General features: G+C 41.1%; 1 protein-coding gene across 1 annotated transcript; it reads left to right on the forward strand.

Moving 5' to 3' along the window:
- Positions 1–677: 677 nt before the first annotated feature.
- On the forward strand, positions 678–233,947 carry LOC131592323 (LHFPL tetraspan subfamily member 3 protein). The gene is made up of 3 exons (XM_058863745.1): positions 678–1,146; positions 155,542–155,778; positions 231,252–233,947. The coding sequence occupies exons 1-3, from the start codon at positions 678–680 to the stop codon at positions 231,278–231,280; spliced, it is 735 nt and encodes a 244-aa protein (XP_058719728.1). The 3' UTR covers positions 231,281–233,947.
- Positions 233,948–281,693: the final 47,746 nt, after the last annotated feature.

A 281,693-nucleotide genomic window follows, 5' to 3' on the forward strand; every position in this document is an offset into this window, starting at 1 on the left:
CTTCAGCCGGGAGACAAGCGCCTCCGGCTCCCCCCGCGCCGCGGCAGGCACCGCCGCTCCCCCGCCGCAGGGGAGCCAGAGGTGCCGCTCCCGGCTGGAGAGACGGTGATGATGTTTTGTGCGGGGACGGGAACACCACACACACGTTCTAAACTTTAGAGCCCGCTGCCTGAACACGTCTCCCAGGACGCGCTGCACGAGAGGCGTCGGGAGCCACTGCCCCGGCCGGGAGAGGTGCCCGTGGGCTGAGGAGAGCCGCACACGGGGCTCGCCCGGGGAAGGGGCGCGGGCGGCCCCCTCTCCCTCCGCCGCCACCGGCCCTCGGGGCCGGCCCCGAGCCGTGTCCCCGCCGTGGCTGCGCGGGTGGCGCCCGGCGGCGAAGGGCGGGCTGCGGGGCGGGCGGTGCGCGGGGCCGGCGGCGCTGCGCTGCGCCCCGATAGGCGGCGGCGGGCGGTGTCGGTGCTGCCGCCGCTGCCGCGGCTGCTGGTGCTGGCGCGGAGCCGCTGAAGCCCGGCAGAGGGGCTCGCCGGCTCTCGCACGCAGCGGCGGCGGCGGAGCGCGTCGCGTCGAGAGGAGCGAGCGGGGAGGAGGAGGAGGAGGAGGAGGAGGAGGAGGAGGAGGAGGAGGAGGAGGAGGAGGAGGAGGAGGAAGGGGAGGGGGGCACCTTCTCGGTGAGGATGCCCGGAGCGGCTGCAGGGACGGCGGCTACAGGAGCAGGCTCGTCAGGAGCTGTAGCAGCGGGGATGCTCCCAGCTCAGGAGGCGGCCAAGATCTACCACACCAACTACGTGCGGAACTCGCGGGCCATCGGCGTGCTCTGGGCCATCTTCACCATCTGCTTTGCCATCGTCAACGTGGTGTGCTTCATCCAGCCGTACTGGATCGGGGACGGCGTGGACACCCCGCAGGCGGGCTACTTCGGGCTCTTCCACTACTGCATCGGCAACGGCTTCAGCCGGGAACTCACCTGCCGGGGCAGCTTCACGGACTTCTCCAGCCTGCCCTCGGGAGCCTTCAAAGCTGCGTCCTTCTTCATCGGGCTCTCGATGATGCTCATCATCGCTTGTATCGTCTGCTTCATCCTCTTCTTCTTCTGCAACACAGCCACCGTCTACAAGATCTGTGCCTGGATGCAGCTGACCTCGGGTGAGTGGAGGCAGCGGCCCCGGTGCTGGGGGGCTCCGCTCCGCCCTGTCCTGCACAGCCCGGCCCGGCCCGGGGGGCACGGGCGTCTCTGGACAAACTTGCGGGGCCGGCGGCCGCCCGGGTCGGAAGAGGGTCGGGGAGCGGAGGGGGTAGGTGGCGAGGGCCGGGGGTGCCCCGCCGGGGCAGGCCGGCAGAGGATGCTCGGGGGTGCCGCCGCACATCGGCAGCGGCGCAGAGCGGTGCCCGTGCCTGCCCCGGGCCGCCCCGCTGCCCGACTGGGCGTGGGCAGCCAGGCTCAGCCCGCAGCTCCTCGCATCTCTCCGAGGGCTGCCCGGGGGAACTGCCCGGCTTCGGTCTGCGAACCGACCCGAGGGTAGCTCCCGCAGCTCCAGGGACTGCGGGCGGCAGCGGGCGGGTGTCCTCCAGCGCGTGGTCTGCTGTAAAGGTCAGGAGAAAATGGCAGTGGGGACAATTCGAGCAGGCGACGGCGGGGGAAGGCAGCCGCCCGCCTGTTGAAGCTTAGTCCTGGTCCCACAGTTCCACCTGGCCAAGGCAGAGCCCGCCTGGGCTCCGTGGGAGGGGTTGGTAAGGTCTTTTGCTGGAACTGGAAGGACAGCTCAGGTCGTTGGATTTGGCATGCATGAGTTTTGCTTGGGGTCTGTCCACAAGGTTTATTTTCCACTATCCGTTAGGAGTGTAAAGAAAAATAATTAATTTCAGTTGCTGATTTTGTCTCAGAAGATCTCCTAACTTCATTTGAGTTTCCCCATCACATCCAGTGTCTCCCTGGGGAAAGCATATGGTAAGAGGGAAAACTCCAGGACATCCCTTTCTGCATTTCCAGCACAACTTTCCCTCTGAGTTAGTGAAGAACTGGTTATTTGTGTGCAGGTGGGAGGGTAACTAGAAAAGAATGGTCTATAGAATTAAGATAGTAATATAAGTAGTTTTAGAGAGACAGAAAATATTAATTCTTCAATCATTTGGGGAAAAAAGAGGCTAAAATCAAAGCATACCTGTTACATATCCTCCTGGTAAAACCCTGAAACTGAGAAGTTTTGGAACAAATAAGAGTAAGCTGTTAGGGAAACAGAGTAAAATGTGACCGAAATGGGTTCACAATCACTTTTTCAGTCCCCTTAATTGACCTACATTCATTTCGGTTTCTGAACAAAAATACTTTTGAATTTTCTCCTGAACAGCTTCAGTATTATTCAATTTGCCATCTAGTCCATGAGACTTGGTGGAATTCTCTGGTTTGTATGAAATAGCTTTAACCATTTCTCTCTTTGATGATGTTTTTTTCTCTGTGCTGTGATACATTTTTATACTGTTTCCATCACTGAAGTTTTCTTGTAATTTCTTTCTGTATCACTTGGGGAGCGATCTGCAGGCGCTTGAAGTTGGTAGGTTTTTCCCAGTTCTTGTGAGTTTAGTTTTGGGTTCGTTATCTCCATGCTGGGAACCCCCTTTGATGCAGGTGGCTCCTCTGTGCATTCAGTAACATGAACTCTGATATGGTCTGGTTAATTGTACACAGTCATGTCACTCGACTCTGGGCTGAGCAAACTCTTTCATCTTTCCACTACTGATATCTCCTCTGCTTCACAAAGGACTTCTGCTTTCAGCTGTCTCCTCTCCTTATGGCTCTGCTGCTAAAAGGTGCCATGAATATTCACTGTTTTGATGCATTTCAGCATGTTTTTTTCATGTCCAGTATGCAGTAGGACAGCACAATTTCCAAATCCCTTGCACTTTCCAACATCAACATCTATTTATATGTTTGCATTTCTTCATGCTGAGAGGTGCTAGTGCAAGGTAGATAAAATGAATCTGATTCCTTTACTGCATTTCTGTACAGGTGAATAATAATGTTAAGAAACCACCAAATGTGATTGATCTACTGGAGCCCAGTCTGTACCACATGTGCAGGTGTGACTGGATATACATTTTCAGGCAAAGCAACACTGAATTTTTGTCATCTCCAAAGCTGGCAGATGCACTGTTGGCATTAAAAGTCAACAAAAGGAGCTTTATATCAGCAGAAGAATCACTTCTCAGACTGCTTCCCTCCAAAATTAGTAAGGGAATACATGCATAACCAAGTGCTAAGTGGTTGTCTGCTGTCCTTCCCAATTTGTACATGAATGCCCTGGAAGAACTAGAGCAATGTTGGGTGTTGGAAGAACCTGACTTTATTGTTTGCTGAATGTTTTACTTTAATTCAGTATTTACCTCGCTGTTCATTTCTGTATTACTTAAAAAAGTTTCCTCAAGAGCGAAAAATCTACCAGAAAGTCCATATTGCTTTGGGTTGCATCCTTTGAAGAAAACAAAGGTGGTGGGACAGAAGGAAAACTTAAAGTGTGCAGGACAGGAGTATTAGAATGATATGTTTTCTCTGAGCTATATCACCTACTTCTGTTACTAGTTTACTGTTTGTAGAGTATAAGTAGTAGATAATAGTGATCCTAAAATGTTTATCTCACAAAAAACAATATAGTAATGTCATCTACATATGCATATAGTTCTGCATAGTACAGGAACAAAATTGAATCTCAAGTAGTGAAATGAAGAAGCATGCAAACATAGCTTTGATTTTGCTTGCTATTATGTACCTTCATAGTGTTAGCATTTGGTTAGGTCATACAATACTTAAAATTGATGTAATTTAAATCTTGTTAGAATCAGGTTTCTGATGTGGGATCATGTTTGGTTTAGGATTGAAAATAGAGCTTAGGAACTGATTTATTTAGTCTCCAAGATTTGGATCACAGTCTGTCCTGCATGAGTCATTATAAATTGTCAGCATGATATAGCTCTTGTTTTGAAAAGGTGTTTTTTTAAATTAGAAAAAGATAAAGAGTATCTTGGGCACATACACTTTCAGTCCTTGTTGCTATCTAATCAAGTCTATGACTAGACATGTCTATGATATGAAAAAGAAGAAGAATCCTAAGAAAAATGGTATTTCCTGTGTGTACCTGAGTACAGAATAGGTTAGATGGTCTTATGATTTAGCCATGGCTTAAACAGCCTTTTTTGTTGCATGTGGATAATGCTGTCAGGGTACACTTGAGACTTTGAGAGCTAGTGTTGGCCGCCTTGTTCTCCATCCCCCAACCTCCTGTTCTGCAATTGCAGAATCATAGGTACAAGCAGTTGCATACACACTCACCTAATTTGAGCAGCTGCATGATCAGAAACTCTTGAAATCATCAGGAATTAGGTATTATTGTTCTTTATTATTCTGCACCTAAAGTTTGCAGGAAACATCACAAATAAAGATAATTCTTGAGATTTATTCCTTTATAGGTTAAGTAAATTAAACACTTCTGTTCTGCCATTGTGATTTTTTTCACTATTAGATATTTGTCATTACTTTCTTCCTTTACTAGGATGTTTCAAGTTATAAGAAAGAAAAAGGGAAAGGAAGCAAAAGAAAGGCATAGAAGTGTCCCATGGACAAGTAGGATGAAACCAGTAAAAAGGTTTTTCAAGAGATATCTGAGCCCATGCCCACAGGAAGAGGACCACTGAACAAAACATAAAGGCTCTGTACTTTGGTAAACCACAGTCCAGTGATCTTTGACAGTGGTCTGTAACATGGGCCCACAAAACCATCAGAGCAGCTAAAGCTCATTTTGCCCTCCATACTTTTGGTTCTCCAGCACTTGTACTCAGGGGCTTCCTCAGATGGATCTTGGCATTTAAAAGCTCTTGCTGGATTTTGTTTTTTGAGACTTTGGTCACATTTTGAACTTGTGTAAACTTTTTGCATTTCCTGTGCCCCAGAGTAGGGAGTTCCACAGCTTATTCCACACATATGCCAGGTGAAGATTCAACATGTTTTCTGTTTTAAATATTGTGACTGCCCGTTTCATTTGATCCTCTCAGCTCATGCATTGGAAGATGCTGTGAACAGGGAGCTTGGAGACACATTCCCTGTCCTGGCTCTGATTACACCTTTCCTGTATCCCCATAGTTACCTGGTTTTGAGACTTTTGGCTTCTTAGTCAGTCCTTAGTTGTTTTACATTGTGATTATCCCTGCTGCCCTGCCTGTAGCCATTTCCAGTCTTTTCAGAGTCTGTGGGACCAGACCTACACAGAGTATTCAAGACCAACAAACCAGCCATTCATACAGTGACTTAATAATATTCTCTCTTTCATTCTTTGTTCCTTTCCTGGAAATTAGTAATACTCAATTTTTCCCTGTTAGTGAACAGTGGACTGATGTTTTCACACAACTGCCTATTATAACCCCAAGATTTCAGTCCTGAAGTGGTAATAATCACCTTAGGACACATAATTTTGTATAGTTAGTTCTTTTCCCCCTTAAAGAAATTACTTCATATTTATTTACACTGACTTTAAGTGACTTTTTATTGCCTAGTCACTTAGTATTGTAAAGTCTTTCTCCAGAGTCAACCCTTACCGTAGCTACCCTGAATGAGTACCAGCAGCTAACTTTGTCACCTCACCATTTATCCTGTTTTCCAGCTCATTTATAAATAAGTGAGTAGCTCCCAAGTTCCAGCACAGATCCCTGCAGGATTCCACCATTGACCTCTCTCCACTTGAAAAATTGACAGTAGTGTCCTACCATCTGTTTCCAATTATTTATCCTTGCAAGGTCATTTATTTTTATCTGCTGGGAGTCTAGGTTTTTTAAGACTCATGAATGATAGATTCATCAAATATCTTTTGGAAATTCAAGTAAACATTGTTAATGAAAACCATAGTACACATTATTTTTTTTACTTCTTTGGAGAACTCTAGTGTTTTGTGAAAAATTACATAAAATATGTGCATTGGTCCTACCTTATTTTATTTCATCACACATATATGTCATGTTTGTACACATACTGACATACACTGCTTTTTTTGTATTTCTACTGATTTATGTGGTGCAGGTGCTGCTCTTCCTGTGGTTCCCCAGGTTTTCCCTGGACTTGTTTTAAACTAGTTTTTAAAACTGGGTTCCTATCACTCAAATGCCAGATCCTTGAGGCCAAAGCAGCCATAATGAAGAGGTTATTACATGCCAGAGTTAAAAGTTTGTTTAAACGGAATTTTTTCAGAATTAAAAGGAGGAATTCTTCATTGCAACTGCGTTGTTTGCCTTTATGCTTGAAACCAGTCTGCAGGACCAGGTGACTTTTATGTAAGAGTTTTAAAAGGCTTGACCTTGATGTTCTTGGGGCTTTTGTTACTGCTGTTTGACAGATCTTGATATAGGGGTCAATTCCAGAAGGCTAGGAAAAAACCTTGTCTTGCACCAGTATTTGAACAGGATATCTCATGGAGTCAGACAAGGATTTTGTTTGTAGCCTCAGCATCCTTAACAATTTATTGGAAGAGTAATTTACATTTATGGTTCCTGAACTTTGCAGGCAGCATAAAAATTATTTGTTTAATAAATGATGCTTATTTGTCTAATAAATTATAGTAAGGATAGCTAATTGCATAGACTGATTTGGATGTAATAATAATATGGGCTTATTTCTACAACCTGTATTTTGATACATCAAATGTATTGTAAGACTTCTAAGAATCAGATTCATGCAATCACAGAACCATAGAATGATCTGGGTTGGAAGGGACCTTAAAGATCATCCAGTTCCAGCCCCCCTGCGATGACAGGGACACCTTCCACTAGATCAGCTTGCTCAGAGTCCCATTGAGCCTGGCCTTGAACACTCCCAGGGATGGGGCATCCAGAGCTTCTCTGGGCAGGATGTTGTGGGGGAACATTGCCAGATTCTGTTCTCTCTTCAAAAAATGTAGGAGGCATCCTGCTGATGGGAGAATTATGAAATTATGTATTATGGAAAACAGTTATTTGGAGGAGAAATTACAGACTGTGGTAGATGGACATCTGCATGTGAGCTCTTGCTGCATTGAAAAAGTCCAATGTTGTCCCTAAATGTGTTTTTAAAAAAGTGGGACTCCCTTGCTTGCAGTGGTTCCCATGCCTGTTCTCTCTAGGTCAAATATCTTTCAAGACACCCTTTCAAGTATAAAGTAGAAAGGATCTCAGAACTGATTTAAATAAATGAAAGAAGAAGAGCTGAAAGGATGAATTTTCTTGCTATTCAAAAGAAGATTAAAAATTGACAGATGATGGCATATGAGGACCTACAGGGGAAGATTTCAAGTTATGTAGTGCTCCTTAGCTTGACAAATGCTGTGTTTGGAAGCTGAAGTTACACAAATTTGCATTAGCCATGAGGTATGTATATTTGTAACCTTTTAAGTTGCATTTTTCACTTGTTAATTGTCTTAACTAACTCACCAGAAATAAAGGACCCTAACCAACAATGCTGTCAGCTTTTGTTGCCACTACGTACTCCACATGTAATGTGGGAAGGGACATGGGAGGCAAAAGGGACAGGAAGACAAGTCCAGGAATACTGAGAAGGTTTTTGAGCTTGAGCTTCATCTCTGATGGTGATTTTAATAAAAACATTAACACTCCCATGGCACCTGCAGGGTGAGGTGGCTGAAGTTATTTAGTGGTCTCTGAACAGTAGTGGATATTGGACCATCAGGGAGAAAATTCTGAAAAATCAGGGTTCTTGAAGGCTCTGACCATGGTACAATGAGTATTGCCTCTGCATTTTGAGGAAATGGGGTGCTGGAGCTCAGCAGGCAGGCAGGGAGCAGGGAAAGAGCCAGGTGCTCTCCTTGTCAACAACTTGACTGTCTCATCCAGACTATGAGGACATCTAATCCAAGCAGGCCTGGTGCATGTGTTTCTTTTTCCCAGAGGACAAATCATGCTGCCAGTATGATTTTCAGTATGTTCAGCTCCAGAGGATAGTTTCCCTTTGGGTTTAAAAGAGAACTCTAGAGCCTCCTTCATCCTTGCCTGGAGATGCCCCATGGTAGCTTGTGCTCTCCTGCTGTCACACTGGCTGTGAGGAGTATGGCCATTGGGAAGTGCTTGTGTCCTAGTGTGAGTTAGAAGCTTAGTTGGGGAGGCTGGAAAAATTACCTGAAGGTTTTAGTGGGAAGTTGTGGGTGAAGTGAATGATGGGGCTGTGCAGCTTTTTTGGTTTCATTACACTGAAGTAAACATTTTTCTATACTTCATCTTTGGCTATAAAAATGAAAGTGAAAGATGCATCACATGAACAGTGGAAATGAGGGAGAAATGCCGTGCCCAGTGTCTTGTCTGTAAGTAATTTCTTTCCCCAAATACCTTGTGCCCACAGTATCAGAAGTTCTTTCCTGCATCCCATGATGACATCCTTCGGTAGCTAAACTCTTCAGCTCCTCACAGGCTCCCTATCTCTGTAGTTGACAAAGGCACAGCATGTGCTATACCTGGCAGAAAAGTATTTGTCTGTTAGTTTGATGTCCTCAAGTTGCCATCTAGATTTGTTAAAGGATAAACGATCCCTATCCCTGTCTTTATACTGGTGGGAAATTTGGATTCTGCTTCCAGCTTTTTCATAAAACTTGCAGAAGTTTAGTGTCTTAAAGGCTTGTAGCATCAGTCAAATTTGGTTGAAATTGGTCATCAGGCTCAAAATCACATAGCCACGTCTGTCTTGATCCCAGAAGGAACCTGTCTAAAATGTATCATGTAAGAAGCAAGTATCTTTTATTTGTATAAGTGATTTGAGACTTTGGTAGCAAAACTTTTTTTTTTGAAGCGTAAAGGTGTTTTGGGAATGGAGAAGAGATATTTTCTTTTGGTTTAGAGTGTAATAAAAATTTCAGCATCTTATAAGTCTCCCAATTGCCTTTTATGAACATCCTGGGGACTGTGGTCCACTGTTTTAAAATCAGTAAGATAACAGAAAAGTAAGATATAAAAGGAAATGCATAAAGTTATCCAGGCTATTTGAGGATGAATACCATTTCACTGGGAAAAGTTGTATGTGTAAGGGAAGAAGGAAGGGGAGAAAGTTTAAAAGAGGAGAATATTACCTATTGAAATGTGGGGAGATGAGAACTTGGATATGGTTAGGAAAGATAAATGGGAGTGTGGTTTTGGAAAGTGGCTGGTGTCAGAGCAGCTCTATTTTCTTGCAGCTGAAGGAACATCACTGGCATAAGAGACAGCTGCTGCCAAGTTCTTTCGGGGATTCCTCCTAAAAGTTTAATGAAGAAAATTGCTATATGCCAAAATGAAGCCAGGAAGAGGGAAACATACGGTTATTATCAGCAACAAAAAGGCTTGGAAGAAAAGAAGTCTAGCTTTCAAACATGAAGGTTATTTTACCTTTTGTGAAGTGAACCTTTTTAGCACTGTGGTATAAACAGCATTAGCTTTGATCTTGTAAACATAAAGACAGCAAACATATCAGAACAGAAAATCTGTGGTATGATCAGATGGTGTGGACTCAATATTTGAAAACTAACAAGATCCAGCTGTGAGGAATGGCAGGGTCACAATATTGAGGCATTACAAAGGAAAAAATAAAAACCATTTTTGCTCAGAAATGGTGAAAGAAAAAAAACCACATGAACAAGGCTATACCCTGGAAAATCTGCAGAATTCAATAACATCAGTTGCTATCAGCATTGTTAAAAATGCAGTGGCAGCAGCATGACAGTGAATAGCTAGAATATGCATTACTGTGTGGAACAGTGTGCTGCTACCAGTTACTAAGAGAGAATTATGGCTAGAATCCTTAAAAAAAGCAATATAATAGACTTCAAGATCTGTCTATTCTAAGAAAGATATTATCAATCTTCACGTTGGCATTCAGAGATGCAGAAGACTTGAAACAAGCTGGCCTTAGAATAAGAAGGTCATACTTACTGGGGGAAAAGGTTCTTTTATTTTCTCCTTGAGAAGCCAGATGCAAATTTATGAATTTAATTGATTTTAAAAGGTAGCTGATGGCGTCTGTGGAGAGCCTCTTTGACTCAAGCACATCATGTGCTATTTCAGAGAATATTATTCAATCAAGTAATTGAGAGTGCATCAGAAGGAGAAAGCTATGGAATAAACTGTTTGAAATAAATTATTACAAACAGTTGATGAGTTGTCACACATTCCACTTTCTTTATTTTTCTGGTTATCTTTCAAAAGGAAAAGTTTATAGAGAAGAAAACTTCACATGTTGTATTTGCAAGGTCAAAGACATATTCTGAGTTCAGAGGTTTAGAAAATGCTATTTGTAAAACCTTGGGAGGTTCTTCTGTTTACTTCTAGAACCCAAAAGTCATGTGCCTTACTTTGCAGAAGCTGGCTGCATAAATTGAGTGATCTCATGCAATTACCATGGCCAGGATGTGTCTTGTCCTGCCATGCTAGACTGTACCTCTGCAACCTACTTTGGTTTACTGCTCATGAGAAACCTTCTGTGCAGCAGAAGTGTGTGAATAAAACAGGACAAGGTTCCTTATGATCAGGGAAGATTTTAGCAATGCCTCTCCCTCCAGTTCGACCTTTTCCCTGTTCCTGTGGCTTCTGCAGAAGGTGGATACTTTTCAGCTCCATGGAGATTCTTGATGCAGGCAAGAGCCTTGGAGAGGGTTGTTTTGCCCAGATGTAACAGACTGTAAGCATGAAACACTGGCATAAATGATCCTGTGCCTCTTGGAGAGGCATTTCTGTACTGAGCCATCTCAGCTTGCCAGGGCCCAGCAGAGAGATGTGGTTGCTGTGCCTGTACCCACAAACTAGGCAGGTACAGAGTCCCCCTCTGCTGTAGAGTCAGATGGCACGCTGGCCAGTGTCCATATTATTACATTTCTTGCCTTCAAAATCTGGGTCACTAGACTCATTCTGCCTGTTGGGAACCATTCCTGGTATGTCCTAACTTGCAAACTGTGCCCTGGCAATATTTTGGAAGATTGTTAGATGGAACAGACTAAAAACACTCCTGTGACACATGCTGAGGGACAATTCTAACAATTTAATAGAGTAGACAGTCGAGTTTCAATGCCTGGGAATGCTCCCTGGTACTGCTTCATTTATCCGTGTAGACATAACCAATATGTAGCCAAGTCTCAAAATGAGGAGCTCAAGAATTAACTGTGCAGGAAACTTAAGGTAACATGGAATTTAGTCCTTTAATTTGAACCAATTTATAACTGCAGCTTAGTGAAGTTATAATGGTACCATAGTATAAATTTCTGTGCCACAGTATAAATTTCTGATTTGCTTTGTTTAAATTGACAACAAATAATCTTTGGATTAAGAATTTACATGAAAAGTAGTTATCTTTCAAACTAGACTTAGTAATCACCTTGAAAAAGACAGATGTTTATGACATTTGGCAAGAGGAAGAAGTGATCAAAAATGTAGAACAAATCAGAAAAAAAGGTTTTCTCTTAGAGACAGTGGAAGAATGTTACCCATGAGCCTAAAAATCATAAATGAGACTTCTCTCTGATGTAGTCAGAGTGTTTCAAAATCAGATTTCCCACAGGTATCTTCAGCTTGGCTAATACATCTTTGAACACTATAAAACTGTTATGCATTGAGTGTATATACTTAAGAGACATTCAGTGTAATTTCACAAAGAGTTAATTCAAAGTTTTAAGATTAATTTCATGAGAGAAGTATTAGACTTTCCATGAAAATAAAATTATTCATCCTTGTAGCTTTATGTTCCTCTAAAGAAAGTTATTTATTACCTGGTTGTTGTATCTTAGTATTCAGCCTTCCTGTTACTGGTGAAGTTATATTAGGCCATCATTAAAATAATAAGGTTGAAATTGCAATGCATGGTCATTACCCTGGAAAAATACAGTCCAAAACATTCCAAACATGCAGATGTCTTACCAGCCAGAGTCACTTGTGTTTAGTTCCTGTCAGGCATCTGTGTTTGACTGGATCCCTCTGTTAGCATGGCAGCACCCTGTTAGTGTGGCTCACCAGCAGTCACTTCTGGTGACACTTTGTCAGCCTGGAGGAGCGAGGGGACAGTGCTGGCACAGGGAAAGGGTGCAGCTCAGGGTGGGTGACAGTGGAGATACACAAAGCCATCAGGTCACAGTCCTGAGTAACCTGCTCTAGGGGACCCTGCTGGAGTAGGGAGGCTGGACCAGATGGAGCTCCAGTGGTGCCTTCCAGCATCATCCAGTCTGTGATTCCGTGAGGGAGGACAGGACCTGCTCACCAAAGATGGCACTGGGATGGCAATGTGATGCTGCTCTGGACAGGGTATGGTCCTGGCACATACTCTGTGAACTATTTCCAGCTGATTCAGGGCAATGCTGACATAATTAAGGATGCATTGTGATATTTCATGTGGGATTCTGGACACTGACGTGCAGTTCTGAATGAGTAGCTTCAAAAAGGAAAACCAGGGAGGGCTGACATGTCTTGGAAAAAGAAAACTAGGAAAGCTAAGTTAGTTTTATGTGGAAAGAGGAAGGTTGATGTCTGTGCTGACTGAAAACACCTGGAAGGGCTAAGAACAAGAGAGGGGAAAAAAAAGTGTTTGAGCCACTGATTTTTTTCTTTGACTTGATTTGGTTTCCTAAACTTTTTCCAAAGGTGGTATTACATGTCATGTAGCATTGTTAGAATAAGTCATAGCCTGTTGGTTTATTTCGCTTCATGACACTTTAAAATCTCACAAGTAGTTTAGGAATCCTCTGAAATGCAGGGACTGTAGAGTGAAAACTAATGATTCTAAACTCATGGCTAACAGTGGTACAAGAAGAAATGGATATTATCTGGATATAAATCACTTCAGCCTGAAAATTACAGGGTGGTTTCTAACTATTAGGGCAGGAAGGTTCTACAGCAACTTTCTGAAGGAAAGAGATTTGGTAAAATACTGAGCTGTGTACTAGAAAGAGATGAATATCTGAAAGGCATTACAGAATGTAGTGTTTGTAACAGCAAGCCTTCTTCCTCTCTTTCTCATTTCCGAAAAAAAACCCTCATCTGGGTGAATGCTCTTTTCTATTCTACTCCTATTTGTTCTGTTTTTTTTAAACAGCATCACTTCTATCTCAGTGACTTCTAGGATTAAAAATAGACAGTGCCCAAGATCTGTAGATCTGTCAAGTGAGGCTCATTCTTGCCTGGCATTCTGATCAAACAGGCGAGGTCTTTCCTTAAATTCCCAGCAAAACTATAAAACTTCGGCAACAACAGCAGTTGCAGTGGTGTGGTATTTTCTCTTTGTCTTCAGCATTTTCATGCAACTTGGATATTAAATTTCCTTAAGAAAATATTGTTTGTGTTAGCTAACTGCTGGTGTTTAAAAGTGAAAGTAATCAAAAAAAGAAATATTTAAATTCTTATAAAATATCAAGGTTTCAGGAAAAAAAAATTACAAATCATCAGTTCTATGACTAACCTGAGATGTAATTTTGCTAAGGATGTTTCCTGGAGAAGTTGTCCCTTGTTAGCTTCCCATGCACCTAATTATTTTGTGTTGCCACACTATTAGATAAACAATCTTCCTAAATAGTTAAGAACCTCATCAAATCTCTTCATCTTTTTGATCTACAACTGCACATGTTGTGTTTTGTGTGAATAGGTTGGTGTCAAGTGTGTTGAGTGTTGAAAGAAGGGACTCATCGAGTGCTCATGGGAAGCAGGATGATGCTGAGCTCCCTGTTCTTTCCCTGCCCTCCTGTGGCAGCTTCAGAGAGGGAGAGAGAGAGGAGGGAGAACTTTGTCAACAGGATAAACAAGTGTTCAGTGCATCAAATAACTGTAATTTAACTGCATTTAAGGCACACCCTGAGCTTCCAGTGAAACACTGTTGATGGTGTACAAGTCTGTGAAAGCTCTTGCATGTAGTATGGATACTTAAACAGAGGCTGTTCAGGATTTTTCACCTTTGGAGGGACAGATCTGCAGATACAAGGATCTGGGTTTAAATTTAGTCTTACTGAATTCAGCGAGTTTATGTTTGAACCTAAGATAGCATGTTTAATAACTGAGTGTTAAACATATAAGACAGCATTTCATTTAATTTTAGCTGTATGGTACACTGGAGGAATTGTGCTGAGGCAAAAGTGAGGTGGTCTGTGAAATTGTTACTACATTTTTGTTTCTTCACAAGAGATGTAGTTTCTTTTATTCTCTGGGGCTGCTTTTCCCCAAATCAAGTCTGGACCAAATGCAAATCACACTTCTACAGACAGCTCCATTTTACTCTGCACTTCAGGTGATGGGTAAGCATAGATTCAAGAGCAGGGATGTGCCAGGGAAGGTGCAATGAAATAGCCACACACATCTGCCTTAGCCTGTCAGACTGCAGTAGGGTGAGAGGACCACTGGCCTTGGCAGATCTAACCTGGCCACGGCAGGGCCAGTCAAGTGTTTCTGCAGCACACCCAGGAGTGGTCAGGCACTGAGGAGATGATGCCAGTCTGTGGTAGCCAAGCCATCAAGCAGTTGCCTGCATCCAGTTTTCTGGGTTTAAAATGCTTGGAGCTCCTGCAGAGGTCAGCAGACTGAACAAGTCTGTCTCAGCAGGACACAGGTCTTCCATAGGTTCTCTGTCACACACGGCTGTCTCACAAGTAGTAGAACATCTCAAAGGATTATTAGGCACCAGCATGCTGGCAAAGTGAATCAAACCCTGGTTCTACTCTCAGCTGGCCTGTAAAACATTCACTTAGGTTTTGCAGTGTAGAGCTGAATCCTGCCCTCTGTGATTATGCTTGCTTGTGTCTTGAATTCATGAAGTTGAGTTTAGGGAGGATTGTTTCTGATTAGCAATATTCTGTCAATCATAGTTCCCTCTTAGTGTGCTTTTGCCTGGGACTAAAATAAAGCCACGGTGTCATGAATACAGGTATCAGAAAATGATAAAGGAATTTGAATTACCTGATGCTAAAGGAGATTAGTGAATGGTGTATGAGGAGCTGCAAAATACGTATTGGCAATTGCTAAAGAAAGCTGGTTTTATTTATTGCTTCCATTTATCATTGTACTAAAAGTCAAGTTTTAATCATTTAAGTAAATACCTCAGTTCTGGTGAGCTTCAGTGATGCCTGACAGAGAGGAACAAATGCAGGTAGTAATGTGCACCTAACATCAATTTCTGAACAATATGTATGGTCTAAAATGAAATTACATTAGTATTTTTTATGTAAGTTCTTCAGTGCCTTAGTTTTTGGTGCTGTATCCTTAACAGACACTGTGATAGGTCATTAATTTGCATGTGGATTTAGTCAATTGAAAATAGGGGCAAGGAAAGTCATTGTAAATGAATGCTCATTCTTTTGCTCTGTAAAATAATGTATTTAAATTGTGAATTCTCAAGCTCTTCTAGAGTACATTATGGTATTATTGTGCTGGTCTAGAATCTGTTCCTGTCAGTGAAAAGCTGGTTGTTTCAACAGAATATATCAGCTGAGCAAAGGATTTATAAGCACATGCTTTGATGGACTGGAAACATGTTTTGAGTGTTTGGCTTAATTGAAATCTGAAAAAAATGCCCACCCATCTGAGGTTATCAATGTCAATCAAATATTTCCTGTATGATCATTTACATTATTTATACAAATACAGGCATTATAATAAATAATAGGGTAGCGGATCCATACCAGAAAATTTAGGAGTTGACTTCTAAGTACCATTCAGCAGTCCTGACTGAGTACTGGGCAATCTTACTCTTGAAGATAATCCCATTGTGTCTATGGCATTCAGTATTAGAGGAATTAATTTTGTATTAGGCTTAGTTAAGGCTTCTAGAGAGGAATGGCTATATGGTCACTTGGTACACAACCTTCTGCCAGCGTGGAGCCACGTTAGGGTGCAGTGAGAGACAGTAAGGTGGGAGTTAATAGGTGCTTTACTACTGCAGAGCTTAGTAGCAGTCTTAAGTTAGAATGAGCGAAATGGATTCATTAGCTCATGGCCAGTGTACAAAATTGTCATGTGGTGTAAAATGTATAAGCATATATAGTATAAAAAGGTCTACAGCAAGAATTGCCCTAACAGCTGCTTAGAGAGTTGTAAAATTAAGTATAGTATCACTCCTTAAGAAGTAGAGTGTACTTTGAGTATTAGGTGAGTGCAGTGTGAGTCAGTCCCCTGAAGAGCAGGATCCAATTGCTGACTCTCTATGTAATCAAAGACCACAGGAGTGAAAGTAAAGTATTTGTGCAATTAAGATTATGAAGATAAACCGCTACCTAAGTAACTAGCCAGGCAACTATCAAGAATGCATTTGTATTTCTTGATAACCTAAATAATTTAAGTAATAATAAGTTTTCAAACTTTGCACTTATCCAAAACAAAGTGAAACCTTACATGGAGGTTACTGCCTTCTGTCTCTCCCTCTCTCCTTCCCTTCCTTTCCAGTGTGATTTGTGTTCCCACAGAATTATGTCCCTGCTGAGATGGCAAGCCCCCCCTGGAGCAGGGGCTGGATTTGATTTGGTGTTTGAACAGAGACCAGCATAAGCTGAATCCTGATTGTGGCCTCCAGCTTTGACTGCCGTGCAAATTGCAGTCGAAATAATAATTATTGCTTGAATTGTATCTGAGTGGTGTGAGTAGCATAAGCCTGATGAGCTACCCAATTTGCAACAATAGTAACTGTGTACTGAGCAGAGCCTGCTGTGCGACCTTGGGGAAGTCATTTCACCTTTCTGGGCTTTCCTGGCTATAAAATGAGAGCAAGATAATTTCTTCAAAAATGCTCTACAGGCATGGACTGTTATTACTGCAAAGAACTGATTGCATGCTGATTCTGGTCTGGTTTGTGCAACGTGACCCCTTGCCCTCAGAGAAACTCAGAGATCTCTAGGCCATCTTAGAAGTAGTCAGTGTAAACAAGGAAAAATGGTAATTACCTAAAAAAACGAAAATGCAAAATTAAACATATTTGTGGATGTACATCATTGTGAGCAACCATCTGTAGAATGATAAATAGTGGCATACATACATAAACACACTGCGTTGTCATTCCAAACAGCATATTCTGTGTGTTTATCTCTGCATTAATGAGGTACTCGGCTTGGTTTTGACATCTGTCACTTTGCAGTCATGGCAGTGCAGATCTGAATTTGAGAACAAAATTCATGGGGGATTATTTTAGCCTTTTATTCCGTACACTGGAAGTACTTGTGGTGCAACACATTTGGCCAAACCGTGTTTTTCCCTTGGATGACAAGACCAAAATGAGTGCATAACATAACCAGATGACATAGCTTGAAATGCATCAGTTCAGGAACCCAAATAGGTACTGAGGCTGTCATCATCACGGGTAAGCTTGGGAGGACTGCTTCCATACAGAGAGGAATGACTGGCAGATAAGCAAGGTTTAGGTAATTCTATTTATTTGGTCACTTCAGCATTCAGCCGAGTGTTACGCTTCCTTTTTGGCTTGCTTTTTCTTTCAGAAAAGAACTGCAGCAAAGCCAGATATATAGCTCATGGCTCATTTACTCACAGTGCCAGCGAGTGTCTCTACAGAGGTTCTCTTTTGAACGTACATGAGTGACAGATTGTTCAGACCACTGGTTCTCAGCACCCCCAGCACTGGTGTGCTGTAGGGTGTTCTGTTGGCAAGAACTGCTGCAGGGAGCAGATGTACGCTTGATACGCGAGGAGTTACCAAAGGCAGTCGAGCCGCATCCTGGGACCTCGCCGATGAGTGCACTAGCTTTAAGTTCACACAGGATTTAGCATTCCACTTTTTTCCTTCTTCCTATACGTGTTCTGGTTGTTCAGCTGTGACTGTTTTGAGTGGATAGGTGATGGGATGCAGGAAAGATGGCGTGCACAGGGGAGAGGATCTGTTTACGGAGTGACAGAGGAACAGCAGCCAACACTGATTTTCTGCAACTGAGTGGAGAGAGGCAATCTCACCTTGATCAGGAGGACCAAATTTTGGAGGCTTTCAGTGCACTCCGCTATGAAGCAGAATTTAATTTGTCTTGATAAGGAAGGAGGACTTTCTTCTTCTTCACTGCTGGCTCCACATAGTGAGGTATTTTCCTTATAAATATATTTGCCCTTTTTGAAAACAGTCTGTGAAGCTGTGCTAATTCTCACACAAGGCATGCTGCTGAGAAAATACAGGTAGCACAGAATTAGAGGAATGGATAAGTAAGCACTCTTTGTGGGGTCATGCTTGATGGCTGCCCAAGTGAGTTCTACTGAAAAATCTTGAAAGATGGGTAGTCATTTGTGGTGCCTTGGTGCAGGCTGAATTCCTGGTGTCTGAAAAATAGAGAAACTGCAAATTGTCTCTGAGAAATTCTCTTTCAAAGGCTGCTCATGCTATGTGTGCTCTGGCTGTCACTTGCAGTTCTGGCAAAAGAACAGATGTGAGCTCAGAAGTAAAGGGATAATAGTGAAACTCCAGGTAAATAATCCTTGCTATTGTACTACAAGTATATCTGTTTCTTCTCTAATGCAAATACCCATCTGGGAAGAGTTTCCTTCCAAAAAGCATGGAAGCACTAAGAAGATAACAGTTTTCACCCAAGGCTAGTAACCTGGCAAAGATTTGGATAGTGTTCCCGAGCTGTGAGTTTTACTGCTACCTGCAGAGATGGTGGATGGATAATTTCAATCACAAACACTTTGAAAAATCTGACATGGGGCACTGTTCCAGGAAAGCAGTGCCAAGGATAATTTTATTCTTCAGTGAGTTTTTGGGTGGTACTTACCTTATGCACTGAGAACCTTTTATAAGTTATTTCTTGAGCCACATTTTGCCAATGAAACTTCTGCTCTACAGCCAGAGAACACTTCTGTCTGGGAGAAAAAATCCATAGTGTTGGCAGCAGATTTTATGACATATTGGGTGATGTCATTAAGGGAGCTGTTAGCAATCTGTCATTTACAGAGCAGCTTCAACTAGTCCAACGTAGGGGAAGTGATTTAATTCCATGTCTGCTTGGATTTCTCCTATATAATCAATGGAGGCTCAGGAGAGTTAGGAGGCACAGCATGATCCTCTCCTGATTACTTTGCTGTCATTTCCAATTTATGGCCTAAAATGCAAGAGAATAAAATCTTTGTGCCCAGAGGGGCTCGTGAGGGACTGGTACAGGTGTTCCCCCAAATCTTTTAGCTGTGGTGGCTGCACAGGCTGAGCACTCTTGTGCAAGGACTAAGTAGAGTAAGACTGTAGCTTCTGACTCAGGTTATGCAAATGTGATTGCTGACAAATGGCAGGGGGAAGGGACCTCTGCAGGAGTGTCCACAAAGAAGCACATGAGAAAGGGCTCTTCCTGATGGAAGCCAGCACATTAACCCAGCTTGTACCTATCCCCTGAAGCTTGGTGTGGCTGTTACAGCCTTCATTTCACCTGCAGGTAATTTGATCCTGTCTTCCATGAATTTTCCCATGAAGAGGAAATGGATGTCCCACAAGGAGGACAACTAACTAGAAATGGAAACGGGGCATGTCCTTATGCTGCCTTATTCTCCTCATAGGTCTTCTATGTATATATTTTTTTTGGACATTTGTGGTTTAGGTCAAAGAGGACAACAGCAGAAAATTGTCCTAAATTGTACTTTGGACAAGCTGCATAGCACACCTAGCATCCTCCTGCTTTTCTTGTAGGACAGAGGAGACTGGCTTGGGAACCAGGCCATCACCAGGAACCAGGCTGGTCCTCCTCCCCATCGCTGAAGGGTGCAGAGCATGGTGCTGTGATGCACCACATTTTGTTGCTCCAGTTTGTTGCCAAAGGATGTGGAAAGCAGTAGCACAGGTTCCTCCAGAAAAGGATTAGACAATTAAGAGAGAGGAGATGCAGTGATGGCTGCTGTATGTACTGGTGTGCACATTTGTCACAGCTTCACCCTGTGGGGAGCAGACTGGTGGGAGTAAGGATGGTGTGATGGGGAAAACCAAATTCATCTTGCTTCCAAGTGTCTGATATCGTCTACTTTGAAAATGTCATTCCAGGCTAGATGAACCTTTGTTTCCACCAAGTATATCCACTGTTGTGTATTAGTTGCTCCTCTGCAGGTAAGTTTAAGAGAGATTATTTGTTCTTTCTGTGGGCAGCGACATATGCCATCACTAAGTGCCAGTCAGAGGATTGCCTGATCATCCTGTTTTGAATTTTGAAAATGCTTTGGGAGACTTTTTCTCTTCATAAAATGAATTCATGGATCTCTGGCCTTCAATGCCAGACAAGTCCATTAGTCAGCTTTACTGGTAACACACACCATGGAGTTTTACCAAGCTACTGCTGTACAGAGCAGTATGCTAACACTGCTTCCTTTACTCTGCTAGAAACTGTAATGAGGTGCACTCAGTGTTTGCTGCCAGAGTCAGGATCATTCTTTTCCCTTCCCAGGAGATGGCTACTGAGTTTATTCTCTCCAGATATCCTATGATTTAGAAAGTATGGTTGTGGCTGACTAAGTAGATGGTTTGTGCATAACATCTGTGAATGAGAAAGTGCCCTAAAGTAGGAGCAGTGTCTCATAACAGATAGTTAGCATTTACATAGTGGCTTTCAGCCAAATGTTTCAAAATATTTTTTACATAAGGATAGGCATAGCTATCACTCTCCCAGTTTTCAACAACCAAGGGCAAAGGGCTTTGCTGTCTGCCAGTTTTTGTGTTACATCTGTAGCAGAGCCCAGACCAGAATCCAGCCTCTTCCTCTGCTCTGCTGATCTCTGGGTCTGATCAAACGGGTACAATTCAGGCACTGCTATAGGGCTTGTGGCTGTGCAGGTGGCTGAGCTGGAAAGGACTAGAGGACCACAGTGCTATGGCAGATGGCACTTTTGACATGTAGCTGTTGTACTTGCAGTGCTAGGAGGTGGTGGGAATGATGTGGTAAGGATAAGAGGTCATAGGTGAGAGTCATGGGGTCTGAAGATATATTACATGGTGGGAATCAGAATTGGCAGCAGTGTGGATTCAGATGCAACTGTTGATGATACTTGAATGCTCAAATTTAGTTGTAAACTAACCATGAGTCAACTAACCATAAGTAGTCATGAGCCAAGACCCTCTGGAATCAAAAGTCTTCATGAGAATAAAGCATCATAAACCCCAGATACATTTTGGGAGGATTAATTGCCATTTAGAGACATATCAGATTCAGATTCTCTTTTCCAGAATTTGGTCTAGAACTCTGAAGGTTAGTGTGATATTTTTGTATTTGCACAGATCTCCAAGAGCCATCTCTCTGCTAAATCACAAAATTTCTGAGATACTTGGTGAAATTCTGAGGGTGATCAAAAATGGGGACAAAATAACAACTACCCCAGAAACTGCAGCCTGAGATTCAGTGGTAAAAAATTCCAAACGGATATTTTTAGGATAGAAGAGTACTCTTTAACCTAGAAGTAAAACCATCTAGTAAGACAAAAGTTTAGAAATCTAGGTAAAATGACAGTGCTGAATTATGATCCTGTTTTAAAAAGAGGTTTATGTAGAGGACAGAAAAACAGCAGAAATGGTAAATAAGCCTACAAGAAAATGTATGACAGTAAGTGCTAGCATGCAGAGAAGTGTTAGAAATTGGAAAAATTTCTACCTAAGAGAGATAAATTTGTCTATGCAGTGATTGTCTATAAAAGCAATGTTTAATACAGAAAAACAATACTTGCACATTTTTTAAATGCTAATTGTATAATTTCTAATAAGCTACAAGGCTTACATCCTTATCACAAAATTCCTCTAAGCAGGAATTAAAAAAAAAGCAGAATGAGATTTTCAGTTTCCAAAAATAGATTGCCGAGAGCAGAGGTTTTTTTATTCTGATTGCAAGAGAATCACTCTGCAGTGTTTTACCAAAGAACAAGTAGTACTGAGTAAAAGAATAATTGAAAAGTGATTTTTCACGGATTTTTCTACCTTTCTATTCTCTGTGCTGGATTTTGTTTTGTTGTCTAGATGAAATATTCACGATGGCACTGACCCCTTCCCTTGTGCAATTTGTCCAGTGTTTGCCTGGCGATGTTCAGAAGTAGTGGAGCAGAAAATCCCTTGCTACAGCCAGCATTTGTTGGGGATTACTCTTCACATTGGTATATGTTGAAGGAGATTCACTGGACAAAGTGATGAAATGGCTGTATGGCTGCAAGACTAGAAATCTTTTTTGAGTGTGGTCCAGCCTGGAAAGCTGTGTTCTTTTTTCTCCTTTTTGAAAGGGGTAAAAATACTGAAAATGCTGAGCAGTTCTTTGAAATGTGCATATCTGAGCTTCAGGTTAATATGAGAGGTGAAGACAGTGCTGCCCCTTCTTTTCAGTTCTTAGGAGGAGTACTCTCAGGGCTGACTGGGGCTCCTCATTTCCGGAAATATGCTGAGTATTTGTGTTGTCCATGCTGACTCCACTGCATTGCACTGTGAAGGGCATTCTTAAGCATGGGGCTTACTCAGTTATTGAACTATCAGGGTAAGTGTATATAGAAATACATGTGTGTCTTGCAGAGTGACCGAGGGATTTGTGTTCTTTCTTTTGATAATTGGTCAATTTTCTTAGAACTCAGACTTGGGAACTTATCAGAGTAGTGACTCCTGGTTTCTGAGCAGGCTGTGCTTCTCTTTGGGTAATGAACCAATTAATTACTTACCAACTTCTGTCCCATAGACTGTCTCCATTGTCACCTGTATTATCATCTTCTGCTCATTACAGACAGCAGGGGAGGTGCAACTTACAGCACGAATGCACCCTTGGCTGCTCTGTTCTGTGTGTCAGATATGTTGCAGTGGCCACCTGGCTCCAGGGCTGGCATTTTGGAACCAGGAAACATCACAGAATTATCTCTTTCAGCCTAAGTAGATGTGTCAGAGAAGCAGAGAGGACAGCATCTCATGTCCTGCTTCCTGCTTGAACTCCTCTTGTGTTTCCTAGGTGTCTCACGCTATTTTTATTTCTCTGTAAAATCCTTCCCAAAAAGTCTAATCTCTTTCTGACTTTTTTCTGGCAGTTGACAAAAATGGTTTGTGGCAAACACCCAAGAGGACAAGTCTCACTGAATTCAGCACCTGTGACAGGAACTTACTGCCTGTCTGGATAAAAAAGGAAAGGGCAACTCTTTGGTGATGGGGGCAGTCAAGGAAACTCTCAGTCATAGCCTTACATCTACTGTGTGCTCCTCCTGGGACTGTAGGCAGGTAACATTCCTAGTTTTATTTCTGTCAGTTGGCTGAGCAGAAAAGGATGTTATTCTGGCAAACTCCCAGTTATTCCAGCTAGTGGGGAGGTGTTGAGAAAACCAGGTTGAAGGAGAAATGCAGATGGGTGTCAAACATGCAGATAAGGCAGCAGGAACGTGTGCATGGAGAAGAGCAGGCCTGGAGGAGCAATCTGTAAAGCCATCTCAGGGTAAGTACAGGGTGGTGCTGTGTGAGTGGAGCTGTTCCCTGGTGGGGCTCCCACAGTGTGCAGCATGGAATGTGTCCAGCTGGGAGCTGAGCCCTGCTGTGCTGAGCCCTGTCCAAGAGGTACCGAGGCCAGTGTCTCCCAGGATGTTCTGTGTCCAGAACAGGCAAGGGAAGGGAACAGGAAGGGAAGCAGTGACAGAGAGAACAGAAATGACTTAAGCATGGTGCTTGGAGAGCTGGGAACACAGTCTGCATCTCCTGATCCGGTCCCAGCCACTAATCCCCACTGCAAATGGTCATGGGAGGGCTCTTTGGGCTAACTTCTGTGGATTGAGCTGAGTGTTTTTAAAGAATGCTCTACTCTCAAACTTCACTGAGAGATATGAGTGGTAATAATGGCATGTCATTTGCTTCACAGTGCTCACTTTGAATTCCTTGGTCTCTTTCTCTAAATCACTATAGCACAGCTTGGCTCTGCCTCCAGTTCAGCTCTGTACCTGTGCTTGCTGAAAGTTTTTATACTGAATAGCTGCCATAAATGTACAGTATCAGCTTTCCTAATGTGGTTAACTCAGTATTTTTTCATTATTTGGTTTTTACAATATCAAAAGGTCTGAGTGCTTTTATGGATGGATGACTAGAGAATATATTTTTGTGAAAAGGATCTCTTTTTTAGTTAGGAAGCTATTCTAAAAATGCCTGAAAAATCCTTAATGATATTTATTCTACTCATATGACCTAAAAATAGCTAAAGCAATTTGAGTAGGAATGAAAAATCGCTTGCATATGGAGTTTCAGCTCTAAGTGGAAGGCAACCTACTCTCAGATCAAACAGTGAGGTAAAAGCCAGGATTTTCTAGTTTCAAATTGCAATATTGATACTTTGAAAAAATACTCTTAGTGGCTTTGAGCACATCACAGAGTTTCTTCATTAAGTCAGCTATGTGAATTACTTGCTACTGATGTCTGCTGTAGAAATGTGTTAACATTTCTACAAGTGCTTTATAAATCACATCATGCTACTTTGTAGTTGGGATGTCCTTGGACATAACCTGAAGCTTCATCTCATGTACACCATGCCACCCCACCGTGTTGGCTGGGTTCCTTTGGGAATTATTGCTGGTGAATATGAATATGAAGAACAAGAGGTGAATATATAACCTGTTAAAAGCCTGTTTGGGCCTCAGGAAGTAAAGGTTCTTCTTTCCTGCTTTGCACTCTCTGATCACTCTCTGATCTAAAAGTGTTGGAGCACTTTGCAAATTTCCATGAGCTGAGCCTCTCAACCCCAGCAGCAGCTGAGCAGCTCTGCTGATAGTTAATGAGGAGAAAATAGAGGCTGAGAGGATAAGTTCCTCCACCAGCAGTCTAGACTTGGGTCTAAGACTGAAGATGCTGTTTTTTTGAGACTGGCTCAAGGTTGCTTGCGAATGATGTGTCATATCGAGGTCTGTAACCTATAGCTCCAGATTCTTCATAGCCAGATTACCCCTGCTAGGACTGCCAAATGTTCCTCTAAATGGAGCTCCATAGAGAGCTGTAACTGCTTGAACCTGAGGGGATTGTCACTGTATTAGAGCACAGCCTGTGACACTGACATGATAATATGTCCTAGATCAACAGAAAATTTTGTGTTTTCAAAGAGGTATTATTTAGTATTGAATGGCCTTTTCTGTCTTTTTCTTTCTTTATAAATGGAGATGAATCCAGGTTTGTCTAAGGCCATTGGTGCAGCTGATGACAATGTTACAGTGAAACTGTGTAATGAAAAGCCTGCTCCTGTGAAATCTCCCAAATGACAGTCCTCTCGTGTGCATGCAGGGATTCAGGGACCCCGAAGGCGTGGTCTGTAGGTGCACGGGGCTAAAAAAGCAGCACACACAATGTCATCTGCAAGCCAGAAAGACCTTGCCTTAGCTCAGTGTAAGAGCCTGGAGAGCAGCATGAGATTGCAGTAAGAAGGGAGAAGTGCCTTTTTGATGGCTGAGACATTGTGCACTGGTGTTCAGGCTGGTCGCTGTGCTGGAATATGGTACAGAGAATAAGGTGCCTTTTCTTTCATCTGGAAATTCCATCTTCATTGATTTTCGCACACCAAAAAGACAAAGAGGATTGCCTTGAACACCTAGTCTGACCTTTTGGTTAATGTGCCCCAGAGGGATTCTCTGAATTAATTCAGGTTTAATAGGCATCAGGCTGTAAGGAAGCACTTGTTGCAGAAATACTGGAGGGTTGGGTAGGGGCAGGATACACCTAGTTCACTGTGGTGTAGCTGAGAGAGCTTAAGGGAACAAAGACACCCTGCACAGCAGCCTGGCAGCAAAGGACTGTGTGGAGGCTGGGTCTGCTTACAGGGAGATGAGCTGGAATTCCTGTCCCTAATACCTGGAGGTGTGGAAGGAAGCTATCTAAGTAGCTTGACAGTTTAAGATTATTTTGATAAGCTTTGAAGCTGGTCAGCAGATGAGGTGGCTTAGGAAAAAGATACTCCACAGTGCAGGACCTGCTGGGATTCTGACCAGCAAACCCAAAGACTGTGGGCCTCAGAACCATGAAGCTGCAACCTGTGGCTTCTGCACTGTAGGAGGAATGAGTCAACAGCCGCTGGGCTGTTTGCAGAGTCAGATGTCTGTTTCCATTTCTGCTCTTCTCCATCCCTTCTTCTCATGGAACATGACTCAGCAGCCCTTTAGGGCAGGGCTGCACTCGAGCCTGAAACTTGAGGTCAAGGTACCTGGTTTGCTTGGCTACTGAAAGCCTCTTGGTGTGAGGCAGCAATGATCAGACTGCACAGAGGTCTGTAGTCTGGTAACTTTGTGACATAACTGTCTAGGGTAAGTATCTCAATAGCCGATTGTTTGCAGTATGAACATACTTCTGTTCCATGTGGGGAACAGTTCTGTCCACTGATGTTTGCTTTCCCACAGGGAAGGGCCATGCAAGCCAAAGTTCTCATAGATGGAAGGGTGATGGGAGCTCCTGTTATGCCATATCAATCATAACTAACTTTTCTCTTCCCATAGTTCAGCATATCCTGAAAACACAGCCTTTTCCGCACCCTGTTGGTCTGCCAAAATTCTCCAGTCATCCTCCCAGTGCCAAACCACTCACTCAACCTGCCCACATATCTGATTCACCCTTTTTCCACCAACAGTGATCTGTGTCCTCATTCCTCTAATCTGCCGTGGTCACTGAGCCACCTGCCTGTCAGCTCTGGCCAGCTGAGATGGTCCAGCATTAACTGTTGGTATTTTGTAAAAATATTTTACCTGTGAAAGTGTTGCATAAAATGCTGGCTTCTAAGGGAAAGCTGATTTCCTGTACAAAATCTGACTGCTTTACCTCACTCCATCTCCAAGATAATAATTTCTTGCAAATCCCTAAAGCAATGAAAGGTCATACAAAAAAGGCCAGAGAATATTTATGTTAGAACATGTGTATTATTTTCTTTCTGTCAAAGTCTGAATAAAGAAAAAGAGAACTTTATTTAAGAAGCCCAAGGAGATTCATGGCTACCCAGCTTCACTGCAGTAGAAAACAGCACTTGCAAGTGGTGCTGACAGCTCGCGGCAGATTGCTGGGGATTAGCGGGGCTGTGACGGGAGCACGTCTGACCTCTCAACTGGCTGTGCTCTCCAGTCTCCAGCCCTGCTAATTACCATGTAGCACAGCTAAATAAATAATGCATGCTGCATTCCTCTGAACTTATAAATAGGCGAGTGTTACACAATCATACGGACCTTCCCATTAATGGTGCTCCATGGTGCCCTCTCTGCTTGAGTAGACAATTTGAGAGGGCATCTGTCCTGCTGCTTGGTGTGAGACTCAGGCTGAGGTGACGCTTTTCATTCCTGCATTTCCTAAATGCTTGCTAGTAATGCTGTGTCTCACATCCCTAATCCATAATGATATGGCTGGGAGCTGTTGATTTGCATGAATCACTCAAATTCTGGCTTTGGCCACTATCAGTTCACATTGTAAAAGGTTTTCAATTGCTTTATTCAATGATGAACAGCAATAAGGAGACATTTCCAGTGTCTGTTTATAGGATTTAGTGACAAGATTGGTTCAGAAGTAATGCATGCAAAGTCATTTTCAAATCTGTCTGTGGAACTATTTGGAAAAAAATTGGTTGTTTTCAGAGCTAACCTCATGGTGTAATTCCAAGATGATCCATATAGCTGATTGGAAATTTTAATAAAAAGATTTTTCATTAGAAGATGTTGGCTTGCAGTGATCAAAACCACATGCAGCACTCTGCCAGTTCCAGGAAAATTGAAGGTAATAGGAAAGACATCTCCTGTCTCAGGCAGGAATTACCCAAGGGAATACTCCAGAGTAGCCTATTGTGTGAAATGCTATTATATACCCACTATCAAACATTTCCTTTAAATTAGAAAGCCTAGATACCTAAATCTTAGAAATTGTCCCCTGCCCAGGAGGATGTCCTGGTGGTCACCCTGATGACTGTCCCGGGATGCCTGTCCCGTTCATGGAAAACTCCTGAAAGGTTTTGGTTGCTGTGTGAGGAGGAGTGGGCATCTTTCAGGTTTAGTAGAAAAGCCATTCTCTGTCCAGAGGTGCAGCACAAGACCATCCTGCAGTGCTGGAATCCAGCATGAAGCAGCTTCTTTCCTGTTTTGCCTGCAAAACTCTTGCTCCTGGCAGCACACAGCAGCCTCTGAGGTGTCATTTGCTGAGCCGTGGGTGTGCTGAGCCTGGGGTGGTGTCCTGGGCTCCCCTCTGGCCCTGGCTGAGCCACCTCCAGCTGCGCTCCCTCCTTTCCTCTGAAGGCGCAGAACAATCCTGCCTGTCACTCCTGGTGAGTTGAGAAAGGAGGAATTTTCTTGCATGCACTTGCCTGCTGTGCAGCTCCACAGAAGCTATTGTTGTGTTTGCCCCTTCTGGAGGAAATAATAGGACAAATAAATAAATGAAAAAGGCCAAAGGCTCTCTGTCAATGGCCATTCCTTAATTTTGTATGGCTCTTTTCTGCTCTTGCCTCATAACTTACAGGAAGCCCTTTACTATCAGTTCTCATTAATAAATGAATGAGGCATTATTAAAGACCGTGCATTCCTATAAACTTTCCCAAAATTTAGTATCTGTCCTTCCTGACCTCTCTAAGAATTCAGAGTATTTTGTGAGGTGTTATTAGGGTGTGTTACACTGCCTTCTTCCTGTATGAGGTTAATAAGGAAAGCTTGCCACAACCAATAATTCGTCGGTCCAACATCTCATTACTGTTGCTTCTGAAGAAAAGAAAATGTAAAGATTTTCATCCCTTGTGGAAATTAATTTCCTTGATCACAGAGAGAGTAATGTTACCTGCAAATATATAATTAAGAGCTACAGCCTTTAGCCATTTCTGGAAGCTTTTCCAAATCATAACATAGATGTCATTTTAGTCAGATTAACTGTGAAGAGGAATGTTTTGTGCTTTATCCTTTTTGTGGCTGTGGACGTGTCATAAGATCACTTCCATATTAGTATGTTTGGTCTGTGCTGTTCAGTAATTAATTGTCATTATTAAAATAATTTGTTTAGATATTCTTTTTTGTTCCAGTCAATGCTTTCCCATTTACATTAATATCTGCAATATTTCAGCTAAAAATACTATAATGAATTTTCTGACATAATAGATATATTAGGGGCAGCTCTAAGGAGCTCCAAAGGGAGAGTTACCTATTGGTGCATGAGTGACTGCGTTTGGTTTTAAGAGTTTTTCTCTTTTTTTATTACTGTATATTCTCAATAAATAGACCAGATGGAATGGTTTAAAAAACATTCACGAGCCTAACAGTCCTTAGCAGTTCAGATAATTTTATTTGGCTGAATAAGGGAAATTTTACTGGAATACTCTCCCATTTACCAAGCCATTTGAAAACATGATGAATTTGGTGTTCCTGTGAATGCTGGCATGATTATGTGGCCACACACTTGGCAAACTTTGTTGCCACTGAACTGTCAACTATAGCACGTTACCTTCTGTCCTGTGAAGGCAAGCTCCTTTTGGAGTTCATAAATTCAGGTGACCAGCAGCCAGCCTGTTGTGCTGCACCCTGCAGACCTGTTGAGGTTGGACACAAGGCAGTGTCATAAAATTCAAGCTGGATGATTCATTTCCTCTGTTTCAGTAATGCCAGCAGTGTGCAATGTACTGTAGGAACAGTACCTATGCCAAATCGTTTGCTTTTTAAGTCAGCAGAGGGATAGAACGTATTTCCAAGGATGTCTCTTTTAAAAACATTTCAATGGTTTCATTATTGCTTCATCATTGCTTGACTATGTTTCATGTATATGTCAGTAGAGGGATTGGTCCATCTGGGTCTCAAAGATGAGTTTGTACCCATACAGAGTACCCTTCATCTGCTAAATAGCCAAAGGATAATGCCTTAATCACAAACATTGTGGTAGGATTATTTTTAACTTTCTGTAAAAACTTAGGACAGCAGACCTTAAGCCAGAAATTAATCACAAAATTTGCTTTTTCAAGTTTCTTTGCTGTGGTGGATCCAGACCCAACCAACCAGTTCATGGGTCTCCAGGTTAGGGTGGGATTCATTTTGCAGGTTAGACAAGTTTATATAGTCTTTCCTCAGGGATACCTGGTCAAACCAGTGATTTTCTCTTTGACTCTCTTAATCAACATTTATCTTGGGAAATAGTGGCTGCACTGAAAAGTGATGAGAATCAACTTCCGTAGTGAGTAGAGAACAATAAATCCAGCTTTTCTGGTGAACACAACTATGGTGAATCATTACTTTATGAGGGAAGTAGCACATTGCAGAGAAGACTTCAGCGACTGCAGAGCTGCTAACACCTGAGTGAACTCAGCTTTCCACTCTTGCCCATAATCTGCTGTAAAACTTTCACTGTTGGATTGGAACCTTTTGCCTGTTTTGGATCTGGCTGTTTGTTGTTAGCCTGTTCTGCATCTGCTGTGGTGGGGTGTTGAGCACAGAGGTGATGGATGCTTGTCACAGCTTTCCTTAGGAGATGCTGCTGCCTGTTGATAAGGAGTGTTCCCTCCTTCTCTCCTGCTCTTTTCTGTCTTCTGCAGACTTGGGGTTAATTTGCTCTCTCTCTAAGCAAAATCTAAATCTATGAGACACAAGTCTGAACAGGGACCTTTGAATGTCACATATGTGACCATAAAAAGCCCAAATGTGCCATTTTATTAATGTGCACTTTTCTGTTGTAAGTGCTGCAACTTTGTGCTTTCCTGCCTGTAACTGCTCTTTTCTCCCATCAATTATTTGTATCTTTTTATACCAAAACTATTTTAATCTATTTCTGTTGCAAGATGGTGAGGGTAATGATAGGCATTTATGGTACTCTTTGTTGCGCTGCAGGAAGTGTTTTAAAAGCCTTAAAGCTTTATTTTTCTCTTGGAATGTCATGTTACTTAGAAGATAACATCTTCATTAAGGCTCACTTATGAAAGGACAATGCAACTTTCTTGCTCATTGATAGTCCTTGGAGCTTATTTCCCTCCCTGCTCTTTTTTGGAGACTCTATTTGAAGTAGGTAAGGTCACTGAAAACATGGTGAGATGTGAGAAGATCCTGAAAAATTAGATGGCTGAAATAACGGTGATTGCTTTTAACATGATTTCTCTTTTTCTCTGTTTGCAGGCAGATGGGAGAAAAAGGTCTGTACTGCAGTCATTTACATGATTGCCTGCTTTGTCCCTTGACCTGAGAACCTGGGTAGTGGTGGATGGCATAAGTGACAGTCAGGCAACGAGAGGCCAAATGAACAAGAGTTTCCTTTGTTTAACACATCCCTACTGCTTTCACTGAATATAGCTAATTTCTGTCACTTCCATACAGAGGCATTTTGAAGTTGAATAGCGATTAAAGGGGAAAATTCAAGCTATCTGGCTTTCTTTATGTGAAAGGTCTACATTAACAGTTGATATTGTTAACAGTTCAAATGCAATGGATGAGTTTTCTGTATATTGTGCCAGTCTTTGTGGCAAAGAAACATTTCTGCAAACAGTAAAGAGCTCAAAAGATTTATTACTCATCTGAATTAATCTTTTTTACCGATAAATGGTGGTGGGTGGGAGTCTTAGAATTGAAAGCAAAAGCATTTAGCAAGACAAATTTGGGATGACAGCAATGTTCTGAGTTTAAAAAAAAAAAAAAAAGTAAGATACTGGAACAGGAAAAGATCAGTGAGGAAAACTTTGACAAACTTCTGAGGAATAAGGAAGAGAATTGAACAGAAAAATCTCTATTTCCCAGAAATCTAGGACAGGTTATGAAGCTGCTTGTGCAAACAAGTGTGCTTGATTTCATGCCTAATGCATGCACAGAGGAGGGAATGATGGCAGCAGCCACAGCATGGCCCAGCTGCTGCTGAAAGAGGCTGCTGACTACAGAGATGGAGGCAGGGAAACCTGGAGCCTGCTGCTCAGCAAGAAACCCACCTGAGAACAGCCACGGGACCCCAGGGGCCATGGAGGGAGAAGTGCACTGATGAACATGCTGTGGGTGTGCCCCTGATTAATTCCAATGCACACCAGATCAGCGTGCAGGAGAAAAGGAGATAAGCTTATCAGCTACAAACCAGTAATTCAATGTTAGTTATCTTTCCCAGAAAGGTTTATGAAAAGGATTTGTTTTTCTAGCCAAGCCCACAACTAAGGGTCTAAAAGACAGGCTGTGGGTCTTTTAACCACAGAGCTAGTGATTTGTTGACTGCCTTAAAATAAGACATCTAATAAACAAAGCCACAGTTTAATTACTTGCTGCTTTTGAAGTATATGATGTGATCTAATATTAGAAAGCAAAAGACCATTCTAACGTTTCATTACAACCTTTAAAATTGCCACCATAATTTCTCCTGCTAGGGCCAAATAACTTTCTGCTGCTTCAGTGAGATAACTTAATTATATACAATGCGTGATTTAGGTAATTTTATATAAAAGCTACATACACAGACATGCTTGAATTTTTAAAAATAAGTAAAATAATATGGAAGCAAACAAAAAGAATTGATGAGTCTTTAGATAATGGACTCCTGTTATTTTAAATCTGAACACAATTCTAATACTGTTTTGAAAATGTGAACCAAAAAAATACACAACCTTTCTGGAGTTCAGGTAAAGGTAAATGTCTTTGGTGTCATAGCTGGGCACTGTGTAACAATTTTGGGCTAATTTGCAGGAGTCTTTAGGATTTCTCTTAGGTACAGTTTCCTGAAAAACACATAAGGGTCCTTCAGAATTTACCATCTCTGGGTGCAAAAGCACTCTGATGTTTGAATAAAATGATTGAAAGCAAAAATTATGCCTGTCCCTCTTAAAGGCCAGGTTGTTTTGCTCATCAGATTAGTTCATGAAGATATTGTGCTGTTTGCCACATTACTAATTCCTTTTATACAGTTGCCAAACACAATTTATTTCTAAAGATTTTGAATTACCTTGGAAACGGAATGTTCTTTTGCTGACACAGCAGTTCAGAAACCTGGAACAGTGGAATCCATCTACAGTGAGGGAAATGAGGATAATCAGGTTCAGATATTCACCAAACACATCCATAGTCAAGAGGCAGCTCCAGGGTTGGGCAGGAAAGCCCATCCATGGGGGTCAGCATGGCACATGGCCAGGTGCTCCCATCCCTAGAGTACATCCCAGTAAAGGCCAGGAGAAGAGATCTAAGCCCTGGGTAAAGCCTTCTGCACACATCCTTTTCCCACAGCTGAGCTGTTCTCACAGCACTCATACCCAGGACCACATCAGTGCCCAGTGCCAGAGCAGAGCTCAGACAGAGCATCTGGACCCCTGGGAGGAGGACAGGGCATTCAGAGCCTGGTGGTGCAGTCTGCACATCCCTGTTCCTAAATCAATCAAACACAGCTGCAGCTTGCAAGCTGGGCTTCTCAGGTGGCTCTTCTGCCAGGTGACACAAGTCCTGGGTGTCTCCAGGGCTGTGGTGGGACTCTGGGGCTACGTTACCCTGCTTTCCCCTCCCCAAACCTGCAGCAGTGCACCCTTCACCCCCATCACAACAGAACAGCTTCTCTCCACCTGCCCAGCCCTTGGAGGCTGCCCATCCCCATTGGAGGCCCCAGCCAGCAGCATCACCTGGATTGATAGTTAAAATAAATGGAAATTAATAGTTGTGGCTGCTGCTGTTTTCCATTGGGCAGACTTGTGTAACTCTCAAATTTTAATGGTGTTTTTTGGTTGCTCCTCACAAACTACCAACCAGGGAGATTTTATTTGCCATCCTCTCTGGAGCCCATTTTCAGAAATTCATCCAAGCTGATGCCTATCTGCCTATCTCAAGGCACACACAGGTAAGGAAGATAAAACTGCTCGATTTGTGGATACATATTTCACAATGGATATGATCACGCCTGTGAATATGGTTTCCCCCCTTTTAGTGAAAAATTCTAGGTTTCTGAGTACGCAGAAACTAGAAATGCTAACCCAGAAATAATATCCTTGGAAAATAACCTTGACTGTCTTAGCTGAAAATGTACCTTCAGGGAGCTGATGAATTCAGTTGATGAGGACTTCTTTAAAGAGCAGATATGCAGAACAGGGAGTTTGTTCACTTTGTTCACAAGCATTACAGTGGTAAAATGTGAGGTTTCTTAAAAGATGAACAGATCTACTCTGGGTTCAGTAAAGAGCTAAGTGAATAACCATGTGTAATTCCTTCCCACTGCTTTTTTAAGATGCTTTTCTTTATTACTGTGAAGGGAATCCAGGAACAAGGCCTGCTGATTATCCCTGAACACAGCTATACCAGGGAAGGACTGAATCCTTGCCTTTTCGGGAAGTTAAAACTTACTGATTTTTTCCCAAAAAGGTTCACATATTTTAGTTAAGAATTCAAATTTTAAATATAAGTAAAACTAAATTTTTTTGACTTCTACAAAGCCTTGGGTTAACAAGGACAAGATGCAGTCAGATGTGGACATGGTAAAGATAAGAAAATTCCATGTACTGGGGCACTTTTTCTGAATGAAGAAAGAAAGGATGCAGAGAAATTACTTATAAAAACATGCTAGCCCTGCAGAGGTGAGTACACCTCAAATACAAAACAAGTATGGAGTAGGTAGTTTTCTTCCGTCTGTTTCGGGATGTCTCACTGCTTCTCCATCTGAGTTCTCACTTTCTTCTTCCATTACCACACACATCCCTGTCCAGGGCAGAGCTGAGCAGAGCTGCCCAGGTTGTCCAAGTGCCCAACATCCTTGTGGATAAACTCGTCTGGGGTAGGGCTAGCCAATCTCTTCCCTCTGTCTCAAAGCCAAAACAGTGGCTAATTTTGCCACTTTCTGCAAAGTTTAATCCAGATATGATAATTAGGGCTGTTTCTTTGATTTTTTTTTTTTTTTTTTTTTTTTTTTTTTTTGATAAACAGAAAGATAAACAGCTCAAAACTTGAGATGTGGAACTGATATGTATGTCATATGATTTCTTGTAGTGAACCCAAACAGCTGAAAACAACCCCAAATCACTGAAACATCTCAGGTAATTTCATTCCCTGCTTACAACACTTCCAGTCCCCAGAGAACTACAGCATTTCTTTTCTGGGTCTGCCTGCAGGTTCAAGAATTGTCATTGTTGTCACACAAAGCATGGCACTTCACCATGAAAATGTAACCTAGCTAATACAGCTGACAGTGGTCATGGGGACAAAATGTTGCTTTCACCTTGGGATGTTTATCCTTTTCAAAACCCTCTTGAATTCACCATCTTCATGTCAGTTGTTTAGTTTATTCTAGCAGAAGCCATCTTATCACAGAAATCCCAACATTTTCAGTGATTTTAAAATTTGGAAATGTATTCAAAGTATTGGGGTTGCACCTAATGTTTTCTGGTTTTTATGCAGCCCTGAAATGGAAGCTCCTGTATAGACAGAAGAATCTATCTGCTTTGGCATCTCATCTTCAAGTCCCACTTTTACACCCGTGGGTAAATCAGCAACATTTCCCTTTCTGTGGAGTACAAGATGAGAGAACACAGTAATTTTTTTCCAGAGTATGCTTGGTCCTTTGAGAAATCAGATTTTTGTCTCCTTCTTAGAGCAGTTTTGCAATGTATCACCACAGCCAGGCTGTCTTGACAAGGCACCAGCAACTTCCTCGTGCAGGGCTGCACAATCACAGTGCTGCAGTTTTTCCAATTAGGCAGGTTTGCAGAATCTGTGCGAGGTGTTGTCAGGGTGAATGCTCAGCCATGATCTGAGCAGCCTTATCTACAGGCCAAGCTGCAAGCAGTCTGACTGTCACCACAGTCAGGGCTTTGTTGCTGGCTGTTCAATGATCTTCCCCCCTGGAATTACCATTGCTGTAGACAGCTGTTATCCACTTCAGCTCGGCATGCACTTATGTCAATAGTTCTCCAGATTGTTGCTGCTTCCCAAACTTTTATTAGTTTATTCCATCATGAAGCCAATACTGGGACAGTGACAGGAGCCTTTGTAACTTTGAAATCTGTCTGCAGTACAGTTTCACAATGCAAATTTATTTATTTTTTTTTAATACTCTATAATAGGACTGTAGTCCTACGAAACTCTAATATCTGTGAACACTTGAAGAGCTGGGCAGTTCAGTGAACAGCTTCCTTTCATTATGTTGATGAAAGGTTTTTTTGCTGATAACATACTTCCAGTAACGATAAGGCCTTTGGAACAACTATCAGTCCTTTGGCTTTAGGGTCAGATTAGCAGTTCCCAGTTTATTTGAGACCTGTTTTAAATATCCCAATTCTTGCAGAATTTTTACCTGACCTTAGGATATCATTTGCAGATAACCTGGGAGCTGAGAGAGGTGAACTATTTTATGCTGCCTCTCTAGGACTATCAGATGTGACAGGTACATTGCCCAAGCCAGAAAGGTCATTGTACATCACTGCAGTCTGTGTTCAGCTGTGAAGATACTGTTGTATCCTCTGTCCTTTCTGTCCACTTCACCTTGCCAAGACCATTTTTTAATTTCACTTGGTCTAACCTGCAGCAGAGTTAGGTTATCATCTATTTGTAATAATAGATAAAAATTATTTAAAATTACTTGAATTTTCAGATTCATAGAGTAAGCTAGGTTGGAAAGGACCTCAAAAGATTGTCTGTCCTATCTTTGATAAGATATGTTTTCTTCAGTTCTGATCTGGTTTTACCTTATTTTTTCTAACCAAACCTCTAGATGAGCTCAGAAAATGGTTAAATTCAGTGATACATTTTCTCAGTGACTAACTTTTCCCTGTTGGGTATTGCTACATGACAAGGTGGCAGGGGAATGGGTTGGTGTCCTCCAGTCTCATTCCTTTGCTGCCCCTCCACAGACAAACTGAATGACATTCAGAGAATGACTCCTTCTTACTAACCAGAAGCACCTTCTGTCCTGGAAGAGGAATCACCGATCATGTCTTACATAATGCAGAGAAAGAGCTCTTCGCTCTTGGTGTGTATCCTGGCTGCATCTTAAAAACCCACATTTGGGTAGGACTGAAGTGCCGTGCTTCCCAAGAGAAGGAAATACTGTCCCCTTATCTTGAAAGCAGGTGGACTGGGACTTTTGTCTGCATATGTATACTTTCTGGTCAATGAACAGCTGATTCTTTGCAGTTTGCTATACTGGGCAAGTTTTTCAATGGTTCTAGCCATGTTTAAACCATGAACTATCTCAGTCTCTCACACCTGTAAATTCTCATTGGTGCAGGGCACATTTTCTCCATCCTTTAGCCATTTTAGTTCGCCCTAGACAGTTCTAGTTTAGAGCACTTTTCCCTGTACTTAAACTGTCTGGATGTTTCATAACTGACAGGACAGGCAGGGTCCCAAGCTGCATCCGTCAGTCTCTTCCTAAAGCATAAATCCTTTATTGGACCAAATGGACACGCAGTGCCTCTCTGCCCTTCTTCCCTCTTGCATATCCTTTGATTTCCTCCCAGAGTTGTAGTTTGTGGTGGATTTTCTAATATCCTTTCTCTAGTTCATGTCTGTTCTTAAATTCCAGATTGACTGAGGTCATTATCCATATACAGGAGAAACTCAGTCTGCAGTAACTACACAGATGTTTTTGCTTTTCTTACTGTTCTTGTTGGGAGTTTCCATCAGAGCTCAACTCTTAGTTGCCCTTGTGGCCATAACCTGGGGCTGTTTCTGTGAGATGTCCTCCTTAATTTGTCCTGTAAAATTGCCCTTAAATATGCATGGTCATGTCCTCTGACCTCCACACACACACACACTCATACATATATATATATACATCCCCACACCCCAAAATACTCAACACTGTTGTTTCTTCCAGAGCATTTGAATACTTGCTATGCATTATACCTAGATTTTAAGTAGAAATGTGTGTTTCTCTGTAATTTTTAGTAATGTGAATGGTGCTAACCGTACTGATTTCACTGGAGTTTAACCTGATTTGAAAATAATCTTTTTGTTTAAGTTGAGAGAGTCAAGCCATGTCCTAAAAACTGGCACCCCCAACTGTGGCTGTTGGGACAGTTTGAACCCCAAGTGTGAGCTTGCAGGTGCTCAAAACCTCCTCTTCCCAGCCAAAGGGAAGAAGTATTTTCTATTGAGAGCTGCAGTGGATGTGGTAAAATACCAAGGAGGCAGATGAAGGGGAGAGGTAAAAGTGTCAGAAGACACTGTAGTAGGCTCTGTAGATCATTTTTTCAGGAAGCACAATAAGGCAGTGTTATCTATTGATTTAAATATGATGAGTATAAAGAAGTAGATGGATAGATTTCTTTAAAAATGCAGAGGAAAAGTCAGCTGTACATCAGGATATAAATGAGAAGGTTTGACTATAAATGAGACAGCACAGTAAATGACAAGATGTATGAAGAGGAAGCTTTTTGGCAATGACAGTAACTTGTTTTGTTCTCTCAGCCTGGAAACTTGAGAGACTGAAAGAAAAATGTAAATGAGTGCTTGGAGTTTAGTGATGTGTACAAACCTCAGGCTGGAGTCTTGCTTAGCCTGGAGGTACCAAACTGAAATGAAAAAGAGCTGGAGTAATACAAAGCTGCAATAAGAGATAATCAGGCTCTGTATGAACACTATGAGTTCATAATAACAATCTGGGCTCATTGTAATGGCTGAAGGGTTCACACCAGCCAAGGATACTTCAGGTGGCAATGGAAGCAGTTGGGAAAAGGCCATTTTAGCCAAGGAGGAGGTAATGTATCCAAATATTGTCATACATTTTCTGGCTTACACTAATGACTGTAAACATTCTTGTAGTGAGTCAGTAAGTGACTGCCATGGCCAAGTTTATTAGTACAGAGATTGGGAACATCTGTTTGCAAATCAACACACACACATTTTCCCTGTTGGTCCTACTGAGATCCACAGAAATGTTTGTCTGAATCAGAGTCAGGGAAAAGCAGTTTATTTTTTCCTCTCAAGTGGATTTCACATTGTAGGATGTTCTGTTTAAAGAACCCAAACAGCTATTATTAGCAATTCTTTGCAATCTTTTTTTTTTTTTTTTTTTTTTCAGATGTAGTTCATGTGTAAATACTGATGCTGGAAGGAAGATTGCATCAGGCATGATATGGCAAAGATGCTGCAAAACTCTACTACACAAATAATTTATAATCTGGAGTTCTGTTATTTCAAAGGTTGTGCTGAATATTTTCTGCTTTTCTAAGAGATGATTGTAATTCAGAGAAGATTTTACAGATTTTTATTATTATTATTATTATTATTATTATTATTATTATTATTATCATTATTATTATTATTATTATTATTATTATTATTATTATTATTACAGAAATTCTGGAGAGAAAGAAAAATGAGTATGTAAGGTCCTGATTTGTGTGTTTGTGTTAGAAGTGTGGCTACAGACTGGATGATTGAAGGTCAGAGTTACCCTCTCCAGCAACAGAATTTTCATTTTTTTCTTTGTTCCTGAAAAGGTTCTGTTGAAGAAATGAAAACAGAGGAGTCACTCATGAAATTTCATTATCTTTTTTCTTAATCCTTTCCTCTTCAGTGAGGTTCCTTTTCAGCTAGAGGAGAAATAACCATTGTCCTGTTCTGTACAGAATGTGCAGCCTGGAAATCTGCTTTTTGGGTAGGCTTACAGAATACTGCAGTGTGGGTTAGACTTTAATGCACATGCATGAGATCATCTTCGTGTTTCTGTGAACATCAAGGGTTATCGTTTCACAAAGAAATTATTGACTGTAGGTTGCTCTGGTAAATGTTTGCCCTGAGGTCAATAAATTTTGATATTCATCTCAGCAGACGTCAATATCTACTTATTAGTATTATTTTTTAAGTTGAGATTATTGATAAGAGTACAAAATAGCTGGGTGCAGGTGACAGGCTGCATCTTGAAGATGTCAAATGAGAACTGTTATGTGATAGAGAGGTAAACTGCTAATATCTAGAAGGCATAGTCTAGCTTTTAAAATATATTAGCTACATCTGAAATGTGTTTACCAGTACTGGCACCTCAGGCATCCAGGAAAAGAAAGAATTACTTAGTCACTGTCTATTTACCAAATAGAAAATCTACATTGAAGATATTTTTAAATTCAGCCAAATAGTAATATTTTAGACACTTCATGCATTCAGTGGTACTTATTATTGGGCATACGTCTTAAAAGGTAGCAGCTAAAGTAGCAAAGAGACATAACATCCTCCAATAATTTGAATATGTCTTATTCTCCCCTCATAATGTGGCAAATACCCTATCAACAGATACTCAAGAATATATTGTGCTTACAACCATGAGAAAAAAAGCTTAGATAATTAAAAATGTCACCTAAAGCAGTCTGTTGGCATCTCTAGGGGACCTTTTATAGTTGAAGCTTTCTCTAGTTGAAGCAAGATAAAATTTCTAGTGAAAGCAAGGGGAAACAAAACAGGAGACATAAAGAAAATAACCTTACATTTTGCTTTCATCAAGGGAGATCAATAAAATGTTTAGTTGGAGGAATTTATACTCTCCCTCCTTCTCACTTTTGCTCGAAAATTACAGAAAATAAGGGAATTTTTATATGGATTATTCTTATTGTTGTGCCTACTGCTACGGCACAATAGAAACCAGATCCATACTGGACAGAAGGCTTCATGTTTGAATTGGTAATCATCATATTCCAGGATAGCTTTACTCTTTGTAGAGCACAAACATCTCTAAGGGATGTACAGATTTTATTTCATTGTATTATCTCAATTTTTTAACTTTTCTTGCAAGTCATAAAGGAAGAAAAATAAAGGAAATGCTGGATTTTTAATAGTGTTATGGTCCTGAAGATAGATATTCTCAAGAAAAGGATCCAAAGTAGTAGTTGAAGAAAACTGCTTCATGATAGGTTTTTTAAAATGTAAGAAGGAGGAAAAACCAGATGGAAATAATTACTTGCCTTTTAAAAGGCAAATAAAGATAGAAGATTCTTCACAAGAATACAGGAATCAAAAGCAGTTCAAGTCACACAACTGTAAAGGGAAAACTTGCTATGTACTCACCAAAAAGTGCAATGAATAAAATTGTCTCAACCAAATTTTTTGAAGAGACGATCAAAGCTGAACAAATTCCAGTTTGTCTTCTGGAAGGAGAAATTGTGAGGACGAAATTTGTTAAATAACAACTGAAAGGATGTGATGAGACAGTCTAGATATACTTAAATCTGCTTTTTGGGGTTCCTCACAATTGTGTATGTATCATGAAACAGAAAATGAATTGGCAGAGACTGAAGGGTTGGTAAACCCTTTAAATTAAGTTTAAAATCTGACAAAAGCCCAGCACTACTTCTATATTATAAGAGTCTGTAAAATTACAGACCTGTATACACCGGGTCTTAGTTAATGTCCGACAAAGATGCTCACCTAGAAGGATGCACTGACTTAGTATCAGATGAATCACAGAACAATGCCACAGATGGGAATGGATGTTTTATTACCACCATCTCAAAAATAATAACAAAAAATTAATTATGCTGTATTGTGGAGAGAATGGCCTTATGATCACATGAGGTCTTAAGACATCTCCAAGGTAGACATCTACATCATGGATACGTTCCTTTATAGTTAAGTAAGAGAGAGAAGTTGCTTTTTTCTATTTTTGGATGAGATAAATATCCACTCCAAAACCTCAGAAGTGTCTGGTTTTTTCCATTGCTTCTTTTTGTTATACCTCTAAACAAATTCTAAACAACAATTCAGATATACCTGTTCGCCAAACTGGAGTCTACATTTGAGCAATGAACCCCTCTCCAAATGCTTCAGACTGCAAACATAGACATTTCTTAGAGCTACTTTTCAGAAAATATATAATACATATTGACCTGTAACCTTACAACCAGATGACCAAAACCAGATATGCCTTCAACTCTATTGTATTGATTCAGTGAGCACCTTCAACTTGGCTAAGAGGTTGATTTTAAACTTTAAATATTCCTGTCTGTAATCCCTGGTGTATCAGTAGATAAATGTTTTATACTCAATCTGAGATCTAGTTTTCTTTCAAAGGGCTGCTTTAAAGGGAAAGACAATAAAGGTGATCTTTTAAAAACTTTTATTTGCCTAGTTAATAGAGCAGCTGGTGGGGGGAAAAAGAGATCTTGTGTATCTGCTCAATGTTCTGAAAATGAAGTGTCAGACAAAACGACCTTACACTGAGATGACATTTTACTTCATTTTAGATAAGCTGTATCTTCTGTACCATCTCCTTTTTGTGACAATTTGTTTTATCCAATTACTGAGCTATAAAATAGGTACTTCTTGGAAATGCCATTTCTTATACTGATGAAGGAGAAACCCAAAGTTCAAAAGTTTCATCTCATACTACATAAGCTACTACAAAAATTATTTTTTAAATATATATATAGGTTATTTAACAGACTACTTATTGAGTATTCCTCCTTTTCTGAAGTGATCACAAGAGGGAAACCTGCTGTCTAGAATAAAATACATTTACACTGGCTGGGCAGATATCACACTCTACGTATGAATTTTCCACCTCATGTCGTACACTTTCCCATATGGGTCTGACACCTTCAAGATTTTTACTGGGAAAGTAGAAAAGGAGGTTGTGAGGCAGGGACTGCAAATACAGTTTAGGATGAATATATTCTATTTTAATAGTTCTGTTTTATGAAATAAGGAAGAATGTTTGTTTGTTTCTGAGAAAACCATTGCCCTTTGGAAAGCATTTAAACAGAATTCAGTTAAGGCAGGTAATCATTTAAGGAGAAATAAAATACGCCCCTGAGTTAGGAGAGAGTAGGCAGCTATTGGGATACTGGTAGTAAAGCTTCCCCAGCCTTCCCACTACAACCCCTTAGTTTATATAAAACTTCTTTTTGACACCATGAGTTTACTCTTTAATTGGCTCACAGGTGTTGTGCTGCACAGTGACTGGATAGATCACAGGATGTAGGAGTGATTCACATGCCACAGCCTTTGTTTGAAGTAAATGGCCACATAAATTCTGGCATCTGTGGTTGTCTCCCATTAAAGCAGATAATGCTATTGTTGTTGTCATTACATTTGCTGTGTTGTTTTAATACAGGCATATGCACACCAATCTGCTTAGACATTGCTTTTGGGTAGATAGGAACCCAAGCAAAGCTGGTCCTTTCTTATACAGTAAGGATGTACCTCAATCTGGGGCCTGAGGCATTCAGGCACAGCGGCCATCAGTGGAGCTGTGGTGTCCTCAGCTAAAGGGTAAATCAAGACACCTTACGAAGTGTGAGGTTAATTCTTCTCTGCACTTGCAGCTTTCCTGTGGATGATTTTGGTGAAAATCCAGAATAAATAGGGTTTATTCATAATTGGGCTTGAAATTGCATCCTGAAAAATTAAGAGGATCAGCCTCACAAATCTTACTGGGTTGGCTTCTGGTGGAGTGTTCCTGCATTGGCACCTGTGCAAGCTGTGGAACAAATGAACTGAACTGTGTGGGGCCTGCTCACGCTGCTCACTCTGTTCATGTTCCTCAGACTGCTCACACTGCTCACTCTGCTCACTCTTCATATTCCTCACACTGCTCACACTGCTCACATTCCTCACACTGCTCACACTGCTCACTGCTCACATTCCTCACATTGCTCACCCTGACTCACACACTTGGTTTATTCTCAGCCCACTCCTCCTGGGTTTGTCACTGCGCTCCATGCAGACATTGCATCTGCTGGAGCTCTGCTAAGAACATCAGCTTTGTTGCTGGTGTTCAGCCATGAAGTATGGTGTGAGCACCTTCTCTTAGTAGTTTCTTCTGCACACAAGATTAACCACAGCCACAAAACTAAATAAGTTCTCGGACAAATTCTTTCTACATCTGTGCAGCTTGTTGTTTTCCAATTGGCATGGCACAACATTTAAGCCTGTACTTGGCTTACTAAAACCTGCTCTGTATATCTGTTGATCATCTCTCTCTGAAACTTCTGGAGAAGGAAACCCTTGCTTTTACTCTACAAGACTAAAGACTGCATTTATAATGCATTGAGCTGCATCAATCCCAGTGAGAATCCCTACATCAATTGTCTCTGTAGGAACAGAGGGTGCTGGGCTTCTCCCTGGCTTGCGTCCTGGGGGAAGAGTTTGGCTCACCAGCCCTTGCTCACCAGCCTTGAGCAGGTGGAACAAGTCTCTGTGGACTTTGGAGCCATCACTGCAAACAGCAAATTTGGGTGAGATTCATTACCCTTTTTATACTGGGTACTCAAAAGCATCCTAATCTGTGCAGCTAAATGCAGGACTGCTGCTGAATATATTCTGATCTTGCTGGATATTTAATATATCATTATGTTTAATGAGTCACATTATTTGTGTTAAAATGGTGCTGAGATGCTCAAATTTGGCATCTGTGCCTATCTTAGTTCTGACATTTCCTATCTGTAGGATGCTTGGCTTTGCAAGCCTGAACTTCTTATTTATACCTTGGGATAATTGGCATTATAGTTCATAGGGGAATACAGCAGAATAAAGGATTCAACAGAAACTGTTAGTTTTAATTAAAATAACAATTTAACTAATATTTTTCCTGTCGCTTTGCTTGCATTAATAATGTTGGTGGGCAAGGTTATTGGAGTATAATAACAATTTGTGTGTTGAAATGTCTATTCGAACATAAATGAGTCAGAGTCATTTAACACTAGTAAAATAATTAGCATTTTTTGAAGGAAAAAAGGACAAAAATCAATATGGAAGAAAAATATTTACACCATCCAGAGAGGTTTGAAAAATTAAAGGGAAAAAAATTTTTTAGAAAAATGCACTTTCAAGTGTCTTTGAGAAGTAGATCAGAAACAAAATAAACAGCTATTGAATGTTCAGAAGTTCAGTGTTGTGAAACTGAAAATCTTTAGGAATAATTAAGATGGATAAAATCTCCTTGCATTGATAACAGTAGAAACAAAACCTTAATCACAGGAGTTAGGCTTGATGACACAATGATACCAGTGAGGGTGTCACAAATAAATCATTATCAGGCTGTGATCTTACTGTCACTCCTAAGATCAAAGCCTTACTTTTTTAACTGGGAAATTTGTTGGCATCGGGGCTGCACAATTCTGCTGGATGGTTTTAGAATGTTTTTACTCTTGCAAAGTAAGGAACATCTAGAAGCCTGCATGAAAAATGAAACTCAGCAGCATAAATAAAAATGTATTAGAGACTCCTTAACAGGAATTTCTTCATCCCCACAACAACAATTTGCCAAATTTTGATATGCTAAATTCAGTGATGGTCTTAAAAAACTTAGTTGAAAATTGTGTGAGTTTGGTTTGGGCGTTTTTAAGATAATATATTGGTCAAAATGTATTTCATGGCAAATGAAATGCATACAGCTCAGGGAATATGTTCCAAAGAAAATCTGTTCAATCGAGAAGCATCAAAGCATTCAAGCAGGACCTTGAATGAGTTATTAAACAGTAAATAGTCTGGGAATGAAGGTAGAGAAATATATATGAAAGGGAAAGCAGTGAATGTGATGAGCCTTCTGCAGAAGCTGTTTTTTTTCCCCTTGGCCTGTAATTTAGATATGTATTTATTCTGCAGTGAACATATTATTTATATCTCTGCTCACCACCTTTTTATCTCATGCTTTTGGGTGTGGAGTGACTTTAATGGGAGCAAGGACCAAGACTCAGCATAAAATAAAGACGTCATCCTGAGAGAAAGGCCAGGGTTTGGCCCCTGTGAAGATCAAGTCCTGAAATATTAAGGGTCATAACAGCTGCTGATTGCCTGCTGGAATTTCCCCTAAATTGTTGCTTTAGAGTACTCTGAGTTTAAATGGGAAGTGTCATTTTCCCTCAAGTAAGCTATTTCTCTTTAACCATTAATTGGAGAAAGAATACTGTGAGCCATCTGTTATCCTGCTCAATTTCTGCAGGTTACCTAGCAAACTTTAGTGATTTTTGTTTTTCCAGTTGTCTGATTTTTTTAGTGATACAGTGTTTTCAGGTAGTTATTTTAGCTGCTAAAGATCCTTCAAAGTAAAGGTTTGCTATAAATGTACACATGGACAAATACACAGGACAGGAGAATATTGGTGAAAAGCATTTCATCCCTAGATTATCAATATAAATCCCAGCCAAGCCTTGTAGTAATTTAAGGCTTTAAAATGGGCATTTATGCACCTATCAAGCCTTTTTGAGGAGTCTTTTTTCAAACAGCCGAGGAGCAGGGGTTGAATGCAGTCTCTTGTCTAGGCATCCTTTTTATATTAGTTTTCTGTCAGTGAATTTTGCAGCATTTGTTCTTTATGGCCCATTATTTTCTTTGCAGGCTTTTGGACTCTGGGATTCACAAACATTGGTCTACAACTGACATCTTCAAACTTTGGGACTGGGTAAAAAAAAAACAATATTAGTTGAAAAGGATTTTAAACTGGAAAAAGAAACTTTACCAGGAGGAGGAGGGCATGAAAAGAGAGAACTTTTTTTCCAAAGGACATTTCATTACTGCTGATAAATAGACGTATTTATAGAATGGCAGTTTTCAGGTTCTGAGAACACACCATAATCAGCTAATCTAAACCCCCAAACAGCACAGGCCACATTTTACTGAAATGAATTTAGGTTGAAATAGGACATCTCTTTTAGAGAAAAATCCTGTGAAGTGTTTAATGTCTAGTGATGTGACATTTGTCAAAGAACTGGAAAGATGTTCCAGTGGTAAATCATCCTTCCTATAGAAAGTATACACCATATGTCTGAACGGATGCTCCTGATCCAGCTTCCAGCTCTTGGGTCTGTTTGCCAGACTGAAGAACCCTCTAAATCCAGTCTGTGTTTGACACTGTGTCTTGGACTGTGAGCAGAGACTTTTTGTTCTTAAATCCCTTGAACACCCTGAACCTTTTCTCATGAACTGTGTTTTCCAACTCTTTCATGATGCTTTCATCTTTTTTCCTGAACTCTTTTACTACTCAGTATCCATGTTGAACTGTGGTCATCAAAGCTGGCCACAGTATTTCACATCCTATTCAGTATTTCCACATTCAAGGATCGCATTCATTCATTTAGCAGAACATCTTACCCAAATGCATGCTCAGCTGAAAACCCCCTGGTTTCCCCCAGTCCTTTTCAGATTTGCTAGTGCTGTTAACAACGTGGTCTCCATCTGCTGGGGTCTGTGTTGGTTGGTTGTGCTGGTTCCCAAAGCAATCCAATCCCCCCTGTACTGCAGGCTCTGTCTCCTCATTATTCAGACACTCCTCTAATCTTTATTCCATCTGCCAACTTTATTAGTAATGATTTTATGTTTTCTTGCATATCAGTGATAAAACCTAAAGAAGAGTAGGGCTAAGAACTAATAGCTTTAGGATCCCACTGAAAACACATGCCCAAGAATAATTCCTGAAAGAATGAACAATAACTCATGTTTTAATCCTTTTCATGTATGTCATGTTGATTTTTATATCATTCAGGTTAATCAAAGCATCATATTGTAAGCACCATCTAAAGCAGCTTTTAGAAGTCTATTATGCCATCATTGTTACTTTTAGCAACTTGAAACCCCATAAAAAATCAAATTAGTTTGACAAAATCTGCTTGCTATGAGCCTTTGTTGATTGGCAGTAATTATATTAGCCATCTTTATTTCCTTATTAATCAAGTCCCTCTCAGCCATTTCATTATTTTCTCTACGATCAGTCAGGCTCACAAGCTTTAATTACCTGAGCTGCCTGTGTTACCTGCTGAAAATACTGGTAAAATGGGAAGCTTTTTTCTGGTTGTCTGAAAGGACATGTGGAGTAGTTTATTTAAAATTATGAAAAAATTAAGAAAGAGAACATGTAGCATTTTTGCTTACAGGACATTAGCAATCAGGACACATTGCAGGCAGGTAGAAAGATAGTATGTGGCTTATGTACAAAACAATTTTCTGGTTCCAGAGGATTTTAACATTACCTCATCTATTTGGAAATATGAGAAAGTTGATAAGTGGGAAAATGTTATGTGAAAGTAGTATTTGTAAGTTGCTACTTTCAGAGCATTTTTACACTTATCTCTGGGCCTGTCAATCAATATTTTTTTCTCAGTCAGTCATCAAAAATATAAACAAATTAGAAAATTGCCTAAGTTTTCTGCCAGCAAATCTTTACTAGAAGTCCTTGCTTATATTCACTTTTGAAAATAACAATGTCTCGCTCCAAATTAGAAACTTTTCTTGTTCTTCAACATAAGTAAAAAATGCAGCTGCAGTTAAACATGGTCATTATTCACAGATGCAGATTTACAAACCCAATATCCTCAAAGAGAGATCCCACTTTTTTCCCTTCTCCCTCTCCTGGCCAGAGTGCCTCGATCAGCTGGAGGGTGTTAGCAGGGTGCTCTGACAGGGGCACACACAAGGGTGCTGTAGGTTTTGAGGCTCAGCATCCCACAGGGTGGCCTGTGTTCATGCTGGCTTTCTCTGGCAGGGTCCCCAGCTGTGTGCAGGTCCCACAGCAGCACAGGGTGACAGTGCTTCGTCTGAGCAGATGCACAGCTGGGAGCTCACTGCTTTACTGGAGACTACAGACACAGAGGGAAGATAGCCGAGGGCAGGATCCTGGGGAGTATGTGCTGATCTTCTTCCAGACTGGCAGGAATGAGGGTAAAAACGTGAGAAACCTTGACTGTTCTTTCCCCCAAACTGTTTAGCCATGCACCGAAAGGTGCTCCTGCCCTGGCTGTCTTCACCTGGCCACCCGCTGCCCAGCCAGGGGCAGGACTGCAGCTGCCTTCAGTCTGCAGACACAGCACAAAGGTGAGGCTGGAGTGAGCCCAGGTAGGAAATTGAGGAAATTGAGGAAATTTAAGACTTTTTGGTGTAATGTTTCCACCTGTGATTTGGCACCTGAATCCACTGCAAACCCTGGGGTGCTGCAGGGAGGAGATGCAGAAGAGAACCGTGGGAGTGCATCCTCTTCCTTTGCTCTGTTTATCATGCTGTGCTTTGTAGATAGAGGCATTTATCTTGGTCTTGATTAGTTTCCAAAGGAAACTAAATATCAATAAGATAGCTACCCAAGTCCATTTTAAATGCCCATGGGGACACCACTATTGCTGCTGTTTCCAGAAGCCCCACTGCTGCCAGAGGAATACTGCACAGTGGGACTGGGCAGCCCAGTGCTTCACTGGGGGTACCAAGCAGTCAGGAAATATGTGGTGGAAAGAAAATTGGCTTTCTAGGTGCCTCCACCTTTTACAGTACCCACTGCTGCAGTTAATGCAGTAATTTCCTAATGGCTGAACTCTCACACAGTTTTAGGATGTTTGAGCTGGAGGAAGGTGCTGCCCTCATGATGCCCATTTGCTTGCATTTTTCCCTAGCTGATAGCAGCTTTGTTTCTTGTGCAACAGCCAGCTAAACAATGTTGTACATGGGGATTCATCATGCCACCCTCGTCCATAAAGGTCTGCAGGTCTCCCAAAAGAAAAAAAATTACTCAGACAAAGCATGGGAGCACACTAGTGTTAATTAATAGATCAATTATAATCTGTGCCATAAGTGCATTTCAATGCTCTGGCACTCACAGATGTGAAAATACTCATTATTGAATCCATACCAGCAATGAAGATATTGAGCTTTAAAAAACAGAAAAAGAGTGCTATTTTTTACTCCCAGAGTTCTAAAACCATAGTTTTTTAGTATACTTACTGAAAAGACATAATTCTAAAACTTCAATCCTTTTCTTGACCTCCCAGTTGATGTAAGCAGACTGCTGTGCTCTCCTTGAACATCACCCTGGCTGTGTTAGCTGGCGTGTGAGCAAACAGTTGGTCACAGTTAGAGGGAAAAAACACTCTCAAATCAAAATCACATATTGAAAGTCTTGTCTTTGCATCAGGATGTGGTATTCTCTCTGTGACAGGGATCTTATTGCTGCTTCCTGACCTGTATCGCTGCCATTCACTTACAGCAACTGTGGCTTAACCGTGACATTGAAGAATCCTTCTTGCTTAGAAAACAGGTTCTATCACGAGTAGTCTGATTTACAGTGCAAGATCATTGTGCTTTTCCTTGTATCAAATATTCACATGTGTATATTTTTAGATACCTTAATTTTAAAATGTTCATTCCTATCTGAAACCAAGTTTTAATTCCTTATTATTTCTTTTCTCATATCACGCCCATTATTTTTTACCTTATAAATAAAATGTGTTTAGGGACAGACGTTTGCACAGATGGTATATCTTAATGGGCTTCATACCAGCCTGGTATTAGATACTGTTGCCCATGGTAGTTAACTTTCCATTTTGAAATTCAGAGGTAGAAGCATTTTGCTGTGGCTGGTCAGATATAATGACATTGGAATGCTGTAAAGTTTGTTAATATACATACTGATCTTCAAACTGGATTTACCCCTTTTGTCATTTGAGCGTTTAGGTTACTACTTGACATTCCTTGAGCATAGCACAAAATGTGCAAATTTTGTATTCATAAAGTAAAATGTGCTGAGAACTCCCAGGTTCACTGTAGCTGTATCTGAACACAGCATTTTTCTTTGCCTCAAGTGAAGTCGGTATTTGTGCAAAATACTGTTACAATGCCAATCCAACAGCTTTAGAAATCCACTTTTGGTTTGGATTTCTAGCACCACTCCCTGTGTCCCCCATCCTCTGGCTCACAGGCTGGAGCAGCTGGAGGAGTCAGTCTTGCACATCTAGAGTTTGCCAAGGGCTAAAGGAAGAGGGGAAAGATGCTGCTGTGCTTGTATCCTGATTCCCATTGGTGTCAAAGAAGGATTTCTTCCACCTCATAAATATTCAAAAACAGAGGGAAACTTCTTGCCTTTGAAATTATTTGTCAAGCTATCAAAATTTACAGAAAGTATGAAAGATTTTTTTACAGAAAGTCTTCTGCATAATTCACCCAGCTAATTTCTTATCAGATCTGCTCTACCAAATCTTTCTGCTGACTCAGGATGGTGTGATCATGTACTCTTATCAAATGTTTACAAAACCCACATTTTCAGTTTGTTGCAGGGAAATATAGAGAGTACATTACGTTTTACAGAGAGAAAGAAGAGATAGATTGCTGTTGTAAAAAAAAGGAAATCAATTTCTGCCTGATTTGTTTTCATTGCCTATGAAAATGACTTATTTGACTTGATCAAATTCTCTCAAGAACCAACTCCAGTCCATTTTACTGACTTGTTACTGCAAACAACTCTGATAAGGTCACCTGTGTAAATGATAGGATATGAAGGATTTGGAATAGGATAGATACCTGGAAGACCCATGATAATTTAAAAGCCCTGGGTAGTTTCCATCTTCCCCTTCTCTTTTATCTCCTACAAACACCTGTGTGCTCATGTTTTGTGCTGATGGGTATAGAAGATATCCCTTCATTGGCAGCATTTGCTGTTTGGGCAGTGGATGGCTCTTGGAGAGCAGAATTCCAGAGGCAGCAAGTGGGATCTGACAGCAATCTCCAGGTCCACAAGGCCAGGCAGTGATTGCTTGCATTCATTTATATAAGAGCCTGCTCCCACAAATTAAGTCAGAGCAAAGACTCTGGGCTCCTCACATTCCCTGGTGTGGAAACTGGGCTTGTCAAGTTCTCCAAGCAATTCTTGTTCAGAAGCCCCCACATCTTTACCAAGATAACTAATAAAATTAACACATTGTAAGGTTAAATGATCAATAAATCATAAATTTTGTTTTCTTACCACCTTCTGTGGGAACCAGTAGAGTACTTTCTTGCAGTCCAGACCTTGGAAAGGTATCTTATATTTTATTAGGAGAAATTGTAGCATTTAGAAGCCACAGATGGGCATCTTTCTATGATGTTTTACCTGATTATGGTGACTCAACAATCAAAAAGCATGGAAAAATTTGTTAAGAAGCTCTCTTCACTTTGTGGTTGCCCTTACAAGTCAGAGGCAGCACGTACTCTCCATGGCCACACTGGAGGAGGTTGTGTGTTGGGGGAGAAAGGGATGAAGAGTTACAGCTTCATGGTCAGAGTCCTCAGACATCTTCAGGCTGGTGACACCAGCTTCACTTCATGACAGACCCACAAACAAGGAGCACCTCGGTGTCACATCTTGTGTGGATGAGCGAGTGGCACGTGGCACTGATTCCTCTCCTTGTGTGTGAGCCAGCACAGGCAGGCACAAAAACAACCACAAAAACACAGATGAAATGCAACTAATAAATGTGTTTCTTTTACCTCACCGACCAGGAGATCCCTGAAGCAGATGTTGCAGTTCTGAAAAATACTGCATAGGCAATTAGTATTTTTTTAACCTCTGGTTCACCTTCCTCCTTCTTAGTGTTTAAGTCCTGCTGCCAATAGATCTAATTGAATAGAAACCTGTGATGAAAATTAAACATTCAAAGCATGTGCTGGTCACAGCAAAATAACTATTATCGTTAATGGGAGTTGCATGAGCATACTCAGTGAGGGATTCACCACTTTGCTTTTAATTCCATGTCACTTAGAATTACTGAATGAATAGGAGTGTGTGTATCAGGGCTTGTTTTCTTCCCTCTAATGTACAGAAGATCAAATCCTAATTAAGGGGAAATAATTATCAGTCCATCCTCTCACAGTTCTCTTTCCTGTGTTCCACTGAAATTGTTCTGAATATGTATAGGTGGAGTCAAAGATTAGGAATGGTTTGTGTCCAAATTCTAACTTTTAATATTGCAGCAGCACTGGCAAACTCATAGAACAGTAAATATAACAGCTTTATAATTAGGCTAGTTTGTAAACAAGTACTACTATTTAGTTGATAGTGCAAAATGTACTTCTACAGTTCTCAGCAAATAAACACTTATTCAGGAATTTGAAAAATGCAGGTAATTTAGTGGACTGAGATTTCTTGTCAGACCAGAATATGATGCTAATTTGCTGTTGTCTGACCAGTTTGTGCCTTCAGATGACTTCTGCTAGTGAGTGGACAATGAGGTGCCTGAGGGACATCAGGTCATTGGAGGGTGCACCTGCAAGTGCCATGTCCTCATTGGGACACCCTGTTTGCACAGGGCAATGCTCCTGCAGCTTGTCCCAGGGCTCATCAGGCCTGCCTGACTGTGCTACTCTCCTTCCATCTTCAGTCCTCTTGCCTCCTGCTGGCAAATGCCAATCCCAGCCTGAAGCAAAGCCAAGATGTGTGGCTGCCTCTCCCTCCAGGTACTTACCTGCCTGTCAGGGAGCATGGACACAGCCATAGCATCTTGTTCTGTCCATGTTTCCATCCTGTGACAGCACTGCCATCAGCTGCCTGCTCCAGGATGAGTCCATTGTCCATTATTACTGGAAGTAACAATCATTTACAGCAACTGCTCTGTCTCACAGCTTTAGGAAGATCGTGCCATAGCAAGAGCTACAACATATGAAGCATCCCTTGTCTTGTAGCCACTGTACTGGAAAAGTACAAATTGCTCTGAAAAATCACTTTAAGATAATGGCTTCCCACTGACAATTGTATATGTCAGTTTTAATGAATGTTTGTGAGTGAGCTGGAAAGGATTTGGAAGGAGATTTTTGCAGCATGGGGCCCTTAAAGCAGCATTGACAGGGGTTTTTGCATGTCCCCAAATGGAATCAGGATGGCTAGAATGACTTCTTCCAGTCTGGAGTGTGGTAGTGGCATTTCTTTTACAAGAGGAAAGTTGTTTATTGTTTTAAGAGAACAAGGGTCAGACTATATGGAAAAAGTGAGGTCTTAGATCTACAGGATTTCTCTGAGAAACTTCTAAGAAAAGCAGAGGGGGAGAAATCTCACATTGCCCCTTAAAATGTAGTAGATGGCAGCTCATGGGAGAAAAGATTCAGCTTGGTTCTCAAGTTGCAGTGAGAGTCTGTAAGGTACAGGATTATGAAAGGAAGTTTGCTTTTGTACTTTGTGAAATCAGCGTATTTAAAATAGAAAGAAAAACTTGAAATGCCACAGACCATGAAATGAAAATTTCAAATGCTATTTCAGGACAGAATTATGCATTGGAAGCTGTGCAGTCTGGCGATTGTGCTGCAGTCCTAAGTCCCACAGCAGGACACCTGTTCTGGCCACAAGCATTTCTGGCCTTCTCCAGCAAGCCAAGATGTTTTGACTTGTGCCAGTGGTTTAGTGACCAAGCCAAAGCAGCCTACAAGTGTATCACCGTGATAGCAATGCTTTTGATATTTCATACAATGCTTTTGATATTTTATTATTTAGGAGACCCTGAGAAGGCTGGAAATGCAGCAATGGTGGTCCCAAAAAGAGCAGGGTCTGTAGTCAGCAGGTTAGCATGGGGCTGTGCAGTGTGTTGGCTCATGGGGAAAGGTGAGCAGCGTGGGGCACAGCAGGATTCCAGGCTCATACCTGCTGACAGCTGTCTGTAGCTGTGTACACAGCATGTTTTTGTGTCAGTTAGCAAAGAGCACCTTACACTCATGTACCTCAGTGCCTTTAACTCATCTACTGCTGGCACAAAAGCAATTAAACAAGATCTTAATTAAATATGACCATTGTCTGAAGGTTGTTGTCCTCACGTGTAATTCCTTCACTCTCAGCTGTCTTGGACACTTGAGTTAAATGGAAAGAATTAGATGTGAACAAAATCTCTGAGGGAGCACTTTGAAGGCAAGAGTATTTCCTCCCAGTGAGAGTCATGCAGAAGCCAACACAATGTCACAGAGCAGGGTACGTGCTTGCCACTGCACTAAAAGTTATTGCTAAAAGATTTCTTTATCATCTCATTTCCAAAATATCTAAGTGCCTCACTATCCTTGTTCATCTTCATCCCCACTTGGTGAAAAGTAGAGCAGAGCAGGTTCTGTGCAGATGTAGTCACAAAGACACAGGGGACTAGGAAACTACCAAAGACTAAAGGCAGGTTGATGTAATATTTAAGCATGTTGTGTTCTTCAGCCCAAGACACCTCTCTAAGGTCAGATGGGATGATCAGGCAACAGCAGGGAGCTGATCCAGGTTCACAGAGTTCTCGATCAACTCCTGGGTTATCATGGGGCCAAAGCAAGCGAGTTTAGAAATGCAATGGATGTCTGTTTGATCCTTACCCAGGTTTGATACAATGAATTTAGAAAAGATGGAATTTGGGTGCAATCTTCGATTTCATGATGTTGTGATCAGCATATTTAGTACTTTTGATCCATGCTGGTAACACAAGGATGGTATTTCAGAGATGCGAAACAGCAGGCAAAGTTTCTTATTTTCAAGAGATGTTTTATTCTTAATCAAAGCAAGGACAAATAGACCATCAAAATTCCTACTCTGCATCATCTGAGCAGAGAAACTGGAATGAATGATGTGCCGGTGATGAATAGGCTGATTACCTTGTAAATTGTACTATGTAGTACCACTTGTAACAACACAAGATGTTGCTGCTTTTTTTTTTTTTTTTTTTTTATGATTTATCACATATTTTGCTATTTTAGTTCTCATTCTAGAGGCGATATGGACAGGAAGACATATATCTGATATTTATTGAAGTTAAAGTTGAAAAGCTGGTTTCATATAACCATCTCCAAAAGAACCATGCTCTATATAAATAATAATAGTCTAGAAGGTACATTTTTCTGGTATCAAGTTTGGAAAACTTCAATCAAAGATTCTTGTCTCTGTAGGATCATCCCTAGTTGCAAACAGTGGAGGGTTTTCAGGGCTGTGAAGTTAGGATAAAAGTTGATGATCTAAGCTAAAGCTTTGCCAATCTTAAAATGCTTGGATACTCTTTGCTATGGGATACAATTGTTACAAATAATTCCAGAAAGGAGTGCTAAGTAATTCTTTCTATGTATAACTTACTGTTATTTTGGTCCACTCATATCACGTGATTCCACTGCATTTAATGTAAGGAAAAAATTTCTACACAGGAAAAAATGGCTAAATTCAACTAATTTATTTCATCAGAAAGATGAGGTTTCTGCTCCTTCAGGGAAAAAAAATGCAAAAAACTTCTTTGTATGGAACCATAATAATGGAATGAAGTTGCATCTACAAGAGATCACAGAGGAAAAGTCCCACTGGACATCAAGGCTCTCTGCTCAACCTCACAGTGGTGCTCAGGCACCAAAAATTTCTCCAAAGGGGCCTGCAGCCCCCATGGTGGCTGGAAGCCATCTCATACAGCCTCGTCAGCTTTATCACCTCTGTCTGAGAAGGAGCTGGCTTAGTGTCTTCACTCCTCTGTTCCTATTTTTTCCACTATTATTGATTAGAAGTGCCCTTCTAATATATATATTTGGTATAAATCTGTTAGCAATAAATTCAAACCTCTTTGTTCTCTTAGTGTCCTCATCTTGACCTCACTCTTTTTCTGCTCTGACAATAAAGACACAAATTCTTGCCTCTACTGTATAATATACTGAATAATCATCAGCTTCCTTCTGCCCATTGCTACCCAAACAAACTACTTTTTTATTCTCTTCCTGTAAGTCAAACACTCAGTCCTACACAACATCATAAATGCCCCATCTCTGTTCTTGCTTCACTCTCAGGTCATCTTTCTTAAACATTGTAAGCAGTGCTGCATTTTCATACACAAGTCTGTGGGGGAGGTCTCACCATTTCCTGTGCAATCCATGTACTTCCCCGTAGACCCTCTGTGGAAATACTTCTTGATGTTCTAGGATTTATTTTTTTGTTTTCATTTCTGCCTCTTGGTGGTTTGCAGTGATTCTGTGATCAGCCAGTGCTGCTGGGTATCTAGAAGCACCTGTCTAGACAGTGTCTTAGCAGTTCCAGGTGATGAGCTCCCTGCTTATGCCAGAAATATTCATTATTAGTCCCTAGCTCTATGGCCCTGCACTTTGCACAATTGATTTCCATCCATTTCTATTAATTCAGACCTCAAGGTCATCTGGTTATTACTGTGTGCAATCCCAGTTCTCTTCTGAATTGACAGAACTCCTCCTAACTAGGTATCATCAGTAAAGTATTTCCACCCTCTTGCTTTTGGTTACAGTCCTTAATCAAATTGATCCCCAAAATTAATCTTTGAGGAAATCTTCTGGTAACCCAGAGGGATGCCCTCAGGTTTCATTGGAAGGGTCCCACTTGCCTCTGCTGGCATTGATCTATGCTTTTTCAGATATTGCTGTCTAGTTTGTGGTAGTAAACCTCCTTCCCTCTTGTGGTTTCCCCTGCAGACAATGTGTCCTTTACATAAATAGACTCTGTGATAACTTTTAATTTCACTGTAAATATGAAGATTGACTTAAAGTCAACACCTTTTGCCATAAATAGAGTGCATTTCATGACAAGTACATAATTAACGTTTTCCTAATTAATTGTTGGCTGCTTGCCAAATTAGTTCAGTCACAATATGTATTATTTAGAATGATTCCAAGCAAATTATTAGCATGGCAACCAATTGAAAACACTCAAATACTAAAACTTTGGCAGTCTACCGTTTCCATTCAGAGGCAGGTCAGAGTAAAGCTGCAGTAAATTAAACCAGAGAGTTTTTCCATTTGTTACCCAGGACTGATGCCATGCTCAGAAATCACGATCTGAGTCTGTAACTGGGTAAAGCTCGATCCTGGAGTACCTGGCTTCAGTGATATTGTCTTAAGGGTGAGTTCAGCCTTATCCTTCAGTACTTAGAGTATTTACAGAATGACGTAGTAAGCAACATGTGTTTGTGCAATAACGAATGATATTAGCAGATTGATTTCTGATTAATGGTTGGCTTCCCATTAATAAAAAAAAAAACAAATTAAATTGGTACATCTTAATTTCTTTATTTGAAAATAATAGTTTGATTAGGCTTGGAACAAGACCCTTTCAGTCTGGTACTGGGAAATGCAGGGCTTTCCTTTCCCTGCTTCACTCCCACACTTTTATCTCTGACCCTGGCATTCCCTGCTCATACTCCTGTAGGGCACGGACGAGGCATCTGACGGCTGTAGTGACGGCTGTCTTCCAGCTCCTGGAGAGAGTGCTGTGTTTTCCAGGTGATCCCACTGGCAGCAGGGCTGGCACATGGCATGATGAAGCATCCCTCTCCAGCAGGGCTCGGCGCTGCCTCGCACCCTGCTTGGGCAGGGCAGTGTGACCTTAGCTGGCTTCTCTGTCACCGCCTGGACACAGGGGCTGCTGTGCACTACAGGCAAAGGATTTCACCTGGCATCAAAACCCTTTAATGCTTGCACCTCTCTGTGAGACTTGCCACAATCACTGTCCCTTAGTTTCCCCATCATCCTGGAGCATTTAGAAAAGGTAATGATGGAAGAGGATTAATGTAGGGGAGACATTGTTGGTGTTGATGAGACAGTTCCAGTTATTGGGTTTTTTTATTTTTGTACATGTCACACTAGAGGGCAACATAGAAGAAATGCTATGTACCAGCTATGGATTTGTATTTTCATGTTATCATGCAATCCTTTAGGTTGGAAAAGACCTTTAAGATCATCAAATCCAGCTGTTAACCCAGCACTGCCAAGTCCACCACTAAACCACATCTCTAAGTGCTACATCTACACATCTTCTAAATACCTCCAGGGGTGGTGACTCCACCACTTTCCAGGAAGCCTGTGCCAATGCCTGGCAACCCTTTCAATGAAGAAATTTTACTAATATCCGATCTAAACTTCCCCTGGTGTAACTTCAGACATTTCCTCTTTTCCTGTCACTTTTACCTTCAAGAAGAGACTGACCACCCCCACCTGGCCACGACCTCCTTTCAGGTAGTGATAAGGTTCCCCCTGAGCCTCTTTCTCCAGGCTGAACACCTCCATCTCCCTCAGGCACCACTCATCCAACTTGTGCTCCAGACCATTTCTCATCCTCATTGCCCTCTCCTAGATACATTCCAGTACCTTCATGTCCTTCTTGTAGTGAAAGGTCCAGAACTGCATAGAGTGCTCGAGGTGTGGCCTCCCCAGTGCGGAGTACAGGGGTCACTGCCCTGCTCCTGCTGCCCACCCTGCTTCTGGTACAGGCAGCATGCCTGGGGAGAGGTGTGCTGAGTTTAATGCCACTTACAAATTCACACCTTTAATCGACACTTACTATTAAAGGATGGTGAAATCTGAGCAAAGTTTGGCATCACAAGGTGTCTAGAAGAATCAGAAATTGTTTAGAAACAGTATCTTGAGTTCTGTGAGCTGATTGTTAAAATGGGGGCTGTGCTCCTGCAATGCAGGAGATAACACTGCAGGAATCAACTGTCTCTGGATGAGAGGACCTGGCATGTACTGAATCTTGAGTTTTTCCTTGACCAGGTTTTCATGTGACATATTGTCTAATTTTATATTTTAGCTGTGATGCCACATCGGCATTTTTTTTCCTAAATTTAAATAAACAGACTAAACCACTGAGACCATTATTTGGCTGCAGTAATCTCTGCATGCAGCAGCTGCCTGTCAGAGTTGCAGTGTAGAACCTAGAAGCTTTGCGCTGTTCTTTAAGTAGATCCATTGCAAAGCTGAATCATTAAAAATATCATCAGTTTAAATGAATCAAAGGACATCCAGAAGAGCTGCATTCTGGTCTCTGCTGCCTCAGTGTTGTCTCACAGTCACTCACTGTCCCAGCGTGCCTGAGCTCTGGTTTTCAGCCCTTGGATGCTCACTGGCATACACGAGACCACGGGCTACAGCTGAGGTGACTGCTCATGGTGTGAGCCGGTGCTGGTGGGCAGTGGTTCTCCCCTCACCTTGAACACCTGGGCACAGTGGCTGTGCACCTCTGGGAAGGCACTTAAGTTTGGCAGAAGATGAATTCATGCTTTCTACTGAAGAGATCAAAGCAGAGATTGGATGAATTGCATCCTCAAAGTATATTTCTCTGTTGACTGTGTGAATTACTAGAGTGATTTACTTGGTTTAGTGATGGACATGGTAGTGCTGGGTTAACAGTTGGAGCTGATGATCTTAAAGGTTTTTTTACAATCTAGATGATTCTATGATTCTGTTATTCTAGACTCATAGAATTGGGTTAGGTGAAAATACTTGTTTTGTATCAGCACTGTGGTTATGATAGAAATACCACATCTGGCTTACATCTCTCTTTTCAAGTATAAATTACAAACTTTTCAGGTCAATGTCCATTTCAAGGCCCATGTATAGCACCTTGCATGGTGAGTCCCTGAGCTTATCTGAGGTCACTGTACTGTATCTCCACCTATTTTGCCACTACTTCATGAAGGCTATTATTTTCATCATGTGATCAGTAGAAGAAGTGCTATATTATACATTCACATTCTGTTAATGAACACATCAGTCTTTATTTATGAAGAAGTTAGGTTTAAATTGTTTTAGTAAATGTTTTTCAAACTAATGTACTTCAGTGGTCCCTTTTTAGTTAGCCACTGTAGTATACATTAAATGTCAAAGTGCTTTAGACTGTACAGCACAATATGTCAGCATTGTGCAGCAGTTTGAATGCTAGATACATTTTAGATGCCCAGCAAAGGAAGAGAGATGCTACATTGTTGGGAGTTCTTCCTGACTTTCAATCATGTACCTGATCTGCAATGCCAAACACAAACTGCATTTCATTTAAAAACGCTGCTAGGTAGTCCTTGATTGAACACTATGAACCTGATCAGAATCTAATTTGGGTTTGCATTGCAAAAGACACTTACATTAGCACCTCTAGCAGATCAATAACAGGTTTTAATGCATACTAATAAAAAAAGTCCTAATTCCAAATACAGCTTTAAGTTTCACAAGAGCAACATAGTTCTTGCTAATCAAATCTTTGTTGAACAAGAAGCAGTGAAATGGAGTACTGTTTTCAAACAAACGCCTCAGAATTACACTAACTAAATGCCACAAAAGGAAACCACACTAATCTATTTTTCACAGTTGTGAATGCAATTAAATGGCACATTTTAGGGGAAAATGCTTGTTCATGGGGGAGTCCTGACTTCTTCCTGATGGTTAGTGCGCCTGCTCTCAGTGTGTAAAACTTTCCCTTTATGACAATAAAAACCATCATCATCAGTAAAGTTAAGAAAATATGGAAGAAATTATGTCCATACATGATTGCTCATATAGCAAGTAGAGTATTGACTGGCAGAATGATTTTGCCCTAAGGATTTGCCATGGTTGTACAAACTCCATATTTGGCTAATTGATAATGAAGACAACCCTTTGTCTCTCTTCTATTGTACCCCAGCCAATGCTTCACTGGCAGACTGGAGCCCTAGGAGTCTGCTGCAATAATAACTGTATGTCAATTTACTAATAATATTTTAATTCAAAATTCTATATAGACAGGCTGCAATTTGATTTTCCAGGATTTTTTTCTTATTTTCTCCATTGCCGTGTTAATTACATTGCTGGATTTGGTGAGCAAAACTCGTTGTGTCTCCCAGATCTCAGCAGCTGATGCAAAACTCAAGAAATTGATCTTGGCAGTTTGTGTAGCACTGCAGGTGATGCAGTGCGTGGGAGGTAGAGGAAGATTTTATTGATCCAGTAATGTCATTCCCAGTATTTCTGTCCTCCCACTGAACTGACCATTCCATCTCCACTGCAATAATTCACGTGTTGCAGAGCCACACTTCTCTCTCTGGTGTAACACCAGCCTCCCAAAGAAAGGTGCCCATGACCTCCCTTCACTTTACTGAACCACATCAATTTGTTGGGATTTGTATTCTGATTCTGTTTGGCTGGTTGAGGTTTTGGGGTATTTTTTGTGGGCATATGTTTGTACTCAAAGTATTGAGATACTTTTTGCTGGGCCTGCAGGAAGCATGACACCTGTAGAGTTTGTCATACAAGACATCAGACATATAAATCTGTATTTGTTCACCAATGCAAACAAAAGGTCCGGAATGCTGGGGGATATGTTCATAATATGACAAGGAGGAGACAGTCTGTGTAAATATAAATCAGAATTTATATATTGGAGTCCCTGCTTCTATAGTTTAGGCTTTTTCATTCTACTGAAAAAGCTACAGTGATTTTCAATTAAGGCAAAATTCTTTCTTCAATTACATAATTAAATCTCACAACACAGTTGTGTTTCCATAGACAGGGGCTATGTGGAGTGGAGGGCATGTGTCTGAACTGGGGAATGACTGTCTGAAGCTGCTGGGACACGACCTCCAGAACTTCCATTTAACCTCGTGGAGGTTGCTACTGTGAAAGAGGAGATGGAATATGGGGTGACTTGGATTTAAAATGCCCAAAAACCTCTCTTCAGAAGTAATGAAAAGCTCTCCCTAATGCTGCTCTAAGAAAACAAGAGCTGAACTTGTGTTCAGCTTCAGTAACTTCAGTGTTATCCTAATGTGGTCCTTCTGTGAGTGCTCTCCTTCCCAAACTAGCCAGCACCCCTTCCCTCTGCAGCTGGCACTGGAAGAAGGGGTGCTAGCACTCTTCTTAGACAAAAATGATCCTCAGCTCTTGCCTAGCTCCTGCATGGCGTCATCCTGAAAGGTGGTGAGAGCTCCTGCATGGCATCACCCTGAAAGGCATCACCACCAGAAATGGTCTTTGCAGCTCATGGCACAAAATGAGCACACAAGGTCCCCCAGCCAGGGAAGCTGCTTACACATGAAAGAGAGAAAGAAATGGTCCCTGGAGAAGGCATTCCTCCAGTCTGCTTTGGTCTCCCTCCTGGCAGATTAAGTCACATTTCCTTGTACAGTTCCATTAAAATGTGGTGTGTTTTTGTAAGAAGACAAGCAAAGAGGGAAGTGTATGGGTTTCCCTAACCATGGTCCTTGGCAGTGCTGTATTACAGCCACCCCTGAAGTTTCCACCCATCTCTAAATTTCCCTTTCCAGACTGTAAATTTGTGGGATTTGTTCTTCATACATGTACTTTTTGTCATTCTACCTTAATAAACACAACAAAACAATGACAGTAAACATATTAAACATGTGAAGCTCAAGATTTCTCAAGAGTATTCAACATAATTTTCCTGCTAATTTGTTGTTTATATTCAGGAATGCAGTGTCTTTTTTTGCATTCACAGTTCATATGAATAAATATTTCCCACTTAAACTTTTTTTGTTTCCTTTACTGTTATTTGATGTAGTAGAAATCATTTGAAAAAAATAGATTTTGGTTATTGTTCATTCTGTAATAGCAAGTTTACTAATGCAAAAAGAAACCTAGATACAGTCCAGAAGTTTTTATTAACATTTTATTTGCTGATATCTTAAATCTAGAAAGGTTATATCAAGTTTAAACTGCATTAGCATTTGTATTGAGCAATAGCTAGTCCTTAATGACTTAAAAATTACAGTTTAGTGCTGTGAATACTTAATCTTTCTTACAAGCTTTTAAATTAGAAGAATAAATGCTGCTAAAAAGAAAATAATCAAGTAATGTACATGGTAGAGTTGCTAAGCTATACTATATGATTAAATATGCTATAGTATTTTGATTTAGGACTCCAAGGACATACTTATTTTTCATGGAGAACTATATATGGAAAATAAATAATTCTAAATACAGTTGAGCCAAATATAATTCAGTAAAATGGGGAAGAGCGGGGCCCTGAACTGTATCTCTTTGCTTTTTGGAAGCACCAGATTCTTAGATTTTGTTATTTCAGGCACATGTGCTGTCTTAGGACCCTGATGCCATGCTTGTCCACATCCATCTGCAGCTTGGGGGCCTGAACTCCTGGAAGGAAGTGCCAGATTTCCCCAGGAAAATGTGGCTGTGGTGTTGAGCTGCACATTTCACTCTGCAAGCAGCGTATCCTCAGGACAGCTGTTACCAACTTGCTGCGTCCAAGCTACAGAAAATGTTGCTTGAAGTCCTCCTACCAGACTGTTAAACTCAAAGACTTGATAGGTGCAAAAGGAACCCACATTAGATGTAAAGCCAAGAGTTTAGTCTACTTAAAGTCTTAAGACCCCAATGAAAGAGTTATTATTACTCCAGCTACGATGATCACAATGAACACTAGTTCAAATTGTTAAAATTATACATATGCAAAGCTTTTTAATCCCCATCCGTTTCTCTGGCTGTGTGCTCATCCTTCCATTGCCCTACTGGGTTCTACTGCCAATGTCTTAAGTCCTGGAGTACAGAGCATCCTCAGTATCCCAAGCTGCATGATTCGATGTTCCCAGGATCCTCTTTGGGATCATTTTTGCCTTTGCTGACATGTACTGAAATTTGCCACTTCTTCACTGGCTGGCCAGTCTACAACAGGTCAGAATCTACTCTCTCTCTTACACATGGGTGTTGTTTCATTACTCCTATACCCAGTTTACTCAGCTCCCACACTTCAGTCCTTAGATGACCAGTAAATCTCTGCTAGTGAATTGCTTACAGCCCTGCTGGTATGGTTGTTGTTACAAATTTGTGATAATCTAGAGGGCATTTCAAAGAATGTTCCTACTTTCAAGTAAGTTACTGAGGAACTGCTGAGAAAACTGATGGGGTTGCTTTGGTAGAGAAGAAGAAATCTTAAAGCCTGGAACATTTTGAAACTTTAATTGCAATTAATTCTTGCAATGCTTATCAGGTGTATTGTATGTATTATATAATGCGAAACACTGTGCTAATCATAGCAGTGATTATTATGCAAAGCCCTTTTCCAAGGTAGGTCTTGAAATGCCCTAAGGACACAGCAGGGAAGTGCTGGGGAATTCAGGATGCATTTTCATACTTTTATTCTATTTTATTCCCTCGCATTTCACAGCACCTCATGCCAATCATTTGTTAATGAAGAACAGGGAATTTCCTTGTTGTCATTTGTTCCTGAAATCGTACCTTGCCTCTGAGATATACACTGAAGGAAGAACTCACCATTCAGATGTCGCCCCACCTTCAATCAACCTTTGTAGATCAAATACAAAAAGAGGGTGACCCTGAAATGAAATGACCTTGGTGCTGCAATCTAAAATCAACAAACATAGAAGAAAATAATTTGGAACTCTTTTTCAGTATCATATCTATATCATATATAGAATTCAGTTTGCATTTTTTCCCAGTGAAAACTTTGAAAATTATGATAAAATTATGCTCACGTAGGAGAAGCAGAAATAAGAAGGTGCAGGATAATAACAGCACTACTTTCTAGCATCTAGATTTCACAAAAATTGGACTATTCCACAGCATCATCACTCTAAATAGACTATTTTCTATACAAGAAATGGAAGCCTTCATCATTCTGGTGTGCAGTAAAACCCAGCACAGGTCATAACAGTCAAAGCTGTGACTCAGGACCGTGGAGGTTCTGCTTCCAGCTGTCTCCTGGCGCTCAGGAAGATCCCAGCCTTTCCCCATACTTACTGTTGTGTGCATATAAATTTACTGTCTGCAGCAGTTCACAAATTTATACTTATTCTGAAATCATCCTTGCCAAATGACTGACTGTAAGAAGATTATTTATTTGCTTTCCCAGTAATGTCACTGACGTAGCAATGGAGTTGGTTCTCTGGCGAGTTATTTATCAGAGTGAGTAGTTAAACACATAAATAATGGACTGTCAGCCATTAACTCAACATATTTTCTGCATGAAAATACCCCCATGTTGTGGGTCAAAGTTAAAAATGTGTAAATTTTTTAATACTGGGGATTTTTAAAAATCTTATTTCCACTTGTAAGATATTTTTTATTTAGTTGCTCAGTTGTTGAAGCAATAGTATTCAGTCCTAATGACTGTCTTCAGATCCCAGCTGCAGTGCCTTTCAGTTAGTGATATCTTTGCCTGAAGGTGGTGAGTGTTTCTCAAAACATGCAGTGGTTTGCAGGGCAGGGTTTGAAGGTAGGTGCTCTGTCTGCCTGGAGGTCAGGCAGCCTGTGGGTTGGTCAGACTCACATCACTCACTTCCCAGGGAAAGTTCCCCCCTCTTTCACTGTGGTTACAGCCATGTGAAGCCTTTGGCCTTGTGAAAAGGTGGGAACTCAGGTCACCTTCTCCTTGGCAAGCAGAGACAGTGACATTTCTGTCACTCTCTCTGCTCCAGTTGGTCTCCAGATACCTCCTGCCAAATGCCAGCATTTTCTGTGGGTAGAGCACCTTCTGTCTTTTGAGAATTGGATTTCCATCACCCAGGTCCCCCTCCTTGGTCAGGACTAGTGCAGTCACCCCATCATATTTCAGGATGGGGAAGAAGTCAGGAATGTCCCTGTCCCCACCAACATAAGGTACATTCCTGGAGAGATACATGGACACATCTGCACTACAGGGATCTCTCCAGACAGTGTGGGTCAAGTGCATCCAGAGAAATTGTCTATGCCCATCTCCTCACAGGGCTGGGGAAGGTCTGGATGAGGTTCTTGGTCATGGTTAGGTCCAAAGAAGGCACTAAATTGTGTAAATCGAATACAACCAGGAGTGCACTCACTGTGGGCAACAACTCAGATGCAGGGACCTCTCATGGCTTGGCCTGAGGTTGAATATTGCATCTGTGGTCTGAGACACACAGAACTCCAACAAAATTCCACTATAGCCACCAAGTCCTTTTGTTCCTTTTGTGTGCCCAATCCAGAGCAGGGCTTGAGCTTTGAGGTCTCATTGTAACCCCTGATGTCCTCCTAACTCCCATGGGGATGGCAGGCTGCCCAGGCTGCCCTGGGAACCCTAACACTGTTGTGGCTCATGGCTCCAGGTAATTAGCTTCCTACTGGAATAAAGCCACAGTTGTCCTCCCCTTCCCAGGCATGCACTGACACTGGCTGCTCTCTGCAACTTGAGAGTGTCTCATCCATCTTCCCAGTTCTAGATAGGACAAAAATTTACTCCAGCATTTAAAGCCAAAGTAAGGAAATGAATCAACAAGACCATAGGGACATCCATCTTCCTTTGTCATTGTGGGAAATAAGTCTTTTAGACTCCTCAAGTCGTACGTTATATTTTTTAATAGGCCCAGACTCTCCTTTTGTTTCTAACCTGGACATTTATTATTTTTTTTTTTTCTGTTTCTTTTAGCCATGCATGCAGGGATGCTGTGGGATGGCAACCATAGTAACTGCAGAACATGGAAGACATAATTTCAGCCCCAAAATGCATATTACTGGGTTTGTGTTTGCTGGACGTGAATTGTCTCAGTCCCTAAACAACAGAAGGAAGTGAAAAGAAGTTACTTGTTTCACTGCAGTTAAAGGAGAAACTCAGAGTTAGCAGACAGTGGGTGAAATATGCATTAGGTGCTGTTCTGGTATGTACAGGAAGCTGCTATAGACAGATAACACCAAAACAAAATCTAAGTTCTGGTTTTATATTTATCTTATATTTAATGACAATATTATGTATATTTAGTAACCATAAAATTATACAGTCTGCGGCTTTCTTATCCACACTGGGCATTTCATTATCACTGTGAGCATTGTGATCAGGTGATCTCAAGGGTCTGCTGTGCAGGGCTGACACAATGCCAAAGCCATGGCTCTGTGCCACAAATGATGGGTAGCTTGCCCATCCAAAGCAGGAGCACCAAACAGAGCAGTAATGGGGCTCAGCCCCTCATCCTCAATGTCCAGCTTTGAGTGTTCACCCACAGAAAGGGATCACCCAGGTTTGTCCCCAGGTGATGGAGCTCAGGAAATCATCTTAAGGATGGAGGTCCCAGGGAGAGGAAAGGGAAATTGGGGGAGGTAGAATTTGTTTCATGTGATTAAAAACTGCTGGAGAGGAAATAAAAGTGTGAAATTATGCTATAAACCAGAATAAGTTATTCTACTGTACTGATATCTCCAGTCTGATAGACATGGCCTCCTATGTGACTGGTCAGATATAACATTCTGTGCATGACCAAAACCCTTTCCCTTACTAGTCAGAGGTCCCCATTTGACCCAGGGTGATAAATGATGTTGCTGAAGAATGTTTGTTGCAAAAAATCTGATGTTTTCTCTCCCATCCCCTTTTTCCATGTAAACAATCCTATTTCCCCTGTGCACAAGTGTCCCAGAGGAGGCAGCTCCATGGCTGCAATGGTTTCTGTTTCCAGCTACACAACAGATTTTAGGGACCAAGTCAAAATCATGGCAGTACATAGTAATGTTGGGTGTAATCATTTGTCTTGCCCATGATAGCACAGATAGCTGCATCTACTGTTGAAAAAAAATCACTTATTATAAAAGACTTCAGTACTAAATAGTTCTAGGGATTTATTTTTATGTGCATTTGAAAATTAATGCCTTGATGAATCACAAACCAATAAACAGTTTCTTTTCCTAGAAATGTCTTTTTTCAGGGGACTGCTAAGCCTTGCCCTGAGGAACTTAAAAAATTACTACACTGCCTAGGCTAATGAGATTATATTTATAATACCAAATTTGTAATAACTTAAGAAATAAATTAGCCTTTGCTTTTGAACTGATATTTACTTTTCCTTTCTCTCAGAGGGAAACAAACTTTAAAATGAGAGAAACTGAGTTTTACGGAGTTAATAAGACTCCACAAGTCAGATATTAATGAAAAACAATAATGGTGAGAACTGTTGACTTAATAAAAAAAGAAAACTTAGCTTAGTACTCCTTAGCTGGTCTAATCCTGAAATTGGATTTACCTCTTTATTTTTTTAGGAACCTTCTCCCTTTATGACTTTCCACAGCCTTAATATTAGTATGAATATTTTCATCATATGGAAAAACGTGTTTTCCTCCACTACATCAAAAAGTTACCTGGGGACAAACAACCATTTTTGCAACATTGAAGAAGAACAAGCAAAGCAACAGATGTGTAACAACAGGCAGCTTTCATGGCCACACCTTTCTGCACTTTCACATGGATTAACAAGGGCACATACACAGTGAATATTTCAGGGTTTTCCATGCTGTGTTTCTCCTCTACTTTGATCTTTGGAACACATTTCTCATGAAAATGATGGATTTTTTCCCCAGGTTTTACTCGTGGGCATGAAAACAAGTAGCTAATTCTTTCTTGTTGAGCAAAGAAAGTAGGAGGACAGTGCAACAACTGCTTCAAGTTCAGTAACAACAACAGTAACAACTACAACAGCAATAATATGAATGCTTATTAACTTCATAAAACAATTACAATGAAACAGCTAAAATTGTTTTTTGTCTGAAAGAAGAAAAATCCCTTAGAAGATTTCCAATGTACAATGGAGAGCAAACAATCCAACAAAATATGTCAGAAATATAATGATAATCAATGAATAAATTGATTACAAGAAAAAATATGTTTTAAAGATTCATGAATAAATGCAGCTAACTGAATCACTCACCATGACAATTAGCAAACCACATCTGTATGAAAAATGTATTGTCAAATGTTTTGTAAGTGAAATCAGTAAAGGAGGCTGGTTTTGTACAAAAAGGGAAGAAGATTAATTGGTATTTTTAACTGAATTGAAGTATATACTTTATTCTCAGGAAGAATTTGATTTCTTACCTCAAGCTGCAGACCTGTTCCCTTTCAAAAGGTCTTAAAAATATTTTTTCAGTATTCAAAGGATGCGTGTCCCTTCCTCCCAGCAGAAAAATAGCAAAAACATCTGAAGTTCAGATGTTTAGAAAAATATTGCTCTGAGGTCTGAAACCAAATACAAGAAATTCCCTGCTGAAAGTATTTATTCTCCCTGCAAGATGGAAACTGTGACAGGTGTATTTATTTTAAAGGGAAGGTGCCCCAGCTCTCTGCATCAGAGCTTGGAGAAAACCACAAATAACTCCAACTTCAGTGGCTGTGGAGAAGGAGACTTGTCTGGCAAAGCAGTTCCTGTGTAAGGGCTGAGGTCCCAGGAGAAACATCACAGGCACCCCCTGCAGGGAGAGGAGAGTGGGCTTGGCAGGTTGGATCTACTTCTGGGTTATTTTCTTCTCTTTCTCAGTCTGGCAGTGAACAAGCAGGACCACCCCTAGCTTTGAAATCTCTGAGGAAGGTGGTAAATAGTCTGCTAACCCTGATGGAGGCATTAATTTCAGTGACATTTGTCTCTTCCTAGATGGCATTGACCCATCATGACCAAAATGGGAGCTGCTAGCTCTTTTGTGCCTGCACTGATTACCTTGGTTGCCTACCATACACACCTGTTGAACATGAGGTGAAGGGTGGATGAGCAAATATGCTCTTAACATGTAATTTCTCATAGTAATTAGGAATACCCTCAGAGCTCCTTGATTTTGTGAGCTCTCCAAGCTTGCCTTCCCTTCTGGCTTAAGACTTCATGTTCAATTTGTTTTGGTTTGCAGTGTATCATTTGTGCTGACATGCTTTGACTTGGTTTTGACATTGCATTATTGTCTCCCCAGCCTTGTGCTGCTGAGTGTATGAGTGTCTGATGATACTCAGTGGCACGCAAATAAATAGACAATTACAGTTGGTGCAAACATCCATTGTATTTCACAATGTGCAGTCTCTATACTTGATTTCCAAACCTAAACATGTGTAAGAGGTTTCAATACACTGTTTCCTGAAAATACACATTACTGTCAATCCCAAGGGAATTATCCATTTTAAATGTCTTTATTCTGCAGTCAGTGCTTCATTGGCCCAAAAATCTGAGAAGGGTTCTATTTATCTGCTGGGGTGCTGCACTGCTCCTGAGGCATCTGTTTCTCATTTGGGTGCTTGTTCACAGGCCTTGCATCCATCCCCATAGATAAAATAGCTTCCTATATTATGTTTAACTTATTCTTAAAAACTTTGGTATATTTCAACCCATTTATAATGTGAGAAGAATCCAAATCCTTCCTTATATGTCCCAACTGTGTATTAGAGTTTTTTCAGTGTTTAAGTACCCAGTACAACATTCCAACTCATTTTTGTTTTGTTACCACTCTGAAGATGTGATACATGCCATGATGTTCTCCATGCTGAATATCTTATAGCCTGGATCCATTATACAGGATCTATTTCTCTGCCTCTGTGCAGGCTTAATGAAGGCTCTCCAGAAGGGCAAAATTAGCCCAGACCTTGGTCTGGCTCTTCCTGTAGGAAACATTCCTCTCTGTATTGGTTTTAATTCCTCCAAGAATCTTCAGTTTGTTAGGGCATTTCCTATGTGTTGTAAAAAAAAGGTAGCATTGATGACAGAGTTAAGACAGCTGAGGAGTCAATCCTGAGTTTCCACTATCACCAGTGGGCTCACTCTGCTTGCTGCAAGTAGTTTTGAAACCCACAGCTACTCCTATCCATGCTAACAGTGAGGTGTGTAGACTGAAAGAGAGTCACTTTATGTCATGGTTGCTTTTGGGTCTCTGTCAGATCGTCTCCTGTTTATAAAGTTAATTGCAGGTGTTGAGAAACAGGAGACACCCTTCAGTGCTTTCCTGTCCCTCTGGTCGTGACCAGGTGCTCAGTTACAGGTGCCACTGGGGAACTGAGCTCCAGCAGAAGCAGCTACACCAATCTGAAGGGCACTTCCATCTGAAGAGGTGCACTTTGCAGTCTCGGTACAAGGTGGATCTGAATGAAAGGAGCTGTGAAACCACAGTGGGGTAATGTTAAAATGAAGGACAGACATGTACAGACTTGCAAACAGACATTCATGTTTCTTTCCTGTTAACCTAGGTTGCAAACAGGACAGGTAGGATGCACATCTGTGTATGTCACCACAGGTTCTAGGGGATGCTGTATAGAACAGTCATGTTCTGTGATAAAGAAGCAACATGAAATGACTGTGCTGTTTTCCAGTAGTTCCCATGACTTTCTCCCTGGCAGAAAGTGCGGAAGAGAATCTGACTTTTCTGTGTGGAGGAACAGCCTGTTTTAGAGAGCACTTCCAGGAAGTTGTAGTGTTTGGTGATGAGATTCAGGAAGCAGACTGCATGAAATTTCTGTGCTATCCATCATAACTACATGGTACAGCCCATCTTTAAGCTGGTTTTATTCCTGGGCTTAGCAGTATTTAGCTGGATCTACTCATAAAACTTCATGGATCAAATTATCTATTCCAAATTCAAAAGTTTTACAGTCTCAGAGAGATAGAATTAGAGCAGTTAAAAAAAAGGAAGTTGATTGAAATGTGAAGTCAAGTGATTGAAGAGCTGTGTAAACACTAAAGTTTCACATTTCTGGAACATATAATGAGAAAGTTCACGCAGGTCCTCTGGCCCACAAATCCTGCTGCACACCCTCTTCTCCCTCTCCTGTATTACGAGTATCTTTCATATGCTCTAAGCAGGATCTTGGTCCATGAAGCTCAGCTTATTGACCACCTTCCTCCCTATCTATCCATCCACTCTGTCTGTCCAGGAACAGGAGCTGTGTGCTGAACTGGTTGTCAGCTCAAGGCAGGAATGAGACAGCTAGCTGAGACAAATGGCGTTGGTTGACTCTTGTCACTCAGTATACCAAGCTGAAGGTGGGATAGAGATTTAACATGAAGGCAAAATTCACTTTGAGCAAGCTGTGTAAGAAAACTGAAGATTTAGGTTGGTCAGTTAGAGAGAAACTAACTTGTGTCAGAGAAAAACACTCACAAGGGAAAATAAACCGAGCATGGACAACTGAAAAAATTACGGAATTCAAGTTTTGAATGTCAAGATGACAGTGGGGTGAAAAAAAAACCAATAAAAAAAGGCAGGACCAAAGTACAAAGGAAGAATGGAAGAGAGAAATAGTAAATAGCACAGAAGAAAACTATGTCCTGCTTGTAAAATAAACTGACGGGAACTAGAGTAATGTATCCTTACATGCAGATCTGTAGCAGTTTGAGTAAGCTAATTTAAACATTAAACCTTCCTCCTGGGTCTGGACATGATACTGAATCCAGAATCCAGCACTGTTCAGAAGGGCAGTGGGACTGACACTTTGCAGGGTGAAGGCAATTTTTCAACAAACTAGTTGATTTCAGTGTTTGGATTTTGAAGTAATTCGTTTAAGTTTCCACTGCACTTCATCTTAAAATCCCATCTGTGCAATAGGGTACCAGGAAACAAGAAAACACTTCAGCACAAATCTCTAAGACTTGAATTCAAACAGAGCATTTCCATGCTCCTGCACTCCATTCCCTCCCCTTTTAGGTTTTCCAGCCCCTAACAGAAAATTCAGTGGTAATAATTGTTCCTATATCAGTCATTAACCACATCAAAGAAACACAGTTTATTACTAAATAGGTGTTAGTTATAGAGAGGTTCACTGTGAATAATGAATCCTAAGAACAGTGGCAGTAATGCTAATCTTTGCTTTGCAAATATTCCCCAAGGCCTTCTTCAGTAAAGGATCTAAACGCTCTCCTGTGAATATCAGGTCTTCTTTAATTTCTTCTGTCCTTTTTCTCTTCTGTTTTTATAGCCATCATCTATTTTTAATTTCCTAACTATGTGCTTAACCTAGCTGTACTGGTTTGAACTCTTCATGATGGGTTTGCAGGGTTAAATTTAGCAATTACAGACCCTGAAGTCCCAGTAATGATGTTTAGGCTCTGTGAATGTACATTTGTGGTTGTTTGTACAAAAAAAGGTTATTTTTAGAAGGAAGACCACTATTCTTGCCCAGCAGCTCACTGTCTCACTGAGAAACACAAAAGACTTCTCCTCAAAGGCTCCTCCAGGAGCTCTGCTCCTTCTTCCCAGGGAGGTGTTTGGTGGGGATCTTGGAAGAGGCAGGATAATATTCATCAATTCCATCACCCCCATGTAAAGAGTAGATGGCTGTATAGAGGTGTAATTTTTGCAAAGTATAGCTGTGTAATATTGCTCTGCATTGTATAAAATCCATATTGGCCTCTAGGATCAAGTATATCTGTGTTGCCTAAAACTTGGGCCAGTATCCAAGATCTAAAATACTTTTCTATTCATAGTCAGAAACAATATCAGAAATGTAATATGAGGTTGTAGCCTCTGTTGATAGCTCCTTTTTAAACACTGTAATCTAGAAAAGTAGGCATAAATGTTTGGGTATTTCAGTTAGTATTTCTATTGGATGGACTTTCTTACTTGATCATAAAGTCACAATCAAAGCTTATGCATGGTTGCCTTTTGGGATATTGATCCATGGCCATTCAGGCAGCCTGGCAAAGCTTCTGTTAAATTAATGCAGCTTTCAAGAGTGACTGAGCAAAGGATTAATGCAGAAGACTGTTAATCAAATTAAGTGTTTCCTAAAACTCTGTAATACGTTTTATGCACAAAGGAAACTTTGGTAAGAACTTGTTATTACAACAGAAATTATTTTTTCTATTGTATTTCGTAATACCAAATGGAAATTTATTCTTTACTTCAGTGAAATCTGGTATTCAAATATTACAGCATGAAACCTGGGAAAAAGCCTGTATGTATAATGATTTCCAGCAGGAAAATGGTAAGTGCAATATGGACAAAAAGGTGAAATTGAGGTTCAGCTCTTGTTTAGTCAGTCATGTGTCATTTGGCACCATCACAACTGTCTCTCCTTGGCAGCAGAGTCACAGTCACCCCTCAATAGGAGTCTCCAAAATTGCCCTCTGGCAGTCTGACACCCTTACAAGTTCTTGAGGGCACTCTTGATCACCTGGATCCCAGTGGGATCTTCCAGTTCTGCCTCTCAACTCTTTTGTAATGTTAATGGACTCTTGCTGATAATTATGTGTGGATTAACAGAGCTAGTAATGCTAGTCTGGTGTGGTGGGTGGACTAATTAATGCCTGTAAAGAAATGCAAAAATGAAAATACTATTCAAGTTCTAAATCGTAATATTTATGTTACCAAAATCGTAGGAGGAGTATAATGTTGCAGTGTGTCTGTGTGGGCAGAGACTGTCTGTGTGGGCCAAAGGGATGACTCAGATACATCACAACTTCTGAATTGACAGGGAGTTCTGGATGCTCACTGCATACATGGGTGAGCTTTTCATGTGAGCCTGGTGGATCACAATGGGTTCATGCTTTTTTTTTATTTTTTTTCCTTTCTTCACTCCTAATTTGCAATATTTTCTCCAAGCCCTGTTTTGATAACTCTTTTCCCAGGCTCTACAAAAATACATTGGACCTTCGGAAGAAAAAATCAGATATATGTAATCAATATGGTGTTTGCATATAAGAAACCACTTATTAATTTTAAAGAGTCCATTTGATATCTGAATAATTCATAATATACATGAAGTTTATGTAATTTAACAATTACATGTATCTGGGTCTGGGTTTGAGAAGCCTGACTTATTTGGGCCGATAAATTACAGACTGCATTAAGTAATTGGAATGATTTAAGACTATTCTGCAGAAATGCAGCTGAGGGACATTGCAGTAAGTCTTTTTATTTTTAAAGTGTATATTTTAAGAGCTTAAATTTCTAAGATAAATGTTGTTTTAAACTTTAACCATGCAAGTAGGTCCCCTTTCAAAGATAGACATTTATTTGTCTAGTGATAAACAATAATTTATGACACTCAGTGTTAGTTTTCATCCCTTCCCATCCCTTTGGCAGTGACATAATGCTGTTTAGTTGCTCTTGTAAAAAAGACTACATCATTATAATTTGTGTTATTCTGTGAGACAAAAATCTTTCCTGTGTTTAAGATATAATGGTTTGAAGGTTGGAGGGAGGCCTGGGATTTATTTTGTTTTGAAAGTTCCTGTCCATGGCACAGTCTTTTGGATGACTTCACTGTGGTTCTGTGGAGGGCTGGAGAGCAGATCCTTCTGCTCCTGCAGCATCTCTGAGGAGATGGGATGAAATCTCTGCTGCTGGAGCAGGTCTTGTCACAGTCTCACACACAGAGCATCCAGGGGGTGGTGTACGTCTGGCTGTGGTTTCCGAGGGCTGTTTCAATGTCTGAGTGCTGCCATGAGAGTTTTTCCTTTGATACATAAGCCACCTGATAAATTGCATCTTGAATGTATGCAGTATTTCTTAAGGTCAAGTTACGCCACTGTGTAATAAAATACAATCAGTAACCATTGCAAGAAGCCGTAGGGTAGTGTATCATTTATCTTGAAACCTTCTGCTCTGAATAAGAATCCTGAATTCACTTCTCAGTATAAATTGTGATCTCTCCTAGCTTCTGCCAGGGATACCATAAAGTATGTCATTACATTAATCAAAGTCCCGGCACCCTGGCATCCAAACTATGAATTATTGCTGTAGTACAAATGCTCTAGGAAGAGTACCACATCTTATCCTAGCTGAGAAGTGTAACATCTACAGTGTGATGGCAAAGAGAGCAGGAGACTTTGTGGAAATGTTAATTAAACCCTGTATTTGGAGATTAGATTTGATAAAAACTCATTAACACTTATTTATCTCTTTATTACATGCCCATAAACCATTTATGACCCTTTATAATACTTTATAAATAAAGTTATTAAGTATTTCCTCTGTACTTGCTGAATGCACTCATGAAACTCCTGAAGTTCACTGAAAAGATTTACAGACCTTGCTGCACAATGCAGTACTTGATGTTAAAATTTAAATTTTTTTCAACACTTAAATAAATGTTCAAAGAAGTTTGGGGCAAAATCAGAGCTGTAATTTTTGGAGCCAAACCCTCCTCAGCCTTCGGAAAAGACTGCTCTAGGATTTTCTGTGAGTGACTGGCCTCATAAATTAAGTCCCAGCTTTTTACTTCATTTACAGGGAATTATCTTATTTAATTTTTGCAGAGAGCAGCTATGTTCAGCATTTACGTAGGCTCAGAAAGGATCAGAAAAACACAATAATGTGTCTCTGCGTAAATATTTTTATGAACTGTGAGTAGACTGCATTAAAGATTAGGTAGGAAATATTTGGTTAATTCATTTATGTATTTATGGAGTTCTTTCATGTGTTTGAAATGGATTACAGAGGGATAAAACCAGTGTCAGGAAAGAGCCAACATCAATTTGCCTTGAACAAATCGTGTCAAAACAAAATAATTCCCTCCTAGGACAAAGGCTGTGGACAGAGAGGAAAGGAAGGGACATCACATAAGGCTTTCAGTGCTGTGTTACATGAGGATCTCAATGCAAGGTGGAGAGGGAAATTTCATTTAGGGGAAACTGGTAGGGCAAGAGAGAACCAGCTCCCATAGCCATGCTCACAGAATGAAGACGATGGTTTAATTTCCAACAAGGAGCTCCCCAAGTGGTCCTGAGCCTAAAACCCCTCAGTGCTTACATCAGTTATAGGAATGGAGAACTAAGGAGGGTGCTTATAAAATCTACATGTAACAAAGGAGCTGGAGGACATGTTTAGAGTTCAAACTGATCTTCTAAATGAGAGCAAAGTTCTGATATACGTAGCATACAGCTGGCAAGTTTCTGTGACTTTTTCTCCCAGCCTCCCTCTCCCAGCCACCAGCTGCACAGCACATTGTTCACCTTGCAGACACAGGTGCCTTTTTGAGGTCCTCTTTCTAATGCAGTTCATCCAGGTAAGGAGCCAGTCTGCTCACAAAAAAACCCTGACTTGGCACTGGACCCATCACTTGGATTTATTTATCCAGGCAGTGTGGTGAGCTTCACTCTCTGAAGGAGACTGAGCAGAACACGGTGAGCCAAAATGTTCATGGAAAAAACAACAACCCCAGCCACAGATTCCGCTCCTAAAGAGTTTTGATGAGTTCCATGTACATTGTATTCTGCATTTCTCTCACGTCCTTTTAAGCTGTGTATCTTTGTCATCCACATTCAGTGCTTGCAATCCCTACCAGGACCCACACTTCCTGCTTGGCTTGTCCAGTTTGTCTTGATGTTTGAGCATTCCCCAGGTGCATGGCCCTCCAATCAGTGATATGTGTGTCTGTGTAAACCTGCATCAGTCCTTTCATAAACTACATCCAGCTTGTCGGCACATGATCCAGCTGCACAACTGCAGCATCTTTCAGCAGGAGCAGCAGCTCTTGCAAAGCCCTGAGCTTGACTGTGACTGTTACACAAACAGTCAAAAATGTGGCAGCAGGGTCCTCTAGGTGGCAGAAACTGATGTAAGAGATGCAGTGGTTTTCAGGGAGAGCACAAGTCAACAGTGTCATCGTTCTCCAAAAAACAAAAGCAACCACCTTTGCAGGATGCAGAGCCATGATATGTAAACAAGAGACTAAATAAATAATGAAAGAAATGTGCCACTGAGAACCGGTGAAGGCCTAGCTGGAGTAAGCTCTCCAGATTTGGGCACTGCTGTTCCAGAAACAAGTGGGCTACACTGGAGATCAGCAAAGGCAAACAATTAGGCCAGTTAGAGATTCAGAAAATACAGTATAATAGGAAAGCTGAGACAAAACTGGTTGTTTAGTCCAGTGAGGAGATGAGCCATGGAGGCCAAGTGTCACTTCACACCCAAAACCTCCTCTCCCCTTTTCTGCAGCCTCTCTCAGGAATGCGATGCTCTGTATCCCACATAAACTGGATAAGAAGCAATCTGGTAAAATGGAGAGATAGAAAGAAGGTTTTGCTTTAAAATACTGATGTTTTGGAGGAGTTTGCTGAGGAACACAGCAGTATCTCCATCATTGGACAAGGCCTGATAAAAAGTCAAAGATACCAGTGTGTTGAGAGTGACTTTAAGTATCATTGAACCTAACTGGATCTGGCAGAGATTAGCCCATTTCTCAAGGACCTCCCCTTCCCCTCCACAGGAGAACAGGCTTTATCCTAAGCAAAACATGTGTGTTACCAGCACTTAAGTTACTGCTGTATTTATCCTGAGGCTTCTTTTGGAGCAGCAGGCCATCCCAAAGCAAACTTTAAGTTTATAAAAAATTAAGATTTGTGTAATTTTTATTTTCAAATTTGTGCTTTAAAAATGAAGTTAGAAAATGTAATTATCAATATAATATTAGCATGGTAAGGGAATCTTTAAAATGTCATATGTTTTTAAGCTGACATTATTTTTCATGGGATTTACTCACATTTTTGAAAGGTTTGGAGTTGATAGGCTGCTAATCTGATATTACATAGTCACACAAAAAATCCATGGTCCTAGTGAAAATTAGAGGCAGTATCACTGAGTGAGAACTGCTTGTGTGTGACTTGGGTGTTTGCAGAATTAAACCCTTCTTTGCAAATTCCTAAGAACTGTCATCCGTGAACCCCAAAGCAATTTAGAAACATTATTTAATGTTAAAAATCAACTTGGCTCAGGCCATAACTGAGTTCAAGCAGCTTTGTGGAGCTGGCTGCTTTTCAGTGGAGAAAAATAATCCCTTTGGAAAGCAATTGGGATGAGTGTTTGTAGTATTTGGAGTGCTAAAACAAATTTAGGGCAGATATTCTTAGATCCACACTGGCAACCATCTGAGTCAATGCACTGATTCAATGAACCCTGTGTAACCCTGTCAGGGGTTATTCCCTGTGGTGTGTTGACCCTGGCTGGATTCGATACCCACCAAAGCTGTTCCATCCCTTCCCTCTTCAGCTGGACTGGGGAGAAAAAATATATTGATGGGCTCATGGGTCAAGATAAGGCCTGGGAGAGTTCAGTGTCACCCATTAGTGTCACAGGCAGAACAGACAGCTTGGGGGAAAAGTAAACTAGATTTATTACCTATCAAGTCAGAGTAGGGTAATGAAAAATAAAACCAACCTCAAAACACCTTTGCCCCTTCCTTCTCCCTGGGCCCAGCTTCACTCCTGAATTCTCTGCCTCCTCTGCTCAGCAGCACAGGGGGATGGGGAGTGGGGGCTGTGGTCAGTTCATCCCACATTGTCTCTCTTGCTCCTTCCTCCTCGGGGGGAGGACTCTGCACTCCTTACCTGCTCCAGCATGGGGTCCCTCCCACATGATACCTTTCTCCACAAACTTCTCCAATGTCAATCCTTCCCATGGAGTGTATTTCCCCACAAATTGCTCCAGTGTGGATCCCCTCCACAGAGCACAGTGCTTCAGGAGCAGAGTGTTCCAGCACTGCTCCCATTCCACTGGGACCTCAGAGACACTGAGGTGAAGGCTGAGGCAAAGAGACTGACTGCCTCAGCCTTGCCTCTGTTCACTGCCAGCACATCACAGAATTTGTAGAACAAATGGCTTCCCTCCATCAGTCTCTTGATTTAGGAACTGAAGGTGCTTCTGAGTATCGGTGGATGTCTGGAATGAATTAACTTCTTTCAGGTAACTGTGACTATCAGAGGTGTTAAGGGTAAGCCTGACCCAGACCAGGAGTATTCAGACATTCACAGTTCACTGCTGGGTGCTCTAAAGACTTAGATGTTTTGGTTCAAAATTTAACAGGCTTGATGTGTATTTTCTAAAGAATTTCAGAAGCTTATCCTTCACTGGCTTTATTATTTAAATGCCATTGGGAAGAAAGATCATTTTGTTGTTTTCAATGCAGATTAATATACTAAGGCTGCAGTTCACACAAATTGCTTCCCCCCTCTATAACAAGAAAAAAAATCTGTGGCTTTTACTAGCACAACCATGTAAAGCAAATGACCTGAGTATATTACTAGTGTGCACTTGGAGTCTATATTTAGTATGCTGAATACTCCTTAAACAGAGCCAGAAGCTACAGTGTCTTTTTTATACAAGGGTAAAAAACAGAGGCAGGAGAAATCATAAGAACTAGGTGTTATCCCAAAAACTTTACTGTGCTGATATCGTCTGGCACATGCTGTCATGGAATAAATTGAATAGTACAGTGGTGTGAAGCAGGTCCTGGGAAATGAATGAAAGGTCTAGAAGAGTCTGCCACAAAGCACAAGCAGGATATCAAACACTTGAGAACCAAGAAGATCATTCCTGAGGAAAAAAACATGGGAGGAAACCTGTAATTCTTTTGTATGAAGAATTTACAAAGGAAAATGTGGTGATAGTGTTAACAAAGGGAAAGACAAGCTGTACTTACAGATGCAGATACCAGCAAAGTACTGGCTATGTGTAGCACTGAGATCCCACCAGAACACCTGAAAACCAGGAAATTAGGTAGAGTGTGCCTTCTGGCAGTGTTCTTCAGACTAACCAACAGTAAAATGATCCAGGAATATATACAAACTCAACCTGGAATCCTAAAAGACCACTAATGGTAAAATTTCCCTAAATCAAAATAGAAAAAAAATACATTTATGGCTTTCTGGGGGATAAATTAGTTGGTAGATGTGCTGAATGTGATTGCAAAAGCATGCAATTTTTTAATGCAAATTTTTGATGCAGATTTCTGTATTATGTCCATCATTGTTACCACAAAACCAGGGAAGTCATCAGAGTTTCATGACAACACTTATTTGAAATAAAATTATAGTTGTGCTTTCATAGACTCTTCTGAATCTCATTAAGTATTTTGAGGTATAAATCTTGGTGTGCCCCTCTTGGTCTAGGGTTTCATCACCAGAAAATCAGCACACCTGGCCAAGACTGTTATGGAGGGGTTGGTGCAGGAAAAATAACCCTATAGCTTGGTAAAACACCATCACATCAGTACCTGTCTGTAGGTTGCAATTCAATTTTTCCTAGAAAAATGACAGCTTCTTGCACTGAGAACTATTCATCCATTATTTCACCCTCCAGTCTTCCCAAATTGAGTTTCTGTCCTCCACACCCAGTTTTCACCCAAAACATCTACCCTGGGCTGCCTTTTAAAAGATTTCTTTAGCTATTATGTATGTTTACTGCCTTCCCTGACATTTCTTCTGGCATTGAATCAGTGTTGACTGTGATTCCCAGCATGCAAAATTTGGAGAGCTTTGTCTGAGCACCTCAAAGACAAATTTCAGCTTCATGATCAGAAAAAAATCTTTATGAAACAGACCTGTCACAGTTAAACCTGTTGTAGTCTAACTCTTTGGGGTGCAAGATTAAGCTCACCCCAAATCTGGCATACCCTCACCTTTGCTCTTCTTCCTCATTGTTCTTCTTCCTTCTGGTATCTTTGTCAAATATTGCCTCAGGTCTATTAAAAGTGAAAGAACATTTCACACTGTATTGAAATAGCAAATTTTATTTGTTTGTCATTTAGCAGCAAGGAAACACTGCAGAGATTAATCCTACCAAGGATTAGAGAGTATTTTGACAAGTAGTAAGCGCTCAGATTCAGCTAAAGCCTCCTTCTTTCCAGGCTCCTCAGTAATCCTGGTTTAGGCTAGCAGAGTAATTAAGATGTTGCAGGAAAACAGAATCCTCAAAAGGAAAGATACAGATGAATTTGTGAAATTCAAGAGAAACTGAACTATGAGAAGTAGCAGGAAATGAAAAAAAACACTGCAAATCTTGAAGAAATACTGTTTGAGGGAGACAAATTACTTGTTCTGAAAAAATTCACAAATCCTAAACTCTTTAACAGAGCAACTAATCCTCCTTTACCTCAGCACTAAAATTCTGGGTGTTATATACAATAGTTATTAAAGAAGAAAATACTCTTTATTCTCTACAACCACATGTTGTATAAAGTCTGGGTGAAGAAACAGGTATCAGCAAAATAATTCTGAGAATTCTTTATGTAGAAATTTGCAAAAAGAAAACATGCATTTGGAGCTCTTTATCCCCAAGTGCTGGTTATGGTATTCAACCATTCTTGGCACATTTTGTAGGGGTTATTGCCAAATCGAAAGATTTGATGCTAGATTCAGCATTAGATAGTAAAGAGTGTGATTAAAAATAAATTAAACAGGGTTATTTCTTGGTTATTTCTTGGGAAGCTGAAGTTATTTCTAGCATCTGGGCACAGTACTCTCATTTGTCTTTTTCATGCCCTTCCTAGTTCTTCAAAGAATCAGTGGAGTGTATCATTATTGATGTTGGAATTAAAAACGGGATAAAAGTATTTCTGGAAGTTTTTCCTTCATTTAAAACTGTAATACCAACAAACAAAGAGAAAAGAAGAAATAACATTTGTGATCTACTGATACCTTCCACTGGTTTTCATTTGAGGGAAGGTATTTCTTGACTTTTTTATTACTGCTTATTGGTAGTATTTGATAACACAATAGCAATAGTCAGTGGTGGTGTGTAACATAGAGAGAAATAATCAGCAAACCAGTAGCAGGGTTGGCTCTCCTACAGAGAATCACATTGTTTTTCCAAACAGCACATAAACAGGCATCGTGCTGCTCTGATAAATTCAGCCCAAAACCATGGATCTGCCTGCCTTCTTAGTGAACTCAAGTATGATGCAGGTTCAGTAAATGACCTGTAGTTCTGGGGGACAAATCCTCTGAAAGTGATGGTGGTGCACCTTGCCAGACAATTGAGTGGTCACTTCATGGCCCATTCATAAGTTGCTAAGAGAAATTGTCCTTGACAACCTTTGGGAGATCTGATTGTCAAAGACAATTAAGGAAAATCTCATATGAAGGCATTAAATTATATAAGGATTATTTATTTAAGAGTAGACATCACAATAAAATAGGAATAATAGAGAGGAGTTGAAATGGCAAACAGGAGGGGATGACTGATGAACCAACTAACCTGAACAAGAAATTAGGAAATAGATTCTTATATTGTAAAGAATGAGAATTTACATTTCTGTGCCATTAAAAACCGTTGAAGCAGAGATTAGCAAGATCCAAAACCAAATTGCATTTTTATATGGATGAAACTTGGAATAGTAGAACTTTGAAATTTAAGGCTAACAACAAACAGTTGGGAAACTGCAAATCATTGAGTTTTGGGACTTGTTTTCACAGCCAGGAGGAAAGTTTCTAAGGAGAAAAATCATCTCATAACTCTCACCAGCATCAGGCCCCCTTGTAGGTAATCCCTAAACATCTGGTATTTAGCATTACTGTCAACAAGATTTCAATGAAGTGAGCAGCCATGTGATGTAATGTGGGAATTTGCAAGAGAGGAAGGAGGTCCAGAAGGTATTTGGTCTTATGCACACAATTTCAGCTTCAGTGTCAAATTGCCCACGTGACTTGGTTTGTCTAGCCAAAGTGATGGGCAAAAAATCCCAACAAAACCCCTCGGTAGAGGAAAGGCAGAGATTTTAATCAGTTTAATTTGATTCTTTAAACATGTTTTGCAGTGATGTAACCATCCCATCTGTATTAGGTCTGTCTGAGATGGATTTTATTTTCCCATAGTAGCCCTCACAGTGCTGTGCTTTGCAGTGATATCTAGAAAAGTGTTGAAAACATGCCAGTGCTTTGGAAGCTGCTGAGCAGCAGCAGCAGCAGCGCTATCTCCCCAACTTTACCTCTCATCACTAAGCTGGGAGTGTGCAAAGTCCTGGGAAGGGACACAACTGACCCAAGCTGACCCAAGTTATCCTAAGAAGTATTCCAAATGATGTCAGCAGAGTTATAAAAGCTAAGGAAAGGAGGAGGCAGTTGTTATTTACAATGTTTGCATTCCAGAGCAACCACTCCATGTGCTGAAGCCCTGCTTCCTGAGAAGTGGCTGAACATCACTTGCTAACAGGAAGTAGAAAGCAATCATATTTTTTCTCCTCTTTGCTTGTGCATATACAAACTTTCAGTTTTGCTTCAGTATACTATCTCAACCTATGAGTCATTTTCCATCTTATTTTCTTTCCCCTGTCCAGAGCGGCTTGGTGGCTGCCTGGCGTCCAGCCAAGGTCTACCCCTTGCACAAAGCTCACAAGCCAAACTGTTCACAAGCCACTGTGTTCACAGACCAGGAAAAGGTTTTTCTCCCAGAGGGTATTTGGGCACTGGAACAGGCTCCCCAGAGAGATGGCTACAGCACCAACCCTGACAGAGTTCAAGAAGTGTTTGAACAATGCTCTCAGGAGCACGATGTGATTCTGTGATAGCAGGAGGAAGCTGTAATAGAAACAATGGTTTGCAGATGAATTTAGAACTGCATGAGAGGCAGAGAAAACATTTCTTGGGAAAAATTTCTTTGATCTTTGCATTGTAATATTTTACATTTTTAGCAAATGCGGCAGTGTGGAATATTTGGAGTGCTGGTTTCAGAAAAAGCCTCAGCCCATGCTAGTCAGAAGAGCAGTTTTAGTTTATATTTCAAATAGCCATGTAGCTCTTATGTTCTAGCTGGTTTTTCTTTAGGCAGAACCTGCTTTGTGATTAAAACCAGTTGTGCCTAATCTGTTCTAAACTTTTGCATTTACCTCTTTATCTAAGCTAACATGAGACATTTGGACATAATAACAGTTTATAAATATCTGGTCCCACTGTTTTCTTTATGCATCCTTTCAAATCAGGCTGGAGTTGTCCTGATATCTGCGATATTCAGGTCCCTCTTGTACAACTTCTAGCTTTTCTAGATCACTGGAGTCTCTCTCATGTACACATCTCCTCAAGCTAGTTCCTTATCCTCTTTCTTTGTCCTCTGTGTTCTCTGCCCTTTCTCTGTCTGGCAGAAGCTTCTTTTCTCTAATTTTGTGTGTGTCTTAAAGCAATAAGCTCTGCTTCATGTAGGTTCACAGTCACATAAGATGCAGAGGCAGCTTAGGGAATTTAGGCAGACGGAGTTCCTGGGTTCAAGAGTGTAAATCTTCTTGTCTAATTTCATCTTTTTCTACGGGTCTCTCTGTTAACACTTGAGTTTTTAATGAAGCCAGGAACACGTCTAGAACAGCTTCAGCCTCGGCAGTGTTGTGCAGTTTGGTGCCCATCTCCTGTACAAAACGGGAGATACATAAAATCCATGTGGCTGAAGTGACTGCAGGGTGTACCACACCTTCATGTGTACACCTGCTTCTGTGGTCTCACAGGGGTTCCATTTGTCTTGGTTTATTTTCTCCCGATGTAGGAGGTAGTGCTGACATCCTTGAATCCAAACACTCAAAAGCTCAAGAGCTTCCCAGAATTTCTAGCGTGGATGACTTAATCCCAGATGTCTTCAGGAGAGGGGTGAACCACCAAGCACCATCACCACAGCAGCTGTGTTGATTGGAAGCAGCAGAAGGAGAATGGATTTGACCTAAGGGAACTCCACTGCAGCCCAGAGGAGGGGATGCCTTCCCTGCTGTCCATAGGCTGCTGCCATGAGGCAGTCCTGGATGAAAGGCAGGCTCCTGAGGGGCTCTTCCAGCAGGGTCATATTGATGATCAACAGCTGCTCCTGGTTGTCCCTTTCAAAGGTTGTCCCTTTGTGTTTGAAGCCTCCACCTCCCTGCTGCTTGGCACAAGGAGTGTGAAGGGCAAGTCTCCTGGGCCTTTGAAATAACATCAGCACTGAACCATGGGCAGGACTAATGCCTATTTTAAGATCTATTTTTATTTTAAGCTTTTAAATGGGTACATAGTGAAGGTGTATTGTTTACAGGATTGATAAGAGAAAATTGTGTCTCTCACCTTTCGCATATGAGCATGATTCATCTTTGAAATTGTGTCCTAAAAAAGGACACTGCACTAGGGTAATGCATGTCACCACTCTTTAGTGCCTGAACTTCTGCAAGAGATAAGTTTTAATCTTAGAAGAAACTTCTCCAGTACTAAAACTGTAATGAAGGATTTGGACCAGATCAAGAAAAGAAGGAGGCATCTACCAGTTATGTGCTACGTGCTTACCTTTTAGGGTGCATGATCCTGACAACTCAGCCCAAACCACAGAGTCATGTGGCTCCAGTTCCTCTGCAATGCCTTGCAAAAGACAGGAGATACATGCTTAACACTCTACCTACACAAAAATGTTCCCAAGATTCCACTCCTCCCTGTGGAAACTCTTTGCTCTAAAGAGAAGTGTATGAAAGGACCATAATGTGCAACAGAGAACAATTTCCCTGTAGGAGGCTGAAATCAGGAAATATGACATTACTTTCCCTCTAGTTCAGCAACACATTTATGAAGAAACCGATTTTTCATCCATTATATCAGATACTGCTGTCAAATTTCCATGTAATGGCCTCATCCTTTGCCAACTTCTTTGCAGGGACTTTGTTATATTAAGAATCACCCTGAATTCAGATAATTCAGATCTAATTTAATGAGCAAAGGCAACTCTGTGCAAGGCGATGAGGAAACTCTCCTGGTAGGTATGATCTGTGCTCACAGGGCAGGGGATCATAGCTGGAACCTACTTCCTCTCGTTTTTAAAAAAAAAAACTTTTTTCTTTTATGAAGTTTTTCATAGGTCTCAATCAATACAGAATTTATTCTGTAAAAAACAGTATGAAATGTGTATTTCTTCAAATTTAATAGAAACTGCAGTTGCAATGGGACTGTGAAGAGAGGTGAGAGAGAAAATGAAAGGGTGAAAAAGAGGACATAGCAGCAAATGGAAAATGTAGGGGGAAAAGTAAGGGGAACTGAGTAAATTGAAGAAGGACTTTGCAAAGGCAAAAGAACAAAGTCAATTTTGTAGGCACACTTAAGTTCCACATCACTGAATTATGATGAGACTTAGATGAAACTTCCCTCTTGATTTCCATCTCACTTAGTGCCCATAATGAAATGGTTTTGAGGCTTCAGCAGGACCATTTGGGCCTTGCAGGGAGTTTCTGGCTGTTTCTTGTAGACTCTTCATCAGCCATAACATTACTGCCAGAAAACAGCCTGGGCTGCTTTCCCAGAAAAAAAAAATATGAAAACTGTAACTTTTTGGGTGACTTTTCTGTGTAGGTAGAGCATCCTGAGAGCTGAAGAAAAAATTTAGGGACATGAAGCTTTCTGTCTTTGACACCTATGATACTGCACTACAGCAGTATTTATACCACCTGGCTGGGCTGTACCCCCCTGCACAAACCTGTTGGGCACTGCCTACCATTAGCAAGCAAAAACTTGATGTTTAACACTAGAGGAAAGAGCTGGGGGAGAGTGAGTTATCAGGAAACTGGGGAAAAAGCCAAGCAAGTTGGTGCTTCTCAAGTAGGGATGGTATTTATGTTGGAGTGTGCGGTTGGTGTCAGGGGCCAGGTGAGGGAAGCCTGTGCTTTACAATTACTCTTGAATCTTGTTCTTTAAGGCTTGTTTTGTATTTCTACAATATGAGAAATGCTTTTAAATCTATGTGTATGTGTTTGCTGCAGGAGTATGACAAAAAGACGCTGATATTGACAGCCCAGCAGGGTCAGAAATGTTCCAGGGCAAATCTAACACTTGAACAACGCAGCTGCAATAAATTGATTTTTGCAGAGTGAAAATGGAAGGGAAACTTTGTCCTTCTCGAGGCTTTTGGTAGAGTTTTTTCCCATCTCTTCTCTCATTCCTGTGACTTACATTCATAAGTTATTTTCCCTTCCCAGAACCCTGTTTTTCACTTTTCCTTGGGTTTCATGTCACTCTACACTTAATTTTTCTGTGATCAGACTTTACCTCTGACCATAGATTTCAATATCAAACTGTTTTTCCAAGAATAAAGCACTTTCCAAATCTGCTCCAAGGCTCACGTTATATTCAGCTTTCTGATAACATACAGCTTACTAACTGCTACTGAATTACCACAGAAAAAAGACTAGTAGATTCTGAGAAGTAAAAAGTGAAGTTTTTCTGTCTACAAAAAATTAATAATACAGATATGGCAAACTGATTCTGCACTAACTAAAAGTAGACTTGAAAGCATACATAATTTCTCTTTAATTCAAATGGATATGGGATAATTTGTGAGATTTTAGCTCCCAGCTGACTTTAGAAGTTAAAAGATCAGTTTCATGACTTCAGAGATGCATTTAAGCCCAAAGGATGACAAGTATATTTCAACATCTTAAATCACAAGAAAAGGTCTAGGCTGGCCTGAGACTCCTAAGTGCTCAGACAGAAATTAAAGTTGTAAAGTGAAGCATCAAAATTCTTCTGTGCTCTCCAGAGGTCTGATGTCCAGTTTGGGTGGGAGGGCTGCCAGCAGTGGGAGAGGCAAAGAGAGTCCCAAGATCCTGATTCAACAGTCGTTCTGACCATTTGTACCTAGCAAGGTAATAGCAAGGGTGAATGTTCCTCTTGCTGTTCTGTCACCTGGAGTTTTGAAAGGTGGTTTTAAGGCTTCTGAACTGTCTGCAGAGAATTAATCATGCTGTACTTCTGGGGAGTACAAAAATCAGCAACAGGGAAGTTTATACTTAATACAGGTTCACCCACAGCCTGTGACATAACAGAAAAGTTGCTCCCAGTGATTGGTAATTTCTGCCCTGCTAAAACACTGTGTTTCTGACACAGCTGGTTATTATTTCTTAGATTTCTGATGTTCAGAGGAGCCCTAATCACACAGCAGGACTGGGTGCTGCACAAATGTGGGGCATAAAGGCAGCCAGGCATAGTACAAGACAGTGGATGACTGTATTCAGAGGATTAAAAAAAAGCAGTGAGATAATATAGTTTATCAATTTTCTTACTTCTGTCAAGTTGGATTTTTTTAAGACACCCCTATGAAAGGAAAACTTTGCCTTGTCTGGCTTGGCTGATGTAGTTGTGGTTCTGGCTTGAACTGGATGTAACTGTCTAAATCACTGCTCCCTGTAATCTGTGAAGATAAATGGACCAAAGAATAGCAATTGTCTCTCTCTCCAGTGTCTGAGATGCTCAGGACATGGCTTAGCCAGCGCAAGTCCAGATTCATTTTGCAGCATGGCTTCTCTTGCAGGGAAAAGTGTTTTTCCTGTGTTGTCTCCCATAACTGAGCTGCTGGTGGTGCCCTATGAGTGAGTGAGACACCTGTACCAGTAATGATGAGACTTCCTGCAGTACGTGGGATGGGATTGCTGCAGGAGCAGTTTCCCACCAAGGCCAGCTATGCCGTTCATCTGCATGCACAACTAACCAGCCTCAGTAAATGGCTCTCTCACAGAAAATTGCTGAATATCCAGGCTGTTTTCTGTGGTTTCCAGCTCCAATAAACTCTTGTGAGGCTGTGATATTATTATTTTTCTGCTCTGTGGCATTTCACTATGGCATCTCGAGTGTGAAAATGCAAACATAAGAAATGCCATCCTAGGCAGAAAAGGGGTCTGTGTTACCCCATGCTCTGAGCTCTGTGGTGGAAAAATAGCTTGGGGAGAGCACATGAGCCTGGCCACTTTCTCCTGCTGCTGCTTTGAACTTCTCCAGCTTCCCTGCCTACTCCTCTTTCCACATATTAATGATCCTGCCTATTCTCTTTTTAAACCTGCTGGTGCTGCCTGCTCCCACCACATCCTCTGCACAAAGAGGGATTGGTCTGACCTCCCAGTGCCTGTCCTGAATGTCTTTCCCTGCTGTGGTTGGCCTTGGCAAACAACAGCTCAGCTTTTCCCTTCCCCTCCGCTGTCCCACTGCCATGCCACCGGCACAGGCACAGGAACATATCCCAACAACTTCCACCTCTTCCTCCCTTGGGCCTTGTCCTGACCTTCACCAACACCAAGCTCTTTTCTGCAGCTGTCTTAAGAGCAGCTGAGAACATCCTTTGTGGAGTATCTCTCCAAGGACTTCTCAGATCTGCCCCATTTTCAGAAGATGATTTGGTAAGTTCCTTTAGTTGATGCCTAAATGTCTAAGATATCTGAAACTGCAGCCTCTGTCAGTCTATTTATTTTTATAAAAGTTCAACCCTGTAACAAGAATATTCAGCGGCAACCTCCACTGACTAGATGTGTTGGTAGTCTTAGAGCACAAAACCCAGCTCTTTTCCCATTAATTGATCTTCAAAATGGGCACGTGTAAAATTCCGCTTTTTAAATTAAATTTTAAAATTTTGCAACACCACCAATATAAAAAATGACATTACTTTTAATGCAAGCTGCTCATGTTCCATGTCTGATCCAAGGTAACCATTTGAGCTTTAGCTTTGTCAAACTTTACCAGACAAGAAAACATTTGTGAGCAATCTGAAATACTCTGTGGAGCAAATTGCACAGCTCACCTGTGCAAGATTTACAGCAAAAATGAAAGGAGATAAATCCTATAAATTAATCAGGAAGCCCTTGTAAATTATTAAAATATTCTGTGCTTTCAATTAGCTTTTTTAAAAAATTATTTAAAAAGCTGCAGAAAATTTAAATAACAAATGCATTTAAATTAAGGCATAATTTTTCTATTTATGCATTCATTTACAAGCTCCCTGATATTGAAGCTTACAATAGTTTCTAGGTTCTTGAATAGCTTTTCAATGCTATAAATATTTTATTATGTTAGTAATAAATATTTGTTTATATACTGGGAATTCACCTGTGTATTTAAATGCTGTCGTAAAGATACAACTAATAAAAATGCGATTTTTGTGCTTTCCTCTATTGTCAGGAGACTCAGCAAGCTGTTGTGCTTTTTTTAGTGCTGAATACTGATTTCCATCCTGGCAAAGTCTTTGTTAAGGAAAATAAGTTTGGTGTCAGTGCATTGAAAAAGCTGGCAAAATGCTGACAAAGTGAAATGTGCTTATATTTGAAAAGCTACATATTTTTAGATAATGCCATTATTCTCTGAGGCTCAGATATTTGGAATCAGGGAACTTTGCTATCCTGCTTCCAAGTATGAAAAGAAAACAGTTACTAAATTTAGCCATTGGATTATGAAATATCAACACCTTACTTGTAACTACAATAGAAGATGATAAGATGCAGAGCAAAACAAAGTCAATAATTTTTTTGAGTTTCTAGGAAAAAATAAATAATGTTCTCAAATAAGAAAATGCCCTATTTTGTGAAGCATTCAAAGAAAAAAAAAATAAGAAATGGGTGTGACAGAGTGTGGCACTCACATGTCTACCATCATATGTCTTCTCCATCATCTTCACTCCCTTTTTTTCTACTTGTTGGGTTACATTTGGAACAAACTTTCTCCCTCGGGTTTTCTTAATTTTCCCCGTATTTTTGTCAGTTTGTGTGTGTATCTAATGTTCAGAGAAGGCAAGTTAAGCATAAGAGCATTCTTTACTATAGTATAGATAAAGAGCTTTTAATGGTTGTTGGAGCACTTTGTGGCCCATCAAAATCTGCCTTTGTAGTTAAGATGAAAATCTGATGTGCATTCAAGTGAAACAGAGAGAGCTGGCCATCCCAGCAGAGGTAAATGGAGCCATTTATTTTTTACTTTAGATGACGTCTAAATGCAGGCATCCCTTAATGCACCCAAATCTCTACCTGAGGGAACTTGCAGAATATATTTCCACAGGGCTTGTGCATGAGTTTGGTCAGGGATAAAAGTATTTTGGGGTCTCATCAGTCCCAGTGACACTCCTGATAAGGCCACGCCTATGAAGATGACTTGGAGCTGTTGTTTCTGAATGCCTAGTGCTGGAGGTATTTGTATGCATACCTTACTCTCCAGATTCTGGCAGTGAAGTGCGACAAATATCTGCTTGCCTCTTACAGCACATGAGCTCTATAAACCAACTGGATGAAAAGTAGATCTTAACAAACAGCATATTCTGAATATTTCAGTTTTTTCTAAACAGTCTCTCAAATTTTAGAGTGTTGGTCATGGATGAAGATGTTTTGCTAATTAACGACCTGTGCTTGCTTAGCAGCACAGTGCAGCTGCTGCATAAATGCTTCGTTACCAACATTTTGCTCATTTTCCTGCTTCTGGCTCTCTCAGCAGTTACGTGCATCTGCCTTGTATCTAAACCAGCTTAAAAACTTTTACATTAGATGAGATTGCTTCCACTTCTAAGGGAGATTAGGTACACTATTGTACCCCAGGAGCATGGTTTATTTTCCTCATCCATCTGGACACAAATTTTTGAGAGGGATTTTTGGTGTCAGTTTTGCCTCCCTGGCATATATACTAGCTTGGATTTTGGTGTTGTCTGCAAGGTGCACACATGTACGTGTCACAAAATGCATCAAAAAATATTATGGTTTGTGTGATACTACTGTTGCCCATCCAACACCTACATATATTCAACAAATAATATTAAAATTAGGTCTCACTCAATGTATCACAATGTATCTTCCATTACAAAACGCCATCTGCTGTGAATTCCACATTTAAATGTTTTAAAGTTGAATAGAGTGACGTAACACTGGTAACACCCATGACTCACAGTATAGCATTAAAAAATAATAATGATGCTCAGAGATGTTTTAAGTGAAGGATTTATTGCTGATGTTGAGGCTGTGGAGAGAATTATAAACTGCCTTTTCTAACCCACATTGTGTCCAGGGGAAACTGGCCCATGGTTAATTTATGTGGTGTGTGTTGAGGTAGCCCAGGCAGTAGCAGGGGCTTTACAAATGCAGGAAATAATAGCAGGAAAATTGAAAAGTGTCTGTTCTGATTTACTGGAAAAGAAAGAGATAAAGAGGGGAATGTAAGAATGGGGGCATATTCTGTGAAAGGGGGTCAGGCACAGGGTGTGTCCTTGGTGTCATCATGAGTGCCACCAGACGTGTGACAGCAGGACAGCCATGGCTGTGGCATCTTCTGCAGCCAACCCATCTCCTCTGTCCTCCCCTGTCTTGCTCCAGCCCACTCTTAATACAGACCCTTATGAAATGTGCATTGGAAGCAGCATTCTGCTGTTTCATTTTGATTTTCGTATATTTTCTTCCCCTCTGTGTTCAAGGGAAATCTTTGTTGCAGTGTAATTTGAGTGCCATGGCAGCTGGAGCTTGAAAAAAGAAGTATGTATGTGTATATGCAGTTGAACTGGCAAAAAGAGACTGATTGGAACTGGAAATAAGTTCCCACTCATTAAGATATTTATTGATAAATCAGATCTTACAAATATCATTCAGAGTTTTTCAGGAAAACTCAAGAGCATCATATTTTTTGTATAAGCTGTGTATCCTGTAAGCATGCTAAGGAGCTCTCACAGTGTCTACTTTTAAAAAAATCAGAAATTTCAAACAACATTAAGTTTAATTAAGATAATGATGTTCTAATTGTGCAAACTTGCCATAGATATTTTTGTCTGTAACACATTACTATTTCCAAGACCTGATGATATAGAAAGATGTTTCAGAATAATAGAAATGCAGGCCTGGGAAAGACTTAGGTCCATTTCACTGCACTGACACAGAAAATTAATGATCTAAATAGCATCAATTAAAAATACATTTTATCAAACAAAGCAGCATTATTTATCCAAAAACTAGTCTCTGAAGTTTTTTGTACTTCATTAATTCATCATTTAAACTGGTCCTATTAGGAAGTAGAAATAATACCATGCAGCTTATCCAGTGAGGTGCACACAATAAGTAAAGTATAACTATGCATTTTGATGCTTTGCTTTATGACAGCTGGTGTGTCTATACATTCAAGGGGATACTGAGCACAGTTTGAAGCAGGCAGACTGTCTGGAATAGGGCAGCACAAATACATGATGCCATTTCCCGAGGTGAGAACAAAGCCAGGCTGACTGGTGAGAAATCCTGGATTTTTGTAGGTCAGTTTTCCTCACTGATCTAATGATAGGATCATCATTAGCAGATGTTTAATTGGATTGTAGAGATAACAACTACAAGAATAGTTAGAATACTCACAGAGAGTAACAGAGGGTGGAGTTGAAGCTCTGTCTGTGGGCAGCTGGGCATGTCATGAAAAGCTTGGGCTCTTATTGAACTTGCACCATCAAAGCTTTGAGGATGGGTCCCATTTGCTGGAGTGGGGTCTTCACATTGCAGACCCACAGGTTGAGCATCCCAGCATTTAGCCAGCCCCATTTCCTTGTGCTCCTCCAGATGATGGGCACTTGGTACCCATTGTCCTACAAGACCACAGTGCCCATGCAAATGTGTGTTTTGGAGGAATAAATATTTATTATCTCAAGAAGCCAATGTGGTAAGTTGCATCCATAAATCCCTGTTACCACTGAAAAGTTGTTGAACATAAATATGACAACCCGATTTTGGTCTGACTTAGCCCCCTCAACCCAGTTCTATAGCAAAAGGAAAAAAAAAAAGAATAGTTCATTTGCAAGGAAACTACAGTGATCATCTAGTCCAATTGTCTGGAATATGAGTATGAATTTATGCTGTGTAAATTGATCTGTCTGGTCTATTTTCTAATCTGTATATTTATTTTTTACAGCATTCTGTAATGGTGCATTCACAGTTCAATTACTCATTCTGTAGGGGGAAAAGAATCTTTCCCTTTATGTGCTATAAACATACTTGATGATTTCCCAGTATTTCACTTCACAGTCATGTTACTAGAAAAACAAAAAAATATCATTCCCTATGCACCTTTTTCATGCCCTTCTGGACAACATTGTCATCAGTCTCAGCAGTTCTGAGAGTTCTGAGCAGTGTTGTTCCCAACCTGGCTGTGAGATGGGGCACAGGCTCTCCTGCAGCACAGACAACGAGGGTGGGATCCTCTGCTTAAGTGCAGCTCCTGAGCAGAGCAGAGGGAGCTGTGCTAAGGCTTCCCACAGCTTTCTTTGAAGCTGGACACCTGCAGCCTTTCTAACCTTGTCTGACCCAAGCAACCAAACCCCAGAGATGAGGGAAATCACTGATACAAGGAGAGACAAAGCTCCTGTCCACTGCCCTCTGAAAAGTCAGTGTCGCATGTAAGAGTATCTCAGTGCCTAATAATGTCATGTTCCTTTTCTGCTACCTGTGCCATGAAGGACACAAACTTGTACTTATTACTAGACCTCAAACAAACCACTCAACTCATCCTTTCTCTAGTAGCTCTGCCTCGCTGAGCTAGCAGTTTGTCTCTGGAGCTGATGTGCTTTGGCATGGGTCAGAAGGATGGTTTCTACAGCTGCTGCCTCTCCATTCACTCCTTTTCCTTGGGAGATTTCTATTTCCATTGCCCTTCAATATATGCCATGCAAGGAATCATGTAGCCCTAATTCACTACTCTAATCTGTAATTTGAGCCTTTGCTAACACTTATGAAATTTTAATGACTATTGCTTTCTGCTACCCTTGGAGCAGTAGACACAGAAAAGAGCAGTTGCCAGTACAGCCATTGGACATGCCTAAGGAGGAGAAAGGAGAAATCTCTGCTAGAGAATTACTATCTGCAGCTGCTTACACGGGGCCATTAATGCAATACATTGCTGTTTAGTAATGCTATAACCATATTTTACACCCTTACCATCCTCACCATTCTCCAGTACTTCTATTTAAACACTCCAGCATCAGCTGTATGTGACACCACGCTGATGCTGTATTAGCATGCGTCTTTGTTCTCCATGAAGTTTTGAACTTAGGTGAAGTCTTTACATGTTGACTATTTTGGCAGGCTATATTGTTCTACAATTTATCAGTTGATAACTTTTGCTGCCTCACAGACATTGTGTTTTCCCAAGTGAAGGACCTTTGGCTGAGCTCTGGAAATATATGCGTTTCACAGAAATGAAAAGTTATTAAATCAGTACTGTGGGGGAATGCAGAGGAATGATCCGTTTGTAATTCTGGGAAAAACAATTTAGAACACTGTTTTTAAAGCTTAACAAAATTACTTAAAATCTTTCACAAAAACAACCAACCTTTTTCATCTGGTCTCCAAGGATTTTGTTTATCTTTCAGATCTAGTTGCTGCAAAATACTGATAATGCAGAAATTCCATGAGGCGTTAAATCTCCATCTACCAGTGGCTTCCAGAATTAATCAAATTACCTTTTAAAGTTAATGCAGTCGGTGAGAAGAGTTTAATGATATTCAAAACCGTCATGGTAATAATTACAGATGAAGAGGGTCAGTCAGTTGAGAATTAATGCAAAAAGTGCACAGAATGATAATCTGCATTAATGTATCAGACCGTGCAGAAGGCATTGGGAGAGTGAGCCATGAAAATAAAATTCATTTGCTTCCATTCAGAAGACTGAAATAAACTTGCTTGTGTGAGAATTTGAAGTAAATGATAAATTTGAAGTTTAAGCTATGCTAGAGAAGAGATGGCAGGCTGAGGGAGATGAAGGAAGGGAAGGTGAGGAGAAGAGAGAATGAACAGGTGTTAATCTGGATTATCTCACAAAATTTGAAGCTGTAAGTCTTTCTAGTAGCTTTTCCACAAATTTCTCCTACCCTGAGGCTCTTCATCTTTTTGATTTTCTGTATTCTGAATGCATGATTTTCCCACCTTTTTAGAAATTATCAAATATTTGTTGAGGGCAGGGTTTTAACTGTACTTTCCCCATGCAGTTCATAGTTCTTTTAATAACAAAAGAGTGGAAGAATCCTGAAAGGACATTCTTAAAAATTATTTCAATGTGTCCCCACTTAAACTGAGTCTGGGTAAGCTCAGGCTGCACTCCGGTCTCACAGAAATGGCAGAGGAGCAGACTGTGTCCCAGCAAATGTGGAGCTGAGCACTCATGTGACCTGAGACAATTGTCTTTGAGCACCTTGTCCTTTAGGTGGCTGTCATCAAAATCCACTGTCACTGAGGATGTCACAGCTCCTGGGTACATGGTTTAAGAGGCTGAGCAGTGATGTTTCTGTCAGAGAAGAGTTACTCAGCACTTTCTGAAAACAGACCTCTGTTGCAACCTGACTACACCAAATATCTTCAAAATTATAGTCAACTTTTGAAAATCTTGAGCAGCTTGATCATTTATTTCCCACTTACAACTTTCATCATGTGTATGTGACTTAAATACACCTGTTTGTTCTGTTCCTCTGAGAGACATTGTCAGTTGCTTTCTTTTCCATACTATTAAATCAGCTCAGACATCATATTATAAATGCTTCTAAAAACTGAGGCAGTGTTGCTTTTATGGTTAATTGCATATTGAACTTCCAGTGTGCTGTTTTCACATTTCAAGCTTCACTGCATGTCAGCCTTCAGATCCTTATTTTGCATGTAAGAAGGGACTATTGAGTGTGCCTGCTGGGTCCCCTGTGGAGAACCTCTTTATATAGCACTGCGATTATGTAATTGGGCAGTAAGGGTGCAAACGATGTTTCTGCAAAACTACATATTGCACTTTTCAGATCAGCAGTGCTCTACTTGCAGCAGCCAGAAACTCATGCAGAAAGTGGGTGTTTTCAGAGGCCCAAGCTGATCATGGATTCTTTCTTCATTGCAGTCATAGAATCTTTAGATTGGAAAAGACCTTTAAGATCATCAAGTTCAACCATTAACCGAGCACTGCCAAGTCCACCCCTAAGCCATGTTCCTAAGCCCCACATCTAGAGGTTCTTTAAATATCTCAAGAGATGATGACTCCACCACTTCCAAGGAGAGCCTCTTCCAATGCTTGACTGCCCTTTCAGTGAAGAAATCTTTTCTAATATCCAGTCTAAACCACCCCCCACCCCCGTGCAACTTGGGACCACTTTCTCTGGTCCTGCCACTTGTTACCTGGGAAAAGAGACTGACCCCCACCTGGCCACCACCTCCTTTCAGGCAGTTGTAAGAGTGATAAGGTCTCCCACTAACCTCCTTTTCTCCAGACTGAACTACTCCAGCTCCCCCAGCTGCTCCTCAAGTGACTTGTGCTCCAGACCCTTCCCCAGCTCTACTGCCCTTCTCAGGACACACTGCAGCACAAGAATGTCTGTCTTGTAGTGAGGGGCCCAAAACTGAGCACAGGATTTGAGGTATGGCCTCAGTGCTGAGTATAAAAGTATCTAAAGGGGGAGTGCCAAGAAGATGGAGCCAGGCTCTTTTTGGTGGTGCCAACCAACAGGACAAGAGTCATTGCACAGAAACTGATGCACAGGAAGTTCCACCTGAATATGAAGAACTTCTTTACTGTGCAGGGGACCAAGCACTAGAACTGGCTGCCCAGAGAGGATGTGGAGTCCCCCTCACTGGAGATATTCAAGAACTGTCTGGATGCAATTCTGTGCTCTGGGACATCTCTGCTTGATCCACTGTGGTTCCTTCCAGCCTGACTGATTCTGTGGTTCTGAGTAAGAAAACCAGTGCCATGGTCCTGCTCACCACGCTATTGCTGATACAAACCAGGATGCCACTGGCTTTCTTGGCCCCCTGGTCACACACTGCCTCATGTTTAGCTGCTGTCCAACAGCATCCCCAGGCAGTTTTGCAGCCATTCTGCTCTCAGGCTGTAATAAGTCCTGAAGCCATATCAACTGTGACAGTGTGCCATCATTGCAACTCTGGTTCATCTCTGGAAGCTGCTTTATTGCCCATGTTCTTTAGGGGACCACTCTTTTCCTGCTGCTGCTCTTGTCCTTCAAGAGTACTCCTAAGAGAAAGCTGAAGAGCTTCTTCTAAGCCTCAAATCTCACAGTGTGGCTGTGCCTTACCTGGGGCTGTTTTTCCTGCTTTATGGACCAACTGAAGGACAAATTGAGCACATCAAATTCTGGCTTTTTGCTTCAGTAGTCCCAAGTAGTGACATAAGGACATACATAACTGCAAAATCAGAGACTGAATATGGTTCAGCTTCATTCAGCAGAGCTGACCTTGCAGTAACACCTGACGTATTGTCCCACTAAGAGTTTTAATAAAAGCAGTTAGAAATTCTGCAGCCCTTGTTTTTCTGTTGCATTACAAAGAAATTCGGCACTTTCTTTGCTTTACTGCAAATATTTCTGTTTGCATGTTTGTCATTTGAGAATTGCAGATAATTGGTTTGGCTCTGTTTGATCTCACAATCTGGCAAATAAAAAAAAAATTAGAGTAAAATTCCCATGGTGTAAGCATTTCTTTATGAACTGCTGAGAAGCAAAAATTATTATAAAATGTTACAGTTAATCCCTTAGTGATCTTGACATTTGCAAAAGGAACAAATGCACAAACACACTTTAAAGTCCTGTGATTAGGGAACATATTCATCATAGGCAGACAGTTGTTTTGAAAATACATGTTGGTGCTTTGTGTGCCACATAGTTATATGGACAGAGGCTAACTCCCTCTTCTGTACTGATTTCTTCTGAAAGATCCTATCAGATTTTCCAAGGAAAAATTTGCTATTGCCACTATCAAGTCTAAAACCCTGCTCTGAAGGACTTCCTGTAAGGCACATCAATATTTTCCTTTAAACCATTTTCCAGTAGTCTTTTACCTAGGCTGAGACTCTGGTAAAAGCTGGCTGTAGACAACACAGTCTTCTTTAAAAAAACTGTGCTTGGAAATATTTTTAGCCAAAATTGAAAATTAAATCTAAAATAAAATTTAAAAAAATAAATTTAAAAATAAAATTATTTGTGATGCTTAATTCCACGATATGTTTTAAACCAATTAGAAATACCTCCTTCCCTGTTCCCCACTCACATCACCTCCTTCCCAGCGCTGTTTTGAGGTGGGTAAGCCAGGCAGGAGACTGTGCTGCAGTGTAGTGCAGGTTGGTTCGGTGTTCTGGTGGAGATGTTATCACAGGATATGAGGTGACCAAATACAACCATCTCCTTCTGTGTCATTAGCAATAAGGAACTGATCTATGAGAAATTAGGTCTTGGCAAATGGTGCCCATCTTCTATTTGCTGCTGCATAGATAGTGCTTATCACAGGGAAAAGCACTTTGGTGGTGGCAGGGATGTAACTTGTGCAGAGAAGTTGCAGCAGCTGCTGTGCAGCCAATTGGCTTCACATATTTCATAACTGTATTGGCGAACCAAAGATCAGATTTAACAGCTTTAAAGCAGGTTTTGGAGTTCAGTGCTCTTTAATAAACGTCCTCACTGCTTGTGATAGCAATACATTAAAGTCAGCCTTACACTTTTGTCGAGGAGGTTCACTACCTGCCCCACAAATTCTCAACAGCCTTTTGTTCTGAGCTTGGGAAAGAAAAAAACTTTCAGCAATTTGCCTCTGCCTTAGAAAAAAAGGTCCTACCTTCTGAGATTGCTTTATGGATTTAACTGCTGACATTGTGTGAGTTTTTTAGAAAATACAAAGGTAGTGCTTTTGGCCATGTGTTTGTCACTCCTGCCCCTTCTATCTCTCATTGGGGAGTTTCTGTGCATCCCAGATGTTACAGGGTGGCAGTCCTGGCATGCCAGGCAGGTCTTTGCAGGCAGTACACCCCAGGGTTCATAAGTCCCAGCCACTACTTGGCTAATTCCTCCCTTCAGCTGCAACTGGAAAAGGACAGTTAACATCCTGAGAAAATCCGTCCGACTCCAGCCTTAACAGATTTTAATGGTTAGCTCGGAGTTTTGTAGCTTGGTAGAAAGTCCTTGCTACAGCTGGAAGCCTGTACTTGGCAGAACATCACAGGGTTATCAAAGTTCAGCTGTGCTGGTAGGGTCCTAGAGGGGATCTTGTCTGTTCAGACACAGAGCAGGTAAGTTTGGATTTATTAGTTTCTCAGTTCCATTTCTGACTTGTGCATGGCCATGAAGGCATGCACACTTTGTATATCACGATGCAAGCTCTTTTAACACTTAAACACTTTAACAGTGTGTATCAATCTTGCCCAGGGCTGAACCTGTAATGAAAGCAAAACCCATAAGCTTTCTACCTTTCCATTTCTTATTTTCAGCAGGTGTTTGATCCCAGCCCTGCCCTTCCCCAGTGCCATCTGCAGTCCCTGTGCAGCTGCTTCTGCTGCCTTTCATTTGCTGAACCCAGAAAGTCCATTTCCTTAGTATATGATACATATGCCTTTTGGCATCAGTCAGAATCACAGATTTATAGAATAGCTTGGATTGGAAGACACCTTTAAAGGCCATCTAGTCCAACACCTCTGCAATAAGAAAGGACATCTTCAGCTAGACCAGGCTGCTCAGAGACTCATTCAACCTGACCTTGAATGTTTCCTGGGAAGGGGCATCTCCACTTCTCTGGGCAACCACCTGTTCCAGTGCTTTACCACTCTAATAGTAAAAAAAAAAAATCTTCCTTGTGTAGTCTCAATCTACTGTCTTTTAGTTTAAAACCATTATCACTAGTCCTATAGCAAGTCCTTATTGAAAAGTCTGTGCCCATCTTTTATATAAGCCTCCTTCAAGGAGGGGTCTTTTCCAGCCTACTTCTGTGATTCTGTGTCTAGCCTTGGTGTTTTAGATAAGCTTCAAAAAATGTTAAATAAAATACTTTATCTATGGAAAAGAATACAGAAAGTAATCATACACAATATTAACAGAAAAATAGCTTTGAAGGGAAAAATAAGGTGGTTTTTAACTGGTAGCTAATGGACAAATTGTCCAAGCCTGCCAAAGAAATGATCGGTGGGTAGGAGGGATAATTAATTTATACAAGCTAAAAAATTCCTCCTGAGATGTCAGTTGGCATGCTGAGTTACAGCATGAGGTATTCAAACAGTACAGTTTCAAGAACAATCTTAGAAAGTCACAAAGGGTCCAAAGGGTGAGGCAGCTGGATTTCACATCATGCTTGTGTGGAGAAGGTGTGGCTGGACTGCCCCAGCAACAGAGCCTGTCAGGTCAGGTTTGGAGACCTGAGAGTAGAAATTCTTGGTGGTGGCCAAGAGCACAAATGATTCTGAATTGATGCAAGCTCTGGTGATGTGCTGGATCTTCCACTGCTGCTGTTGTGCCAACAGAGACATCTTTGGGGCAGTGTGCAGTGGTGGGCTGTCAGGTCTTGTGGCACTTGCCCAAAGGTTTTTGCATTTCTACAGAGACAGCAGAGCTGTAGGCAGGTTTTTTGGGAGGTAGATCAGAGAGCCTAGAGCAAAACGTGGTACAGGACTGGTAGTCTGCATATCTTGGGTTCCTCAGCTGTAAAAGGAGGAGAATATCTCCATCATAGGGACAGTTTAAAAATAATAAAGCTGTAACCTACTATAGAAATTTCTGCAATAGAAATGAACATTGAATTGTGCAAAGTACAGCTTTCCATGTCTTAATGTCCTTGAATTGTGCCATTCTTGACATTACTGCAGGGTTTGTGGTAGGCAAGTCTCTGTGTTGAATGTCCATGTCCCAGCTAGCACCTACTCAGCTGGCAGCTCACAGGTCTCAGGCCTTGAAAAATAACTCAGGATTTATTTTCCATTTATTTCCATTTGTTTTCCATTCCAAATAATTGCCCCCTTTTTCACCTTCCATGCAGATTCAGTACTTACTCTTAGGGAAGTTACAGCATCTCTGTTTGGGGCATCCCAGCCTTAGCTACCCTGACTGATTCCCCTCCAGCACTGGTTTGCCTGAGCTGTAGAGGTGAAACTGAAGCGATCATGTGCTTTGTCTCTAAAATGAGGCAATATCACCACACTCCTCAACATGTGCATTTCTGAGTCTCTAGATGTCCATAGATAAATAACAGCATTGTTGGGGAGTTTTAAAGGCAGTAGCCTTGCCTGCATTAGGCTAAAAATCCAAAGCTGGTCTTTGCAATGTTACAGCAAGTGGACTGAAAATCCCAAAAGAAGCTGTGGTTTTACAGGTGATGATGCTCCAAAGCTCCCTTTGGGCTTCAGTCCTCCCACCCATCCCTGGAGGAGCAGGCTGTGGCACTCCAGCGTGCTTGTGCCAGCAGATCATGAGGATTCACATTGCTGCATGCTGGACACGTGGCTGCAATGAGACAGCTCTCTGAACCACAACCCTGCCTGAAACCAGGACACATGTACTCTGGTCACCATTGCTGTGAGCTAATCACTTGTTAAGAAAGACAACTTAGATATTGGAACCTTTCCAAGGTCCTTATAACTACTGTGCCGATTACATGTTTGGGCTATTGCATTTCCTGTGAGTCTGGGATAGGGCTTAATTACTCTGCTGTACCAAGTACTGAGAATGTACAATACTCTGAAGGAGGTGCTTGCTACTGATAGTTATAGAAAACAGTTGTATTAGTAGGAAAACTTCAAAATCAAGTCAAATAATTGTGTGCTTAATATTTTTTTTCTTAAACCAAGAATAAATTAACTCTTTGATGGGCATGCTACAAAAATGAGCAGAATAAAAATGCATGCTTGTCTAAAACCGAGCTTTCATCCTTATCTCTGCATATTGAAATTATGGATTCATTAATTCTCCGTAGGCTGCTTTTAATTTATTTTTGTGAACCACTTATTGCTCTGGAAACAAACGCCTCTTTTAAAACAGAGAACTGACAAAGATTACCAATGACTCTGTGGATTTCCCCAGAATACATTGCCAGTCAATTTTAGCTGCAATATTTTAGATTAACAGGTTATTTAGCATTCCTGCTCTTTTGGACTTTGGCTCTTCACTGAGATTGTCAACAAAGTTGTAAGATCACTTAGAGTCATGTTATCAGGGGACCATTGTATTGGTAGTAAATAATATATTAAATAAAACACATCTGTTACAATTGCTGAAACAAGAAATAGACTATTTATCAGAATAAACAAAAAGCATAAATTCCAGTTTCTGAAAATAAACAACTGGAATTTGGCTTTGTTCAGGAGGGGATCTCTGTGTTCAGGGGAGATGTACACAGGAAAAAAGAATGTGCTGGAAAATTCTTCAGTCCCTCCCTCAACACCTTTTTACTGACTGGGCACGCAAGTGCCACCATCCTGGCAACTTAAATAGCAGTAGTTACACTATGGTGAGGTTCAGTGGTGTGGGCAAAGATAAAATAAGGAATTTAATCAAAGTTGTTGCCTTTCCCCTCCAGGGATGGGCACCCAGTATTGTTGAGGTGCTCATTTTTTGTGTCCCTCAGTGTTACATTTGCACTCATGCACCCTCCACCCCAGGTAACAAACATGCCTTTGAAGGATTTCTTCTTTCAGGATTGCAAGAAGGAGCAAGCTGTGGGGGAGAAGAAAAATGGTAGAAAAATGGGAGGTACTGGAGGTACAAGTGTGCTTGTGGTAAACCTTCTCTTGTGAAATTTCATGTATAACACCTTTTTTTTCTGTGAATCTGTAGACAATCAGTTTTCTCTGAAGATCACTTGTGGTTTGTATGCATGAAAATGCAATATTTCTGGTGTAGTGAAGTGCTTCCCTGTGTAATTTTACAAATTGCTTTGTTGTAGTCGTGTCTTTTATATTGCTTTATTCTCTTCTTAGGGAGAGGAATAAGGCAAGTATGACTACTTATAAGATGCTCACAAATCACAACCTGCAAACCATAGAATTATCTCCTTTTGAGTCCTTTGTGAATCTCAGTAACTTCAGGCCAATGGGGCAGCAGATCTTTTGTACACAACCCAGTTACAAAAATGTCATGTGATGTCTACTCCATCCACAGATCCTGTGCTTCTGGGCTATCCTGCTTTCCCCATTAAAAATGCATGAGTTATTTCTAGCTCTGTTTTCACCAGAGGTTCATTTATGGGAATTAAGACTAAAACCCTTAGAACTAAAATACTTGCCTCAAAAAATGAAAAACCAAAAACAAAACAAACAAGCAAAAAAAGATGGGACAAAAATCTCCAATTGTGTACATGTCTGGAAGCATGGATTAGAAAACTCCTGTGGCCCAGGAGACTAACAGGAACAATTGATACACCCATGTACTCCTCCCTGGAGGAATGTTCTCATATCCAATGTAAAGAGCATTCCTACATCAGGGCCTCATCATGGACATGGTTTTTGTGGCTTGTCCACTCCCGGTGAAAGGCAAACAATTATGGGGGCAGAATCTGCGTTTTGCAGCAAATATAGAAATAATATGCAAGTTCCTGAAAGCATTGCCCTTCCTACCTTTGTTATATGTACTTAAATTCATGTTTACTGGAATCTGCAGTCATTGGTTTATCCAAAAACCCTGACATGCCAGAAACATGCATTGAAATGCATGAACACTTCTGTTTGGTTAGATTGACTAATTGCCCATAAGCTACCTAACAACTCCCCCTTCCCTGCTGCATTCAAGGAAACACATTCCTTAGTATAATTAAACCTTTCTTTTTCACAAAAGTAGATCAAATAAATTCATACTGTCTGCTCAAGCAGCCCCATCTCTCTTTGGCCTGGAGGAGGTTGAGTCGTTCTTTGTTGTTAAATGAGGTATTGATTTCCTATGACATCCTGTCATATGAAAGACTTTAATCAATAGATCGTATGTCAGCTGTAGTTATTTCACATATCATATTATTATTAACATCATCATCATTTTTATTAGTTTGCATTTCTGCCTGAGCTGCTCTGGAGTACTACTGTGTCTTTCCATTTGCTCCTTCCTCCAGTCCCTTTTCAACACAAGAGACCTCACAGCATAAACTCACAGAGAATAAACTTGTGCTGCCTCATGCCAAAAACAGGTAGTAAAATGAGGGCTTAAAGGGAAAAGTGCCCTTCCCCACAAACCTATTGCTGCTGTATGCTTTCTGTATCATCCTGAGTGAGCTGTTCCACCCTTCCTTGCCTGGTTTTTGCTGTACCAGATAAAATATGAGCTTCTCTCCTTCACATTTGTGATTGCAGAACTTCTCCTGGCAGGGTAAGGGCATCATCCTTCTCCCCTGTGGGGAGTGAGTTGGGTTCCCTGCTCCTCTCAGTGGCAGGTGCCCACTTTCCCTTTGCCCATCTTTGCTGCCCAGGGGGCAGCTGAAGCCCCAGATCTCACCTCACCACAGCATTGCTGTACTGGAGCAGCATTTTGCCCTTTATTCTTATTCCTGCTGTTTTTTTATACATCTATTGGCCTCACTTGTCTGTTACACAAAAATGGTTGAGAGCTGGATCAAGTCTGCATTTCAGGAGGCATTCTGCTACCTGTGTTGTCAATCCACACGCCTCATTTTTCACAGGATCTGCAGGGACTCCAGGCTGCTTAGATTTAGCCCATGTAATTTGTCATATCTCCTTTTCCCAGGCTTTTCTGTAGTGATGGATTTCTGTTGTGTCTAACGCTTTTCTGTCAACTTTTCGGGTCCTTTATTGGCAAAAGGCACATTTGGAATTTCTAACAGAGAAATAGGGTACAAAAATTCTTTTCTATGGTTGCATTCTTTTTAGCTATGGTGTTCCTTTGCACATCTAACACATAACTGATGACAAGCAGTTCTCATAGAGAGAAGTTAATGTTTGGTTTGGGGCATTTTCAGAAGCTATGGCAATTAAGTTAAAATTATTCACTTTGCTTATTAATTTTTTTTCATGTAAAGCTTTATTTTGGTTAAGAAAACAGCAAAGGCTCATGTTAGGCTATTTGTAAACTTGTATAATTAAGAATGCCTAATGAAATCTTGCATTTCTATTTTAAAAATTATTTGTGGCTGTCATTCAAAACAAATTAGCTGTATAATGGACACATTTCAGGACATCTACTAATGAGTTTTATACTTTTTTTCTTATAGAATTTGTAGATATTTCAGCTCCTAATTGATTCTGCCTTCTCATGCTTCCAAGAGGGCAAGGCATAGCTCTCTGAAATACCGAGAAAGTTTGTACAACATCTGACCTTCAGATCTTGAGAGACAGAGTTATCCAAAACATAAAGCTTTGCACCAGAACCAGAGCAAGTCTTCTGATGCAGAAGCAAATCCTTTCATTCTGCTGTGTGCAGCCAATAATTTAATGATGAAATATTTTAGTTTCAGCCTGTTTAAAATTCCCATTTAAATGACAGAGAATGTAACGATCTTAAATTCTTTGACTTAGGAAGAAAATAGGAGCTAGCAAGATCCCAAGTTATAATCTAAGAATCTTTAAAATGCTTATACATAATAGAGATTTTACTTTGTATATGAAACAGTACATTATGTACTCATCCTACATTTTCAGTTTCTTTTCAACATTGGACTTCCGTTTCAATGCAAATGTGAAAAACTCTCTGCAATTTGATATAATTGGGCTGTGATGAGAGCTAGTGGACAGATAAAATACCTTTTGACAGCTTTTCAAAATTTGTGGGGAAGGGAAAATACCCATTCTTTTTACACAAATTCATCTATGAGTAAGTTTTGATTATGGTACTCATACCTGGGGGAGATGCTACCATACGCCACAATTACTCCTAATGAATCTATACAAGGAATGAATCTCCCCAGTGTGAAAAAGGAGTCATCTAGCATATTCGCTTTTCAACTTTCACTCAGCCTTCAAAATCATACCTTCATTGTTTTCCTTCTGAATTTGCAATGAATCTCTCCCAATATCCCTGAAATTCTTCCTTTCTCTCCACAAACTGTTTATTTGTGAACGTGAAACCTTTAATTTCTCCCTTTTCAGAAGGCATCAGAAGTCACCCAATAAAATCATTGAATATTGGTATGAAGCAATTAAAAATGTTGACTTTCTGAAGTCAGTAATTTTTCCTTCATTATTATTTTGGGATTTTTCCACAAATAATATATGTGCTTTCACATAAGCACATCCTTTCATATAAATCCAAGTCCAATAAGAAACAATGCAAGTTGTATATTTCTTTATTAACTAACCTCAATTGTTAATTCAGCCCATACCTGAATAAAACTGACTTTTTTTTTTTATTGCGTCATAATTTTTTTAGGTTATAATCAAGAACATTACCTAGTTTAGCCAAACTCCTAAGCACACATTCAAGAACATGCTCATTGGTTTTGATAACTTCAATTCAGGGCCCTGCTGAGCTCCTATTGATGCTTTCACTGCCCATTATAACACTTCATAGATGAAACTCCTGTTTGAGCCAGTACAGGAAGGGAAGCCAGCTGGATTACCCTGACTAAAGAGTTTAGACTCCAGTAACCATCAGGAGGAACACACAGTACTGACATAATCACTTTACCCTGTGCATTTTGAGTTACTGGTTTTGGTCTGTAGATTCAGGCAGATCACAAACATTCACATGGAGATTATTAACAACATGCAGAGAATGAAAATTTAATTAGATAACAAACAGTTTTGCAAGCACCTGTTCTTTCAAAACCTAGTTGTCTGCAGATTTATGTCTCTTGCTTGATTGGCTTCAGGACTGAATTATAGGAAGGTTTTCTGTTGTCCCTGCATGTGTGTACAATCTCTTCCTGCAGAGTAGTTTGACAGAAATATACAGGTAACCATTCGACTGCACATCTCTTTCAAGATTCACCAGTGGCTGAGGTAAGCCTGTGGGTATTTGAACCACAGTGTCTTCTCTGTGTAGCCTGCAGCTTTCTGTGGAGTCTGTAGGATCCTGATTTTCCCCAAGACTTTTGCTGTATTGTCCAACATGACTGAAATAAATTGGAAAGTTGAGCATCCACGAAAATGTGCTTTTCAGTGTAGTCCAGAGTGATATGACAATAACCAGGAGCTACTCAAGATGTAGAAAAGTATGGCACACCTCACCAGACCTCCCAGGGCAGAGCTGTGTAGCTCTGGCTGAGCCATGCTTCCTTCTCCAGGGGCTGCTGCTGGGGCTGGGAGAGACCCATCCAGTTTTCCTAAGTGATTTACAGACAGACCCTTTGGAGGACATACCTCTAGAAACATTTTTAGCTCAGAGATGAGTTACAGGAGACAGCACTTCAGTCAAGCTTTCCCATCCTTCATGTCTCTAAATGTTTTCTACCCCCATCACCCTTTTCCAGGATGAGGACTTTGAAGGTGCTTCTCCCTCCTGTGAATCTACTGCTTTCTTGTATAATTAGCACCTCAGTTCACTGCTAGACATGTTCTCAGTCCTGCTTTCATTCCTTGGTGTCAGGGAAGATGAGATTGCATCTCATAACTTTTCTTTAATATTAGTTCTCCTCGCTGTGTGGTGTTTGTTTTCTTAGTCTGGGCCCGACTGCCCCAGCAGTCACATAGCTCCTAACTGAGGAGATACAACTTTTTTCATCTGAAGGTTTCTCCTCCCTAAGGTAGTCAAAATCTTTCTTCCCCTGGATCACATGGGAGGCCCAATGTAATATTCAATTCAGCTTACAAAATTAGTTTGAATATTTAAAAAAATTACGTAAGAGCATACTCAGTGTAAGCTTTGGATTTTCTTCAAGAGGTTGCTTGCAGTAAACCAAGAAGCAGTTTAGATTTTAATTTATTTCTCTGCCCTGGATATCAGTCATTTTACAGGTTTCACAGTCAGAATGGGTTTCAGGACTATGCCATTACTTCAGTGCTGTCTGGGACACTGAAGCATGTGGCGTGTGCAGGGTTAAACTGAACCATGTGTCACTTTTAAGGTTCTTCTTGTGACTGCTCCACCAGACTCACTGAAAAAGGGTAAAAATCTTTCCCAGTTAAGATTAAAGGGATTTTTGTATTAGTATTAGTATCATGACAAATGTACCTAAACACACATGAAAATTAAATTAATTAATTGTAATTTTTCTCAGAGGCACAGAAGCTGTGGAGGAGCCTCAGGGCTACTCTAAAGCAGTTTTCAACATTTACAATCCCTAGCACATACCAGAGTTTTCAACCTTTGGGGAAAAAAACAACATAAACCTTCATCTTTCTATGTTGCTATTAATAGCTGGAGGAAAGGCAACAGAAATCTTATCTCAAAGCTAGCTACACCTAATAACTAGGGTTTGTTATGTTAGCTCAGACTGGAGCCTTTTACTAATTTAGAGATTGTTGGGCTAATTTCAGTTAGGTACTCCCATAGGAATGCCCCTATACCTCCTGATTGATGGAAGTCTATTTCCTATGCAAAAAAGGTTATAAGAATTGCAAATTTCTCAGTCTGTGTCTCTGGAATTTCAACAGCTTCTGTAAGACTTCAGAGTTCCTCACTCCCTGGCTCTGCTGCAAAGCTCATAAACACTCCAAGAGCAGAGACCTTCTGGTCCAGGTAGCATATAATGCACATAAATTTTATAGCAGGAGGGAGAAGTGCTGAAGGCAAAAGTCTCCCTAGTACTCCAGCTTCATAAATGCCACTGCTGTCATTAGCCTGTTGGGTGTTCCTGATCCTAGCCAAAATAAGATCTAAGAGGGATACCTTCTGATACTTAAATATGAATACATTTTACTCTCTTTGTGTTTTCTCAACTCTGAATTGTAAAATATCAGCTGCACTGGAAAAAAAAGTTCTGTCATTTCCTACAAAAAAAAAAAAGAGATTTAATGTGAAATCGAAGTAACTCATGAAGGAAACACCCATTTGTAACAAAATGTTTGTGTAGGATATGTGAGTATACATTTGTATTTTCATCAAGCTCCTGAACAAAGTGGTACATTTCTATTTTTCAGAAGAAAAGAGATAAAATTCAATAAATTAGATAAGTTCTTCTAGAACATCCTGGACTTTTCAGGCCCATTGTCCCAGCTGCAGATGGGACCCATTGGGACACACCTGAGCTTGAACCAACCTAGCAGGGGTATCTAGGACAGGGAAGCTGCCAGAGCTCAAAGCCTAGTGCAGGCTTCAGTATTTTTAAAGGAATCACAGCAGAGTAATGCCTGAGGTAGAGATTAGTGTCTTAATTTTATATACATCACTTCCTTTAGCAATAACCAATTAAAACAGACTCACATTTCACAGAATTCACTCAAAAGGAAGACATGTATTTTGTGGAGTTGAAAGCATTTCATCAGTACTGTTTAAAAAGCCGGATACTATGCTCTATAATTTATCAATTTAAAAGGATAAATCTCTGTGCTCTCCACAGAGATTCAAGAGAATTTGTTGGCTTCAAAAAGGGGATGTTAAGAGGAGGAAGAAAACAGGTTTTGGGTAAACCAATTGCTACAATAATTATGGTTTTTGGTGAGATGGATCACAAGAAATATAAAAAATGTTCCTGGAGTTTGATTGGCTTTCATTACATATGATACCATCACTTTAATCTTCAGACCTTGCATTCTGCTGACTTGTTATCTCTCTGGACCATGGTACTTCGTTACTTGTCCTTTCTTATTTCATGTTCACTTATCCACATTTCTGCATTTCTCTGTTCTGTTGTATCTGTCTGTTTTCAAGCTTTTGAATACAATTTCAGGTGTCTGTTATTGCAGTCTAGCTGCTGGAACCCCTAAAATATGCTGGGAATTTCAGTTAGAGGTTCATAACCTATTTTTAGCCCCACACTAAGCTCACACCTACCTGTGTTGTTGTACCAATTGAAAGTGAATCACTCCATGCATTAACAGGCCCAGAACACAGAACTGCTTCAGTCTTGGGTCTGCCTGTATCCAAGTATTGTGCTTTCTATAGGAGGAGATTTTCCCCTCACTTTTGGCCCCCTGTTGTGCATGCACCACAAGGAACCAGGCAAAGCCAAAAGAGAGCTCTTCACCCCCATATGATGGGCTACTCTGGAGAATTTTGTGGTTCCCCTTTACCCAACCCATCCTTCCAGGAAACTGCTCCTCTCCTGCGTCCACAGCACAACAGATACCAAGTGCAGCCATGCCTTGGATCTGTGCATGGGAAATGGTGAGATTCTGTCATCTGCCATACCTGGGACACCACCACCATCAGGGAGAGTGGCCAGAGACCCTCAGACCACCTGAATTTCACACTGTGACCCAGCACCTTTGGTGAGCAGATACACAAATCCTGCTGTCTGGTGGGATCCAGTGCAGGAGAAGGTAGCTGGTGGGCAATGCTTGAAACACATTTTCTTGAGCTTTCCAGGAATAGCTAATGTAAGGGAGGGAAGACAAAGCTGCTTTGAAGGCTGAGAGATGGTAATTACTTTAATTATTTCTGAAGCAAATACTTTGAAAACTGGAGTACAGGGAAGAGGCAAAATAAATGGATAAAATCAGAGCTGATTTCCAGCTGAGCTCCACAATATGTGGGGAATGACCCCCCCCCCACAGGGAACCAGAGCAGGGTAATGCAGTGAGGAGCAAAGCCCAAAGGCCTCAGTGGGTACTTCAACACCATGTGATCAGAATAAAAGGGGGAATGTCTCTGTGTATAAGGATCTAATAATAAAATATGTCCTTTAAGATACAGCTTGAAGTGGTGTGAAATTATTCCTTACAGACCTGCAGCTGCCCTAGAGGCCCCTGGCCTCGTTTTTAGCAATCAGAGGGTTTCAGAACAATTTTCCCAGATGCCTGCCTTGCTCTCTCTCCAGGGACTCTGAGGGGAGCAAAGGGTAACAAACCAGCTGAGGTCTGGTCAGGCTTAGTGCCTGCCTGCAGCTTTTAGTAGCCAGGTAAAGGTTCTCCTACCAGTTATAAAGGTGTGCAGGAGCAGACTCCTGCAGGAAGGCATCCAGGTGCTAAGAGGGTCAGTGCTTTCCCCTGGATAAAATATATCTGCTGCACTAGGAGATAAACATCACTTCAGCTTTCTGCAGTAATGGACTCAGCATCAGCCACATAATGGCAATGGATCAAGTCAAACAGAACAGAATGGTTTGGAAGGAATCTTAAAAATCATCTGGGTTCCACCCCCTGCAGTGGGCAGGGACACCTTCCACTAAACCACATTACTCATGTTGCATCCAACCTGGCCTTGAATGCTTCCAGGGATGGGCCACCCACAAATTCTCTGGGCAGCCTGTTCTAATGTAGAATCACTCTCCTAGTGAAGAATTAGTTTCTAATAAATCTTAAATAATGAATAAAGAATTAAATAGCAACTAAATAATAAATAATAAATAAATAAATAATGATCTATCACATCCTCCATATGCTCTCACAGATAACACTATCAGGTTGACCTTGGACTAGAAATGCCACAGCTGAGGGGCATCTGTCAGGAAGAGAGAGAGAAACACAAGAGTTTCTGGCAGATCCTTCATGGGTGGTATCACATGATCACTTACACCAGTGATGCATTAAAACTGTTCTTTTCGTATACAGCAAACTTACAGAAAATGAGTGTGCAAGCCCATCAGAAAAGCAGTCTCTCTTTTTGGCTCCTGTGTGACTCTCTGGTGTGAGCATCTGAAAATCCTGCTTTTAGCTACTGTCTGTAACAGGTGGAGGAGAGATGAGGCAGGAGGTCTTTGAGAAACTGAACAACTTGCAACCCCTGCCCTGGCAGGGACCATTCCTTTCTCCTAGGAGATGGCTCCATAGATTTGTTTGAGGAAAGAAATCCATATCTGATGTTGCACAAAAATTGCAAGCAAGGTTACAGGAAGATCAAGGAGCATATGAATGTGATCCCATATCGTCTCCTTCAGATCAAAGTAATGTGACCTGTTCCTCATCCCCATGGTCTCAAGATCAAAGGGATCAAGACTTCACCTGAAACCTCCTTCACCTGAAACCTCCTTCCCTAGTGGGCATCACCAGCAGACAGAATTCAATAAAAAATGGTTCTTCATTAAACTGAAATGCAGACATGAACTCTTCCAGGATTTTTTAAGTCAAAGAGGAAAGAAAAGGGATGTTTTGGACTTCGACATGTAACACTATTTCCTGCACTGGAAAAAAATAATCTAATTTTTTGGGGTAGGGCCAGGGTGAGCTGCAGGCTGGTTTTGAACTGTGGTGCTGGGGACTGGAGGCTTTTCCTTTCCCAGGCATGGTGCTCTAGCATATCCATGTCACCAAGGTCAGCATGGCTCCTTGGGTGCAAGGAGCTACCAAGAGAGGAAAATCAGCTGCTGGCACATGATATCTGAGGAAAAGGGCTAAAAATACTGACAAGAGTCCTTGCAGTTCCTGCCTGGGTTCAGATGGCAGAGCTGGCAGTCTCCAGCTGAGTACCAGGTCACACCTCTCCCTGGGACAGGTGGAACTCCAACCTCAGCCCTGACCTTCCTTTGCCTGCATAAAGCAGACTCTTTGTGCTGCAAGTGCTTTTGATCCATCTCCAGCTATGGCCAGAGATCTCTGGAGCTCTTCTCAAATCTGCCTTGTTAAGAGGTTGCAAACAAAGCCCATCTCAGTTTTTCTCCCCAAAGTCCTTCCGTCTTTTTCAAGCGTCTTTGAACGAAGGACTTTGCTTTTCACAGATGGGTTTCTGGGTCAGCATTATCAAATAATACTGGTACTGAGGGCACATTTTATTCCTGTAAGATAATTTGTATCAGTTTCACAAATTAAACAATTTTTAGTGGCAAAGAACTTTTTTTTTTAATAACGAATTCTGACCTAATTTTTTCAATTGTGGGAATACTTTTATTTTGCACTTCCAGTTGGTTCAAAACAATAATCATTTGATCTCAAGTGAAGTAAATAAACTTTCTGTGATTTTTTTAATTGGAAGCAGCTGTGTTTTGAATATTTGTCAGCAAATTTCACCTACCTATGAAAAAAGAAAACACAAACTATACTTCAGAATACGTTTTATGTATCACAAGATAAGCACACAATTTGATCATCATGTTATTTATCAATTTTCCACAAACACAGATTTTAAATGCACTTGTTTGCTCTGTGTGTGGTTTTTTTTTTTGTGAAAGGGAGGGATTTTTTCGTTTCTGCACCTACCCTGGAGCACAGCAGGCACAGCACTTCCAGGTGTATCCCAGAGATGCACCTGGCAGCTGTGGTGTCTCAGAAACCTGAACACTTGCAGCTTGGTTAAAGGCCACAAGGGTCTTCAGGTAACTGTGGGCACTGAGACGTTGCTGACACTGAAGTCCTAAGGATAAAACCTCTGAAATACAGCCAGATATTTAATTATTTCTTCAGACCCTTATGACTATTTAGCAGCTGCAGGACCCATCAATACACTTGCAGCATTACTAGTATGCTTGCAATGTGCCATAAAAGGGATGGGAACCTTCTTCACTCACAGGCAGGATTTCCAGACTGCTCCAATGTTTGTGTGAAAGTGAGAATCTGCATAATCTCCCCATCTGACAGGGAAATGGTACCTGGGGAATCATTTTGAAGGCATAGTTTTTAATAGGAAATTCTAAAAATATTTACTTTTAGAAGAGGGTAACATTCATCTGGACGCAGGCTGCCCAGAAATTAAGGCTTGATTTCTGAATCCCCTATATTCTTCAAAATACATGTTCACTCCAAATGAAGCCATATCTTCAGTTTAATACATTTTTTGTGTTGAGCTCAACCATCCATCTAAAAAGTTGAATACTCTAATTCAGAGCATTCAAGATTTACTAATGTAGCTCTCAAATTGTAATGCAGATAACAGTGCCTCTCTGTGAAAGCATTCAATTTAGAGATAAAATAGAAAAGGACTCTATTCTGCATTTCAGTATTGATATAATTTAAATGCCACAACAGTGCAATTCATTCTTGCATGCCTTTGGCTAACTGCCATCACAAAAATGGTGTGTAGGGAGAGGGAGAAAGAGAGAAGTTATTATAGAAGAAGTGTACTGGGAAAAGGCTGATTTTTATGGTAGGGACTGTACCTGTTTTATTACTTTTGTTGCAGAGCTCCAGTTGCACTCTGGCTATAAATTGTCAATGGGTAGGCTTGACCCATAAAATATGTTGTTTTTCCAATGCCAATGGTTTTTCTGTTATCAGTTCCAGTAATTCCAGTAATTATTGCATTTGCAAACAAAGAAACACTGGAACTGAGAACTGAAAAGCAAGACTCTCAGAGATTTCCTGGGTTCAGACATTCAAGCAGAGTTACCTTCAGTAAATGGTTTTAATGCACTGAGGAGGCTTTTATTATGTGTGCTGCAGTATCAGGAATGTCTGTGGACCAGATATCTGAATGGGAGAAGCTGGGTATTTTGCACTCAGATTTTCCTGGCTGTATGGTTTTAGAATTATTTGTTCACATTAGAATTAGTGGGAATAAATGATTTTTAACTAACTCTAAATATTGTGACTCGTGCAAAAAAAAAGAGACATGCACTTGAACTTTAGCAAATCTGGGGAAAGTCTCATAAATATTAAAGAGTAGTACATTTTGTGCGCAGTCCCTTTAAGCAACCCTGCCTATTTCCATAGAATGGTGTCTCAAGTCTCATTGAATAAAAATTGGTGATCTTGTTTCTTTAAAAATAAATAATGCATTAAAAGTTTCTGTAAGAGCTCACTCCCAATATAACTCACCCATTCTCAAGCCAATGCTGTGGTCCAAAATAAATTTTCAGGTCATCCACAAGGTATTTCCATCAAACAGCTGTCAGCTTTCTTTTCTTACAATAATTCTTTTTTTTTACATGAATTCCCATTTAACAAGTCTTTCTCTTGTTCAGAGACGAGCTGGTTTCTGGAGTCTGAAAATGCCGTGTCATTCACTTAGAGGAAGCCTCAACAATTGTGATCATTTGAAGTTAGTATATTTTAAGAACACCGAATTAAATTGTAAAATATTTTGGCTGTGTTACAGTGGGGATTGCAGCAGTGAGGAGTGCTGTTTATGTTTGATTAGGAAAATAAACTGTAAAGGGACCAAATAGTAGAGCAGAGTAAGGGAAGTGATAGTTCTGATAGTGTTCTCAATAGAGTGCCTGCTGCCTGTGTCCAGCGGTGGGATTACTATCAACACAGTGTTGATTTCTACTTGCAATCACAGGAAGCATCCTATGAAATGAGGCTGGTCCTTATTTCCCCACAGGCCAGTCTGGCAGGTGCCTGTGAGCGTGTGAGGTGGAGCATGGCAGAGTCAGTGTGCTGGTGTGGCAGAGCAGCGCTTGGTGGGCTCCAGTGCTTGCAGCCACATTCAGCATGGCTCTACAAAGCTTCATTTGCACTCTCACTTCAACAAAGCACAGCACTGTTGTGGCTGGACTGCACCTACATCAAAGCCAGTAAAGTCCAGGGAGTGCTGCACAGGTCCCTGCTTGTTCAGTTGCCATTCCATCATACACCACTTCATGGTGTACATTCCAGGAAGCCACAGAAACTGTAAAAATCTTACACTGGTCAAGCTAATGGCTAGCTTAAAAAACAGATAGAAGTTTATTTTTCTATTTAATTTTATCTAATGTTGCTAGCACTATAGGTGTTTGATCCTCTTGTTTATTCTGTAAGGTTCTTTGTTACTTGATACCTTGAAATAAGGCTATCCACAGGCTATTAACCTTTTTGATTTCTAATTAAAAGTACGGCACTTCCTCAGACGTAGATAAGTGCTGCCTTCTAAATACTTCAAATGTTACTTTCCTTTTGATTTATAGCAGGGTAAAGAACAATTTTCTTTGGTGTGTCTGCTTTTGTTTACTTATTCTCTAAAGAGTCACAGTCTTTTCAGTTTGTTTCTAAGGCAAGACTTATTTTTTGTCTTTATTGTGCTATATTCATTAATATTCTTTACTATCCCTTTCTTTCTAGTTAAATTCTATTTTCTGGAGATACGAAGCTCAGAACAGGCATACTGTTGAAAGCAAGGATGAGCATTTTGTTTACTTTGGGACCTTATGAGTTGAGAATTTTCTGTCCTGTTCCTTTTGCATCCCAATGTTTTGACTGTTTCTGCTAGAAGATCATACTGAGCATGTACACAGGTTTTTGCGACTGCACTGCATTTCCACACCAGTAATGCAGGAGAGTCATCCAGACCACTTCCCTCACATTCATCTGTTTCACAGCTGTCACATTGTTTCAGCAGGATTCTCTTGAGGAGATCCTCCTGGTTTTCCTAGTTTTGATTAATGTAAATATTTTTTTTCTGTTTGTCTATATGCTGTTTTTCTCAGATCATATGTAAATATAATAATTAACACCCTAGTTTCAGTCAGTAACTTCGTCCTCAAGTGTAACTTTCTGCCTAGAGACAAGTGACCCTTTATTGATCCATCAGTTCCCACAGTGTTTACAGGCCACATCACTGCTTATCTTTCATGCCATGGTTTACTTATCTTCCAAACAGAGCTCTGCCAGTGGCTCTTTGAACCTGCTGCTGAACTATGTCAGCTGCTTCTGTTTCCATTTGCCATCTCATAGGGTGGTGAAAAATGAAACTATCTCTCTGAGTCCCTTTCTCTGAGCAGCAGTTTAAGCAGTGCAAGAACCATAGTTGCGACCGATCCATTTGCCTTTTGTTTCTCTTATTCTAGGAAAGGACAGCTGAAAAATCTTCCCTGCTACAACATTTGACTTATGTCTTTCTTGTTGAGTGATTCTCCCTATTATATCCTTGTCTTTCCCTATCTTAAATTAAATCAACATTAGATATCTTTGAAGTCAGACATCCTTTGAAACTTCATGCTGATCAGCAGAGGCAGATATCAGCGAAGCAGCAGAATCAACTTAAGGGAAGGAAGATACAGCTACTTTATAAATGCATTTTCTTTCTTTTTTTTTCCTTCATTCTTCCTTGTGCTCCTAAAAGGGAAGTAGCAGCGCTCTTTGATCTTAGAAGGCTGCAACACATTGATGACTGGAACAAAAGCGTTTCCTTGCCTGTTATGAGACAAAATATTTCATTTTTTCCCATAATTTTTAGTGTTAGATTGCTCTGAAAATTGCAGAACAAAGAAGCCAATATTAAAAAGGAAGAATTTATCTCAGCTTTTTACAAGATTCAGAAAGGACTGGAAAAATGCATTGCATTAAAAATCCATTCTGGCCAATAAATGCTGTTTCTGGCTTGAGAAGTCCCTGACCTGTGACACTTTGCAGAGTAGGGAAATATCCCTATGTACTTCCCCCTCGCAGTCATTCTTTTCTTTCTGTGCTGTCTGCTCTTGGCAGCTGTTGAAGAAAAGTTACTGGGCAGGAGGGAGACCTCTGTGACGTCCATCTCTCCAGGGACACGCAGCTGAGTGGTGATGTCTTTCTGGGTGTGTGTGGAAAACTGTCGCCCTGGAAATTGAAACCTTCTGATAATGTTTTCATACTTTTAGTTACTTTCCCATGAAAGTAACATAAACATAAGTTGTTTATCACATTCTGTTTGTTGTTTATCACAAGTTGTTTCCTTCTAAGAAAAGTTTTTTGATGGACATTTCTCTTGACCAGTGTGTTTGGGAAGGTGGTAACGATGATCCAATCCCTGGTATTATCGAGAATCTATAAATACTGGAGACAGAGAATAAAGGGTCGGGTTTTTGTTCTGACACTGAGAGGTGTTTGTGTGAATCATTTCATGTCCTCTAGTGTCTGAAAACCAGGCTTGTCCCAGGGAAACAAGGGTGAGCTCGTTCACCTTGTTGTAAGGTAGCTGGGACTGCTCTCCTCACTTCCACAGAGCTCAGGAATTTGGAACTGCTGAACCATTATCTGATCATTTTCTCCTGAGCAAAAGCAAAAGCTTCCATAGGAAGGGAGGCACTTCAATACAGAGGATATTGGTGCTTTGTGAAATTCTTTAATGGAGATTATAGAAACTGTACTCAGCTTCTTTGAAATATGACATCTTTGATCAGCTGTGTTGCAAAGACGGGCTGAGGTAAAAGAAAGGGAGAGAATGCATGGTTTCTTTGAATTAAGATGATTGATTACTACAGTGTGGGATAGTCCAAAACTGATTAATGTTCTTAATGAATTATTTTATTTGTGGATTTCTTCGTAAATCTCTTGTGGATATACATTGTCAATACTTTCCTTTGCTAAAGCAAATTATTTTTTCCTCTCTTTTTTAAGAACACAGATAGGCACACTCAGAATTACAGACAAAAAATATGAGGTTGCTTATTCATAGGCAGGAGATTTAAGTAATTGTTACCTAAAGCATACAACCTTCTAATAACCTTTCCCAGAAAGGCAAGATGCAGAATGAGACACAAGTAATTAGAGAAGTCACAAATGTTAAATTACAGCTTCTGAGTAACAGTTTAACTACTGATTAGTTCATGCTGGTCAATGTTTTGCCCTTTGGGAGGACATGGTATAAATCCCACTTGAGGGCTGACCTTATTATCCCCCTGCATGATGGACTGGGGCCCCTTGCCACAGCCTGGTCCTGCCAGAGCATCCCCTTCCTCCCATGGTGCTGCCCATGGCGTGATCGTCCTGCATTCCCCCCAGACCTCAGCAGCCCTGCATGACGGGGGGATGCTGAGGGATTGGGGGCTTTTGTGGAGGTTGCTGCTCTCAGCTGAATCAAAAAGAGATGACATGTCCACACCTAGAGTTTGGCAGAAGTGATGGTAAATTGATCACCTGATTGATAATGTTTCTGCTTGGTTGGGAAAGCATGAAAATGGCAAATCTTCACTTCAGTCTCTGACTCCATCACGCATCCCATGCATGGTGGTAGTGCTGTGCTGTCAGAATGCCCCTGTCTTGACGCGGAGCCGGATTTTTCCCCAGCCAGCTCCCGGCACCGAGCCAAGAGTGGGCTGCTCCTGGAAAGCAGGGCAGCTTAGGGCTTATGCTCTATGGCACTGGCTGTCCAGCGTCGAGGGCAGGAGCAAGGACGAGGGAGAGGTCTTCCATGTGGTTTCCAAGAGGGATTTATTCTCTTGAAGGTTCCAGGGAAGAAAGACAAAAGTTACAGGGGTACAGCAACTTATGTGTGGGGGAGGAGCAAGGGGAGTGTACAAATAATAAACCAATAGAAAACAGTTAGGGGAGGAGCACAAGGCGGGGTTACATAATACATAAACCAATGGAGAACACAAGGGGAGGAGAGTGGGGCACACGGGCTAATGGAGCTCCGAGGAATAGGGGAATTCCAAAGGGGGCGGTCCAGGCGGGGGTTGACACAGGGGAGGATTGACAACTTCATGGGAGGGGGAACAGGGAACATTCAGGAACAAGGGGCAGGTATCAGGGTGGATTGGCAGCTGGGGTAGGAGGGCACGATTGGGACCAAAGTATTAACATGTTGGGGGGGGTACAACTTAACAATAAAGAATGTAATTGAATCAAATATAATAAACAACAATGCACTGCAACACTGTCTCTCTGGGATTTCTGACCCTTTAATGGAAGTTGCTGGAAGAAAATATGTCTTAAATCTCAAATCTAGAAACTCTGGAACAAGTTTTTTTTAATTACATGAGTACTTAACACCTGGTTAGATACTGCTAACTGCTTGACAGGGATCAAGTTCACCTTCATTAGATGGACTTGATGCCAGTGCCATTCTCCCTATACTGCAGTCATCAGTTATTATTGGTCCCTTTAAAATATCCCAGGAGATGTCTCACTGAAGGGGCTGACTTGGGTCAGTAATTCCAGGAAGGACAGAAGATCCTGTGATTTTTCATTTGTCAATCATCCTTCCTTCCTAAAGCCAAGGCACCTCCTCCTGTGGAGTGCAGAAGCTCATCTGCTGTGCACTGGCAGGAACCTTTCACAGTACAAAAGTGTGATGTCTGTGCAGCTCTGGGCCACTGTGGAACCACGACTGTAGAAAGAGATATTCATTCTGCAGGGGGGTATCCAATGGCTTCTTGGCTGGAGGAAAAGGAACTGGATCAGCTCCATGCAGCCAGAAGGTTTCAGCAGCAGGGATTTCTCTTCTGCTTTGAGTTCAGCCCATGAAGGTATTACCCCTACAAGGGTAGTGCCCAGGGCATGACAAGTGCTCATGTCCAGGGCTGCACTGCAGTTGCCTGTGATTTGAGGCAGTTAAGGAATTTTATATGGTGAGAAAGTAGGCTGCTATTTTTTTTTTTAAGTTTTCTATGCTCATCAAGTTTGAAAGCCTAGGGCAAGATTAATTAAAATCAATGGAGCAAAGCAAATTAAGCACTTTAAAGTGCTCTTTGGGGGCTATCAAAACTAGAATAATTCAAAATAAATAGTCAAATACCTGGGCCTTGTTATGAGACTATTTTATCATTCTGCCCATTCATTTGCTCTATCTCTCCCTTATTTCTTTATCTGTTTTTCACAGAGCTCAGCAGATGCTCTTTCGTCAGTGTTTTACACCAACATGTTTCTGTGCAATCTCAGGACTCTGCTCCCACGCACCTAAAATAAAGTTCACACTGCAAACACAGAGCCAAATCCAGCAACTTTTATTCACACTAGTAAGCCTTGCAGATATATAAATAGCACTGTTTGTGCTATTGGGATGGTTTGTGAGAAAAAAAAAAAGAAAAAAAATAATAGATTCACAATTCTAAGTAATCATGGGATGAAAATCTGCATTTTTCCTTGACTAGAAGCATGTATGATTGTCAGGAAAAACCCTATCACTTGCAGATATCTCCTAATTCCTTAAGTCTCCCCAGTTATTCTCCAGATTAAAACCTGGACTAAACTCTACATCCTCCATATAGGAGGAGTTGTAAGGGTAGATATTCACCCAAATAAATCTCAGGTGTGCTTGGTTTTGGGTTTTAATTCAGTCTCTGCTTCTGTGCCACCTGAGAGCTCCTGTATGACCCTGCTTGATAAGAAAATCTGCTAACTAATGTATGCCTGCTTCTCCTTGAGGTGTTAGCGACCCTCTTAAGGTGATTCCTGCTTGTTCAGTGGTTCCTAGTGTAATTCCAAATGTTGTGGGGGGACTGTGAAGGTAATCATTGAAATCTCTAGCAAAGTAATCATTGCATTAAGCTATATTCAGCCTGATAACACAAGCTCAACAGTGGCATTCATAATTCTGATGCCTGTTTAGTAAACCTGATACTGCATTTACCACTTGAAGGCACAGGAATCTGGAAGTGAATCCTCTGGATCCGATTGTGTCTTTGGCTCCCCGTGGTAGGAGGTAGGCTCTGAGTCTGCAGGCTCCTGGCTGCTCAGCTGTGCTCTGAGCTGCTCTCCATGCCACGGCAGAGCTATTCAATGATGAGCAGGAAACACACCTATCCACAGCTCTGGTTATCTGTGTGGCAGCAGAAAACAGATGAGCACACATTTCAAGCTACCACATAGAGGTGTTACTTCAGATCTAGTTTTTTAACCTTTTCGGCAATTTTCGGAGCTCTCTCTGTTTAGCTGGGTGATTGGAGTGACACTGAGGGGCACTTGCTTCCAGAAGGCTCCTTTGCTTCCTGGATGTGAGAGATATTGCTACCCACAGCAGAGCTGCTGGTCCTCTGACTCCTGTAATCATCTTGTAGGCTCTGAATACAGTTTTTATTTTGGAAAAAAAAATATTTTTCTCTGCCAAATTTAAATTCATGATAGTTTGCTCAAGTCAATGTGGAGACATCATAAAAACTGCGTGCCAAAATGAGCCATTGCATTGACCCAGGGCTTCATTATAAGAATACTACAGCTTTGATTCTTAATGAGCTTCCTTTTGACACATTCAGATGTCTAAAAGCGTGAGATGCAAATTTTTATGTGAACCTTGAACAGAAAATAAAGTGAGGGCCAATGTATGGCCTGGGTGAATGGATAGCGGATACATAACTAAATGCTTCTAGAGACACACCAGTCTAAAGGTTTCAATAATCTGCAACCAGCAGTTCCTGGATGAATACACTTCATCACAAAGCCTGATGGAAGGCTAGAAAAGTAACCCAAGTGCTTGCAGGGATTTAGCATCTCTGATCATTGTTGGCTTTTGTTGGTATAATTGCCAGACAAGAGAAATAAAGGAAAAAGGTAACTAATTCAGATTAAAACCCTTTTCTATGGCAAATTACACAGTTATTACTTTACTTTTAGGATACTTTGATATAAAAATCAACAACTTGGTAAAAATAAGTGGGAACTTTCAAGGTTTTCGTTGTTTGAAGTTGGGAGAATACTGAATCTAATTCTTCAGTGACTTTTTCCTGTAATTCCCTCTTGGAAATTGTTCCAAGGGGTATTGCAGGCAAAGAATACCTTGTTATCCTTCTGCATAGGAGAGAAAAAGGCTTTTTGCCTCTCCTCACTGCTTTTAAAACACAGAAAGTTAAAAATAAGCAATTCAGGTTATTTAGATTTAATATTTCTGCATTGGAAACTAACAAATCTTTCTTATGTCTAAAGAGCTTTTTCAAGGTTTGGGTCTTGTATTGGCTTGTTATCCTTACAAAAAACTCAGTTGAATAGGGAAGGGCATACTAAGAATTTGCCTTCCCAAGTAAAGTTTTGATTTACTCCAGTTAAAAAAATTAGTCAAACATGACAGAAAATTTCTTATTGATCAATTTGTAGTTTCAAATAACTAATCCATTTTGGTCTGTCTAGCATTCAGTGTTTGCTTCTTGTGAATATTTGAGTGATGAGGTTTTACTGGCATGGACACAGCAAGTGAATACAAAGTCTATTCAATTAATATTACTTCCTTTCACATAGCAATTAAAGGCCCCCACTGGGACTGGAACTCCAGGGAGACAGTTTATATGAGGAAGTGTTCAAGACCCACATCCTATAATTCTTGGCTTCCTTTTTAAGGGTTTCTGACATTCTTCTCTAATTATTTCTCCCCTCTCTAGTTCCACATTTGAAAAAAGCTTGCAAAAAAAAATTTAAAAAAATTAAATCTAGGCTCCTTTTGTCCTATGCTCTGTCCAAACCTTGCCATGTACCTCTTTATTTTAATGTTGATATATATACTTGGCATCTTTGGAAAAATTAAACTCTGAAAATTTAAATGTTCAGGTGTTTGTAGGGGAAAATCTATTTTATATTCTACTGTCCTCTATAGTGATATAAATATTACAGTCAGGTAGTCATACAGCTGCTGTTCTCTCATCTAATAAAGAAGAATATAAATCAGAAAGACTTCATTATATATATTTTTCTCTTCAGAAACTTTTATTGACTGGTGGCTTCCTCAGACCAGCAAACTGACCCACCTTGCTCGAAAAGCAGTTTTCTGCAAGTGAATGTCCCAAAAGGGCAGATGTAATGCAGAGGCTGTGGGAGCCCTCTGTACAGTCCTGTGAATACTGCATATTTCAGTGGGAATTAAACAGCTGATATTTTGCTCAGTAGAAAGCTAAGGCCTAACATATCTCACCAGGCCTTGCTTTCAGAAAGTTAATGTAATATAAACTGGTCTTTTAGGCTTCCCCATCAGCAATGGAGGGAGTGAAGTTCTGTACCTCTGAGGAGTGAGTTTGCCATGCTGGGATGGGTGCCTGAGCTGTGCAGGATGTCACAGACGACAGGCTTAGAGGAGAAGCTCTGCTCCTGGATCTTCATGTGAGGCAGCACAAATGCTACTGAACAGGGTAATCCTTGCTGGAGTTCTCCACATTGCCAAGAACCACACCAGTAGCTCTGGTTCCTGCCAGACAGGGACTGTCAAGATGCTACTGCTGAGCCCCAGCCGTTCACAAGGTGCCCAGGTAAGGTCCCCTCCACAAGCTGGTGACTGGGAAGTGTGAAATGGTAGGCAGGAGAGTGGATGTGGACCAGTGTCAGCCCATGAACTGCTGGTAGGGGTCTGTCTCCCCATCCCAGCATCAGCAGATCACTGCAGGAGAATGCACTTTGTTCACCAAGAGGAGGATGAAATAATATGCGGGCAATATGCATTATTTTTCCCAGTCTTGCTTTTCTGGTTGTCAGGTTGCTGCCAACATTGTTGCCTGGGTGCATGTCTGCCACAGGAGAGCATCACTAGCTGTAGACAATGCTCTTGAAACTGCTGTCAGAGCAGGGCTTCATCCTTCCCTGCATTACCGGCTGTAGAAGCAGCTGCCAAGAACATCTTAAATATATTCTCATGATTCTGTCGAAGCTGAGGGTTACACAGAGGAAGAAAAATGGCTTATGGTGGCAATCCACAGCCCAGCTCTTGTCTGTTAGCAGGGAACTCTGCTGTGAGTGTCATCCCCACATGCCTGTCAGACAGGAGCATCATCCGTCATGGTCTGTGACAAAGGCATTATCACCTGCAGAAAATCCTGTCCATTTAGAAACTCTGTATAGCCCTCACCAAAATATTTGCCTTGGAATGCTTCTCTGTAGATGCAACATTCTTCCTCACCATCAAAATCAAAATAAGTTACAATGAACTGCTATTGCTCAAAAGCCAGTATGCTACAATAATCATATTAATTCTCCTCCCATCCATGCCTTAATGAAAACCTGTCCATGCCCCTGTTTGGTTTCCGTGGTTACTGTGACTTTCTGTGATTCAGGTGTGATTTTATGATGTTAAATATGGTGTCTTACTTCTTTTGTACTGTGATAAAGGTTAGAGGGGATCAGTGAGTTTTTGTCTGAGAAAAAAAAATATACTTATTAATTACATAAAAATAGCAACATTTCACTCTGTGCCTGTTTGTATTTTTTAAACATTTAGAGGATGTTGTGGTTTAAGCTCAGGCATAAACTGATCCTCACACAGCCAGTCACTCATTTTCCTTCAGTGGGATGGGGGAAAGAATTAGAAGAGTAAACCTGAGGAAACTTGTGGGTTGGATAAATACCATTTAATTGGTAAAGCAAATGTCTTATGTACACAAACAAAACAAAACAATTCATTCATCACTTCTCATGGTCAGACAGGTGTAACTATCCCTGTCAAAACCAGCAGAGAGAAGAACTCTGTAACACAGATGTGAAACCGATAAAAAATAATTGTGCTTAAGTATTGAAGATACAGGTTTTGTATAAAATTTGACGAATATTTGATTTACTTCTTTGTAATCTCAAGCAAAGTAATTGGATATTTTGAATACATAGGAGAATTTTACTTTGAGGGGTCATAAGTTACATTCTGTCTTCAGCAATAAATGAATGATGTTTCCTTGCCTGTAAGAGCACAAGTTGAAGTGCTTAGGGCACAGTTTCAGAACCCCTTTTGCCAGCAAAGCAATGAGAGCATCTTGCAGGATAAGTATTCTCTTGCATTTATACTTCCACCCACTGCTTCTTCCAGGGCTAGTGTGGATGCAATGATTTCTCTTGCCCAGAGGCTGTGTTCAGGGCATCCCAATTTAGAAGGTTACAGCTGAAAATATTACAAATCTCATTCCTTCTCCCCTGTCATAATGTATGCTTAATATACATTGCAATATACTTGGACCATGAAATTGGTTACATGGAGAATGTTACGACGTCTACTCCAGCGCTATAGGAGAATGGTTGGAATAAGTATCCCTAAATGTTGGCACTGTGTGGTTCTTTCCATCATACTTTTATGATAGCATTGTCTTGGCTGGCAACATTTTTTGTACTTAGAGATCATGACTTTGCTTATTTTACAAACATACTTGCTGTGCAAAAGAGGAAAGGCAAAGGGGGCCTTATTAAGGGTTTTATCAAATTAATTTACAGAAAAGACAGAAATTAGTCTCTTCGGTTTTCTCAGCTACTTTATGCAATTCTGACACCAACATTATCAACATGTTCTCTCTTGGCATGTGTCTGTGATAGGAGAGAGAAACTGCCATTTTAGATCAAAAAGTAATTTCCTGCTGTCTGGTATCCTTTGACAGAAAAAGTATAAATGAAGATGAATAGGCTTTCAAAGAATGTGTTGCTTTGGGATTTTTTTTTCTTACCTGAAAGAGAGCAAGGTGATCTCTCTGGATTAGGAAAAAATTCATGTTTTCCAAAATCTAGGTGTGGCATGGGGTTATTGACTACTGACTGTTTATTTTTAGGCTTAAATAAAAATATCCTGTTCAGTAATCTTGAGGAAGTTTTTCTGTGATACATCTGGAGTTGATAATTGTTAACTAACAGATAACTCCTCTCCCCTGGGCAAAGGAGTTTTGTCTGAGAAATACCAGTGAAAATTCAACTGTCCATCCTTTCCATCAAAGCAAACCTCTGCTCTGAGGGCACTTCTGGGGTATGGACATGTTGTTCAAGCATTTCTATCCTGGGGACACCTTAAGATACTCTACACAAGGTCACCTGTACAATCCAGCATGATGCTGCACCGGGGTGCACACTGACAACCTCTATCGCTCTCCATCTCAGAACTTCCCACTTCAGCATGACCTGGGGAAACCCTGCATTTTTTGGTACTGTGCATTCCCAACCTACTTGTGCATGCCTTGGGAGAAGTGTAAATGTGCTTCCTGACAAGTAAGCTACAAAGCAACTGTGAAGCTTCCCCGACCAGGCCAGTACACAAAGTGCATCTCCCATTGAGAGTCACGGTTTTTCTGCCCCATGCCAATTGCACAGTGGAACTGGTTAACCTACTTGTGCCCAGCTATGCTGGGTTGAATATCCCTCAGACAGTGCCTGATTTCTGTGAGGTCTCTGTGACTGCATATCTTTGTGTTAAGAGGAAGTTTCATTGGAGAGCTGGAGGGAATGGGAAGAGCAAGGAGACGGTAGTAGAGACAAAAGCATCTCTGGAAGCAATCTCTCTTCATAGTCCTCAAGAGGCATCAGGAGCATTGCCTACACCTGGTTGGCAGGATAAGGGTCTTACAGGTTCTTAAAAACCTCAAATAGCAGACTTAATAAATTAAAGTCAGAATAGACTTAAAGGTAATACAAGAAAAGGGTACATCAAATTCCTTTTTCCGAGTTGTATCTGTGTAGGTGACTCTCTCTGGTAAATACCGGAGGGACAGAAAAAGGCGGGGTGATTAATTCAGGTAACCTCTGTTTTGGATTTGCATCAAGTGCCCATCTTGGGTATCACATTCAGATTATCAGCATCATCTGGTGCTCTGAGAAACACAATAAGCTCTGTTAGATATGCACATTAAAAAAAAGAAATGCAGAGAGCTTTCAGTTTAGCTTTGTGTGATATTTAACAAAATTACCCTATGGACTCCTCTGTATAACAAGATTTGTAGCTTGGCTTCCCCTTGAAATGAGGCGCGTGTAATCTTGCTGTCTAACTATCTGTCACATCCTTCTCAGAAATGTATCAATGGGCACACTTCAGTCAGATCTACCACAAGAGAAGGGATCCGAATGCTGTATCTTCCTGAGAGCTCTGACACTGGCTGCATTCACAGAAGAGTCCCAAATGAGTATAATCACTGGATGAAAAACAGCAGTGAGAGCCCAGTGGTTATCAGTTTGACCCCATGGCTGGTGGGTGACAAGCTGTGTACTGACAAATCAATAAACACATGGTGCTCAGCATGGAGCTGACAACCAGTTGCAGCATCTGCTGTGTTTTATCTGGTCAGCAGTTAGAGGATGAGGGAGTGAGATCTCTTTGTGCTTGGGGAATCTGAAGAGAAGGAATAAGAGATTTGGGGATGGTGAGGTCTCATAGCTGAGAGCTAGTGATATAGACAAAGTTGTAAAAACATTGCCTTGCTCTGCTACTCCCTAAAAAGCCCAGTTTTTTAATGCCACTGGATTAAATACTAACCAACATTTTTACTTCACAGCACTTACCTTAGAACTAATACCCAAAATACTGATGTTTGTAAAGTATCCTCAGATTATCCTCTTTTGTGTCTGTGTGCACATTGTTCATGTTGAATTCTCTGAATTCAGCATCTGTCCAGGACATGATTACTTAAAGCACTGCCCATTTACCAGTTTCTCAGTATTGAACCCAAGTGTTCATATTTTCCAAGTTTGAAGTGGTTGAACATGATTTGCAGAGTCTGTTGTAGTTATGTACAATTATTTACAGATTCTATTGAGCAGTTATCATTTCAATTCTGTAACTATGGAAATCAAAATAGTAAGACAGGATGGAAAAATAAATGGCAGCAACTATACATAGATAACACACAAAAATGGTAATAAATGGGTTAAATACAGGCCAAAAGAGCAGAATGGTAGAAAGTATCAAATGGTGACTCAACTTCCAAAAAGATTAATAGCAAGGGCTATTATTTTGCTGTTCAGTTTGAAAATGGGAATCTTCATTGATTTAAAACTTGAGCCATGATATTGCCAGGGTATTCCCATTACTATTTTACTTCTCTTTTGATGTTCTTGAGGAGTACCCTCTTGTTACCATAATGTATTTTATATTTTTCCTTTCTTCCATATGCATCCTCCCAGCTACACTTTCTGGATTTCTTTCACCAGTCTTCTCTCCATCTTTGCAGCAGAGCTTCCTCCATCAAGACAAGCCTCTCATTCCTCCTCCTTCTTACTCTACCCAGTACAGCAGCATCTACTGCACTCTCAAAGGCCAAAGGATTTGTGAGCAGCTCAGCTTTCCCTTTCTTCACTCAGTGCCCTCCTGAGCCTTCATTTCTGTCATTTTACCTATGCAAAGTAAGAGAAATATAAATAAATATGATATTTTCGTGCCCCATTGAACCATGCCATCATCCTGTTGCCACCCTTATCTCTATCAGCTTTCCTTCTACCATCTCCCTGCCTTGTCTTGGGAGTCCAATGCAGCAAACTCTGAATCAGCAGAAGTGTCTTTCCTTTTCAGTGCTCTGTGACAAGTTACGTACGTGAGAGTCCATGCTGCTAACTACTGCATATTTCACAAGCTCTGAATTGAATGAATTGACACCAGGGAAACACACTTTTTTTTTATTCCCTGCACAGTATGTTTAGACTTTACTGTTTAATCAAGTGATGCTTAGCTCATTTGAACTGACTGATGTACAATTCTCAATTGTCAATTCCCACAGCCTAATCAACAACTTAATAATATGGGATAAACAGTCATCACACTTGATCCCAGCAGCACACTGCACATTGAGATGGAGATCTTGAATTCAAGGACGAAACTCATTCTGGGTCCACCCTTGTTGGTCCAGAGGAGAAACCAGGAGGAAAGGTAGCCATGTGGTACAGTAGGATTGTAACACTGGTTTGGGGTTTGGGAGTTTTTTTTAGTCAAGAGAAAATTTGGAACAAGTTTGTTTTTCTGTGCAAAAAAACCCTCAGTACCTGGAGGCAGTCGAATGAATGCTAGAGAAAGTGGCTGTGGCTCAGTAGGCTTTATAAGTTGTAGAATGTTTAGGCAAAATTCTGTTTGGCATGTGCTAATGAAGATAAATTTACAAAAGCTTCTAAAGCTTGAGTTCATACTAGAGATCACAAATTGGAAATATCTACCATCCCCCCCTGAAAACACTTTATGTAGCTGTTTATTTCTGTAAGAGCATTTATTGAAACACCTATGTGAAAATATTTCAAATTATTTGTAAGAAATACAGCTCTTGAATTTGCTCTGATTTCTCATAATCTCAATTATGAGTCTAGATGTCCTGAAGAATAAAATCACCATATGGATATATCACCATGATGACACCTTGATGTTCTTTTATGTGTAAAGCTTTAATGGCATCATTATCCTGTAATGACATCAGTGCCAGTAATATCCTACTAAAGAACATTATTAGTTAAGGGACACTAAATCCACAAATCTACAGGTTAAATTTGCCATTTCAGTAAGCATATCACACATATAGCATGGGCAGAGCTATGTGTTTGCAGCTGTGCAGGTGCTGTGGGCAAAACACTGCTCAAAATCTGTGTGTTATGGTTGGAGAGTTAGAGATGTTGCTTGAATTTCACATTCAATTTTCTAGTTTTGAATTACAGTCAAAATCATAATGTTGTGGTTAATAACTAGCATCAAACTAGCATTTGACAAATTGCATGACAGACTTCGTTGCCAAGATAAATAATTTCTTCCAACTGGAAAACAGAACATCACTCATAATCTAAAAGAATTGTGTACAGGAAATGTATCTTTTAATAGGAAAGCAGCACTGATGTAATGAGTGTATAATTACTTTTTTAAAAAATTATCCCCCAAACTACTGTCAGCAAGGTCACATCTATTTGGCTTGGCATCTCTCTGATTTTTATTGCTTAGGTCCCACCCCTGGGAGTTACCTTTGCATTACTCACAAACCAAAATCACTTTCTATTCATAATTCTCCATTCAAAGAAAACAAATATTTATCAGAAGAAAATGATACTTTTTGAGAATGCAAATTGAAAAAGTATTAAGAAATTTGTTGATGGTTTCCCCATCTACTGTGAATTAACTCCCTTTCAATTTCAGTGCACTGTGCTTTATTGTTTAAATTTGCTTTAGGATTTGCATGTGGTGTATTCAAGATACCATGAATGGTTTGGTACTAATTAAAGAGAAAATATAGTTATATGAATGGCTCTAGGGCAGTGGGGGCAGATCAAAAGAAGGAAAATCCAAAGTTCACAAAATTTTTCCGTTCCAACTTTGATGATATTTCTGAATTTGAAATTAGCACACAGAGTGCATTTGCATTTTAAATGTTTGGACACAACTTATCCAGAAGCAAATAGTCTTTTGGGGGCCATATTGAGCATTTTAACAAAGCTGGAGGATAACAGAATATATCTTGCACTAATATACATCCTGCTTAACTCCATCAGAGACAAAAAATTCCAAAAACACTGGGTCGATACCTGTAGTAATGTTTTTCTTTTCAGATATGCTATACTGAAGCAGTGCTTCTCTATTAGAAATACTGGCTTAACTAAATCAATCATTAAAATCTGGTTTAATTGATACTACTTCCCGTGAGCACAACGCGTAAACATTTCTAATGCATGAGTATAAACACACGCTTTATTACACAGCAGATGATCACACATTTTGTGACAGAAATCTGCTTGTTGCCTGAATACCTCTGAGATGTCTGCATGTAGGTGAAGAGGACTTTGACCAGAAAAAGAAAAGCAGTTGTTGAGCAAAAGCATCTGAGATACCCCTTGGCTGAAAAAGCTGACCTGTCATCATCTCTCTCTAAAGCTATCTGCCTTCTAATTCCTTCCTGCTACATCAATTTATTGTAGCCCATATTCCATTAACATTATATTTATTTCTTTCACATTATTTTATTTAAAATATTAGACTAACTCCACTGTGACTGCATTGTGTGAGATCAGATTTCTGTATGGTTGTTATATAACTAGAAACTCATGTACATTTGGAAGCGATATGCTGAGGGAACTGTAAACTCTAAAGATATAGAGTCATATTTAAGAAGGCTTAAATAGGCTTTAGTTATAAACCTTTTTTATAAAGATCAGACATGCTGAACAATTATTCAGAAATGGTAAAGTGTCAAAAAAGGCAATGCTATAAAGTAAGAACTACAAATGGAATAACAACAAAATCACCGATTCATTGGATCACTATGGTTGGTTGAAAAAGACCTTTAAGATCAGCTCCAGCCATCAACAGCTAGAACTGCCAAGTCCACAACTTAACAATGTCCCTAAGAGCCATATCTACACATCCTTTAAATACCTCCAGGATGGTGGCTCCACTCCTTCCATGGACAGCCTCTTCCAGTCCTTGGAATTTCAATAAAAAACAATTTCCTAATATCCAATCTAAACCTCTCCTGGTGCAACTTAAGGCATTTTCCTCTTATCCTGTTGCTTTTTATTTGAGAGAACAGACTGACCCCCACCTGGCTACAACCTCCTTTCAGGCAGTTGTAAGTGATAAGATCACCTCTGAGCATCCTTTTCCCCAGGCTAAACACCCCCAGCTCCCTCAGTTCTGCTTACAGGACTTGTGCTCCAGATCCTTCCCCAGCTTTGCTGGCCTTCTCTGGACACACTGCAGCACCTCAATGTCTTACAGTGAGGGGTCCAGAACTGAACAGGGGATTTGAGATGGACTTCACCAGCCAAGCACAGGGGAAGCATCACCGCCCTGGTGCTGCTGGACACACTGTTTCTGTTACCAGTTCCTTCTAATATGATTATAGTTACACATTAGGGTACTAAGATCTATCCAGAGCATAAGAATATCCAAATTCTGGTTCATTTAAGCACAGTTTGTTGACAAGAGCAGAGATAACTTTTTTAACAAAGCTGAGCCTAAGTATTTGTTTTGTTTACAATGGCAAATATCTACCTTTGTTGCCTGGCCTGTTATTGCTACAGCAAAGGAACAAAAATCTGTTTTCCTAAACTGTGGAATGGGAGGCAGAAAAGGCATGACAAAACCTCACAGGGTGATGACTAAATTTCTAATTAATTACAAAACTGTTGATAGTTCATGGGTACTTTGGTCTTTGTAATCTACACTTTGTGTTTATGACTTCCTTCATGGCACTTCATGCAGTTTGGATTTACACTGCAGAAATATTGTATCAGACTGAAACCAACAGTTAAAGTACAGAAGAAAATGAAAGTAATTCACTGGCATACTTCAAAAGGTTTTTCTCACTTAAGAATTGCTTCAGATAATTGGCAGGGATGTATTCAAGTTGATAATCTTTTTTTTGACAAAAATTTGGTTCTCTTCCAAACATAGAGCTGTCCCTCATTTGCTCAAAGGCATTGTTGACAGAAACAGGGGAGATGCACAGGGCATGATTCAGCTTGCAAGTTAATATTTCAGTTTATGTGTCTGTAAGTGGAGGGGCACATGTGCACTCAAGTATTCACTAAGCCCCGTGTAGCTGCAGAGGATGCAGTCAGTAGAGCCAGTGGGACCTGAAGAGCTCTTCAGCTCACCTGGAAGCAGGCACATTCAATTGATCAGTGAATTGCCACCCAGACACCACTGACTGTATTGACCACATCTCTATGGACTGCAGCTGAAGTGTAAACAGTTCAATTTATCTGTCTTAATCTCTGTGTACATTGATGATATGATTGCTGGTTGTTCTTACTCATGTCAGATTGAATTACTGAATGGAGCTAAAATAAATCCTGAAATCAATCCTATTTGGAAATATTATGAGCAAGAACCTCTTACATAGCTAGGGAGTTTGGCTGCTTAACTCGATCTGCCTGAGTGTTCGAAGCAGCCAAAACTGACGTACATAAAATAACCAGTTTTAATTGTGTGTATTTGCACACCTTATTTCCCACAAGTTTTTAAGGAACCAAAGGACCACAGTGATCATGTACTTTGCATCTCTGATGAACAGAGATAATTACTGTGTCAGTAGATCAAGGGCAAAGATTTTTAAAGCATCCTTCCCCCTAGCCATTTCCCTTAATGCTACTAGATATGGATCCACTCCAGGTCGTGGACCAAGGAGAACTAATGCAGCTGCATAGGCATTTACCTGCAGCAGAGGTTATGGCCCTAGGCTGTATCAAAACCCTCCATTATGGAACAAATGCATCTCAAAAGTTTTTAGTATCCCTGCACAGGTTTGGGGAGGGCATGAGGGTCAAAAATGATACAGTCACATTTGAGCCTTTGAAGCTCTGGTGTTTGAGACAAGGATCATATTTCTTCAGCTTGAGCCTGGATGCTGAAGTACCAAAAACGTCCAACATGTACCCATGAATAACTGTTCATCTTGAATATTTTTGAGTGAAGAAAACTGTATCTTGTAACAATTTTTATATGAAGTTTATAAATCAAACTCCCTATTTCTTTATAATGTCTGCAGAGGGACTGACCTTGGTGCCATTTAATCAGTTTTGCACTTGACTTCAGTAGAAGCAAAGATGGGCCTGTGGTGAAAGCAAATCCAGAGGAAATTACATCCAGATGCTTTTCAATAAAATGTTTATCCAATTAAAAAAAAAAAAATATTTCTTTATTTTGAGAAACTGTACTCTCAGTACTCCAGTCTGGCTTATACATGTTGTCCATCTCTACAATGTATTTACATAGTAAAATCTAAGATCAGGTGCAGCCTTTGATGTTGAAGGATGTGTTTTATACACAGCTTCATTTAATAAATTCCTTCCCAGCCAAATGTACTGCAGTACTGCAGTGTCACACTGTGAAGCACAGTCTGAGTAGTTAATATTACCTGGAGTGTTTAAGGGAGAGAATGTTTAGACGATATTCATGCTAGCAGCTTTTAAGGTCTTGTGCATATCTATTTACAAACCTTAGATATCTTGCATGTATTTCGTCAGTGTCAGCCATAATATAAAATCTTCCCTGAGCAAATTACACAATATTATCTATTTAGTAAGTAAAATGTACTGATAATTTGGAAATATTGCCTGGAGTTTGAAGCTGTTACAAGCATTATGATTCTAGACACTATTATTAACCTATCAGGGTGTTTAAATATGTCAGATTAGAAGTCTGACAGCAGAAGGCTGGTTCACACTGGAGAGGAAAAAGGTGTGTGATCAAACATATCTCCTTACATAAGAGCTTTAGAAACAGCGTTATGTATGGAGCCTGAAATCAGTCAGCTCAGGTCTGGTGTGCTCTACAAGAACAATGAGTGGTTTAATGTGTTTGAAAGTGAAGTTGTGATAACACTATTCTTGACTCCTGTCCTTCACACCAGCCTTGTGTGTGCTGAGGCCAGCAGGTCCCCATGGCAGTGGCAGAGAGGATCTGCCCGTCCCAAGAAGAGGCTGTGCCTCCAGGGATATTTTTTTTTTTCCCCCCAGGTTAGAACTGAAATATGGTCTTTAAATGATGAGTCCATGCTGGATCCAGGAAGTTTCCTACCATAAATGTCAGGAGTTTGGGGCTCAAAACAATGGTGACCTGAAGGTTTCCATTTCTAAACAAGAGTGGGATTTAGGATTAAGATGTAGTAGGTAGAGCAGACACTTCACTGTGACTGCCAGGTCCTACTGCCTGGAGAAGGAGCAGTGCTACAGTGTCAGGAGTGCTCTCCTGATGGTGCTGAGCCTCTGGGATGAACATCTAATCCACAGGTCTCTATGGCCTCGGGATACCACACTGGGAACAGGCTCCTGCGTGCATCGGCCTCAGTGTGGGTCTCAGCAGAAGGCTGGAAGTGCTGGATTTGTTTAAATTTACTTTTAATTATTCTATCTGCATATGACCCTTCAGGTGTGCTTTCCATACTTCTTTCTAAGAAAATGTTGAAATCTTTCACATTGAAGCAACTGTTTAGACAGACTGTGAGATTAACAGTGGAATTCTGAGAGCTGACAGCACAGACACTGTGTGGAGTGGAGCCTGCTGCTGGACCCTGAGGGGCTATTGCACAGCATTCCCATGTCTTAAAAATATCCCATGGACTCAGCCAGAGGCAGTGTACGAAGGCACCATGATTCTTCTCCAGCAGGAGGAAATATATAGTTATTCTTGTGGTCTGAAACAAACATTTCACTTATCTTTGTGGCTCATAGAATTTACGACTGCAGCATCAGCAGAGATAAAATGCAGCAATCATGGACTAAAATATTGCATCTTCTGTGACAGGGTTTAGGAGAGAAAATTTACTGATTTTTCTTGGGAAATGTAAATACTCCAGATCATCTGAATTTGCAAATTTTCACTATGACTGCTCATAAGAGCAAATGGAGCATTAGGCCCTTACAAAGTTCAAATATTTCCCTCTGAATCAGCCCTACAGCTGTAATCTGTAAACTCTGGAGCTTGGGAAACAAAGACAACTTTAAACTCTGGCAATCTGAATTTTAATTCAAGCATAATGAGGGAGAATTAAAAAAAAAAAAAAAGAACAATATAAAGAGCAAAATAGATTCAAGAAGCATCTAGTAAAAGGCATAAAAATTACTAATTCTTCTGCAAAAAACATCAGAAGGAGGAAATCTGCCAGAAGCCCAGGAAGATGATCAAAGAATAAAGTCTCTGAGAAGTCTCTGATAAAAGTCTCAGAAAAAGTCAGAGATGTTCTAGGAAAATAATCTAAAATAAATCTTCTGTACACACAGTAGCTTTGGAGGAGTTTGGGGAGGTTCCCACACTGGAAGTTTTTCTTCTAGAAGATTTATCAAATGCTCTTTTTCAAACTGAAATGGACAAAGTTCATGGAAAAAATAGACTAAATACATGAAAACATACCAGAAGGATCAACAGTAACAGAGTTTTAAAGGAACTTAAGGATGATGTATTCAACATTTCAACAGCACTGTCTAACCTCTTGTTTAAAGTTTCTTTGGTACTAGAAGCTGAGAGATAGTTAATTTTATATCAGTTTTTAAAAGAATTTAGAGGAGAAAAAAGCTACTGCAGAGCAGGAAGTTGGTGGTTGTATTGGCAAAGTGATAGAAAAGCTGAATTAGTGGCCACTTGAAAACATGACATACACACTGGGGATAGCATGGATTTTAGAAGCAGAAATTATGGTGCAGTAGAGTAGATCTGCAAAATGCTCAGGCCCCTGCCTTGTGGGGGTGCAGGGATAAGCAGAGGCAGCAAATCTCTACCATACCAGGAGAGACTGAGGAGGCCAGGACTCTTCGTCCCTGAAAAACCGTGACATACCAGATACAGGGTCTGGAAAAAGTAGGAGGTACATGGGTAAGAATATTGTCCACTTTAATTTCCAACACAGGAATTAGGAACCATTAAAAGAAACTAGCAGATGAAATTTTTAAAATTCTTTTCTTTTTTTTCTGTTTTCTGATGACTAACTAAGACGTGGAGCTCTTTACCTCAGCATATTATGGACACTGGAAGTTAACAAGAATCAGATGGGAAAATTAATCGAGGAAGAAAAAATTCTTGAAATGTCCCTAAGTATAAAGATACCCCCACTGAACTGCATATTGTGTGACCCTGGCAGAAAGCCCCAGGGATGTGCTGCTGCCCACTGCTGGGAACAAAGTGTGGGGATATGGAAATGAGAATAAGGAGACAAGGAGAAAATGCTGACCTAGTGCTCAAAAATTTATATTGTTATGTTCTTTTGAGATTTTCAATCACACTCTCTTTCTTGGATGTCCACTCACACATATGTGGAAAACCAGATCAGTAAAGATATTTGGATTACCCATTCCAGTGGATTTTCAAAGGAACTAACACAGTCAAATAGCAGTAGGCAGCTAAATAATATATACTCATTTGCTGTCAAGAGAAATTCTTTTTGTTTAAAACATATAATCAGAGTGGCATTTATTCAAATGGAAGCTTACAGACCTCATCTCCAAGTGTTACTGAGTCTGTTACAAAGAAGTTTCGTATCAGCAAGGGCTGTTGCTCTGTAGAGGCTGGATGCAATATTGGAAGTGACAGAGCTGTGACAACACAATGCTCCTGCCCACTGGCACTGGAAGAGGAATGTCCTCGTGGGACCCCTTTTTGCCATCAAGGTGAGCGAGGCAGTGAGGTGCCTCCTGTGCACTAATAATTTGAAACAAAAAGAATTGCAATCTTAACACAAACTGTCACTAGCACTTATATTTGTTACCGGTTTGTGAGGATTTGATGCATGAATAATTGAGACTAGGGATAGTTAGAGTAGCCTGGGCCCCAAAGGTGTGGACAGGTAAAGCATTCAGATACAGTTAAAGCCTGCAAACACCAAATAAAGCCAACTAAAACAAGGTCCCAGCAGGAGGATTTGAGAAAAAATATGCATCTGCATCTCACTAGAAAGGGAAAACAGGAATGTGTCTGAGTGACTGACAAGGGAGCAATCAGCCTGCAAATGTTGCTGACATGTTCAAGGAGGAAGAAAACAGACAGGAGAAAGTGGAGAAATATCTGCAAGAAGCATGTGGAAATGATTGACTGAGAAGTGAGGAAAATCATTGCAGAGAAGTTAGAGGAAACATTTGAACAGAAAAATCAAGGAGCAGACTTGAAGACTGAGAAGAAAGAAATGAGAGTTCAGGAGCACTTCCCAAAGCTGGGAAGCCATCAGAAGCCACCTCTTATTCCACCCTTCTGTACTCTAGATATGTGTACCATAGTCTCTTGAAAATCTCTTACATCTTGGGTCTACACCAGTGCACAGTTGTTCATACCAAAACCATTTCTATGTCCACATTCAGCTCCCTTGGGGGGATGGAGGTCTTGCTGCCGGAACTGTGGAAACCATGGAAGCTGCAACTTCCAAAAGCTCCTACCTTGTCTCATTCAAAATAAGGGCACATTATAGTGGCACCCCTGTACTAGAGGGATCAGGAGAGGATCCTGACTGGTTGAGACTGAATTGCAGTTTCAACTGGGTTTCATCCATGAGACACAGATTAACTGAGTCTTCAGCGGGCATTTGTTCACACTGGAGACTGCTTAAGTATCTTCACCATCACAGATAAGACACAGATACCCAGAAATATTTAATACTGGCACCCATCTCCAAGAAAGAGGGTTTTTTTGCTTCCCCATCTCAGACAAATATATAGGTAAATGTTGAACCTTGAATATAATCTGTCTGTTGTGTTGTAGACAATGTATAAACCACATCCATTGTGTGCTGTGTGGAAAGAGGATTGCCAGAGAGAAAAAATATCCTGAGCAACAGATGGTAGGTGACGTGATAACTGTCTGAGCAGTGATAACCTTAATCTAATTTGTTTCCTAATCAAGATTAAGAAGACACCAAAGGCATGAGAGAAGGTGAAGAAGAAACCTGTAATCAATAAAACAAATATACAAGAATGAAAGACATGCTGATAGATAAGATGCAGAAGTGGAGGGAAATAACAGGAAAAATTACCAGATGTTCTGTCAATATGAAAACAGAGTAGTCAGACCTTGTATCAACCAACATGTGCAAAACAAGAAAATGTGGGCTGTATTACAGAATTACAAACCATTTTATGGATAACCAAGTGACTAGGAAAGGTCAGCAAGTTAAGCAAAAGTGGTGAGAATAATTTTAAAAGTATATAGGAATTTGATAAAAAAGAATGGTGGCAAACTTGTCAAGAAAAAATCAATTGCCAATAAACCTCAAACAAGATCTTTTCCACCTCAGATGAAAATGCACTTTGCTTTTGAAAGATTCTCAATAAAAACAGAGCACTTACGGTTTTTCTCAGAAATGCTTTTGGGTTGTATTCAGCTGATAGAGCTCACACTGATCAGCCTGAATGTTTGAAATGTTTCCACTGACCTGCTGCACTCTATTGGAAAAAAAAGTTTCAGATGAAATGTTTTGCTCAGTACTACCAAAAATGAGAGGTACTTTGACTTGGTGAGAGGGAAGGCATTATAGCTGGCAGCCCTGGCTGGCAAAGGATGTCAGGGCCACATATCTATATTGAGAGAAGCTGAAATCCAAGTAAGTGAAGCCATTGTCATGTCTTTCTGCACAAGTCTCCAAGCATGGCTTTGCACAGGATCTGATAGAAAGTCTGCTCACTGTCAGATCAGGTTGGTTATATTCAGTGGGAATAATTACTTTTCTGAGGTTTGTTTCTGACTGGCCACAAGCATTTTTTTTACAGAAATAATGGTTTGCTTAAGCAGAAAGACATTTTATTTGAACTGGTGAGATAAGGATAGTTATTCTCCCTGCTTATCACAGCTCTCCTAGGCAGGAGCAAGATATCCCCAGGCTGGTACAGGGACATCACAGGAGTCCCACAGGCACACAAGACAAAGCTCCAAAGAGCCAGACCTTAGCTGTGCCTTTTCATGCATTCAGATTTGGGAACACAGAAGTTAACACATGAAAACATAATTCTTGAATACACAAATTACTTCCACCAAATTTACAGCAGCACCTTACTACCTAGTCCCCATGGTCACACTATTATTAGTACAACTCAACATAGCACTTCCTTGCTAAACAAAAAATTTTCTAGCAATGAATCCAAATAAAAATACTTTGTTCTAATTGTCCAATTTACCAGTGGGCAAGATCAGCCTAGCTTCTCTGGTCAGTGAGGTAGCTCTTATATATTTTATTTATCAGTATAGAATATATAGAGTATACCAACAGTTGAGGTTACTTTTATTTGACACTGTTAGTTGTCCATTTCTCTGGCCTCAGGTTGCTGCAAAGCTGTAGAGTTCTATCTTTACAGGGCTCTGCACAAATTACAGGTTGTCTCAGCAAGTTCTGTGGTCCTCTTGGGCTTAATGACATGCAAACTGTGACATGGTATTTTGTCTTCAATACCAAATATACAGAGTCCATACAGAATGACTGCTGCTGTACAGGTTTTAAGGAAGTTTGATTTTACAGTCTCTGTATTTGATGTCTCTGGAGTTGAATGGCATCTTGTGCACTTCCCTTTGTATTTCTGAAGTCCCTGTGTTTCAACTGGACTAAGCACTCCATCCTCTCCTTTCCTTCATACTTGGACTTTTGGAGAGAAGGAGAGAACCTGTTTTTGATATGCCCATGTCTTCATTGTGATAAGGGTGTTTGTCAGCAGATTTAAGGATGTGCCTCCCCAAACAAAAGATTTTCATAGAAATTTTCATGAACTCTAAAGTTCATTAAATAAATTTGGTATAATTCCAATACAATTGTTTGGGATCAGTCAAAAGCTTTCAACCCCATCACTTTCTTGTACCACTTTCCAATGCAAATAGACCTGTGAGACAGAGAAATTAATTCATGGGTGTCATGGGTAATAGAGGTAGGAGATGTAGGAATGATGCATTAAAGATTGTTAAAGCCAGTGGTGATTCTGGTGGGATGAGTTCTTGAGGTTTATGTCTCATCTAGACATTTATTTTCAAAAACCAAGTCATTTGAATGACAAGATACTGGATTGTTTACAAGGCAGATGTCATATTTTCTGTACATTTATTGAAATGCTTGAATACCTTTCATGCTGTCTTTCAATTACTTGCAATGTAGTGGTAGAAGCACTTGCTGCCTGATGCATTCAGGAACATTTTGAGTTGCTTGTGGATTTTTTTCTGATTCCTACCAGAGTTAAACTAAAGCAGTTGCTTCAGGAAACAATTTTATTATACACATTTTCAGCCATTATTTATTTATAGAAAAGGACATGGAACTTCAGGATCTACAAATATTTTTGAAAGAAGACAGGTTATTGCAATCCCAGTTAAACTCTTCTTTCCTCTGGCCCCATCTCTGGACCCAGTTGGGTTAGAATGCTCCTACTCCCTTTGGAAACAACACATCTCCTGGTTCTCCATCTTCTGAATGAGCCAGTGTGCAATATGCCCCTGAGGGGTTTCACAGGTCACCTAGCAAGCCCACAAGCTTCATACACAGCTTTGCAAGTACCCACTCTGCTCTTCTGACAACTCATGTCAGCCTCAGTGGGTTTTGTGACTTTGTCAGGCTTTTCCCTTTGCCTTGCATTGTTGTTTTGCCTTATTTGTTCCAGTCCTTTCAATGTCTGACCATACAGCATAATTTCCAAGGCAGAAATCACCAGCAATGGTATGTTAATAGGCATATGCTAGAAGTTTTAAGCAGAGGAAGACCTACTTTCTGTGACTTCTGGGCATCAGTGCTGAAAATCAGCACTGTTGTTTGCTGTGGTTGTTTGCTGTGTTGGAAGTACTAGGAATTACTTTACCTCAGAGGCATTGCAGCACTAGAATACTACATGTCCTGAACTTCCAAAATGTTCAGAAGTGTATTGCATATGGGTATCATAAACCTAGTTGCATGTGTGGATACACAAGGATTTCCTGAATACTATACTGGTAAACTTTGCTGTATAGTGCAAATCTTGGGGTTAATTGACAAGATTCAAAAATTACACAGAAATATACTTCTGTAGAAGCAAAATACCAAAGTTAACCCTTCCAGTTAGGAACTGGTAGGAGTATCAGGATAACCAAAGCACCGAGGCAAGGGCTGCTGTGGTAGTACTGAACAAAACTGAACACATTACTGATCAGAAAGACTTGATAGCAAATATAAGATGAGATGTGCTTGCTAATATAGAGATATTATAATAAGATATTAAAAATATATAATGTAGAATATTTCCATATTTTTTCATGTATTTCAAAATTTATCAAGTCTGTCATATCAAAAGCAAAGAGTTTAGAAGGTTCAGCAATCTCATAGGCTTGGCCTCATGTAAGAGTAGATCTCCCTCTAACAGGAAAAAGGCAAAAGACAAGAACCATCTCCAGTGTTACCAGTCTCAGTGCCCAGGGCTCTCCCTCCAGGCAGGGCTCAGATGCTCAGCGGGGGAGGCAAAGCCCCTGATACCTCTGCTGCCATTAGGTTCTATAAGACATCGGCTTCTGAAAGGCAGCAAAGTCTTCAGACAAATGTCAGCTTGAATAAAGAAGCAATGCAGCTGAGTGGTCTCAGGGCCTATTGTCCATTTCTCTTTTCTTCCAAGGAAAGCTGCTAAGGGATCAGGAAGAGCTATAGCAGAGATAAGTGACGAATAGCACATGACAAGCTGTGCAGGCATAAAGATGTATATGAGTGCCTCAGGGGCATTGAAAGGAACTATACAGAAGTCAATGCCTTTATCATCTGCTCAGAACTTGTCTTGCCTCTCTGCCAGCCCATTTGCAATATTGGCTAGCACTGCTTGGGAAAACAGATTTAAATGATTGTAATGATTTTAGCTAAATCTTGGCATTCCAACTCAATAATGAGGGTGCCTCCTTCCACTTCCACCTTTTACTTCAGGGGATACTGCCCCATATTGCTGCCTTCCAGCTCCCTGTCTCCTCTTCATATTCTGGCTGTCCCCTCAGCAGGCCTTTAGCTTTGCACTGCCCACTCCCCCTTGCCTGCAATATAAAGGTGCTTCAAACCCTGAGCCACCTTCTTCCTATCTCACAAACCACTCTGAGGTCCAAGGATGGGCCCCCTCATTCAGAGGAGGTGGGGTGCTGGGTGGAGGCTAGCTTTGGGAAGGCTGCTGATTTTAAGAAAGGGAATTAAACCAGTCTGGAGGTAGTTAGTAGTTCTTCCATACAGAGCTAGCTGGAGCCTTCTGGCAGAGTACATGGAAGGTTTCCCAGCCCTGGGAGAAACTGGTGAATCCAGATTTAATACTTGGATAGTTTGTCCCAATAGTGTTCTGCCCACTGTCTCAGAAAGGGCAAGTACTGCTCCTGTATGTCAAGGAAAGCACAGCACTGGCTCAGCTGTAGGGCATTTTTAGCAGAATGCTAATGTTTTACAAAAGACAAGAGAAGCAAGAACCTTCATCTTTCTCCCCCCCATGCATTCAATTGCTTCTTTTTATCTTGCTCATGACAGAATACTTATTTGTCCATCTTATCACCTTTCTACTTGGCTTCAGTCATTCCATCTGAAAAGTCACTTTCTCCAGTAAAGTACATGGGGAACACAAACCTCCAAGTGAGGGCACGGGGTGTGACTGTCATACCCACAGAGAGGGTTGAATGCCTATAAATTGTTAATCTTAAAACACTTCTCGTTTCAACATTAAATCATATTTCATGATGATATTCTGGGAATCATAGTCATGCTTTGGCAGAGAATGTCACAGAGGCCATGAACCTGCACCTCAGCTTACAGTGGAGAAATCTCACCAGTGGCTAATGATCTTAGCCACTGCCAAGCAATTTCTTGAATCTTTCAATCAGCTTCTGCAGGAGGGATTTCTCCTGCTGGACAGTGACCAAGAGCAGGCACAGGCATCTGCCTGGCAGCTGTTTGTACTGCAGGTGTTTCACTGCTCCCCACCTGCCACCCAGTGCTGAGCCAGCGTTCTGCACCAGCACCCTGACGAGGGAAGCCATACAGAGGGACAAGAGGCTCTGAACCTTTAAGAAAATTACATTACCCACGTCCAGTGTCTTTTATTTAATTTAATTTCCTTTTGCAAATGTTTTTATTTTTCATGTTCCTTTCATGGCATGACAACAAAGTGGAGGTCAGATAACAATTGGTTGAGTTGTTGGTGCCAGTTTTGAATTCCCTGTCCCAGCTGTTGAGTGCTGATCTATGCTATTTCATGTACTGGATGGGTGAGTTACCCTATTTCCAGTAATTTCTAATTATGACTATCAAACACCCTCAAGTGGTCATGTAAATGAAGCTGTGAACACAACCAGGATGTCGTGGCAGATGTTTCTGTGAAGCAGCAGTCTGCGGGGGCTGATTCCTTAACGCATTACTAATACGCTGCTGTTGTTAGTGGCACATGGCACACACCAGGTGAGATGCAGACAATGCCCTGCAGTCCGAGGTGGCAGTGGTGTGCATGGAGTTTGGTAACAGTGTCAGGAAGCTTTGCTGGTTGTGAACTCCATGGTTATATCTGGTTTCACAGAGTGTAACTGTAGAAGAGAAGGCAGCAAGAGGCTTTGCTGACTACAGAGCAGGGTTTGGCCAGGTAGAGATTTGCTAAATTTATGGTCAAAGGGAAATAAATCTGAAGCTTTTCTGCAAAATGCCTGTAATGCTCAAGCCTGGAGCTTGACTTCAGTGCTGCTCCTGCCCCAAGGTTCATTTGAGTGCTATTTGCACTGTCTGTGTGTCCAGCTCTGCAGTCATTGCAAAGCTCATATGCTGAGAAAAGTGATGATCCTGGGTTTCTGGTCTGAAGATACTTGATGCAAGACATCTGAGTTCTTGCAGTTATATTAAAGGCCCTGAGTAGTTGGATTTAGCCTCACAGAAAAACACATCCTAATAATTTTTTAATACACTGATCAAATTCTGTCTTCAATAACTATTTACAGCATACACTTGGACAACTTCAAACTTTTTTGGCATGGCCACAGCTACTGAGTTTGTGCCAGAACCTATCCCCTGACAATTCAAAACTGCCTTCTTCTTTACAGCCTAAATGTATTCCTGGATGGTTTATATGCATTTGTTCAGGTGCCAAGACTGCCCTTTCAGTTAAATAGCTCTTCCCCCTCTCTGGGACCCATTCCCTGGTGTTTATACAGACTAATCACAAAATTCTTCAGTTTACTGTAAGGCATGCAGATCTGTTTTCTAGGCAACACTACCAAGGCTTTTAAAAGGTTTTCACCTCCTTTTTTGCAAATGAGTGCTTACTTGCTGTGAAGTTGTTCATCTCCAAAGACTAAAACTGGTATTTATTACGGATGCCACTATAGGCTTAGATGTAGAAATTTTCTTTTTAGATTAATATCTTTTGCTTCTTCATTCTGTTTCTACCTAAATAGACTGCAGAATTTTGCTATTCTTATCCTGAAAACAGTGGCTGATGCAGTCCCAGAGTTCTTCTCTTGCCAGCATGTTTAGATTTGCTTGCTTCTGCAATAATTCCAGACACAAGTTGGAGGCATGCACTGCCCAAGTCTGAAACCAGCCAGTTGTAGATGTGTGGTGTTTGTAAGGGGAGCCAGGGAAGCTTGGATGAGGACTGCAAGAAAAGGAAATCACTTTATGCCTCTCTTCTTTCTTTCTTTGCTATCACATTTTAAAACCTTTAGTAGTGGAGGGGAATGACAAATACAGACCATAGTGAGAGAGCCCAGCAGTGAACTGCTTCTTTGCCTCTTACCCCCATTTATTCTGTTAGATTTTCATTTCAGTTCAATTTAAAGTATATTATTTTTGTTTTGTAGTTCCATCAAGCTTCTAGTTCTTTGGCTGCTCTTCCCCCTAGGTTCATTCTTTATTAATTTCAAAGATATGTATCTCTCAGCCTCCTCATAAGAACATAAGCCAGGAAAAGAACTACTAATCTTCATATCTAGTCACCTTATCATGAGCAGTTACAGCTTCATGCAATACCTTTCCTAAAATACTTTCTTACATCCTAAAATAACCTTGCTCTGATTAACTGGTCATTGCAAACATTGCTCTTCTAAAGCTCAGAAACCACCAGCACCAGATGGGTCCAGTGCTTACATTATACTTAAAAAACTGCCCCTAGTACTGCTAAAACTCCTTTCCATTGTTTCAGTCGGCCGGTGTCTCAGGGTCCTCCAGGAGATGATCAACACACATTTTCTCCATCATTTGTCCCAACAATCCTCTGCATTGATAGTGCCTCTCACTAGTGGATTTTACTACCAAAGCCCTACTCTTTGCCAAAGCTGCCAATGAAAACACTAAATGCTTGATACCCAGGCTGATCCTTGAGGTGCCCAATGTATCCTCACAACAGCTGGAGGCTTCTCTTTCAAGCAAGAAAATGACAGCTCCCCATGAAAAATACGCATAAACACCTAAAATTCTTACGTTAACCTCTGTATTTTCCAGTTAGTGTTTCTGTACGACAGAGGATCAAATGCTTTCTGAAAGTGTGTTACTTTGTATTTCTTTCCATGTATTTAGTTATTTTTTCCTTCAATAATTATTCAAAGAACTGGGATAAAATTGAATAATGACTGGCTGTTCCAATTATTTTTCAGTTCTCAATTTTGTCTCTTTTTTTCCTGAAATGTAGGTAACACATACGCTCTTCAGCACTACCTCAACAATAAATTTTATTTTAAAACCTTCCTAACATCTTCACAGTTTAATGTGTTGGTCAGTTCAGTTTGGGGTTGGAAGGCGCATTCCTCCAGTTTGAGCACATTATGATTGTTTTTGATGCTGTGGACTTGGAGGCAGGAGTTTCCATTTCCAAATGCTCATGCCCAGCAGTCACGGCATCATCCTCCTCTTTTCTGGCAGCCTCTTCACTGAAAAATAAGGCAAAGAATTAGATATTAACCCCAGGCCAGCTCCATATCTGATTTTCTTCTTTCTTTATTAACATCAGGAAAGATCTTTCGACTATCTGTTTCAGTATGTCTTAGAGTTGGCACAGCTTGACTTCTAGAAAGGTATCTTTTGGACTTGGATTACCTAACCTTCAAAATGTATCTTTCTTTGCTAATAAGTTTCTTTTCCTGGAATTTCTAAGGTGTCTGCTCACATATTTTTTTTTTTTATTTTTTTTTTTTTTCCCAAGGCTTATTTGGGAAGATACATAATGAGATAGGTAATGAGGGTAGAATGAAACAGAGTTTGTTAGTCATCAATACGGAGCTGAAAGTATCCCTGGAATTTCATTTATTTCATCAAGATACTTCATAAAATTTACATCTTTGTCCAAAAAAAATTCAAAGTTTGCCCCACAATTAGTATGAGCTTCTTCAGTCTAGTTAACGTGTCAGCAGTTTCTTTAGACTTTTAAAAAGTTCATCCATCTAAAATATGCATTAAAACCCAGGTTAAGAAACATTTTTATTCATATTCTCATTTTATTTAAATTGAATTGACTCACGGTCATTGAAAGTAAGGTTATTTTAATCTCTTCCTTGTCTTTACCAAAACTGTTTAAAATATCTCTGCTATTTGGATCAGTAACAGGTATCACACGGAAAGTCAGCTGTATATATCTCAAGAAATGTCTGGCCTATGCCATTCATATTAACACCTATTCTCCAGTCTGCCTGCTGTAGCCTACACAGTACTTATGTTGAATTTATTAATTTATTAGATCTAGTACATGTCAGTATGCCATGATATGTTTTGGCTGAAGAACAGGTTCTACAAAGAGAAGTTAACATTAAATTAGAAAGATGTAGCATTCCTCTGTGAGAGCATTCAAAATAAACCCTTTCAATGGTAAGTGTAGCATATGAGAAAACTGCTTTTTTGGGCATGGCCACAGCATCAGACAACCTGTCTGCATGACAAGGGACACCCAGGTCCCCAGCACAGGCATTTGTTATTTCTGTGATCCCTGGACACGGACCCCAGCTGGCACACACACCTGGTAACACACATCCTGTGGTACAAAGACACATTACAGAAAACTCAAGTGGGTTGTGACACAGTTCTTAGGTTTTTTTATATACTTTAAAGAGAAAATGAGAAGAAAAAAAATCGTCAGAGCCTTTGGACACCACAGAAGGTGATACAGCATAAATGTAACTTTTGACATGAACCCTCCTGTGGGTTTCCAGCTGTACCACTTCCCATACCTGATTCATGGTAAAGAAGTATTTTTATCTCTTGTATATGATTTCAGTTTACCCATTCTTCATCAGTTAGTCATCTACCTCTGCTACAGCTATTAGCAATTTGTTATCATGACATTTCTAAGGATTTTTTGCCCACGTAATGATTAGGCCCACATCCTTTAATAGTCCCCAGCTTCCATATTTTTTCTGGACAAGGCACTATAAATACCTATTGCAAATAACCATGGCTGGAACACCAGAAGTTGTGTTCTTTCAAGAGGAGTTTTTGGGACCCACCTTGTGAATCATCCACCACACACTTATAAAAATCTATGATGTTCTTACATTATCTTTATTCTCCAGCTAATATAGTTGTTGTTCTAACTAAATTATTCATAGAAGTACATTAATCTCAAAGTTTAATTATCATGGCTAATGATCAAAACTTGAAAGTTAAATGCTCCCAAGATGATACAACCTCACACAGAATTTCTGTTTCTATCAAATCAAAGGATTCTCTATCCAAACATGAATCCAACACATGAGGTCTAAACCAGATCCCCTTAGTGCAGTGAAATTTCTCTTACAGCTGATTTAACTGAAGCAGATTGCACTATCATTGCTATTCTTTTCTATTTATTTACAGTTCAACACATTTCTTCATATAACATTATTTCATTTTCTCATTTTTTTCCATCTTTCTGAACTATAGCGCTCATCTTTGGATATAGCTGTCAGTCACCCCAATTTCTGTTATATCCAGCTTCACATCTTGCAACAGCTGATCAAATTATTCCATTTTGCTGCCTAAGCATAACTAGCAGGCATCAAAATATCGGCTACCTTTCTACTCAGCCAGTCTTCTGCCCCTGTCCACAGCCCCTATCTTGCTACCACTTTACACAATATTGGTTTTTTTTATCTTTACTGTCCAGTCACTGAATGCTTGGTCTTCTTTTTCCTTTTTCAAAAAATCAGCATATGAAATACACATATCTCTTTATATATGTATATATCTATATTCTTATTGGATTTGTTACCAGAAAGTCCAGGCCCTAATAAGGCTATAATTGCATCATGTCTTTAAGGAATGCAGTGGGAGATTCTCCTACTTTTTCTCCCCTTTAGCACTATCTATAAATACTCTTAATCCTGTGGAGAAATTCTTGTCTATATTCCCAAGTAAGATGGTGTTAAATAAGAGAATAATTAGATTAAAGTAGTTACTGCTGAGACCTCTGGCATCCTCACCTCATGGGGGTTTAGGGTTTTGCTTCAAATCAGAAATAGTTCTGTTTCCTGGACCCAGTGCTCCCATTATACATATTGTTTGAAGTTTTTTGAAGGAAGATTAACCCACAAATCTTTGTTCCTTCAGTTTTTGGGAGGAGGTTGCTTGGAACATCGCATCAATGTCCTGGAGAAATTCCACAGGGCATCTCCCTCATCCCAAATGGAAGCTCAGGTCAATGAAGTCCAGATAGGATTTTATCACTCCAGCTCTCTTGAAGCTGCTCTTGAATCTTAAATTTCATTACGCTTGTCTCACTGACTGCCTCATACTCAACAGCAGTCATGTGTTTAGCGGCCATCTATGAGCACCACCAGGAATTTTCACTCTGCTTATGCACAAATTAACAGGCTGTGTCATCTCCTCGGGGAGCCAGCTGGCACCTCTCTGAAGAGCCTTTTCAAAGGTGGACATTGTATCTGGCAGCCTTCAAACACAGGATCAAGTAAGTCATACATGACATTTGCCTTTTTGTATTGCACAAGAACTATTCCAGTTATTGTGAACGCTCTTCATAGCTCAAGAGCTTTCTCTTAGGAACAGGATTTTTGGTGATGAAGGCCACACACTGAGACAGAATTTAAAGATGCCCGCTCAACGTTGAATAACTTTTGGAAATTAACTTCTAGGTTCCTCCAGAAATACTCTGATTGCATGCAGCAGAACTATTTCTGTGGATAGAATCAATAAATTGAAAGAATCATGGCTTTCACTTCAAAATTGCATATTTCTCAAAGCCATGACATAAATATAAACACAGAGGATTATTATCCCACTCAGAAGTGCAGTCCATATTACCTGGATCAGTCTCAGTTGATAAGTGTGTAGCCTTTGTCTTCACTCAGGATTATGTTTGACCCTGTGTCTTCAGCCACCTCCACTCAGCATTTCCTTCTTTCCCAGCTAAAAGCTCCTGAAAGACTAATCCTAATCACCAATATGGCTGGAAAAAACTCTGTTCAGTTTACTGGAGATTTAGTGGATCACTGTTTTTGTAAATAGCATTTAGGCAGTGGTAAGGAAACAATAAACCTCTTGCATTTTGGAACCACAGAGGTTTGAAGACTCTTGCATGTATGGGCATGGAAAGAAAAGAGATGGTCAGCATAATTCCCCTTCCATTTTTCTTTTACTCCTTTATCAAGAAACTTGCCATCATCATACTCTACACGTAAGCAAATTTGGTCTGTTGTCAGGAAAAGAATGAGGATGAGAGAGGAGTCTTGCCAGCGGGAATTTCTCAGCACTGGTTTCCTGCATAGCAGTCAGCTTTTTTTATAAATAGAACCTCATTTCATACAATGATATAATATTAATTTGTCACCATATTTGGCACAACCATAGGATCGTGAGCTACTTGTTTGCTAATTACCATTTGAGCTCATGCACAGAGCACAGGCTGTGATAATATTAGCTTGGTCAGAGTCACAAGTCTGTCAGTGCCAGCAACAATTCAGTGCCTGTTTCCAATCTCTGAAAGTGTTGTATCTGCATCCTTTCATCCCACGGGGTAAAAACCCTGGGCTCTCTCTCCTAGTATGAATAATTTGCCTTGTCAGTCACAGCCCTAGAGGAAAACTACGTGACAGTTCCTGTTGGCTGTTCACATGAGAAAAGACTGTTTAAGAAGAAAAGCAAATATATAAGGCATATTAAACTACTGTTTATTAATCATTTTTTTAAAGTTTGAAAAGCTTCACCAGACTCCAATATGTAGGAAAAAGCAGCTGTTTGAGTGGTGAGGTGCTGGAAGAGGTTGCCCAGAGAACTTATAGATACCATCACTGGAAAGGTTTAAGGCTGGGTTGGATGGGGCTCTGAGCAGCGTGGTGGCATTTAAAGTCCCTTCCAACACAAGCAAGTCACCTTGCTGTCACAGGAGAGGAAGAAATGGAGGAAACCCAGGGCCACCCTTACAAAGATAATAATCCTGCCAGGAGCTTTCTCAAGCAACCAAAGGGAAAACAATATGGATATGATCCTTCTAAGTTTTACAGTTGCCCAAATGAATGGTGTCGGTAGTTTATCAGTTCTCCCCTGCTGTTTATCATGAAGGCCCTTGGTTCGCTACAGAGGTCCTAGGCTGGGTTGTCTGTCAGGAAGGTGGTGCTGATCTGATGTATCCATATCACACATAGAAGGCTGCTTTCAACCAGTACAGACTTAACTTTTTACTTACCTGAATCAAAGAATCCATAGGAATTGATGATTTAAGGGTTTTCATTTTGTTTTTGAACTTTTCAAATCCAAAACTTTCTGAATTCATTAGAACACTATTACTACTTAGTAGCAAAACAGCAGTAACTTTTGTTAAATTTCCATTTCAGTAACTTTGCCATTATAGGCAGTCAAAGTTAGACAAAGATATGGGACCCATGTTAGTCTTATAAAATCATCTCTTAGCAATTTCACTGAAATTGCATAAAATTATTTCCATTACACAAATTTGTATAAAACTGAAAGTAATTTCATTTTAGAGAAAATCTTCTAATCCTCTGTAGCAGAAATTCAATGTAAAAATTTCCAGCAATGCAAAGTAGATCAGTAGGTGGATTTCATATCTGTCTTTTCAGTCTTGTAGCTGATAAAATAATCATTACCTGTTTATATTATTGAGCAAGTCTGTGTTCTTAAAGGCATTCAGTGCAAAATATTTCCTCAACAAAGACTCAAGGTTGACTATTCTTACTTATGTTACCCTCTACAGGTAAGGTGTGATTCCTGCTCCTGAAGATGTTGACTAAATCGTCATCTAGTACAAAGCATCTTAACTGTATAGGGAAAAGAGGAAATAATAATAACCCCTCCTTGGTATCTGTCTTTATGCAAAGAAATCTAGTCCAGACACCATTTAGCCGTGTATCTTATTACCAAGAGAAGTCCAACTGCAATCAACAGAATGACTCCAGAAATTTAAGCAAGTATATCAAAGAATGCAGGAACAGAATTCAGGAAAGATGAGCTAATTGGAAATCTGAGGAGCACAGCTGGGAAGCTGTACACTGAATTCCTGAGATAAGGGTCCATTTTTTAAATTACCTATGTGCAAAAGAACAAAGTTAAATTACTTTTAGGAAGTACTAAGAATGTGTCTGATCTGCTGTGTAATAAAAAACAACAGAGATGTTGGTATTTGCTAATTATTCATGCACAGTTAGCAGAAAAATTTACATCTATTGATCATTAACTGAGCATTAAGCTTTGTCACATTTTGAGGATAATTAATAAAAGTAAACTGGCTTTGGTACTTCCTGTGGTATACTAAATGAAACTTTGTCAACAGTTAGCTGGGTAAATATTTCATGAACACAAGACATTTTCATGAACACGAGAAATTTGCAGATTTGCTGCATTATTTGAGTGGAGTTCCTTGCAAGCATGAGAGAAACTCTTAAATGTGAGTGCAACTCCACTTTTTGGAAGAATGTTTAAGCAGCTCAAGAAAATAAATTATTTTGCTGTTTGTCTCTAAGGTCTTTGAAAGATGTTATGTAATTGTGTAAATGAGTTAAGGCAGGCAATACGTAATTTACAATTTGTCCAACCTGCATGTTCTGAGTAGATTGGTCATTATCTAATCATCCATGCTTCTAAGCCTAATTGTCCTTGAAGGTATCATAAGCTATTTTATTTTCACACAAATTAGCTGTTCAGGAGGAACTTGGTTGCATCTTTTACCCCATGCCAGATGTTTTCTGCAGATATGCTTTCAAGACATTGTCTACAGCAATTGTGTAGCTGTCAAAAGGAAACTACCATTCCTGAACTCTCTTTACACACCCCTCTTCCAGTGTTCTATCATATTGATCCAGTGTAAGTCTGTTTTTATTTTGTGGGTTTTAGAGGTATGTAAAATGATAGTGCCTGTGCTTGTCCAGAAAAGACAAGGAACCTGTCACGACAAGAAACCAATCCCACAGTGACAGCAGCTGCTGGTGGCACAAACTTCTGGTGTATAAACTGTCATTTCCAAACAGAGGTGTGACTCAACAAAAACTTTAAAGGCTGAAAGCCACACAATGCATTCTTCTGAATTAGCACATTAACCTGCAATTTTGAGCATATTGCATCAATATAATATTAAGACTTATAAAATCAGGTTTAGGATCCATTGTATCTCATCAGCCATACTAAGATAGAAGGGCTAATGATGGAAATGTGTCTGTTTCCAAGTCAGAAAAGGCAATACAGGTAATTACTGAAAGCATGTGGATTTTCCAATTCTCTTAAATGCAATAAAAACCGAGAAATTTACCCATTTGACAATAATCGTTATTTTTTGAATTTTTTTATGCTACTTTATTTTTGTATGCTATCCTCTCCTGCTGAAGGTGACTCCACCTCACTTCAAGACAGGTGTTACCAGAAAAATTTGCAGATGTTTGATCATAGGTCAGTTTAGACAACACCAAGCCTGCTAGCAACAAATAAGGTCCACCTGTCCCAAAGAATTTTATGTCAGGAGTTAGCAGAGCTCATTGAGAGAGCTTTAAACTGGATTTGAAGGGGAATGGGGACATAGCCAGGCTTCACAGACATAAGATGTGTAAGGAGAGAACTATAGCAACCACCCCAGTAATAAAAGAAGGCTTAAGAGAGCCTCTCAAAGCACAGGCAGCCAAAGACACAACCACAGGACAGGACTGTGGGGGATCCCTTTGCACCCCTGCTGCAATACTGACACCATCAAATATTTCCATAAAATGTCTGTACACCAATGCTTGCAGTATGGAGGACAAACAGGAGGAACTAGAGATCTGTGTGCAGTCACAGGGCTTTGATCTCATCGCAGTTACAGATGTGGTGGGATAACTCCCATGACTGGAATGTCATCATGAAGGGCTACACAGTGCTTAGCACAGACCAGACAGGCGCTGGGATGGAGCTGCCCTCTGTGAGGCAGCACTTGGAATGTATCAAGCTCTGCCTTTGGGTGGATAGTGAGGAAGTCCAGTGTTCATGGGTTAGGATAAAAGGGCAGATTACCAGGAATGATAAGTAGGATTTTTCCTCTCTTTAAACTGGTTGTTTGCCTGACAAGTTGACAGTAACCCAGTGTTACCCTTGAATATCCAGGTTATTAACCATTTTCCCTTTTGGTGTTGTGAGGTCCTTTCATATTGCAGTGAAGAAATTGGTAACACAAGGAAAATGTGATTGTACTGATGCAAAACCTGACCAGGGATTCAGGATGTAGCAGCTTTTTAAGCAAGGTGTGCAACTGATGTTGTATCTTAGGTTTTTATATTAAATACTTAATGACAGCATGTAATTCCATAACTTGTTTTCTTGTAAACTAGCTTTGGAGTTCAGGATGAAAAAGTCTATTGCTCTAATGATAACTTTGTAGGTTCTCATCAAAATGAAAGCTTGGTCTCATTATCCCATTGTTCTCCTTTTCTTTTTTCTCCAAGCTGCCTGTCTCGTCCTGGGTTGTATGATTTTTCCTGATGGCTGGGATTCAGATGAGGTAAAACGGATGTGTGGTGAAAAGACAGACAAGTACACGCTGGGGGCTTGTTCAGTCCGCTGGGCGTATATCCTGGCAATTATTGGAATCTTGGATGCCCTGATCCTCTCATTTCTGGCATTTGTGCTTGGAAACAGACAAGACAGCTTGCTAGCAGAGGAGCTCAAGTTGGAAAACAAAGGTAGGACTGCTTTAGAAACACTATTGTTGGATGGCCTCAAGGGCAATTGCTTAAAAATAATAATCAGTTTCAATTTCATTTTATTTCATGCTTAAAAGTTGGCATGCTGGCTTACTTCCTACATTGCTGGGAAAGAATAGATGCAAAGGGCAGAGGAAGTTTTATATTTCAGCCTCCAATAATCTAAGAAAGCTCAAAACTGATGTAATTTCTGCACTATACATGAATTATCCTCAGCTTTTAGAGCTGTGGATGGGATGTTATTGTGCTCTTCACTTGTACAGTATTTCATTAGCATTTAATTTTCACTGTCTTCATATTTTTCTGCACCCCATGCAAGATTTGTTCCTTTGGTTCCTTTAGGATTTTGCAATGTAATATGAATGTCTGTAACATGGCATATGTGTTAGCACAGTACACAGCAAGGGGGCAGTGCTGGGGACTGGCAAGGAGCTGTGTAATGGGACTGCCCACGCAGTGAGGAATTGGTGGACCAAGGATCAGAGCCTGGAATGAAGAAGAATCCCAGTTCTTGCTTGAATATGCTGCTTTGAGCTCATGAGTCAGCTCATGGGAATCTAGGATGCTGTAGTGACTGAATACTCGTGCAGTTCTTTGGGGATAAAACTCATTTCTAAATTAAATATGTGAAACTGGCTTGGACCAGTAATTTGTCACACAGTGCAGGAAGAGAGATGTTTTTTAGTGAGTGTGCACAGCCCTGGCTGATTTCTGCAGCCCCTTCCCCTTGTGCTCCCCTGGCATTGCAGCTGAGTAGCTGATGTGATAGATACCACAGAGGGCATGTCCCTGCCTTATCTTTTTAATGGGCTTGTTGTCCCTGAATCTGTCTAATCCCCTCTAAACCTGCTGATACTGTCAGCTTCTCCAGCCCTGCACGGTAGCAAGTTCCTGAAGCTCACTACTGACTGCTAAAGAAGTACTTTCTTTTATCTGTTTCAAATTGATCCCCTGCTAGTTTCACTGACTGTCCCCGAGAGCAGGATTCTATGTTCAGCTCATCTACCACCTTTGTAATTTTGTGGGCTGCTTCTAATAATAGCAAAGATATCAGGAGCTTTTCACCACTGGATTGCTGTTTGGCAGCCTGTGTTGTGTGAAAATAGCTGGCCTCAGTCCTGCTCTGGAAGGACCATTATCTGTATACCTGACAGCAGCAGTGGCCTCTGCTTGCTGGATTGCAGTCAGCACACTCAGCCCGAAGATAAATGGACTTGAAGACTGAATATCACATGTGATTCCAGACCTGGGTGGAGCCTACTAATGTGAGTTAAGGAAAGTGTGTGTTACTTGCAATCGTGTGTGTGAATCTGTCCTGTAAATTGAGGGCATCTGCTTTAAACACTATCCCTGTGACCTTTTCCTGTAAGGATAATATTCATCTGCATTTGAAAATCAAAATACTTGTCAGAAGGGCATTCACAGCTATGCCACAAGTGCTTTTGGCATCACCACTATGCCTGATTTGTCTACACATATAGAGCTCATGTACCCAACAACTACTTGTATCAAAGAAACGCATCTGTTTTGGCACCTTGTGAGCAAAAAACGGCTTCTGGAGCCTCACCACCTCTCACATCTCTGGCACAAACCCATGCCAGAACATTTGGTCCTCAGCATGTCAGAAAAAATCATTCAGCAGCTCAATTTCCTTGGATTAAACACAGAAACATACCACACCACTGGCTTCAAACCAAACCAGAACTCAACAAAAAGGGACCTACCCCACTCTGCCCTTCAAAATCAAGCCTAATGATCACAACTTATTAACTGTCCTTCAAATTAAGTGAAAAAGAGTCAACCTGGCTTCTAAAATGGACATTCTCTCCCCTCTTGTCACAAAAAACTTCTGCTAAGCAACGACGGGGCAAGTCTAAATCCTCCTGAGCCCCCCAACATTTTCCCACCTGCAAGTGTTGCACAGCTTCAGCCCAGAGGAGAGCTGGCAGGACATGGCAGTGGCATTGGTCTGTACCCCTGTGCACTGAACATGCATGAGTGCTTTGACATTTACCCCACAAACCACATCCCCTTGCCCCCTTCCAGAAGGGAAGAGAGCGATAGTGGAGAACTACTCATCAGCATTAGTTCACATGCAGAGCATGTGTGCATCTCTTGGAAATGGTCAGGATGTGAAAATTCTGCTATATGCAAATAGCACTAGCATATCTCCCATAAAAACAGAAAGAAAAGAGTATGGATATACAAAATACCACCCTCAGCTTTCCAAGCTGCTCCTACAATGTGAAGTCAAAGCCCTTATAACAAGTAACCATGAGTATTAGATACCCTCCCACCCTTTCTTCCCCTTCCTCATCTACACCAGATCTGCCTCCAGGCTTGTGCTGGCTTCTGCTTCTGGATTAGCAAGTATGGGTGAAGAATGCCCCTTTCTCAGGGAGGAACCCCTGTGCTGCTGCTGCCTTCCAAGGGACAAAACCTACTTCTGGGTGGTCATGGATGTCCATAGGGTGGGATCCCAGTGACTCCTTCCCCTTTGTGGTGGGGTTGTCCTGGATGTCCCATAACCTGTGATAAGAAAAGGATCCCCTTAAGGGACAGTCGTGGCTCCATCATGGCTTTACAGGAGAATGCACCCAGAGAGCAATCAACGCTGTACCTGAGAAGAACTTCCATTTTCCCTGTCAGCTCATCCTCTGCTGCTGGGACTTTGCCCCGTGCATGTGGGTGACATTATATATTAGCTCAGCAGTGGGTAAGACACGATAAATTAAGTATGAGAATCACAACAGTGCTCATTTATGTGGAAAAAACCTTCAAGAGCAAGAAATTATTAAGCAATGATCAGACATCTGAGCAGATGTTTTCTTAATCAGGTAGTTTTGTCTGGAGTCTTTGATGCAGATCAGCTCCCACAGGTTCATTAATGAGAGTCTGTGGTAGCTGAGCAAGTACCTGTTGCCAGCTGTCTGAGCATTGTTGGCAAGGAAACAGTTAAGTGTATATGAAACACAACAGGATGGTAAAAATGTGAGAAGATGACTGAAAAAGAAAAAGCTGTACTTCTCTGTAGTTTTCATTACCATGCTGAATTGTCCACCTGCTCTGTGCTTTTGATGCCTACAGTTCTGTATATTTACATAGGTTAATGAATACTTGTAAGTAAGGAATTTGGCTGTTAAAATTATTCATGGCAGAAGAAATGGTTTAGCTATAAATGAAAGTTTCCCTTTTTCACTACATGATAAAAATAGTGCTTGCTCATTTCTTATTTGCTTAGGTGTGAGAGCAAGCTACCATGCGACTTCCATGTCTCAGAGCTCTAACTCAAATTTGACAGAGTTTCTTCAGCTTATAGTCTCTTTTTATTTTAAAACTGTCATTTGAAGGGAAAAAATGGTATTTATAAGAAGACTTTCCTGTTATCTTTATGCCATTAGCAAAGGAGGGCAGAGAACTGTATCGCATGGGTTTTTTTAATTTATAGGAGCTAATGGTAATGACTAAAAGGTCTGTATGCCATTTAAGTAGTCATACAGGGCACTAACAAAAATAGTCAGACTTCATCTTAGCTTTAAGCTTCCTCAACATGATTGTGAGTGAGCCATCAACATCAGGCCTAAACCTTGATGTGTTGTGTAATTACGTGATTTAACATTTTGAACTGTAATGTCTTGATGACATAAAATATAAGTTTTGGCCAGAGGTAGACAAGACCAAATGAGACGTTTCCAAAAGAATTTGAGAGTGCACAGCAACCTTGTTTATGGTAGAAATATAGAACAGAGTATGCAGTTATGATCTGCATTATGAGTGATAAATACAAGAGCATTCAAAAGACACTATCCTGTTTGATAGTATCAGTCAGGGCAGGTAGAAGATGCACTTGTGAACAGTTGTGGCTTTTCCAATGGACAGAACAGCTTCACAAGCTGTTTATGTTTAACATTTGACTCATCTTTGGAGTTCATGTAAGCAATATAAGCAATGGGTCACAAATAAGCAATTTGCATTAAAAATTTCCTGGAGTTACAAGCCTAGAGCTGAAATAGGTAAAGGGAGCTGGGAGACAAAAAATCTGAAGGATTCCTCCACTTTCCAGTAACTCACACGGACTCAAAATACATCCCGCTGCTCCCAACAGCCACGTTGCAGAGAGCTCAGTGCAGGATGCCTAACCCAGCTTGCTGACACTTTCCACCCTCCTTACTCTCCAGGTTGTTGAAGGCTGGATCCATACATCTGAGCTGCAGTCTCTGCAGAATAAACATGCTAAAAGACAGAAAGTAAGGGAATATTGTTATTGGTGGTAAAGCAACTTTCAGTAAAAGAAAAAAAAGGTAGTATTGCATGGAGATTTGCACATCTTTAGCTAAAGAATCCTATTCTCCAAACAGGAATAGCCTACATGGGATCACTGCTGAAAAGAGCCTCTTCTGTAAAAAAAAAAAAAAGCTGTATCTGAAGCTGAGTGACAGGAGCTCACCTGCCCCATGGAGGGATGACAGGGCAGAATGCTCATCAACTGCCATCTTTCAAAAAGAAAATAGCTTAGGATGCAGTGAACATGCAAACTGTTGCAAAATTGCAAAGCACTGCTTGTCAGTATGTAGCTTTCATGGCATGTACTAACAAATATTCAGGTCAATGTGTTCAAAATTAGATATATTATTATGAATATTGAGATGCAATTTAAGTTTTCCCAGATAGCTACAACACATAAAAGAATTATCAGCAGCTCTTGTAGTAATAAAGAGTACAAATGCAGACAGAACACCATATATACCCCTGTATACCCGTGTTCTTTGTCCAATATATTTATATAGTCCCTTTGTCACAAAGTTATGTACCCCCAACCCCTCCTGATAAAAAGTCAGTGTGTGCTCATTTTCATTTCAGTTAGGGTGTACATTGCAATGATAAAAATACTTTCACAAATGAAAGATTTATGTTAGTCTCTACCCATTTTCATACTGGTGCTTCTCTTCATGTTGCTAGTCCCCCTCCTTCCTTCTTTTCTAAAGAGTCCAAGAGTCACCCACTTCAGACTCCTGCTGCTTTGGTGTGTGGCTTTTTGGTCAAAGTATTTAAGGTGATTATGATCTCAGAACAAATTCAACCACTTAAATTCCCATTTGAGAAGGGAAATATCCAAGAAACTCATTGAGAAAGGATCTGTGATAGATTACTGTAGACAGCCCACCACATGCTCTCACCAGGCTGCAGCAGGTCAGAGGAACCTGGGTCTATGTTAAAAGGTTTATCCTCTTGCCTCAAAATAAGAAGTATTAAGGTACCCTCCTTTTCAAAAGCAAAATCAGACTCTTCTTAAGTCCACAGCCATAGGGTTGTGGCTGGGAATTCCTAGCCCTCATTTCTATCTTCAAAACATGATTCCCTGCCATGTCTGCCAAGAACAAAGTTTTGACACAGCTGAGAAGAGCTCACATGCTCTCTTTGAGCTTCACTGGTAAGTGGCTCATCTAGCATAGCACCACTGCAATTAGATCCACTTGTTAATTTCCTTGTTCATTTACAACCTATTTTTCTTCAGGTATAACCTCCACAATGAGCTCCAAGTAGCTCTGAGTTAAAAGAACAGTAGACAAGTAGCACCACAAATATTTCATCTGAAAACCTGCAACGAGAAGCCAAACTAACAGATTTTTTATACTTTTCCCACAAAATTTTCTTGTTTTGATAATAGCAACCATTTTCCTGTGATTTCAACTATGTAAATAATACTGTAAAAGAGAAAATATAAACATGGAGATTTTATTGTGTTTGGCATCAGACAGAATATAATCTCTCCAGAATGAAGATATTCATAGCACTACTGTAGGACCTATGCCCACAGTATAAAGTTTCATCCAAGGAGTAAATGAACAGTCATTGGACCACATCCAGAACCTTCCTGTGCAGTGTCTTATTGTCATGCACTCTATTGCCCAGTATGTGTGGAATTCTGGCCACACACAAAGCAGAACAGCCAGAGGATTTTGGGCTCCCTCCTCCATAGCAGGCTACAGTATGTTGTACAGGTCACTGATCTTTTGCTCCCCTTGGTTTGAGGGTCTTCACTCCTTAGGTAGAAGGTTTTCAGATTCCAGCCCTGATCTCTAGTGAAAAAGTGTTTTGGAGGTTTTAATAGAAACTGAGGGGAAGAAATGGGAAAGTGAGATCAGAAGTCAAGGGGTTTTGACACGAACTTAGAAGACACTTTAAGGTCTTCTTTTTGAAAATGTCTATTTTTTGTTTTATGAGCTTGTGAGAAGCACATGCATAGGTATGCAGTAAGCTACTTAGATTTTTCTTCTAGTATTGAACAGAACCAAGACAAAAGTTTTGGAGTGGTGTTCAGAAAGCGGAGTTTGATTCCTGATTCTCATACTGGATCAAATCTATCATTTGATTTTTTACATTTCTCTGTCTTTTAAATGGGAAGGAATGAGACTGACTCTGTTGATATGTTGTGGTTCAGCAATGAAAGAGGAATTAGAGAAAGCAAATGATGGTGAAATTATTATTAAAATATGTATCCCAAAATTAAGGTCTGATAAAAGTATTTTGCCAAGGAATTACTTTGCCAATATGCTAAATGATGATACCCTTAAGGGCAGGCAAATGAGACATCAAGACTAAAAGTCAAAAGCTGATTAAAATACCTTATTAAATAAAGGTCAGTCTTGCAATAGTACTGATTGATATATCAGCTGATCCAACAATTCCTTTCCAGCTCTACTTTCTATAATGAGAAAGTAAAATTAGTCCTAAACACATGCATTAATTACTTAACTATAGAAGTTGGAGACCATGAATAAAGAGTCCTAGCTCCCCACTGATTAATGAAGAAAAACATAGTGAATTGCTTTCTGTCTGAATCCCACTTGCTGTTACCCTCTTCAAGGACGCTCATACAATAGCCCAGTTAAAGAAATTCTCATTCCATTTGATGAGCTCCTGATATGACAGACTTAAAGGATGGGGTCTTATAGGAAAATTTGCAGCAAAAAAAAAAAAATTGGCAGCCTCAAAAATGCTTCTTAAATAGTACAGGTAACTCAATGCACTTAACAGGCTCTGTGCTTAGCTGAAAAATTCCATAGTGCAGCAGAGGGGCAGGGTGCATGGGAATGGGGGGATAAAGACATTAGACAGTCCTGCTACAAGCTACAAACAAATATCCAGCCTGGTCAAGACAAGTCCATAGTGAGCCTGGACAGATCTGGAGACCTGTGTTGTTAACTTAAAAGGAAGTCTATGCCCTGTTACAAGCACAATGATGTTTACTGAGCTAGAAGGCAACAAGTCTGCCCATGCCATCACTAGTACCTGCATTAGAAATGGTGTTTTGAAGTTTGGACAAAAAAAACAAAAGCTATTTCACAATATAGAAATATAAAAGAGAAGTTGCTGACACGTATTTCATTCATGGTAGGATTAGTGACACACAGAAATTATGATACTCCACTAGCCCACTTCCTTACTGACAGGAACCATATTTGTAGGAAGAACATCAGAAAATGCTCATGTCTCAGCTGCCCTTGCATTAATATTTTTCAACTAAGTGTTCATACAGACAAAAAAATGAAGGTTTGTGCCAAGAATCTGGACTATGGAAATAGCTGTTGATAGGACATTTCTGCTGTCCAGTCCAGCCCACCACTTCCAAGAGCCATCTGGGCTGTCCTTATGTTTCTACCAGCCCTGATGTCATCATACACAGAGGAGGCCTGTAGCACTGAGTTATAATTGATCCCTCTTGCAGCAAGTTCCAGTGGTTTCCTTGGAAGTCTATATCATGATTTTAAAAGTCATTAGCTTCAACACCTCATTCCACTGTGAACTTGTTGTGATCCTTCTCCAACAGTTTCCTAATGCCAGAATTATTTTCTATCTGCAAGCAAAACACCTGAAAATAATTGAAGATAACTTCCTTCTTTCTGGGCATAGTATCAATAGAAATAAAGGCTACTTTCAGTAGTTTTGGAATAAAGGAGCTATCAAAAAAATCCAAATGAAAGCAAAGCAAATATCCCTGCTTCCTAAAGTTATATTCAAGCAGACATTCCAGCCATAGCTAATGAGATACTTGAGATATCTGGCTCTTCCTGCTTTGTCTTAGAGGTACAAATTACTACAGTATAAAACAAAAGTTGACGTGCTTGGTGCTAACAGTGTAGATATTTTTAACTAGTCATTAATATATAGCTTTAGTCTGGAACCTTAAAACTGTTCATGTTCTGGACTACTTACAGAGTTGATCTGGACTTTCTGTTGAGTCCCTCATCTTCTCTTGAATGACAAGCTTGGTGAACTCCAGTTTGTTGTTCCCCCTGACCTCTCCCTGGATGCCTGAGAAGCCTGGCCCTGGGACAGGCCCAGACTAGGACATACACATAGTTTAGGTCCTTGGCTCCAGCATGACCCTACTTAGCCCAAGTTTGCTGCAACTGAAAATTAGAATTGCACTTCTGACTTCTGAGGTCTCTGTCTGTTGACTTTGATAGATCTGTACAGTTCTGCTTGATAGAATACCAGAAAACAGCAGTGAAAGAGGAAACAGATGTGATATTAGTGAGTAATATTGCACTAAGATTGCTGTAGGTATGTCCTGGCTTCATTTGCTAGACACATACACAATAAAAAAAAAAAAAAAAAGTGAAATTATAATACAAAGATACTTTAACAAAAATTTTTCCATCCCTTATATATGGCAGTTATTTTTTTCTAATTCATGTTTTTAAAATAAATCAATTATTTTGTTCATATCATGTGGTGCATGTCATTATGTTTAATCTTTCAGTCATCTTGTATGCAAGCTCTCCAGTTGTCAGAAATATTTCTGTGCACCTTCTTCAAAAGCATTTGCCATGAAATATACTCAACAGACATAGTAAAACTGAAAATAGATGTTCAGATGCCATCCTGTTTGACTAAATTATTTACACTACCACAGCAGATTTTACTTTACAAGCCATTTTCACCCTAGTTTTGTAAATCAAAAAATTTTCAGGATGATAGTGAGCTGGCATGAGGACATCATTGCACACAGTTATTCATCTTAAAATGTTCTTTCATGTCCAAGCACTTGCACCTTTCTAGGTGACAGCATTTGACACAAAGCAGACCATTACTCTGGATCCTATATGCTATTTTCCTCAGTTCCTGCTTTCTGATGTTCCCAACTGATTCTCTCCTAATCACAGCATGTTCCTCTCTATTTCATGCATGCTGAAAACAAACCTCTCTGCTCTTTGTATGACTTTGTGTTTGATAGAGGCTGAAAGGATCAATGTGGCCATTTCAACCACCCCCAGTATCACACAGGCTGTAGGACATCCTGAGTCCCCTCCAGTTTATCAGCACTGTGCAAAATGTGCAATCAGAGCTGGACACTGTTCCAGGAGTGGTTCTGACTCTGCCATGCCCAGAGGAGCCACAGCCCCTCTGCTCCTGTTCAGTGCCTCCTCTGGTGAAGCCCTTCTGTCTCCAGTGTGGCTGGGCTGGCATTTCACCTGCTCTGTCTGCTGCTTTTCTTACTCCTTGATGTAACTTTTGTGTCAGACCATGCTTATAGAGTAAGCCATTTGGCAACACACATGAAGAGTTCCTTGGGCCTCTTCACTGCAGCAGCTGAAAGAGAAAATAGACATTGCCAATGGCACCTAGTAATCTGGAGAAAATCTGGATATTGTAGGTCTATCTTCTCCTTCCTCACTAGGAGATGCAAAGATGCTCAGAACACCAGCAGCCACCTTCTCTCTTTTCTGCATGTGTGCTGAATTCAGACACAAAAACCCAGTTCTCAGAACTAACAGGGTCAGGACACTTTGTGCCTCCTATAATTTTGCTTTGCTTTCCCACTCTTCCAAGGGTTTCATAACTTCTCACTGCATTTGGACAGTTCAGTCAATAACAGCAGATCTTTGCAGTGTGGATGCTCCCCACTGATGCCTGGAACAGCTGGAGGCCCTGAGTGCCCACTGCAGGGTCCAAAAGGTAGACAGCCATCTTAAAATACTGAGGAAATCCACCAGCATTGCTAATGACACGTAAAGGGAGAAATACTCTTGCTTCCTGAGCACAGAGGCAACAGTTTAGCTGTACTTTTACATTTTTACTATAACAATATACATGACAGATGAGAGCACACCAGATAAGAGTTGAGAAAAACAGCAGTATTATGTAAATGCCTGCTAAAATGGATGCATCTGGAATCTCTGCAGAGTACAGTCATTCTGTTATTTAGTGATTACTTCAGAAGGAGTACATTCAGAAACCAAATTCAACTGGCATAAGTAAAATGCACTCATTTTATGCAAAGTGTTTACAACTATTCTTTTTATTCTTAAGTAGATTGTTGATCCAAAATACTCTTTTATTTTTTTCCCACTGGGCATTTTGTACCTGATTATGCAGAGGAGAGGGACAGGCTTCATCCTGTGAAACCGGTAAAAATTTTAGAGGGTGGGAGTAAATTTCAGCCATTAGAGCAATTCATACAATTTTTAAATGACCATGAATCTTACTTACACAAATTCTTGACCACAGAAATTCAAAACAACATTTTTCAGGTGTTTTAATGTCTGATGTATATCAAACACATCCACATTTCCTTTCAAGAACTATCATAGCTGACAATAACAACTGGCTGACCCCTTGCAAGTAAAACTGATAAAGCAATAAAGATCAGACATCATATATCCTGCAGAGACAAATATTGGTCTACTAGAGAAAGTGAAAGTGTGCTAGAAATCATTCAACATGTTTCAAATGTCCTTAACATTCAAGGAGAAGAAAAAATTGTCAAAGGGTTGATTGGAAATTCAGTACTGAAACCATGCTGGGAAAGTATAAAAGTGCTGTACTTATAGGAACAGCCACAAAAACAGTGTTTGTATCCTTAATAGAAATTCTGGATTTAGCAACATGGAAAGAAGTAATTCCAAATGCTTAAGGAGCAGTTTGCTTGGGAGAATAAAACTTTGTATCAGTGTTAAAGGGTTATTTCTGTGTACTTTCAGAACTAGCCTGCAGAATCCTATTGTTGAATTTACAAAGATGGTTGAAAATCTCTGGGTACTCAGTGCTGTGTAGCCTCAGCACTTCCAAGCAGAGGCAGTAGCTGTCTGAAGAGCAAGACTGCCCTGCTTTGTCTGCCTCAGTTTTGTGTGCTCCCTGCTACTCTGTAGATGTTCATTCTTAACCCATATGGACAAAGATGACACGTTATTAAGTAAAATAAATCTTCCCCTATAACCATCAGCCCTACTTTTTTTCCCGAAGAGGATTGACAAGTTTACCTTAAATAAATCCCTAAAAAGGCTCTGTGAAATGATTAGAATTTGTTTGCTTACAATGAAGCCAGAAGATGAGCAGGTTTATACACTGATCAATCATTTATACACTAGTGAGCAGCTGACATTCAGGCCTGTGTCTGCTCATCTATCAAGCAGTTCTCACAAAGGTTAGAGGCACTACAGTTGTACTCAGACACAAATACAGGTATAAAATATTATAAAAATGATAAGTATGGAGGATTACAGCATGAATTGATAGGATTTCATACTTTGGAGTAATTTCTATATACCAGTCTCAAACAATTTGCCAAGGTGTGACCTTCCCTAACTCCAGCTGGAGCTCATCCATTGCCTTTTAGTGCAGTTGATGTGCTTGCAGATATATGCAGAGTATGTGCTCACCCAAAATAGTCTCCAAAACCTCTGCAGATAGGCTAACACTGACTTTGGTTCTCTGTTCTATGGAAACTGTTTTTGAAAGAGCCGCCTGGGAACCTCTGGGGAAGCTGGAGCTGCATTCAAAGAGGAAGTACAAAGGCCACTTCTTGGTTCTCTGGCTCTCACAGGGTGTCTACTTAGGAAGGGAGCCCATTTTTAGGCAAAGACTAAATCTGACTTAATGAAGATATACGAAGGGAATTCTAGGAAGGGAAGTTGATGGCGCTGTGAGTAGGAAAACAGCAACCAGCAGTCTGGGTCTGGGTCCAGTTGGTGCGCCTGAAAGGGTTAACAGCATCTTCATATCATTTCCCTTTCCACCCAGATCCTTACTTTATGCCTGTGGCTGGGAGCACACACACTTTGAGTGGCAGCATCTTCTCAGCTTCTGTGCTTATCCCTTCCTGGGGTGCCCTGTGTGGAGTGCTCCCACAAGCCTTGAAGGCTCCAGGGGCACTGGAATGGGCAGGGCCCTTCGGAGCACGGGGAGCTCAGGCACAGTTACCCCAGCAGGGAGAGCACTCACTGCCAGGGATCCTGCTGGAAGGTGACATCAGTCCCACCATGGCACACTGTGTGCTATTTAGATTATTTTTTAATATTCTGGTGCTACACCTAAAACCCATCAGGCTGGTTCAGCACCATCTATCCCCACTACAGCTGCATTGCATTCTATCCCATTATTCTTCAGAATGTTCTCTAAAGCTCTGCATAGCATAGAAATCACAGTTATCAGCCTTTGTTTGTCTAGACCTATAGTTAGGCTGCCTTCTGATGTAAATTAAGGTCCCCATCAAAAAAGTTGCAGAGACAGAAAGTAAATTTCTTTCAAACTAGACGTTTTAAAAATAAAATTAAACATTCATTTTCTTCTTCTGTCAGATTTCCCAGGCTGTGCCTGAGTTCCACCTTGGTTCTTCTTTATTGTTGTTTTTTGCTGTGTTTTTCCCCTCTCTTTTAATTGAGCATGTCTTTATAGACCGCTTGCTTAGCAAATATCTTTATTTCAATTTTCTTTAAGATCTTCAACTTTCATAATCCCAGGACCAGGCATTTTCTCAATTTGTTTTCATAATTAAAGGAGAGAAAAAAATAGATTGTATCATCACTTAAGCAGATGAAAACCAGAAGTTAAAGGGATTTTTTAATGTATGTCTAATATTACTTTCTAAGCATTACTAGTAAAAGTGTTAAAAATGATATGATTATTCTTAGCCCGCTTTAGGAGGTGAATATTACCATATAAAAAATGTATGTAGGCTGTTTTAGCTATAGTTCATTGCATTGACTAATTCCATTATTTTAGCAGGAAAAGAATGCAGCAATTCATCACTTGTCCAGTCTAGTTAACATTTTGTGCCTTTTTATAAGAGTGGAATTTGTGAACTGGATAGCTTTGACAGTTTGAGGTAGTTGGTACTTTTCATTTCTGGATCATTGACTCAAGTACAGCAGATATTTGACAAAAATTGACTGAAAACTGAATCTGGAGAATGACTGATTGCTGAAGTATGTACGAAAAGGTTTTTTCTGCACATCTGATAGTAGACTAATGCAATAACAAAAGAAATACACTTATTGTAACCCTGTGCTAGCAAACATTCTAACTGGGAAGACTGAGAAATGCAGAACATTTGTAGCTTTGGATGCCTTCATCCTTGGTCTCCTACCTTTAGCTATCAACTACCTACTGCCAGAAAGGGAATTTACCTAGACATGCCTCTCAAGTCTCTGAACACAGGTTGTCAGTATGGGATATGATGCACTCAAAAACTGAAGTCTCTACTGAACAATGTTCATGGCATGCTCCTGACAGGACTGTCCTTGATGACTGGGCACGTGATGGACATGGATGCCATATAAATATGGCAGGAGAGAGTTGCTGCATTTTGGGCAGGGCTTTGTGGGAGAGCCAAAGGTCAACTTTCCTGGGTAGGTGCCTGTCTTGAAAAGTACAGCAGTATCTTGGCATTACCACTCCACCTTGAATTCTATTGAATTAGTCAAGTGAATTGACCTAGTACATGACATTTCTTTCTCCAAGTTTCCAAGAAATTTACTCTCTCATGGTTATGATTTTCCTTTGTCTGCCATTTTCTAGTGACAGAAGGACTATTCCAACAGCAATCAATAGATTCAAAAATTTTACTTTCTTTTCAGCAATTTCAGTGTGATTCCTTGTGGCATGATATGCACCAGCTAAATCTTAAACCAACATAAACCCTAGAATGGACCCTTTTTTTTCAAACTGCAATTTCAATGACCAATAGTGTTTCAGGAAGTAAAGCTTTTTAATGGACAGCTTTTGAATTTAACCTTTGCTTTAGTTGGATTTTTTTTTTATGCTAGTACATTTCATTTTGATATCTGAAAGCAAAAAATCCTAATTTCCCCATCAGAATAATTTCCTTATGCAGTTACATTTCTTATCTGCCCACTTGTTTATCAATCCCCTTCTCTAATAACCTTTAAACCCATTGTCCAATTTCAACGAAATTTTACAAAGGCTGACACCATGAAAATTTAAAACTCCCAGAAGTGTTTTGGAGATTAATGTGTGAATAAAAAAATTGGCAGGTGATTCCACTAAGGGAAAGCCAAGAAAGAGATTCAGTCCTTATTAGCACTTGGTTAACCAAGTCAGCATAATCGCATGTCAGATTTGCCACCCTTCCTGCCTTTTCTGGATCATCTGTCATGCTAAATAAAGTAGGTAGGGTACATGGAACACATGGCACATGTGTATGTGTGTCTGTATATAAATATATATCTATACATATTTAAAAGTGTAAGGAAAATGAAGACAAGTGTAGATAAGAGGCTCTAAGAGACATTTTGGCATGTGGGAAGTATGGGAGTTTGGAAATGTCCAAGGCAGAAAGGGAGTCAGAAGTACTAGTGAGGGACCTGAGGACATGAGAAAGAAAAGAATCATAGATAGGAGGTGCAGGAGTCCAAGAGGAAACAGGGTGTTGCTGTGGAGGTGTCAAGGGGCCATGACAGAGGACCTGGGTCATTATACCCTGTCCATGTGGGAGAAGGAGCACACACGCTGTCCATTGAAAGTCAGGCGCTGATTTCCTGTACCACTCATGCAACGTTAGGCTTGTTTAAAGCTGACCAATAAAAAGGTTACTCGAGTATCTAAATAACTCTAGAAGTATTTAGTGAAAAAATTCAGTTTAACTTTAAAGAAAGCAGTACAATGGGAAGTCATGGGAACTCCATTTTTCAATAGAAACTGTAAAAACTCTGTTTCAGTTCATCCCCAAACTATTTTTTCCACTGCTTGCTCCAGTCATTGAACTGAAAAATTGTCTATTTACCTAACAGTTATGCTTTAAAATATTTGTAACACAGGTACGGCCAGTACCTTTCACTCAGAGCTTTGGTGTGGGGGCAGCTCAAAAAACGTGCCAGGGAACAGCCTATTGCATTCTGGCTGATAAGATCTCAGCCTGTGCTTTGGAGAATTTGTTCCCTTGTTCAGGCAAAGATAAACAAAGTAGAACCAACAAACCTGGCTCTGCCAACGATAATCTTCAAGGAGATACTATCATTTCAGCAGCTGCTGTAAGAAACTTTCCTGAAGGCTGGTGCATACAATGATAATCAATTCTCATCTACAGATTATGGTTCGAATGTGCCAAGTGCTACCAAGCCTTATGCTACCAGGTTCATGAGATGCAGTCTACAATTCTGATTAAAGATGGGATGTTTGCTGCATCTGACAAACTGAAACAGACATGGACCATGTCTGGGAAACCTCTAGCTTCCAGAAAATAGATATTATCGGTTTCTATTGAGCAATAGGCAAGCAGTGCCCACAGCATAAGTGGTCTGTAGATAAGCAAAAACTATATTCACAAATCCTGTCAATCAACCCTTTGCAGCAATTTCCTTTAAAGAGTAATAGATAAAGAAGAGCTGGTCTAGGCAATGCAGCATTTTGAAGTAGCATTTCACCAGTTATGGCTAAGGAAAATGTGGGATAAAAGTATGTGCTGTTGCTGTACTGCCTAGTCAGCACTGCTCTGGCGTGTGCTGCCTCTGGTCCAGGCCTCAGTTATCTTTTTGTCTGAACCCAAACCCAGCATCTACAACAGACAATGGGGGCATGAGCAGGCTTTTGCCAGTGGAGTGGGCATCCAGGATAAACCAACATCACCTGATTCCTGCTGTGGCTGCAATAAACTTCTGGCCTTACAGAGGTGTGAGCAAGATTTGAACCAAGTCTGTAATACTTGCTATTAAGCCAGGGTTTTTCTCCTGAAACAAAAACTTCTATAACTCCTGGTTCAAAGCATCTGAAAAAAAAAAGAAAAAAAAAAAAAGGGCAGAATGCAAAGTTATTGGTACCCAAGGGAAAAGTCTTCTTAATTCAATTTCTGTACATGCTGAGACAGCTTTAGAAGAGCACCAGTACATCTAAACTTGGCCTGCAGCAAAGTATTCTTCCATGCATATGACTCCCTGGGCCTGAGAAGGAAGGAGCAGCAGTGCTGTGTGGGGCCATGGTGGGGTTTGGAGTTGCTGGCCCTGAGGAACATGGCCTGTTTCAGGCCTGGAGGCAGCTGCAGCAGCGTGGCTCCGTACCAGCACCCGCTCCAGATGCCTCGTGCGTCAGCACAGCTTGGAGCTGACACAGCCATCCTGGGTTTAGGACTCAGCTATATCTGCACAGCACCTTGTGCCAAGTGAAAGTGCTTTGAGCTGCTGGTTTGGTCTTTGCATTCCAATTCCCGTGCGTTGTTTCCTCCGGATATTGCTGAGATGCTGTTACATAGGATCACAGAACAGCAGAATTCTTTAGGTTGGAAGAGACCTCTAGGATCAAGTCCAACCGCTAACCCAACGCTGCCAAATCCACCATTAAACCATGTTTCCAAGGGCCATATCTAAACATTTTTGAAATACCTTCAGGGGTGGTGATTCAACCACTTCCCTGAGCAGACTGTTCCAGTGCTTGACAAGCTTCTCCATGAAGAAATATTTCCTAATATCCAATCCAAACCTGTTCTGGTGCAACTTTTTGACAACAGCGCAACCAATGGGCCAAACTCAGGAGAAGCTGATTTGGAATGCATCTTCCATTGAACATCCACCCTTTCCCATACAGTCTCTCACCTGCATAGACATTTCCTTTATTCTTTTAATACCTATTTCCATCTGGAAAGGAGCATTTTGAATATTTTTATCTTTGTGCATGTGTGTATCACTTCATGTAACACAGTGCACAGATCCCAAAGTTCACAGTATCCCACGCGGGGCAGAGCCTGGCTCAGACCTTCACAGTCTTGTAGCTACATTATTGCAGTACTGGTTGAGCTAAGAAACGCTGTTGACAAGCATGATTTATGGGCTTGAGTGGAGAATTAACCCCCCTGTCACAGCTGCATCCCCCCTTTCAGACACAGGCAGCTGCACAGGGACCTCAGAGTTGTGTTACTTTGTGATAAGCAAACACCAAGTGTCCCTCAGCATCACTGCCCAGTGTGCCTTGTGGACAGCTTGTCTAGCTCTCTGCAATCAAAAGAAATACAGTTAGGGACAGGAAAGGAACAGTAATTCAGTGCTGAATTAACTACACTTGGCTGGATTCAAAATGAACGCTGCATTTGCTCAAAAGTACCCAAAAAGCAGAACAGGAGGGGGCTGGAACCAGTCCTCACCTTGAGTCTAGAGGAGGAGGAGTGGGCAGTCAAAAGGTTATTTCCAGTTCTGTGTGACTTACAGAGCACATAACTGCTCCATGCCTCAGTTTCCTGCCTGTTGTGCAGAGGCACCAGCACTATTTGCTTGCTTCCAGCATCCTCTCTAAGGATTTGTCAGCTAACACTTCTAAACTGGTTGGAGCTGCTCTGGAACTAGATACAATAAAAGTGCATACTATTGTAAAAAACCAATTTGTTTAAAACAACTCTGATCAAACTTAGGAAGATGAAAGGAAGTGCTGTTTTGTTCAAACAACCTAAGAGAGAGCCAAAGAGGGAACAGCAGAAATCTTGTCCTGCTCAGAAGGACAAGGCCAAGAATTGTAGGTGCCATGTCTGCACAGCATGCCTGTAAATCCCAAAGTGCCTGGACACACGGTGGGGTGTGTCTATACACAGCAAGCCGGTCAGGATGTGATGGGAGGGTGGTAGTGCTGCTGGGGACAAGGTGGCACCTGTCCCTCGTGGTGCTGGTGGCTCAGCAGGAGGCTGCCATGCGTGTCTGCCAGGCAGGATGCACCCAGGGCTGAGGGCTGGCCATTACTGCCACCTTCTCATTAATGTCGTGCCAGGCTCCTCTGCACTCTGGTCAGCTCAGGGCTTTTCCTTTTCCACTTATGCAAGCAGCAGCCCCTGAATCTGTACAGCACAGGGAAAATGTGTCTCATCGATCAGCAGGTCGAGCAAGACCGTGCATGTTGAGTGATTGCCCTGAGAAACTTCAGCTGCTGCAGCAACTGCTCCGGCTGAACTGCTGCAGATCAGCAGTAAGGAGCATTCACCAAGATACACAAAAATAAAACTCATGCTATTGCTTTGATATCTCAGTCTTTGTTTGCTGCAAGCATTCACATCAGTGATCATTTAACTCTTAGCAAATTCCAGGAAAGAGGAAGACCAACCAAAATAGTTCCACATAATGCAGAGGTTTTCTGTTTGTTGTGTTAGTAAGAAATCTTTGATTTTCTTTTTCTCCTTTTGCCAAAAGTTTGACGAGGAAGAAAAAAAACACACCACGTGAAGTTAAAAAAATATTAAATATAAAATATTAATTTCTAAATTCTTAGAAACTGATTATTTTTGATACAATGCACCATGGCTTTTGGTCTGAACCACTATGCTTTTCACTTTGAGGAGAGGGGAAACAGCTATTTCTTAACAGGAGTGAGACAAAATTAGATTTTCATTCTAGCAACTGAAGTAGAATAAGGATTTATTGTAAGTCTATTTGTCTTTTAGTCTCCATTAGAACAGAAAATCTCCATTAGCAATTACTGTATTGTGGCACAATAAGGTGCTTTGGGTACTCTATTAATATGTGCTGCATATCAGCTGATCCAAAAGCTCACCACCGAAGGAAGGAGGTCCAGGTGCTTTCCTCTCCTCAAATCTCTGCCCCTGGGTGCAGGCTCCATCCTCCTCCTCATGGCTGCTGAGCTGCATGTCAGAGTTCATAGAGCAAAAGAAAGTGAATATATTCCTGTAGTGTTGGTCATCAGAGCACAGAAGTGTCCTGCAGCTGCAGGGACACCCAGGCTGTTACTGCACAGCACATGGCATGTTTGGGAGGCAGTGGGAACAGGGACAGTCACACAACTGTCCTGGTGGTGGCAACAAGATTGACATGGCTGCTTGCTGACGTGAAAATTTCTCAGACCATTTGGAAAGACTGGTGCATACTGAAGTGGTCAGTATACAGTGTAAAGCAAGTATTAGCCAGTTGTGCTGTTTCATCTGAGATTAGAAGGGATTTTCCATTCAGGTAAGGCTCAGAAGCCTTCCACCACTGGCACCTGTTTGCATTAAATGCTGCAGTTAACTGTATGCTGTATATATAACAAATGCTGTAGTTAACTGCAGTGCCAGTGTGAGAATGAAACTGGGTCATGCTTCTGCAAAAACTAAATAAGACATTATTAATATGTCCATCAACTACTGAGGATGTGATATGTTTTCCAAACTTCATTAATTCAGTACAGAACAAATGACAGGTACAGCATTGTTTTCACAGCTGGGGGTGAAGGATGTCATGTACAGAAACCTGCAACATCTGCCTCATTTGGGGATTTACCAGCCTTTTCTTAAAATGAGCAAAATGTAGATGAACATTGGAGACATTCACCTGAACTCCTCAAAGCAAGACAGTAATTACTAACAATTAATCCCATTGTACTTTAATTCTGTGAATTGTAAAACACTTTCCAGCATGATGGAACAGATTGTCTGGTCCACTGGGGAGCTGATGAAACATAACACCAACAAACTCATTCTTTTTGAGACACGTTGCTCTGTCTTAGAAAAGTGCTCGAATCCAAGTGCATTACACCCTGAACAGAAGGCTGATTTTGCCAGAGTGGGGGCAGGGGGGAGCAGAATAAGGCATCAGTTTTCCATGGGTACATGAATCCATTGAGCCTTTCACACAGTGGGGTGAGCCTACTGTGCCAAAACCACTGGGAGGTTTTTCACTGGCCTGAAGCTAGAGCTAGATCAGTCCTGCATCCAATTCCACCATGAGAAAAGGAGACTCAGGCCACATGATGAAAGCACCATTATTCTTTGCAATAACGGCATCCATGAAGGAGTTAAGTGTGCTTTATAACCACATCTTCAGCTAAATTCCCTCTTCTTTCCTTAACACCTGCCTTTGGACATACCCACCTGTGCACAACATTTTCATGTTGACACCACACAATTTGATGGAGTTGATTTCCAAAAATAATTGGTGTCTCCCTGGCAGTCCTGTAACAGCATATATCTCTGTATTTAAACTTTGATGATTGCACAAGAATATATGTAAGGAAATATTTACAGACACTCTGGGACTCACATTTTGGAGTTTTATGAATGTTGAGTTTTCTTCCCCTGTGTTTAAAAAAGGTACATAACTGCACTACAATATTATTACATGTTGTAATTACACAGCCTAATTACATGATTATATGTCTTTACTCTAATTACACAATTAAAAACCATTACAGAAATGTTGTGAATGGATTTGGATAAATTAAATTATTTTTAAACCCACTGAGGCAACTGACTAACAAAAAAAAACCCATCAAGGGGTAGCAAGCAAAGCCAAATACATGGGAAAATGCCCTTTTGGGTCTTGAGAGAAACACCTTGGTACTCTTTCACTCTCAGATGAATGGGAATGTAGAACATCACAGGTAAATGTTAAAAATAACTGTTTTGTGCTCCATGTACCCGGAGCAGGATTCCTTCTAGCATGGTTGCTCTGTAGCAAAAGGTTTATAGCCAAGATCTGGTGCCAGTGCTTTGAGGACCAGCGAAAGACAGTTGTCAATGGTGAGTCAGGCTGCAGATTCACTGGATTGAATCCAGCCCTGCCTGGAGCCAAGCAGCAATGCGAACATGTACAGGGAGCAGGGGAGGTACAGGGCAGGGCTGTGCTAAGGGACCTGGGCAGAAAACAGCCAGCCTGTGAGGTTTGGTGCCACCAGGGACAATGGGACAGAGACCAGGCTGGGCTGGGGCAGTAAGGCTAACCAGGGCAGGATGCTGGAGGCTGTCAGACAGGCAGCAGAGCAGAAGTGCAGGTGTGCATGTGCATCCTCTCTGTCCTGCTGAGTCTGGGTCCAACAGGACCATGGCTGCCACCTTGCTCAATTGTGGAGGGCCTTATGGAGACACAAGGACATTCTTCTGGTAACAATAGGCACAGCTGCGCGTCCTATGGAAAATCCCATTTTCCAGAGGACATTAGGCAGCCTATTGGTGGGAAATCATAGAGAAATCTGTTTCTACTGGATGTGCTTCTGCTCTTTGGAAACAAAGGATTAATTTTTCAAGGCTGTCAATGTAATATTTTCTGTAAGCACTAAATTCACCTGGGAAGCCCTGGGACACTTCCAGAACAAAAGGGGATGTGGCCAGCTCATTTATGCCAAACCTTTCTAAAGAACAGTCTCATTATGATCACAATGCATAGAAAACAATAAATTATTTGGTTTGTCTGTATCTTGCTTTCTTTCTGTCTATGCTCTAAGGGGTATTAATGCACTGTCAGGATTTGTGTATAGATTAACAGCAGATCAGCAGCATAATTGATGCAGAATTAGTCATAAATTCCCAGTCCTGTCAGCAGTGAATAAGTACGTATTTTTCTGGCACGAGCCTGATTTGGGAAAACCCACTTCCAGACTTTATGGCTCCTGTTTATACGTGAAAGTGAGAACATTATTTTGTATTTGATAAGCAATGTCTTCCACTCACAGCATAACCATTAGAAGCTCAGCAGATGTGTTTCATGAGATATATAATCCTTTCAAGCTCCTTTTTATCCTAAAGGCACAATAAAACCTTCACACAAGATAAAGATAGTGAATCTAACTTCCATGGTTTTGTTCAGCTTCATGTAAATTTGTTCTGTTTGTGGTTCATTTTGTAGTTTCATTCTCCATTCATTCCATATGGTTATTTTAAAATATCTGTGCCAGTGTTTCCCCGTATGCATGTCCCATTCCATTCTGGGCCTTACTTTTTACTTTTCTGAACAGCAGGACTCCTCTGTTCAAAAAGCTGCTCATTTTTCCCCCTCATTTCTCACCATTCAATTACATTGTAATAAACTTCAGAAGACACTGTATTTTTCTCACAGAAAGGTACATCCCCCACAAGTTCAGGCAAGGCTGAGACAGCAGTATCTGACATACACTGGTTTCAGGCTCATCACACCATCAGACTCATTACAGCTCTATCCCTCTTGGTCAACACTTCCTACATCCATCAGGGTCAGCTCTGCTTCTCTCCCTATTTGATCTGAGCAGGGATGCAAGCAGACTTCATGCAGAAGGTCCAGAGTTAGATTCAGGCTATCTTGTAAAGGCACAGCAATAGAGGAGTAGCACAGGCTAAAGGTATCCATAAATAAATGCAGCTGTAGGCAGGAAAATACAGGTGAAGGATGCCTACATCATTGCACCTACCACTGCTGCAAGCCTCACTAAGTAGCAAATAGGCCACAGCTATCCTCATATATCCTTGATTACAAGCTGCAGTCACTTTATCAGGTAGCTGTGACATAGACATCTCTTATTTGGCTTTGCCTTTCATCCCCAGGCTGTCTCTTCTGCAACAGCATGGCCAACAACAACACATCCCCTAGCACAGCTCAGGTGGGACTGACACCCCAAAGACACCTGTGCAAAGGTGCTGACACACGTGAGGTACCCAGACTCTTGAAACGAGGAAAGCAGTCAGTACTTGTCAAGGGAGAGCAGAGTGTGGAGTCAACTTGTCCTCCATGAGATGCACATTAGGTGCCCAAGGCTGGGGAGGCAAGCATCAAGCATAGGTGCTGCAACGCTGTGCCTCTTGCCCTCAGGACTAGAGAGGAGAACGAGGTCTGTTTTCATGGTATAGACATAACCCCAGGCACCAGCTTGAAAACCTGCTCTGGCAGGGTGTGCAAAGGCTCTGTGTGTTGCAGTAATCTCTGTTAATGGGTGTTTTCCTGCTGTTCCTGTCTCTGCTGTTCATTACCCATCCCAGCACCCTCTGGTAGATCTTCCTCCACATCCTCTCACATCCCTCCTGCTCAGTCTGCCTCACAATGGGAAAAGATTTCCATTCCATCTCTACCTCACCACAGTCAATACACACTGCATGTGATGTAAATTCATCCCTCCTGCTGGAATTTACCTTTGTTTACTCAAATAACAGCACAACATAAACCTTAATATGAAACTCCTCTTGACCTTTGCAGTTTTCAGTCTTTTCCCCTACAGGGCTCCCAATGAGCTGAAGAAAATGTTAGCCTTTCAGGCAAGGCCAATAGGCATTGAGAACTGTAAATTCTTAAGTATGCTTAGCAGGCTGGTCTGGGTTTAGAAAAACAACTGTGGCAATTAACTGGAAATTAATCCAAAGAGCAAGATCTCGTGATTGCATCTGCCTCACTGAAAGAAAGACATTTCATAAACATAACATGTAGAAACAAAGTTAAATTAGGCATCATTATACCTCTGATAATATATTGCTCCAAAGAAAATTGGAAAATGAAGTTTCAACTGGCAGGTCTTCAAATGAGAGCTGTAGCACTTTGTCTGGGGATTCCTGTTTGCTGTGGGATTTTCCAGGGGCAGGAGAGGGAGCAGGGGAACTGTAACACCTTGCAGCCATAACCAAGGGCTCTGTCCTGCATCCCTCATGCAGAGTAAATTCCCACAGCCAATTTTTTAAGTAAACAGAGTCAGACCTTTCCTTAAATATCTTCCCTCTGCTGAGTCATCAGAGCTGGAGATGAGGTCCTTTCTTGGATGCAGCAATAGCATTAACACCCACTCCATGGCTGCTCTTAGCCCCTCCTGCCACCGTTCATCCATCAGTGTCAGTTCTGCTTTTCCCCCAAAATTAGATTAATCTGTCATTCTGGGATTGATAGTTCAAACTATTTTCATACAGTATTGCTGCAAAGAAGATATCTGAAGAATCTCTTTCTCCACTGGCTTACTGTAGTCCTTCACTCTGCATAGGTGGCAGTGATTACACCAGGCTGCAGTCGGACCAGTTCCATCTGTGGGATTGCGCTGATTGGATTAAAACCAGATTATTGCCCTTTGTAGTTCCTGAGAACCCCAGTAAAATTTCTTCAAGGGTTAGATTGTGCCATTTACTCAATATTCCATATCTATAACCAGAGAGAATATCTAGACCAGAGAGAAGTCGGAATGATTAAGCTTCCTGTAACTTTACAAGGCCAACTTCCTCCTTGGCATCACATCAATCAAATTCCATAGAAAATGACCCCATGATATATTTGAAGGCAGTTCAATAAACTGTAATTGATTTAACCTGTGTCAGAGCACAAATAATTTCAAAAGTTCTGGTATCTGAGTAACTTGTAGATAAATTTTGTGCATCTTGGTTGCATAATTAAACTTGGAAAATAACTTCTTTAACTGCACGTCTGGCCCTTGGTTTGGTTTCTGCAGGTTACCTCAGATTTCCACAAGGCTCCCAGCCAACCCACTGCATGTGATGTGTTTTCCCAGTATGTGGCTCTTGTCAAAAGCCACAAGTGGTTGAATTCTCCTGCAGAAACTGGGTACTTGAGCAAGGGATCATGACATCAAACTGCACACACTCTCAAGGCTGCCTGACAGAGGAGGCAGCCTGCTGCTCACCTTCTGCTTTCCACGGGTTTTCAGGGTTCCATGAGTGTGTCACACACATGAGTCACAGACAGCATTGCTTCTAAATATGGTGAAAAATGCAGAAGAAATAAAGAAATAGTAAGCAAGCAGAAACAGTTTTTTCACATCACTGGTTCCTGCCAACCATGTTAAAAGCATTTTGATTTTCTCTTCTCTGCAAATACTTTTTTCCAGAGAAAAAAAATTAAAAACTTTCATCTCTCTTGCTAAATAAACATAATATCAAGGAGATGATGCTGAGCACAGTAAAATAAAATCAAGCTTTACCTTCTATTAGAGGAAAAAATATAACTTGAGGAAGAAAGGGTTTTGCTAAACTCTAACTTATTTGAGTAGTGTCAGCTACAGTAAGGTTGGACAATAAGTTAGTTACTTAAGGTTATAAATTCATTCCTTGCAGATAGATTATTGTTGATGGTGGCAAACAAAGAGTGTTTACAAATTGTGACTGATTGATACAAATTATTTTTCTTTTGCAGACCAAAATATTTACATTTCCATTTAGTTCTAATTTTTTTCCTTGTTTTTAATATATTCACATATAAAAGCTATCAGCAATCTAGAAGAATATGCAGAAAGTTTAGACACCTCAAGGTTATCTTTATGTGTGTATTCTATTATTAATGTACATAATAATTTTTATTTTATTCTCATCTGTTAGTGTTCAGGAGAAAATTCACTGGAATGTAAAAATTCTCCACAATTTGCAAGAAACAAACAACAAGATTTTCTTCTTGTAAATTGGGGATGGAGAAAACATCTCAAAATAAATTTTTAATAACCAAAAGGGCCAATGCTTATTTCGATTCCCTGTCATTCCTCAGACTGATTTGAAGCAGAAGTAGCCCCAAGTGTTCACCAGCCTGATACAGCACTTTGTATTCCAGGAAAAGGAAAAAACCCACTTTGTACTTTCTCCAGCCTGAAACTCTAAAAAAAGCCAGGAAAACAGTTGGCTCATCAAGGTCAAATTTGGTAGATCCCAATCCACAGCAGTAAACACACAGTGTTGGGTTGTGGGGATTTACAGACACTTGCAGCCTGACCTCAAAGGCTGCTTCCACACTGGTCTAAAATGAGCATTCCTGAGCTTCAGGGCATGCCCATCTTCCCTCCAAAAGAAAAAAAAATAATTAGTATGCTTAGAAATTAAAGAAATGCCTAACCCAAAAAGAAAGTCATAATGAGACATCATTTAAAGGGAGTACTTAATGAAATGCAAATTTTTTACACTGGTTGGAATAGAAATCTTACTGGAGGAGGAGGGAATTATGGAAGGGCCTGTGACATTTCCATGGCCATCATTTCCAGATGTCACATCATCAGCAAAATCCAGCCCACTGTGCACAGGGCCCTGAGGTGTACCTGGAAACGTGTTTGAGCTCCCTGAGAGTACAGGGAGCCTCATGTCAGAAGAAAGTGCCACAGAAAAGGATTGGGCACTGGGTTTGTGACCTGGGCCTGCAGGATCCTGGTTTTTTGTGCCCCAGGTTTGTCCGCTCAGCTGCACAGTCATGGATGAAAGGCACATTCCCGAAGTTTACAGTCCAATGCTCTCCATTGAAAGCTCCTTTCCTTTGCCTCTCTCGACAGGTGACTGAGTGAGCTCTGTGTGGTTCACCTCACACAAAGGGGTCAGCAAGAGGGTGAGGGTGAGAGGGTGTAGGGATGGGGCAGGGGGCATGAGGAAGAAATGGGCTGATGCTAATGGATGAGACCCACCAATAATACGAAGAGCCAAAACTGGATCAAGTTACAGCTTGCTGCCAGACAGTGGGAGAAATACAGGGTAGCTTCAAAGGAGGCATTTTATTGTTGTTTTGGTATGTGCCAAATATAGGGTGACCCTCAACAACTTGATGTCCCTGGGCTTGAGCTGGGTGATCTTTGATCTAGGTCTCTTTCAAGCCAAACCCTTATGATCCAGGGTTCAGGATTACTGATGATGGGGTAGGACACGTTTCCACACAGGAATTACAGTGACAGTTTCATCCCACTCGTGCCACCAGGCTCTGTGGTGGGCAAGCAGGTGTGGGAGAGAATCACAACGCTGCTGATCCAGAGCAGAGCCCTGTGACTGCTCCAGGGACAGGCACACATGCAGCATGCCCAGGGCCAGAGCTGTGGGAGTGCCACCCACTTCTTTATTGAAATCTTCTTCCTGATCCAAAAAGGAGCTTGCAGTGTTGCAGTGCATGGAAATCACCCAACAGCGTTCACTGCACTGAGCCTCTGCTGCCCAAAATGTTTGCGAATCTGGATTTTATGAAGCCTGATCACTTCAGTGAATGACCTCTTGACCCTGGTGTCCATCCATCACACAGAGCAATGTGTTTGCCAACAGGAATATCTGCTTGGACAGTCAATGATTTAATAAGCTTTTCTTCCTACACAGAGTTTATTGATTTTTGCTTTTAGTGAGAGCAAAAGACTGTATTGTCAGAGTAGGTGTTTTGCAGTGCTTGCATCCTTTCCTCATGTATACTTTGTTATATTTCCCTCTCTATGATTTCCATCATCCCTTATTGCCACAGATATGCTTCCTGTCATCTTTGTGCCCTGAAGCATATAATTTTCTTTTCACTCATACCTCGATTAATGTCTTCATAAGTTCTGCTTTCCTCTACCTTACTGTGGCATGGTTTCTCTAGAAGGTAGTTTTCTGGGAAAACTGTTGGGATTTGGGTTTGCTTTTTTTTGTAATTGTCATTAATTTCCCCTTCTCCATTTGTCTTTGACAATTCCAAATATTTTATCTTCATGTCTTTCTTGATTTTTTTTATTTTTCAAGTTAGCAAGATGTTTTTAAATAGTTGTTAAATTAGCTGACTTATATGTTTATCTCTACAAGTCAGAATTCTATGTTTTTAATTCACGAGCCTGTGAATGTGGGCTTTGTGTCTAATTTGCACCTCCCTTCTGACTATTTAGTGAGGACAATTCTAGAAAAGTCAATGGATTATACTGTGGCCAAACTTGTAGATGCTCATGACAGAGTGCAATCACAACCTTTAATTTTCCATTAAATAACCCATTCTTCATCCTTCTGAAAACACATCACTGACACATTGGTTTTCCTGTTTATTACCCCTCTCCACATCCTTAAAAACAAACCAACAAACCAATAAATAAATAAATTAGGAAATATTTCTGTGCTTAACCACACATTAATGAGTTATATTTCTCAAGAAACAGCTTCGTCCCTTGTAACTCAACTGCTTTCCCCAGAAAGTCACAGTAAGAAAATATGTGTGGGGTCCTGCTGGAACCAGCATGGTCTGGGAAAAGAGCAGGATCATAAATTTCTTACTGTATCACCATGAGACCAGATAATTTTCTGCTGAGCATCCATGATCTGCCACTTGTCAGTGGATATTGCTGTTTGGAAACCATTCAGAAGCTGGAGGAAAGTTACTTCCTCTAAGGGCTGAATACTCAAGGGTCCCAGACATGGGATCTGGGTTAACACAAGGCACTGCACCTTCAGGCTCAGCCCACATATCTTTTTTCTCCCTGGGCTTCTCCACCACTACCACTGTTCAGATTTTCACACTTCTATAGTAAGTATATGAAGATTTGACAATTTATTTAAATGATGAATAAAGGACTCTCCATACTAAAAAAGTCTAGAAGTACCAGGATAGAATGTCAGCATTCTCTTTTTTTTTTTTTTTGTCTAGACTAGATCTGCTCTTTCTAAAGAGCTGCATTTTGTCAAAGATAAATTGATGAAAGCCTGAAGCATCATTGCATGACGCACTCACTTTCCTGTTGCAAAGCCAAGCGTAGGAGTTAATTTTTGCCAGCTTCTTGCCATGAGACTGACAACTTAAAGGAATAAAAAGTAGCTACAAAGAGCTTCAAAGAAGATGGGGATTATTGTTTTGCTGCAGGTGAAATCATATCCACCTTCTTTTGAGCCTTTTAGCCCTGGTGAGTTCAATCCCACCATAGACTGAATACTCTAAATATACTGGGAACTATTTGCTGGGTGCAAAGGCTTAGCCAGAGCCACAGCACAGCATTTCTAGTCCAAGCTGCAGGACTGACACACAGAGCCCGCACAGGTGAGCTCACAAACTAAGTTAGGGTGAAGCTCTCTAATAGGCATTGAAAGGATGCTGGTGCTCCACTGAAGAAGAAATAATTGTTTGTCTCTGAAAGATGAAGAGAGAGAGAAAACAGAGTGAGGATATTTATTTTAGTGAAGAAAAAGTATTGAGTTTCAGGTAGAAAACTCTCTCAGGATGAGTACACAGGTTGTTCTCTTGAATGATCCCCCAGATGAAGGCAGCACCCACTGGAGTTGTGCCAGCCTGGCTCAGTGCCCCAAGCTGCCCATCCTGCCCAGGACAGGTGGGAGCTGATGCGCTCACCCCTGCTGTCCCTCTGCTCTGGGAACAGTTTCAGTGAGGACCGACAAGCAAGAGGGTCATTGTATTGCAAGGCATTTTGGAAACACAGCAAGCCAGGCTTTAGGACTGAATGCCAGCTCTGGTTCCTAACATGACTATCCTGTTGGAAGGGGAGAAAAAGCAAGGAGGGGTCTCCTCTCCCTGCAAGACTCCCAGCTGGCATGTACACCCCTGTGCGCCTCCAGATAGCTCATACAGAGTTCTAGAACTTGAAGCTGGAAAAGAAAACTGGATTTTATCACCACTCTTAAAATATCACCCATTTGTGCCCTTATTGGGATGGACTGAAATGTAGCATGTATTCAAGAAAATTGTCTCTTAGAAAAGCATTGAGACATCTTCATCAAGCCCTGCAGACTCCTTGTCTTCTCTCAGCAGCTTGTTTCAAACCCTCACTATTAAAATGTTTTTCCTAAATTCCACTCCAGATATATTTGGCTTCAGCTTTTAACCATTCATCCTTTTCCACCAAAATAAAGAGCTCATTTGTCTCTGTGAAGAGTTATTCTCTGTAATCAAGACTTTTCAGTCTTTTTGATAAGCTAGACAGACAGTGCTTTCTAAACCTCCCTCTCCCCATTAGGTGCTTTCTGTAGTCCTTGGCCCACTTTTGCAGCTCTTCTCAGCCTCTTTCCCAGCTCTTCACCATCCTCAGTAGATACTAAGACCACAGATAACACTGTTAGTCTCAGCTCCTGCCTCCATCTCAGCATCCTCTCTTTAGCCAGCCAAGGTCTCATTAGCCTTCTGAGTTACTAGACGACTTGAGTTTTTGTCTTCTTGTTTGGCCTCTAAGTCATTTAGAGAAAAAATAGCACTTAACTAGAGCAGCTACTATTTATTTTTCCGTGGAGTTTAACTCTCTATTTGTCTGTGCTTAAAACACTGGATTTGTCTGACCAAGCAACAGGTCTCGTATCGCTGCATCCTCCTCATCTTTTAAACATAACATCGATTCTTGTGCAAGCTGCAGATTTTATCAGCCACGATCCAATGTAGCATCTGCACTGCTGATGAGCAGTTTTAGGTTTAGGAACAATCTCTGTACATCCCTACTAGGTATCCCCATGTTTAATGATAATGGCTTATTGCCAAATGGTGCTCAGGGAAAGCAGTTCTTCATTTTTGTTCCCTACGTGCTTTATTAAACCTACATAGTGCTCACATTATGCCCTGAAATATCAAGTCAAACACCTTAGAAAGTCTTTTATATTGCACATATATTGCATAAGTCCACATTTTATATAAGCTTACTTGAAATCTGGGACAGAGCAGAATGTTTGTCTACACTGCAGGCTTCACTCTCGCTGCTTTAGTTTGGCAGCTGGAGGCAACCTCCAGCCATAATCTCCAAGAGCCCTGCACGAGCTCACTTCCCCTGGCACCCTACCTGCCTCCTTAGCAGCACAGTTAAAAAGCCTTTCACATCAATTCCTTGAGAAAGTGATGGCAGTGTTTGAGAGAAACAAATGTAATTTGTTAATCAGCATTTTTCTGGCATTTATACAGGCATTTACTCAATAATTCCCTTGTCCACACAGAGAGAGGACCTACCTGTAAGGAGATTTTCATTTAGGCCTTAACAGGAGAACAGGAGACTTGGTAATCTCTGAGAAGTGTTCCCTCCTACCCAAAATCTTAGACAGCACATTGTCAAAGGAGACAATCTTGGCTAGGAATGAATACCTACCACAAACAGAGATCAAGACTTCATCCCCTCCTGGCACTGCAGAGATGTCCAGGGAAGTCCCAGCACACTTTTCATCATGAAATGATGGAAAGATTTAATACACCTGGAAAGATTTAATAGAGTAGAAGGGGGACAAACAATAACTATCTTCCTGGAATACAAGAGTAGGAAACAGCAGGGATCCATAGAAATGCTCTTGAGAGAAGAAGCTCTTGACCAACCAGGAAAGCTGAGCATTTCCTCTGTGTTCTATGCAGAGCTCAGAAGTCTTTCATTTCAAATGCCTCCTGGCCTTTATGTTTTCTGTCACAGATGGTCTTTCTGCATTATATTTGCTTTCCTGGATCCCAAGCTTAGGAACCCATCTCTCTACTCAAGCTGCAAGCTCCTTACATACAGCCTGCTTTGTGACTGCTTTAGGAGGGTTACATCCCTGAAAGGGGGGTGCTACAGCATCATGCCTTTGCACTATCACCACTTTGTGAATCTAACACTCTGGAGCACTCTGCACCTGCGAAGGAATTGTGGGACAGGTCTAGATTGATATCTAACTGTCAAGGATTTTATGACTGATTTTCACAATCAAAATTTAAAAAAACTCAATCCAAATACCTTTTATTTATTATTTCAGTACTGCTGTGACAACCACACTCCTCTTGGAGTCAGGAATTCCTTAGGCAATGATATAGGTTCTCAAAAACTGCTGAACTGCTGTGTTGAAACTTTGAAGAAAAAAGTTCAACCTGAGGCACAAAGAAGTAACAGAACATTGCAGTGCAAATGATTAACATTGTGGGTATTTATTATTGTCTGCAAACAGGAGTGTGCAAAGCACTCAGCAAATGGCACAGCCCCAGCCTGGCACTCATGCAGCTGCCGCCCCGCTGCACTGGGGCAGGGGCTGGGGGAGGGCTCCTCCAGCACCCCACTGCTCCTTGTGCTCCCTGGCTGTTTGTCAGCCGCTGCCCTCTGATGATAAAGCAAATTTTAGGAATCCCTTTGTTTAAAGCAGTTGTTCAGGTTGCACAACTGACTGGCTTGCTGCAAAGAAATAGGCGAAGTCTATACCTAAGGCATTCCCACTGAGCTGGATGCAATTTTTCTTTGGGTTCCTTTGAAATCTTCCTCTTTCATAGCAGAATTTCAGACTAATAGTTCTTCCTTTTTCAGCCTTTCCTGCTGGAATAAGGACTTTTCTTCCTCCACATGTGTCAGCAATGTGGTGGCTGTGAGGAGGAATGCTGTACAGGAGACTGGCAGTGGTCAAGCTTTTCAAAAGGACTTTCGGGGGACTCAGTTTGAATCGACTTTCAGGAAGAGAATGTCCATGAAAACCAATTCCTGTGCTGAGAAGTTTGATGTAGAAGTTTGATCATTAGGTATTTTTGAGGAACGGGGTCCCAGCATTTAGCAGAAGAAAGGGCAAGGCTCAGCTCTCGCATTCTGTGTGACCATCGCCTCCTCAGCCCCACGGCGACCCCTGGCCTGTGTGTCTGTGTTGAAGGATGATCCCATTTCCCCACAGCCAGGGTTTCTTCCCACGTTGCTGTGGCTGTGCTGTACTGACTGGTTACCAGCCCAGCTGTGCTGGGGTGACCTTCACTGCCCTGCACTGTGGAAGCTGTTCCATTTTTTATAAATACCTCAAAGTTCACTGCATGAGGGGACTGCAGCTAGGGCTTCTTCCCTCTGATGCTAGGAGTAGGAACAGCTGCTTTGAGTTAGACCCTTTTTTCTGCCTCCACTGGCTGATACAAAGAATGATATTTTCCTTCTCCCTTCTGTACACAGGTGGCACTTGGGCTATAGCTTCTTTGAATGTTTTATGTTGCAATTTTACCTTTGAAATATGCAACTTTTAGAAGCCACTCTAAATTCTGATTATATCTCTGTTTCTCCTGAGGAGATGAGGGAATGCACTCCTTGTGTCCAAATTACAGAGTTAGTTACCCAGGTGCAACACACATGCCAAGATGGATGAATAGTGGGAGGAGGAGCACGGCAGCAGTTCACAGTCATTGCTGTATATTTTACTCCTTGTACTGTTAATATATTAAGTTGCTACTTGCAGACAGCAGGAATGCCCCTGCAAAATAATGCAGAGAGGGAGCAGGAGTAACTGTGACACAGCTGGCTTGTGCCAGCTCCTTAGACTCAGCACTTATTCCTGTCTGTGCCAGCCTGCAATTTGAGGGCAGCTGTAGCTGCTCACCTCAGGGCTGAATTTGGGTGACTGCTTGTCTTTGAATGTTTCTGATGATTGCCTACCACACTTGCTAATGATAAGTGCTCAGTGTGGGGGAATTTACAGGCATGACAAGGCTGCAAGCAGACATGAAGCTTGGCTGTGATCAGAGAGGTGCTCTCCTCTTGGTTTCTGGGTCCCTCCGTCCATGCAGCAAGAGGCTGGTGCTGAACAGTGCTGGCAGTTTCAGCTTTGCCAAAGAAAGGAGGAATCTGGTGGTGCTCCAAAATTCAAAACACTGGAAGGATGTTCAAAGAATCTGTGCTCAAATGGCACGGGGAAGACATTCACCTGTGCTGAGGTACCCTCCACGGACTGTGCCATCCAGAAGAGAAGGACCACAACAGCAGCTTGAAGACATCTGTTCTCATGGGGTGCAAATTCCCTTGATATTACTTACAAGGGCCCTGGTTTTACAGTTACATATGAGATTTATCTAATATGCATCTTTAAGAGTTTATCTTGATCCTTCATGGCTGTGATTTCTGATTTATACTAATTTGAGATCTGAATCAGACACCTTATCTAGTATGCAGCATACTGATGGTTACAAAACCTATTTTGTCCTAGAATAGCCTGGTTTTGCAAGAGGACATTGCACTGAGAGCCGTTTCTTGTATAATAATTTTGCTTTAGAATCTGATTACTCATGGTTCCTATCAGATCTGAATTGCAGATATCTGGGAGAGTGTAGCACTGGGATATTTTAGACTGAAATCACTCTACTATCTGTTCTACTACAGCTCTTTTCTAAAGTAGGCTTTATGTTATAAATTACTTTATAGATTTGTAAAGCATGACATAGAAACATTATATACCCTGTGAGTGCTTTAAAATTAATTTGTTCTTGAGCGTGTCCATGTATGAATGAATTTGACATAAGCCTTTCAATTTTATGCTTCGCTACAGAAAGTGCACACAGTACTAACTGTAAATCAACTGCCACACTTACTGAAATAACTACTCAGCTATGAAAAGAGAGTCTGCCCAATATTTAAAGAAGATTTAGATACAAAAATAATAATGCGTGCAAGAGAGCTGACATACTACCTTGGGACTTTCAAATCTGAACCAGTGAGATTAGTAAGGTAACATCAATGGGCAGAACCTTCAGGTTAAGGCTGTCTGACAGAGAGACCAGGAAACTGAAGGAAGTCAGTTGAGATCATGGTGTTGTCTTGTGTTATTGTCTTGACCGCCTTCCTTGAGCTGAATGACCCACAAGGACTCACCAGCAGCACTCCTTTGTGAGCAGGTAAAGATCACACCCATGGGCTGTCACAGGAAGTGGGATTTTCAACGCACATGATTGATGTTCAGAAGGGATAAGCAGCATTTAGAAACAACATTTTTCATTCTTTTATTATTTAAAAAAATAAAATTTTGGATCACAACAATTTTTTATGAACTTGTGTCAAATTCAGCAGTAATGGTTCCATCCCTCCCTTGCCTGGGGGAAAAGAGGCCCCAGTCCTCTGCTCCAGGGCAGCTGCTGCTCATCCAGCACATTCTGGGGAATGTGGCTGAAACCTGTTATTTCATTGACCTAATTCAATGCAAATATCTTCACTGGCCTTTGCCACAAAGCTAAAACCTGATGGTGCTGTGTTTCAACCAAAGGTTGGACAGAAAATTCACTCAAATATGTGCTCTGCTCTGCTCAGCTGCTGAGCATTTGTACAGTTGCAATGAAAAGTAAAATAGTCACAGCAGGAGAGCTGGAGAACATCTTATTTCAGGTGACCTCTGGCTGGAGCTAGAGAACATCTCTAGTAAAAAAGGGCTTTGACTCAAATCTCTGTGTGTACAAGAGTGGGTTTTAACCTCAGTGAAGGCCTTTTCCTTTGAACATGAGGTCAGGGAAGAATACTTGCCACACCTTATTCTTCCACTTTGTGATGCCAGGCTTTTTTTCTTCTACTTTTATACCATGTCCCTCAAATAATGTATTTTGCTGATCTGAAATTAATTTTTTTTCAGAATTACATTTCAAAAGGCTGACAGAAATCTTTTTTTTCCCCCTTTCTGCTACTGAACCAAAAAAATCAATTATTCTTACAGCTGCCATGGTGAGAACCCCCAACTCATGTTGCCAGGCTGAGAGTCTAGGGAGACCCAAAACATAAGCAGCAGCCTGAAAGGGAAGAGAAATTGAGACCTCGCCCAAATGCCATAGACATAGGTATTGAAATTCCTGTTGACTATAGTGATTCAGCAAAGAAATCTGTCTTTTATACTCCAGGGAATTTTAATACAGCTCAGACATATACACAAAACATATACCTCATATTTTAATACACAAGACATATACCTCAGAAGCAAAACCAAGCCTTTTGATGGGTGAAATAACTTCAGGAACAGAAGATTTTAAAAAACATGTATTTATAGTAATAAAATAAAGGGATGAAAACTGAAGGTGCAATTAAACAGATTAAGCCCAAACTGTTGCTTCTCTGAGAAAACAGTGGAAATAAGCTTCAGTTGGGAAAACATGTAAGAAGAATGGTTTTTATTTTCAATAGGGTGTTAAATGCTGTGTTCTTATAATAGCAGGCACAACATGATGCTTTTAAATAGCTTAGTACAGGAGGTTCCAGCAGCCCTGTGTGACTTAGGTGCAATCATTGACATATTCTGCACACAAAACATTTGAGAGCTACTCAAATGAAAGTATTATTAGTAGTAATACCGAGTTCCTACTAAAGACCCCTAAATGCTTTTTTTATGGACAAGTATTAAGATAACTACTAGTTATTCTAATATAAATCTATTATTTACACTACTATTAATAGCTGCCCGCATAAAAATTGTTGTTGGGGTTTTAGGTGTTTCTTTTTTCCAAAGTCAATGGGGAGAACTTTTCTACAAATGTTTTCTGTTAAAAAATATGCCAGAACTACATTTCATCTCAGCCTTGCTATTAATTCTCCCCAGGATGCTCTGGGTTCTGGGCAGGTACTCGGAGCCTCATTGCCCAGTGCTCTGCTGACAGCAATGCACTGCAGAAACCAAGTCGGGACTCTCCCTACTTCTCTTGCTCACCCCTTTCCCAGTCAGCATGTGAGAAGAGAAAAATGTCTTCTCCTCTTCCTTGAAGGCTCCAGCAATGAAGGTGGGTCTGGCTCTAGAGTCCAGGTCTCCATCCAGAAAAGCTTTTAAGCATGCAGTTAATCCATCCCCATTTAGAAAAGTGCAGATGTAGCTACATTTTGCCAAGTGAGATCTGGGAGCACATGCCAGCTAAGGGGCTTTGGTAAGGGCTTTGGTGAGCAGGGATGGGCAGCTGGGAGGGAACCACAAAAAGGCAACAGAAAAAAGGAGCAGAGAGGGCAGCTCCAGTAGTATTGGAGAAGCAGGAGCAAGGAGAGCTGAGTCAGGCCATGACTCAAAGAAGCTCACTCCAATTTCAGTGCTTTTGTTGACTCTGGTGTCACCTTTCCCAAGTCACTTCACTGTGCCATTAAAGTTAAGAACCACCTCTGAAAAAATCATTCTGAGATTTACACAAAGGGCACACTTTGAAAGTCAAGTGTTAATGATTACATCTTGGCTGAAATTACCTGGTTTCAGAGGTAATTTCCATTATCTCTCTAGAACTTGCTAGAAGTTTTTGATTCTGACCTTGGGGACACATCTGTGGCCTCACTTATTCCAGTGCTTCACACTTCACTGCTACACATGTAGTCAGGATCCCATTAGGTCAGGCACAAGGAAAGAGACAGGAGTCAGGGCAAAATGCTCAGACTAATTTTCCAAACATCATGGGAAGATTTAAGAGCAGCCAAGGGAAAGTAACTCATAGCCCCTCTGCTTGTGGAAGGCTATGCATGCCACATTCATGTGATCCTGCAGCAATGACCACAGGGAAAAGAGCAGCTTTCAGGCAAGTTAGTTTCAAGAGTGGAAATAACTGTGTCTGGGAAGGAGGGTGAGATTTTGGTAGCTGGGAGTAAAAAATTGACACAGTAAATAAAAGACCAGACCTACTGAGGAGCCCATTTTCAAGAGGCTCTTCTCGCTGCCTGGGACCAAACCCCAGCTCAGCTGAAGAGCAGGACACAAATCCAGATGTTCATGCTCAGAGTACTCCCCAACATGCCATGACTGCCTCTTACCTTTGGTATGTGGGCTGTTAATTTACTGGAACGTTTGAAGCACAGGATGAAAATGTCTCTGATGATCTCAAATGGGAAGTCCTTCTTCAATGAAATTCTTCACAGGAAATTTTCTTTTTGGAGAAGTATATACCAAAAAAGTGCTAAAGACTGTATTGTTCGAGACAAATCTAAGAGCTGCTGTCATCTAAAATAAGCAGCTAGTGCACTTTGATGTACAGCAGAAACTTTTTGGATGTTACAAAAATAGCCCCTTGTATTAATCTGACAGGTCCAGCCCCCCTGGAGGTGCACAAAGCCTTAGCACAAGCAAAGCTTTCTGATGCCTTGCTGAGTCACTACATCACCAGCTCCTGACAGAAAGCCTTCTTCTAAATGTGCCCTGTAGGCTTCACTAATTGCTGTGATGTATAAAATAGGGCATGTGAAGATGATACAGGTTACAGAGGCTGAAAAATGAAGTTTAATTATAAGCTACAAAATCTCAACATCATAAAGATTGTTTCTGTTCGTGATCCAACAAGGCTTCTTATATCTTACTGCAAGACATCTGTGGCTTTAACTCATCAAACACTTTAATTTTCTCTCAAAAATAGGAGAACTTCATCTTAAGAAACAAACTAAACAACTACTTTTTATACTAAATATGCTTAACCTAAAGATTTCTCCCTATTATTTCATAAACACCTTGAGATTACAGAGGCTCAACTAGCTTAGTAAAGATGAATAGTGTGTGATCCTGGGAATACAGCCATTGCATTAGTTATTCTTCCTTTCTATTGTATTAGGTTTTTTGTAAATAATCTGCATGTTTAATGAATGGAGACTAATTAAGAAGAAAGGACATGCTTTACTGTAGTATTAAAACCTGTTCATTGCTATAGGCAAGATGTCATCAATATTTCTAGATGAAAATTACTACTTGCAATATACATCATGCAGAATTTTACTGTAACCATTAAAAAAGGCTAAAAGAATGTTTTATCACTGGGTACAAACAACCATATGCAGATTTAAAACTATGTAACCAAATGCATAATTCATTAATGTACACGATACTTTGGAAGAAAGGCATTATAACGAACTTGATTATTTCACAGATCCCAACAGACAGAAAAATCTCTTTATCTCCAGAGTAAGGCTGCTCTACACATCTAAATAAGACCAGTCAAGTGTGCTAATATCAGTTGTTTCACTGCAAGTATGTACTTCCCTTCTTGTCTTTAACAGATTTTCCTAAATTCACAGTGGTAACAAAACAGTTACCACTGCCCCAAACAGCCGATTTATATGCCAAATAGCATGGTGGAGTAAATGCCACTTAGGACCAGTTCTATCAGCTTTGTTCATACAAACAACCACATTGATTTAAATAGAATCAATCGAGTCAGCAGGGTTCAGTCAGGCAATGTCTACATTAGCAACGTAGCAGGAGCAGCACTGTGGGAGGAAACAGCTTCTGCTGGGGGCCCAAAGTCGGTGCCAGCGGCGTGGTGGAGACACGATGTTATTCCAGCCAAGCTCCTGCTTGGCCCCACAGCTGCCTATTAGCAGCTGGAACAAACACAGCAACTGGGAAATTCACTTCAGAAACATTCTCCTGATCCCAGCTGAAACAAGGATGTGGGCACATCCCCAGATGGCCACAAGCCTGTCAGTGTCTCACATGCATCATCATGTTTAGCAAAGAAAATTTCCCCTGAGTCTTCTCCATGGCATTCCAAGGAAGGGGCTGCACATCCCATGTGCTGAGATGGCAGCACAGCCTGTGTGTCCTGCAGGGCTGGACAGGGAGGGACATCCTTGGGTGATCCCAGGGAAAGCTCAAGTGTCTGAGGAAAGGAAGAGCATGAGGTGCATGGGAACCTTCATCAGTGCCTGAATGAAGAATTGGTTTTCCTAGGATATTTCCCAAGTGTATCCAGTTTGTGTAATGATTCTGAATTTAACGGCTGCCACCTAATCTGCACAAAACTGCATCAATTCCACTTAACCAGGATGTGCCAGAGGAGGCAGGGAGCCAAGCATGATTACATTGCTACAAATTCCTGATCATTTACTCTCACAGTGCAGAATGATCAAAATAAAATAGGGAATAGGAAAATGGTATCACTATTACTTGCTTAATAAGATACTTTACCTCATTTTTCCCCAGCATTATAAATGAGACAGCTGCCTTGCTTTGTTTCTAGGTACTCATACAGTGTATCCTTCAGCACCTCTATTTGTTCTGTTTTTCACTGCTGAAATAATGGTAGAGATAAGCCAATGGAAGCACTCCAGTACCAGTATACAAGTCACAGCTCTCAAGAAAGACAGAAATAAAATTCTTTTTTCAAAAAAAACTACATAGACAAATACGTAGATTTTTTTTTTTCTTCCTTACTGCCTACTGTGAATCTTCAGAAAAGTCAATATGTTGATTATTTTCAGCAGGGACATGCCAATCACATAATCAATACGTTTATATCCAGCTACAGTATGTCATTTCTCTGTTGTATTTTGCAGTTCTTCTACATTAGGCCCAGCTAGAAAATACAACTCTGGTGGTATTTTGGCTCTTTGTGATTTATATGTTAAATCCACAGTAAAGTCCTTAAATTCTTTTCAAAATAGTTTTCAAGTGATAGTGGAACCATTGGTCTGTGTTCTCAGTTAAGAAATTACTGTTTTGAGAGAGTGTCTGAAATTCTATCTATTTTAGTATCTCCTTTCAGGCTCCCCTTGAGTAGCAGAAGTTTAGACCAACTGATTACTCTGCCACTCTCTCAGGAGATAATTGTTTTCTCCATCTTGTTATGCATTTTTAGCTGCTCAGTGGTGTAAAGTGTAGATGTGCAGTACTTTTTTTCTTGATACAAATCCTTCAGCTTTCAGGTGACTTAGTACCTGTCCTCATCAGACATGAAAGGTTTATGCGCTGTGCAAAGTGCTGTAAATTCACAATAAATTACAGGAGTAATTACAGGGGATGACCGAAGATACTTTGAGATGCAAAGCACTGTTAGGTTCCCCTGGGCTTTCTCAGGGTAGCATGGGCACAAGATCTCACCAGAGGAGGCTTCTGTGGGTGCATAATTAAAAGCACAGTGCATGGCTAACCTTAAAATTTAAGCCAATAGGAAAGTTTTTGCATAAAAGGATTTGGGAGGCTGGGTCTTTCAAATGGTACCTACGATTTTGGAAGTATAATCAAAAAAGTACAGGAGCAATGTATCAACAAGATCTTGATGTATCATTTTTATTTTATTACTGTAATTTCTCACCTAGAAGAAAGACTTCTACAGATGGTTCCATACTGAGATGAGAACTCATACAATTTTATCTTTGGTCTAATTCATTGTAATGATTTGTAGTTGTTTGTTTTTAAATTTTGCATCTTTATTCAAATATTTTTAAAGTAGCCAGATTAATATAGTGTTCAAAATTGCTCACTGATCAAAAGGTATTACTGGGTGTTTTGATTCTGATATGACAGCAAAAAAATTAATCTTACAGACACCAAAATTCTTCACTTGTTTATGTGTTTATTTATGTTCTGTTACTATTTCCTCCTCTGCTAATCCCAGTTTTTTCATCTGCCTCCTTAGTAATCCATAGAATCACTTCCTTGGCTTTCAGAAAGTTCCCTGTCTGGATAAACTGAGATAGAAGCCTGAAACATTTACACTCTCCACACTACAGCCAATAAAGAGATTGTTTACAAATTATACTGTGATGTGCGAGATCTCACTTGATTATACCTTAACTATTGTGTTTTTCCCTCCCTACCTCACAGATGATGGAAATGCTTAAAACAAGTTAAGGTAGTATGACACAGACTAACGTAAGTGTGAGCATGGCATCCAGGGGACAAGCTGTGAAATGTTTGCGTGCTTCTGCCAAAATGCGTTGCATGGCTTTCTGCTGTTGTCTCGTGTTTCTGATGTTAGGCAGCATGTCCAGCAACATGTAAGCATTTCATTTGATATTTATATTCCAGCTCAGCTTTGGTTTTGTGTAGTGTTAATATTCTGCCTTTTTTGGTAGCTTGTGGCAGCTGCTAGTGGCAAATCTGCAAGCTGTGTATGTCATTCCTAAGTGACCTTCAGAAGTACCTGCTAGGACCAGGACCCCACTGGATACGGATGTTTATAAATCCATGGTAGAGATGTTGAAGTGTGCAGTTCAAGTGGGCCAGGAGCAGAATCTTCCCTCCTGTGCCTGCCAGTGGAAAGCGGCTGCTCCCGGTTTGCCTTCCCTGGGAGTCAAGCCTGCTCCTGGGGAAGCTCTGCTACCATCAATGCTTTGTGACTCTTCTGTTGTCAAACTCTTCCTCCATGTGGCAGATGACACATCAGAATTGTGAATGCTGTTTGCACAGTCCCTGTTTAAAAAAGACTGCTATGAGCAAATATGATGTTTTCCTGTGTTTATATAGTCCTTTTAATCTTAGTGTATGTAAAGCTTAAGACGGTGAGACTAATCACAGCAGCTCAAAACGTACTTACCCACTTGGGTCTTGTGGTGCTACATGGTATGGAGAGGTAGAACTCAGTTTTCCCTTCCTGAGTTTCTTTGCTCATGGGATTTTCACCCATATTTTAACCGTGCTGGTGGGGATTTTTTGTCATGATGCTGGTCAAATATTGACGAGGTTGCCCAGCAAGGTAATATCATCTCCATCCATGGAGATCCTCAGAATGTGACTGGACATGACCCTGAGCAACCTGCTCTGTTAGGACCTTCTTAGAGAAGGGAATTCATGACCTCCAGAAGTGCATTTCTACTTACAGTTGTCCATGATTCTACAGTTTCGTGACTGTACAGGTGGGGAGTAGAGTGAAGCCACTAAAATAACTTTTAAGCCATCATTCAAAACCAGATCACCAGAGATCAATGTCCTGGTGATTAGTTCACTTTCCTGGAGTTTGTTGAATGCTGGTTATTACTCTCAGTATACTCAGTTCAACCACTTGCAACTGAGCTTACACAGATAAATTGTTGCTGTTTTCTTATTATGCAACAAAAAATATGTATTGAATAGCATGTGTTGTGTGAGATCAGTATGGCTTATCAGAAACACCTCTACTTTTGAATTATTGGAGCTATGCCAGCTGACACTGCCAGCTGTCTACATGATGTTTTTATAGCTCTTCTCAAGTTTCCCGTGTAAGATCCCTACCTCTGTTCCTAAGACATTAATGATTAGACTGTCAGAGCTGAGAAAATCCACCTACAGACCAAGGTCACCTTCGCTGTTCTCAGTAACAAAGGAAAATGCCAGGCTAACAAGGCTTAGGAAGTCCTAATTAATGTCAATGGGAAACTCAAAGCCAGAGAAAATAGGGCTGGCAAAACAATTCTCTCTAGAGCTAAGATTTTTTTTTTTTTCAGCCATTGTAAAAGAAGCCTGGAAGCTGTATTTTCAAATATGGTTAGTGCTGGGGATGGGTTGCAGAAAAGAAAGGGAATCAAGGGGTTTGTGATTTCCTGCCTCCTACTTCTCAGTGAGTTCCTGCCAGCAGTCAGAGCTCTGACACTCAGCTGAGGCCCTGAGGCAGGAGCACTGTACATCTCTGTTCCCACCTGCCAAAAAGTCACCATGCTCCTTCTTCAGTTTGGCGCCCAAAAAAATGTGTCTCCTCAGGGATGCTGCAGCCATAACATACACAGAGCTGGGCCACCCCACAACCTCCCACCTCCTCCCCTTGCTGCCAAAAGATCCATGTTCCCTCATCCTACACATAAAAAATAAAATAAAAAAAAAAAAACAAAAAGGCCAATATCTACCCACAGTTGTCAGGTGAATGGATGTCCACAGACTGTATTTTATAGAAGACAACGCACAGATCTGTCTCTAGCACCACTTAAGGATCCTGAATTTATCTTTGAGTTTTGTGAAATAGCCCATCTTCTCAAAGCACCCTATTAAGCATTTTTGCTCCCATTTTCTTCCCCTAAATTAGTCTTAGTTCAACATTCAGATTCCCTGAATTGGGCTAATCCTCTTGATTGCCACCTTCCTTCTCTCAATGTTCTGACCCCCACTACAGGCTTGATGGAACCAGCTGTCTCTCAGACACTTTATCTGGCAGAGAGCTGCTAAGTCCTGCAATATTTCAGCCTATTCATTCTGGGGTTTTCATGCTGATGTCCTTACTCAGCCATCTCTGGTTTCTGTGTAAACCCAGTGCTGCTAGAAGAAGCTTGCTTTCCCCACTGATTTCCTTCTATGCCAAGGATGTCTCCAACTCAGTTCTCTTATTTATAAGTGTGAGGGAGAAGTCCACAAATGAGCGTGGGTTTGATTTTCAGTGTCTATAATAGCATAATAGCTATTACCCACTATATAATAATATAGTGGGTAATAGCACCTGCAGCCATGTTTTAAATTCCAGAAAGAAATATTCAGATCAGATATGATGAACAAAATTCATACAGCCTTTCCAGCAGTGGGGAGAACAAACAGAGGAAACAATTCCCTAAGGGAGTCGTGACTTTCCAGTGTTGGAAAGCCCTAGGAATATATTAATCAACACCATCAGAAGTAACTCTGATGCAATTAGCCCACCTTGGAACAAGAAGTGGTCCACATGACCTCCTGAAGTTCCCTCCTGCGTGTTTTTGTATGATTCTGTTATTTCAGCCAAAAAAAGTAATTGTGGTTCTAAATTGTGTGCATGTAGAAGAGGCTGACACCAGGACACAAATTCAGTGGTGAGAGTGGACAGACCTGAAGGACCACTGCAGACTGTTGAATGTAATCATCTCCTCTTGCACGTACACACACACACAAGGGTGTAAGTCCACTTACACACAGTTTCTTCCTCTTAGCATGACAACAGGCCAATGTTACACACTCAGCCAATCCCAGCAGTACCCACCAGACACTGTGGCCCACTGGATCTTGCTCCCACATGTTCCTCTGCAGACCCTCTTGTCTCAGCTGCCTTCCTCCTTGAGCCTCCCTCCATCCCTCACCAAACCCTGCAACACAGATACCTTCACCAGTTACATTATCCTGAGCAAACAACAGGAATACTTTTTCTAAAGACCTTCAGTGCAGTTTTATTCCCCACATGAAGATTAAATCCTCAGAAAATTACTCACAGAATGCCATCATTGATCCAAATGGTCTCCTACAATTTCCTTCACCCTTCAGCCACATGTTTTTGACCTTGTCAGATTAGGAGACTGGTTTCTCTCCCTGGTGGCTTCTCTGAAGTCTCAGTTACCACAACCCCTCTGTGCTTCCCAGGCAAGCACAAGCTCCTCTGATACTGAGTGGTGTGTAATTTGTCCACACTGCTGCTGCTTGCTGCTTCATCTGCCACACAAGAACATTAAACAAAAGTCACTGCTCTCTGAAATGGTCAGTGCCTGTTCACTTGCCTACTGTTGAGTTGCCTCTGTTCCCTGTTCAGATATTCCCTGCACCACAGAGCTAGGCATGCCTTCATCAGGACATTTCTCCTCTTAAGTCCTAATCCCTGGCTGTCCTTTGCTGCTAGATGCTTGTGCTAGTCTCTGTCATCTCTGCAGCATCTTCTGTCCTGACATTTCCATTTGACCCATCCCTCATTCAAGCTGCAGTTCCAGTGCCACCTCTGGGGCTCTGGGAGCCATCCATAGCAAAAAGGGTAACACACCCTCCTCCTCTGCCCCCACCTGCTGTGTTCAGCCCCGTGCTGATCCTCTCCAGCATTGCCAACTGAACTCAAAGTCATATTATTCAGGGAGCTAACAAGTGTCTCTGTGTTTATCACTGGAATAGTGTGTAGGCACAGCTCTCCCTTCCCTGAGGCTGGTGTTGCTCACAACCCAAAAGAATGGTGCTTTTAACTTCAAGCAGAAGCACACCCACTCATTCACTTTTGGAAGTGTGGTTATAACTCAAGCGAGGAGCGTGCTCTTGGGTAGAATCCCTACCCCATCCAGAAAATGAATATGGCTTCAAGGGATGTGGAGGAGCTTTATGCAAACGGGGACTTGAGACTGAGCCCAGCAAAGCACATTGTTTCCTGGAAGTGCATAGGAACCCTAACGAATTCAGCAGGATGATCCATGGACTGAGAGGTGTGCTCTTAACTAAGTGCTTTTCTGGCTGAGGGCCACAGATGCTCTTGAGAGCCCATGGGACAGCTGGGAAAGCAAAATCTGCCCAGTGGAACACCAATGCCTCTCTTGCCCAAAGACTATCCAACTTCCTGATATGTGAGAATTGCAGGGTCTTTATCAAAGACATTGAAAAGCTCAGCAGATCTCAAGCTTCCTTCCTTCAGTAGAGCAGCTTTAATCCTCCATCAGGGCTGGCCAGCCTTTCTGCATCACATGTCCCCAGAATGCCAACATTTCCCTATGACCAACAGCCACCAGATCATGAAGATCTGAAGCAGGACAAAGACCTTGGGGTTGGTCACAGACAAAAGCAGAGTCCCTCTCCCACAGTTGCTATGGAAGACAGCTTGGCTGGGTTTATGCTGGTGTCTGCAACCCCAAATCCTGCCCTACCACAGGGACTCCAGTGACAGATGGATGCTGAGAGTGCCACAGGGACCACAGTGCTTGGAAACCATAAATGAACTACTCATCAAACATAACCAAAAGGATCAGAAATTATCCAGTATTAAGGGTTGGATTTCTGTATATTGTAGGCGTCCTTCATAGGGGCAGCATGTGATATCCCTTCTCTGCATCCAGAATAAAACAGGATGGAGTAAAACAAAGAATAGAACAGGCAGAAAGAAACCCAGACAGACCAGCAGCCTCTCACAACCTGGCAATACATTAAACTGGCAAGTTATAATACATGAGTTGAGCTAGATATATATAACCTATTATACATGAGCTGAGCTAGAGCAGGCTGATGCTCTTACACACACTGCCTTACCTGTCTTCCTCATGAACAGCTATTTTGGATTTTCCAGTAATTCAACATGCTCATCTGTAAGAACATTTTCTTATTTCTTAAGATACATTCCCCTTTTGTAGTCCTATTGATAATCATGCTAGCAACATAGACTTCAAGCAGTCATCTACTCAATCAGCATTTTCAGCAGGAAATGATCCTCTGAAATTCAGACTGGAGATAAAAGACTCTCTATTGGTGCTCATGGAATCAGTTTTTTCTCATTATAGATTTCTATTTCATATCAAAATGTGCACTGAAAAATACACCTCTTGCTCTAGAAACCCATCTTTAACAGACTTGAAGTGGTATAAAGGGTAATTAAAAGGTTAGTTCCATTTCCAACCTCTGTGACACAATTACAAACATTGCAAAATGCGATATTCCCCTGCTGACAAATCTGATCTGTCATTAATTTTGGTCCTCGCTAGAGAGGCAAGTGGGGTTAAAGGCCAGGAGAGCATATACCTTTGCAATTCCTTTTGTCAGCCAGCAAAAAAAACAAAGAAAGTAGGGTGTTTTTTTCATTTTGGTACTGGCTTGGGGCACCCAAAACACCACTATCTGGATGTTGAGGAAATGCAGAAAAAAACTATTTCACTATGAATACATAGAACTGTCTTCAGTCTATTATACATTAAGGGGAGGACAATCATTCTCTAGAATGCCTGAAGCCAACTCTGAAGGCAGAGCTCATATATTCTTTGAGGTGTTGAGCTCAGATCCACTTTGAGGGGGAGAAAATATTGCCTCTATCCAGTTCATGCCAGAGGAGATCTCAAGAAGTAAATCAAAGGACACTAGGGACAAATCTTTGATAAAAGCATATCAAAACTTTGTTTAATTTGTTTGCACTGCTGTTGTAAAGCAGACTCACCAGAGACAATATGATCTCCAAATGGAATATGTTACTAAATCAGGACACAGCTTACTGGAAAGATGAGTAATGATTTCATCTAAGTCATTACATCTTCCTATCAATAGCATATCTCTGCAGGGAACATGCTCACCTCCAGCTGAACATCATATAATCCCTGTAGGAGAGGCTTCAGGTGCCTGACTCAAGGGCATGACACACCAAACCTTCCAAAAAACAGTGGGGCAGATGGTCCCTTGTTGAGAGCAGATGTGCATAGATAGTAGATGTGCATTTTGCGGTATGTTCAATACTCAGCATATAATCCCTTCAGTTTGTAAAACTTGCTTCTGCCCAGGTAAATGGGAAAGGGCCACTTGTTAGGACAGCAGAGAAAGGGGGTGCTTATCCTGGACACACTAAAATCAATTCCTAAGCGTGATCATAGCCACTGTGACCTCTGAGCGTGGCACACACCCATGGGATCGCTGTGCAGTACAGATTGGACCCAATAAGCAGGAGGTTCAGCACATGTACACTTCCATCCTGCTAAACTTTCAGAGCAAATATCTAAAGCCCTCAAACGCTGTCCAGGCAGCTTCTCTGAACAAAGCAGGATTAATGAGATAATGTTTGGACTCAATGATCTTAGTATTTTCCAACTTTAATGATTCTGTGATTCTAAGAGTATGTGTGTATGAGGGACTGCACTGGATTAAATATCAGAATCACAGAATGGATAATGTTGGGAGAGACCACAGTCATCTGTCCAACCTCCCTGCCTAAGCTCTAAGGCACATGCCTACCCTGTTTGATTGTAGTTAGTAAACCTATTAGCTTCTGTATCCAGGCAGCACACACCCCCAGCACTATTTTCAACACTATCACCATCCTCTGTCTTCTCTCCAGACTGATCCTGTCATTTAATCCTGCTGACATTTCCTCAAGAGCATCCTACAAAATTATCTATTACTATTTGTTCCCACAGTAGAGCCATTGATAACTTCATCCTCAGTTTTCATAACCTTCTCCATTCTGGCCCTCTTGATGCTCACCTTGTCTTCCCTCAAAATGTCACAACTAAAATCAATTCCTAGCTTCAATTCCTTAGCAAACCACAATAAATCCTTTCACTGTTTCACCTTCATCCTTTTTGTCAGATTTGTGGTTCAGCCTCTCAAAAGTTTCCATAAAACTACTTCTATGGCTTTTCCTACTTTTCTCCTCCTTTCTTCTGAGATGCTCATTTCCTTTTCCTCTTCATGGCACTTCCTTCTCCCAGGCCTCCTACAACATAAAACCTCCTCCCTGAGTGCCACCACTCAGGTGGCAAAGTCCAAATCATACCAGTTTCCAAGTTTTCCTTAGTTTTTCTCAGGAAATCAGTCTTGTCTGTGTTATTTTCAAATCATCCTTTGATGTCCCACCTAAAACTCTTGGTGTTGAGGTGCTGCCTTCAATGAGACATGAGCAGTGACTCTCTTGCTCTGTAGTCCTCTGCACAAAGTGCAGGCAGCTGGAGGAGGAATCCATCCCATGCTCCTGCCCAAGTTTGCCTTCCTCTACTTACGTCCAAGTAAACCAGTCTTTGTCAGCCATTCATTTTTATAGCACAGGATCTACAGCCCATCCTGAGTCAGAAACATCCTTTCTGGGGAGGAAATACAGCTGCTGCATGTTTCCTGCCTCCAGTCTGTTATTACAAATGGAGTGTATTTTAAATGCCTGTGAAAGATCTGACATTACATTAAAGTTACATGGAAGAAGTTCCCTTTGGAAAGGAAACCATGATTGAGATTTGGATAGGGAGAGTGTCTGGTTATGTCTACACCCAGATTTATTTTTTTTGTTCCCCAGTGGAAAAATAAAGGAATGAGGACCACAAGATACTATCAGAGTAGAGTCTCTTGAGCAGAGGGCACACTACCTACCATCCAGAGGACATTCACTCACCTCTACCTTGTGTATGGTGCTTAGGCTGAGTATGAGATTTTAAAATATTTACCATATCCAAGCAGCTGTTTCAGCTCTCTGATGTACAGAAAATTATTTGCCTGACAGGAGCCGCCTCTGAAGCAGTTTGTAATTAATACAACCATTTTCATATTCCTTAAAGACACATTCATAACAGATTAGAAAGATCAGAGATGCCATAAAGATTTCTAAATAACAAGAATTAGTTGTGGTTAAGTAGATCACTGCAGAGTAACAAATAGACTTGTCTGTTGCATATCAAAGTTAATAAACAAAAAAAAAAAGGGTACTGATGATTTAAGAAAGCATATACAAGAGTAATTCATTCAAGTCTGTAAACCAGAGTACTTGTAGGTAGGTGGCAATTTTTGGGTGCCCTGCATTACCCTTTGAAGTTTAAATGTTTAGAGCCTGGATATTCATGTGAGTTTTCTGTTGGTTGGTGGTTTTTTGATTTTTTTTTGCTTGGTTGGTTTTTTTTAAGATGAAGATGCTGCAAAAATTGCATCCAAAATTAGAGGGCTTGAAAGGGCTAAATCCATTTTGCCAAAGTCACCCATAATGGACATAATATCCTGCAGCTAAGATTGTCAAGTCAGTTGTAATAGGTTTTCAAAAATGTTGCGAAATATGTGCAAGTCATGACTTAACTGAATTCCTTGTTAATTCTATGACTAATTAATTATAACTTGTATAAAATATTTTGATGCTTCATTCACATGCTTAGAATTTAATTAATATGTAGGCTATACGCCCCTAATAATAAATGTTTTTCCATGATCTTGGTCCAGAGCCTTGTAACAGTGCACAGCTTTTCATCAGCTTTAGAGGCAACTCTGTCACTGACAGTGGTAAAATTTACTGAGCCCCACAAAAACTGTCTGCTTCCCATAACGTTTGATGAGCATGTTGTACAAAAGGCAACAGTCAGTATTTATAGGCTGCCCACGTGAGGGAAAGCACAGGTAATGCTCAGAGTGCTTTGTAAAACCTACAAACCAGGTAGCAACTCACCACTGCTGGCCTGGGGATTCACATGTGTGCAGTAAATAGACAATGTCACTTTTCAGGTAGAAAATTAAAAACAAAAAAATAATGCAAATTGGCCGAATATTGTTCATCCTAGTGATGTGCTGGGTCCTACAGTGTCCTCTTCCTACCTGGTGGTTTAGGAGCTGTTTCTCTAATTAGATCATCCTGAAGATTTAACCCAGCCTTTTCCAGGAACAGTGAACTCAGACAGCAAAATATGTTTTTAACCATTGTCTGATAGAAACATGTTGGGAAAAAAAAATAGTATTTTGCTCTGAAGAATAAACAAACAGGGAACATGTATTCTTTTGGCAGGATTTGATAAACTGTGTGCCATCATGTAATAATACAGTTATTATTCTTGCAAAGCATAGCAGCTGTCTGGAGGAACCCAATTAGGTAACATGGCCATTTACTCAGTGAGTCAGTGATCCTCATTCCTATTTTTCCTCATAAATGATGCTACCAGAAGGTGCAGCAAACTGTTTCCGCAATTCTCAAAAAGTGTCCCTCTCTGCTTTAGCACACACAAGGTCACTGCAAACAATGCTGTTGAGATTGAGGGAACAGCCTTTTTCCCTTCTAAACCTGAAGCCACACACACTACTTGAAAAATTAATGACTGACTGGGTGATTGTTGTCTCCTGGGTAGTTTGAAGTGAGGTCAGTGCTTATTCACCCTCAGGAGAGGAAGATGGTTTAATGGATGACACAGTGCCTTGGGCTGCAGCTTCAGGACACTCAGGCAGCCACATCCTGGGTGACCCAGACTTCACTTTCCTGTAGTTCCCCTTCTGGGATTTTACGTGCTGAAAAGGTTCACAAAGCAAATGGATATATTCATGGTGGAAAGACTTTCAGGACCCTTACATGCAATGATATCTGCTGGGCTCCCGAATTCCCCCCTCCAAATTGCTGAATAGTACATAATTTTGAAGAAAATTCCTTATGCCTTTGCTGCCCTGCACTACATATCCACTGCTGGCCACTGCCAGAAAAAAGGTATGGACTGAGTGGACTTCTGGTCTGACCTTACACATGGAAGGTGAGAACTTCATTTTCATACCTGCCTGTTTTTGGGGAATGCCTGTCTCCGGGCTCCTCTGGCCACTGTGGAGCTGCTCCTTCACATGGCCTCATACTGCCCTCAGCCCTGCACTTACCACAGTTTTTGTGCCATTTTTATACCATACATTAGTGCCTTATCATGCTGCCCCACCACAGAGCAGGAGCTCCCAGGAGAGTTGGCTCAGCACAACATGCTTAATTTACAAGCCAAGCCGAGGTCCTTCTTGCTCCCAACACTGTGTCACTTCTTTCTTGAGCAGTAGAGATCTCTGTTTTACTGACCTGCACAACACACAGATTTATTCGCTGGAGTTACAAAATATATGAGCTGATACAACAACGAGTTTCTACCAAGGCCACAGGAAAAAAGGCTGTAACTTGCTGTAAGAGCCACAAGCTCCATCAGAAAACAGAAGGTTACACATAAGGGAAGCATGACACGTAACCACTTAATAAAAACAACCCCAGCCCACCAGGGAACCAGCAGAATTTACAGGCATTGTGCTGGGAACAGAAATCCAGCCCTCACGGTCAGCACAGAACTATTAGCAAACACACAGAGCAGTTAATATTTTGAGGTTGTTCTAGCTTTATTTGTGTACCTTGATAGGTGACATTTCCAAGACACTACGAGTCTCTGTGGAGTTGGACCTATTATTAATAGTGAACATGCAGCTGAGCTGACATGACAGAGAAATAAAGAAGCGAAGTTCACATAGTCATTTATGCAGGGATGGTTATTCCCCAAAGTTTTTTTAGCAGCCTTCCAGTCCCCTTCAACCAGAGGTAGCCTTGTGCTACCACTAACAAAGCAGATCTGGAAACCTGCCTCTGCCTTGACCAAGGGTGATTTTTCCCAAGTCTATTTTCTCATTAGTTTGTTACTGTGGCTAAATGTGGGTGGGGGTTTCTCCTGGGTGATGTTCCCAGCAGGTATTAACCTCCTGTGGGGTTTTGTTGTTCAGTGGCTCACTGGCCATCCGGCTTTCAGCCATGGGGAAGTCCATAGTGTCTCTTTCCTGATGGCACTCCAAAATCCTGCAGGGCAATCACTGTCCCTTCTCCCAGGCAACCTGTGGGCAAGAAGATAGTCAGAGCCAGGTCTGCAAGGGGATAAATGGAGACATTTGAAACACTGAAACAGGAATTGGACAACAGATTTCATTAAAATCACAGCTGGAGCTACTGGTGACTCAGGTGAATGTGCTGACAGCAGTTGTAAAGGGAGCTGAAAGTGCTCTGGAATGACACGTGTGAATGAATAGGTGTTCCTGCAGACAGTTCAAGGGAGGGAAATCCCTGATGGCCACATATGGAAACAACCTGTGTGCTTGGAGCCCTATTGCAAAAGGCAGTGAGGCCAACTCCCCTCCCCAGCACTGTGCTTGCCCAGCTCCTCACCATCAGAAGTACAGGGAAAGCCCAGCAATTCTTTAAACTGCTGTAATCCAGAATGAGACAAATGGAGGGAAAAATGTACTAAACAGTTGATGCAGCAGCTGATTGTTTTTGGTTTCTTAGCAACTGTAGGAAAAGAAGCTGCCTGAGATCTGAGCTGTCTGGTCAAATTCAGCAGGCATCCCTCTGTGGAGGACAGCCCTCCTCCTCTCTGCTCATCTGCACAGGGAAACCACAGCTGGTGGGAAGCCTTCCCTAAACAGAGAGATAGCAAACAAGTCCACCAAAATAGATGAACAGGCTTGTCCCCTTATTCTCTCCACTGAGGAATGAGGGAACAAGCTGGCCATCAGAGTGGTTCCTCCAGAAGTAGAAAGGTAGTTTGACATGAGACTGCTTTTTATTTTAAAGAGCATGGAAAACATGAAGGAATCTTGCACTAACAGCTGCAGTCAATGGTGTCCCCAAGTTCCACCCAAAATAGGAACTGCAGGAGAGAGGTCAGGCTCTTCTGTGTCTCAGTGTCAGAGCCAGGCTGGAAGAGAGCAGGGCACTCCTGTGGCTCCAGCCATCAACCACTCCAGTCCTGCAAATGAGCTTGCAAAAGAGTCTGATGGCTTGGTGCAGGGGACCTCAGCTCCTCTCCTGGCATTGCAGGTGCACCAGGTACAGCATCCTTCACAGGTCATTTTGAGAGCACTGCTATTGAGTGCATGAAAAGCTGTCTATGGCTGTTTTCCCTATGATCAGCAATGTCAGTCTCTTGCAAATCTCTTGAGCTTCACATCTCTGAGTTTCACATCTCTGTGGGTGTTTGTTCTGGAGGCTTCAGCACTGGTGTAGAGTTTGCGTGAGTCTCTGTATTGGAGCAGCCATTTCATTGTTTTGGTTTTCAGGGACAGTGTTAAAATCATTTAAATTCATGCCTATTACTGACATACTGTCCATGCTCAATGCTAATAGCTTATTTCCATCCATGCTAGTACTATCTCATTCATTCAGATGTAAGTATGAGGATGCTGACCTGTAGTTAATCCTGCACATCCCTGACTGTTAATTTAATGACTATTAAATATTAATGGGAGCAGAGAAGGGAAGTCAGATCACCTTTTCCACAGCTTAGTGCTCCTGTCACCAGGCTACAATGTCGTCCTTGATCTTGCTTTTTATATTCCCTTTCTCCCAGTTTCATTTCCAGGACAAAGAAAGATACATTTTAGAGAACACTTTGTAGTCAAGCAGCTATTGCAAGGATTAGAGCTGCACCAGGATCTCCCATTTTTAGGTAGATTTTCAAACCACCATGCTGTTAAAAAAGGTTAAAAAAGGGGGTGGATTTTTTGTCTACAATCTGGGTAAGGGCATTACAGTCTGACTCAGAATGCTAGAGCATATGCTAGAGAAGGGGAGAATGCACAAAGACACAGACACCCGTGACCTAGATGCTCCTCCTGATGCTGTGTGAAAAATAATTCATTGTTCAAGGAGAGATGTGGAAGGTGTCTGGTGGGTACAGGGCAGGGGAGCACCATGGATCTACCAGGGCATACTGTTCACAGTTCATTAAACAAAGTATGGCCCAGAGGCTCTGGTGCAAACCCTCAACGCCGCAGTGCCACGGGCCCTGTTGTGTCCCCAGCCCGGCGGTGCAAAAACTCTCCTGACTAGTCTGGAGCACAGAAGTAAACCCCAACTTCTAGAGGTGAGAGTTGAACATCACTTTTCAATTCCAGATGGGTATTACCATGTTCTGATTCTCACGGAAAGCACCATCACTTTTGGTCATGCTTCAAAAAAGCAAGCCATGTCCCCTGTGTGACCACCTGCAGAACACTTCATTTGCAAGCCTGTTACGTGTTTGGGCAGTGGGGACCAGGGATGGTAGTGTAGAGATCTCTTTCTCTACATCTTCCCATGTCTTTTTTTCTCATGCTCTTTTCTTTTGCATCAGACAGTTATGACTGCATCCTTAAAACAGCCATGTCTAGCTGCTCAAGGTGTTTGTCTGTGTTTAAATCTATGTATCTTCATATGATTATATTTTTATGATTATAAAGCTAATGAGATAAAGCAGAAATCAATCAAACTAGCTGGGCTTGAAGTGCATTAATACTTAATACTACCTTTTACTATTGTAATTACGATTTATTTACTTTTTTAATTGCTATCTGGTTTGCTTATCTCTATGAGAGACACTTCTCAAGAGTATCTTTCTGCCTATAGTGTTTTATTTTTACAGAAAAATGCAGGCATTTAGTGAGATGGAAATTACTTCCTTATTATTTAAAATTAATTCAGCCTGTCAAAATGAGCTCATTGCCATGCACAGTGTTTCCTTTTTAATTCAGTCTCAGCCTTTCTAGAAATTGAAATTCTGTGCTGAGATGATGTACATAGCAGGCTTTTTATACATATTAAGCCCTACATATTAGGAGGATTAGGGCCACATATACATTTTAGAATAGGGTACATAATTATAAAACAAATTTTGCAGCAGGGATAGAAGAATGTCAGTTTTCCATTGGTCTTGTAAACTGCTTTGCTAGCCAGGAATGAAGCTGCAAGAATGCCTGATGGGAATAAAAGGGACTCTCTTGCCTCCTCCTTTAGGACTCTAACTTTTGCTAAATCAGGACAAAAGTAGAGGAAATATTTGCATATAAATAATTGGGATGCCAGTGCTCCCTTCTTTTCTCTTCATAGAATAAAAAAGAAGAGAATGGAAAGCAGAAAAGGACAGAGGAGATTGAAACCTGTGATGGGTATAGGAAAAGATAACCTTAATAAATGGGAGAAAATTGCCTGTCACCTGCAAAGGGAGCAATGAAAATAAGGGGGGAAGGGAGACAAGTTTCTGACAGCAGCATCCCACAGGAGTTTCTTCAGGACCAAGAACCGATTAGGAAAGGGAGAGAGAGAAGAAAAGGTAGCTTTAAAAGATTTTCATCCTTCCCACTCTATCTTCCGAGCTGCTCTCACTGCACTCCCTCCTCATAGTAGCTGAATGGGCTTGTGGCAGAGGTTCAGTCCTCTGGAAACAGCCCAGTATGTGAGGAAACATTCCAGTGACTGGGCTGGTGTCCTGGTCACACCCCCTGAAAAGGGAACAGCAGGAAATGAAGGGTTTGGAATGGAGGGAGCCATCAAGGAAAACTGCTGCTGGGGAAGGCACCTGGAAAGATTGCCATTCCCATAGAAAGAAGATGACTATGGAAATAATTTTTGAATTCACCAACTGAATCAAAAAAGTACTTAAATAATTTCAATAGGTTTGGGCATATCATATACAAGACATTCAGTGTCACTCCTATCTCCAAGAGGGACAATGCGGGGAGCAATGTACATGTCAGTGTTACCTCAGTCCTTGGGTAGGTCATGGAGTAAATAGTCCTGGAAATAATTTCCAAACACAAAGGACAAGAAGCTGATTGGAAGTAGTCAGCCTGGACTTACAAAGGGGAAATCACACCTGAGAAAACCTGAAAACCTTGTACAGCGACATGACTGCCTCAGTGATCACAGGGAATGCAGTGAGTGGCATTGTTCATCTTTACTTTAGCAGCAATTCTGAGTGCTTGCCAAAACTCCACAGACAAGGTGATGAAGTGTAGGCCAAATAACTAGACAGTGAGGTGGACCAAAAACTGGCTGAACCGCCAGGTTAAAGGGTTGCCATGTGATCAGTGGCACAAAGTCCAGCTGGATGATACAGTGGATAAAAAACTGCAGCAGAGGGTTATGCTGCTATCCAGAGAGACCTCAACAGATTGGAGAAATGAGTGGGTAGGAACCTGTGAAGCTGGGATACCCCCAGTCCTGCACAAGCCCACACACCAGAATACACTGTGGGACACCCAGCTGGAAAGCAGCTTGAGAGGAAAGGACCTGGGGTTCTAGAGGACAGCAAACTGCCTGTGAGCCAGTGATGTGCCCTTGTGCCAAAGCAGGTTCACAGGATCCTCCATTTAGCACTGGTGACACCTGCAGTGCCTGTGTTGGGCTCCTCAGTGCAAGAGAGATGTGGACATACTGGGGAGAGTCCAGTGAGGAGCCAGTAGAATGATGAAGTGACTGGAGCAACTCTCCTGTGAGAAAAGGATTAAAGAGCTGGTGTTGCTCAGCCTGGAATAGAGAAGGCCAATCAGGACTTGGTGAGTGTGTATAAATATCTGATGGGGGCCCAGTAAAGAAGACAGAACCAGACTCTGGAGCAGGCTGCCAGAGAGGTGATAGAATCTCCACTGTTGGATCTGACTGGACATGTCCCTGAGTGACCTGCTCTAGCTGACCCTCTGAACAGTGGTACCCCAGAGGTGCCTGCTGACCTCTTCAGTTCTCTGAGCCTCTGACACCAAGACAAGAAAACTGCTGTCATCTGGCAGATAGAAAATAGGAATTTTTATATATATTTATATTTATTTTTTTATTTATATTATTTATTATTTATTTTATATTTATATTTATATATTAAATATAAATATATATTTATATATATATTTATATATATAGGAATAGGTTTAATGATTTGCAGCAAAAGACCAGTAATAAACAAGGAGTTGATCTTGCCAAAGAGATGCAGTGGTGAGCAAGGTGCAAATAGTTCTTCCCACAGGATCACCACTGTGGCAGGGGAAGAGTTTGCAGCACAACCCACATATGGATAAATCACAGGGTGAGGGAAGTATCTCCCACTATTGCTCCCTTAGTAAGAACTGATGCAAATAAAGCTCTATAAAACAAAATCTATTGGCAGGAACAACCAGCTTCAAACCCAAGTCCTGGCCCTTGGCAGTAGACACCAGCGCTTGCACACTCAACACAATTCTTGCAAAGAACAGCTGAGGGAGATGAGGCTGTTTAGCCTGGGGAAGAAGAGGCTTGGGGCTGACCTCATCACTGTCTGCAACTGCCTGAGAGGAGGTAACAAGTGATAGGACAAGAGGAAACGTCCTGAAGTTGCACCAGATGAGGTTTAAATTAGATACTAGGAAAAATTTCTTCACTGAATGAGTGGTCAGGAATTGGAACAGGCTGCCAGGGAAGAGATAGAAACACTGTCTCTGAAAGTGCTCAAAAGTGTGTGGATGTGGCACTGAAGGACATGGTTTAGTGGCGAATGTGGTGATGATGGGTTAAAAGTTAGAATGAATGATCTTAGACCTTTTTCAGCCTCAACAATTCTATACCCCCTATCCTGGAATTCAAAACCTCAACTGCAAATGTGCTTTAACTTGTGCTAATTCGACGGATGTTTCTGGTGAAACAGGCACCTAGAAATGCTTAAATGGCAAAACTCTAGGGAAAAGAGACCATGAGAAGAAGTCAGAACTTGTTTTCTCTCATGCTCACAGCCTTCTTTGTGCCACCTGCTGTGGCATCCCCCAGCAGCCACATCCAAGATGGGAAGCACACCTGGGCTCTTATCTCTCTCTGCATTTTGTTTCAAGTGTTTACAATTAGATAAGGATCCTGCCACTAAACTGGTTTGGGGACAGCAAGTTATTGTTTTTTGTAGATTTAATACAAGTTAAGAGTAAATCATCAGGATTCACAGTATTTTATAGATTAGGTTACTGATTTCTTTCTGGTTTCTTTTAGAATAGAGCATTTTATATATTAGGTTTCTGATATTAAACAGACTGTGTTTTAATTTAAGTATTTCATATGTGCATTGCAAAACAGTATAGAAAAATGCCCCGCATTTTTCAGATAAACTACAAGACTATAATTTTTATTTTTTTTTTTAATCTGGCAACTTCAAAATATTGTTTAATGAAGGAACCTAAATCCAAGTTATTATTTTTTCATTTTGTACATTTAATAAGTGTTTCCAACATATTCCAATTTTACACTGTTTTGAATTATATTACAAGTATCGGTAATTAATTTTCTTAGTAATGCCACATATTTTGAAGTTACCAGAAGTGCTTTGAGTGAGCAGGTAACTCTAGATACCGCAGTCCCCTCTAGTGGGGAAAATCAGACTGTGCTGATTTTGCAGGACCTGCTGCATTAGCAGTGGTTGGATATGAAAGCTTTGTTTTCCCCCCATATATCCTGAGGAATCTGGGTCGATTTTTTTTCTTTTTTATGGTTTGTTATTTATTTATGGTACATTATTTTTGTTCTGAAGGAGAGAGGGGCACGTAGATTCAGTTCCTACTTGTGAACCTTCAGAGCAGGAATTCACTATGTGCCCTACAAATCCCCCTGCCAAAAGAAAGCAAGTTTTGCTGCGAGTACCTTATTTCCACAAAACATTTGGGAAGCTCGTTTTTTTAATTAAAAGGAAACAAATGGATTCATGAAGGACAGGTTCACCAGAGATCACCATCTATCTCCTGGCTCAGCAGCTCATCTAAACCCATTTTAAAATCCTCCTGTACTGGCATTTTCTGATTCAGAATTGTGCCCTTGTAATATTCCCCTGTTGTGTGAGCAAGAAGCGGTGAAGTTTAGGTTTTAAGAAGCCATTGACATCAATATAATAAAGAACACCCCCTCCTCAAAAACCTTATCTGCCCATTTGTTCCACTTCTGTTTTGCTGCAGCTCAAAGGGAGAACTGTGTCTACCACCCCACATCTCTTTTTTGTTTTTCTCTTACATAATTGTCATCGTGTTTTTAATTAAGTTAAATAGGATGTTGCACTGAGCTCCTCAGCAGCTTCCTGAATTTTGTGATCTATCCGATCAATTTACTGAAATCAGAGCACTGTCTCTGCTGGTATAACGTGCACTGGGTGCAAGTCACAGATATTTGCATGAACCAATTTATCTCTTAAAAATATTTCTTCTTGACTGAAGAATAAATTGCCTTTACCCTAATGCGCTAGGTAATGAATTGCATTTGAAATATGTTTATTTTTAGCTAAAAAATGCTAATGGCAGCTTGCTGTTAAAAATAGACAGTACAGTTGGCACAGAAATATGGGCTGGGGAATCGTTCTTCCCTCATCAGTGGAAATGCCCTCTGTGTAAGTCACCTGGGGAGAAAACATGATGTTCCTAAATAATTTAGTCGCTCCAACTGGAGAGAGGGTGAACAGCAAGGCACCTCTGTCTCCTGAGCCCTGCCTTATGAACTGTCCCTGTGGCCCAGCACCCTCGTGGGGCTGTGTCCTCCTGTGGGGACCAAGGGTGTAAGATGGAAATGGCACATTTTTCCTGTCTCCCTGCTGTAGTCAGTGGGTGCAATGTGGGTTTTTATGTGCCTCTAGCTCTGCCTGGCTGCAGGGAGTGGGGCATTTTGGTGGGGGGAGCACTGCAGAACCCCATTAGACATTAGCAGCTCCCACTCCTCCCTCAGCAGCTGCTCCCCAGGCCAAGGGACTTTATCTTGGGCAGAATTTTCCTAATGTCTGTGAAATTTCCCTGGCTGCTCTCTGAGTCCATTACTTGTCACATTCCCATGATTTATTCCCTTCATTTTTGCAGCAGCTTTTTTTCATAGTTAAGAGTGTTATGTCCACTAAGTCTCCTTTTTTCTAGACTACACAGATCAATTGCCCATGTTTTCTCTTACATTAAGAATTCCAAGGCCTCTGACACTTGTTCTTCCACTCTTGTATTCACCAGGTAGGTACACTTGTCCCTTACAGTCTAGTGCCAAAAAGCCAACCATGCAGCTGAGGCCTTGCTGAGCAGCCTGGTAGACTCACTTTGTGCATCTTGCAGATAATTTTTTCTGCTTTTTTAAAGTGGTAGGGCATTTGTCTATTTTTCACAACAGAAGGGCCTCGTGGAGTCACGTGGTTGTTTGGTCCATAACTTTTACCCTCTACAACTCTCTCCTTGGCCCATGCATGTACTGCTGATGAATTGTGTCCTGTTTTTTGGATCATTTCTCTAACTCATTATAGATGTTGAATACTGTTTCTGACCTGCAACACACTTGGAGACCGCCCTCCTGAATTATTGTGACCCACAAATGGAGGAAGATAGCCTCTATTCCACTGGAGATTCTCTATTCCACTGTGGAATAAGTGGTTAGTGAAAGTATTTTATTAACATCAGATCTAAGACAGACTCCCATGAAACTCTAACAAATACAGTCCTTCAGCTGGACAGTGAGCCACTAATCACCACTCTAACCGCATGCTTTTCCAACAAGTTTTGCATTTGTTTTCATAACAGCTTATCTAAATAAAGTTTTCTAAATTCTATGAGAATGTTTTTCAGGTTTTTCAGATTCATGGTTAGAGTCATTTAGAAGCCTGGCTTATAGAAGTGGAAAAACAGATAACCTTCCAAGTACACAGGTGCTACCTCAGCTAGTGTTCATCAAATTCTTCTTCTGTATTTTCAATACACTTTTATCATCCAGCCCCAGTGGTGCTGCTGTGATACAAGGGTTGGTTTTCTCACCTCACTTTAATCCCTGAGTGAAGTATTAAAGTGCCAGTTCTGGTAATTTGGTTACCAGAGATAGTCTCAGGGTCTGGCTGCACCATCCAAATCATCCAAGTGTGGCAAACAGTGCCTGGGAGGAACCCAGCTGCTCGTGCTGTCAGCCCTGGCCATGTCAGCACCCCCTCCCTTGGAAAAGGGGCTGTATTTTTGCTGCCAACTGTTGTCCTGTGGTTCTCAGCACTCCTAAGGTTGGATCTGCCCTGGGAGTAATTGAATGGTGCATCATGGAAGAGGCTGTCCATCCCTCCAAAGCCGCACAGAGGATATGTCCTTCTGCTTCCAAAAAACCAGCACATCTGCTCCTCTGCACTGTTCATTCCATCTGGAGCAAGGACAGTCTGGCACCTGTGGGCTACTGAGTTTTCCAAGCATGGGAGTTATGGAGAGACAGGGTGTCTCCCTCAACAGTGGCAGACACCACGTCAGAGTCCAGCACCTCCTGCTCTCAGGGCCAAACCTCTGCAGCCTCCAACATGTCCTTGCACCGGCACCCCCCTGGCCCCAGATAATTTTACACTGAAAGCTCACTGTTAAAAAGGGGTCTCACCACAATATAAAGGGCTCCTTTTAGGATGGATGATATTAACTTTTCTGTGGGAAGTTTTCAGTCAGGGAAGTGTTTTAGAAGGGAAGACACAATTCTGCTCACACAGGCTCAAGTCAGGGGGCTGGCAGTTCCCACCACTTCACTGCTGAAGCACAAAATTTGTACCAGACACAACCCCTACTCAAGAGATTACAAATCTAGTTTTGAACATTGTTTTCCAGATTTTGCTTGAAAGGTAGGGCAGTGTCCCCTACTTCCTGCCAGATCTCACATAGAGACATCTAGCCAGAAAAATACTGCCTTCATTTGACAGAAAGCACCCAGTAGGAACAGACAAGAAATACCAAACTGATCTGTTGCTGGTTGAAAATTACCTAAAAGACAACAAATTAAAAGCTTAACCAGAAAAATGCCAAAATCCTGAAAAAAAATCTAGTAAATATTATTTATTTCATACATGATCAAGAGAAGGTTCTGCTTTTAGGGAAGAAAATCACAACGGGAAGTCCTTGATTGATCCTTGGTTCTCCTCATTATAATATGTTCTTAGGAGTTGGCTTGGTTCTACTGAGTCAAGACCAGAAGTGTCCAAAAGGGTTTCCACCAGATATAGTTTACAACACAAAATGTGGCTTGGGAGACTAGATAAAAAACACTAGTTAAAGAAAAGTAGAACTGATTCTTTATTTATAGGCTTTAGTATTTCCTGGGACCAAACCCCTTACTTCCTAATTTTACACTACAATCTAAGCAGGAATTGTAACAATTAAAAGTCAGGAATCCAAAGTAAGGAAGATTTACCCATGGTGGCATGTGTTTTAATAGCAGGTAACATGAAGAATCAATATTTTATGACCTGTCACATATTTGAGTCATCTGTCATGCTTTATCCTTAGATGTTGAAGTTGTTTGACAGCTCTAAAGTAGAAGGAAGCAAAACAGAAAAGAAGTTTTTTTGCTGGTGTCACACTGTCAGAAAAATTTAACAGGTAATAGTCTACAACAAGCAATTAAAACACATTGGTCTCTTATTACAGAACAAATTCTACTCCGTGGGGCCTGAGGGAAATGCATCTCATAAAATTTGCTATTTTTATGTTAGAAGCTAGCACAAACTATACTTTCCCCGCATGAAAAAAAAATCAAAAAGAAGCAGAAATGCTGCTACTTCACAGAGCACAGATGAATACTGATTTGGAGACCTTACATAACAGGGAAGCAGAAAGATCCACCTGCAAAACCTCAGTTTGATTTCTGCTGAGGTCCAGCTACTGATCCCAGAGTCAGTGCAACCACACAGGGGAACACAACCGTGTGGAGGATACAGTTTATCTGCTGTGCAGGTAAAGAGCGCAGCAAAGGAAGGCCATAGATCAGATGAAGACAAGGAAAGGATGAAGATGAGATGTCTGTAGAATTACCTACAGGTTTGGAAGTGTCACAACTGTTCAGGCTTACTGTTTTCCAAGTTCCAGTTCTGAATCATGTGTTATACTTCAATCTCAGCTTCTAAAAAAAAAAAGATAGAAATAAAAACAAACAAAAATCACCCTTCTGTGCCTCATAATTGCAATAAAACCCACTAGGTCTCAGGAAATAAGAAATAAATCAGGCTTTTCAGAACTCATGTTTATATGTCTCCCTGGCTTTTGAATGTTTGTGGTTCATTAAGTTTTTCTGGAAAACAAGGACTTTATTCCCTGAGCAGCACTAACAGGAAGGGTCTTCTGTCTCTTCCAGTGTGGTAAAAAGGAGACATTTTAATTTTTATTTGTTTCTGTAGGTAGTTAGCCTAAAAGTAGCCAAGATTTTGAGCATTTTCTTTCATTTTCCACATCCCTCTAGAATAGCTCCTTTCATGTGTTAAAAAAAAAGGAGCATCTGAGAAAATTTCAGTCTCAACAAATTGGTATTTTGAAAATTCCTTCAATATAAAGTTCCTATATGTAACACCTATGGGTAACACCAGAAAAGTCCAGGAGAGGAAGAAATTGTAGCTTTTTTTCCCTGTCTCCAAGCAATCGATAACATGAGACTTTGCTAGCACAGAGGTTTGCATATCACCACAGAGAAGAAAGAGGATGGACACACGGGCTGTAGGAATGACCACCAAGCTCATCTCCAGGGTGCAGTGACCCATCACTTTGGGAACACCCTGAAACCAGCACATGTACCTGACATTACCACATTTACAGCCACAGCTGATGCTTTCCATAGTGCTGCCCACGTGGAGTGAGCCACCACGCATGGCAGGTGCTCAGTCCATGGTGCTCAGCTGTGTGTCCCAGCCCAAGCTGGGCACTAGGCCACTTGTCCCTGGTCTGTACAGCACAGGCTCAACTGCCTGATCAGGCCCACTGGGAAAAAATGAGGTTTTTCTTTTTACAGGAGTCTCTGCTTATTTTCAAATGTGCCAAGGCTGGCACAGCAGCTTGGTTGCGGGGACTTTGCTGCCAGCAATGCTTGGCCCCGCGGCCTCTGAAACCCAGGCAGCCTCTGCTCTCCCCCAGGGCTGGGCGATCCGTGAGGATGTGACCTCTAGAAAAGGACACCAAATTAGGAGATGTTTCAGTGTCTGAGGCGATGAAATATTTAATCCCTGCTCTCTCTGGGATATGCATCATCACAGATTTGCTTATCTGCTGCTCAGTGACAGCAGCGGCTGACAGGGACGATGACAGCTGACACACATTAACCCAGCTGCACAACACGAGCTATCACTCCAGAGCAGAAATCCATCATTATTATTTAAGCACCGAGGAGGTGTCTCAGTGCCAGATACCGAACACAGGCGGCACCTGCACTGGAAATTCAACACTGCCAGGGTCTCTTGGAGGTGAGGGAGCCTCGGCAGGAGCCTCAGCCCTGGCATCCCCTGCAGGGCCAGCAGCAGTGGTGCTGGTCTCTGAGCAGCCCAGCACCAAGGGTCTTGTGTATCCCCACTGCTGACCTGGCCATACACTGATGGACCAAAATGAGAGGGAAGTGTGGACAGATATTGCTTGTTTAGGGGGTGGAAAGGTGGAAGCCTTTATTGGAGCTTTTCTAGAGCTACACAGCAGGATAGTGCATTAACCCCCACTACTAAAGGCTACAGGTGGAGTGAAAGGCTCCTCAGGGAGAGCTGCAGCAGATGTAGCTGTGTGGATGCAACTTGCTTCCCCTTTGTCTAAGCTGCCCTCCTTTTCACAGATGAGCTTCTTTCTGAGCAAACCTATATCAGTGTCTGCTTTATCTAATAGGTCATTCTGAATTATTGCTGTCTCTGAGAAATGAGTGACAGCTTTGAGAAATCCTGGTGAAACTGGGGTTAGGTTTGAGAAGGTGGGCTGGAGATTTCCCCCCTTCCTGTTAGTGTTTGACACTGGATTGGTTGCTGCTCGAGACTGCCTTGCTGTCTCTTGCCACTACAATGGCACCCTTACACTGAAAAAGTGCATTTTACCCAAGACTTGTTTTATGGTCACTGGTGGGAACAGCCAAACAGCAGGACAGTTGTCCATGTGTCTCAGGTGCAGGGTAGAAGGGGGAAAGAAACCACCAAGGATTCTAAGCCCTAGAGCCGATCTTATGTTGTGTGGGGTGTGATCCTTCCAGAGGAGGAAATAAGGTGGACTACTTACAACACCACATGAATGCCTGCCTAAGATTGCAGGGCTTGCTGGACACACTGGGATGTCACCTTCCTGTTCTGACCCAGAGGACACTGTGCCACACCTGTCACTCAGGGCTTCTGCAAACCAGCTTGCCTTTCTGCATGCTCTTCAGCTGGCAATTTCCTCACACAGCCCTCCCCTTCCTTCTCTGAGATAGGGTTTGGATTTTTTTCCTCTGCACTGCTGATTGCAGTCTGCCTTCTGTGCTCAAAGCTCTTCAGGAAAGGAATCTCTTCTTTTTCTTTTACAAGAGTACCCTTCACACCTCTAGAGCAACTCAAGAAAATGTTTAAGGGAATAATATAAATTAATAGTAGCAATAAATCCTTACACATCATCCAAAGCCTGCACAAATTGGGTTTGGAGCAAGAAAAGGAAGATGAAAGAAAAAATGTCTTCAGGACCATGAGCATTCAAGTATTGTCCTTGCTAAATACCAGGCAGGTTTTCATGACAGATGGTATTCACCAAAAAGCTCACCCTCTCCCTAGACCCTGGCTTTGCCAACTACCGAATCCAGACTTTTTCTAGCTGAGTATCATCTCACCCCACAAAGATTTTTTTTCAGTAGTTTAACATGTAATTTCATACCTTTGGAAACAATTGTGAGCCTTATGTACAGTTCCAAATACTTCTTATTTGCCTAGAGAGTGTACAGACAGTTAATTAACATTCCTGTGCTTGGTAAGCTAATCACTAAACTGCAGTTTTGAAATCTCAGACCAAAGCTGCTCCAGATCGTTATCTTTCTGTTGCCCATAAACATGTAACTTGGCACCTGTATCTTTAGGCAAACGGGATCAATATTTGCAGCTCATTAGCAGGTTTTGGTTGAGACCCAACATTACAGCAGCCAACCAGTCAGAGAGGAATGTGACAAGATGAAGGATGCACAGCCTTGCCTTGGTGAGCCCCTGCCCCAGAGGTGCTCAGGACAAAGTCCTGCAGCTGCAGGACCCTTCCCCTCTATGGTGAGCCCCAGCAGCCAGAGCCCCACTCCCAGTTGTAGCCCAACCCATTAATCAAATTTTCTCTTCCCATCAGCACGAGCACATACAAAGAGAAAGTTTGGAAAACTGTTGGGAATCCTTGGATGTGCATGGATTTGTGCCATGTTGCCAGGTCACACAGCTTTGGCACTGGCCAAAGAACAGGGTAATTCATTTCACACACAAAAAATGAGAGTTTAAATGTTTTTATTATTCTGCAGCATTTAAGGTTCATCAGCACTGATATTTTTCTTATGTTTTCTGTGACATTTGATCTTATTGCAATGTTTTAGTTATTATGTTAAAATAAAAAAATCAGCTCTTTTTTTCAAGTAATTTCTTTCACAGAAATGTCATGCCATTGGAATGGCCAGAGAACTGTCACAGCCCTCTTTGTTTCTGTCAGGAGGAAACACTCAATGTATGAACTGGGAATTCATCTGGAGAAATCCTGTCTGTTGAAAAAAGAGCAGAGCTCCATTTCTGTCACACCACTAAAATAAGCCCCATCGTAGCAGCTTCCTTACACAGAGATCCTGGCTGGCACCTTCAAGGATCTGCTTCAATATCTTGGCTTTCTCCCAGCAGCGAATTCCCACTCTCTCCGTGCTCACAGGAGAGCAGGCTCAGCGCAGAGCCTGAGCACACAGCGCAGGCACTGAGTGGCTCCTCCAGGCTGGGGCTCACTCACAGCCCCCAGCCCACGCTGGCCCTGGGCTCTGCCTCCTGCCTGCCTGATGGCCCAGCCCACACAAGGACAGCTTCATCTCAATGGCAGCAAGGTTTGTTTTCCCAAACCAAAAAAATGTGCCAACGTCAACATCTAATATTGCCTAGCACAGGAAAACTCTTGGAAGATATAATGCTATTAAAGCTAGATATAAAATGTTACTGACAAAATAAAATCCCCATAAGATTGTACAATGCCAATCCAAACATTTCCTGGCCGATATGCCCAGAACATTGTCAAGATACCTCACTGACATGAATTGATCCTCAGAGAAGCTCCCTGTAAACAAGTACATCAAAGTTTGTAACAGTTTACAAATACAATGAAGAGCAGTCTGATCATGCATCTTGAAGGTTGGAGAAACAAACAAAAATACCTACAGATCCTCTGGGTTCCAGGGGAGAAACTGAAAAACAGCTACAACAAGTGGGCAGAATATAAAGAAAGTGAAACATTTTATCAATTAACAGTTAAAGAACAGGAAGAGTTTAGGAATCACCATTCAGAGATCCTCTTTAGTGACAGCAATTTATTTGACCATCTGGGCAAAGAAAGACTGTAGCAAACCACATGGAGGAAATAAAAATAGATGAACAACAAGTGAGTGATTTTGCTTGACTTGAGCCTACAACGCTGCAGAGCAGGAAGCTACTTCATGTGAAAGACATTATTAATGAAGGCATTTCAGCCTCTTGCCAGTTCTTCCAACAACATACTAGATCTCCCATGCCAGCAAACCTGTCTTGAGACGTGACTCCCATCCCAAACTTGACAGAAACACCACCAAGTACAAAAGACAAATTGATGAGCCTTCTGGAAAGGGACCACCAGAGGAAGGAGCGTCTCTGTGATGTTCCACAGTAAAGAAAACTCTTTAGGAGAAAGAATAGGAGGCTTTTTACTGTGTTTTGTTCATTAGGATAAAAATCTTCCTTTTCTTGACAGAAGCAAATATTGAAATAGAGGAAAAGGCAGCCCACTGTTCAGCAGGATCCAATCACGACATTCCAGTGTGTTGGTTCCCACCTCAGGCAGACACACAGCGTCCTCCCACATCTAGGCCACACTCACTGTGTGTGACAGTAGCAGGAGATGGTGGTGCCTGCCCTGGAGGTACAGCCATGAGCACCAAGCTGTCCAGATGATGAACCCAAAAGCTGTTCAAAGTGAGGCATGGCTAGCAGAGCCATCACACAAGGGAGCCCTGTTTCTACCAGCCCAGACGGGTGCCAGCAGATGACACAGATGACAGCTACAACTTGATCCATCCTTGGAGAGGTCTCTCTTCCCTCTGTCTGTCACTCTCCTCCTGTCTTTCTCACCAATAAGCATCCATATTTTGTATTCTTGGAGCTGCATTCAAACCAGAAGAAAGCCACCTGGGCCAGGGATTAGGAAGGGTGGCAGGGAAGCTTGAAGCCTGCCCATATTCAGACTTTTAGAGCCTGTCGCTGACACCTGGCTATATTTAGGAGAAGTTGGAGAAGGATCTTTCAGAGATAAGAAAACTGTCAGGCTCTAAAGAGGTGCCTTCTTTAAGCTGCTCTAACCCCGTTTCACAAGCTTTGCAGTCAAAATTCACCTGCTCCTTCAGGCATGGCCTTACTGACAAGAGAGCCAAGCTGACTGCTGTATGTAGCTTGGTTCATGCCTTCCCATCAGGCTGGCTGCTGCTTGCATCCTCGCCCAGTCAGTCCTCAAGCTGTTTAACTGATCTTACTGAGTCTTCCTGACCTGTGGTTGGAATCTCAGACCCAGCTCCTGCAAAGCTGTTTGCTCTCCGGGAAGGCAGTCCTGGCACATGATGGCACATCCCAAAAGGACTAAAAATACCCAGCCTCAAGCTCTGCTCAGACGAGGTCTCTGACAGCTTGTTACAAACAAGCCTAATCTTCTAAGCTTTGTTACAAAACTGCCTAGTCATTTGATATTTCAGGCTGAAGATCTTCCATACGTGACCAGCAGCTTCCCTCTTCCTCCATGCATGCAGCTAATGGCTTTGTGCAGGGTAATTATAATTCCAGGATTCACACACCTCACTTTGTCCATGTCAGATTTAGGCTTCCCATCTCACCCAGGTCTGCCATCCCACAGAAGCCAACAGCACTCATCCATCCTGGGAACCATCCTAAGATTAAATGAGTCACACAGGAGGGCCCTGTTCTGCTCCAAGGACCTCCTAGAGCCTCACATGTGATGTCTGACTGTGAGTGAGCTGATGTTATGTGAGATGCATCTCCAGGCCTAACCTCTATATTATCTCCCAAAAAATCTTCTCACCTTTCACAAAATTTCCATCTGGAAGAAAACAGGAACTTAAAGAAGTCAAGACCACAAATGGTCAGGCCGCCCTGACCCACTCTGGGCTCCAGACTTGTTTTCCAAATACATCTCCTTTCTTACTTTGGTGCAAGGTGGTGACACTTCATTGCTGAGTGCCTTTTTTTTTTTTTGATCAGTTTTTCTTAACCACCACATTTAGTCCTGGAGACTTTTGCTTATTGTCTCAATAGCTTCAAAAAGCATTCTGTCTAGAGAAATCAACAATGCAGAAAATAATGTATCCCTGCCGTGTCACTCTTCCTCTTTACAGTGAGGGTGGTGAGGCCCTTGGAACAGGTTGTGCAGAGATGTCCCAAACCTGGATATGTTCAAGGCCAGGTTGGATGGGCTTTGAGCAGCCTGGTCGAGTGCAAGGTGTCCCTACCCATGGCAGGGGAGCTGGTATGAGATGACATTTCAGGTCCCTTCCAACCCAAACCATTCAATGATTCCATTATTCTCCCCCTCAGCATGCTGTCTGCAACCAAACCGCCCCTGGACTGACATCCATTTCCTCCTGCCATGTTTCAGTCTTCACATGCAACAGAAAAAGGGGGGAAAAACAATGTAAGATTAAATTGGATTTTAAAACTACAAGAATTGGCCAGAGTCTTTCAGGGAGAGCAGTACAGTTCCTGAGTGCATTAAGTATTCAAGGAGTGTAGCTTTAGGTCTGACAATGTGCTGGGTTTTCTCTCGTGAATGACAGCCTGTAAGTTGACAGAAAAGTTCTGTCCAGCCGTGTGTTGTACACAGATGCTGGAAATCTGGGAAAATCGATTTGAGTGGATCCTTCAACATTTTTCTGTTTCTTCTCGGAAAACAATGTCTAATAAAATAACATTCTGTCTGTTCAGCCCACCATCACCCCTGTGGCCCTGAAACCATCTGTCATGGATGGAAGCAACTGCACTTGCAAGAGAGAAGCAACAATATACTTTATTGATATAACCCAGTGATTTAACAAAGTTCAATGGTAAATGCAACAGTGGTTTAACAGGATTCAATGGCAAGATTGTTTATTTACTGCGTAGAGGACAAGGTCAGACAAAATTGCCAGAGATCCTGTCATTGAGCCATGAGGTTCAGAAAGAATCCCCTTGCATTCTAAACCCCTTCTCAAAGAGAAGTGTAGGTGTAGGTGAATCCAGTTGTAGTCTGTTTATATCTGAGAGATTATATCTGCACACTCAATCCTTTATATCACTTAGCTAAAATTTCCAAGTTTAGTGTGCTATTAACCACTTACCAAGGTTCTGTTGCAGCGAGGAGTCTCTCAGCTTTAAGGAGTAACCTTGAGAGGGGACCCTCCTCAAGGAGAGATCCTGGCATGCAGCCCACCATTCCAGATAGCCCTTGGCTACCATGCTGCCACCCCCCCCCACCCCCCCCAAAACTCCAGAGAAAGCTGGGTGCAGCCAGCAGAGACCCACTGGTAGTTAGGGCTGAAGCGGCAGAGGGGAGCATACCACCACAGCATCCTCTCACATGCTACAAATGTGCTTGTGCAGCCATGAGCTGAGCCTTCTGACAGTAAAACCACCTGAGCCACACATTTAGAAAATTTCTGAATGCTCCTGAAACCATTTCCTGCAGTCCTAGAAACACCTCCCACAAGCCATGCCCAGGAGTTCAGCTGCTGCCACTAACAGCATGAGCAAGATACCACCCGGCAGATTGAGTAAGTCCCACTGTTCCACTCAACTCTGGTTTCACAGGGCTTGCATACTGAACTGGGGAAAATCTTGTTATTTTTTATGAGATTCAATTCTATTTTATTGCAAGGAAGTGCTGCAGCAGAAGAGCAAGCTCACACACCTTCTGCTCAGATGAGCTTCTCCTCTAATGCCATATGGACAAAACCGTCACACAATTTCCAATCCCAGAATTTTGTAGAAGTTTTAGTAACTCCTCAAGGTTTACTGAGCATTCTCTTTAACCCCTGTCCTTTCAGGTCGTGTTTGGTAGCTGTGAGTGATGGCAGAGCAGGCAGTTGCCAGATCCTGCCTGCTGGTTTGCCAGGGGGAGGAGGAAACACCTTGGGCAGCTCTGGTGTGGACAAGTCACATTTTGTTGAGAAGGTGCTGAACAATGAAACACTGAAAGAGAGCTGCTAGCAAAATAGTAGGGGAACTTCTGTCCATCCTTCTTTCCATCTCCATAGGGCAGGGCAGCCTTGCACCCTCCTTACTGTGTCTCAGCTGCAGTGCAGTTGTAGGCAGCAGTGCACAATTTATTCTCCTCCTGGTCATACAGCTGTTTCCAGTATGATCTGTGGACAACAGCTTCTCCAAAACGTGCTAGAGCTTGATCATCAGGATTCTTGGAGAGGACCTGAGTTGGTGCCTGGCTGTTTACTGAGAGCACAGTTTGCCCCAGGATCAATCTCCAGGTGATGGATATGCATCTTCCCATGGGGCCAGGGCAAAGCATGCTCAGTGCATCAAGAGGGAAAAGGCACCCACAGCAGATAGGGAAATGGGAATACACATAAATCCTCTCTCTCATCACATGGAAAACAAAATAATCCTCTTAGGCCACTCAAATTTGGTTTGTTATGTGTTCTAAAGTGACTATGTGTTTTCAAGAGATTATCTTCAAGGAAATAAGAGATGATCATTGGCTGCTCCCTGCAGCTGAGCATCTCTCTACCTTTCATGCCTTTCAATTGTACACACCAGGATATTTTCCAGGCCAGGAATACATGTTGCTGTTTGAATTTTGGGCTGCAGTAGCTACAAGTGGAGTTTTAACACACTTAGCATTTCACCAACCCTGATGTAAGCAACAAAACCATCCATCTGTGGTTATAAAGAGCTGACCCAGATCAGTGTGTCCAAAAAGGGCAACACAGCTGCTGAAGGGCCCAGAGCACAAGTCATCTGAGGAGCAGCTGAGGGAGCTGAGGATGTTTAGCCTGGGGAAAAGGGGACTCAGGGGAGACCTTACCATGCTCTATAACTCCCAGAAAGGAGGTTGTAGCCAGGTGGGGATCGGTGTCTTCTCCCAGGTAACAAGTGACAGGATGAGAGGAAATGGCCTTGAGTTGCACCAGTGGAGGTTTAGATTGGATATTGGGAAAAATTCCTTCACCAAAGGAATTGTCAGACACTGGAACACACTGCCCAGGGAAGTCTTGGATTCACTGTGCCTGGATGTGTTCAAAAGGTGTGTGGCTGTGGTTCTTGGAGTTATGGTTTAGGAGTGAATATGGAAGTGCTGTGTTAACAGTTGGAATTGATGATCTTAGGGGTCTTTTCCAACCTTAATGATTCAGTGGTTCTATAAGCAGAAAGGTGAGAATTCCAACACCTCATTAAAACTGAACTTGTCCAATTTTTTTGGCCTGCAGCCCAGGCAGCAGTGTTATCCAAGGTGCCTCAGCATGCCTATTTTCAATTTCAGAGCTTCAGCATCAATGTTTCTCTCTTCCTTCATCTCCTTCCATACACTAACCACAGTGCCAGCATTCAGCAGGGATGATGTTTAGGCTGGAGGAATCCTGTGGAGGTCCTGGGAGGAAATCTCTGGTACCTCTTTAACCCGTGGCTTTCTGCCAGCTGATGTGGTTTTATAACTGTACCAATTTTGGTGTGACCACGAAGGCCAGTTGCTCTTTAGAAAAGCAGTTGTGTGTGTTTGGAGTCAGTAATAAAAGACTAACACTTGCAAAGGTGTTATTTTCTAGATGCCAGTCAAATACATGGCAAAGATCATTTCAATATGGACGTTGGCACACAAAGTGGTGTAAAGTGTTAACGTTGTCTGAGATAATATATACCCAAACCTAGAAGGTCTGCCTTTCTCTCTGTATTTACTATTCATTTTACTGACTTTACAGTAACAGCATGGAGAGGACCATCTGAAATTCAGCACGTCTTTTAGGGAGCAACCTGGAAATCTCCCTGTGATTCATCTTTACCACAAACAAACCTCAGTGTCCTCTTTCTGAAATGTACATAAACACTAAAATGCTGTAAATCCCTCCAGGCTGACCATACCCCCAGCTCTGCAGTCAGCAGAAGGGATTGCCCTAATTGAGTGTGTCAATTATGAGTAGTAACCCTGTTGTGCTGAGGTCAGCCTAACAGACAGCCTTTAAAGACTTTAAATAGGGAACTTAACAGCAGAGTACCTGGGTGGTTGGGTAATACAGCTTCCATGAAGATTGCTTTCATTAACTGATTTTTAGGCAACAGCACTCTAAGTAGCTCTAAGAAAACAAACTTTAAGGAGCCAAAAGCCTATGATGTGATACAAAACAGACAAAGATGTTGCATGTGAATGACTTATTTATGTCTTGTCAACTAGGCACCTATGGCATTTGTTAAATTTCATTTCCATGTGTATAACACCTGTGTGCAAAATTTGTCAAAAGAATTAATAAAGGTATGTTACTGCTGAAACACTGAGTGCTGCTGGAAATCCAATAAGCAATGCTAGGGGTTTGAATGACAGAGGTACATGAAATTATGATTAAAAATAATTGAAAGAAATGGCTCATTCAGTTCTATTAAGCTTTGATTGTCCCTAGGAGTATCAGGGTACATGCTCCTTCCCACACAACGTTCTCTTTCTCTGGATTTCAATTTCACCAAATATGGATTGTTTAAGAGGCTCACAAACCCCCTTATCTTACTTAGTAAATAAACAGATTAGAGGGACTTTTTCATTCACTTTATTTGGCAGTGCTGTTTACCTATTTTACTAATTACCACATTAATAACATTAGTAACCACATTTATAAAACACACCAAAGTTCCAGACTCATATAGTTTTTAATAGATTTTATTTATCACAAGTCATTGTCCATTTCTCATCCACACTTTATCCCTCACTTTTGCTACATGTTTTAAAGGGTAAAGGAAGCTCATGGAGCTATCAGTGGCAAGCTTTGTTTTACAGTTGGAAACTACCATCTCAGTACATACTCACATCACAAGAATGTTTTTACCACAGTGAACATTATATTTTATGTTATTTTTTTAACATAAACTAAGCTGACTCATTTTTCTTTTTCAGTACCCTCCCTAGTTTACCTTACACTTCTTGCATACTTATTTTTTACTTTCTAGTCTCAGCAACATCAGTTTAAAGTGTCTTGTAAAGTAAATCTGGACTATAGATACATGCTGAACAAGTCAGAAACTTTCCTCCAAAACAAACTTTGCTTGGAAAATGTCAATTTGTTGGAAAGCAAAGTTTATTTGATGGGGAAGCAGGCATCCAAGGTCCATGGCAGAAGAGTTTGCCACCACCAGGCTCACTGGTACCACCACCCCAGGCTTTAGGGTCTGGGTATCCTGCCCTGGAGCACCACACTCTCTGGGTCTGTGTGTGAATTAGCTGCAGGCCAAGATGACCACAAGAATCAAGGATGTAGGGAATTTGAGGGAATGGGAGAAGGTGGCTGTTCCTTGTAATATGGGGGGAGGAAATTAAATATTTCAGTTTCCTTACAGCAATATTTTTAAGTGTTTCTAGTCCTGAAATTCTTTGCTTTCATTTCACAATGAAATTAATTCTTTTTCTTTTGTTGTCACAGAAACAGTGATTTCCCCTAGTTCTGCATTCCAGCAGTCTCTTGCAGAGGCCCCTGCATTACAATATAGGAACTGGGGTTGTGATGATGGTGGCTGTCCTCTCCCCCAGGCTGTGGCTTTGTAAGATCCCTTGAGCAGTGACCCTGTCACAGGAGCCAGTGCAGAGGCTGCCTGACAAAGAACTTCATGGTTTGGTCTCCGGGGTGTGAGAGAGTTTAGCTAATGGTGAATTGGCAGAGTTCATTTGGTGCAAGAACCTTCTGTTCACTGTCTAATGCTGGGGCAGCCAGGTTTTCACCTTTGCCTGTGCATGAGTACTTGCAAATAGATTTCCTCATGGAGCCCCGGTCCCAGTGGTGCCCCCTGAAGCACCAGCTCAGGGGCTGTCACCTGCAGCCAGGAGCAGGAACCTTTGTCACCCTGCTCCCAGGGCCAGCGCAGCCCCTGCCCCCTCACCCCTATGCAGCTCTGCTTACGTGCATGGGAACTGGGCAGTGGGAATTAGATTTTAAGGGAGAGTTTCATTTGAAAATGTCCCCACACCTCTGTCCTCATTTGAAATTTAACACAAAGTATTATTTTATCATGTTTGCAAATGTGTCCTCGAGGGAAACAAGTTATTGCTATGGAACAGAAATGTCAGGATTTTAACTCAATTCATGGTATTCATCTAGTAAATGTCATTCTTGCCCCATATGCATTGTACCTTTATTTTCATATTGCTCAAACTTTAAATGAAATAAGCTCATTATTTTGACTTCCTGTGTCGATTAGCTGATGAAAAATTATTTTTGAGAATTTCAGAGTACAAGTCCAATCTGCAGATTAAATTTTTCACTTTTCATGACAAATGGAAATGCATATAATGAAGTGCATTAGAATATTGGTCAGAGTCTTGCTCTGAGCTAAGCACAGCGTGAACATCTTTATGCTTCCTGGCAGTAAACCAGCTTCTCTCTTTTCTCTGTTTTGCACAGTCCTACTAAGCCAATCCTCACTAGAATGAGCACAAAACAAATGAATAACAGCTTTTGTACATCAACATTAAAATGGGAAGAAGCTTGGGAAAGAGCCTCCAACAGAGAAGAATGCTGACAAGTGCAAAAATGCCTGATGGATAAGCACCACCTTCTAAACAGAGATCAGCCAGACATGGAAGTGATTTCAGAAGAGAAATGCAATCATGGATTACACACCAGCTCATTAGAAACTGTTGCTGAATACAGCATCCAGAAGACATGCATGAAAAGTCACATTTGGGGAATAAATTAAAAGGGGTGTAGTTGTTGCTAGATAAACATATGTAATATATATGCATTGAAGAGGTTTGTAAATGTCATTTTTTTTATTCAGACAGAAAGCAAAAAGCTTTAAAACCTTTCACAGTAGAGAGACAGTTAACTTCAGACTATTCCTATCCCAGTAGCCAAGAAGCTGTTAGGACATCTCTCTTAAATTAGCATTTATAGACTGAATGTTTCCATCACCTAGTGGAAAAAGCATAACTTTTACTGCTACATTGCTGCACTTCATTTACTTCACTGTATAATAAGTTGACTAAAACTGTAAAGCTTCTCAATTTTTACTGCATATGTGTTCCAATTAATATGTCTGTAACAAACTTAAGGCTCAAAAATTATTTCTGACCTATATTCTAGTTCTATGAAGCATATATATAAGGTATGTCTGACTGAATATCACAATGCTATAAAATTTCCCAAGATGCATAGAATTGTTTGTATTTGAAGTGACAAAATAAAAGCTCTTGATTTCTTTTTTAAAAGGAGAAAGTAATTTACCCCTTAAATGTAACACACTGCTGCTCACTTTCAGGGTGTTTCTTTTCCTTGTTCTTCCATATACCTGTGGAGTGACACTCTGTGGCCCATGCTAATGCCAATCTGACAAGGTGATCTAATGAGACCTTCTGGCCTTAAGTTTAAACTCAATGCAACTCAGTAAACCCTTGAGTTTAAACTCAATACAAAAATTAAGAAACTATTAAGCAAATACATGTTTCAGACAGCCATGTGAGGGCTGGATGCAAACAGCCCTGGGGCACTGGCAGGGAAGTGACTCCATCCCCAGGTCCCAAAGGGCACTCTCAGCTCCAGAAGCCACTGAGAAGTAAAACAGGAGTAGGCACAGAAAGACCTCGTAGTGAAAGGCCTGGATACCAAGCACCAGGAACAGAGCAACAGAAGGAGGCAGGGAGTCTCTCTCTGCTCCTCTCTAACACTCCCAGCAAGGCACACGTCTGTCCTGGCTCGGGACTGGCCATGAGCACCCGACATGCCTCTAGGCTCTCCTGCATATCACAGATGAATCCAGCACAACATGAACACTGCAGTGCTGATTCCTTCAGGGTTTTTAAAGCCTGTTGCTTCATTCTTTGGCTTTCAGGGGAAATGGCTAAAGTAATAATTGCTAGTGTTGATCCCAAATAATGCAAAATTCTGAAGACATGAGGTAAACATGAGTTGAAATTGCTTTTTAACTATTGATTGCACAACACAAATTATTCCAGAATTTAGTGCATGAATCACAAAAAAATTATTTTAATTTTGAAAGAAAAATTATCATTAAGCCAATTGCCAGTAAACAAATACAGGGAATTAGATAACTTTTCTATATATCTACCAAGGTACCAATGAGGCGCTGATTTCACCTGGATGTCAGCCAAGTAAATTTATGTGTGAATCTGGGCAGCATTAAAAAAAATTAAACAACACTTTTTAAAATCTGAAACTACTCTTGTAACTGGATGTAGAAAATTCTCCTGTCTTCTAAAGGACCAGCACTGGCTGGTCAAAAACCCCACCCAAATCAGTCAACCACCATAAACATCTTCCCAGTACCTGAAGGTACATCTACCCATTGACCTGAGGGGGATGGAAGGTAAAAATCAAGCAGCTCACACATGAGGAAGCATAAACTCATTTAAGGGCCCATTTCAGGCAGGTTTTTAAATCTTTGATTAGTCCAACCAGTGTCAGCTGGAAAATGCACATCTTCAGGGGCTGGATACATTCAGGAGTCCCTGTTAAGTGGTGTCTCAGTGAAGCCCATCCTCATTCTCTGCTCTTGTTGGCTCACAAGCACACTCACACCTCAAAGCCTGTGAAAGGGTTTGTTAGCTGGATGTGCTCTCATATCAACATCTTCATTTGCTCCTTGAGTTTACCTCTATCCCACATTATTGCAGTCATGGCACTTTTGCTGTGACAGAAATCACCAAAACAGGGTTTCTCTGTATTATATTGTTTTGTTTAGCATCATGGTGATGGTGTAATGTAAAAACCCTTTCTAAATATACACAAACATTGCAAAATAAGTGCCATCACAAGACATCGCAACCCTGTCAGGGCAGCTCAGTGAATATGTATCATTTGTACACAGTCAGAAGGAGAGACGTACCAGGATGTACATCATTAAATGTTGACTCAGTATGAATAGTATGTTTTATCTTTTTAAATGTTACCACTTTCTCATCCCATTCCATTGTAACTTGTCAATTGTAATTTCTTTTTAAGTCAACAAACTGTAAAGAAAACTGTTGAAATACCTGATTTTCTGTAAAAGTAATAATAACAATAATTTTTGTTACTTCAAAGTATGCTTGGTATTAAAGTACCTAATAAAGTTCAACAATGACTTTTGTAGCATACTAAAATAAAGTGTGATAGTGTTTTTCTCCAGCTCATCTGTGGTAAGAGCAACTGTTGTTGGGATTACTGCCCTCCTAAACAAAAGCCTGGACACCTCCTCAACATCTGTACCTACAGAGATCCCTCAGGTATGTTAAGTCCAAGCAGAACTGGATCCTTTAATGAGTGCAGGGATTTGTAGGCGTGGGTCAAATTCCTAGCAGAACCTTGTTGGTAAGTCATCTCCACCCTCTGGTACCTGGCTACTTATCCATATATTGGCAAGTTATATATAAAGTTCCTAATTACTCTGCTTGGTATAAAACTTGGTTTATAGTAAGAGAAAGAAGAGTGCAAATTATTTATAAATTAATTATGGCTAAATAGAGAACTGCCAAGTTTGTAGGATGCTGTTCATTTTTATAGGCCATGCATTTCAGTTATTTATAAATAGATTGGAAATCCCAAACAAGTGATTTGGATGACACAGTAAAGCTCAGAAGTTGATAACCCCCAAATTTCACTATGCAAAGGTACACTGGAGCCATCAGGGGCTGTCACATCATTCCAGAGTTTGCACCAACAGGAGGTAAGTACTTTCGTGTCAAAGAGATGCTGGATTTCCCTCCATGCTGCTGATGCAGCAGTATCTGAGTTTGGAGATGATCTAGAAATTATTGTGACTGAGGTCTAATTATGCCCAAACTCCCAGGCTCTGACACTTTTCAATCGGAGTAATAGATCAGCTTCCCTCATACCATCCATCTTTCCCTGTTCTAGGGAGGAAAATGTAATGCTGGGCCCAGCAGCTTTCTGTCTGTTTCCACTGCTACTCTGATATCCTTTAAACATTTTAAAGTTTTAGTGGTTTCATCCGATTCTCTGAGGATTTGAAATGGAGTAAGATCTAGACAGTTTAAAATAAATAAAAAAACCCACCCCAGATTTGTCCTAACTAGCTTACACATTGAAAAGACAGCCATATGCTGAATAGGTTCTGAGGTAGTACTAGAAAGCAACACTTTTTTCCCCCATGTGCTAAAGTCAAGAGATTTACACATTTCTCCTTCCCAAGGAGCTCTGTACAGAAGGGATTGGCTTTGCCTGCTGTTGGCAGTACCTGCACACATTAGGCATGCTTGCAGCCGTTCCACCTTGGTCTGTGATCCTCATTGACCTACACTAATAATTTGAGAAAGACTTTCACAGAAGGCCTGGAATTCTGCAGAAGGTAGAACACGTAGTTTAAAAATCCATTCTTTTCCCTTTAGATCAAATCATGTTTGTGTCATGGTGCTGAAAATACAAAGTGAAGGCTTGCAGTGATCAGATGCTGACATGATGCTTTCTATTACCCATCTGTCTCTCTTAAATTTTTGCTTTGTGTTACTTTATGCTGCCTTCTGAGATGTCCTTTGCATTTTAAAAGATAAAGTGATATATCTTTCCTTTCTTCCAGATAGTCTCATAGCCCCACGGGGTGGAGGGGAGGGGGGTGGGGTGCAGTTACACGGCTTTTCCACTTCACAAAGTGACGAGAGAAGTATTGCCTCTGCAAGAAGCATATCTCCAGGTAAAAAACTGTAAGCAGACACATTGTGCTCATCAAGTCCCAAGAGGAGATGTAGCCCCTAATTGCCTACGAGACAATACAAAGCTCTTCTCCTTTTGAGACAGATCCAAAAGTTGCTGCAAAGGACTTCCTGAGATCACCAGTGTGGGACCAGCCTCCAAGTTTGAACATCAGCTCAGTCACCTGAGAAAACAGCCTGGGAGTGAAGACGCTCCAAAAAGCTAGGAGCTAGGGCTGAATTAACCTCCACAAACCAGTTTTAAATTGGTATAACTACAGGGATTATTACTCTTGATTTTTTTTAAGTGCAAGGTAGTCTTACATTAGCCTAATATAGCTTTTAGGATTATTAATAAGCAAACTTATATATTATTCTTAATAATTTCTTAGGGGAAAGATGAAATAAAGATTGTCAAAATCCTATATGCTAGAATGAAGTCTCTTTGATATGATTACCATATATTTTTAAAAGTATTTCCATAGTTTAACACCAGAAGATGTTCTAGATCATTAGCTACATTACCAGTTACACAGCCTCAGGATTCCTCTGGCAGATCCCAGCACAGGAAGGCAGGAATTCTGCTCTGCCATAGCAGAAACCAGGAACTTCCTCACTTTGAAAACTCTCAAGCATGGCTTTCTCACAAGATATCAGGCAAGACTCTGTGATGTCAGCACCAATGTCAGGCTTACAGGTATGCAATTAGCACCTTGACTCTCCTTTATATAACTTTAAGACAACACAATTCAGAATTAGTAATAAGCTAGATATTCAGTCTGAAAAAGAAAATTAGGTCTCCTCTCTATTTGATTCTATTTTTTTTTTCCATTTAAAAATTAAATTAGTCGAAGTGTCACTGGAATATTCTGAGGGCCTACTGTATTTATTGAGTTTCTCAAATGGCAACTGAAAGTAATGTAAAATATTATGCTCCTGAGGCCATGAGCTGAGATGGGTGGTGACAATTTTCTAGAATAGCTTTTAGGTGATAAGCTACTCCACATGGCATCAAGAAAGAAGCTGTTTTAGTCAGTATAGCTGAATTTATGTATGCTTGAGAAGGATAAGAAATAAAAACATTCAGAAGTTCTGAAAGAACTTCAGGCTTAATACATACCATCACTGTTTGGGGGAGGGGGTAATTTTTATTTTATATGCTTTAATATAATATGAAAATCCTGGTTTGCAGGTTTTAATTTATTTTGCTTTAAGTAATGTGGAAATTCTTCACCCACAAGATACCTTGGGGATGCTGAAAGCAGCGGAGGGGCTTTCCTGGAGCAGCACCAGGCAGGATGGATTTGTCCTTATCTGTGCTGCCATCTAATGGCTCACCAGTCTCTGCGGGCGTCCTTCTCGGGAGTTAGTTACTTAAAGGCACCTTTGCATTTGCATTCTTACAGATTAAGGTAACAAAATCAGTGCACATGTTACCTCCCGTGCCCCCCAGAAACAGGGCAAAATCCAAGAGATGAAACCATCACCATACTAGCTCACACTGCATAAAGTTTGAGACAAAGTTTGAGAATTTCTAAGTTTTTGTTTGAATTTCTCAAGACTGAGAAGAATAAGCTTATATCTGTAAATGTGGATGAGAACTTTGCTTAACATTTTAAAAGCATTTTCCAGACCTATTGAGCCCAATACTTCCTAGGGATAGGCTTCTGCATTTCCCAGATATGACAGACACTAATTTTTATTTACCACCACAAAGAACCATAGAATCATAGAATGGTTTGGCTTCAAAGGGGCCTTAAAGATCACCCAGTTCCAACCCTCTGCCTTGGGCAGGGACACCCTCCATTAGACCAGGCTGCTGAAAGCCCATTCAACCTGGCCTCAAACACTTCCAGGGATGGGGCATCTACAGCGTCTCTTGGCAATCTGTACCAGTGTATCACCAACCTCACAGTAAAAAATGTCTTCCTAATATGTAATCTAACCTACTCTCTTCCAGTTTTAAACCATTATCACTTGTCCTGTCACTAGGACCCTGCACTTGTTGAGATTCATGAGGTTGCCAAGGGCCCACTTCTGGAGCTTGTCCGTGTTCCTCCCCATGACATCCCATCCCTCAGACGTGCCAAGTGCACCACTCAGCTTGGTGTCGTCTGCAGACCCACTCTCAGCTCCAGCAGAAGCCAGGCAGGCTGCAAGTTATCAAAGCTCTGAGTGGTGTTTGGGAGCATGGAACAGAGGAACAGAACAGAAGTAGGAGGCATCAGAACGAAAGGGAAAGTTTAAGTAGGCAGTTTAAGTCAAACCCCTGTACCACAGGGAGACAACCACAACTGGTCAGCATTCTTCCAAATTGCTCTTGTTGAAAAAGCGGAGGTTAAGGAGGCTACTAAAATAATGACTGAGATGATATTAAATGTGGCATTGATGAGCTATGATTGTGCAACAGAAGACTATGAGCATCTTCAAAGGTGACAGAACATAGAGAATTGATGGTCCCTAAAGGAACAGAACATCAGATTTAGGTCATCGTAGGTAGCATTTGCTCTGAGAAATGCTAAAAGGGTGAAATCTGATTATGGATTACCAGGCTGAGGGCTGGGAGCAGCTAAAGCCCCTAATCCCAGAGGAAGAATGCAGGGACTCTAGAAGCCATTAATACATAGAACATGAGAAAAAAGCATGCTGTGAGGGTGCAGTGAGACCCAGACTGTGGCAGGATTACCAGTACAAAAGAACTCTTCCTGCCTGGTGAGGCTGTGCAGCCTCCCAAAGTGATGTCCCCAGGACCCTACCACTCCTTCCTGAGGAAGGAAATGGCTGAGGACATAGCAAAGCCCAGACAAGCAAACTGGATAAAGTCCAAAGCCAACACTAGATTTGGGACAGGATTTTCAGCAGAGACGCTCCCAAGAAGCAATATGAAAATATCACCACACATATATTTCATGTATTTCATACTGAGGCACCTGGTAATCTTCTTAAAGGCCTTAGACAATGAGGCTTCAAAATGAATTTGTTAAATAACATGGCATTGCATGTATGTGAGCACACTTAATAATAACTCTGCCTGCTCTTACATAATAACTCTGTTGCTTTTGCAGGACAGGAGTCACTGCTTGATGTTGAGCTCTGAGAACTACCACAGCAGGTGATACTCAGATTTGCCAGTCATTTCTAGACTGTGCTTCTGTTCTCACAGATCCCACAGGGAGATCACATCTCCAGCTGTCACCAAATAAAGCATATATATATATGCTATATATAATAAGATATTCCTTATGTATTCCTTCCCTTTTTGCTGCTTCTCTACCCTTATAGGCTCCTCCAAAGTAGAAAAGCAAAAGCAAAATACATATGTATCTGTATTCAGAACCCATAAAAAAACCAAATACATCACATTTTACTGTTTTTCAGAAGCATGTGGGTTGGCTTTTTTTTCTGTCTCACAAGAATTACAGAGGATGAAGAGCCTCAGCTGAACTTTTATAAACTAGAAAGTGCAGGGAAGAATCTCAGAACCTGATATCCATGCCTGGGAAGCATGGAGTCATAGTACTGCAGGAACACTCATGTTGGAGGGGTTTGGGAGGCCTCTAGTGCAACCTCCTGCTTCATAGGGTCAGGGCATTATCCATTCAGGTCCCATAAACATCAGTGGTGAAAAGCACATGATGTTTCTGGGTAGGCTGCTCCAATGCTTAATTAATTTCACAAATGAGTCAAAAATTAAGTAAGTATCAATGGGGAGATGCTGACACATGATATCAGGTGATGCATGTGGCTCCACTCTTGAAGGGCACCATCCCAATCTTCTTACAGCATGTTTTTAATTCATGGGCATGTGCACAGAGGCCAGATTTTAATGTAGTAATAGTGCTAACTTGTCATTGGTACTGAATTATATTCTTGCTGTAGTTGGAAGGGATGTATTTCACCTAAGCTTTTCCATTCTACCTGTAAGAGGTAAAGTCAGAAAGCTTTAATACTGTGTTGAGAAGTAATAAAGGTATAGAGATCAACAGAGAAATTATTGGTGTGTAACCCTCACATTTGTACCTGTGTTTTCTCCAGAACGCCCCAGCTAGAAAAAATGAGGTTGAGCTAACATGTGACTCCCAGACCTGTGCCTGCAGCCTGGACAGTACATTAAACAACTCTGCCAGTACACAGTACCTCTGCTTCACATTGAATAAAAACACCAGCTTTTGTGAAAATTGTTTTGCAATTTGCAAAAAAATTTGCATTGCTGGGGTAGACTGGAAGATTTGCAACAGGTTGTTGGTGAAAACTGAAATACATTGTTATGCAAAGGTGCTGCTGAAACCCAGAAGGAAGTGAAAGTTAAGCTCAAGTACTTAGTGGATGTAGGAGCATACAGGCTGGCTTGGTGGTGTAGAAGACCAGTGTTCAAGTCAGTGGTGTCTGTTTCCAGACTGTGAATTCTGTGCATCTAGAACCCTTCTCTGCTAGTGAGAGAACAGACATTGGGAAAATACTGAAAATACGGAGACAACTCAATGGTGTTACATCATCACAGTCCCTGTTTCTTACTGGACTTGAACAATCTCTTGAAGGTAATGAGTCCTTCTTCCCCATCTCTGTGAATTTTCTCTTCCCACCATCTCCCTTTCACTTTCTATTGCTAATTACCCTATTTTTTTAAGTGAGAGTTTACAATAACTAGTGTTAGTCTGAAAGTCCAAATAATTTATCCTGGACTTCTCAATAAAGAGATATGGATGTATTATTCTTGTTTTGCTTTATTTTATTGCTTTTGCTGTGGTTTTAGTTTGTTTGGTTGGTTTTTTTCCTATTCTTAAGGTGACTTCTGAGCACTCACAGTCATGGGGAAATGCAGGAAAATATGGACATCACATATTGTAAAGTTTTTTGATCCAGAAGGCAAACAAAAAGTACTCAAAGCTCAACTGCACTTAAGCCTCATTATTTTTAAGCCAGTCTTATGCTACTTTGTAGTCTAATTCACTATATTTTAATGCCAAGTACTGCAGTAACTAGCTAAGAAGAGCACTCATCCAGGGGTGTGGAAAAGAATATGCCAACCAGATGTCGTCCCAGGCCAGAAAATGAAGCAGCACACAGCGAGGAAAACAGGCTCTAGCTCTGAGCTGCCTGGTGCAGTGCCTGCTGGGCATTGTGCCAGAAAACAACAGCCTGAAGCGGTTTTCTCAGTTCTCACTCCTGTTCCTTCCTTTTTTCAGCATGTTTCCATGTTAGGATTTTACAGATGAAGCTTTTGACCCACAGTCCAGCACTCACCTTGTTGTCTTTCCTCTGTCTTCTCTATCCCAGATGCCAGATGGTTTAGTCCCTTTTTAAGCAAAGGGATTTACTGAATACAACACAAAGTGAAGGGAAATTACTTTACAAAAGGACAAGGGAGAAGAAATATTTATGAAGACAGTGTATTCCAGAGCCCCAGTACAGCCCAGACCAAGATTTAATATTTTGCACACCATGTTGTTAGGTGAGAAGCCCGGTGATACCTGCAAGCCCCAAAAGTCAAGGGAAGGTCCAGTCAAAGACACTGATATGCTGTAGTTATGTAAAGCTTTTGGGGTCATGACAGAAGAAAAAGACAGGATCAGCAGGGCTCGAGCACCACAACCCAGGACTCCACTGCCTGAGTTAAAGACCAGATGTGTTACTAGAATAAACTATGTACTTATATGCTACAGCTGTGAGAGATCAGTAGGAGCCTTTTCTTGGGACTGGTCAGAAAGTTTAACTAGGAGATTAGCAGATGCATTATTCAAACCAGGTGCAATTTCTGTCTCCACGTATGTCCAGCCCTGTGGTTTGGTGATCCTGGTTCTTTCTTGTGGCAAGGATTAATTAGTCCACCCTGTGTCCAGGCCAGCTCCGTCAGAACTACCAGTCGTTCCAGTATCCCAGTTATGTCCTCTTTACCAGACAGAAGCAGAAATTTGTCTGCTGGTCTCAAGTCTTCATCAGCTTCATCAAAGCATGAGCCTCAGCCATATTTTTACCTTGGCTTCCAACATGCTAAAATCCCAGATGAATCACTGAGAATCTGGTGCCATGGCTGGCTTATATCAATCTAAGCATGAGCTGCTGTCAAGAGGAGCAGCCCTGCCTGCCCTTGCCTGCTCCCATCACCTCTCCAGTATCAATACTGGTGCCTGTCCACGTGCACAGTCAGCTTCACCACTGAGCTGGTTCAACCCACTCTATGCCCACATGATTATCAGTGCCAAAATGCATTGAGGTGCACTAACTAGGGGACTGAAAGGGAAGCTTGCAGTGGATTGACAAATTTTGTTCAAGCCCCTTACATGATGACTGTGTGTACAGAGTCAAGCCTGGTACATCCTGATCCCATTGGTGACACTCTGCATAGTCTCAGCAACCCACTCAGCACTTGCACAGGTGGTCTAAAACACATCACATGTCAGACATGAAGGATACTTGCTGTGAAGTCCATCTCTGTGTGACCACTAAGACCATTGAATATGCAGAGACTGTACTGGACAAGTCTGACCACTCAGCAGGATGCACTGGATGTACCCATTGCTCCTAAGACACAGCAGGATCTCTCATTTATCTATGGGAATGGCGGCTTCTCTCAGGACAACGCCACCTCCACCCATGATTCTGCCTGCAGTGTCCCAGATTTCCTACCTGTAGTTGACTGTCCATTCTCAGGACTGTCCTGAAAGCAATTGCTGTGGCATTAAGTGTGTCAGACACAGATGAGTCAGCTCTAAATGCTACCCGAGACAGGGGAGAGACATGACTTTGACAACAGAGGTTTTTAATCTGACAACAAAGCCTTCCATACATCTGGAAGTTGAAGCTACTCAAATAAATATGACAAAAATGTGTAAGTAGGAGGGTCATTCATTGTTAGTACATAGCAAGCTCCATTTCAAGTTTTGAATCAAGATTTTCAGCAAAGCAATATTTGGCCTTGATCGAGGCATTTCTGAGTGCAGTGGTATGTGTACAGAGACTGTGTATCACAGCATGTAAAACCCAGACAGCCCTGAAAGAAAGGCCTTAGCAAATCTTCCTGCTGTTGTTCCATGAGGAATTGCCCCTAGCTCTTCCCTGCACCTCCCTGCCAGGACGTGGTGAGCCTATCGCGGGGCTCACAGAAGGGAGTTTGCAACTTACATTTAAAAAGTCATGATTGTTTGAAACTGGCAATTAGGATGAGTATACAGGGTCATCTAGTGACTCCTCAGAGAGCATTAATATCTGCAGAGAAGTTGGGAAGGAGGGGAAGAGTCAAAAAGAGTTAAGAGGGAGAAGAGGTGTCATGACTTGGGAAAAGCAACTTAAACTGAAGGAAGGGGACTTACTTGATTTAATTTACCAGAGCCCTCCAGACAGCTCACACAGCAGCCTGGTTTCCAGCTGATGTAATATATTTTATGTGAATGCAGTATAATTAACATTATTTGACTGGAAAAGAAGTATTTCCAAGTTTCATTAGGTTTATAAGGAAAAAAAAAAAAAAAGAAACAATTTTAGATTAATATTCCTGAGCAAAGATAGAATTGTGGATTCAGAGTTGATGTTTGTCATGGTAAGTTATTTATGTATAGATGCCAGTGAAAGTACTTGAAGGAAGCAGGAGAAGCAAACAACCTGTGGTCAAATGTGAAGCACATGCACTGCACTGAGCACCATGCTTCCCCCAATGTGTTCTGAATTCCATCAGTTTCCATTTTATCAAAGCTTGATTGAACTCAAGGTTCACAAGAAACATGGGATTGAGTCCCAGCAAAAGGATATTTTCCCCTTGTTTTCCTGTGCCGTATACAAGCAGGAGCAATGAAAACAATGAAAAACCAAGCTGCACCCTTTTGCTCTGCACAACTTCCTGAAATTTCTCCTGAGCCAGATAAACCAGGCTACAGAAAAACACAGGTCAAGGTTAAAATGGCATCTGCTAGGATGCTGTGGAATTTGGGAACAGTCATATTTTCACACCATCTGCTTCTTTTTGATAAATTACTTCATGACCCAGGTGTACAATAAGATGTAATGAGAAAATGTAAGATGAATATCCTTCTAGCCTTCACTAATCTCACCAGAGAAACAAGAGAAGTCTTGTTTTAAACTAAGGAAGGACAAAAAGCACTAAAAGCTGCATGGGAAATGGCCCAGAACTGCAGAGGATTTGGACAAGAAGCTTTCAGGGCTGCAGGGGGAGGCCTGGCTGGGGACGGCAGAACCAGCGCTTTGTCACTGCCCTGGGGCAGCAGCCGACCTTCACCCAGAGCAGCACATGTGTCGGTGCCTGCCAGACCGGCCACCCGCTCGGATTAACCAGTTCAAACTGCGTATTTGGAATAAACCGCAGGAACTTTCCTGGAGGGGATTAGTGAGTGCCTGCAGTGCCTGTCCTGACCTGAACGCTGCTCTGAGGGCATCCCTGGCACTGCAGCTGCAGCAGCTGAGAAGGGCTCACATCTTCGTCAGATACAACCAAAAATGTGGTAGACAGGACAGTGCTCCATGGGGAGCGGTGCCAGCTGGAGGATTTCATTCCCACCCCAGTTGTCACAGCCCTGCCTGAGGTCACCATGCTGCTGCCACTCACATCTCCGGTCACCCACTGAAGGAACAAAAACAGGGAGTTGTGTCATGGGATGGGAGGAAGGCCAACGCTCCATCGAGGCAGCAAAAGGACAACCCACTGACAGAGGCCCCGAGGGAGCTGCGACATCCCAGAGATGATGTCTGCCCACAGTTCCAGAAGTACCCAAATCTGTTTTCAATTAAACCAGTTTTACAGTCTGGACTGGACTGGGACTTATGCATTTTATGTGGCCTACAAAACCCTCTGCCCTGCAGGAGATGAAAGACAAGCCATGAGTGGTTTGCAGCCTCAGAGCGACTGCAGATACCCAAAGACCAGGGCGAAGCCTGCTCACTTCTTTCTGTGACTCTTCCCATGGCTGGCTGGATTACTTGGTTTCTATGTCCCTTCCCTGCCTTAAGGCAATGTCAGCTTCCCCATACAGGCTGAACAGGCTTCACACACTTTCTCTGGAGTCTGGAGCAGCTTTACAAAACCTTGCAGCTGTGCAAAGGTACAGAAAATGTCCTGCTGGCTGCTGCCACCAGCCAGGATGCAGGGTGACAGTCTGTGAAGCCAACCAAGTGGAAGGTGGTGGCGGCAACCTTCAGAAGGAAGCCAGGGAAGGGGGGAACCTACTTGCTACCAAATATTGCAGCATCTCTGTGGCTTTTTTCTCTGTTTTCTCATGTTTCCTGCTTGTGTCCTGCTGCTACCAGTCTGTGCAATTCCACAAATTAAAAGTTGGGAGTTTTTTTCAGGTGAATCTTGGGGAGTTAGGAACATAGCTCCCAAGAGCATAATTTCCTCAGCCCAGAACTATACATGTGGGCTCATTACCACTGTGCATGAACCTTGCAGCCTGCTGACACATTGCTGTCTGTAGCCGCTTTGGGACAGGAGTACATCAGCGCACAACAAAAAAAAAAAACAAAACCCAGCATTAAAGGAAAGCTGTGCAACAGAGGGATGTTCCACTTAAAACAATGTTTGGGGTCATCCAAGGGAGACAGACAGGTTGGAAGGTAGGTAGAGCACGTACAGCATATTCCTTATTACCCTCTTGTGATGTTCAGCAATTTACAAAGGTATCAAACCAATGCCAGATTCAAACTGTCTCACCAGGACCTAACACGTTACAAACCACAAGATGAAAAATCAAACACAATGGCCTCACCTTCTTGATAAAGAAATGGGAGTGGTTTCTTTATATCTCATCCATACTTAAAGGGAAGAGATATATGGTCTGGGGCAGCAGAACTGGAAACTGCTCCATAGGAAGTAATATAATCCAAAGTCCTATTTTTAAGCTGTTAAGCCCTGCCCCCTCACAAAGCAGGTATTTCATTATGTGGCACTAGTGTTAATTGAATGCCCTCTTAAACGCAAATGAGGAAAGCCACACTAAAGTCTCTCAAGGTTCCAGATAAGATCTGCAGCTGGTATAAATAAGCAAGATGTCACTAAGACCAGAGGAATCTCTCTGTTCCTCCTTCTCCTGCCGCTGCAATCTCTGAACTTGACCCTACATTTCCATGCTCCTACAAGGAGTGGAGCACGAAGCAGGGCGCTGCAATCGCCGCTCCTCGGCCGCAGCCCTTCCCCAGGGACACGGCGTGTCAGGCGGCCGGGAGGGGAAAAGCCAGGGAGTGTCTGGCCAGGGCGGGAAGGGAGGCCTGAGTTCCTGTCATTTCCTCTGTGATTATTTCAAGATTTTTCAGTAAAAGTCTTTACAGGATGGGTTGGGCTGTTTTATCAGAGCCAGATTTTGGCAGGCCAGTTCCCAGCGAGGTCCTTTTCACCCCGCAGCCCTCAGGCAGAGCCTGCATACCTTACTTACCTCTACAAATGCAGTACAGCCGGGCCCAAGCGACGGGCAGATTCGGGCCTGCTGAGGGAGACAGCAGGGACTGCCAACCCTCCCCGCAGGAGGACAGGCTTTTGATTTCATGTAAGAAATAACACTTAGACCTTGGCTGGTGACAGGCAGTCCTAATATAAATCTCCAGGTCACTTGCTTGACAAGGGCAAGGTTAATCCTTCATAAGCAAGAACGCTTGAAACTTTCCACTCAGACTTTGCTTTCCCAATCTCTCTCTCTTTGGCCTCACATTTTAAGCAGAACAACATCTAGCAAAGTGAGCAGGAAACAACAGCCCCTTCCTGCCACACAGCCCCAGCCATCCACGCACGGAGCTTGCCTGCCCTGGGGCTGGGTTTGGGTGTTGGCCAGCGCTGACCAGCATCCCCCTCTGAATTAGAAACATACAATAGTTTGGGTTGGAAGGGACTGCTAAAGGTCATCTAGTACAACATGCTCTCACTGTTCTGTTGCCATTAAAGCTAAGTAAAAGACTAAGAGTTTATCCTAGCTGAATCCCCGTAAACAGCAGCAGAGCAGTAGTTTTGTGGCAATTGTGATAATGATTTTTTGTTTAATCATTTCTAAATTCTCTACACATCACATATGTGTTCCTATTCCCTGTAGTGATAGGATACAGGGTGATGGTTTTAAACTAAAAGAGGGTAGATTTAGACTAGATATAAGGAAGAAATTTTTTTACAATCAGGGTGGTGAAACACTGGCACAGGTTGCCCAGAGAAGTTGTGGATACTCCATCCCTGGAAGTGTTCAACACCAGGTTAGATGGGTCTCTAAGCAACCTGGCCTAGTGGAAGGTGTCCCTATCCACAGCAAGGGGGTTGGAAATAGATGGCCTTTAAGATCCCTTCCAACTCAAACCATTCTTTAATTCTATGAGACAGCTTCTGTTAGGGGAAGGGAAGGTGCTGTGCCAAAGATTGACTACAACAGAGAGCATTTATTTGAAGAGAAGTATTATAGTAAAGCAACTAAATCAGAGTGGTACCATTTCTGCATTTTCAAACAGAAAAAAACCTGACAGAACTCAAAACACAGTGGATTAGAGGTTTAGTCAGCATGAGGGAGGGAGGATGGAGGGATGACAGAATGACCCAACTATAGTACAGAAGAAGTTTCTAACATCCACATTAATTTTATTGTGCACATACATCAAAGGTCCCTATGAAGATATGTAAAACTGTGTGTCCTGATTGAAGAGAGCAGAGTTGACCTACATCCCTTCCCCTTCTCCATGGTCTAGCTTTTGGAGTCCCACTGCTACATTATACTGCTTTGCTGGATGCTCTTTATCTTGGCTGTTACAAAGCCCATGTGAGAGAGCAATACCAGGCACTTTGGTATTTTCTGGGCTTTCCCCTGCCCAAGGGTGTACTGTTTGTGAGGATGCCAGAACTCCTTCTCTTGTTCTGTCCATAATCCACTACCTGAAGGGTCTGGCTCTCTGCCTGGGCAGCTGCAAAGAATTAGCCCAGCTGAGGTTCAGCACACAGGGAAGGAGTGCAGACAAGACTTCTTTTTTGTCATTCAGTCCACTTAACCTTCAAGAAACCTTGGAATTAAAAGTCCTAAGTACAAGTGTTGAAATTGACTGTAAGGTCAGTGCTGTTTGTGGCAATCTTGGTTTAACTGATGCAGATTTGCATCAATTCAAAAGTGCCTCGAGAGGCCCAATTTTTTATTTTTGCCTTGCATCCCATCCTTGGGATGTCTTTGGTGGTTCATATTAACTTATATGATTTCCTAAGAGTTATTATGTCTTTTTTTTTTTTCACTACAAAGAACTTTAGGTATTCTTGCAAAGAAACCTATTTGTTTCAGATGTCTTTACTGATTCCCAGCATCAGTTTTTCCCAACATCAAGCTGAACAGTATTTTGCGTGCAAAATTTTCCTTTCTACTTCCTTTTCTGGATGTACTGGTACCCACAGATTTTAAGTATTTGTTTGGACTAAAGGATTTTAGAAAGTACATTTCCCATTCATCCTCAGTTCATTGGTCTTTATCTTTCACAATGCTTCCACCAGTTGTAACAATTGAATATTGGCCTTGAGAACTTCTGAAGTGTCCAAATGCTCAGGAGTTTCAGAAGAAAAGAAAGGAAAATTATTAATCACTCCCTGCTGAAAAGAGAGGCTTTTAAAATAAGTTCTATAGCATTATTCTTAAAATCATACTTGAAAAGGGCCTCAAAAGTATCCCAGGCCACTATCTTCCCCAAGACAAGGTCAGCTATGTACTTCAGATATGTTAACCTCTTAGCCAGTTCCCGCAAGGATAATTACCTGATGATGACCAAGTCAGAAAGTATTTCTCCCTGGACAAAGCAGTAGATTATTTATTTCATGCCCTGTTGTTGCCTATTCTTAGTAGTTCTCATATTTCATTTTCAGAGCTGACAGGAATTGGTTTGAGGTGAACTGGATTATTCCTGCATTCAAAGGGGTTCAATTTCATGTCTGGCAGGAAGCGATATAAACTGGAAAAGGAAACCTACTCGCAAATGGAGGGAAATACAACCTTTGCTGCTTCTTCCACTGTTTCCTTCAATATCGATTATCAAGGACACCTCCATCTTCTTGTTAGTCTTCTAGGACTGATGCACAAATCTGTCCTGTGACTCGTCCCTTTGCCAGCACCCATTTACTCAGGGCACTCTTGTTCCACTCCTGGGGTCTTCTGAGGCCTAATACCAATAGAAACCTGTCTCTGAGGATCATCACCACTATTAACACCAAAGAAAAAAGCAAGAGAAGATGTTTTAGTGAACAAGATGGGGAGAAGTGCATGTCCTTGTCATATACTGTCATGGAGAAAGTCTTTGTAGTGTTCTTGCTTCTACTTGCCATTCTCCTGGTGAATTCATCCACCCTGACATAAATAATCTACAAACAGTAAACAAACGCTTTCTAGTAGTCTGTCACTTTGCAGGAAATAAACAATGGCACAATTACTCACTAATATCTCATAGAAGTCATGATAATTGCTTCTGCTGAAGCTTCAGGCCTCCTTATCAAACATGCCAGGCTGAAGTAGCTGAAAGTCTATAAATCAGTAAATAATTAACTTTGAAGATTTCCTTCTTGCATCTCCTGGTACCTTCTTTTGCCTGCAACACTGAATGGCTGAGCAACAATTCACAGGTGGAGAACCTGTTTGCTCTTTGTGCCACCTTGATGCGCACTTTAAATCAATTGAACACTTCCAAAGAGATTAAACATGTAAAAAATAATCAAGAGAGCAGGGTCTGCACATGCTGGAGACATCCCTCTACCCAGCTCTTGCCATGGCAGGAGTGAGGGCTGCCATGGGCAGGGGGCAGTACCAGCCCCTCAACCCCATTTCTCTGGGTGGGTTTGTTTGTAACGCCTCTGCATCCTTATTCTTCTTTGCAGGAAGATGCCAAAGGCTGACATTTGGGACATTTGAGCCCCTTTCTGAAGCAAAGGCTTCTCTCTGATCCAGAGTTGTCGAGTCCCACAAGGAAACACCACAAGATGCTCTCCTTCCTGAGAAATACCTGCCTTCTCCTCCTTTCTGTGGCTTAATTAAAGCATTTTAGCAATTTCTGCTCAGCAGTTTCACCCTGCAGGAACTCTGTCAGCTCCAAGATTTTGCCTTGGGAGTGCAGCCATTTTGGGTGCTTGCCTGGGCATCAGGGCCTACCCCTCATTTACTTTTACCAGCTCAAACATGCTTTAACCCACAAAAACTCCTTAATGAAGGTTCACATTCTTAGCAAACCCAGCTCCTTCAAGATTATACTGGTACTTTATCATTCCAACCATCTTGTTTTCTGATAGGGCCCCTGTGCCTGCAAGCATGTTTGTTTACACAAGGGATGCTGGTCCTCTGCAGATTTCTTAGTCCTGACTCAAAACAGCCACTGCAAAGGTACAGCAGTGGGAAGCAGAAGGGGTTTTGTACCTGGCAAACAGTTCATGTGCTTATGTGCACATATACAGCCATAGGCATTGCAACCATTCCCATCCTGCCAACCTGTGTGGGTCAGTATTGATGGGATCAGCACAGCAAATAATGCTAAAACATGCCTCATGAGTGACTTCATCAGTGATTGACACTGATGGTCACCCACTGGTCCACAGCAGCACAGACACAGGACAGCATAAGGTCCTACTCCTTTGGGAAGGTTTCCTTTCCCTCACAGAAGATGATCTGTAGCTGGGGCCTCTGGTAGGAAACCGACAGCATAGGGTAACACTCATTTGGTTATTGATACCACTCCTGCAATGGCCACCCTGCTTCCTCACACCTCCATTTGCTACCAAACTACTCAAAATTGGGAGCGGGAGACACAGTGCAGCAGCAGAGAATCCACAAACACCAAGTAGATCTGAATCCCCTCAGGCAGGAGAAAAGCCAAGGCAGCTGCAATGCCTGTCCCTCTAAGCTTTCACCCACACTACAGAGTTTCATGTATATAAATTAAAATTAATTTATTAAAGTAAATTAAACTTGTCTGAAACTATTCTCTGGCAGAGAATGGCCCACACCTTTATTATTGAAGTCTCAGCCTCTAAAGCAGTATGGCTTCACCCAGGCTACCCACTGGAAAGAGCACCTGGCACATACTAATTCCCAAATCTTAGCTCAGCTTCATCTGGGTGACCATCTTTGCCTTGGGCCAAAACCAGGCTAGGAACCACTATACTAGTATAGATGGTTTAGCTCCATGTCAATAAAAAGCTCCCTGATGGTACTTAGTTTAACACAGGACATTTTTCTCAACCAAATGTACCTCCCTACTGGACTGTGACACCTAGAGAGATGAGGCTTGATCCTGTGTTCAGCGACCCTCTTAGATGACTGTTCTTAATGAAGAGAAGGCATTTATATTGATGTGTGCTCTTTGTGGATTTCTCAGGTCAACCTTGGTCTTAAAATTCCAATTTAATAAATAAGTATGACCAAACTTACCTTCCCCATAAGATACTGCTCTACATATAAAACAGCCCATCTGGTGTTCTCCACATTTGGGACAAAAGAGGCTTGCAGCTGACCTATAAAGCATGTTATTAACTTACACCTTGTTTGGTTCTCCAGAAACCAGTCCCTTGAAGTGCAGACCTGCCACAATAGATCTGCAAATGGCCTGCGGTGCCCTGTGTTCCCCTGGGCTCTGCTCCATCCTGTAGGCAGCTCCCCGCACATGTGACTTTGCTTGCAGAAGAGGGAGTATCAATTCCACAGAAAGCTGTTACCCATTAGTAAAAGCTGCTTTTAATTGAGGCATGATTAATAATTTCAAATAGTTCCAAGTGTTGGTCAATGGATCTCCTAGCAAAATCCTATAAACGAGCTATTCCTAGTTTGTTTCAAATGGTAGTATAGAATTTCAAAGCACTGAATGCTGAGAAACTAAAATACTTAAGTGTAACAATGGGTTTCATTATTAAATATATTGATAGTTATTTAATCAGTTATTATAAATCTCAAAATAAGTGCTTTAAAAACCTGAAGATAAAAAAAAATAGTCAAAGAATGTAAGGGCTGTCTTCACATTTTGTGTACAGCATACTTTAATACTGATGCTGCTAGATCAGTATTAAGCATCCTTTCTGTATATTAATTATTACACTGGTACAAAGAAAAAGGGAATTAATGTCACTAAAACAGTACAAGTCCTCCCTTTTCTCCATAGAGCTTTCTGTCCCATGTGCTCATTGTGCTTTGCAAAGGGCTGAGACACTTTGCTGGAAAGCTTCTGAGGGAATTTATTTTAATAAACAAGTTTAATTTTTAATAAGGATGGTAAGAAGTTTGGTAAATGTTGTGGGCAGGCAAAGTGATGACATGAAATCTGAGGAAAAAAAATACACATATATATGCATCAAATACCCTCTAGTACTACAGAGGGAGAGGAGTGATTTTCAGTAGTATTTGAGCAAAACCCCCAATTATTAAGAAAAGCACCAAATGACTAACACTGACTCACTCTCTTGGCATGATATAGGTAGATTTCCTACTGTTATTTGTAGTTGTGTTTTGGTCTAGTTACGACATGTTTTCAGTAGAGTGGTTTGAAAAGTATTAGCCTGGGGTAAAATAGTTCTTTTGTGCCATTCAGTATCCTATAAAATACAGATTTTAAAAAAAAAATTCTTCACATACCTCAAAATTCAGCCACCTGTTTTCTTCCTGCAGTCCCCCATCATCTCCACAGTCCCTACAATTTGGCTTACTAGTACTAGTGGAGTTCAGTTTATAGGTTTCTTTCCCTGTCTCTTCCTGGCTGCTTGCTCCAGGAAGGGCCTCTTCCTTATCCTGGCTGGTAACAGGAACCCTTGTAAGAAACAGAGATTATCTTGTTTCGTCTTGCAAATTCCCAACCTAACAAGCAAGTTTCAGCACACTTTGTTTGGCCTGCATTTCTAAAAGTGGTCAAGTAGTTTAGAATCTATTTTTGGGACTAAATTAGGAATTAGGTACTTACACAGTTTTTAGGATCTGTGGCACTCATCCAAGATAAAAGAGCAGGTGTTTTGGCATTGGGATATCCAACATGCTTAAGAAGACTGAATAAAGAGCAATGGTATGTTTTGCTTCATCTTAAAGAGCACAGTAAAGCATTTATATGAGAATTAATTATTGATTAAAACAGGGACAAATATAGGGAACCTTATGTTAAAGTAAAATATTATACAGAGAACTTTACCCAAACAGAATATAGAGAAAGAGCACCAGAGCTGCACCTAGACTTAGGGGAACTGGATGCTCTGACCTGCATGGTACCCGGCCAAAGCATTTCCTGGTGGCCAGTGTGCCTAGGTTTCCTTCCCTGGGGAGAGAGATGGAGGAGAACATTTAATGCACTGGCATCTAATTTACTGAGTGAAACACTAGAACCAGAAGATGAAAAGTGCTTAGAAGCTCTATTATGTATCATGGTACAACAGGTGAATAAGGGAAACATAGTGAAATGGAAAGCAAGCTAATTATAAATGGCAGATTTGTAAGAGCAGAGAAAGGTGACAACCTACAAAATCCTTGTCAATAGATATAGTTAAGAATTAGGTTCAAAAACATCACTGATCAGTTAAGAGGGTAATGAGGATGTTTGACACTTTTTAGACAGGACTGAAAAATTGCTAGAGGTATAAACCACTATGCTTTAGAGCCCTGTCCCTCAAATGCTCAGAGGTAGAATTCAAGAACATTTGATACTTGTCCTTTAAGGAGATTCTTAAACCTTCTGCTGAAGCAGCTGGCACTGGTTGCCCTAAAACCAAAATACTGCAATCTATGCACTGGGTTGGATTTTAATCTCCATTTGGGATTACACAAACTGCTGTGAATTGACTGAACCAAATCTCGATCCATATTTAAGTTAAACAGTATTCTAGATAAAAAGGCTGGAAGAACAGCCTATTTTCTGTTAAAGAGTAGTGGACTACAGCATCAGGGGATATCATCCTGCTAGATATAGATATGAGATACAGAAGTGGAAAGCTTGTTTTTTTATCTGCACAAAGCTGATCTAGCCCAATCCATCTCTGAATGACAAAAGACCTGTTTGCTGTGCCACAGTAAAAGCAAACAGGATTCATGGATTGACTGTTTAATTAAGCATCATGGCTTCAAGTAAGTGCTTTACTATGTTTGGGAATCAGTTTCAAGGTCATTCAGCAACTGGCAATGTCACAGAGGAGAAGGAGCGCAGTCCACAAGCAGGGAAGGCAGTATCTTTCTCTGTAGATTAACAAAGAAAATGTTGATACAAGGCAATGACACACTGTCCTGAAAATGCAGATGAGTCTACATAATATTTGGATATGGAAAGTGCGGTGGTGTTATCAGGACCACTCGGCACCACCATGTTAGAAATTTAGGTGAATTAAGGCCATGTAGCCACAGAGAGGAAAGGCCAGGGCAAAATGTATTGACAATAAAGTATGCCTAGTAGATTGTAGGTAATTTCAGCTGAGTCACTTGGACAATAATGGAGTAAATCCCAGCATTGTGAAGAGAAATCCCATCTACATATTTTGGACCTATTCCAGTTTTCTTAGCACTTTCCACAAGGCATTTAGCAGGGATGCCCTTTCAACATTTTGCTACATGAATCTTCTGCTTGTGCAGTTTTAGTCAGTTCCCAGGATATAAATTTTAAGTCTCAGATGTTACATGTATGCTACAGTTTGTTTCCTTGGGGTTTTCATGCAAGATTTAAAAATTACAGTGATATTTAACACTGTAAAAAACTGTGAGTCTTTGGGAGAAATTAAAGTATTTACAACTTGTCACATGGAGTCATATTACTTCTACAGTTTATAAACTTACTTCCTCTAACTTCTAGTCCTACTGCCCAGAGGGTAAAATACTCAGGTTAATTTAAAATTTTTGCTTTACTGCATGCTAACTTGCACCATTTGAGAAGGTCTAGCATGTGTTGCTGGTTGATGAATCCTGCCATAATTTATCTCCGTATTGTATGTCTGACCTTATTAATCAATATGTCTTGTTTACATTCTTCTGGAGAACAGTTCTCATATGAAACCTTTTTAACTCAATTGCCTGTCTGTCAGAAGAGATTCATTTGATCTTCATCTTGGAAACAGAACCTCCAAATAAATTAGATCTACTTGGATACTAATGAAATTATAATAAATGTTGGCATGCAGTTTCTCTCATTTTCTTTGTAACAATAAATGTCATAGAAAAATAAGCTTTTAGGTAATTGCTTGTACTCATAGTTGACTAGAGTAAGAGAAAGAGCCTACCTTTTTTTTTTTTTAGCAAGTGGTTAGAAATCCAGGCTTGTGTTACAAAACTTGAGGTAGTTCTATCTCACCTAATCTTGCAGTACTTGAAATCCTTCCTATCTCCTCTCCTGTATGACTTCCAGTATGACTAGAAAAAGTTATAGCTGTTTAGTAGATTATATCTCCATCTTTGTTGAATTTAAACTCTCCTCAAAGTCCTGTTACTGAATGCAGTGTTGTGACAGTGCAGTTCAATAAAAGAGGTGACAGAATTGAGCAGTTTTGGTAGAGCTCAGACAGCAAATTATTAGCTGTATCTGAACCTTCCCTATGCCTCCTCAGCTGGTCTGAAGCACAAGGACACTACATTTTAGGATGTTTTATTTCCCAGGATCATGATTTGATGGAGCTGAATCTGGAGCAGAGCCCTCCAGAACATACCTACAGGCTTAAAGCAAGGAGTTTATTCAGCACAGTGCACAAGCGCACCTTTACCACCCCAGTGACAGGAGAGGCCATCATCTGCATGCAACTGCTCATGGAGCCATGCTGTAAATCTGATCAGTGCTGGGCTTTAAAGGACGCCACCACCCTGTCCTGTGCGTGTTCTGGTCTTCAGTGCTGATTGTAGGGAACTGCTTTAATCCAGCCACAAGCAGTGTGCCCCATGGCATGGAAACCAGCAAGGAGGGGCAGAGAACAAGACAGAGGTCTGTAGGCTGGTACTGCCACCAGAGTCACTGCATCATCAAACTGAAGGATGACTTCTGCTCTACCAGTTTGTCCTCTGAAGCATCCAAGGCATGAGACACTCTGTGATCCCCCCCACCACAAACAGCACAGGCATCTTACTATTCGTAGTTTCCCTGTATCCCAAGCTCAGGAGATGGAGCATTTAACATTTCAGTGTGGGAATGTTTCTGGGGCAAGTTCAGCTTTCCTTTTGCTCCATCTGATGATATTTTAGATTTAAAGGGTTTGGAAAGGATTTTCCTTCTAACCATACTGAACAGTTCAGGGTGAGGGAAGGGTGGAGAAAATGTAAGAAACAAACGGAATTTTTTCTCATAGGATTTCTTACTTTCATCCTACTTTAAAGTCTCCCTAATAAATAATTCTTGAATCCAACCATGCCAGGGTGTTTCAAAAGGATAAGCTGACTTTTTTCTTACACAATAGCAGTTGAACACCCTTTTTTTGAATACACTTAATCAATGCATGCTGATGATATCTTACCAAATGCATCAATCAAATATTCCCCAAGGTATATATATCAGACCCAGGAAAGAATGTGCCTTTGCACTCACACAACCAGTGAATCCCTTTAGGTTTGTGCCTTACTGTGAAGCACATGTTGAAAGTATTACTGTAAGTCAGATGATCCTGGGAAGTCAAGCAGCATCCTAAGGGTACATGGCAAGAGACACATTTTTTTATACCAGTTTGAATTAATCCAGACTGAAAAGTTCAAATGTTTGATAGATTGGAGTAATTTAGCAGGTGAACAAGGCCAGGGCATTTCCATTTCTGCAGTTAACCCTGTCCTGGAGGAAAGAAGTTAATATACCACCTGGCTTCCTTGGACTTAACTGACCCCAAAAGACCTTTTCACCTTCTTTGGTGAGGGGCTAGCAAATGAAGACTATATAAATTTGCACAACTGACTGCACAGTGGGATGCTTTAATTATTCTGTTTCACCCCCCTTTCCCATGCAGTAGAGTGTTCACAATGCCAGCAGAGGGACTCACAAACTCCATGTGTCATTGTGTTTATTTTGTTTAGGAAATTGAAAAGCTGACAGCAAATAAACCAGATATGCCAGACATTCAACAAATTCCTGTCCCACATGGAAAGTCAGCTTTCAGGTGTTGACTCCAGGCTTCTCCTACATAATGCTTGCCAGCTGGGCTTCTTGATACCAGGTATCTGTTGGGACAGCACCTGTTTTTTTTTCTGTCCATTGCCATATGCAGTGGACGTCCACCAATGCCAGCTGTTTCAAACCAGGTTTAAAATTGGTTTGGGCTGCCAGAATCAAGCAAAACTTGTTTACAGGAGTTACAGAAGATTTGGCCCCAGTATCTTCATAACTGGGCACTCTGTGCAATGATCATCTTCAAGCAAAATACTTTTTAATAAAAAAAAGGCCAGACTATAATGTCTAAAGAGTAAGTAGACCTTGGTATCAGTGCTATTTATAAGGCTAATGTCTTGGAAGGGAAAAAGCTGCTCACAAAACTATTCTGTCAGAAACATTCATGTCTTCTCTTTTTCCCAGAAGGGTTACTTGCAGTACAAACCTGTATAGTTAAGGAGACTCAGATACTCAAGATCTCACTCGTGATAGGAGTTCAAGCTCCAGATAAGCTCATGGGAATTACCAGGCTGTGAGTTCTGCTACACTCTGCTTCCTTTTTCTAATCATTTCCCCAATCTTAAAATTACTGGTCAGTTGACTGCTGCTAGACTCATTTGTGCTATTTCTGAAAGCTTTTATTTGTTAACAAATCACCAGTGAATAGCAACCGCTACCTCCTTTAATAGGCTGCAATGTATTTCATTCCTGGTAAGACAGGATGACTATAAACTTCTGCAACTCACAGTACAGAGAGAACAACTAACTTTTATTCACTTCATAGATCCTAACAATTACTGGTGCAGTTACACTGGAAAGTTTGTCAGAGGCCTTAATTAGGTTTGCTTAGAGCTGTGCGTCACCATCCCCATGAGACCATTCTGTCACCCCAGGCTCTGTGGGCTGGTGAGTTTCACAAGCAAATTAATTCCTGAGCAAGGAACCTCCAGGTGAAGATGCTTCTGGGAAAGTTGCACTAGGGGACATTCTTCTCCACTGCAGAGCTGTCACTTGCCTCAACACATCAGTGGAGTTGTCTGACTAGAGACTCCCTCTCATTGATGACACTGAAGGATGATCCTCTACGTACCTCAGGTGTGGAACTTCTCTATAGCTCTGCATGATTTTCTGTATTTCTACAACCCTTCTCTTGCAGCCAATACCTCTCTGTTCAAAATTCCTAAACCTACCATAACAAAGCCCAGAGAGAAGTGGAATATGGTGACCCAATTTGCACAGCAGCTCCAGCTAACTGACATGTTTCATGTCCTGTCCTGGATAAGCTGCTTCTGCTCCTGCCCAGGTCAGTGATCTGCAGGAGCAGCTCTTTCATCTGTGTAAGAAACAATCCCAGTTCAGTGAAAGCCTGTGTGAAAACTGAACCAATGCTGCTATGAGCAAGTATAAAAATACAAGTCACAGGGAGAGCAGGCAAGTAACAACAGAGAGGGGGCATTGACAGACTGACAGGTAAGATGGCAAATTATCTGAATCGTAACTGAAGCAAAATTCTCCCTTTTGCAGCCTCCCCTAAGGAGCTATCTATTTACCAGCAATCCCTATACCAGTTTACCCAAAGGCCTGATCTTGAAAATGCTGCCTGAGAGTTCTCTGTGCCTAGGATAAGAAGAAATATACGAGCACATTTACATCCAAAAGCTTATGAGCTTCAGAGCTGTCCCCCAAATCCTTGTAGAATGCACGTTCCTTTCTAGGTCTTACTCCAGCCGCTCAACCAGAATAACTTATGGATGGAGAGGTCTGGAAAAATAAAAGCAGACCACTTAATGGACATTGTACTCAAATCAGCTCTCCTTGTGTTGCGATAGCAGACTGTGTAACAGACCTACTGTACAACTAAAAAGATGTGTACAAATGGACAATAGTCTACAACCAGTCAGTCATACAACCAAACCAAAACCCATGTCTCCTTCTACTGCTGTTTTCATGATCTTAAAGGCTGTCAGACTGTGGAAAGCACAAGACATCACACGTACCTTTGATCAGTCCCCAGATGATGAAGACAGGGTAGTGAGCCTGACAGCTTCACTGAGGCTAAACTGAAGAGCAGTGAAGTTCCTTTATGAAGGAAGATGGTTGGACACAGCAAAAATCACTGTTCAAGTACACCACGTGGGATATAAATTTGCAATAGAAAGAGGAGCTTGAAGACAACTGGTCGAGCTACATGAGCCTGTGTGAAAGAATCAGCAGCCCAACATACAGAGTAAGCAACTCCCAGTTTTGATCATGAAGAAAGCAGGGGCACTGAAACATCAGCTTAGCTAGAAATGAAAGGCTGGGCTTTCCACTAAGGAAAGTACTAATTGTGGTGTGCTATATTCATAGATACTGCACATATGAATTTATTAAAGGGTTTATTCTCCTCCTCAAAGAAGCTGGGTAACTGTTCAGGCCAGGAGAAAGCACTGTGTGACTGCCAGACATGTCACTGAAACGCTGCAAATGCTAGCACAGAAAAACAGCCCTTCCCTGATGCATTATCAAATGTAAAAATTGCATCACAAACTCCTCTACAGATACTAAATGGCCTGTAAAATCAAGATAAGGTATTTTCTTAAAATATAAACTGCAGTTGAAAGGAAAATTATTGACTAAATGAAGAAGTTAGTGAAGAAGATTCTACAGATTATACTGTTTGGGAAGTAAGAATAAAAATCATACTTGTACCTCCTTATCCTAACATGTATGATCAAAGTAGGCATCTTGTCAGAACAACTATTTTGTTTACTCCTTTAGTTTTCCTTAGAGAAAATATGCATAAAAACCAGTTGATCTACACTGTGCCTAAGGGGCTGTTTTGCAAAGGACATGAACAGTAAGAGATGCCTCCTCTCCCAAGCATTGCATGGGGGAAGAATGCTTAAAAATTAGAGGAGTTACTTAGCCTGATACAGTTATTGGGAGTATAAGCCTAATTTGACGATTCAGTTAATAAAGAAGAAATTAGTTAATACTTCATACCTCATACAAAGTTATTAACACGGTTTTGGGTGGGGGATTTGGAGATGTTTTTGGTTTGTGTTGGGGTTTTTGTTTGGCTTTTTGTTTTTTTGGGTTTTTTTCTGTTTATCCCCTATTCATTACCTTGCTTCTATCTGCTTGTGGATGGTGTTCTGTTGGGCTAACTGCCCTAGAGTTTGATAATATCATTACCTTGCCAGTGTTCCATCCATATAGATCAGGATACAGCTTCACAGTCATAATTTAAAATGGAAGCAATACTGAAAGGGATGCCCACACCTACTCCATCCATTCCCAGCCACAATTACTTGTTTCCTTCCATCTGCACTAGTCTGCACATGCTATATGACCACAGATCTGGCAGGAAAATAACACAACCCTGCAAATACAGAGTCCTTTTCAACCAGAACAGAGGAAAAACCACACCAGCTCCAGATTCAGTACAATACTAGTCATGTGTGCCTTAATAGTGGGGAAATGATGGCCAGTAAATGTAGAGACATTAGTTTTACATGCAGACTGTGCATGTAAGAAAGCAAGATCCAGGAGAGGAAACAGTGCATGGAAGAAATCAGCTTTCCAGAGATTGTGCGGCAGCCACATTAAGTATAGAATATACAAGAGACATTACTTTGCACAGCTGGTTAATTTATAAAGATTTCATATAATCAATTAATATCCTCCACATTCTCTGCCTCAAGAAAAGCTCAAGGTTGTTTGCTTCATCTTTTCTCTAAGCACTAGAAAATAAATTATCAGTTTGCAGTGCAAAAGGCAGGTTTCTTTTTATCGTTAGTGTACAAGAGATTATTTGCATGGTAGGGTGAGAGACTGTCTTACACATTACAGCTCTGCTCCTGCACCACTTGGAGGTAGTCCTGGACCTCTGTATGTGTATGGTTTAAACATATTGCCTGATTGAGCTCTAGGAGCTCTGATTTGCTCATTAATATTTAATGAATAGTCCAACTTGCCAGAGTACTTAGCAGGTCAATTTCCATCTTGTTTTTTATTTCATTATAGTTAGTGTAAAAATTCTTGGAGTCACCAGAGGGCATCACTACAGAGTGCTTTTTAAGTTCCCTACAAATTAAGCTGTAAGAAAGTAGATTTTGGGAAAAGTGCCTGCTTAATAGTCATGGGAGTCCTTAGAAAGACTGGCATTCACAGGACAGGGGAGTATTTCTGTTTGCCCTTTCCTTAGACTCAGCACAGTACCACACATACTCTGCATTGCTGCCAATACTTCAAAGAAAAACTCCATTGAAAATAGTTTAGCTTAATTGTAAGCAGATCCAAATCAGAAAATTAGCAATGGAGCAATTAAAAATGTGTGTTTCATCTTCAGCCATCTCTTCCTTTCCCCACCTTCCTCATACATTTTCTTTTAGCTGAATTCATTGTGATGGATCTAAGAGATTATGACAACCTAAAAGAAACTGGAATCTTACATACCTAATTTCACTTGAGTTTAGAGATTTTATTTCCATTTAACACTTTTTTTTTTTTTCTGTTCAATTATGGCTTTGCCTCACAATATGTTTCATCAGCAAAGAAAAATCATTTACCTTCCTTTACCCAAAGGGACTTAAAACTGAGGAGTCAGTCTCCTATCGATAGCATACAGCCTCCTAGCTCTCCTTGCCAGCAGGGAGTCCGTTCAGCTAATTCCCACACCTCTTCATGAGCTGTTGCTGCCAGACCTGCAGCTATGTTAAGAATAAAGCAGTTCCTTTCCAAACACATGTTTTCAGGGGCTTGTATATTTTTGTACAGTATCAGACTTCGCATTATGACATCCTTTCCACTGATTATTGATAGATTCATTTGAACTCTATTCATGCTTATCTGGAACTAGAATCTCGCACGCAAGGACAAAATGGAGCAATAGTCAGAGCTCAGAGTTGATTCCTGGACACATCTAGGAAAGTGGAATTAAACAACTCATTTTTTAAAAGGCAAGAGTTAACTGCTGCAATACTGAATAAGGATTACTGCAAGCCAGCTGCTCTACTACACACACTCTTGCCTGCCCCCTGCCTTATTCCTGTAAATGTAAGATGCTACTTTACAGTTATGTCATAAATGGTGTAAAAACTAAACTTTTGCATTCACAGCATCCTTGTTGCACAGATGAACTTGGTCCATCATGAGCACAGACTATCTTGTCTCCTACATATACAAATACATTGTATATTTTAGGGAAAAGCAAATATATACACACCTACTGTGAAATAGCAGAACAGATGTGAAGCAGCAATTTGGATTCAGTCTTTTATGAAGTGTTGCTCTTGTACTTCAGCAATGTCAGTTCTTGTACATGTTCAGTGCACACATTTGAATCCACAGACTTATCAGACCTATGCTAATACATGCATTTCTTTGTTTTATCAAAACATTACAGTATAGCTGACAGTTTTCTGATAATTATTACTCCATTATTCACTGAGCAGTAATTCAGATGCTTAGAAAAACTACAAAGATGACTTACTCCCAAGTTGCTGGATTTGTTTGAGCATATTTTTTTCCCCTTCCTCATATTTTGCTTCATTTCATCGGTAATTTAGAACTGGATCTGTGAATGATCTTTCCCCAGCAGCTACATTAGACCTGGCACTGTAAAATTTTTAAACACTGTGCAGCCACAAGGAGCCTTTTGTTGATATTTTAAGGCAGGTAGGGTTAACGAAAGATAACAATGACCACAATGACACTTTGCTCAAATTATTAATGACAACACTCTGTTCTCAGGAATGGCTGATTTTGCTTGAGAGATTTGTCTCTGAATTAATTTACATTAGCTATTTAGCTATGCAAACCACACAAGTGAAGTCCTGTGCCTTTTGAAGAGCTTCACACAGTACTTCACAAAATACCCAGAAAACTGTACTTAGAAAACCTTTTTCTTTCTTAATCTGTTGGAAGACCTTCCCCATCCTCTTCATGGAGAGAAAAATGTAAGCCCAAAGACTTCAGTGGACAAAGAAAGGGTACCTCCTCATTGCCCCTCCCAGCAGTACTCCACAGATTCCCAAATGTCAGTCTGAATTATTTTTCACATAGCATCAGGTATGGTCATGAGATGGTCCTTCTGAGGCAAATAATTGTTAATAATAGGAGACAGGAGACAAGGTGGTCAGTGCTCACAGTGGATTGAGTTCATCAGTGCAACAAGGGTGCTGTGAATGCAAAAGTTTAGTATTAGCTCAGTGGAGGACTAGAAAAATTTTGCGACTTAAATCTTTCAAGGTTTGCTAAATGCATGAACTCCACATTCAGCTCAGGACATGCAAACTGTTGGAATCTGGGACAGGAGTCCAGGAAGAAGCATTTATACCTGCTCTATAGGGCTTTTATCACTGCTTACAGTATCTGCTGCTGACAGGATCAGTATCAGATAGATCGATCTCAGCCAGGCCCAGCACAATTCAAATTCTCTTATATTCTAGCTCCTGCTCTGTGAAATAGTCATAATCCTCAGGAGATATCATGCAGAGAGAAACCTGATAGAAACAACTATTTTACTGTAAATGTTGTCATAGAATGGCAGGTACCCCACTCTAAAACTGCTCCGGGTCAACAAGCCTGAAATAAGCAACATCTTTAATCTCTGAAGAGCCAGGAAAATGTTGGCAAGGCACATTATGCTTAGCTGTGTTTGCATCCTGGACGTACCAGTAAGTTTGAGACTTTGCATCAGGCCAGAAAAATGGTGGTATTTGTGTCCTTTGAATGACTTTGAGTTCTACATATTAAAAAATGGTGAAACTTCTTTCTTTAGGCATTAAGTCATCAAAGACCCATGTTTTCAGATCTGACATATCTGTTTATTTAACTCTGCAAATTGATGTATCGCATTTACTCTGGGGTTTGCACTTCTGCTTATGGTCTGGTATCTGGAGAAATTAGGTATTTTCAGGCAGTTGCAGTGAGTAATCTGAAAAAGTACTTGACTAGACCAACAACTGACTTCCAAGGAGACACAGCATTTTCCTGATACTTATTACAGCCCAAAGAGGTGAATTATTATAAATATACAGCACAATCTAAATGAACAAACAAAAAAAATCTAAACTTGCATCATGTTATTAACAGTCAGTGAAGTTTGAAATCCAACTCAAAATCTGGCCCATCAGAGGAATTTAGTACTTAGCAGACATTGCTACTTTCGTGTGAATCTAAAGATTTTATTTTTGTCTTTTGGAAGATGTAAGTCTAAATCCCTTTTTTTCTGTTCAATGCTTCATTTTGAATAGCCACATTGTATAGCTACAGTGAAGTTCACAGAACCATCAACAAGTAACTCCTACACATCAGAATCACACTGGATCGTGATTAGGTGCCAAAGCATACACCAGTTACCTCCCCAAACTAAACTAAAACCAAGGCTGAAGCTTGGCTCAGCCTCTGCTCTGAGGAAGCTGCTCACCACACAAAAGCTTGCTCCCAGAGAAACAGCACAAGAGGGCGCCTGATGCCTCCAACATCTCAAGTCCAACTTCCACAGACTGTCTTTTCTGCATTAATATTTCCAACGGTATGACAAAGCCCTGAACAACACCATAGCTACATATGGTTTAGCTTCAGTTTTGCTACTCTCCTGAAAGCATTTAAGAATATTTCCATCATCTATTAAATAAAGACTGGATTCTCTATTAACAATTTCAAAGTCTGTATTACTATTTTATTTTTCTGGGGGGTGGGGGGAGAGTGTGAGGGGGTGGAAATCCTACCACATGGGAGATTTAAGCGTTAGGAAACAAGAAAAACATCTCCAGACAAGACAAAAGCCAAAGAGGCAAAATAATTTTATGTCAAATTTATTCTGGCAACCACCCAAACCATGGACTTTGGCAGATTATTTGTTGGTTATAACAGAAGCCACTTCCTCTGCAGCAACAGGCATATCAACACTATTGTCTGCTTCCTGGGGATGGGCTCAGGGTGTTTCAAGCTGCACAATGTTCTTATGTGGAGCTGAGGGACTGATAAACAGACCCACAAACCCCCACCAGTGCCGCCGTGGAGAATTCTCCCATGCATACCTCGTAAGGAAATGAACTGGGGTATTTTTTCTCCCTCCCCTGGCTCCGAGCACTCCGACAGCTCCATTCAGCAGCGGGGAGGAAGGCTCTGCCCAGGGCTTCTCCACAGCTGCAGATGACTCATGCTGGAAGAGCCCCTTTTAGTAAGATTTAAGTAGTTTTTCCAAGTTCATTTTAACACTGATTTTTACCACTTTAAAGCTCTCTGCATAATTGCAGCTTGCACAGCAAAACCTGGCCTGTGCACAGGTACAGACCTCACCAAACAGCAGGCCCAGGCTGCTCCCCAGGGTTACAGAGCCACCCTGATCCCCCTCTTGAAGCCACACTCCTCCATCTCCTGCAGCAGCACTTCCAAGGACAAACTGCTCCATCCATGCCGTCTTCTTCGGACAGGCAGGAGAATCAGCTACTCTTCTGTTTTAGGTAAGAGCACTGGGCAAATAGGACTTTCTCAGTGCTTTCCTCCCACGAGCAGGGCAGCTGGCCAGAGGAGCAGACAGGTTTGAAGCTCCCATTCCTGTTTTTCAGTGCATTGTTTGCTTAGGGAACACATATTCCCTACCCTTGTCTTCTACAGCTCACACAGACTCTGGAGGCACACACAGAGCTAGGCAGGCTCCAGGTGCTCACCCACATTAGGTGAACACAGACGTTCCTGTAAGTAGCTTCCTATTGAAGATGGCATGTCATGGCACTTCTGCTGCCTCCTCCTCCTGCTCTGCTTCCCACTTCCATCCAGGGGAAGCTCAAAAAAGGGCCCTTCCATTTGGATTTTAGCCATCAGGGCAGGAGAAAAATCTTCTTGTAGGGGCACGAGAAAGCCTTTCTTGCAGGAGTTGGGGCAGAGCACGCCACCGTGCTCCTCCCCAGTGGTGTGTGAGAATGACATCATTATGCCAATAAATGAGACAGGAAGTGCAACCAAGCAGAAAAACCACGGAAAGCGTCTGTGAAGTTCTGCCAAGAATGCTAACAATGGTGCTAACCAGAAAACAAGAAAAGGGTTTGGTTCATCTAATTTCTCCCAGTTTTACTAATTTCTAGTGCCACTTGTAACAGTCCACAGTAAAAGAAAAGGTCTGTATAAAGACACTGCTTGGGGCCTTTTTCTCTTTTTTTTGAGGTGATGGCGACCTTTTACTGTCTTACTTCAGTTCACAAATTTCAGTACTTTGACACCAGTCTAATGATCCAGATAAACTAGCTGGGATTTCTAAATCTCCCCCAAGTTATACTAGTGCATTACCAACTGTCTTGGTAAGCCATTCTCACATTTGTCTTTCTTACTATTCCTTTATTTTCCAGAAAATTGCAGCTGCTCAGGTCTAAGCTAATGCTTCTTTGGAGTCACCCAAGAGTCCCCTATCTCATCTTGTAATGTGAACATACAGGCTCATCCAAACCTGGTGTGTTAAGCAGTTCTCTCTCCATCAGTCCTAGAAATTTCTAACCAGATCCTAGAAGCTCACAGACAGCCAAGTTTGTGGCCCCTATCTGCCCTTTGGTCAAGCAGCTGATAAACAGTGGCAGTGCTCAAGAGAAGGGTGGCACTTGACAGCAGGGAAGCAAAGCCTTTAATAACTATGGCTTTCCAGATAGTTACAGATGTGGGCATAACTTACAGATAGGACTTAATGAAACTATAAAGCAAATCTGATTGCCAACTGCTGCCAAAACAGGAGATTCCCCTTCCTACTTCCCTTGCACTGGCACCTACCTGACCCTGTGACAAGCCATTCACAGAGCTACACTGGCATCAAACACTGAAAGAAAAGTGAGGTTTCTCCTACTGACCCAGCTCACTGCAACTTCACCTTCCTGACAGCACTGGTAAGCAGGTGGACTGAGAAGGGAAGGAAGCTAACAAATCCTTTGAGTTATGATAAAGAACTTGTACAGTATAATACAAAATATTGCAGCCTTAGCAATGCGTCATTCCCCTCAAAAGCTTGTTCATAAACTGCCATTTACTACAACATAAACAATCCCACACAGAAATTAAATTAAATACAAGCAGGTGCTACTGTTATTCACATGACATTTTTGGTTCCCAGCAGTTACAGCGGTATCATCTATATCTGTATTTATGAGAAAAATAGTTATTTAGTTGGTACTTCCCCTCATAATTCAGCATGTTTTCCTAAAACCTGCAGGTATTAAAAACATTAATTAATCTTCTTGACATTCAGAAAGTTTTATTTAATAATCCTGTTTAATTCTCATATAGTTGAAATATGATGAAAATACAAGTTGTAGCAAATGACAGATTTATTCAGACTCGGCTCTTAAATAGGCTCCTGTACAAAATACAGCCATAAATCACTTTCCAAAAAGATCCCAACCTTAAATAGGATTAAGCAGGCTTCAAATAACCATTACTCTTACCAATAGCCTGCCATCAAATTAAGTCAGCCTTTCTCTCATTTATTCCAAACCCACCCCCCCAGATGAGGGCAGAGAATCTGACCCACTAGAAAAAAAAAACAAACAAAAAACTGTGTACAGCTGTGACAATGACATTACTCCTGAGTGCAGCCACCTGTGGTGTGAGATACAGGCCCCAAATTTACCTCCCTTATTTTTGTAAGCGTTGTCCCCATTGTAAAGGCTTTCAAAAGAAACCAAACAAGAGAAAGAATAGCAATTCCTGATTTAAAACCCATAGCAAATAATTCTTTGCTTTGGTTACAATAGTAAGTACACAAATGAACGGATTTGCTGCTTTTGACAGCAGCAGGAACTGGGTTGTCTTGCCTGTTCCCAGGGCTGTTCCACTTCTTTGTACCAGGTGCAGAAATAAAAGACAAGAATTTCTGATGTACGTTTCTTCAGATAATTGAAAATTCTCACTGCTGCTATTGGTTCAAAGCTTCACAATTACAAGAAGTTTAACTATTTCTGTTCAGAGTCACCTCTAACCAAAGGTAAACTCAGTACAAATAAGGCTGTGTTGACCAAATGCAGAGGGCAGTCTTCCAGTCTGGAGGGATCTTTTATCATATTCCTCACTAATGCCCAGTAGCACATCAAGGACATGACAAACACGGGCCACATCTGGAATACAGTTGCCTAAGGGAATTTATGAATTCCTGCTGTTTTAAGGATGGTATTTACAATTGCAGCTTTCCCCCTGCACAAAAGCAGCCATGCTGTGATGCAGAGCAGCACCTCCAGGAAGCTGAGACAAGGCCACCAGCATGTGAAGCCTTGCTACTGGCAATAAGGAGCCTTCCCGTATACAAAGGGACCCTACAGAAAAACCAGAGACAGACTTCCTATAAGGGCATGTAGTGATAGGACAAGGGGGGAATGGCTTCAATCTGAAAGAGGACAGGTTTCAATTAGATATCAGGAAGAAATACTTTACTGTTAGAGTGGTGAAACCCTGCAACAGGCTGTCCAAAGAAGCTGTGAATGTCCCATCTCTGGAAGTGTGCAAGGGCAGGCTGGATGGGGCCCCGAGTAATGTGGTCTAGGGGAAGGTGTCCCTGTACATGGCAGGGGGTAGAATTAGATGATCTTTAAGATCCCTTTGAACCCAGACCATTCTATGAGTCTATGGTAAGGGGAACTACTACTGACTGAATCATTCTCCTGGTGACTAGCAGGCACTGGAGAGGTAGAAGGACAACATCCATTTGTGGCAAGTTCTTTCAAAATATGAAACACAGCTATAGCAAAATGAGCACAAGACTAAACACTTTGTGCCCTGATATCCCACACAGCATCATCCTGTAGAGCAGCAATGACAGCCTGAGTTATTTAGGCCAGGATGGATGCAGGGAACAAGTCTGGAAATGTTCCCTGCTGAGACAAATACAATTTAGTCCCAACAAATAACTCAAAAATACTCCAACTGCAGACTGAGCCTGCCCAGGCTGTATACTTTCAACAGAACAGGCTGAACAGGACCATGTAATCACAGAAATACACTATTATATGCTAATGTAACTGTGCTCATAGAAGCACAAAGGTTTTTATGTTTAAGCAGCTACTTACCCCCTTGAACACAATGCACAAAAGCATTGGGCTGCTTCAGCAGTACTGTACAATTAATGACTGATACAGCTGTATGTTCACTGCAGATATCTGGCAGCAACAGCCACATCGTAAGACTGGTCATTTATTGTTACACAGATACACTGAAGAGACACAGAAAGAAACTTGCAATTGGGTGTGTCCATCTGCAAAAAAAAAAACACTGCAAAGGGTGACTTTATTGTGCCAGCCAGGACAAGACTATCCCCAAAACATGAGGGTGGTCTGGGTGCTCTCCCACCCTTGGGGTCACCAAGAGGAGAATTCTTTCCAGCACCAGGCTACAGCACACAGGAGCTCCACATGAAAAAGCAAATCTCATCCCAAGGGAACTTCTGTTTACTTGAATGCCTCCCTTATAATCCCATTTTATGGGCCACATGTTTTGGGAATGCTGCAGAGTCAGGAGACTGGCAGAGACTAAAGGGAAGTGATTCCTTTCAGAAGACTCTAGAAAGCAGGACACAAGCTCAAAAACTCTCATGGCATCCTTTTGCTTAGCTACATCTGTATTATCATAAGAAATATTTTAGTCTTAATTGGGTACTGAACTCTAGCAAGAAAATATAGGATGTTGCTGTTTTGAAGTAAGAAAAACATAATAGAAGGGATCTAAAACTAACATTGGAACACTTTTCCTGTTTAAAAGTTAAAATGAAAGCACCTCAGCTTTTAAAAAAAAAACTCCAAAATTATAATATAAGTTAAAAAAGGGAAGAATAAACAGGTTTTACTGTTTTTGACTTGATTGCTCCCTTTATGGGTAGGTCCATTAGCTTGCAGGTGGAATAACACAACTCAGCAATAAGCATGGGTAGAGGGGTAGAGAATCATAAACACTAACCACCTTCTGGTGTGGCTATCAGGTCTGGACACCCCACATTCTCTTTCTGCAGTAAAAGACTGAGCAGAGGTTAATCAGTGTCAGGGAGAAGTCACCCTGCTTGAAGGCAACCTCATATCCTGTAACTCCCACTCTGAGATGGTAAATACTGACACAGCCGCATATGAGCAACTTTCAGGTTTAAAGTATGTCAATTACCAATTGATTTACTCACCTGATAAATGCTCTCAGCTACTTTTACCAACACAAACGCTTTGTTATCTAGCCAGGGAGCCTAATGTTTTAATCCCAGTCCCCCAACCTTCTGGTAAGAGTGCAGTGCTCAGTACCTGGCAGGACCAAGCACTTGTTAAGCTGCTGTGGTTCCTTTGCATTAGTATTTTCCATACAATATTTTGAAATAGAAGGGAGGCACAAAATAGAGTGGCTTATAACCCTGAAGAACAATGAGCATTTCTGTGAGCTCGTTTTCTACACAGGATGTGGGCTGGGTCTCCTTGAGTTTGTGTAATCTGTCTGGAAGTCCAAAAACCACACTCTGAAAGCATGCTTTTCCTTTAACAAACAGTCAGTCACACACACAAGAGTCTAACAGTGGTTTACGTGTATGTCATTCACCATTAAGTAAAATTTTCATTATTATTTTTTCAAGCATTTTTTTGTCAAATTAGGCACACAGACCACACCTAAATATAAAAAATACAAATATATACATATAAATATATATATTATATACAAATACATAAATTTATATTTTATAAAAATATAAAAATATATAGCCTTTTTTAATCCAGCAAAAACTACATCTAGAGATAGAAGATTCACTTATTTAAAATTATGTCAGAAGTTGCACTTCTGGTAGTGCTTAGTTTTTTCCCCAGAGACTAAAATGCAAAGACACTGGAAACATTATCATGGAATGTGCTGGGAAGGATTATCCTGCAAAGTGGCTTTTCCAGATGCTCTAAGTCACTAGGTTTAACAACTTCAGGTAGTCCTTTGAAGTCCTGTATTTGAGATATTAATCTAGAGATCAACTCCTTCCCTTGTCTCCAAATAGCACCAGAGGACAGTCCACCAAAAGGAACTGTTTCCTGAACAATGACTGGACAATGTACAGCAGAGGCTAAAATACAAGAGTAAAAAAATGGCTTCATCCAGAACTCTCCTCTAGCACTGCAGGTAAAAAGCAGATCTGAAGTAATTTCTGAAAAAAGAGAATAGAGGAGTGCTACACTGTTTAACACTATTCCACACTGAGAAAGCTTAACTCCAACTGGAGTTGATCTGCCTGAAAATTTGACTACCACCCCTCCATCCCTTTCCTGTTTGCCTCTTGGAGCTGCAAGACCTTGTTTACCAAGAATTGCTGAAGAAGTAGAACTCATATGAATTCTCTTAAAGTTTGTCTTCATAGTAAATGTGCCAATCTTATACTTGACACTGAAACTCAGTACTGTAACAAGCTGCTAGGAATACTTATCTTCTAGAAGGAAAGCCAGCTGTATGAAGTAGGTATGTATGTCAAAATAATTGGTATCAATTTACTACTGTAACCTCTAGGATTACATGTTTTTAATTCCTAGTGAAACTGATAGTAATTTGAAGCTCTATCATATTTCCAGTGCTCAGTTTTCTATTAGTATTTTTGAAGCTATAGCAAGTAGCTTTTATTTCTTTCTGTGGGAAATCAGAAAGAATGGGAGCTAAGTTTGAGCAAGTGGGAAAAAAAACCATAAATACTCAAGCATACTGAAATTAATTTTTGCACACAATCAGGTTTCAAGTGGCTAGAAAACATCAAGAAATCTTTTTCCCCATTTCATATGTTAATTCAGATTATACTCATCTAGGCAAATTATGTGGGAATAAATCAGCCATGTTTGACACAGCAGATCCTACCACACCCTAAGATACTTTGACAATTACCACACAATTTGAGTCAGAAACTATTACATTCAGCACAGAACTGGTTGGCTTCTGTCTTCATCTCCAGTAAGTTCCTGTCTTAGAACATGCACTGTGTAAAAACAGCTCCTGCAGCCATGGAGGGGAGAGCTGCAAGGAAATAACAGCAGGAAGTAATGTCTCTGTGATTCAACATGTTGAGTCTTTTCCCCTGAGAAACCAGCAAATAAAGCACAGCACTAACTGAACAGAAAAAATCCTTATCCTGTCTACATTACAGATTCTGGAACCACTGGAGTTTGAGTCACTGAGCCTGTTTCCCTCTTCAGATTTCATCAAGTCTTCCTTTAGTGTACTTTCACCTAGGGTAATTTGAGAAAAGAGAAAGACTTGTTAAATGTTGCAAAACAATTACATTTCACCTCCATCAGCTGTGCAAGAACAGCAGAAAAAACATTTCTGGATGGATTAACTAGTTTTGATCCTTTTACCTGAAAACCAAAACACCCCCCCCCCCCCCAAAAAAAAAAAAGTAACAGGATTATACCACAGTCCATCACTGCAGTGGAAGTAAAGCAACACATCTCAGTGAAGGCTTTCAGTGTGCTGGGGGTAAGTGCTATAGGCTTCCACATTACAGAGACTGGACAGAAAGAAGGTAAAAGCCATTTTCTAGGCAAAATAACAATAAAAATACCTAAAGTATTTTGTTAACATCACAAGCCACATAAGAGAAATAAATTCCATTCTGCTCCCTGCTGTTCCCTTCTGGTTTTAATTTGCTAGAGAAGACTGAAGCCTGTATTCAAAAAACAGACTGAGTTGTAAACATTAGCCTCTGCCAGCATTACTAGTAACTCATGAGGTTCTGGAGTTACCATGGAAAGGCAAGGGGAGGGTAGGAGGAAGAGGTCTATGAAAAAGCAGAACTTGCTCTGTCATTAAACTCATTTTATTGCATTGTTTTAATCCACAAAATTAAAATGAAAAGTGTTTGATGCTCAGAAGACACACTTACAGAAAATCCAGTTCTACTCATCTCTGTTGCTTTGCAGCATTATGAAAACAAGCAGGGGAAAGCTAAGAAAAGTTGGAACAGATTGCCTGGGCCACTGCACGCCCTTGTTTTATATGGTTGGCATACTGTTCCCCAATTTATCTCTTGTCATCTTATCAGTAAAAGATCCAGCTTCATTTCTTGCAGTAATAGTTTTGTTAAATTGTGACAAAACAATGAAACTGCAGCTGAGAGCATCTCATGGTAATATTTAACAATATGCTTTTAACAAGACTTTGCCCCATCTTTGCCTTTTCCTCAAGCCAATCATTTCTAGTTAACTGGCCCCAACATGAGGCACTGATGTGCTTTGGAAATCCACTCACATGGTTAAACAGTGAAAAAAGGAGAAGGGTGTTTCTGCAGCAGTATGGTCCTGGATGGATTGTGTTTCACATCATACAAAAACTCTGCCTCTATTCTGACTAATCTTAGGTTCACAGTCAGCCCCAACTCAAAAACTGAACACAGGAGTAGGAAGAAGTAGTCTCCTTATTAAACACATCAGACCTTTGTTCACAGCATAGTCCCACAAATGATCAACAACTGAGGTGAAGGAGCACTACACTGTGATATCAGAACAACAGCCCATAGGGCTGCTAAAGAGCAACTAAAGGAAACCTCTCAAGCCATGATTACCTCTTGCATCCACAACTGCCCCAATATAACACTTCCTAGTTCAGGCACCTTAAAAAGCTGTGTTTCAAGGCTGAGTTGAACTCCAGTCACCTTGATGAACATGGCCCTACTGCTAATCACCTTTTACTTAGCTGGGTTACTACCCAAGTAGTTACAGTCTTTTTTTCCAACCACTTAGAACAGCTCCATGACTCCTCCTCCAGCCCACAGGCCAAGCGGAAAATCCCACCAGCTGTCTCAGAGCTGTTTTTGGCCGACCCATGATTCCAGACTTCTGCACTGACTGCCTGATGACAGGTATCATTAGCTAACAGACATTAACTTTCTGCAGGTTCTCATATAAGGCTTCCTGTTCTTTCACTACTTCTAAAAATGGCTCCCTGCACCATAGGCACTTCTCTTACTCTTGGATTAGCTCACCACTTTTCTTCTTGATATCATCTCACCTCACCAATTTCCCCAGCCCCCCTCCTCTAGCTTTCAGTTCCATCTTCCTAACTGGAAATCCCTTATTTCTTCTTAATACACCCCCTCTAGCCTTACTGTGTGTATTATATATCAATCTATTACTTGCATCCTATTTTCTGTACTTCAGCACCACCAGAAACCTGTAATCATGTGCTTTCTTCTTTCTTCTCAGACACTGGTGCAGTCAGAAGTAACTACCAGTAATACATGCTCATACACAGATCAGAGCAGCTCAGGGTGACCCTTATAAGAACACACTGCAGTCTTTCATATCTAGATAATGTTATTCTTAGCCTCCAAAGGATACATGCCAACAGGCTACATTATACCTAGCTAAATCACATCTGTTTCACACATGTGAAGTATGTACAATCTGACCAGAAGCAGGAAATATGAAAGGCCTATTTTGAAACGCAAGCTTCTTGAAATCACAACCCCACTCCCCACACACTTTTTCTATGAAAAGCTTACAACTTGGACAAGTTTTTTTGGGGAGTTCTCAGATAAGAAGCAAAAGGCTTTATTCTAAGCATCAAACTGGAGCACGATTCACTTTGCAGCCTCGGTTCTACTACCTACAATTTCACCAAGAACAACAGGAGAAGGCACCAGCCCTGCTTATGTTCAGACCCTTCAATACCCACTAAGGACTTGCCTGCAGTGTACAGACCCTACTGTCTGAAAGCAGTAAATGTTGACTTATACCCGTCCTTCATATGGTTCACCACTTCAGCTTATATTTACATACTGTTTAATAACAAAGGCTCCTTTTTCATCTTTTGATAGGGATTCTCCAACCAATATTTAACTAGCTAACTATTTACACAATTTTTAATTATTCATTTTGTATTAAACAAAACTGTTAGAAAACTGGAATCCCGTGCAGAGCAAACTGCACAAGTCCATAAGAACTACTGACAAAAAAGTTTAACTAGCAGCAAAATACTTGATTTTTCATCTGCAAATTAAAAATATATTTGAAGCCAATTGGAATTGCTTAACTTTCTTACTAGTCAAGTAAACATGCTCTGCTATGTCTTTTTAACTGAGTAAGTATAATTCAGACATCAGATTACAATTTGACTGCTTGTACCTGATTAGTGATGTGAGGGGTTGCAAGCCTCTGTAAGCAGACAGTCAATTTTCTCCAGAATTCAAGCTATCAGAAACTGCATTCTCAGTTGGTACTCTCTCATACAGTTTGTTTCCCAAGGCAGCTAATACCAGCACCAAATTTTTGCTTCGGCAGGAAGGATCAAAGTAAGCAGCAAGAACTATTAGTTTTCTAACATCTTAACTTTAAATGAAACAAAATCCTAGACCTAACTGCAAACCAGTATTCCCAAAGACAGCATAACCATCATTGCTAAGTAAATAGAAAACAGAGAAGTCTGAAGAAAAAGCACAGCTCTGCACAGCAGTGTAGCTACATTTCTGTGTAGCTGCTGGAAGAGCATGCTAGGACAAGCCTGCAGTTTCTATCCTGGCTCCACACATGGGGACACTTCTGCATGCCAAAGCTAGTATTTTTCTGCTTCTTGCTTGAGTGATTCTAAGCCTGTTCTGCACACGCTTCACAGTGCCAAGAAGCTGTGTGCTTCTAGGTGGATTGCTGCAGACTGTTTTTTTTCAGGAAGAGTGATCACTTTTATGAAGCATATGTGCACATTGATGGCAAACATAGTGAGATTCATACAATAGGCCCAGACACTCTTCCTCCCAAAGTTAACACCTGTGTACTGCTGCCAATACTCATGTAACAGGAAAAGAAGCAATTATATTGTCTTACACAATTTTTTCAGTAACCAGGACCATACGCACATTTTGCCTCTCCCCCTTAGGAAAAAATCCACAACACTGCTATGGCTTTTGTTTTAAGCCTCTATGGATCAAGGTAACAAAAAAACCCTGAACTGCCAAATGAAGCAGTCTGGTATAGCTTGACAAGTACTGTTACCAAGTTATCACATTCCTCTGTTTTATAGCATGGATATGTACTAACACCTACAAGTAGGATGAGTTTGTAGCTATGTACAAGAGGAACAACAGCTGATGTGAAAACATTAATGGTTATTACCTAAATATATTAATGTTACAATAGCTAAGAGGAACTGGAGTATTCAGTTTCACTGATTTCTCAAGTTAGTCATGTCTGTGCATAGCACCAAAGTTCACATAACAGCAACCAGAGAACTAATTCTAGTTATAAGCTTTAGTAGTCATTGTTTTGGAGACATTCATATGCAACTATCAAGTGAACTGCAGACTTGTTTCAGTTGAAACTCTTGATGCCTTTGTTCAAAAAGAATACTGTCAACGTGGCTGTACTACCCCCTCCACAAAGCAGGTCAGGAAATGTATTGACCTTGTTCCATTGGAACTGGTAAACCAGCTCAGGGGTTGATATATTTCTCTCATTAAGGTACCTAAGGTTCCTGGGGGAGGGGAAGACAGGAAACAAGTACTCTTCCTGCTCCCCCACCCTAAAAATAACTGAGTCTTTCTGCAACATTTAAGCCACACAAGCACTCAAAGCCTGAAATATTTATACTCTGAGCAAACAGTCATAGAACTCTTGCATTTTGCCCAGTATCTTTTTATCACTATCCAAACAGATCTGGAGATTGTGGCAGAGAAGTTTACTTTTCCAGGGGTAGACATAAGCCTGCTGCCATCTGTGTTCTTAAACCATAGCTTTTTCTCTGCCAGTCAGTTAAGCTGTAACTACAAGCCTACTCTGATTTGTGAACTTGAGCACTAGCTTCCCCTCTTCAAGGACCTCTCACTCTGTGTCTTGAAAATCTGCAGGTTTAGCAGTTTCTTTTTCACACTAGAAAACAAAGGAAATTATCAATACTTCAAGAATAAAGTTGGGTACAATGTTGTAGAAGATAATGAAGTTGAACAGCATAAGAAAATTGCTAGGAAAAACACTGCACACATTACAAAAATATGCAGAAAACATTACCTATAAACATGGAAATTACATTCCTAGTAATTGAGCATCGTAAAACACAAGACTGATTATGCTATTCAGACAAAGTTAAGTAAAAGAACTTTTGCAGGATTCTGGAGGCATGCATCCTCACAGGCTTCATTACTCCAGTTCTCCCAGATTTAAAAAGGCAACTGATTTGGCTGTTAGAAATTGTTTCCTTTCAAAAAGCTACAAAAGAAGATTGAGCATGAACATCTAGTTCCAAAACCAGATTCAAAGTAAAATGTATATCTAGTTAAAGATAAGCACCTTCCTTTTTGTACTTGCAATCCCTCATTCTTCAGCCAGTTTCCATGATTTCATTATGCACTTCTCACAGTCTGTTCACTGCATGGAAAACCTACAAGCTGATTTTGGCAAAGTCTGTTTGGCAGGTGAAAATTTAGGTGTAAAACTGCCATTCTTTGACTTAGCCTTCAGTCCAGCATTTTCTTTTGACATTTACAAATAAAAATTTCATTCAGATAGAGCAAAACTAGCTGAAGTTTTGAAAGAGTCCTTAAGTTTGAAAATAGGATAAATAAATCTTACATGCTATGCTGTCAGCTCATACATGCCAGCTGACCACAACATACAGAGTATACCTAGTTGTACACATGCAGAAAGCTGAGGAAGGAGACAACCATGGAATGACTTTCTACTTTCACAGAAAGAAGTCTCCCAGTCACCCTCTCTACCCTGAGACTCCAAAGCTTACTCAAATTTCACATATGGGCAGGAAACCAAACTATACCACATGGCCAGAAATCTGTAGTAGTTCAGATGTGAGTTCCCAAAGGGAAGGAAGTTAGAGTTAAATACAAGTCCAATCTGTGTTTCCCCTCTGAGCTCCAGAAGATGAATGGAAAAAGGCTGAACTTTCCCACAGCACAACAGCTAGGAATCATGTGATATAGGATATAGCATAACTGCTTGAAATAAGGATGTTACACACATGCAGATCCCCTCTAAACTGGTCTTTCAGAATTCCATAGCTGCATACAATGCCTGTTTTTATAATTTTTATGATCAGTAGATTACAGACATACATAGCCTTGAGCTACTTGAAAGTTGTACAGTTCAAGAACTGCAGGTTAGACCTGCTTATTTTCCAAGACAGATTTCAGTCAGGTTCCTTTCTTATAGTCCATCTTGTTGCTGCAGTTAGGGGCAACTCCTCCACTGATGATGTATTCAAATTCAAGTTTTTTTCTGTTCCCCTTTTTTAAATACTAAGTGAACAACAGCTTATGAAAGCTACAAATGCAAATAAAAATACTTTTCTAACAACTATTCTCTGGTTAACATCAGGAATATACTTTTTTGTTTTACCCATCCCTCTACAGACCTGCAGTTACCAGTAGAGGACTTCATCCTCCCTTTGGCCATTTGTAATCATAAGCACAGTCCTTTGCATATATTGGTATTTCGTGCTTTCATTGTTTTAGCTTTCCTGTGATAAAATACAGCTAAATGGACCTTGGGTATATACTGTGTATATACTCACTATTTACAGAAGAATATATTCAATCCCAACTTTTCCTTGGAACAGCCAAAAAGGCCCGGAGTCCCCATTCAAACATTTCCAGTTGAGAATCAAAACTAAAGGAGTTTCAAAAAGGTATTACATGTCAGACATGCTACTGCTTAATGGGACTCAAAAATACATATTAAAATAAATGCTTACATGAGACTCATGTAATAGAAAAGCGAATGAGCTTAATGAAACATCTCATCTTTATTTATGATATGACAAACAGAGCAAGATTTCAGCTTATTAACTACAGTATGAGCACTTCTTAGTAGTAAACAACCCTCTTCTTCACTCCAGTGTCAATTAGGCACATCCAAAATTCAGATTCAACCAAGAATCTTAGAAACACACAAAGAAAAACAAGTTCTGCTGGACCTGCTTTTTTGGACACACAGTTCAGTTTTTTTCTTTCCTGATCTATTTCTGTAGTAGGGACTGATGATGCAGAAGGATAGGACCAATACTAAAACAATACTCATCCTTGCACCATGTAAAAAAAAAAAACCACTACATAAACTGTTACTTCAGATATCCCTTAAAGGCTTCAGAACTGAAAAGTGATCCAAGACTGCAACATGCTATTTCTAAAAAGATGCAATAGATGTTCTACACATATTAATACACACATTCAAAACAGAATGTAGAGGTTACTTATGGATGCTAAATCTGAACCAGAGTGCCTGTAGTTATTACAGGCCACAGAGCTCAGTCCTGCCTGAGAGCTAGCCTGAGAAATTCATGGGAGGATTTGAAAACAATCCTCAGACAGAAAACAGCCGCGCCAGGTGCTGTTTGTCTGTCCCATGTTTTCTTGGCAAGAGAAGGTCAGAGGGTGTTATACACCACTGACCAATGATGGTGATGTAGTGATTTACTAACCAATAAGTTTCCTTTCTGTACTTTCCACGAACCAGTCTATAAAACAAGGCTGAAGCAATAAACTAAGGAATTCTCCTGTTCTGACTCCACGAGAGTCTGTGTCGCCTCTTTCCAGCCGTTCCTTAATAGAGCGACAGTTACTTTTACTGAATGCAATCAATAGATAAATCTTGCTCAATGCTATTTAAGCAAAAAGAAGCAGCACCCAGATCAAGACACTTTGATCAATACATAGGTGGGCTACAGAAAAAAAAAAAAAATTAAGCTTCATGCAGCATCTACAGACACACAGAAGCACCTTTCAGCAAGTCACTTCTATATATAAGAAACATTTGTAGACAGTTCAATACCTCTAACTTGTGATACACTATCTACAGAATACATTATTAGAAGGCTGCAAGGTTCAGTCACAGGAGAAATTTAAAATGCAAGGCATAGCCACAGAACAGAAAGCATGAGTATATTCTTACTAGATAACAGAAATATGTAGAATTGATGAGTTTTGTTTTAAATGAGTTAACAGGTCTGTAGCCCATTTCAGTGTCATGAATTACTGAAATTAAAGAGTATGTTTAAGCAAACAGACAAAAGGTATCATACCTTTCATAAAGATCACCCTGCTTTGCTCACTGCAGGATGAGGTTAAAATAGGTCCAACACTATGTTCTTCTCCTTCCTGTAAGCAGAAACACTTGGCCTACAAGGCAAAATTTAAGTAGCTATTCTTCTCCTTGATTTCTGTTAACTATTTCAATTTACTTAAAGGGGAACAGGATTATTAAGTATTATTAAATAGTCATACCACTGCAGCAGAAGATAAGACAAACTAATTTAATTAACAGCTTCACTTAGAAGGCCACTAATGTTTCCACACAATCTGTGGGAAGTGTGGAAAAAGAGCTTGCCTGTTCTAGAAAAAGATAAATCAGAAGACCCTGCACTGTCAAAACTCCTAGAAGTAGAGTAGGCTTGGCTACAGCCCTCAGGCTTCAGTCCTAATAATGCTTTGAAATTAGGATTCCCTCCCATTAATTAGGTTTACACTAGCAATTGCAGGGTCACGGGAGTGTCTTGAAAGAGTTCTAAGACACACAACTCAGTATGTTGATTTTACACTATGTAATTTATTTTATAGCAGCATTATTTTTTTTTTTCCTGTTCACAGCAGTTTCCCCAATTTGAAATATCCCTGCCTGTCAGTTTTAAGAGATAAACCAAATCTAAATGCTTCATTACTATTCTTTACTTTTTGACCCAAACTACATAATACATATTCTCTGAAGTAGTCCTTCAGTTTTGGAATTCCCATCTTAGAAGTATGTGAACGCCAATACGCAGTGTCTGTACCTCAGGCCTAGACTAAAGTAGGCAATGTTAGACAAGGAGAAAAAGCCTTAAAATACTAGCACTACCTGCCTACAGAACCCAGTTGCATTTCTATGCAATTTTCCAATGCTAGTGAAAATCGAAAGGTGGCATACAGTAGTGTCACACCATTATAGTAAGTGGGTTATTGCAAATCAGTAGCAGATTAATCAAACCTGCTATGTTCAAGATTCACCAAGAGATATACCATTTTAAGTACTTAGAGCTCTTATCTCTTCTTGTACTCTCCTGAACATAGCAAAGCAGGTGCTCTGACACTAGGCATCCTATTGAAGTTTGGCTAGGCTGTCAAGCACCACAGACCTAGAATTGTAAGAGTATGCCAAACTGGGAGAGATCCATCAGAATCATGGAGTCCAGCTCCTGGCCACATGCAAGACACCCCAAGAACCACATCATGTATCTGAAAGCACTGTCCAAACGCTTCTTGAACTCAGGCTGATGCTGTGACCACTTCCCTGACAGAGCCCATTTTAGTGCTCAACCACTCTCTGGGTAAAAAACTTTTTCCTAATACCCAGCCTATACTTCCTCCACCTCAGCTTCATGCCATTTCCTGAAGCCCTGTCACTGGTCACCAAAGCAAAGACACCTCTATCGTTCATTGTTGATACCTAGAGCCAATGAGTCAATGGCCCACTACCACTATTTCCTAGTGATTCATCATCTCCCCTCTCCAACGACACTCAGTGCAGTTCAATTTTACTATCTCTGAAGAGGAGACACTAAAGTTCAAAAATTACTGTTAGCTGAGCCCAGACATTGTGGCTCCTGCATGAAGTATAGCCTTTCCTATGACTATGCAGAGATAGGGAAGCAGAAGTGTTTCTCAGAAAGTTTAAAAATAGGATCTGACAACTGCCCAGCATGCCTTTATAAGCTTATGAGCTTGTTCCAGCATATGCATGCTGGACTAATGGAACACAGCTTTGGAGATCAATTTGAAGTAGCACCATTCCAACAAAAGCAGTAGTTTCATTTTATGAAGAGTAGTCTTGTAAATCAGGGTATTTGTGACAATCACATTCAGTACTATTTAATAAACCTTTAATTAGAAGACCCATAGTTGTTCTGAATGGAATTTGAGACAGCTTACCCTGGCTCACCAGATAAGAGCATACTGCACAATCTATCATCAGCCTGACAAACTGGGCCACAAACACTGTAGCCCAAAATGAAGCAGCACAACCATTGCTTAGCACGTACCAGGGAACAAAGCTGGTAAAACACCTCTTAGGCTAGAGATTAAATTACTAACTCAGTATCATGAGCTACAGTCTCACAGTCTCTTTGAGGGATTGCTTTGTCTGCATTAACAAAGTGGCACAGTTCTGTACCTGGGATTTTATCTTATTTCACTAAAATTTGGGGAATCACATGACAGTCCTGTGTCATGACTAACCTGCTAAGTAAAGGCAGGAACGTGGAAGGAGGGAGTTTA

Source organism: Poecile atricapillus, chromosome W (genome assembly GCF_030490865.1).
Source record: "Poecile atricapillus isolate bPoeAtr1 chromosome W, bPoeAtr1.hap1, whole genome shotgun sequence".
NCBI classification, from domain to species: Eukaryota; Metazoa; Chordata; class Aves; order Passeriformes; family Paridae; genus Poecile; species Poecile atricapillus.

Excerpts from the sequence above, each read along its gene's own strand:
- LOC131592323 (XM_058863745.1), top strand. The coding sequence starts at position 678 with ATGCCCGGAGCGGCTGCAGGGACGGCGGCTACAGGAGCAGGCTCGTCA. Across the intron at positions 1,147-155,541 it reads CTGGATGCAGCTGACCTCGG|CTGCCTGTCTCGTCCTGGGT; the intron begins GTGAGTGGAGGC and ends TTTTTCTCCAAG. Across the intron at positions 155,779-231,251 it reads GCTCAAGTTGGAAAACAAAG|TCCTACTAAGCCAATCCTCA; the intron begins GTAGGACTGCTT and ends TGTTTTGCACAG.